The sequence below is a fragment of the Dipodomys merriami genome, unplaced genomic scaffold, assembly GCF_024711535.1.
Source record: "Dipodomys merriami isolate MVZ:Mamm:240054 unplaced genomic scaffold, mDipMer1.0.p SCAF_9, whole genome shotgun sequence".
Classification (NCBI taxonomy): domain Eukaryota; kingdom Metazoa; phylum Chordata; class Mammalia; order Rodentia; family Heteromyidae; genus Dipodomys; species Dipodomys merriami.
Genome location: NW_027206512.1, coordinates 43,977,132 through 44,265,489, shown reverse-complemented (window position 1 = coordinate 44,265,489; position 288,358 = coordinate 43,977,132). Strand labels below are relative to the sequence as shown.

General features: G+C 42.7%; 2 protein-coding genes and 2 long non-coding RNA genes across 6 annotated transcripts; 2 read left to right on the top strand and 2 right to left on the bottom strand.

Annotated features, from left to right (window-relative positions):
• Nucleotides 1-154,106: 154,106 nt before the first annotated feature.
• LOC138820891 (uncharacterized) lies at nucleotides 154,107-228,800 on the bottom strand. The gene is made up of 3 exons (XR_011370013.1): nucleotides 228,720-228,800; nucleotides 226,277-226,343; nucleotides 154,107-154,350 (listed from the first exon to the last, which is right to left on the bottom strand). It is a non-coding gene; the product is annotated as an uncharacterized lncRNA (long non-coding RNA).
• LOC138820890 (uncharacterized) lies at nucleotides 163,949-176,949 on the top strand. Its single transcript, XR_011370012.1, has 3 exons — nucleotides 163,949-164,019; nucleotides 167,648-167,831; nucleotides 176,839-176,949. It is a non-coding gene; the product is annotated as an uncharacterized lncRNA (long non-coding RNA).
• A 2,646-nt stretch (nucleotides 228,801-231,446) lies between the features above and the next one.
• On the top strand, nucleotides 231,447-263,294 carry Klf3 (KLF transcription factor 3). Of its 3 annotated transcripts, none has more exons than XM_070012858.1 (7): nucleotides 231,447-231,743; nucleotides 245,488-245,585; nucleotides 251,482-251,971; nucleotides 252,594-252,710; nucleotides 252,820-252,973; nucleotides 256,923-257,083; nucleotides 259,417-263,294. In XM_070012858.1, the coding sequence occupies exons 2-7, from the start codon at nucleotides 245,529-245,531 to the stop codon at nucleotides 259,596-259,598; spliced, it is 1,161 nt and encodes a 386-aa protein (XP_069868959.1). In that variant the 5' UTR covers nucleotides 231,447-231,743; nucleotides 245,488-245,528; the 3' UTR covers nucleotides 259,599-263,294. The 3 variants fall into 3 exon arrangements, with proteins under 3 accessions (XP_069868959.1, XP_069868961.1, XP_069868960.1); XM_070012859.1 differs by lacking the exon at nucleotides 231,447-231,743 and adding an exon at nucleotides 241,051-241,260; XM_070012860.1 differs by lacking the exon at nucleotides 252,594-252,710 and having other exon boundaries at nucleotides 231,452-231,743.
• A 19,027-nt stretch (nucleotides 263,295-282,321) lies between these two features.
• On the bottom strand, nucleotides 282,322-285,935 carry Tlr10 (toll like receptor 10). The gene is made up of 2 exons (XM_070012489.1): nucleotides 285,861-285,935; nucleotides 282,322-285,361 (listed from the first exon to the last, which is right to left on the bottom strand). Exon 2 carries the CDS (start codon nucleotides 285,297-285,299, stop codon nucleotides 282,870-282,872), a length of 2,430 nt encoding a protein of 809 aa, XP_069868590.1. The 5' UTR covers nucleotides 285,300-285,361; nucleotides 285,861-285,935; the 3' UTR covers nucleotides 282,322-282,869.
• Between the last annotated feature and the right edge of the window lie 2,423 nt (nucleotides 285,936-288,358).

Sequence of the window (288,358 nt, the reverse complement as noted above, 5' to 3'; positions counted from 1 at the left end):
CTTCTCAACCTGGCTTCTAAACTCGATTGTCATGAACTAGGTATGTGAACCCCTCTGTGTGTTAGATTGCTCTCTGGTTTTAGGGCCCAACACATAAGCCCCAGCTTCCAATTCCTGTATAGGAGATCAGTAATCATAACTTCATAACCAGTGGAATTCAGTTCCTTCGTTCCTTCGTTCCTTCCTTCCTTCCTTCCTTCCTGCCTTCCTTCCTCCCTTCAATCTTTTCTTTCTTTCTTTCTTTCTTTCTTTCTTTCTCTTCCTTTCCTTCCTTCCTTCTTTATTCTTTCTTTCTTTCTTTTTCTTTCTTTTCTTTCTTTCTCTTTCTTCCCTTCCTTCCTTCCTTCTTTCTTTCCTTCTTTCTTCCTTTATTACTTCTTTCTCTTTTTCTGTAGGAAATATTTGTTTTGGCTCATGGTTTCAGGCTGTGATTGTGTGGTCCCATTGTGTGGACTCTTCAAAGTCACATCCTCCTACTGGCTCCACCTCCATAAATCCCATTCAGCTATATACTCATCAATGGATTAACCCACCAATAAAGCTCCAACCAATCCATAGCACCACTAGCTGGGGAGGCTCAATTCTTAGGGCTACTAGCTATGTTATCCTGGGCCAGACATTGAGCCTCCCTGCTCCTTGAGTTCTTCGTCTATGTGTAGGGAATAATGTTGTGGGGTTAGTGGGTGTCTATACACTTAAGTGCTTATCACAAAGAAAGTACTCAGTAAATCCTTATTGTTGGTATTGTTATTTTTTTTTTTTTGGTCCGGTCCCCACGCCCGAACTCTGGGCCTGGGCGCTGTCCCTCAGCTCTTCAGCTCAAGGCTAGCGCTCTACCACTTGAGCCACAGTGCCACTTCCGGCTTTTTTCTTTTTTGCTTATGTGGGCTGAGGAATCGAACCCAGGGCCTCAGGCATGCAAGGCAAGCGCTCTACCACTGAGCCATCTTCCCAGCCCTGGTATTGTTATTCTTAAGTTGAAGCATGTGAGCATGTCTATAACTCTAGCCTGAAGCAAAGGCAAGAGACCATTTGTGTCAGCCTTCTTAAGATATATAAATTATACTATACTATGAAGATGTTGAAAGTAATTTGTGATTGCCATTTGCTTTATTCCTTTAAAGGAAGTCAAATATCTTAGGGAACCCCTAGGTTGGAAACAAGCTTAAGTTTCAGCTGGAGTGCTTTTTTTAACTCTAATTTACCATTGGAGACTTGTTGACTTCAATCCTTCCAGAGGAAAATCTTTCTTTCTTCCTGCTTAAAAAAAAAAAATCTGTTATATATCTTGTTGTCAAAAGTCCACCAAAGATGGGTTTTGAGCAGGAGAGGATAGAAAGCAAGAATTAGTAATTTAACTGTTGTTATTTAGAATAGAAAGAAGAGAGTGAAACTAGTGGCCACATGCACATTTGTGATTTCAATCAGCCATGTCACTCTAGTCCTTGATTGTCACAGGAAACCAAGACTTGCCCACGTGAAACAGCGCCCAGGTATACTGGAAGACAGTGTTGTAGGAGAAAAGTATGAGAGTCATGGTCATTTCTACTCCCTCCTTCCATGAACTTGACCACCCCTGTGTCAGACTCAGTTTCCTCATCTGTACAATGGAATCGTAACTAATTCGTTGTGAATATTAAATGGAATGGTGTGTGGAAGGTACCTGGCAAAAAAAGCACTCATTTATCTGAATTATTTCTAGTTGGTCTGAAGACACAAGATGAGAGGCCTACGGATAAAAACTGAAAGGGGAAGTTGGTAAGTAGCCTATACATCCGTGCTGTTACCCTGGGCTCCTAACTTGTTCAGAGACAGCACCAGTGTTTCAGAAGGATCACAGAATTCTGAAGGGAAAAACATAAGGAACTTCCCACAGAGGCCTTGGAGGTTAGCTCCACCCTTCCCCTCCCAGAACCACCTTGTCAGTGTCTCATCAGTGATGACAGTCACCAGGTGATCCTTGTACAATGCTCCTACACAGGCATTGTCTCATTTTGTTCTCAGTTGTAATGACTCTGTGGGATGGTAGATTACAGGTTGTTATCTCCATTTGCTGGTGTGGAAATTGAAACTCACGGAGGGAGATCAAATGAGTAGTCCAGATTCACACTGCTCATCAGGGGAGAGAAAGGATCCACACACACTCATGAATCCAGACCCCATAATCCTTGTGCCCCTGTGTGTTCCCAGGCCTGGAATCATGGCTCCATTTGAGATCTAAATTATTCACTTTAATTCTGGCCCTATCTTTTCAGTTCCTTACAGAGTTATCTACTTCAAGAAGTATCCTAAATGTCAACACTATTTTGTTTGTTTTTATTGTAGATGAATTTGTGTGGTAATAAGAGTATTAGAGATCTTTATGAATACATACACACGTATGCATCTTGAATGTCTCCCAGAGGCCTATGTGTTCACGGCTTGGCCCTCATGGACGTGCTACTGGGAGGAGATACAACGTCTAAGAGATGGAGCCTAGTGGAAGGTGTTCAGGTCATTGGGTACATACCCCTCGGAAGGACTGTAGAACTGTTCCTTCTTTAGCCTCCTGGTGCTGAGGGGAGTGGCTATCATATGACCCCACCATCCCATCATACACCCCCCACTAAAGACCTACAATGAGTCCATTTGATTGAGAGCTCCAAAGCCAAGAGTCAAAATAAACCCTTTATTTATAAGTTGATCATCTGGAGGTTTTTGTTCCAGTGGTGCAAAGCTGACTAACAAAATATACATATATTTCTTTTTTTTTTCATAAGTTTTGTCTGATAGCCCAGAAGTACATTCATGCTAACCATGGTAGCTCATACCTGTAATCCCAGCACTTAGAAGACTGAAACAGGAGGCTGGTGAGTTCAATACTAGCTTAGAAATAGGAGAAAAGGGAGCAGGAGGGATCAAAACTACAAATGCATTGAAGGGTTATAAGCAGTTTAGCTGTCTTTAAAAGGTACAATAGAGACCTTAAAAAATAAATATATTGGGGCTGGGAAGGTGGCTCAGTGGTAGAGTGCTTGCCTTGCATGCCTGAGGCCCTGGGTTCAATTCCTCAGCACCACATAAGCAAAAAGAAAAAAGCCGGAAGTGGCGCTGTGGCTCAAGTGGTAGAGCGCTAGCCTTGAGCTGAAGAACCGAGGGACAGCGCCCAGGCTAGTCACCAATGGCTCAAGCCTGTAATCCTAGCTAATCAGGAGGCTGAGACCTGAGGATTTAAGTTTAAAGTCAACTAGGGCGGGAACCTCTATGAGACTCTTCTCTCCAATTACCATCCCCCCCCACTCCAAAAACAAAAGCCAGAAGTAGAGCTGCGGCTCATGTGGCCTAGCATGGAGAGTGGCCTTCTGTCCTTGTCCTTGAGCCTCCTGTAAACATGAAAAGCGATGCTATCGGGAGCCTCATTTCCAGAAGCAAAGCTTTAATTTTTGTCTGTATTTATTGGAAACGCTCAAGCAGCTCTATTGATATGGCAGGATTTTCAACTTACATATTTTTTCCTACCAAAATGTACCACCGTTTGGAGAGATGATCAAATCCAAAGTGTTGGTCAGTGTGTACAGGTATGGACCTAGTTTTAGTATCATCATTTCAGCGAACAAAATGGAAACTTGCAGTGCTTCATCCTCAAAGCAGCTGGGAGGCGCCATTTTTCTTGGTGGTGGGTCTCTTGGAGATGGTTGGGCCAACAACAGCCGTGTGCCTGGATCACAGCCATGTGACAAGGACATAAAATATCTCTCCTACTCAATGTTCACAGCCTCAGTAGAAAGCTGGCTTGCTGCTTGGGAGGTAGGGCAGCTCAGGTGACCAGTTGGGTTGTCATAGCTACCTGCTTTGGTGCTTTGTGTTCTTTCTGCTTCCTTTTCATCTGGCATCATCAGCTAAGTCATGCTCTCTCTATTAGCCAAGCTACCTTCCTTGGTCATGGAAGGGTCATGGGCCCTGATAGCTTACATTCTCATCCCTGGTCCAATCAGCTGTGACAGGGGAACAAGACCACATGACACAAGCTTCAACGAGAAAGGAACCAAGATGGACGTCCAGAGGCCTCTCAGGAGGGGCTGCACTAATACCCAGGTGTTTTGCATGCTAGCCAGGCTGTACCTGGAAAATATATTTTGCTGAAACCTCTATCAGGAAACTTCTTAGAATTTCCAGCCTGAGGGAGCCACTTAGATGCATTCAAGTATAAGGTGTTTCTCAGAGAAAAATAAATGGCCCAAACTAAAGCACACTTCCGGTTGTCAATTTTTTTTACAAACCCTCCTGGAACTTACTGACAGTTGTTGACGATCGATATGGTCGGGTGACAGTGAATTGATTGTTCCAGCAGAGATCTTTAATGAGACTGTTCACACTATTGAGGAGCTGAGATCTCCAGCAGATTACAATGACAAGGGCAGAGCCTTGTGAATAGAGAAAGCAAAGCCACCTTCCTGCCCATTTCTTTTTGAAAGCACCAGCCCCTAGCAGCACGGCCTTCTTGTTAATTAGTTGTTAATTATTGGGACAGCTCGTGAAATGTTTTTTTAAAGAGCTGGCCTAGTGGCAAAGAAAAGAACTGGGAGCAAGAGGAGCAAAGAGACAGAATTGAAGTGTAATAAAAGGAACGACAAGCTTTTACACAGTTGACTGGCACCAAGGAAATGCTAGCAACTTACCCTTCTAGTCCAAGATGAGCGGTTCTGTAGAAGGGCCTAGTAAACAGACAGGAACAGATGAAAATTTACTAGATGTGTGCAGCTAGAAGGAGCCTTAGTCATTATCTTCCCTTATTTTATAGACTAGTAGACACACAGAGCACAGAACAGAGCTCAGGTGAATTACGTAAGGCCGCATACACTTGTGGTTGGTGCCTCAAATCAAGTTTTCCCAAGAGAACTCACCATCAGCCCCACTGAAGGTGTGTGAGAGTTGATCCTATTCACCAAAGCATTTCTTTGGATTTTCTTTGCTTTACCTTAAATTAGTCTGTAACCAATTAGTCAAAGCAGAGCTAGAGTTTCAGGTTCTAGGCCCAAATTTGAGGGATTCCCCATGTTAGGTTTAGCCACTCACCCCCCTGTACACCAAATAAAGAATGAAATAAAGAGACAAGAATAGAGAAAGGAGGTTTATTATTCAGCGCCTGCCTGCCCCCAGGAAGAGATAATGTGAAATTTTCAGCCCATTTTCAGGCATCTTTTGAAGCAACAGATATGAACTTTAAGTAGAAAAGGAATTGGAGCAGGGGGCAAAGGAGGTATACACAGTTAAATACTTGTGGTCGCAGGTGTGTTCCTGTGGATTATTACCTCAGTCCTTGTTTGGGGGAGGGTTCCAGAAAAGATATTATTAATGTCATCACTTGAGGAGGGAGACCTGGGCAGGATAAACAAGGCATTGCTGTCTGGCAGGTGGTCCACCGTGAGCAGGCTTTGTTAATCCATCCCTTGGGGGCAGTTTTCTTGTCCCTTCTTCCTCATTGTAAACATGTTATTAATAAGTCCTGTACTTCCTGAATTCTGAGATGGTTGAAGGAGAGAAAGACTCAGAGCAAAGAACATAGAAAAGAGGAATGGAGGCCAGGATGCCTAGCTTTTCTTCTTGTTTGAGTTCATTCATGGCCCCCAAGCAAGAAGTCAATGCTTCTCCACAAAAGCAGTTTAAGTGCAGCTTACAAAAGCTACACTTATTTGGAATTATTACTTATTACTGCCATATTTGGAATTATCCTTCTTACAAGTTGCAATCTATATAATTTTTTAACCCATATTCCATCACCACAAAGCCAGACCATAATACGCTTGCCTCCCTCCCTCTCTCCCTCCTTCCTTCCTTCCTTCCTTCCTTCCATCTGCCCATCCATCCATCTTTCCGTCATGCTTTTTCTTCTTTCCTGTGGTGTTGGGATAGGATTGGAACCAGAATCCCACACATGCTAGTACTCTATGCTTGAGGTATGTATTGAGTCCTATACTACTTTGGACTCATTATAATTAATATTTTTTAAAATAAATTCTGTTATTGTGGAAACAGTTACATAGTGTCATTTACTTTTTGCTGTAAAAACTTTGTCACAAGTATATATTTAAAATATGCTACTGGTCCTGTAACCTTGCTTTAGAAATAGAAAAAAAACTTGTATTACAAAGAAAAATTAATATTCCAAGTCTGCAAAATGGAAATCACTCAGGTCTTCTTAAACGTCTTAGAAACACTCAAGGGCTTTCTGTTACAGGATTTCTAGAGCTCTTAGCCCATAAGAAACATAAATTTACCTAATTTTTCTCCTCCTTCTGCTTGGCTACCCTGTGGTGTGAATTCGAGTCTTGTGTTTGCTAGGCAGGTACTCTATTGCTTGAGCTATGTCCCCAACCCTGCCTACATTTTCTTACTCATGGATGGATGAATTGTCCTTGTCTCTCTGAATGATGAGCTTTATCTCCCCGTTTGGATGCCTCCTTCATCCTGTAGAACTGCCCAACTGTGGGACCTCTTTTTAGGCTCTCTTGCATGGTCTATAAACATTTTTTGAATATATTTATTTGGGAAAAATCCCAGGCTATTTAGAACTAGTTTGGATGAATAGGACTGATAATGAAGCAGTGGAGTTACTATTCAAAATCAAGAACTATATAAAATTTATATGTATCTCACAGTTTATATTCTGGCGTGGCTCTTAAGTGCATCTTTAGCTTTGATGGAGAGATTCAAAAGCTTACTCAACGATGATAACAAATAGCACAGCTAGGCTGCCCCACTTTGAGCACACAGGCTGCTTGCGGGCTGCTGGTTCTCATTGCCTGGCCTGCCATTATTATGGGTTGAGTGTCTCATTTAAAGCCATAGCATCTCTACCAGGCCAGTTCTGAAAATAGTTGCACTACTGGAATTCATATGTAATTTTTCTTCTGAAGGATAAAATTCAACTTGAAGTGTTTTAAAGGAAAATAAATGAAACCTTATGAGCTGTCACTCTTTGTAAGTGACAAAAGTCATCTGACTCAAAGGATAAGTGAAAGACTATATGAAAGCAGGTTAATAGTTGTCCTACAACATTCATTCCACACATTAACTCATGATAGGCATGAAATCTCCACGCTATAGCATCTACTATTACAGGCATTCAGAAGGCTGGTAATTTAATACCCCCAACATGCCAGTGAAAAAATGCCGTTAGCTTTCTTGGCCATCTCCCTTGCTTCGTTTCCTGCTGATTCATTTCCTGGTGCTGCACTTTAGTTGATAATTTTCTTCTTTTGAAGAATGTTATTAATTGCTATGTGCTTGGTATTGAGCAGTCATGGGATGGGCTAAGGCTTACAGAGGAGAAATTATACTTTAGTTTATTTTTTATTTTTTGGGTCCGGTTGTGGGGCCTGAACTCTGGGCCTGGGCGCTGTCCCTCAGCTCTTCAGCTCAAGGCTAGCACTCTACCACTTGAGCCACAGCGCCACTTCAGGCTTTTTTCTTTTTGCTTATGTGGTGCTGAGGAATCGAACCCAGGGCCTCTGGCATGCAAGGCAAGTGCTCTACCACTGAGCCACCTTCCCAGCCCCTATACTTTAGTTTATAATAAGCAAGATTCAGTGAATAGGCTGAATATAAATAATTCTAAGTATATGTGTATACACCTATATGTTTGTATGTGTGTGTGCATATGTAGATGTATACATACATACACATACTCATACATGTAATTGTTTTTAACCATACAAACATATTCATATAGTTGGTGATGCAAAAAAAAACCAACAACACCATGCCACTGATAAAATTCATTTATTTAATTTCTGATTTAGGGCTGCTTAGGGATGTATCTCTGTTGTTTGAGCTCTTACCTAGCATTTGAAAGCCTCTGGGTTCAATCTCCAGCACCATTAAAAAATAAATTTCAGAGAATCTGACTGGGGAGGTAAGGGAAATAATCAAGTTTTAGTCTTTGTCATATCTGACTTGAAGGACACACAACACACTGATGACTCCTTTTGATTTCCCCTGGAGCATCACATTCAGTTGGTTTTCCATATCTTCAGTAGTTTCCTGAGTAGAACATCTATTAGTTGCCTTTGTTGTTCTCTTTTTGGACTGATTAGGATTAAATCTTTGAATTTCATCTGTAGCTACAAGTGCTCCCCCAAATTCTACTCTTGTCTATACAATTGCTCAGTCAAGTTTCTGCATGGATGTTTGACATCTCAAATGGAATGTCCAAAAAATATCTTTGCAGAATGTGCAAAGATATTTGGGTGACAACACGTTGGGTGGTGTTGAGATTTTGACCTCACCCAGTCCATCAGAAAATCCTACTGGTTCTTCCTTTGAAATGTAATCTGTCCGGTGTCACCACCTCCATCCCTTTCCTGGGACAAACCTCTATATTCTCTCTGCTTCATTATTTCCATGGCCTAACTATTGATTCAAGTCTTTTGTCCACCCCACTATTACTCTTAGATTCCTCTAGTAGAGGCTAGAGCGATCACTTTAAAACTTAAGTTCAATCATGTCACGTATTTGCTTAAAACCCTCCAACAGTTTCACAAATCACTTAGTACAAAAAGCCCAAGTGACATGGTTGGCTTTCCCTTGCTTATCCAGCCTTTCTTCCTGGATCTTCTCTACCGAGGCACTTGGCTCGAGCCCCACAGGCTTCTCTGCTGTTCTTCAAACCTCCCGAAGATATTGTCACCTAAGTGACACAGCTTCTTTATCCTGGATAACTCTTTCTCCAGATCGACTCCTTCTCTACCTTCAGCTCTTTATCAAAAGTCACCATCAGGGAGCTTTCCTTAACCTTGCTGCTCAAAGTACAGTCCATCTTCCTCCTGCCGTCCCACCCCCTTTGCCTGATTCTGTTTCCTTTTATAACGCTTACCAACAGAATTAGAGCGTGTATTGTCTTCATGAGAAACTAGGTTCACGAGAGTAGAGATTTCATAGGCTTTGGGAATTAATATTTACTCAGCACTAAGAACAATATTACGATAGCACTTCGTTGAAGAGAAGTAACGGCATATTACAATAAAAATAGCCGGGTGCTGAAAAAACATGCGGTGACACTGTTCTCTCTGGTGTCCTCCCCCCTCCCATGATTCTTCCCTTTTGTTAGTCATGCATGCCCTTGTAAGCCCTGCCCCCTCCTACATCCTACCCCCTCCCACATCAGATCGGCATTAATTTTCATGACCAATAGAATATGTGACTTTTGCGTTTAGGTTACCAAGGAGAGTACACCCTCTACTTTTCTCTCTCACATTGCTGACTCTGATGGGAGCTGTGGGCACTAAGGACAGTCACCTCTAGGAACTGGGTCATAGAACAAGTCACAAATACCTCCATCTAACCACCAACAAACATTATTCTGCTGAGTGAGCTATGCTGAAGTGGATGTGTGTGATGTGTGTGATGTGTGTGTGGGGGGGGGGGTGACCATCTCCAAATGGCACAACTCTGGGCCACATCTTGACTGCAACGTCATAAAGAAACACTAAGGTAGAAACACTAAGCTAATGTTTCCCGATTCCTGACCATCAATAGCAGGGAGACTAAAAAATTTTTTTAAATTTGTTTTTAAGGTACAATTTTGGGCAAATGTGTTCAATGTCAATAGTAATCAATATTTATTTTTACCTGGATTTTGTAACTGGAAATTCTGTAAGGAGAATAAAAATTGTTGGAGGTTTTGGAACCAAGTGAGTAGGACCCATGAGGATTTTGAAGGGGCTGTGAAGTGGAGAACTAAAGGACTTTGAAAAGACTGAACTTCAGAAGTCCTTTGAGGAGGCTGCCATGGAGGTTTGGCATTGGTGGAAAGTGAGAAAAACATTACTGTAGTGGCAAAGCACTATAGCCATGCTACTGTCTGTGATAACGTGGATAGGAGAAATTTAAGTGATTGAACTTGGGAAATCTAGCTAAGTTGATTCCCAAGCAGAGGAGTAAAAGAACTCCTCTGGTTGAATCTTGCGGTAAACCAGGAGAAGAGACATAAAAGAAGAGCTCTTAATTTGCAAAACTATAAATGTCTGAATTTGAGTATTTCTAGCCTCTCTGAATATATAATGACATTAAAACTCAGCAGTGACTTCTAGGCAAAGATAAAATCCAAAGCCCTCATAGGAAAGCAGGATTTGAAGATAAAGTCTAGAGTGTGACTGCAAAAGGCTTTGTTAAGACCTTGTAAAGATCCAAAGCAGTGCCTATAAACAGCAAGTCTTCTTACAGAGTTCAGGGAAATGTCCGTAAGCAGTTTCAGCAGAAGCCTAAAATATAGGTATGCTTAGCTTAAAAGATTTGTGGATATAGCTTTGACTAATGTATTGAGCATCAATATTCTTTCCCAAGAGAGCCATAAAGTTTTAAGAGACTAGTATTAGCACGGCTATCTCCAGCATGGTCGCAAAGAGACAAAGACAATACAAAATGATGAGAACTTTGGACCTTAAACTGCAAAAACAAGAAGTCTGAAAAAACTTTGGTGCTACAAACATGGGCTACCTTATAGGGGAAAAAAAAGGGTACCTCAGAGGACAACACTGTGATTGCAAAAGGTGGAGCCACACACCACAGCGAATTATCCTCAGGCCTAAACTCTTGATGCCCAGATGAGTTTCAAAACTTTTATGGACCAGTGACTCTTGTATGTCTAGCTTTCTATCCTATGCGTGTGCTACTATTGTATGTTGGATTTCGTAGGAAGTCAGGAAACCTGTATCTTCAGTTCACAGATTTTTTCAGATAAAAATTTAAAACTTGTGGTACAACCAAAAGGAAGGACTATCTTGAGATGAATAAAAATGGATCACAACTTGTCAAAACTTAGAGGATGCAGCAAAAGAAGTTCTAAGAAGGAAGTTTAGAATGACATGAGTGACTGAAGTCCAGTAATGAGCGATCCGAATAGATTGGTCTGCCCAAAACCTGACTTAGATAACGAAAGTCAGGACATTGAGTTGATGGTATGAGGATGCTACAAGTTTGGGGGACTTGGAAGAAGGATTTTTCTTTCATTTATTTTGATTTTTAAATTGTAATTATAAAGGTGATGTACAGAGGGGCTACAGTTACAGGTAATGAGTACATTTTTTTTTTTTTTGGACAATGTTCCTCCTTCCCTTGCTCTCTCAGAAGAAGGATGTTTTGCATATGAGAAATCATACATCATGAAGAGCTAGAAGGTAGGCTTGAAAATGGCCCCCAATGACCCTCTCTGCCTGGAATTTATGTCCTATGTGCACAAGTCTGTTCCACAACAAGTAGGGCCTCTCTGTAGAACTAATAGGAGAGTTTGAAGGGACAGCATGTGATTTCAATCGGTAGATTTTAAAAAGTGCTATTGCCTCTACCTAGCTCTCTTGGATCACTTACCTTCCGAGATCCCCCCTGCTGTACTATAGAGATCCTCAGTAGACTGAATATCTTACCCACAGAAACAAGATGAGGTAACATATTCATTGTTTCCTTAGGAAACTAAGTTTTTCCAGATAATTGGGTATGCAGTAATAGATAATGATAAAATAGATAACATAAAATGAACAAATTTGGCACTTATTTGAAGATTAAAATCTTAAGACATCCTTAATTATTTCTGGAATGATCATCTGAAATGTGACTAGATGACCGTGTGTGTGTTAAGAAAAACTTGACTCATTTCCATTATTCTTAATGTAATTTATTTGCAAAGTTTCCAGTAGAGATGAGGTGTAGAATTAATATGAGTTCACTAGCTCAAGAAGTGTCTATGTTAATTATCGCTATTTGACAACTTCCTCAAAATATTATGGCCTAGTTAATTAACATTTGATAATGATGCCATGACCAGCCAGTCCCTGAGCTGGGACCTTATGTATACCATATATAAAAATTAATCAAAACAGATCAAGGGCCATAGGTTAGGAAGTAAAACTATAAAACTCAGGAATAAACCCCCAGAGGAATGACTCTTGATGACCTTGACTTTTGTCTTAGCTATGACACCAAAATTCACACAACAAAAGAAAAATTAGATAAATGGAACTTGATTAAAATGAAAAGCTTTTGTGTAAAAAAGGGAAATAAAGAAGTAACCTTGAGAAAGATGAAAATGGGAACACACTCTACCAAATCTAATAGCGTCTAGCAAACAATTCTAAGAAGGAAGTTTATTTGATAAACACCAATATTAAGATCACAAGTAAACAACCTAACTTTATATCTCAAGGACTTAGAAAGAAATGGAACAAACTAATCTCAGAAATAATAGGAAATAAAACTAATAAACCATTAATGAGACTAGTTAAAAAGTTGGAATACTCAAATAAATAAAATCAAATTAGAAATGAAAGAGCAGGCATTGCATTGGTTCCACAGAAATACAAAGGATAGCAAAAGAGTACTATGAAAAATGTTCTATGTCAACAACTTTGATAGCCTAGAATGGCTAAAGCAACGTTACCAAGACTGAATAATGAAGAAATAGAGTATCTAAGCAGACCAATAACAAGTACAATTGCACTGTAATCAACTATCATCCAACAAAAAATTTCCTGGAGCTGGGCCTAGCTACTAAGGAAGCTGAGATCTGAGGATCATGATTCAAAGCCAGTCTGGGCAAGAAAGTCTGTGGAAATGATTTCCTTCAATTAACTACCAAAAAGCTGAAAATGGAGCGGTGGCTCAAATGGTAGAGCACTAGCTTTGAGTGAAAAAGCTAAGGCGCAGCACCTAGGCCCTGAGGCCCTGAGTTCAAGCCCCGGTACCAGCACACAAAAAAAAAGAAAAAGAAAAGAGCTCAGAACATAAAAGCATACAGTGAATGAAAGAATGGAGATGGGAACAGAGAGTGAAGCTCCTGCCACACTTTTCACCAGAAAACACATCCGCCATGAAGTGCCCTGTGGTCAGATCTCTGAGTTAGAAGAGAGTGATGGCAACTCTAATCAAGATCAAAACAAACCTGCCTCAGAACCTCGGGCTTTCCAGCCATAACCTTGGGTTTTCCATCTGTCAGGTGATGAAGACCAGCGCAGCCACAGCTGCACACCTGTCTCACTTCTCCCTGGTGGAGGAGGGCGGTGAGAATGAACGGCTGTTCTGAAAGTAACAACGATGCTCTAGCTAGGCCTGCCATGTGAGCCGTGAACTCCTGCAGGACACAGGAAGTGTCCATGCTGGCCTTGGGACAGCTCAGGTCTTCTCCAAGTCCTTCAGAATCCTCTTTACTCAGGAATGTCCACTTCGTGGGGAATCCCTGCCTCGACGTTTGCATAGCGAGTTAAAAGGAAATGTAGATTTGATCATTTGGTTTCTGTGAAACTTTAGAGTCAAAATGAAACTAGTATGTGAATATGAGAGCGTGTGAACCTTCTTAGTATGAAGGCTGGATTCCCCTGCGATGGCTGGGTCCATAGCAAACCCTGCCTTGTACTAGCAGCACTCAATGCTACACTGACCTGGCTGCAATAAACAAGGGTGCTTGCAGATGCTCACTTTGTATATGAACATGATATTTGGCTTTGTTATTTATTTTAGTCAGTGGTAGGGCTTGAACTCAGGGTCTGGATACTGTCCCTGAGCCTCTTTGTGCTTAAGGCTAGCGCGGTACCACTTTAAGCCACAGCACCACTTCTAGTTTCTGAGTGGTTAATTGGAGATAAGAGTCTCACAGGGCTTTTCGGCCAGGGCTGGCTTCAAATTGCTATCCTCAGATCTCAGCCTCTTGAGTAGCTAGGATTACAGGAGTGAGCCATAGGTGCCCAGCTGATATTTGGCTTTTTGAGCTTGGCTTGTCTGTATCAATATGATGTTCTCCAGTTCTATCTATTTTCTTACAAATGACATCATTTCATTGTTCTTTATAGCTGTATAATATTCTGTGATTTATATGTACAATACCATCGTTATCTATTCAACTGCTGTTGGATTTTAATTTGACAGCAAAAGACTGAATTTTGGGGTTGTTTTGGCCAGCCTTGGGGTTTGAACTCTGGGGCTGAGTACTGCCCCTGAGCAACTTTTGCTTAAGGCTAGCACTCTACCAGTTGAGCCACAGCTCCACCTCTGACTTTTTCTGTGATGAATTGGAGATCACTGACTTTCCTGCCCAAGCTGGCTTCAAACCAGGATCCTCAGATCTCAGCCTCTTGAGTAATTAGGATTACAGGCATGAGCCACCCATGCCTAGCTAAGATTGAAATATTTTAAGTAAGAGCAAAACAGATATGTTTGTATACTTTAAAACTACTGCCTATAACTTATATTCTTTTGTTTCTGATATTTCTTTCCCTTAACATAACAATATAGGTTTTCCATCAAACATTTTAGAAACATAAGTTCTTTTTTTAAAAACATTTATAAAGGTTTTATTTTATTGCTACTCATCGATATAACCAAAGAAAAAGGTAACTGTAGATATTTTCAGAGCATTTCATTGCTAAAACTTAAAAGAAATAAGGAGAAAAATGACACAAACAAACAGATAATCATCCAGAATATCAGATGCAAAATAAAAGACCACTATTTCTGCCAAAATAAAGATAAAATGCTGCTATGCTTGGTGGTACATGACTGTCATACAAAAGGACCATGGGTTTGAGGCCAGCCTGGTCTAGCTTGACTTCAGCTTGTTATTCTATATGTTATTTAGTTTAGAAATCTAAGTTCTAAAAATCATGTAAAACTCTATTATGTCAGCTCCCCCATAAAAACCAACTATTTTACTTTTTCTTCCTATTAACATGACATAGTAGTGACTATTGTTGTTGTGAATAGTTTTTATTTTCTTTCTGTGTCTAGATTATTTCTTAACTACGACTTTCCAAAAGTAGAAGTTGTGGCCAAATTTATTTCCTAGTGGTTTGTACTGATGCACAGCTACCTTGAGTTTTTACCATGGTTTTAAAAAAATGCTTATAAAATATTAATTTTTTGTGCTCTTTTACAAAACCCCAAATAACAACAGTAAGCACTGAAGCAGGCCAACCTCATTAAAGGAGACTAATCTGGTCATGATCGCTGGTGTGACCAGGTTAGCCTAGCCTTGTGAGTCAAATCAGTGAGACTGGCTGCCACAGCCTTGAATGTGGTGAACAAAAGAAGAAAGAAAACAGCACTTTGAGTAATCTAGTAATTGGCTTCTTCCCTCTTACGAGCTGACAGGAGACCACAGTCATGTGGCCCAACCACCAAAAGATGGTCACAGCTCAGCAGGAAGGACTGGGGCTTAGCAGGTGGAAAGCTGTCTTTGGGGAACAAGGCTGACTTCCTAGGGCACCGTGACACTCTGTACCTACTGTCAGGGCACGAAGCGGGCTGAGAGCCAACCTCCCACGCCAGGCAGTGAGCCCTCTTGGCACCACGCTTGCAGAATGGGCAGTGCCCCCAGAGGAGAAGCTACTTTGGACTACTTTGGACACACACACATGTGTCACATGGAACCCAGATAGTCCCTCCAAGTCCCTGAAGACTCTGTCTTTCACTCGATGAGGAGCAAGAGAGCACTGAATTGTTGCTTTTCCAGGGTCAACACTTGTGGAAAGTTTCCATTCCCCCATCTTTGAAATTCACTTAGGGGATTTCAGAGACGTATACTGACAAGGATGATGTTTGGTTTCCAAACACTGGGGCTCCCAGCATGCATTTCTTGGGCCCCTTTCTCTCCTATACTCTATAAAATGTCCTTTCTATATTCTTCACTCCCTCCCAAAGAGATACCTCAAGTTATGCCATAGTCAGAAAACGAGAAAAACCTAGATCTGAATTCTGCTTTCATGAATACGACCTGTGGTTTCTCATATTCCTCTCACCTGCAAGTTCGGATAATAGCATTTACCTTCTACCTTGAGGGCTGGTTGTGAAAGTCAGTCAGATACTTCACACAAAGTCTCGACGTGCTTTGAGTATTGTCTATGTGTGTTGGAGACACATTTCCTCCCACCCTGTTTTGAATATGGAGTGGCTTTCTTCCTGGGTTTGGAACTTGTGTGCTCAGTGTGGCAAAAACTCAGGGGAAACTCTTACTTCTGACCCATGCCAAGTAGACACCCTCTTCAATAGCTACTCTGGTCCTATTCTCCAAAGAACTCCCACGCATCCCCATGCAGTGCCACTAACATGGGCAAGTCAGAAGAAATAAAGTTTGAGAGGAAATACTCCTCAGGGCAAGTGTTCTGGGTGTTTAAAGGAGAGGGAAAGGGAAGGGATAAGGGAGAGAGAGGTGGAGTAAAAATGATGCTCTGTGCTTCTATTCCTTGGGCAAAGCAGCGAGTGCACAGTCCTGTGCAGATATGGAGAGAGACCCCCTCGCTCTCCATAAAATATTAAAAATCAAAATACTGTTCTCATATCCAAAAAGGGCTTGAACTCTCCCACTGCTCTTCTCTTTTGGTTTCTATATGAAGGAGGGGAGGATTAAATAGCAACTAAACCATCCTTTCCTTCCCAAAGAGAAACTGTAGATTCAAGTGCTAGGACAGAGCAGAGGGGTGTGGAATCAGAAGACTCAATTCTAGTTCTGTCCATCTCTAGCTTAGTGAACTTGGACAAGAACTTTCTTATTCTAGGGAAAAGGAGGGCTAAGCCTAAGGGCGTTGGCTGTGACCACCTATGAAGGACCTTGGCCAAGCAAAAAATGCCAGCCTGTTCCACCACCAGATCTAACCACCAACTGGCAAGAAATACAGAGGATGAGGGCCAAGTTCAGTGATACCACAGGGATGTAATCAAAATTTAGAATAAGTCAGAGCATGTACTTCAATTTCTTCAAGAGAGAGAGAGAGAGAGAGAGAGAGAGAGAGAGAGAGAGAGAGAGAGAGAGAGAGAGAATGTATTAACCAAATACAATTTATCCCAATTCAGGCAAAATAACAGTAAAGACAGATTTATTTATAGGAGCAATCAAATACTTGAATCATGTTTAAATGCCCAATGCTATTTTAAAACTACCTTTATTTTCTTTAGTTATAACAGTGGAAAGTGATTAAGTACACCCTTTGTTGTCTATGTATTTTATGCACAGGTAATTGTAGGACATGATATAGAAGTACTATGTATAGTATTTACTTAAAAATGACCTAGCAGTGGAAGACTGGATAGGGGGATCAATGATGAAACCAAGAGCTGGCTGGTGTTGATAATGATTAGAACTGGAAGGTGAATTTATGGGAATCCACTTAACATTTTCTCAAAAAAATCATTTTGTGTAACGTTGAAATGTACCCACATAAGAAGTTGGAGTGCCAGGCTCTGGTGACCCAGGCCTGTAATCCTAGCTAGTCAGGAGGCTGAGATCCAAGGATTGTGGTTCCAAGCCTGTCTGGGCAGGAAAGTCCAACAGACTCTTATCTTCAATTAACCACCAAAAAGTTAGAAGCAGAGGTATGACTCAAATGGTAGAGTGCCATCTTTGAGTATAAAAGCTCTAGGGCAGTGTCTAGGCACTGAGTTCGAGGGACTGGCACAAGAAGGAGAGAGAGAGAGAGAGAGAGAGAGAGAGAGAGACAGACAGACAGACAGACAGACAGACAGACAGACAGACAGAAAGACAGAAAGACAGAAAGACAGAAACAGAGAGACAGAGAAACAGAGAAACAGAGAGAAAAGAAAGGGAGGCAGGAGAGAGGGGAAGGAAGGAAGGAGAGAAAGGAAAAGAAAAGAAAGAGGAGGAGGAAAAGTTGTTAAAGAGTGAAAAAGGAAATAGGTTTTTGCTGGGTGTCGATGGCTCATGCCTATAGCTCAGGAGGCTCATGCTTCTTAGCTACTCAGATGGCTGAGATCTGAGAATTATAAGTTCAAATTTCAGTATCAGCACAAGAGGAAAGAAAGAAGGAGAAAGAGAGAGAAAGAAAAGAAAGAAAAGAAGGAAGAAAGGAGAGAGAGAAAAGAGAGAGAGAAAGAGGAAGGAAGGCAGGAAAAAAGGAGGGAAGGAAGGAGCTCTCTCTTCTTGAGTTAACCTCGGATGTGTTTCTTCATGAAGAAGCACCTGCCTTATAGGATGCCGTAGGCCCTAGGAAAGCCTGTGGCCCACTGCTTGGCACTCAGTCCATGCCTACTCAATGACACTCTCATTATTATCCTGACAAATGGTTTGGATTCTTTATTCTCCATGGTTCTTTCCAACTACAAGGGCCTCTGATTCCAGCGTGTCTTATCCCATCATTGGCCCTTTTACTTTCTTCTTCTAGTCCATGCTCATCTCTCTGGAAATTCTCATTTCCTCTAATGTTCATATCCATTGGCCCTGGGGCATCTGGACACTTTACCTGGATGGCCAGGTGTCTGTTCCATAAGGCATGTTGGACTCATTCCTAGATTGGCAGGTGCAGGTTTCTGATTTCTTCACCTGCTCACTCACTAGCTGCTTCTTTTTCCAGGAGCTTCCTGTCACCTGAAACAAGAGCTTGACACTTCAGTTGGAAGGTAGAAACTTGAGGTGGAGAAGAGTGAGCTGGATGCAATTACATCTTGACTCCTCGGTGTCCCCACCCTAGGTCTGGGGAGGAGACAAGAGTCCAGAGAAGGTGCCTCTCAGCTCTGTTTCTCCCTGGCTATGTGGTCTTGTGCAAGCACTGGCTTTTGCTATTCCTGTTTGCCTGTTTATAAAAGGAGAACAATATGGCAACATTTTATTGATTACAGAGCCTAGAATGCTGGCTCTGCTTTGTATTGACTGTGGGCCCTTGGACTTCACTGTCATACTGGATCCTCATTAGAACCTGCCTTGTGGAATTACTGTGTGGATTACATTGACCGGCCTCTAGTCCATGGAAACGGCTCTGGATGGCTTCTTGTTCCTGGCTCTATCACTACTATTATTTTGCACAGCACTCTTTGAGAGTGTGAGCGTATGCCTGGTACCTCATTCCAGTCTTATTTTATTTTCACGTCCACTCACTGGGAATGAGGGCCATTGTGGTATGCCCAGTCAACGTGTCATGCCCAGGGTCATGCAAGGACAAACATAGCTTTGCATCCTGCCCACTTGTGGCTCTTTCCTTCCCTAAAGGCAATTTTGGACTCCAGTACTTCTAAAGATGAATGTGGGGTGGGGTGGGGTGGAATGGGATGGAACAGGGGAGGAGGAGAGGAAGGAGAGCAATAGCTTGTAGGGTGTTGTACTTGGGTGATGTGGAGAGTCCTCCAGGAGTACCACAAGGGAGTTGGCCCTGGGATCATCTCCACGTCTCCCACACTGCTCATGAGCAAACCACCCCACCCTAGCCACTCCCCCTCCACCCCTGGAAGCCTCCAGGCTGGAGCCTGAGGGTGAGAAAGATGGCCCATCATTTCGTGCCTGCAGATTTTAGTTCACTCTCCACTTCAGAGTGGTAGCTTTGCTCCTCAATGCTTCTTGCTTTGACTCCTAACAATAGTGAATGGGACCCCAGAAACAGAAGATAAGAATGGATTCATGAAATGTAGGAAGCAAGAATGACAAGCAGCAACGTGACCCTGAGTCCTAGAGGCAACAGTCCTGAGGATACTTTGTCTTGGGTAAGCTCAGAAGAGGGGTTTGATGTGGGCACCCGCGAGTGGAGGGGTCCCCCAGCCTTTCCCCAGAATTACATAGGGTGATGTCGACTTACTGTGTTCCTCCATCTTCCTCTTGACTTGGGCCTCACTGACATTAATATCTTATTCTGCTCCTATCATCCCACAGACTATAAAACTGCAGGCAGGAAACTTGTAAGGACAGCTGGCCCTTGAGTTTTCTCCTCTGGCCATTGAGAAAGATCTAGAATGAAATTTATTCTGTGGGGATTTCCAGGTGCCGAATCCCTAGAGCATGTTTGAACTACGTTTGGCTGTTCTCACCTGCCTGGCCAGGCAAGGGCCAAGCCACACCCAGTTGTACCAACTCATGGCTTCAGAGTGATTGTCGCAGTATCTCAGCAAAGCTGCCAGGCCATATTTAACAGAAACAAAAAAGAAAATGATCAACTGTCACAACACAAAAAGTCCAACTATGGAGAGTGGCACATACCTTTGAGCTGAGTATGTATTTCAAAATGTAGGTAAAGGAAATTCTCTGTTACTTCTGAGTAAAAGGAACTTGGGTACAGGGTCTTAGCTCTAAAATGGAATACCTCTTAAAAAGGGATCCAGAGTCAGATTTATATATATATATATATATATATATACATTATACTCTGTGTAATTTGTTTCTTTAAAATTATCTTTAAAAAAAAAGACAAGGTGTTATTGTGTAGCTCAAACTAGCCTTGAATTCATGATCCTCCTGCCTCAGCCTCCTGAGTACTAGCATTAACAGGGGTGAGCCACCACACCCAGTAAAATTATTTTAAATGCTTATGTTACCCTAGGGCGGCAGCTTGTTTGTTTACCATGAAGGAGACCAGTACAACCAGTTGGGCCTCCAACTGGGATGGGCAGGGAATGCTGGTCTAGCATTCTGACCTGATCTCCCTACTCTGGGCAGCCTAGGAAGCAGCCAGGTGACCTTTCCTCACCTTGTTCCGTCCCTTATTTCTGCATTGGTAGAATGTGCTGTTTACTGTGCTTACAGACTCCTTAGGAGACTCAACCACGAAAATGCTAAATCACGGGGAAAAGGGGATCCTGGTCCTGGTAGAAGAGTTTTCAACTGCGCATGTGCAGTGGAGCCTTTGGGAGGCCTTTGCAAAGCAAAGCCTAAATGGGGACCTGATCCAACCATTCTTTCCTAGGGTCCCATTCATGGCCTGGGGTCACTCAGAGAAGGAATTTTTCTTACAGACCAACCGGCACTTGGACCAAGCATTTGGCCTGGGGGGATCCAGTGAGAGGGGTGGGGCCCAGCCCAGGAGCCGGGAGGCAGGAGCTAGCCTGGTCCCCTGGGCCAGACCAGGAACTGGCCCTGCAAACAAACAAAAAGCTTCCGGAGTGCTCGCTCATGGCTTTAATCTCAGGGATTCTGAAATCTCTTTCTCACCCCCCAAAATACACGAAATTAAGGAGGGGGCAAGAAAGGTTTCTAGAGTGACCGGCAAAAGGGGGAAAAAAAAAACCATAAAAAACCACAAAAGCGATACAAGGTGTCTTGATATGTTTCACTTTTCTTCTTTCTTTCCTGCTTCCTTCCTTTTCTTCTTTTTCTTTCACTTCTTCTTTCTCTTTCCCTTTTTTTCTTTCTCGTTTTTTTCTTTCTCTTCTTTTTTCTTTTCTCTTTCTTTTTTCCCTTACAGAATATCTAGCATTTTTGTCTCCTCTAAGCAGAAATTTGAAGGAAACTTTGGCATCATCTCCAGAGCTCTTGGTATGTGGCTGGAGAGCTGCTCTTGCTTTCTTTAGTCGCTAGCTCTCTATGTGGCAAGTGGGTAACTGGGGGAGGGAGCTGCGTCCAGGGGAGCGGCTGGGCCCGGGCAGAGGTGGGCGGGACAGCTCCCGGGGCGCAGGCGAGGCCACGGGTGGGGCGGCTCCGCCCAGCCAGAGAGCGCAGGCCCCTCCCACTGCCACTGGGGAAAGGGAGGAGAGACCTACATTTAAAAAGGCAGGAAGCTACCAACTACCAGCTCCTGAAAGCCGAGTGGAGAATTCCCATTAGTGAGGTCAAATCTAGGTCAAGAATTACCCAATTATCTCCCAAAACCCCCTACTTAGGGGGTCAAGCCAGGCTGGCAATACCCCAAACCACCAACTAAATCAAACTCCATGTCCACGAAAAATAAATGGAACTGCATTTCTTTTCTTTGGCTGGAGACAATTTTTTTTCTGCTATCTTTTTTGTTACTTCCTGTTTGTGACAGGTTTTTTATCTTGGGGGGGGGTCTTCGGGTGACTGAGTACCAGGTCCACTTGGACGTTCAGAAAAGGAAAGGAGGGTGGGAAGGAGTGGAGAGAGGGAGGAGAAGAGAAGAGGGAGGATGTGTGTTAGGGTAGGAGGGAAACGGTGGACAGTAATTTTTGTGTTGTAAAATACTTTTCATAACTAAAGATAGTAACACACACACACACACACACACACACACACACACACTTTTTACACATTCACTTACACATTTGCTTACCTTCCATAACAGCACTGTCAGAATTACAGCGTGAAGCCCAAATTACAGCTAAAGGAGCTGAGGCTCCAGAGGGGCTAAAGGAACCGTCAAAAACCTGGATCTCAATTCCTAATTCTGAAGCCAAACCTAAAGTTCATCTACTCAACCCCGAAGGGAGGAGGTCCACATTTATTTGACTAAACTATTCGGGGAATATTTATTTATCTTCGGCTTTATTACAGAGTTTGTTCCTGAAATTTAAAAAAAAAAAGACTTTGCCTGGATCCCCCCCCCCCCAGGGTAACAGCGGAATTCTCAAGGATCTTATCATTCTGTTGTTGGACAACTTTGTTCCAGTCTTTTGAAATGGATATGCCAAGGTCCTTTGTCCGGGACTCACAGCTGCATTTCTAACATCAGGCAGTAGGGGGAGCTTGTGTGCAAGGGGAAGAAAGCTCCAAGTCAAGCAGGAAATGTCTGAGACCCAAATGTCCAGCTTGAAAACTAATTTTTCCCCCTGCTTGAATGGCTGCAGGCTTCTTCGAAAAGATTCATGTTTACTGATTTGTAGAGTGAGAGCCTTGGGGAGTTTCAGAGAAAGATCACATATGTCTATTGGATCCCAGGAAGGAAAAGCCTCCACATGTCTGCTGAGGGGAGATGCAAGCCTCCTGGCCTCTCTCCTCAGCTGAGGGGAGAGGCATGTGGCAGCCAGGACAATGAACCACCCCGAGTCCAAGTATCACAGGACCTGCCTGAGAAGACAAGGTTTTATATAAGCCAGTGGAGATGTTTGTTTGCTTCCTCCTCCGCCCATCTTGTCTGACCATGCAATTGTAGTATGTGTGTGAGAGGGGGGAGGGGGGGACCCAAGCTATTCCCATGGACAGATCCCTACTTTTGACAAAGGCCTTAAAATCAGGTGGAGAGAGACCTGGGAGGTTAGGGAGGTGCTGGGGCCTTCCTGCTGAAGCTCACCTATACTCCAGGGAATTGCTGTCTTGCTATTTTCACTGTGAACCTGGGAAAGTAAAGTTGCTAAGTTCCAGCAGTGGAGATACCCAGGAGATGTGGACTGACAACAAATTTTTCCCCAGGAAAACAAAATCAAACATGGTTATCTGTCTACCCACACTTTGGATTCATAGAAGTTGATTTTTTTTTTTCCGTCCTATTTGATGATGGCTCTTTACAAAAACTTTGGTCTTGGTTCCACAGACCCATGAGGTCTGTACTCAAATGTACCCACTCCTGTAATTATATAAAAATCACACACATATGCATGCATATACACATTCATGCAATATGTGTTTTAAATGTTGACTTCCTAGGATATCTTTCTAGATCAGTTGAGAAGCCATTAACTAAAAGTTTCTGTTAAAGGATGAGTGTAAACTCTGCCTTCGTGCTGTTTGGGGGCTAACCATTTATTTGCAGTGAATAACTTAATAAGGAGTCATCATCTAGGTATGATCATTCATATGATCCCAGCACTCAGAAGGTAGAGGCAAGGGCAAGAGAACTTGAGTCAGACAGTACTATATAGCAAGATTCTGTTGGAAAAAAAATCAGAGTTGAAGAGTTGTCAAGATGGAAGTGGACAACATAGTGACACACCAAGAGAAGACAATAATAATTATATCCCCTTGATTTATATCCCTTCATGGTACTTTCTCTAGTATAAAATGATACAGGCATCATTTATATGTATCATCATAGAGATATCTGTGTACTCCATTATAAAATGGTCACCTGTATCATTGTGTAATATTGCTTAAAGGACTTTTATCTTTGGAATGGTTCTCATTTTCATGACCCAATGCCCCATCTTAAAAATGTGCATTCGAGGGGCTGGGAAGGTGGCTCAGTGGTAGAGCGCTTGCCTTGCATGCCTGAAGCCCTGGGTTCGATTCCTCAGCACCACATAAGCAAAAAAGAAAAAAGCCGGAAGTGGCGCTGTGGCTCAAGTGGTAGAGCGCTAGCCTTGAGCTGAAGAGCTGAGGGACAGTGCCCAGGCCCAGAGTTCAGGCCCCACAACTGGACCCCCCCCCAAAAAAAATGTGCATTCGATTTGTAAGCCTTCTAACTGAAGTAAGTCATTTATTCACTGACCCTTGACTTGGTACCCTAGGTGCCAAGCCAAGGGAGCAAAGGTGCCACCAGCCCTGATGGTGGCGTTAGGAAGGGGAGGCCTGACCCCGAGGCCATGGGTTTATGTGTGGGAGTGATGGGAAAAGTATTGGAGAGCAGGGAGCAAGGAGGGTTTCCCTTACTGCATGGGGCAGTTAGAGCTGGTATTGCAGCTCAGGTACTGAGGACAAATTCTAGCTCCAACATTTACTGCTGTGTGACTCTGTGTCACAGGTTGAACTCTCTGTCCAACCTTTGTGTGACACTGGGATGATGGGATGATGGTGGTGTCCGTGGCACAGGAGGATTCAGGGAGCAGAGAAGTTGCAACCATCAGGTAAGGAAGGGAAGGATGAGGGGCAGGACATTCTAGATGAAGCCTAGAATGAGAGTCTAGAATGTGATTCTGCTGCAGCATTTCTTCTCTTCTCTTTCCTTGGTTTTGTGTATGTGTGTGTGCATGCATACTCACTAGTACTGGTGCTTGAACTCAAGACCTGAACACTGTCCCTGACCTCTTTTGCTCAGGTCTGGTGCTCTATCACTGGAGCCACAATTCCACACCTGGCTTTTTGGTGGTTAATTGGAGATAATTGTCTCCTGTGTTTTTTTCTACTTTAGCTGGTTTGGGATTGTGATTCTCAGATCTCAACCTCCTGAGTGGTTACGATTCTAGGCACGGGCCACTGGCTCTCAGCCTGATGCAGAATTCCTACAGTGCAGAAACCACTGACACATGAGTTGTGGGTTTGGGTAAGGGGGTAACAGGCTTTGATTTGTGTTTTGTGGGGAGAATGCACTGATGGCTGAAAGGAGGATAAGCTGGAAGGAGAGAGACAGTGAAGAGCCAGATCTATTGGATCCAAGTCAGAGGTGATGGAGAGGTGTGATGGGAGGAGTGTGGGGAAAGGAACGGCAATGCAAGTTGTAGGGTCTGGGAAAGGAAACCCCCCTAGAAGACATTAAAGAGGTAGAGTTGGCCAGAGTTACGGGTGAGGAAGAGACAGGGTAGGGCCAGAGTCATGCCCGTGACAACTACAGCCTTGCTGGACCGTTCACTCAGCCCCTCCCCCTCCTCCTGCCTTCCCTACCAGTTGACTGACAGCCCCTGTGGGCCTCAGCATCTACGCAGGGGGTCTGCCTCCCTCTGGAATGCGCTGCTCCAGACTGGTGCCCTGCCCTTGCGGGCCCCACCCGCCCCCTCCCGTCACCCCCCACCGCCTGGCCTCCTTCCACCACCCTCCGTTACTGCCACGTGGCCTGTGAGTCACTCTTCCAGAACAGCCTGGTGGCCAATGGACTTCCCTCTTCCCTGGTCTGGGAGCACTTCCAGGAACTGACCCTTCCCTCCAGCCCTCCTCCCCCATCCTGAGGGCCTCTTCAGTGCTGCCCAACCAGCAGCAAGGAGGTACTCAAAATGCAAGCCAGGTGACACCTCATACAGCACAGTCGTTTGATGTTTTGCTAAAAATGTAAATTCCTGGGCCCCACCAGAGTCATAGTGAGTCATGAGGCAGGGACTCTATATTTTAAACAAGCATCCTCTAGTTATATTTTTTTTTCTCCTGCTGGTACTGAGACTTGAACTCAAGGTTTTGTGCTCTTGCTTAGCCCTTTTGCTCAAGGCTGGGACTCTGTCACTTGATTCACACCTCGTGGTTTGTTGGAGACAAGAGTCAGTTCAGGGTTGGCTTTGAACCATGATCTTCAGATTTCAGCTTCCCCCCTTCATGGGGTACCCCACAATAGCTAGGATTATAAGCATGGACCACCTGTGTCTGTCTAGCATCCTCTAATTATTCTTAAACTACTTTCTAGCTTTTTTTTTTTTTTTCAGAACTGGGGTTTAAGCTCAGGGCCTTGAGGTAGCTAGGAAGAGCTCTACCATTTGAGTCACGCCCCCCGCCCTCCTTACATTTGATTTACTTTTCAGATAGGCTGTTGAACTTTTGCCCAGGCCAGGCCTCTGATCCTGTCTCTGTGTGTGAGCACTGAGGTGTGAGCTACCATGCCTAGCTCCACTCTCCGTCTCTTTTCTCCTCCCTTTTTACAGGGATCTTTTTGTTTTAGAGATATGATCTCCAGGTAACTTTGCCTGGGCAAGCCTTGAACTCAATATCCTCCTGCCTCCACCTCCCACCAGGTAGCTGGGATTACAGGCATGTACCACCATGCCTGGCTTTAAATTACATACTTAAAAGGGATAGTGGTGACACTAGAATTTCCTTTTGTACTATTTCCTGACTCACTAAATAGCTGGGGTGAGTTCACAATCCTAGCAAGTCAGCTCCTCTGTTCTCAAGGAACAGATTACAGGCATGCACTCAATTTTGTCAGCCTTCCAGACTCACTATAGCTGTCCTGTTCAAGTTGGAGTATGCATATTAAGCAACTGTACATAAAGCCTCATTGACTTATCTGTTGAAAGTAAATTAAGTGCATGCTCAAAATAATAATGTTGGGTCACCATTACCATATTTTTCCCTCAAAAAGCAAATGAAATACATTCTCATCACCCAGGAAATGTTTTTCTGGTCTTCTCCAGCCTTTCTTCCTCAGCCAGTGACTGGCCAAGGTCTGCCACACAGTCCCAGCAGTGAACTTGACCCAGTACTGGACAGGATCACAGGTGGCTTGGCTCTCAGGGAAACGTAGAAAGGAACAGCTAGGCAGGTTCAAAAAGCTTCTGAAACAAGTCTGGTAGGGGGGTTCCGGATCATGGGATATTGCTTTACTTGTCCTGCAAGTATTCATCAAGGCCTGGACGTGGCTCTGACTGGACGTTGCAGTACATTAAAGGCAGAGAAAGTGAGATCTCCATCCTGGCAGCCGACAGTGGGTGGGCAAGTTGGGACATGCCTCGGGCCTGGGAGCCAGGACATGGGCAAATGCTGCAGGCATCAACTACTGGCAGGACTCTAAGCGAAGGCGAAGAGGGGCTCGTCCCTGCAAAAGACAGGGAAGACCCGGAGGAGGACAAGAGGGACTGGGCTTGGGGAGGAGACACCTGAGCAAAATGCTCAGGCCTGGAAGAAGAAACAGCGCAGTCTGGGGAACAGTTGATCAATGGATTGGAGGAAGTTGAGGCTCTGGTTGGGAATGGTAAGAAAGATGCCATTTGGATTTCCTTCTAAACACAACCTAACATATAACATGTCACACAGCTGGTAAGTGGACAAGTCGGGAGGCAAATTCTGCCTCTAAAGCCTGTGTGTGTGTGTGTGTGTGTGTGTGTGTGTGTGTGTTGGGAGTGAGGGGACTCCTTTGGTTCCCTTTTTGTTTCTCCAGATCACATTGCTCCTTGCAGCAGGAAGAAGGGGTGCTGGTGGCAGACTGCTGCCCGGGGCTGCAGGGGTCCCCTGTGCGGAGCCCATCAGGCTGGGGTCTCCGTTAGCTCTTCTGCTTGGCTTGCTTTTAAAAAAAAATTTTTTTTTGAGGGCTGGGAAGGTGGCTCAGTGGTAGAGCGCTTGCCTCGCATGCATGAGGCCCTGGGTTCCATTCCTCAGCACCACATAAGCAGAAAAAGCTGGAAGTGGCGCTGTGGCTCAAGTGGTAGAGCGCTAGCCTTGAGCTGAAGAGCTGAAGGACAGCGCCCAGGCCCAGAGTTCAGGCCCCATGACCACCACCACCAACAAATTCTTTGATACCGTTTCCTTAAAAAGGGAAAAAGAAAGACCATTGTCTCTTACCCGCACCGGTTCAGCCCTCTTAAACTCTCAGTTGCACATCTCTGCTCTGATTGGAGTTTGGCAGAAACAGAAAATATCCCCCAGGTAGAATTTTAACAATTCATTAGAATTTATTCCTCTCTCTTAGAGACAGACTGTTTAAGAGCTGTGTAATGGTTCAATAAGATTTTACCGGAGTCAGGAATTCTTTTCCTCTAACGGTGCACACTCCGCCCCTTCCGCTATTTTTTTTTTTCAATGCTGCTGTTTGAATTCATGTCTCATACTTGCTAGGTAAAGTTCTACCACTTGAACCATGCACTGAACTTTTTGCTTTCAGTTTATTTTTCAGATGAGAGCTTTTGCCTGAACCCACACAAGATCACCACTCTCCCACATCTACCCCCTGAGGAGTTGGGATAATAGCATGTCTTGTTTTTGAACTAGGGTCTGGCTAACTTTTCTTGGGATGACCTCAAACAGCAATCCTCCTATTTTGGCCTCTTGAACCTTTGGGATTATAGGCAGGGACTACACCATACGTGATCTCAGAATTCTTTCTTCTCGCTGTCCTACCACCTTTAGGTTGCTGCCTCCTGGAATAAGAGGGCTGCTGGAGATCCAGCTATCACTTCGACCCTTTAACCGGCAGGGAAAGGAAGAAGCTAAGAACCCACAGCTTTCTCAGTTTACGGTTTTCCCTACGAGTTGATCACAGCCATTTCCTCATGGGTTTGTCGAAGGTAACTAGAGGTGAGGTGTTCATAGAGGAGCCAGGTTGATCCGTGTTAGGTACTAAGATTCCACAGGCATCTGTTTCCTGCTGCTCTGCCTGCCCCCAGCAGTAACAAGATTGTGTGTGTGTGTGTGTGTGTGTGTGTGTGTGTGTGTGTGTGTGTGTGTGTTTACTCACCCCTAGGGGTGAGTACCTGTCTCTTTATTTTACCTAGTTCTTTTCCGTTGAGAAGGAGTTAACGTCTCTGGAGCTGGGAGCAGAGAGCACAGTTAAGTGTCCCAGATAACTGCTCAGGGCCATCCAAGGCCTGGCAGGGGTGGTTCACCTCAAGGGACAGGCAGTCTCTACTCAAAGGAAGCACAGGCCTCTGGGCCTCTGCTGGCCTCCACCCAGCTGTCTGTGAACTTGCCTGAGGCATACCCACCAGCTGGAATGTTCCACTAGCTCTGCTCCTCTGATGTTGGGCTTTGATCTGGACAAGGAGGTAGGTAGTAGGAAGGTCTGCGTCTCACCACTACCTCATGCAGGGTGGGGTAGGGCAGGGGAGGGCTGGGAAGGGCAGGGCTGGGCCCCTGGTTCTGGCCCAGCCTGGCTGCCAGAATGTGCTGAGACCTGAGAAATAAACTTGGGGTCCTGGTGAGCCACCAGCAGCCCTGAATCCAAGTCTGGGAAAACCAGTCTAACCAAAGTGAATGGTTCACCCCAGCCTGGACAATGTGCAGGACACGATGGTCTTTCCTACCTCAGTTTCCCAGCCTCCTCCTGTCCCCAAGTGCTTTCTGCTGGGAAAATGATTAACCAGCAGAGAAACTCAGTCTGCACAGTAGTGCCCAGCTGCGGGGGGCTGGCTTTCAGCCACGCTTCTGTTCCTGAGACTCTCTTGCACGACTTCCCTTCCTCCCTCTTTTCTTCCTTCCCTCCCTCCTTCCTCTTCCATTCCCATCCTCTTCTCTCTCCTTCTCTTCCCTCACTCTGTTCTCCCTCTCCTTCTCTGATCTTTCTTTGGGGTGCTGGGTATCAAACTCGGGGTCTAGAGCATGCTAGGCCCAGGGCCCGTCCATACGCACATGCGCAGCCTCGGGGTCTCGGCCCAGGGCCCATCCCACGCACATGCGCAGCCAACCCCGTTCCTCTTCTAGTCTCCCACCCTCCCACGTCCCCACCCTGTGAGTCTATCTGTAGAGACACTGGCCACGCCCAGGCAGGAACAGACTCAGGGTCCTCGCCATGCTCAGCTCAAAGTCAGGTGGCAGATCAGAGTCAAGCACAGCGCAGAGCTTTTGTTTTATTTTTTACTTTTGCCTAGTGTCAGCTTCAGACCACAATCCTTCCACCTCAGGCTCGTGGGTAGCTGAAATTACAGACATGCGCCACCATTCCTGGTATGAACGCACACTTTTTTAAAGATGGGAGAATTAATCATGACAAAAACAAGGAGATATATGTGGTCACTAAACTCTAATTCTCCCAAATAAAAATACCCAGGTCTGTCGCTTCTTTAAAGTCGAAAGATTCCCATGAATTGGAGGCATAGGTCGACAGTTTTATCGTAAAACAGGATGGCTTCATTGTGTGAGTAGTTGCATAAATAAACCAAAAAGAGTTGATCTACAAAAGACACATCTTCTGTCTAGGCCTGTCCATTGCTTGACTCCTCTAGGTCTAAATAATGATTTAATGGGCCGTGTGAACCCCAAGCCAGGTGCCTGTGTTTGGATGCAAATAGAGGAATGATTTATAGTTGCCTGAAGTCAGAGCGAGGTCTGCTGTTTGCATGGGTCAACTGCATCTCAAAGTGAAAACACAAAGGTTGCAGGAAGAAGAAAAAGACATTCGACCAATATCTGTGGGTCAGGTCCCACCCAAATCAGCTTCTAGAAGGCCAAAGAAGAGGCGAGACTTTTGCAGGTAGCTGGACACACACACACACACACACACACACACACGGAAAAGAATTGCTGGAGCTGTCAGGTGGATTTCTGAACTCTGGGGGAGGAGCCTCACATAACCACCGAAAGCTGGCATCTCTCCAAGTTCCCAAAAGACAGTCTGCTTCCTGTTTGCTTGGGGTTAGCTCTTCATGGATTTTTTTTTTTTTTTTTTGGTTGAGAGCTGATGGAAGAAGTCTTGGCAGGACCCTTCACTTCCAAAGACTTGCTGACAAATACACAGTGATCATGGCTCAGCAAGCTCCTCAACCCAACACCTTGCCCAGTGTGATGCCGCATTGCTGCCGGGGGACTCAGACATCACCACCGCAGTATCACCTGCACCATGCCTGAGTGCGCAGGGGAAAGCGCACATGCACACACACACAGCACACACATGTATTCTATGCACAGTGATCATGCTGCACATGCATGTACATTTGCACATGTGTACATCTTGCACATAGATGCACATCCTGCACATACCACATACATGTTCATCCACACATGTGTGCATAGCACAAATGTACACCCTGCACAGCATTCATCCTGCACATACATGTGCATGCCACACACACCACACATGTACATCCTGCATGTATCACAGATACACACAATACACATGCACACGGTATGTGCCATGTACATGTAACGTTGCATACATGTGCATGCTGTATACCACCCTTGTGCATGCTGCATACATGTATACATATGGACATGTTGCACGCAGCACACCGATGTACACACTACATATACATCACATGCATGTACATATTGCATAATGCACACACTATAAATGCACACATAACTCACATACCACACACCTTACACATGCATACACTGCATATATGCCACATATGCACCTCATACACACCACACACATGTACATGCTGCATACAGATGTATACCTTGCACATACTGCAGGTAACACGTGCATGTTCGTGCTGCATGCCTTAAACATATGTACATACTTCACACTGCACACACAACACACATACATATAGCTCACATACCTTCCACACCACATACTTCCCACACGTAGTCACATACCATATATGCATACACACACCACACAAACACAAAACAAATGCATACACATATGCACCTGTCACACATACACCTCACACACACCACACACACATGCCATTCCACATGTATCATGCACACTACACATTTCCATCTCATATACCACACAACTCCTGTACACATCACATGCACCTACATCACACAGCATACATACCACACACACATCATAGACACAACTCACACATGCACTACACACATACCACATGCTTCATATACCTCACACTTACACAAACACATCCCTCACACACACTTCAAATATATATCACACATATACCACATGTGTATACACACACACACAAATTCTAAACTTAATCTGGCCAGAATAATCATAATGGTAGTAATCATTAAAATGATAGTCCAAAGTTTTTGCACAAACTGAATCAGTAATTGAACTTAGTGCTTTAAATGCATGATTTTTAAAAATCTTAACAATATTAGATGCTTGAGAAAAACAGAAAAAAACCCCAAGGCAAATGGTTTGAAGTGCACAACCAGCAGGTCCTATGCCAGTATTTGAACATAAGTGTGTCCAGAGACCTAGCTTTCATCTGCCAGGGCAGATAGACGAACCCTGACACTAGAAAGATGGGTTTTAGTTAAACTGATCTTCCCACCTGATGCAAGCCCCCCTGCCCCACTCGATAAAACCACAGATAAACTGGTCTAGAACAAACGAGAGAGAATACATGGTATGGAGAGTAGGAACGAAAGGGAATGGCCATAGAGAGCCTGTGGCCACAAAAAGAACCAAAAAAGCGGGATACTTTAGGGGAAAACTGCAATAAATTTAACAATATAGAATTTTCTTTTTAATTCCCAAGAGATAGAAACTAGAGACCGGATTTAAAGGTAGAAAACCAACCTAGCAATCATGAAGTTCTGAGTTCAAACCACAGTTCCACAAAAATGTTCTTAAGAATACAACTTCCCAGCTTGGTGCTGGTGGCTCAGGCCTGTAATCCTAGCTACTCAGGAGGCTGAGATCTGAGGATCACAGTTTGAAGCCAACCCGGGCAGGAAAGTCTGAGACTCTTGTCTCCAATAAACTATTTAGAAAAAGCCAGAAGTGGTGCTGTATCTCAAGTGGTAGAGCATTAGCCTTGAGAAAAAGAATCTCAGGGACAGTGCCTAGGCCGTGAGTTCGAGCACCAGGACCCACACATACACAAAAACGAATATGATTTTCCCAAATTGACATAAGATTAAATAGAATGTTAGAATACCCTGATTGAAGAAATTTAACTTGAATCTAGAATCTATTTTTTTTGCTGTTTTTCAATGGGTTTTGAATCCAGGGACTTTTGCTTTTTAGGCAAGTGTTTTATCACCTGTGCCCTACTTGGAATCGAAGTACTAAAACTTTTTCCCCAACGTTAGCAACAATGCAAGGATATTTGTTCTCAACAGTGAATCTACATGTTAGTGGGATTTGAGAATAGCACAATAAGGCCCCGAAAGATAAAATATATACGGATCAGAAAGGAAGAAGTAAAACTGATTATATTTATTGATGACTTTCATGTTCACAATCCAATCCTAAAAATCTACCAAACTAGGACTAATGGGCAAATTGATCAAAGTTTACAGGGATTTGTACCAATACACAAAAACCATCATGTTCTTATATGTCAAGAGCATACAAGTGAAAATAAAATATTTAAAACTGCATTGTCAATCATGTCAAAGCACATATGTTCCCAGGAATAAACTTACCAAAAGAAAGAAAAAAGAAACTTGCAAGGCCTGCATTGAAAAAAAAAAAAAAAACCCAACAGAACTACCGTGTCTAATTAAATATCTAAGTAGATAAACTATGCTCATGGGAAAGAATATTCAATAGGTGAATTATCAGTTTTCACCAAACTGATCTCAATTTTAATTTGTAATTCTTGATGAAATCTTGCAAACATTGAACAGCTATTTCTAAAAATTACTTGTTTAATTTTAAAACCTAGAATAATAAAAGTAACATTGAAAAAGATTAACAAAGCCAGAGACATTTAATTACTTGCTTTCAAGATACTATTTGACACTATTGGAATCTAGAATTAAACCATATAGTCCTGGTACAAATAGATAAATAAATAAATAAATAAATAAATAAATAAATAAATAAATAAATAAATAAATAAAGGAAAAGAACAGAGGCAGCAAAAATTGACCAACACTAAAATGATCATTTGGTTTTTGAAAAAGATGCTGATCAATCCAATAAAGAAATAAAAGTTGGGGGCTGGGAAGGTGGCTCAGTGGTAGAGCACTTGCCTTGCATGCTCGAGGCCCTGGGTTCGATTCCTCAGCACCACATAAGAAAAAAGCCGGAAGTGGTGCTGTGGCTCAAGTGGTAGAGTACTAACCTTGAGCTGAAGAGCTGAGGGACAGCGCCCAGGCCCAGAGTTCAGGCCCCATGACCGGACCCCCCCCCCAAAAAAAAAAAAGAAAAAAAGAAATAAAAGTATATCCAATGAATTTTGCTAGAAAAATTGCATATGAAAAAAACCCACAAAACTTCTACTCATCAAAGATACATTTTTTATGGGTGTCAGTATTGAGTTTGAATTTTCATTCCAACTTTTGGCTCTTGACTGGTGCTCTGTCACTTGAGCCACACCTCCAGTTTTGGCTTTCTGCTATTTGCTTGGAGATAAGAGTCTCTGGAGCTGTCTTCTACTTCAGCCTCAACAGTAGCTAGCATTACAGTCATGAACAACCAGTGCTCAGCTAAAGGTGTCTTTACAAATTAATAGAACTGGGTGCCAGTGGCTTAGGCCTACAGTTGTAACTATTCAGGAGTCTGAGATATGAAGATAACAGTTTGAAACCAGCTAGAGCAGGAACGTGCAAGAGACTCATCTCCAATTAACTAGCAAAAAGCCAGAAGTGGAACTGTGGCTTAAGTGGTAGAGTGCCAACCTTGAGCAATAAAGCTAAAGGATAGTGTTCAGACCCTGAGTTCAGGCCTGGTGAACATAAGTACACGCACGCACGTGCGTGCACACACACACACAAGAATAGAAATGTCACTCTAAGAAAATATGCATAATGCATATGACAAAGGACTTGTAATACAAATACATAAAGAACTCTTTCTAATCGGTGACAAGACAATCCAATTTGCAATAATTATGTGGCTAGTTTTAATAAGAGCAGCTTGTTATTTAAAACATTATATAAAAGTTAAGCACCAGTGGCTCATGCCTGCAATCCTGGATACTCAGGAGGCTAAGATCTGAAGATTACAGTTCAAAGTTAGCTGGGGCAATAAAGTCCAATTAACCACTAAAAAGCCAGAAGTGGAAGTATGGCTTAAGTAGTAGAGTGCCGTGCCAACATTGAGTCAGAAAGCTGAGGGACAGTGCATAGGCCCTGAGTACAAGCCCTAGTACTGGCATAAAACCAAACCAAAAAACAATGTCATAAAAATCAAGCCACAGCTAAAGATATGACAGAAAATAGTGTTAATATTTGAGAACTTTAAAGACTAACAGTTTTAATACACTAGGTGTGTGTGTGTGTGTTGTGTGCATGCATACAAAAATACTGAATACTTTTTCTCTAAGTTTATTTTTTAATTGATCAGAAATAGTAAAAAGGCAACTTCTATGGTAAGCTTAGATTTTTTAACTACGTATTAAATTAACTCTCAGTAGCACAGCTATAATTTTTAAAGAGCATCTCTTCTTATACTAAATAGACCCAGGTTGATTAAAATCATATATAATTCTCATCCTCACAAATGAAACTATATTGTACTTACCAAGTAAATATGCTTTAGACTAAAAGCCGATTACATTTGCAAAGCACTTTACCAAGTGGGAGACATAAATGGTTGTTAATTAGAGTAACTCATTGCTTCACACTTCCTTTATTCTATTCCTCTTAGATCTTTAAATTTATTGCAATCCAATTAAACAATTTATAGGAGCATACAGTTCAGCTCTCTCTCTCTTTTTCCCTCATGCTAAAACATTCAATGTGATGTGAAAGGCAGAGAAAAGACAGGATGGACCAATAGGTCATTTTGTCTGTTAGCAGTCACAAGCACCGATGACACTATGTGAAACTAATTGTGTTTGAAAGGACCACTCTTTGCAGAATGCTAAGTAGTCTTTTCTGACATTTGCTCCCTTCTTCATAACATACAAGACTATTGAAGAGATATTATAGCATGGTAGCATCTTCTGACAGGTCAGATTCTTGTAAGAAAAATACTTGCCATATCGACAATGGCCACCAAAATCCTTTCCTTGGATTTTACCCATGTCATTGTACAAGCACTTCTAACTAGAACAAATGACCGGTTCTCTGTGGAAGAGGGGTGGAGATAAAAAGAACATGTGCTGAGGACATGGATGAAAAAATTTAAAAATGAGTGTCCTAAGGAAGAGAGTAGGAGGCAGAGAAGATGGCAAGAGTTGTGGTTGTGCTTGCTTGCTTGCCCCTCTGGAGACTTTGAACTGTTTCAATGCATCAGAGATCTCTAATGGGCTCTTGCCTCTGCTCTCATAGTCCAGATGAACCAACTCCCACATCTGTCTCCATTGGTACAATACTGGTGGAGAATAACAACTTCTAGGAACATTAAGCTATATTTGCATGTGATCAAATAATCAGCAAATATTTCCTGAGCATTTTTTTCTGAGCAAGTAGGAGATTGACAGACACAAAAATGGAAGAGGACCTCACAGGAAGCTCAGCTGAAAGTTTCATACAACATGCATGTGCTCTGTACCCTGACAGCTTGGGTCCATGAATCTCTTACTGCCCCAAACAATGAGCTATAGAATGGACAGATGACTTCGCACAGGAAATCCCACCAGCACAGAGATAACATTCAGCTGCTGTGATTCTCTGAATCAAAGTAAGGACTATAAATTGGTCCAAGGGGAGTCACTGAGTAGCAAAATGCTAGAACTGGGGGAAATACTAAAACATCATCAAATCTAGCAATATTTAAAAAGTCCATTGTACTCCCTTGTGATCCAAGGTGAAGGGAACAGGGAAACCTTGACTCTGTGGTTTTGTCTGTCCAATAGAACAGTTTACCGGTGTTCCATGTGTGGACTGTGTTTTCACCAAAGATTAAGGCAAAAAGCATGTTCTTCTGTGAAAGAAGAAAGAGAGGAGGGTGAAATGTAGAGAGAGAAGAAGAAAAACCATGGATGGAAGTCAGATCTCTTAATGGTCCTTAATGGTAAGCAGCCTAGCCAAGTCTTTATAGCTAGCAACCTTCCTAACCAGGGCACTTGATGATGCCTCGTGCTGATGCACTACAACCTGCCATGTATGCTATGGGCTACCTGCCAGTGGAAGACTGAATCCCTCTCCAGCTCAAGGGTGAATCTGACTCTGTGAAGATTATGATGCAGTAGATAGTGGATACTAGTCATGGCCTTTCTCTTTTGGATTGTCATTCTAGAGTGGGGGAAGACTGGGACCCGCTGGCACTTATAAATTCTGCCTTGATAATTGATAAGGTGGAATGTTTAGTCACAGACTCCCTTGCAGCTAGATCACTGTTTAGACTCCACCCATCAGATGCACATAGAAAGAAAGACTTCAGTTTAGATGTGAGTAGTATAATGGGCTCTTTGTAGAATTTTCTTTCCTCACTTCCCCTACCCCACTCTTTTGCTGGCTTAAAGAAGTAATTAAGGTGTCTAGATTCATTGGCTTCATAATCAGAAACTCCAACTTTGTAGTTTCAAAGAAAAGTTCCTAATAGAGAGAAGGCATGAGGTGGGGGGGGGGGTGGACAATAGTTTCCACTTATGGAGGAGAGCCAATGGAGACTTCCCCTCCTTCAGTTGTGGGACATGGTTTAGAGGCTTGGCCACTAACATTCCAGTCTAGTTCCTAGGCCCTCCCCAAATACTGTGAACTACACAATACTTGTTTAACTTTTGTTGTTGTTGTTGGTGGTGGTCATGGGGTTTGAAATCTGGGCCTGAGTGCTGTCCCTCAGCTCTTCAGCTCAAGGCAAGCACTCTACCACTTGAGCCACAGCACAACTCCCACTTTTCTGGTGGTTTATTGGAGATAAGAGTCTCATGGACTTTCCTGCCTGGTCTGCTTTGAACCATGATCCTCAGATCTCAGCTTCCTGAGTAGCTAGGATTATAGGCATGAGCCACTGGCACCTGGTTTTGTTTTTATGCTGTATGATAGATAGTTGAAAAACTGAAAATATAGTACCATGGAATGAGCTGAAGCCAAGCCCTAGCTTTGAAAAATTATCAACAATTTTATCCATCTTCTCTTATCTAGTCTATTCCATTTTTCTTTACCAGGCAATATGCCACTTTATCATATGATTTCTAAAGGCAAGAAATTAAATAATGTTCAAGTTTGTGCTATCATTTATTATCTAGCCCATATTTGAATTTCTTTTTATTGATTGTTGTGATCCACAGGATATTTGCATCTGGTTATATCTCTTAAGTCTTTCTTATTCTAACAATTCCTCCCTTCTCTCTCTCTATTTTTTTCTTTTTATTCATGCCATTGATTTGTTGAAGAAACCAGATCATTAGCTCAATCGAATCTGTTCTAACTTGGCTTCAAACAAGTTTCCCCTTATGCAGTCACATATGTGGTTCCTCTTCCAGTATTTCCTTTATGATGGTAGTTGGATCTGAAGACTTGGGGTGCTCCTACTGCATGACATCAAGACATGCATGTCCTTCAATCCTCCTTCTGGGAAGGATAAGATTCATTAGCGAGTTACAACCTGTATCCTGGGAAGAAACTCATTCCTGTTTTGTCAGTAGGAATTCTAAGGGTCAGGATAAAGCAAGCTGAGATGTAATGGACAGTTTGCTAGAAAATGTCTAAGAACTTCTTTGTTATTCTTACAGTGGACCCAAACACTTTGGACATTATCTCAGAAGAGACAATATTTGAAGTGTTATAGCTACTAGGTAAGCATGAGGACACATGTTACAAGCCAAAGCATAGAGGAGAGCAGAGACAAAGAAGAGTAGAATGAGAACACTCAATGTCATAAAGATTCTAACTTAACCAGCTCAGAAAGTTCTCATATAGGGTAATCAATTGCTGTATCTCCTCCCTGGGTCTCTCTTGTCTATGGCATTCATAGACAACGTTAGTAGAGTTTGCTGAACAAACTAGCATAAGAGCTTTAGGGAGTTCATGTGATATAATAAAGATAGATAAACTAACATAATTACTATGGGATATATGGAGTAGAAAATGTGTATAACATTCTAAATTTAAGATTTTAGTCTCTTGAGCTGCAAGGGAAGAAATTTCTAGTGTTTCGGGCCATCTATTTTGTGATACTTTGTTATAGTTGCCTTAGCAAATACATTTAATAACTAGGGAAACTAGGCCCTTGGATCAAAAAAAAAGACTCATCATTTATTTACAAATATAATGCTCCCTCCTCCAATTTTCAGAATTTATTTCTATAGCTGCCAAGAGATTGGAGCAGAAGGAAATCCCCCATCTTACTTTCAAATATAGTGTCATGTGTTTTAATGTAATGGGATATACTGGGCGCCAGTGGCTCACACCTGTAATCCTAGCTACTCAGGAGGCTGAGATCTGAGGATCACGGCTCAAAGCCATCCTGGGCAAGAAACTTCATGAAACTCTTATCTCCAATTAACCACCAGAAAACTGGAAGTGGCACTGTGGCTCAAGTGGTAGAGCACTCGCCTTGAGCTGAAGAGCTGAGGGAAAGCACCCAGGCCCAGAGTTCAAGCCCACAACTGACTAAATAAATAAATAATGTAATGGGATATAATGTGGGTTCAACTCCTAAATGCTTCTGAAATAGGAATAATAAAGATTTATTGAGTGCCCACTGTGCTTGAAACTGTATAATTCACTCACTTTTACAACAATATTGTTAGAAAAGGTGCTTTTCTTAATAAAACTAAGCTTCTGTACAATAATCAAAGGAAAACTTACAGAATGGTAGAAAATCTTAGTGAGTTCATGAGATAAAGGACTAATTCATATCCAGAAAATACAAAGAGCTCCAAACTGTAAACGCCAAAGGAATAAATAACCCAACTAATAATGGGAAAATGGGCAATTTTCAAGAGAAGAACAAATGGCTCATGAAGAAATGTTTTACATCCTTAGTTACAAAGGAAATTCAAATATAAACATTGTTAAGATTTTATCTATTTTGAGATTTTTGCAACATTTTGAGAGTTTTACGGATCAGAATGGCAGCCATCATGAAAATAAACAATATCAAATACTGGTGAGGATGTAGGAAAAAGAAGCAACACCTCAGACACTGTTGGTGGGGATATAAATTGTACTGCAGACACTGTGGAAATCAGTATGGAGGTTTCCTAAAAAACTAGAAATAACTGCAATATGATCATGCTGTACTATTCCTAAGCATATATTGGAAGGTATTTAAGTCCGTAAATAATCTAGATCATACATATCTATTATAGCAGCACTATTTACAATAGCCAAACTATAGAATCAACATAGGTTCATGTTAAATGATAAATATATAAAGAAAATGTAGTATATATACCCAATGCATTATTATTCAGCCACACAGAAGACTGAAATTATGTCATTAGCAGGAAAGTGGACTTGCAGGATCATCATGTTAAGCAAACTAAGACAAACAGAGAAAGACAAATATCACATGTTCCCTCTCTTTGTCTCTGTCTCTCTGTCTCTCTCTGTCTCTGTCTCTGTCTCTGTCTCTCTCTCTCTCCAGTCCTGGGCTTGAACTTAGGGCTTCACTGTCCCTGAGCTTCTTTTGCTCAAGGCCACTGCTGTACCACAGTTTTTTCTGAGTACTTTATTGGAGATAGGAGTCTCAAGGACTTCCCTGCCCAGGATGGCTTCAAACTGCAATAGTCTAGTCAGATCTCAGCTTCCTGAGTAGCTAGCTACGATTATAGGCATGAGCCAGCAGTGCCTGGCTCCTTTAGGCTTTGATAAATAGGTCTCTCCTCAAAACAGCTAACCATCTCCAAGAACATCTCCAACCTTTGGGTGTGCCAACAAACCTAGGCTCACTTTGCTGGATGTCAACATTTTGCTATGGTAGCTCTACTATTATCTTGGGTCTATAGTTCTTGCCCAGGAAAGATGGATATCTACATTCAGACCAGTGAAATCGCTACATCAGAACCAGTCAGTGTTCACAGTGCCCTGCTTAAGTGGGTCATGAAAGTGCAGTTGGTGACTAGAACTGTTTTAGAATGACAGCATAGCATTGTGTTTTACTTTGCAAAGCAGTTGAGTTTTGGCTAAATGGAGGCCAAAGAGGGGTGCTGAATTTGTTTATCTGTGTGTCTGATAATTCCCTTCCTGTTATCAGTCTACTTTCAGATAAATGCAAAGGCCATATTTAACACTCAGGAACTGCAAGGCCCTCTAGTGTGCTCACTTAACTCCTGGAGGATGTTATAAATATAGATGGAGTGTAGATACATTTCAAAGGAGTTCAGTCTTTTCCCAAGGATCTAATTATGATCAGATTCCATGTGTCCATATGGTCCACTCTAGGGCAGATTTTGGCTATGTTGATCCATTGGCTTTTGTTCCACTGGGAGGAATAAAATCTGGATCATCACTTCCATGGCTATCATTTACTTCTTTCTTTGTCTTGTATGTGAGATCTGGATAACAATCCAGATAACTTGGCTAAGCTTGGTTCCATTTAATTGAAGCAGATAGTGGAAACAATCATGATCACTTTATATATAACTATTGCCTCTAAAGAAACCATGCTAAAACATACAGCTACAGATCCTGTTGGTCATCTCTAGTGTATGGAGTGCTAATAGTCCCAGAGTCTGAAGGATGTAAGTGAGGGTTCCAACCCTTAATTACCCAAAGGAGTATTTAAACTGAACCACCATAAATACATCCTGTTAGGGCTGGGAAACTCTTATCGTGACTCCAGGAACCTTACCCCACCCTTCTCTACCTTTCAATACATGACGAGACGTGGCATGCGCAATATGCAATGCTTCTCCTCTTGGCAGATTCTGAATGAAGCCAAGGGAAACAGTTACAAAGTAGAAAATCGACTATGATGGGACACTCTTCGGTGCTATATCTGATATGATGAACAATTTATTTTGGCAACACCCTAGATGGGTTTCATCTGGTTTTCCTGAATTCAACAGGGATTCCTGCCAGAAGGCTCAGGAACACTAAGAAATCATTCAGGCTGAGGGAAGAATAATATGCCATCTTGCAAACTGTTTCATAGCACTGACTCTCATCTGGAAACCAGCCATGGCTGTTTTCCCTTTCCAGCTGCTCTTCCACTAGTGTCTTAGGGAGTTTGGGGTGGTGGGTGGATTGATAGTAATCAGGATAGAGAGTCTTGAAGAGGGAGAAGAAACATGTGGTAGCCAAATATTTGGCAATACAAGGCATTCCTAAAATATGAATATTCTATCCCAGACGTCAGCTATGAGAATTCCAATTGCTACCTATTGTGACCTCGCCAAGTTAACTGCTCTTAGAGAAAGGTACTTCCAAGATGGAAGCAAGATTGATCTGCTATGGAAGAACACTTCTGTTCCAGAGTCAATGTTTGTATCTATGTGGGGGGACTTCAGCTAGCTCCATGACATCCATCCCTGATTTCTCCTCGGGATGAATGAAAGGAGTACTTGGGCTAACATTCCAGCACTCTCTTTTCGTCTCTCTCTCTCAGGAGTGAGAGTCCATCTACAGAGAGCAGAAGTGATCATTGGTCTCACCTTAGAGAAACCACCGGAGAGCCAGAGGCCTGTCTGGGTCTGGATATGTGGTTTCCATATTAGGAAGTGCACTTGCTTGTATGTATAAGGTATGGTCTTTTTATAAATATGTGTTTTTATTGTAAAGATACTGTACAAAGGGGTTACAGTCACATGAGTAAGGCAATGAGTAAATTTCTTATTGAGCATTGCTACCCCCTCCTTTGTTTTTCCCCTACCATTCCTTCTCTCTCCACCTCCACAACTTCTCCCTCCCTACCTCCCCTCCACCCCCGAAGCTGTAAAGTTCGTTTTCAACATAGTGTCTTGTACATCTCATTGTTACAGTGGGTCAACCTATACTGTATAAGGTATGTTCTTAAGTGTTAGAAAGCATTAGGAAGCCCCTTGAGGTTGTTGGATATGTCTTGTTTGTTTTCAGACAAGGTGTCACTATGTCACCCAGTCTAGTCTTGAAATCCTTTTCTCAAGTGACTCTCCAGCCTCAGCCTCTCAAGTAGCCAGGACTACAGGTGACAGGTGGCTGTAGCCACATGTGACTGAAGCTCAAGTTGTTAATAATTAGCAGCCAAGTTCGTAATAATCGGCATAATCAGTAATAAGTTCTTAATAACTTAGCAACCAGGTTCTTAATAATTAACATTATCAGTAATACAGGTGATGTTCTGAATTTCCATTCACTTTAACCTATTATTTTATTCCTTAATTAGTTCAGAACATTGACAAGAACAAGTAGTGTTGATTTGTCTCCCACAATCCCTGACATTTAGCTAGTAGCAGTTTTCATCTGATAGAAAATACACTTTTGCAGTTTTCTACGAGTTTAGCTGGTGGACTAAAGAGAACATTTAGCTTCAGCTTTGGGCTTCTGGAAGCACATCACCTTCAGAGTCAGAAAGACTGGGGTTTGAAGCGGGGCGCCGGTGGCTCATGCCTGTAATCCTACCTACTTAGGAGGCTGAGATCTGAGGATCGTAGTTCAAAGCCAGCCCGGGCAGGAAAGTCCATGAGATTCTTATCTCCAATAAACCACCAGAAACCTGGAAGTGGCGCTGTGGCTCAAGCACTTGCCTTGAGTTGAAGAGTGCAGGGACAGCGCCCAAGCCCAGAGTTCAAGCCTCACGTCTGACCCCCTTTTCCCCCCCAAAATTGACCTTGCCATTTTGCCATTGTAAAAATTCACCACTCACACATGTCAAAGCTATTCCACATTTCCCTTCTGCTGTGGTAAAGACTCCAGGATCTGGGGTGCATAAATACTTGTATATCCAGACAACAGTTAGATGGACTTGAAACTGGCCTAACACTGTGTTTTGGTCTTTAATTGTGAAGTCAGCCAAGAAGGCTATAGTCACAATTAAGTTAAATGTGAAAAGTAGAGCGGAGGGGAGGGAAGCCAAGACTGAAAGAATGTCTCCCAACTCCCTTGATCTGCATCTAAGAGGTCTGTAAAGCAGTATTTGAGGCAAGACTGTACTTCAGACCTTCCTAGTCTCAATGAGATACCAATCAGTATCATTCATATCTCATACACATGATCACTTTTGAAGCAGCTATCTTCATCTTCATTACAACTAGTCCTCTTAACTAGTCCTCTTGCTTAAGAATTCAAGTTAGTCATTTATATGTATTTGTTAACTTGGCACGTTCACATAAGCAATTGCTTTAACTTGTCATTTTGAAGTTAGCACTCAAATTAACTAGTCATTTTGAAGTAAGTACTTGTGTTAACTAGATGTAAGCAGTCACCCCAACGGGCCATCCCCTCTTAACTACTCCTCGTAACTACTCCTCTAGCTTAAGGACTCATGTTAACTACACATTTTGAAATAAGAACTCATATTAATTAATCTCTTAACTAGTCTCTTAGCGAGTCCTCTCGCTTAAAGGCTCACATTAACGACATTTTGATGTAAAAACATATTAGCCATTTTGACACAAGCACTCACATTAACCTCTTATTTCCTACTCACTAGTTATCTTAACTAGTCATATGACTTAAGGACTTATGTTATTTTATAAACTAGTTCTCCTACCTATCCTCTGACTTAAAGAGTCATGTTAATTCTTTGTTTTGATATAGGAACTTAGTCATTTTTTACATAAGCATACATGTTAACTAGTAATTTTGATAGACGCACATGTTAACTAGTCATAGCCTTTTAACTAGTCCTCTTAATTTGTCATTTTCTCTTAACTAGTTTTCATAACTAGTCATCTGGCTTCAGGCCTTTTGACAGTCTTTAATATAAGGACTAATGTTAGTTAGCTAGTCACTTGGACTTAAGTGCTCATTATCTAGTCGCTTTGAATAAGAATGCACATTACCTAATTGCATAGATATAAGCAATTATGTTAACTATTCACTTTGATGTAAATGCTCATGATAAGTAGATTTAAAATAGTTGTTTTGACTTAGGTGTTCACATTACCTAGTCCTCTATCTTAAGAACACAGGTTAACTAGTCATTTTGACATAGGACTCACATTAACAATGTTTTAACATGAGCTCACTTACCTAGTTATTTTGACATAATCACTTATGTTAACTAACTGGCATTATATGAGGATATATATTGACTAGTCATTGAGATATAATCAATAACCTTAACTAGTCTTACTCTGCTAACTATCCCTATTTACTAACCCTCTTCTGAATTAAAGGCTCATAAAGCTAATAATTTTGATGCTGTTGCTCATGTTAACTAGTCATTTTGACAGAATCTCTCATGTTAATTATTTGCTTTATTCACATAAACACGTGTTAACTTGTAATTTCCCCTCAACTAGTCCTGTTAATGAGCCATCACTTCTAAACTAGTTCTCTTAACTAGCAATCTGACTTCTGGATTCATGCTATCTAGTCATTTTGATATAAACATTCACATTAACTAATTGTTTTGACAAAAGCATGTGCATTCACTAAGCATTTTGATGTAGTCACCTTAATGGGTCCTCTCCTCTTAACTCATCCTCCTAAGGAATCTCCTGACTTAAGGACTCATATTAACTATTCACTTTGATATAAGGACTCATGTTAACTAGTCACTTGGATATTGGTGCACATTAACTAGTCCTCTGGCTTAAGTGATCACATTAACTAGTGGTTTTGATGTAGCTGATGTCTAAACTAGTTATCTCACACTGTCTAGTTCTTATAACTATAACTCTCCTTCTAGTTTTCTTATCTAGTCTTTGGCTTAGGATCCTGTTAATTGGTCATGTTGATGTAAGTGCCCACGTTGACTAGTGATTTTGACAGAATCTGTCATGTTATCTAATTATCTCTTACAGTCCTTTTAGCTGGTCATTTGGCTTTAGGATTCATGTTATCTCACCATTTTGATGTCAACATTTGTGTTAACTAGTCATTTTGACATAACTGCTCATGTTAACTGGCCATGTCTTGTCTTAACTAGTTGTCATAACTAGTTCTCTGCCTTAATAACTCATTAACTATTTGTTTTGACATAAACACTCACATGAGTCATTTTCTTATAAGCACTCACATTAGCGAATCCCCTGGCTTAAGGATCCATGTTAACTAGTCATTTTGACATAAGCCTTTACATTAACAAGTTTAGATGTAACTAGTCATTTTGACAGCTGGACTGCATTTGAATCATTCAAGAACAGCATGATTAATTCAACTCCATGATTTTAAAGGTGATTTACATTCTTTTGGCTCTAGATGCACAATGATCAAGAAAAAAATCATGCAGAGATATTTTAGAGTAATGGTGATGTGGTATTATTATTCAAAAGATACTGTGAACGACTTCATAAACCTTCCAGGTGTGGAAATTACACCGTTGAGATATATCTAAGTTGTACATGGATAGTTGTAACTGCTGTCAGTCAAGTTGCATTTCATCTGTACGTAAAGGGAGATTAGAACATCTGAGCCCAACCAATGGAAGCCTAATGCTTTTGGGTGCAGGGAATATGCTACAGTATTCATTTGCCGAAGTGAAGAGCTGCTTGTCTGATGCTAATATGTGTAAGAATGAGGCTTGGGGTGAGACTGAATGGGTGGAAAAACTTGGCGCAGGGAGGCAGAGACAAGCAGCAGAACGTGGGCATGTACCCAGAGCTCACAGCTGGTGTGTTCTACAGTGTACTCAGCTATTCCAGATCCCCTTCCCTCACTTTGAAAATGCCTGGGGCTCTCACCTTTGCTTGTGCTCCTTTATCTTTTCAAAACCATGGAAGATGTCTCTATCCCCATCATCCATGCACCTTGAAAGGCCCAGCTATCCATTACCTCTAAACTCTCATATATATACCAGCACCATATCCAGACCTGTGTGAGAACACAAACTTCCACAAGGAGAGTAAAAGCTTGCAAATGCACACAGCTCCAGATATGTTAGAAAGCCCTTATATGAATATTATTTTTTATTTGATGCTCACAATTACTCTATGAAGTAGGAAAGGAAGAGACCGCCCTTATTTTATAGATCAGGGAACTGAGGCTCTCGGAAGTTAAGCTAACAAAGGCAGAGGCAGCAACATCTACATCTTTAGGCTCTTTCCTTCTCAATGGTGATTCATAAGCCTGTGTCCCAGTGACTCTCAAATATCTATTGGAATGGCTTCATACTGATGATAAAATGAATTTCCTTTATTGTAAAAGCAATTTTTAAAAAAACCATAAAATTATATTAAGTCTATTGAAGCTAATGCTGTATTCACATGTAATAAAATAATGATATAAATACTTTGCTTGAAAGGACAGCATCCTAATTAAGAGGATTGTTAAAAGGATGGAGCATATGAATACATCTATTACCAGATTTACTAGAACTTGTTGTACCCATGGTCATAAAATAGGACCAGCTGTTGCCTTGAATATGGACAGAGACTCATGAAGTCGAAGCTGGATATTGTACTGACTCTTGTTAGAAAATGAAGGTGACTCCACAGAGTTGTAATCCCTCCTTACTTTGTTACTTTGTGTGTCATTCAACTACTAATTCTATAGCATGTTCTAGGTCCCAGGCTGTACATTTGTGGGTGGCTGTCCTTGAGTATCATCTCATGTTTGAATCTGTGGAGCTAAAAACCCTGTAGTCTTTGGTCCTTTGCCTATCTATATGTGACATCTTTGTTTGGAAAGCGTCCTTTGGGCTATGCATTCAAGTGACTCGATTTCCAGAAATCTGCTTCTTTTCTAATATTGCTTGTGGGGAAGGGGGAGAGGGAGATTCATGGCCCTTAAACTGTTCTTCATTAGTTTACTTTGCTTTTGGTGTTTCCAACTTGGGTTGGCACTTGGTGAAATGCCAATAGCCAGGGACTCCTATGTATCTGCTGTACCAGAGAATCTTCTTGTCAACACAGTGGGCCAGGAAGTATCCTGGAGGGAATGCCATGCCTTATTTCTCTATGACATTAGGATGTTGCATCAAGAAGGCAAAGGATAAATCTACACTGAGACCAAACATTAGAGTCAAAAAGGATGAATATCACCATCTATATAGCAAGACAACACCCCAAGCTTTGTTAAGAAACAAGTTTCCATCAGTCCACTCACTACTTTCCCTGAGATTCATCTCTGCACAGAAGGATCCAAGTTCTCTTTTGTTTTCACCATGGTGCTCTCTCAAGAAAAAGCATTTCCCCTGCAGGTATATCGTCCATGGAAGTAGAAAGAAGAGCTATGGATTGGATTCATTCTCAGAGATTTGTATCTGGTTCAGCATAGGAGAAAAAAGAAATCATGACAAGTATGTTAGCCAGGAAAAGATGGGATTACTCCAGGAAACAGAGTGCTTTCTAAATGGCTCCTGGTCTTTTGGTTTCAAGATCAATCACTGCAGCTGCGAGTTAAAGGCTAGAAAACCTGCTGCTCTTGCCACCTCTGCTCCAGACCCTGGCGACCAGAAGTGGAATGTGGAGTCTGCTGCTGCAACCTGCTTTGGTTGGCACTTGCTTGTCCATCACACAGCTGTAGGAAAAGTCCTACCTCTCTTTTGCCTTCCAAATGTCACAGAAGTGCATTTCATTGGCAGAACTAAAATCTCCCCCCTAGAACCTTGGCTGCCTCCCAGACTCTGGCCGGGAACACAAATGGGGATAGGAATAGATGCCCATTGTCAACAGATAATACCTGGCATGGGGCTTGGGTGTTGTTTTGTGGCCTTCTCATGCCCTGCAGGATAAAATTCCTTCACCAACAGTGGTTCCAAACTGAAAGCCATGGCCCCACATCCTCCCTAAATCTGAGATGGCCCAAGAAAGATCCAGAAGTCACGTGCCCAGGCCCTACTGAGAAGAGCTTCCCAATAGCTGTCTGGCCGGGAGATTGGTTTGTTCAATATAGTGCAGGCAGAAAGAAGATTCAGAATCCAAGACTAGGAGTTGAGTTTCATCTCCACTTCTTTCTAGACAGTCACACAGTATTTTCTGAGCTCAGTGTCTTATTCACACTATGAAGAAGTGATCATTAGTCTCCTGGGGATTCGTGGACTTGAACATGTAAGGCCTGTTGTGAAGATTGGGAGTGCTAATGTCTGACTAGTCTCAACGGAAAATATTCTAGCTCTCATTCAAGGCACTTCTGAGGAGCCCCCACAATTCTAGAGGTTTCCACAGTTAAGGGTTCTCCACAAGCTCATCGCCACACATCTGTTCTGTCCACATTCTTCACCTTTGCCACATGTTGGTCTTGAGAACGCCCCTCCAAAAGCCTCCTACACACATATCTCTGTCTGGAGATCTATTTTATGGGAAACTGAAGCATCAGCCCTGGATTAGCTGACAAAGAATCTGTGAAAGGGTAATAAGTAGCTCATAGAATCTCCCAGGAATACCAGCAAGCCAGGTGTGGAGAATGTGTTCTAAGGAAGAATGCGCCAGTTCCCTCCATAAGAAGGAAATCTGGAGAGGAAGGTCAGACTTGTGAATGGAGGAATCCTACAAATATAAGAAGGAAATAAAAAGATGCTGGACCTACTGAAACAGAATGGTAGTGTATGAGTGTGTGTGTGTGTGTGTGTGTGTGTGTGTGTGTGTGAGAGAGAGAGAGAGAGAGAGAGAGAGAGAGAGAGAGAGAGAGAGAGAGAGAGAGAACAATTCTTTCTCCCCAGTACTAGGTTTGAACCCAAAGTCTTGCTCTTGCTAGTCAACCTTTGCCTTTTCTAGGCACAAACCTCAGACCTCAATCCTCCTATTTCTATGCTTCCCAGGGAGCTGGGATCACTGGTTATGTACCACCTCATCTCAAATGTTTATTCTTAAATTTACAACAGGATCCAAGACAACATTTTATTCTAGCTGTAGCAGCAAAAGATTTTTATTTTTACTTTTTATTGGTCATGGGGCTTGAACTCTGGGTCTGGGCACTATCCCTCAGCTCTTCAGCTCAAAGAGAGTATTCTGCCACTTGAGCTACAGATCCACTTCCGGTTTTCTGAGTGGTTAATTGAAGATAAGAGTCTCACAGACTTTTCTGCCCCAGCTGGCTTTGAACTGTGATCCTCAGATTTCAGCCTCCTGAATAGCTAGGATTACAGGCGTGAGTCACCAATACCCCATGTGGCAAAAGATTTTATAGCAGGGAATTGAGAAATGCAAATAGGAATGGAGCCAGTGCCCTAAAGTACAGCTTACTTTCCAGATTTTTCAATTATACCAATGACTAGTGAAGAGTTCTTCAGAGCTTTCATGTGTGTCTGTCTATTCCTGGGCTTGAACTCAGGGCCTGGATACTGACCCTGAGCTTATTTTGCTCGAGGCTAGCACTCAACCACTTGAGCCACAGCTCTACTTCTGCCTTCCTGGTGGTTAATTAGAGATAAGAGTCTCATGGACTTTGCTGTCTGGGCTAGTTTCAAACTGCAATCTTCAGATCTCAGTTTCCTACATAGCTAGCATTATAGCCATGAGCCACTGGCACTGGGCTAGCCTTCACTTTCTTTCCTCTAGTTTCTTCTGCTCCTTTCTTTGTTCCTGCTTGAAGACCTTCTTTCCCACATGAATCCTCACCTCTCTGACCTCAAGCTTCATCATACACCCCCTCCTCTTGTAGTTTCAAGGCTTTTACCTCTAAGGTTGCCCTTTTGCTCAGAAGGTGTTACCTCCACACTCTGGGTGGCTCCTTCTTCCATTCAGGCCTCAACTCAACTGCCACTTCCTGGAGAGACCGTGCTAATCACCCAATCTAAAATAGCCACTTGCCTCTGAGTCACTTTCTATTAGGGTATTCTATTATATTTTCTTCCTAGCATTTGCTACCATCTGAAACCATCTGGGGGTTGATTCATTGTTCTTCTCCACTAAAATATATACTTGTTGACAACTCCAGCCTTGTCTATATTATTCACAACTGTAACCCAAGTGTCTAGTACAGTAGTAGACATACCACAAATATTTCTTGAATGAATGAACCCTATTCATCAACCTGTCTTGTTTATATGAGTGTAGAACAGAGATTTTTTTTCACCCTCATTAATATAGCCCCAATAGGCCAGCAAAGAGTGTTCAGGGAGTTTATGAACTTGAAGAAAGGATTCTTTGCATGTTTATTTACACTCTCTCCTGACTGAACCCAACATTACCATTGCAATATTTAAGTACATTTAAATGTATTCAATTAATTGTCTTTAATTCATTAATAGGTATATAGATATGGGGACATAGCTTATGTAGCAGAGTGGTATTTAATTCATTAATAAGTATATAAAATATTTAGTTCATTAATAAGTACATATTTAATTTGCTAATAAGCATTTAGATATGGGGGCATAGCTTTAATAAATAATATAGTTATTGCCTTACAAGTATTGAACTCAATGTCTGAGCTTAATCTCCAGAACTTCTGAAAGACAGAGAGAAAGAGACAAAGAGACAGAAAGAAAGTATATAAGGTAGTGCTGCATTAAAAATAAATAAATATAGGAAGGCATGGCTCAAGTGATAGAGCACCAGCCCTGAGCTAAACAGCTAAGCAAGAGTGAAAATGTCCTGAATTCAAGCTCTAGTGTCAACACAAAAATTTATTTTAAAAAATCTAAAAATGTGTACATAGTGGTATATAACTGTCACCCAGCTCTACAGATAGTATAAAGGATTGCAGTCCCAGACAACTAAGGCATAACTATAAGAGACAGTATTCTAAAAATAACAACCCCCCCCAGAAAGGGTTAGGGACACTGCTCAGGTAGTAGAACACTTCCTGGCAAGCATGAAGCCCTGAGTTCAAACCCCAGTATTGCCAGTATATACACTCACACGTACATGCGTACACACATACATACCTAGACATTGAAATCCAAGAATATAAGTATCCAATTAATTGGTTTCCATTGTGATTCCATATTTTTCATTTTGTGCATTTAAAAACATTAGCCTAAGAAGGAGTCCTTGGTTTGCCCAGACTGAGAAGGGTCCCCATAAAAGATTCAAGCATAGAGCTGCACCACTGAATGGAGGTAGCCATTGGCACCACATAGACACTAAATTTATCTTTTACTGATGAAAATTAAATAAAAATTTTCTAGATCCTTAGAGGCACTAGTCACATATCAGGTGCATAAGAACCATGTGGATAACAGCTATCATGGTGGGCAGAGCAGCTGCAAAACACATTCACCATTGCAAACAGCTCTACTACAGAGCTCTGGTCTGGAGTTGAATCCTCTTTTCACTCTTTGTCCCCACTCCATCCAAAGAACCACAGTACTCATATTCTAACCAAATTATTAAGGATGAGATAGGGCAGAGTCACTTCTGTCATGTTTCTTGCTTTTTTTTTTTTGGTCGTTGTGGGGCTTGAACTCTGGCCTGGGCGCTGTCCCTCAGCTCTTCAGCTCACAGCTAGCACTCTACCACTTGAGCCATAGCACCACTTCTGGTTTTCTGATAGTTAATTGGAGATAAGAGTCTCACAGGCTTTCCTGCCCATGCTGGCTTTGAACCGTGATCCTCAGATCTCAGCCTCCTGAGTAGCTAGGATTACAGGCATGAGCCTCTGGCATTCAGCTATGTTTCTTGCTTTTTTTCCCCTTACAAACAAACCTTTACTGCACCTCCAGTCTCTGCTCTGCCCAGTGATGCAGAGCCATTCAACTATTCAGTAGAGATGTTAAGGGTGATGTCCCAATAAATTCATCATGAGTTCAAAACACAGTAACTGCATTTAATACACTTAACCTACCAAACATCATAGTTTAGCAACAAAGTCTACTGTAGACTGTAGTGATTTATGCTCATCATGATCACAAGGTGACAGTGAGCTGGGACTGGCTTCCTTTGCCCAATAGTACGACAGTATCACACAGTGTTTTATTAGCTGGGGACAAGAACTAAATTCAAATTTGGAAGGTGGTTTCTATTGAATATGTATTGCTTTTGCACCACCTCAAGTCTGAAAACCTTAAGTAAAACCATCACGAGTTGTGGGCCATCTATAACACCTTAGCCTTGTCCTCAGGTTCCTCTCCTGGTCAGGACGAGAGGATGTAACCATGAATAACTAAAGTGATGGTGGAGCCCAGGCTCCTTCCTAAGAGCCCTGCCTGGTACTTGTTTTCGGGCTTTAGAAGACAAATAGCCATGCTATAAATGTGTAGGGTCCTCTCTGGGGAAAGGAGTCCAGAGTGGCAGCAGAGACTGCGGTGAGGCCTCGTTGCAAGAAGGACCTTGCGCCTTGCCCAAGCCAGGAGAGAACAGGCCATACTGTGGCATCAACCCTTCAACACATGAACTTCCCCTGCATAGCCTGGACTAACAGCAGCTCAGCCATCCTAGAAATGTCAGTTAACCCCAGCCATGGACCAGCACAGCTCATGGACCTTCCTCTCCCGCAGCGGCCTAGAGTCTTTGAGCCTCCACAGGCCCAGATGCCATCTCAGAGAAGAACAGTAAGAGTGATGTCAACGGGAAACATTGCCTCACTCCAAAGAGACTTACCGGAATGGCCCGGCTATCAGATTGGACTAAACGTCAGTCCATCAGCACCTTTCATTAGTCAGCATGTGGGTGTGAGGAGACATTTAAGCACCATGGGTCAGTTACAGAAAGCTACACAACTACATTTTCTTTGCACATCTGAGTGAGCCCCAAACTGCACCCCACCTATCCTGATTGGACAAAACAAACCTCAAGACATCTTCTAGCACCAGATGAATAAGGTTCTTACAGGAGCTAGAAACTACTGGACTAGTATTCGGATGTCACTGTACTGTTTTCTTCTCTGTCCTTATGACAAGATAGCCCTGGCCTTTCAGTTGTTCCCACTGCTTCTGCTCAGCTTGGGCAAACACCATTCGCAGACCCTATATCTGTGGGGCTGGTGACCTCCAAAATAGAGAAGACAGTGATTTGTCTTGCTGGTGCTAGAGGTACAGTGGACCATGTCCAAATCCCCTCTGCCCTTGTTAGCAGCTGAATGTACATGTGGAGGAAAGAAGGGTGTGGAAGAAAGGCGTGTTTGGGAGAAGAGTCAGCAGAAAGATAGTGCCATTGTTTAAGGTGAGTTTGCTGGGTTGCAAAAGACTCAAGACATGAATATTTCAGATCAATTCCTTTTCCAAGTCAAATACCACCGCCTTTGTTTCCAAGTCTAACAAAGATTACGAAGTCATTGGCTCCTAGTTTTAGTGTGTGTGTGACAGTGTGTGTGTGTGTGTGTGTGTGTGTGTGTGTGTGTGTGTGTGTATTTCTCTATGCTCTGCTTTGTACCATTCCCATGTATCAAGAACCTCAAAATATGACCTTATTTGGAAAAAGGATTGCTAAATAAGATAGAATACTCTGTCTCTCTGAAATTCATGTGGAAATTTGACTGTATTGTGGTGTTGGGGGTGGGGCCTTCAAGGGATGATTAGGTTGTGAATAGGCATAAATGCTTGTCTGCAGTGAGTTTCTGTTCTTATAAGATTGTGTTAGTTACCACTACAGCAGATCATTATAAAGTGAGCTGCCCCTGTGTTTTATCTCTTCTGTCTATGCATATTTGCCCTTCACCTTTTGCCAGGTTTTGAGGCCCTTACCAAATACTGGCATGACTTCTAACCTCCAAAATTGTGAACCAAACAAACTTCTTTCCTTTATAAATTAGTCACACTCAGTCTGCAACAGAAAGCAGACTAAGGCAAAAGTCTTTGCATATTCAAATTAGCTCAGAAGAGATGAGAGAGACAGTAGTACTCCCTCAACGTAACTGATTTCCTTATTGTCCTTATGAGAATACAAAAGCACACACACACTCACACTCACACACACACACACACACACACACACACACACACACACACACACACACACACACTGTATATGACAACCAAGACAGTATATGGAATGATGCATCTACAAGAAACTACTAGACACTTAGGGAGAGGTGGAAAATATTCCCTATTTTAGGGAAAGTGTGGTTTTGGATTCTGGGCTTCACAAATGTGAGACAACACATTTATTTCTATTGCATTGGGACACTCCATTTGCAGAATTTTGTTACATCAGTCTGAAGGATCTAATGCATGCTTTGAAGGGGTCAGAATGAGATAATGGTTAAGTAAGTCCAGCTCAATGGAATGTCAGCCTTTATTAGTAACACCCTTTAATGCTTCAGGGGTCCATGTATGAGACTGGGGTGACTTAAAGAGACACATTCTACATCTGCCCTAGTCTCCAGTGCCCCTGCCGCGTTCCTAGCACAAGGATGTCTTATCTAAGCCCAGGTCCTCCCCTGTTCAGTTCCTCATTCACTTCTTGTGTCATAAAAGAGCAGAACACACAGTTATTGGCTGGGTCCTCATCTACCCCAACATCTCACTAGACGCCCCTGGGAGGTGTAATTCTTCTACCTATCGTCAGGTATCAGCTGACTTGATACCAGGCTCCTTTTTTTCTTTAGAGTGTAGAGGCAAGACCAGAAGCTCTTGGGGAAGAGAATGGGGAGAGGCTCTGACCGCCACCCAGGAAACACTTTGAGAGAGAATAATCTGCACTGTACGCACATGAAACTTACCTGTCTTTGCTTTGTAAGTCAATGCTTTGATTCATGAGGCAGGTGGTAGAGCCCAAGGCTTACAGAAATGCCAGCCATGTTCACTACAACTCCCACTCCTTATTAGACATCCCTCACTTAAGGGATGATCCTGATGTGTTTCACTTTAGCAGGAAGGAAAGCCATGGAAGAAGAGAAGGTGCCTGAGGACTAGGTACTTTTAGAGGAAGCCTGTCCCTTCCCTTATTCCCTCCAAGGTTTTGATGCCTCTGAAATGCTGTTTTATGAGCAGTGATAGGCAGAGTTAACTCTACAATATTCCTAAGAAAATGCTCTGTGACCACTGCTTTACAATGAAGGAAACGGTTAATAAGATTAAAGAGGAAAGTATGAACTATGAGATATAAATGCTTCTGGAGTTTTAAAAAAGGAAGCTAGAGAGGAAAATCCTGTATTGTTCCCTTTTAATAACATGATTCATTTTGTGTTTATAAAGATTATTTTTAACTGCCTGTCTCCCTTTGTATTTTTGCAAAAAAAAAAAATTGAAAGGCTGTGGAGACTCAGGGCTAGGTCTTGGGGAGACATAGTAATTAGAGACACAAGAATAGCTCACATAACTTCACTTGGAAAAATGTCTCTACTGTGGTCATCATGACATGGCTTTGGATATGCCACCCCTTTCCGCAAGACAGTTGGGAGAAAATAACTTAGTCATAGAGATGTAGAAGTGAATTCCCAAGGAAATGTAAAACACACACTCTGGGATGCCATACTTATCCAAGAGTCAAATATTGTTGATAGAGTGCTGTGTTATTCACCCTTACTTGAAATAAGAAAGATGGAAATTAAAGTTTCATTGTTTGTTTGACAGGGAGTTTCAGATTTTACATTTTCAAAAATTTTAGGCTTCCAGGGTTACTCATGTGGAAAGTACTTTAAGGGGAGTTTTTTCCCCCTCAATTGTTTCTTGAGCAGACTTTAGGGTGCCCATAATTCACATCCTGATAGAATTCTCTCATGACTGTTGTTAGGCCTGTGAGTTACTTTAGACAATGGAATACACCATCCTACTGGAATATAACTCATCTGGTTCCATTATATGAGGTAAGACTGTCTTGGTAGCAGATTCATTCTAAAGTCTCGATCTCTTTGCTGACCTTGGGGAATCAAACTTTTATGAGTCCTCAAGTTGCAAGGAAATGAAGAATGTCAGCCCACTAACTGAACTTCAGATGAGAACTCTTCAGATGATCCAGGTGATACCATTATTTCAGGCTTAGAAGACCCAAAGCACCCAGCTAAGCTGTGGTGGGACTCTTGACCAGTATTCTGTTTTAAATCACTGTGTTATGGGGAGAACTGAACACACTGTACTAACTTATTTACCTAAGAGTTTGAACACTATAGGTTTTTGGTTGCTTTCATGACCAATACATATTAGGACCATACACAAGGGAATTCTGGCTGGTGGGTAAGCAGCATCAGAGAAAGGCCACCAATATTGAACAGTCATTCCCGTTCTGCCCATATATTGTAAGCTGCTTACTTGTGATTTCCAGCAGCTAGTCAGTCTCTGACTCCTTCTTACAATGGAGATTATCCTGGAAACATCTAGAAAGTTTGAACTTTCTGGAGGATGTGGTTATAAAACATATCTAAGCTCTACCGTGTGCATGCTACTTCATCAAGAAACTACCTACCTATAAATTTGTCTCAAAGATTGAGGCAGACAAGTGACCAAAGAACACTGGAAGACATGCATATCACAGCCTTGATCATTGAGTAAAAGATGAAAGACTGGAAAATGAGTCAAGCAGATCAATAGGCATTAGATAACTTAGAAGCCATTTATACGATGGAAAGCCAGATAGCAATTTAAAATTACACTGTAAATGGCTAATTTCCAGTCCCAAGATCATGTAAGCAACACAGTTTTTAAGTAGTGTAAAAGCCAATGTGTAATATGTCCCCCTTTCTCTGTGTATGTGTACAAAATATAAATACACATTGGAAATAAAACTGAATGCACACCCAATGTATCTTTGTGACAAAATCATGGATTTTTTCCCATTTATTAATTTCTTTGGCTCTACCTCCTAATATTTCTATAATGTTCACATGTGACATTTTTTAATTTAAAAAATTCATAATGGTAAGGGGCGGGGGGGAGGGAGAAGAGTTGTTTGCTTTTGTTTTTTTGAAAGGATGCTATCTGTTTCCAATTCCTGATCTGGAGGTGGGCTGGGTCTGGCTCATGGGCCAGAGGCCTTGTGGGCCGTGCTGCCTGACGATGAGAGCATCATTTTGGCACACCAGGCCTGCATCTTCCCACCGCATGGCTCCAAGAGCTTGCCACACAGGTGGGTCTCCAGCTGTCCCTTCATCTCAGCCCAAGCTCACTCATCTGATTCACACTTCAACAACCACACTGGCTTCAGAAGATAGATTTTTTTTTTTTGCAACCACCCTACCCCTATCTATCCCCAAATGCTATACAACAAATCTAACCTGTGTCATCCAACCCTAACTCTACTGGATGTCGGTGACAGAGATAACTTTGGGGGGGAAAACAGCTGTTATACTCAAGATGTAGCAGAGTGACAGTCGTTTGTTCTACAAGTACTTGTTCAGGTTACAACTGCCGTGTGTACAAAAGAAATTACAAAAGAATACATTGTGCACTTTTATTGTTCACTTTGGAAATAAAATGATGTTTAATGCACTTTAGTTTTTCCTTTTATTTCCTTTTTCTAGGCTTATTGTAGAAGTACTCATAGAGAGAAAAGGTCAGAGAAGTATAGTTTATTACCTCAGTAGGAAGTAGCCAGAAGACCAGCCTTTGTCAGTTCTGCAGGGCAATGAGAAGACAGACACTTGAGTTCTTTTTTTCATATATATTTTTATTGTAAAAAATACTTTACAGAGGGGCTACAGTTACATGAGTAAGGTAATGAGTACATTTCCTATGGATCATTGTTACCTCCTCCTTTGTTTTTCCCCTACCATCCCTTCCCTCTCCATCTCCCCAACTCCTCCCTCCCCCTCCCCCCTCCCTCCACAAAATTGTAAAGTTCATTTTCAATATAGTGTCTTGTACATCTCATTGTTACAATGGGTCAATCTGTATCCTTATTTAAGCATTTTGTTATATCCCTTCCCCTCCCCGGAATCAAATACAGTGAAAACAGGGGTTATCCTGTGGGGGAAGAACATACAAAAGAAACAAAAGAAAGGTTAGACAAATGGGATTGCATGAAACTGCAGAGCTTCTGCAGGGCAAAGGACATAGCTAGCAAGATCAATAGAAAGCTCACGGATTGGGAGAAGATCTTCATTAGCCATACAATGGACAAGGGTCTCATGTCAAAAATATACTTAGAACTCAAAAAATTAAATCTCCCAACAACAAATACTCAAAGAAACAACTGCCCGATTAATAAGTGGGCTAAAGACTTGGAGACTTTTCTGAAGAAGAAATAAGAATGGCCAATAGACACATGAAAAACTGTTCAACTTCTCTAGCCATAAAAGAAATGTAAATCAAAACAACATTGAGATTCCATCTCACCCCAGTTAGAATGGCTACAATCAAGAACTCTAATAACAACAGATGCTGGAGGGGATGTGGCCAAAAGGGAACCCTACTGCATTGTTGGTGGTAGTGTAAACTTGTTCAACCACTTTGGAAAGTAATATGGAGGTTCCTCAAAAGACTCCACATAGAGCTCCCCTATGACCCAGCAATCCCACTTTTGGGCATTTACCCAAATGATCACAAACAAGGTCATACCAAAGCCACCAGCACAACTATGTTTATTGCAGCATTATTTACCATAGTTAAGATATGGAACCAACCCAGATGTCCCTCAGATGAATGGATCAAGAAAATGTGGTATGTGTGTGTGTGTGTGTGTGTGTGTGTGTGTGTGTGTGTGTGTGTGTAATGGAATTCAATGGAATTCTATGCCTCCATCCAAAAAAATGACATTACCCCTTTGTTAGGAAATGGAAAGACTTGAAAAAAATTATATTAAATGAAGTAAGCCAAGCCCAAAGAAACATAAGTCTCATGGTTTCCCTTATTTGTAATAACGAGTACATGTCTAGAACAAGCAGTAAAGGTCAAAAGCTATGTACATATGACCATATAAGATTATGTTAAGCAAAATGAACCCCAAGACAGGGACACAAGTGGTTTTTTCTTTCTTGCTATTGTTTTTAATGTGCTTATAAAGCCACTTGAGTTCTATACCCACGGAAAGTTGAGTTTCAGAAGAGGAACCTGAACTTGAGAACCTGAGTTTCTTATATGACAGTAAATACTCTTCCCTTTGCTCTGGAGAGGAAGGAGGGGAGAGAGAAAGAGGGAGGGAGGGACTACCTCTGTCTCCCCCAGACTATTCATTGGACAAATACTTTTAAAAAGATATTCCAGAGCTTGGAATGTGGCTTAGTGGTAGAATGCTTGCCTAGCATTCATGAAGCTCCTAGTTTGATTCCTCGGTACCACATAAACAGAAAAAGCCACAAATAGCGCTGTGGCTCAAGTGGTAGAGTGCTAGCCTTGAGCAAAAAGAGCTCAGGGACAGCACCCAGGCCCTGAGTTCAAGTTCCAGGAGTGGCAAATAAAATAAAATGAAATAAACAAAATGAACTAAATAACCACCATAATAAAGGTGGTCAATGTCTCTGCTCACGTGACCAACAGAAGCTAGAGATTCATCAAGTTTCTTTGCCAACACACATTAGAGGATGATATGTTTACTCTGGAATTGGTTGCTTAGAGTCCAGAATTGTGAGTAAAGGAAATGGATGAAATCCACCTTTTTGCTCTTGTTGTTGTTGCCCTAAGTTATAAAGTCATCAGGGTAAAAATCTTGGGGTTTCCCTTTGTCCACTGCACAGTTTCTACAAGTGGCCCCAATCTAGTTTTCTGCCTGAGTCAGTTCTTGTACTTCTACCTTCCTTCCTCACACCCAGCAAATCTCACCTGCTTTGAGTCTTATTCTCCTTTGGTGTATCAGAATCTCTCAACAACCTCAGTTTTATTTATCAAATGCATCCATCCATCCTGTGTTTTAAACATTTTACTAACACTAACGTATTTCATGTAGATAAACCTATAAGGTGGGGACAAGTTATCCCCATTCTCCAGATAAACAAAATGCTAGATTACAATTATTTTAATAAAATGTACTTTGGTGAAAATATAGTCATCTGTAACAATTATCCCTTAAAATGACTCTGAAACTGTTTCAGGTACATACACAAAACAGGACATGGTTCTAGCTACTCTAATGGTACCCTAATGGTAGGTATTACCAGATAATGGAGAATCCTCTTTTGGAGAAAAGAGTCCATTAATTGCTCTCCCAGAATTCTCATGTGTTGTTAGGGTGCAGGAAGTTTCCCCAACTTGGTTCAACTTGCCTCTATCTGCAGTTCCAATTCACTTTGAGTAAGAGGCTAGGTAATTTCTCATAGCAGATCCAAGTCTAGTTCAGTACTACAGTAAGGAACAAGATGCACCTCCTGTGCCCACTCTCGCATGCAGTTCTTCCTGATGGCTCAAAAGTGTGCTGATAATTGTCTGACCAACTGACCAGCTAAAGGAATGGATGGGGGATCAAGTAACATCAAGGATCATTTAGCAGGAAAGTGGACTAGAAGCCAGAGATTTAATTGCACCTTAAATCAAAGGATGAATGTATGTCTCAGTCCAAAAAGGGATAAAGCTAAATCAGGCCTGCAATCTAACTAGAAAAAGTAGGACCAAATGGATATTTAATTGAAAAATAACAACAACAGGGGATTAGAGACTGAAAGGAAAGAGGATGAGGTTGAAACTCCCTGGGTCAATCAGAGTGAACCAAACATAAACCAGAAGGCAGTGGACACAGTTATCAGGCAGCCAGAAACCCTAAATGTCCCAATTCCAGGAAATGACTGGAGAAGGAAGTGGATGGAAAGTAGGAGAGCAATATTAATAATGATAATGGCTGCCATATGTGGATAATATTCTGTTCCTGGCTGGATTCTCACTGCCTTGTGTTTATTGATTCATTATAGAACAACTCTGAGCATTAGAACCCATGATGATTAATTATACCATTTAACAAATGATAAAAATCACATAGCAGAGGTTAAGGAACTTGCTCAAAGTCACACAGCTTGGAGAAAGCAAAGCGGAGATCTGTATCTAGGTAGCTTGTTCAGCATCTGTACCATTCACTTTTACCATTTGCCATTTCTTCCACGGTATATCCAGCCTTAGGGCAAGGAGCCATGACAGATAAATCAACTAAGTTTGCTATGTGTTTTTGTTACACCAAAGACTACTCCCACTTCTTTTAGCCACATGGCTTCTCCTCAAGCTTCTCAAGCATCTCAAGAAGGCCTGAGCCACGTCTCACCATCTTGCAAAAGGATGAGCTGAGAGCGAAGACAGGGACCAATGGAGATCCTTGAAAATAGTAAACAATTCAACCATAGTAGATCCTGGGTGTCCGCAGGAATATGGTCCTAGGAAACCACCCAGAGGGAAATCCTCCTAATGGTCAGGATGCATAGACTTCAGTACTATTATACAGATGCTGGACTCATTTAACCCAACCCCCACTAAAGACTTGCCACTTTAAATTTTTCATTTTATCAATTCAATTAAGCACATTCACTTTTATTTGCCTTAGGGAGCCACCATGTGCTTTTTTTATGAAGGTGTAGTTACACAAAATTAAAGGCAGGGAAACCTGCAGAAGACTGCACAATTTAGACAGAATTGCTAATAACATGGGACTGGATGAACTTCCCACATCAATGCATTATACAATAGTGCATATCCAAATTTAATTTTGTTTTTACATTGACTTTGCTTTTCTAAATTTATTATTTATTTTACTTCAACGTGGTCAAAACTACTTGTGATAAAACTGCTAATGACATGGGCTCACTGTAGATTTTCCAAAAGCTCTGTGGGATGGGGGGGGGGAATGAGGCTAGGGAGAAGGTTTGAGATTAAAGATGACTCAAGAGATATTACCACCCATTTACAGGTTTTCTGCATAGAATGTTTAGAAGAAAGTTTTAGGAGAAACTCCTCTCTGCCTAGAGAGGAGACAGTGATTGCTCACAGACTGGCCAAAGGAGCCTGGGAACTTGTCCAACGCAGGAGCCTTAGGGGATGAGTTTAAAAGCTTGTCTTGACCACATGGAGTCAATGCAAATATTGCCTCAATAAAACAGAAATACACAACTGAACCAAGAGATGGGTGATTTGGCAGCCATTCCAATAAAGATATCAGCTATAGCTGCAGTGGTCATAAAAATCACCTGAACTTCTCTGTAGAGTCTAGAAGCTCAGACTTGAGATGCTGGAACATGGCTGGTCTTGTGGTTTTTCTGGAAACAGCTAGGCAGATGGGCTCTGCCCCCACTCCATTGCTCCCTAGCTTTATAACCTTGGACAAATCATTTCACTTCTCTGACTCACTGCTTCCTCTACTAAGACTCCACTCCTGGAACCATGTGAAACAATGAACTAGGACAATGTATCTGAAACAACCAAGCCCAGGGATGGCCTATGAGCATTTAGGGAATGTTGCTCTCCCTTTCACCACAGAAGGATGGGGAGAAGGGAACATTTGTTTGCTATGACTATAACAGCAAAATTAATAAATAAATAAATAGCCCAACCTACCTCTCAGGCAACTTTTGTTTACTATTCTACAGAGGTTGGGGTGCAGGGTTAGCAAGTATTTAATGAAGTGAGCTGGTGAAGAAGACCGTGTTGTGGGGCAGAAAATCAGCAGTGAGGGCTTTGCTTCAGTTTATTTTCGACTGGGTAATCCTCTCTCCCATCACAGTAGCACCTACTGAGCTGCAGAGGGTAATTCCACTAACATCACCACTTAACCCCAGCTCTCAGAACTGCTTCCTTGTAGGACTCCACAATTTGGGATTCCAATGAGAAAGAAAATTATTCAAGCACATTAATTGTTTTCCTGAATAAACTTCTCCACAGCCTTGACTCATCATCATTCCTCAAAAGAAGGATTGCTTCTGAGAACATTATTTGTAGCAATTCAGCATTAGCTTTACTGTGGATTGAAGGGTTGATCAGATACAAACACCCCTAGTCTCTGGTGAGCTGGTTTTGAAATGGCTGAGGGTGAAAAATGGTAGTGTGTCTCAGCTTGAAGGAGGATGTGAGTGTTACATTATTTTGGAAGCTGTGGAATGCCAGGAAAGCCTTCTGGCACAGAAATCTAAGTCATGTGTTTGCTCAATAAATATGAGGGTGATCTAGAGACTTACCATGCTAAATAAAGCAAGGAAAGTCAGGAGATGTCCATGCAAACTTCTACTCCTTAAAATAATGAGAATGTGGGCTGTAGGTGGTGGCACATACCTGTGATCCCACCATCCTGGAGCTTTGAGGCCAACTTGAGTTACACAGGGAGATTTTATTAACAAAAACTCAGAGCTGAGGATGTAACTAAGGGGTGGAATATTTGCTTAGCATGTGAAAGATTCTGGGTTTGATTGCCATCACCATAAGTAAATAGGTAATTAATTTAATTAATCAAATAAATATAGAGAGTGTGTTCTGTCTGCCTAGGTCTCTTCCTAGGTCATTTCCTCTTACAGGTCTGACTGCTGGTTGGAGATTTAACAGAAAGTGTGTGAAAGTTCTTAGCAATAATCTCCCAGGTGTGAGGAGCCTTAGAGTTCACCAGGACCTTCCCAACATATAATCTCACTTAATTCCCAAATCTTCCCCAGAGACTTGTCAGGTTGGAAGTGTTACCACCTTTAGGGGCCCATCCTGCTCAAGGTCACAGATAAGAAACATAAAGCCCACAGAAGTGGAATACCTCACTTGATGTCCTACAGCAAATATGGAAGGGGTAGGATTTAGATGGGACTCTTTGGAATCCCGAAATGTTGCACAGCTTCTCCTTGAGAGAATGGAAAACACTTCTCGTCTATTTCCGGTGTGGCTTTCCATCAGTACTAAAGCTCTGTCTCTCAGAAATAATGTGAAATCAGGGTGTCTGGAGAGCACTGCTTTCTCCACTGGACTGACCTCGAGATGACCTTTACGTCCCATCTGCTATCTGTTAATTCCTTGAGTCTTGAGTTCTGATGGAAGTGTGGACTCAATGAATGAAAGAATGAATGGATGAAGATAATAGATCCATCTCTCATGAAAGTAACACATAGTAGGCATGCAAACATTTTTGCTTGAATTAAACAACCATACTAGCTGTGGCAGCACATTTGGTCAGGAACGAGGTCAAAGGGTTGATTTGAATTAGGTGTGAAGGTTGGCTGGAATTCAATTACCCATGACCCTCTAGTCTCCCCTGCCAGCCATGATTGATGGAGTCTGGCTAATGAAGGTTGGGGATTAGTAACACTGCAATCAGCCTTCCTGGGGAATGAAAACTTGGGAATTATGTAAGGCAGCATCTCGGGCCAGATGAGATTTCATAGGTTGGATATATCCTTGTTCTTTAGCCAAACAATAGCAGGGCTTAGACTTGGAGAGACTAAGGGCAACCATGATAAAGCAAGGAGAGCCCTTGCTCCCACTTTTCCCACAATCACACTGACCAGCCCTGCCTGACGTGATGAATTATCATGGAGGGATGTGGGGAGTTCCGTTCAGAGCTTTAAATGCCTTGTTTGTAGGTATTTGCATTATCTGTTCGGGGGAGGACAATAGAAAATCAGACAAATGTATCCATTAAAGAGATTTTATCCCATTTTCACTCCATTCCTGTTTTCCCATACAGATTCTTCTCATTCTTACCTTGTGGTTCATCAAACCTCCTCCAGCAGTTGTCTGCAGGTTTTGAGAACTCAGGACCCCAGTTTCAAGTTGCTTTCATATTAAAAACATTTTTTTGAAGCTGATCTCCTGGAAGGTATGGTGAAAAATATTTTAATAATAGTTACTGGTGATGTGAGTTGGTTTTGGAATCACCTTCCACTATTTTCCAGTCCTTTTGCCATTGTCTAGCAATAGTACATCTTCGGTTAGTAGTGAAGAAAACCCAATGTTAGCTCTGCGCCTTTATTTCAGTTACCCTTGTTTCCACAGTTTCAGGCCCATAACTTGTTCTGATTTGTAAGACTGGTTTAAGACACTGTTATGGAATCATTATATCACCTCTGCTTTGACCCTCCTTGGCCAAGTTTCCTAATTATTGTAGTTGAAATACATGATAGTATTCTGAGAATCATTCATTGATGTATTTTAATAACACACCTGTCTCCATACGCTAGACTACTTCCCTTTAATAAAAAAAAATAATACATGAGCCAGGTGCCAGGGCTCTCACCTATAATCCTAGCTACTTTGGAGGCTGAAATCTGAGGACCATGGTTCAAAGCCAGCCCATGCAACAGAGTCCAAGAGACTCTTTTCTCCAATTAACTACCCAAAAGCCAGAAGTGGAGTTGTGGTTCAAATGACAGAGTACTAGCCTTAAGCAAAAAGGTTTAGTGGCAGCATGCAGGCCCTGAATTCAAGCCTTAGGACTGGCACCAATACATATGTATGTACATTCATAAAGAAATATACAAACCAGGTGCCATTGGCTTTCACCTATAATTCTAACTACTCAGGAGGCTGAGATCTGAGGACTGTGGTTCAAAGCCAGCCCAAGCAGCAAAGTTCATGAGACTTTTTTCCAATTAAACAGCAAAAAGTCAGTAGAGTTGGGGCTCAAGTGGTAAAGCACCAGCCTTGAGTGAGAAAAGTTAGGGACATTGCCCAGCTCTGAGTTCAAACTCCTTTAACAACACATACACACACACACACACACACACACACACACACACATGCACACATATGCAATTTGACATATGGATCTTCAAGATAAAAAAAAAACTCAAACTTGAAGGAGATCCAAACCTATAACAACATTTATTATTTTTAGAGCATTACCTAGTCATTTTGATTAATTCACTTGGAGTGTTTTTCCCCTGAAGTTCCCCAGGGAGAGGCAGAGGGGAAAAGATGGTTTAAAAAAAAAAAAAGAAAGACCACAAATTTCTTTGAGTAGAGAAGTTCACATGCTCGGGACAGTAACATGGCAAATCATTGTGAAACCTTCTAATGGCTGCCAGTCTCATGCCAATCAGCATGGCACCCAAAGCACATAAAGAAATCATTGAAAGACACTGGCCGGTATCCAAAGCATCGGGGTGTGCTGCACCTAATCTCTCCCTGGCTCCCCAGCCCACTGCTGGCACCACCCACCGAACAGGCACTCCAGAGCTTCCTGGCAGCTGCTCGGGCTCTTTGCACCCTCTAAACCCTGGCAAAATAAGAATGAGGATGAAGCCCAGGGTACAAAGGGGAAGAGATTAGCTTGGAGCAGGAAGGTTAACCCTCCTCACCCGAAAGAGTTAAAAGTCCTGGGAAGGGGCTGGAGCTGGAGCTGACATAGGATAGGCCCTTGACCAGGGAAAGGCTCCCACAGGGCTGGAGGTGACACTGGTTCACTTGTGTCCCTCCTCCCTCAGCCACTTTGGGCTTTGGGGTGGGGGCGTGTGTGAGCTGAGAACAAAAGTTGTGTGGTGGTGGGGGGGGCGGAATGGAGGGGATGCTTATTTTGTTTTCCATTCTTTTTTATCTTGGCTCTATCTCAGGCACCACAAACTGAGGAGCTTTGGAGGCTAAGGGTGGAGTAGGGTGGGGTTTAGTGATTTCTTTTTTTCTTAAAGGGAAAGAACAGAGAAGTCTCCTTGAGCCTGGACAGTTAGCTCAAACATGCAATAAAGAACATTGAACAAGACAGCGTTCTCTCTCTCCCCCTCTCCCCCCCCCCACTCTGTCCTTTGTCTCTCCCCATCCCCCACTCTCTCCTCTCTCTCAAAATGGCATTTGCAAAGGTGGCAAGGACAGATCAGAAAGCAGAAAGGAATTCTGCTGCTGCTCAGGGAGGAATTTGGACCTGCAAAGATATTCCTGATGTTAATTATTGATGGTTTCAGCTGGCCTAAACTAGCTGTGAACTCCTAGGCAGTTATGTCCGGGATTAACAACAAAACCCATCCTGTATTGCTAGAAAGGGCTCCAACTTCAGCTATATTAGGACCCAGAGAGAGTCAACTTTAGATACAGCATTCCAGACAGAGAGAGGGAGAGGGGAAAGGGAAGGGGGTGGGGGGAGGAGAAGGGAGATAGGAGAGGCTCTAGCCCCAGAATTTTAGTTTCAGGCCTTGAGCTTCCTTCCTTCCTTCCTTTTTTTTTTTTCTTTTTCTTTTTTTTTTTTGGGGGGGGGGCGGGGTCTGGTCATAGGGCCTGAACTCTGGGCCTGGGCACTGTCCTTCAGCTCTTCAGCTCAAGGCTAGCACTCTACCACTTGAGCCACAGCACCACTTCTGGCTTTTTTCTTTTTTCTTATGTGGTGCTGAGGAATCGAACCCAGGGCCTCAGGCATGCAAGGCAAGCGCTCTACCACTGAGCCACCTTCCCAGGCCCCCTTCCTTCCTTCCTTCCTTCCTTCCTTCCTTCCCTTTTCTTTTTTTCTTCTATGTGCCAGTACTAGGGCTTGAAATAAGAGTCTCACATTCTCACTTGGCTTTTTTCACTTAGAGGTAGAGCTCTACCATTTGACCCACAGGATTTTTCTGCCTGGATTGGCTTGGAGCCTCAATCCTCAGATTGCAGCCTCCTAAGTAGCTGGGATTACAGGTATGAGCTGTACTGGCACCCAGCTCTAGACTCTTTGAACAGAGCTGCATCCTATTGTAAGAAAACACAGTATGTAGTATAAAGATTTTACAGGAAGATCTATTTAAGTAAAGCTGTGTCCCTAAGCCACTGGCTCACGACTGTAATCATAGCTACTCAGGAGGCTGAGATCAGAGGATCATGGTTCAAATCCAGCTCAGACAGGAATGGTGTGAATTCTTATCTCTAATTAAATCACAGAAAAAGCCAGAAGTGGCAGGGTAGGGTACTAGCCTTAAAAACAAAGAAGCTCAGGGACAGCACCTAGGCCCAGAGTTCAAGATTCAAGACTGGCAAGAAAAAAGAAAAGAAAAAAAAGAAAAGCTGTGTCCTTATTTTTTTATTTTTATTTTTTTTGGAGGGGGGTCTGGTCGTGGGGCCTGAACTCTGGCCTGGGTGCTGTCCCTCAGCTCTTCAGCTCAAGGCTAGCTCTCTACCACTGAGCCACCTTCCCAGCTCCAAGCTTGTCTTTAAACTAGGGATTAATGTGTATATTAACCTTTAGGGACCAAGGAAAGAGACTTCTCCAAGGCAAACATCACTCTTCATAGGAACTGACAGATTTTGGGGGTCACCTTCACTGGGGTTGTATCTCAGCACCATCCCCCATAGACAGTGACTAGGGTCCAGTACTTCATCACCCCTGTGAGCCTCAGTTGTGTTATATGTAAAGTAGCTATTTTACACAAGCTATCATTTGCATGTTATTTAAATGAGCTGCTACTCATGTCCATGAGTGAGTCTTGGAGTCCTAGCAAGTGCTTGGTAGCTCTTAGCTTCCTATGCTCTTCTTCCTTCCCACCAAGAGACCACACAGTACAGCTCAGGAGCTAAAGAAAAATCAGCCCTTCTTGGTAAGTTTTTCTCAAGTAAAATATAACCTCAAACAAATAGGGCCCAGACAGCTTATAGCTGTTTTCCTCTCCATTGCTTATTTATTTTAAACAAATACTTACATAGCACTTGCTATGTGACAGGGGCCTTCTAAGCACTTGACAAATACTGACTTGTGCAATCTTTCATGAGAACCCTAAGATAGGTAGACGCTTATTATTCCTATTCTACAGTGGAGGATACCAAAATTGGCCCATGGAAGTGGCCAGCCAGGACTTGAGCCCAGGTAATGGAGTCCATTGCCTCTGCTTCACGAGGTGTCATGGGCTTGTGTTTCTCTGGCCTCCTGAGACCAAGGCAAGCCAGATGGAATCCCAGGGCCACTTCTACACTGTCCAGAAAATAATAGCTGTATTGAAGTTGTAAAAAATAGTCTCTGTTGATAAGCTGTCATAGCCAGAACCTCAGAGCAGTGAGACCAGATGAGGTCAGCTAAACAAGAGTCCCCTGGCCCCCTGCCCATCTCTCCATTCCCACCAGCCAGGAGGGTGCAGCCTCTGCTCAGGTTTCCTCATTCTTCCTCACCCCCTGGCCCTGTGAGTGTGCATTTGCCGACTGTTGCAGTCTGTGTAGGTGGAAGAGTGACTGGAGAGAGCAGTCTTGAAGGAGTCAAGAAAAAAAGCAAAACAACTTGTTTTAAACTTTCAATAACTATTTTTTCTCCTTTTCTATTAGTGCACATTACCCAAAATAATAGAGTTTATTGTGATATTTTCATCTATGCATATAAATATAACACTTATTTTTGGCAGACATTGCTAAGAGGCTGACTCAATCCCACTTCCTAGACTCCTCCCTTTCCCATGCCTAAGGTCACATGACACAAATCCAGCCAATTGGATTATGTCTGGCCTCAAGTTTTTTGATCCTGGAGCAGCTCTTTGAATATATATGTGACAAGTGGGAAGTAGGAAGTGGCGGGGACCACATTAAGACCATGAAAAAAAAAAAATCAAGAACATTTCAGACCTTCATTCTGGCATTGTCAAACTGCTGAACCACTGGGCTTTGGGGTTTTATTATTTGCAGCCAAGGACAATCTTATTTATACAATCTTCATTGTGGAAAAATGTCGAAGTTCAACAAAATAAACAGCAGGAAGCGGGTACTTGAAAGGGGTAGGACAGGGTCAAGAGGAAAGAGGTAGAGAGAGGTGAAGAGAAGAGGGGGAAGAATACAGTCAAGAATTCAATGTATATCCTACAAAATTAAGAAAAGTGAGGGAAGGGTAGGTAAGGAAGGGGTGGGTGAGAATGTTGAAAGGGGTGACATTGATCAAGATGATTGTATTCATAAATTGCTTTGTTAAATGGCAACTCCTCTGTACAACTACTTAAAGATAATTAAAAATGTAAAAATAAAAATGAAGGGTGTGGTGGTGCATCTAATCTAAGAACAGCAGGTAGAGACTAGCCCATGCAAAAAGTTCCCAAGACCCTCTCCTCAACAAATAAACTGGGTATGGGAGCCCATACCTGTGATTCCCTCCTAGAAAGGAGGCATAGATAAAGCTGAACATGGCCCAAAGTAGTACAAAGGGCACAAATTCAGTTATCTAATCCCATCAATGTATCTTCCTTCTCCATAGAGTGAAATTGTGACATCACATGGTTAGTTTAGAGCAAAGGCATCGTAATTGCGCAGCTGCTGCGGTTAACATGAAGTCCCTGACCATGTCCTAGTATGGGCCACAAAGAACCTTCAAGAAAAATGAGTAGGTGGAGAGATGGGAATCGAAAGTTTTATTCAGGCTCACCTACTGTGTGTCAGGTGCTCAATGAGTGTCAGCCATATTTTATCTTCATTAAATTTATGTTTCAGAACGAGCTTTTAGGAAACCATCTGCTCATGAGATAAAAGCATGCTTCTGGAATTAGGATGACCTGAATTTCGACACTTTACAGCTTCATGTTTTTAGACAACTTAAATATCTTCCTGAGTCAGTGATGAATAAAAGAGCTAATGTACATAAAACACCTGGTGCCTGATAGGCGCCTAAGAAATGTGGTTTTTGTTCCTTTGTTTCTATTAGTAGTTCTTAAGCTTTGGTTGCACACGAATCAGGCAAGGAGCCTTCAAAACATTCTATTAAATAAATCCTTTCTCCAGAGATTTGGATTTAATTGGTCTAGGGCACAACCCAGACATGGGCCGGGGAGTTTTAAATGCTCCCTGGTGAATCTCAAAACAGCCAGGGTTGAAAACGACTTGTCTTAATTGAATCACTCAGCATCACACAGGGAGCTAGTGAGTGATACACAGTAGTATTGCTACTTACACTGGGCAGAGTTAGCTGAACTGGGAGTTCTGAGAACCCGTGGCCTGCCTCTGCCATTAAGGAAAAACTCCCCACAAGTGTGAGTGTCACTGTCAACCAAAAGTCCTCAAGGCTCTAAGGCACACATTCATTTAGATGAGGGTAAAGCCAATTTTATCTGAGCAAGGACCATCATTTGGGGGAAGCCAGTTCTTTAGCACAAAGTGAATGAATTAAAGAGTCTATGTGTGTCATTCTTCAAGCTGATCACCTGTTCCAGAAGCCAAGATGATGGTTTTAATTCTGCTGTGGAGGAAAAGCTAAGATTTTGCTATCTGATGCTTCAGGAAGGCCCTTAAACCCACTGAGCTTCAACTTCCCAAACTATTAGGGATATGCTCACTTCTAAGAACACTCTGGAAGCTTGTTCTTCTCAGGAAAAGAATATGCTATCTGCATTCATACCCACGATTTTTATAGGACTGCCCCTTCTCCACAGCTCTACTTTCTATGGTTTCCATTACCAATGGGCAACTGTGATCACCTGAAAACATAAAATGAAAATTCCAGAAACAACTCATGTGTTCATCATGTGTGGTTCTGAGTTTTGTGGTGAAATTGCATGCAGTCTTATTTAATCCCATCAGCACAGGAGTCTTCCCTTTATTCAGGGTATCCATGCTGTATAGACCACCCATCTGATAGTCACTTAGTAGCTCTTTTGGTTTTCAAATAGATTGCTATGGTCAAGAAACATACATTCGTTTATTTACTTAATTATTTATGTGGTACTAGAATTTGAATTCAGGGCCTGCTGTTTGCTAGGCAGATGCTCAACTGTTTGAACTAGAATCCCATGCTCTTAAAGTAACTTTTTGGGGGGAAGGATTCAGAGAAAGACTATATTGTCATAATAATTCTGTTTTTATTATTTTATATCATGAATCTACTATGGCTTGCTTATTAGTTAGGTTTCATCACAGGTGAGGTGAAGTATATGTAAAGTTTGGTACTATCTGCAGATTCAAGTGTCCACTGGGGATAATGGAATGTAAACCCTGCAGATCCAAAGAGACTATGCTATGTACAGTTTTAAGAAGTTCATGGGCCATGCTAAATGTGTCTTAATTAGTTAAATCCTAAATTTCTTCTAAGTTTGTAAAACTATTTTGCTCCTTTCAAATACGATAAAGGTTGTACCCTCTAGGTGGGCCTCTACTGTGAGGTTGCTGGAGAGGGCGGGACTTCAGGGAAGCCAATAGCTGAGCAGAAAATAATGGAGTGGATCTTGGGAGATTTAAGAAACCTAAGAACAACAACAAAAAAAGTTTCATGAAAAATAATCAGGCCAGAGAATTGCCATCCTAACTCCATTGTCTCTTCTGGCATCTTAGTACCATCAAAATCCAATGTGGAAAATGCAGCTCCTCCAGAGCTGTGTGGACCAGTCACCAGACTGGAGGTGGGAGCTTGGCCTGGAAATCCACCTTCTCCGGCCCTCCTCCTGCAATCCCATCCCAAGCAAGTCTCTTCACCTCTCAGTGCCCTCGCCTGTAAAATGCAGATAACAGCGCTAACCTCACAGGGCTGGTATGAGGAATAGCTAATAAAATGTGATAGTGACACGCCCAACTTAAATGCAAACGGCTGTAAAACAACAAAAAGCATATTTAAACATTTCCACTACTAGGAGGTGGGGTGGGGGAGACAATAGGGCTTTGAGAAGAGAACTTTTTTTTTTTTCTTGTAGTGTGCACTTCAGTTAAGCAATGCATGGTTATTGTTTTGTGCATCTACCCTTTGTTAGGCTTTTGGAGCTAGAAAACTGGGTTGGTTCTCATGATACCTGCAGGTACCCATTTAAAAATATTCTAACTCATAGCTCCCTCATTTTCTTTTTATGAATTTACCAAATTAAGTCTGCCTATGTTAGTGCTAGAAAAAAATGCAAAGACTATGAAACATAACATCAGTATCAACTCAAGGCTAGTGCTCTAACATTTATTTGAGCCACATCTCCACTTCAGGCTTTTTGGTGGTTAATTGGAGATAAAACTCTTCTGTACAGGGTTAGCTTTGAAACTTGATCTTAGTCTGCTAAGTAGTTAGGATTGCAGGCATGAGCCACCAGTACCTCACTTATGAGTTGGTATCTTAAGAAGGCATATGGAAAAAGATAACTGGTCTAAGTTACATGGCAACTGTAGGATTCCATGTCCAAAGAATTCAACTAGCTAGCTCTCTTTTCTGCTTCCTTCTTACCCTCTAAGAATCTCATCCAAATCCAACTATGTTGTTGGCAGACTTTTATTTAAGGGAATTTTTCTCCTTTCTTTTTAAAAAATTAAGTAGTATTTCACTGTACATGTGCAAAACCAAATATAATCCATTCATCTTTAGACATTTAGGTTGTTTGCATATCCTGACTTTAAGACTTCAGGTATGTCTTTGAAATACTGATTTCATTTCCTTTAGATATATACCCTAAAGTGGTATATATAATAAAGAATTTCTAGATCATCTGGTAGTTCTTATCATTATTATTTACATTGTTATTATTATTATTAGCAGTACTTAGGATTGATCTCAGAGCTTCATGTATGCTAGGCAAGTACTTTACTTCTTTTGGCATACCCACAGGCCTCTGTGTGTGTGTGTGTGTGTGTGTATGTGTGTGTACTGGTACTAGCAATTGTCTTTTTATTTTCCTATTTTTTCATAAATAAAATATCTTAATTTTGATGAGATCCAATATAGTCATTTTCTTTTCTTTTCTGAGTAATGCCTATATTAAGATTCTCAAGAGCCAGGCGCTGGTGGCTTAGGCCTAGCTACTCAGGAAGCTGAGATCTGAGGATCATGGTTCAAAGCTAGCCCGGACATGAAAGTCTGTGAGATTCTTATCTCCAATAAACCACTAGAAAACCGGAAGTGGTGATGTGACTCAAGCGGTAGAGCACTTGCCTTGAGCTGAAAAGCTGAGAGACAGTGCCCAGGCCCAGAGTTCAAGCCCCATGACTGACAAAAAAAAAAAAGATTCTCAAGAAACAAAATCAGTAAGACACACACACACACACACACACACACACACGCACGCACGCACGCACGCACGCACGCACTTCCTATTGTTAATACAGAATAAATGATCACAGTTACCTTTAGTGTCCTAATAAATCTATACCTATGTCAATATGTTCTCTATGTTTTGTCTTTTCTTTCTTTTCTTCCTACTTCTTTCTTTCTTTTTTAAAATTTCCCTCCCTCCCTCCCTCTCCCCTCTTTTCTCTCCCTTCCTCCCTTCTTCCTTCCTTTTCTTTCTTTTTTGAGACAGGAGGATCTCACTGTGTAGTTCAAGAAGACATGGTACCACTCCTGTCTTCACCTCCCAAATGCTGGAAATGTGCCACCATACCAAGTTACTTTTGTTATGATAAATGGTTTTCTAAAATCATTTCTTGGAAAGACTATCTTCTCCTTACTTATTATATTAATATTAACTCTGTCCCTGGCAGAATCAATTGAATCTGTGTGTGAGTTCTGTTTCTAGATTTCATTGTTTTTCATGCATCTACTTGTCAGTTCTTACATCAATGTGACACCATCATGTAGGTTAAAAATTTATCTTTATATTCATTAACTTTTGCCGTATAACAAAATTACTCAAAAGTCTACCAGTGATTTACTTACTATTTCCCATTGTTTCTGAGTGCCGGGATTCTAGAGCTGCTAAATTAGGTAGTTATATCTTGGGGTCTCATAAGCTGTTGGTCAAATTTTGCAGCCCTCTGGAGGCTAGGCAAGGACTAACCGCTCCAAACTCTAATGTAGCTGATGTCAGAGGTGTCTGTTTCTTGCTTACTGTTTGTCAGGGGCATTGGTTCTTTATCATGTGGCCATCTTTATTACAGAAGATCTGGCTTTCCTCAGAACAAGTGTTCAAAGAGAAAGATCATGAGAGAGAGACAGAGTGAGAGACCAATAAGGGGATTGTAATGTCTTTTATAACATAGCCTCAGGAGCCACATATCACCAATCTCTGCCATATTTCATTAGCCACACAGACCTATCCTAGCAGAGTATGAAAGACCCTGCACAGTTTGTAAACATCAAGTGAGGAAAATGTGGCCATCTTACTATGGCTTTAAGAATCACATGGTGACTTAGCTGAATTTGTTTTCAATGTCGTTTTGGCTAGTCTAACTTCTTTGCATTTTCGTATAACTTTTAGAATCAGCTTGTCAATTTGTTTTTCTTTAATCTTGGTAGACTTCTTATTAGAATGGCAATGATAATGTAGGAAGTTTGACTGATAATTGAAAATGGTAATGTTCTTTAATTTTCAATGTAGAGATACTGCTTGTCTTTCATTAATTCATTCCTAAATATCGTTTGTTCTCTCACATTTAAAGAAAATTCCAAAGTTTGTTGCTGATACATAGAAAGTAACATAGTTGTTGTTTTTTAAATACAGGCTTTGTATTTTACAAGTTGGCTAAATTCTCTTACTAGATCTAGAAGTTATTCTGTGAGTTCGTCAGGATTTTCTATGTAAGCAAGAAAAAACCATTTTTCTTCCTTTGCATGGATAGTTATACTTTTTACTTCTCTTTCTTGAGTTCTTGCATCATCTAGAACAGGGGCTGGCAAGCACTTTATGTAAGGGTCTCAGAAATAAACTGTTTATCTTTTGCAGGCTATAATCTCTGTTACAGCTACTCTGCTTTGCTGTTGACCTGCAAAAGTAGCTCCAGACAGAATGTAGATAATAAATGGCCCTGATAAGATTTTATTCCCAATGATGGGTGACCAGGTTACATTTTACCCATTGAAAAAAATTTAAGTGAACTAAGCTCATAAACATTAGGAAAAGACTTAAGAATCGCTCCAATGGTTCCAAACTGAAGCAAAATGAAGAGACATGACACATCAATACATGTGTGGCCCTGGACCGGGTTCCTTTAATATACAGGACTCAGTTATTAAGATAACTGATGAAATTTGAGTGGGCCTGCAGATGAGCTGGCACTGACGTGTCAGTGCTAATTTTGTGATTTCTATTGCTGTCTTGTAATTATGTAGGAGCATGTCCTAAATCTATTAATGTCTTAAGAGAAAGACTGATTTTTGCCGGGCACCAGAAGTTAATGTCTCTAATCCTCACTACTCACAGGGCTGAGATCTGAGGATCACAGTTCAAAACCAGCCCTAGCAAGTAAAATGGTGAGATTCTCATCTCCAATTAAACCACCGAAAAAGCCAGAAATGGAGTTGTGGCTCAAGCGGTAAAGTGCTAACCAGAATCAAAAAATTTCAGTGCCCCCCAAACCCAGAGTTCAAGCCCCAGGACTAACACCAAAATAAATAAATAAATAAATAAGAAGGATAAGGGCTGATTTCTATCATTATGGTGGTATGGATCTAATAAGGAAGCCAAAAAAGAATTCTATACTTATCAAAAAGGAAACAGTCAGTTGGAGCCCTCTACCTGAATAAAATCAATACCAAAAGATTAGCCTAGGGTTGAAACATTGGGCCAAAGACAAGGCTCTGACCCCTGTCCTTTTACCCTAAGACTATGCAGAAGACAGTAAGCCCCAATCACTAGGTTGTAACTCTAGGAAAGATGATTTAGTTATCCAGAGACTTAGGTTCTCCTTTGTGAGCCTGTTCCTAGCTCCTTGGGACAAGCACTCTTGTTCCTACTTTCAAATAAGATATAGCCCTTATCTAGGACTCTAGCACAAATGCCCAGGGGTCACCGGGCAGGAAAGTGTAGATTATTCCCAGGACAGGGCCCCTTCCCAGCTGTCTCTCAGCTGGTCTGACCCTGTGAAGGGTGCTGGATCTTTTGAAGGCTAGCTGAGTTTTGTGGTTGATTTTTTTTTTTTAATCAGACTTCCTGAACTGAGGAATAATTATTTTCATATGCGAACATGGAAAAAATGTAGATAGTGACGACAATGGACAAATGCAGGTTGAAAGTAAAATTTTCTTACTGCCAAAAGAATTCTTCCAGTGTCCTCTCATGTTTTCCATGCGTTTCTACAGCAAAAAGAGCTTAAGGCAAGTTAACCAAGACAGAACAAATAGCACTTCAAATTTGCTAAAATTTGCCTGGATTCCAAATCTGTTATTATGTAAAAACTCCAAGAGGTCTATGCTTTCCTCTTAGGTCTTCAGCAATATGTATTATGCTCTGACAAGTGTGTGTGTGTGTGTGTGTGTGTGTGTGTGTGTGTGTGTGTGTGTGTGTGTGTGTGTGATTGTACGCAGTGTGTGTGTTTTACTGGGCTCAAAGATGAATATTTGAAGATCGTTGCTTATGTATAATACATATATACTGATTCTTATCTGATTTAGAATTGTCAAATAATTCAAAAACAAATGATTTGCTTGCATCCAATTTGTCCCAATTGACTTCCTAGATCTAAACCCAGCCACTCAGTTTCTCCTTATATCCTGTGATATGTGAGCAGAACTAGATGAATTCTAACATGGTATTAATTTCTTCTGGAAATTTATTCATTGCTTGCAACACGAATTAGTTATATTCTTTAGATGTGGTACTCGGTTCTGTCAAATAAGCTTTGTTTTCTGAAATTGTTCTCTGTAGTAACCAAGTTGAACTGAAACCCTCATTTATTTGAATAATTTTGTAAGATACTACTTGCAGTTTTTGTAATTATGTCACTCCATAGTTTGCAAGGAAGACACACACACACACACACACACACACACACACACACACACATATACACCCACACACACATACTCAGTTCAAAGCAACATGTAGTTACTGAATGCTTGAAATGAAGCTATTGTAAATTGAGGAGCTGGATATTTTATTGGATTTGTGTCTGTGTGTGTGTGTGCACGCGCCTATGTGTCTGTGTGTGCCTGTGTGTCTGTGTGTGCTGGTACTGGAGCTTGAACTCAAGGCATGGGTGTTGTCCCTTAGCTTTTTCACCTAAGGCTGCTGCTCTACCATTTAAGCCACAGTTCTACTTGTGGCTTTTTGGTGGTTAATTGGAGAGAAGAGTCTCATTAACTTCCCTGCCTGGGCTCGTTTTGAACCTCAATCCTCAGATCTCAGCCCCCTCAATTGCTAGGATGAACCACAGGGACCCAGTCTGAATTTTTTTTTTAATTTGAACTTAGCCAAGTGAACTCGTGGCTCTCCCACGTCCGTGGAAGCTCTGCCGCTGCTGTTACACGTGAGTGGAATCCCACAGGCACCAGGTCTTTGGACTTTTCTAGAGAAACTGGAAATCCCAATTTTTATGAGAACTTCACAATTCTTTAACTACCAGATCAGTCCAAGCAAATGCAAGTGCTTCTATTTGGCCTTCTAGTCTGTCACTCTAGGTCTATTCTCCTCCTCTAGTTCCCTACTGTGGTCTAATTCCTATTTTTCCTATTTGCCTTCAGTGGCCAATTGTATCTCAGATTTTCTCTGAACTCACAATGTGGAAACATCTATCTCCCAGACTCTGACCTTTGACCTCAGGATTGTCCTTTGACCTCACCTTAGAACTCCACCCTTATTAACAAGAAAGAGTAGAAGCACTTGCTCCCAGAGAATTGATCCAGTTTATGTCTCCTCAGAAGACCTCCCCACTCCCACCTTCCAGATTATCTGCATAAAGCTCCCTAAACATTGCTGAAGCAGAGTGCCAGTGGCTCATGCCTGTAATTCTAACTACTCAGGAGACTGGGATCTGAGAATTGCAGTTCAAAGCCAGCCCAAGCAGGAAAGAACATGAGACTCTTATCTCTAAGTAACCAGGAAGTGGAGCTGTGGCTCAGGCTCAAGTGGTACCATACTGGCTTTGAGCTGAAGAGCTGAGGGACAGCACCCAGGCCCAAAGGTCAAGCCCCACAACTGACAGAAAAAAAAAAAAACAACACACATTGCTGAGACTTGGTTGTCATTTTTTGTCTCTGTTTAAGGGTAGAGAGAATGTTGTGGTTGGTACTAGACCTTATATTGTTCTACATGTTTTAGAACATGATCTCAGGAATACATTTTACATTGCAGGTTAGTATATGTGTTCTGAATACCCATACCTTTAGAAGCACTCCTTACCCTAATTCTGTGTCGTATTTTAAACTTTTTTCCTATTTTTTTAGTTTTCTGATTCTTTCTCCATGGATGGGTCCTAGTATATAGTTTTAAACAATGCTCTTGAAACGCAGCCCAGGTATGATGTCTAAGCAATGTTAATGGACTAACGAAGACCCTTGGTCATTTTCTCTCATCATCCTCACCCTCCTCTGCCTCCCGAACTCACAGGCTCCACGGGAAGAAACACATCAGAGTCCAGCATGCGTGGAATTCTTCTCTAACGCTCAGGGGGTCTTTGTAGTCTGCACTTATAGAACCTCATTAGAGTCAGATTGTTCTTCATGGGAAATGATTTACATTTTTAAAAAATGATCAAAGGCTACTTTCCTTACACAGTATATTACTCCCTGTGATTTCAAAATTCTTTTCATGGGTAAAGGTCACTTTCTACTTATGTAGGGCAGCTAAGGGTTATGCTGAAAAGGGTATGGCTCTCAAAACATGAATTCGGCCTAGAGTGTGAATGCAGAAACTTAGAAAAAGCTATAAGAGGGAGACACAGGAAATAACATGGTGAAAAGATACACAAATATCACCAGAGACCCCATAGCACAAGCACAGCTCACCTTTTTTTTGCCCAAGAAAATGAAAGAGGCATATCTATAGGATTTCTAGCACTCTTTTATGCAATACTTGGGACAAAAACAAAAACAAAAAACTTGTTCTGATAGGAACAGAAACAACATAGAACCAACCTAAATCATATGCCTATTCTTTTCACCCTAATGTAGTGAGTTACAGCTCAAACACAGGATCTAGTTGTCTGGATGTTTCCCAACTCTTATTAAGTGTGTGACTTTATAAAAATCACACTCACTTTCTTTTCTGCACCACTGTGACTCAGCCAGGCACTGATGGCTCACACCTGTAATCCTAGCTACTCAGGAAACTGAGATCTGAGAGCCACAGTTCAAAGCCATCCCAAACAGGTAAGTCCAGGAGACTCTTATCTCCAATTAAGCAACAAAAAGCCGAAAGTGGTGGAGCTGTGGCTCAAGTGGTAGAGTACTAGCCTTGAGTACAAAAGCTCAGGGACAGTGTCCAAACCCTGAGCTCAAGCCCTAGGACAAGCACAAAAATAGATAAACAAACAAACAAACAGAGTTGTAGCACACCATGTTTATACTGTTGTTGTGGGAATTTGTTAATATTGGGAAAGCACTGAGTACCCAGACCACCTGTATAGCAAATGCAGTGTAAACACTTCTTCAATCAATTGTCCAGATGAAATCTGACCACTCTTTTATCCTCCAACATCAGGGCAGGAGGAATAGAAATCAACTTTAGAACCAGGGTTTGACAAAGTCACCTCTCATGCTATCCTGCTCTACCAGGCAGATTTGATACCCAGGGTGACAACGTAGAGATACCATCTACTATGAAAAATAACTAAAAGAGAAAGCATGGGGACTAACATCTCAGTCCCTAAAAGGGTATGTAAGAGAATTGTGTGAAAAACATTGAACAGAGCTGCTGGAGACACCTCAGGGCCAGAAGTGTTTGAGAGACCACCCAGTGTCAACCAGGAAGAGAGGGGAGGGTGAGCTAGAAAATCCAGCCCCCTGGGAGCATCCATGTACCAGAGACGATCTGGGGAAGAACTATTAGAAGCCACACAGGCAAGGAAAAAAAAAAGTTTTAAACAAATTTCTCTGGATAAAGCTTGCACAAATGAATGATTGTAAGAACAAAAGTCAATTGAAAGGGATAAAATTAAGAACAAAGTCTCAGTTAACTAGAAAGCTAAGAATTACAACTCATTGCTCTTCAAAGGGCTAAATTAAAAAAGAATAAATCAAAATAAAAGAGTCTATCTGGATTTATTGAAAAATGCCCTGAAATGGTTTGTTCTTGGTTTTGTAGGAATCTGACTGTGTAGGCGTTGTACGAGCATATAGGTGTACATATGCATGCAGATCATACACTATCATTATACTCAATACATATCAGTTTATATTTAAAAATAACTTTCTCTCTCTTTTTTTCTTTTCCTTTTTTAAGTTCTTTATTTAGTAGTGCTGAGGATCAAGCCCAAGGCCTGGCACATACACTGAGCTACACTCCCAGCCCTTAAATTCTTCATTAAGTAACAATCAAGTAAAAATCAAATTGGTACCAAGTGATTATTAGCATTAAACTAAATAATCCACACTCTAATGATCAGAAATGATCTATAGATTAGGGTCTTAGCCTCTGGTCCCTGAAGAAAACTAGTTCAAATAATTGCAAAATCTGAGGACTGAAGTTCAAAGTCAGTCCAGGAAGACAAATTAGAGAGACTCCTATTGCCAATAAACTAGCAAAAGGCTTCAAGTAGAGGTGTGGCTCAAGTGGTAGAGCAAGCATTAGCTCGGCCATTGGAAGAAAAAAGCCAAGAGCCACGGAGGCCCTGAAATCAAGCTCCCAGTTCTAGCACACGCAAAAGAAGTATAAAAAGTGATTTTTTTTTAAAGTATAAAAAGCCTGATTCTAGAACTAGGGCCTGAATTTGAGCTGTGAATATCCTGGGTTGCAGGGAGTCACTTTGAGGTCATTATCAGCTCTGGGTGAAGAGAGTAAAGAAAACTCAGTTCTGACCCTGTGTCTCAGGCCCCTTCCGGCCATTGTCAATCTGCAAGGGCAGCTTCCACTGGCCAGGGCAGCAGTAGGGGTCTTGGATCACTGGCCACAGGTGGCCTCCTGACTGTCCAGGTCAGCTCTGTAGCCAGCAGCGGTTATGGAGGGAGAAGAAGTTTCTTTTCAGGCCCAATACAAGCTTTCTCATTTTGTTTCTCTTCTTCCCCTACTTTCCCTCCTAGTTCCCTTCATCCCACACATTGCTCACTTTCTTTCGGATTCTTTCCTGGGAAGGTCTATCTCCTTGCATCTTGGCAGTCTCACTTTATCAGTCCAGTTTTGCTCTTGTCCTGTTCTCTTCCCCCACCCCCACCCCTAGTCCCTGACCTTCTTATTCAGGACAACATCTCCAGACTTTGCTAGCTCTCTCCGATGCAGCAGCACTCCAGAATCACAAAAGGTGCAGAGGGCCAATAGCCACAGTCAACAGAATTTCTTTAGTGCCAGAGGAATGGTATTCTAGACGTGATGGGTGATGTTCCAAGGGCATCTTGGTTCTCTTTCTAATGTACTCCTGAAGCTTGATGTAGGATTTCAGGCTGGAGTGTCTACAATGAGGGCCTTCTTGCTGGCAAAGTCCTGAGACAGTACAGGGTATTATATGGTAAGAAGGACATGTAAAACAGACCCATTCTTGAGAGAACCCACTAATGCACGCACAGTCCCACCGAAACATGATTGGTAGCCCCAATGGAAACGTGAATCCTCTTGAGCCTTGTGTTTCCTTCATTAAACACTGACAGTGCCAGGCTCCAAGCTGTCCCCAACCCTGTCTTGTCTCATGACTCGTTTTTCCTATGGAGTCCGGCTTATGGTTGTCACTCTGACATTCTTCGGTCATCACGTTTCCTTCTATGACTCTCCTTTGATTCTATTTCTATATAATCCAGGAAAATCTTCCCATGTAGGGGTTCTTAATCACCTCTGTGAAGCCCCTTTGTCCATATAAAGTTAGACAGTCATAGGCTCCGGGGATAAAGATGCAACCATGTTTTGTGTGCAGGTGCTGGAGAGGTCATTCTTCTGCCCATGAATGTTTCAATATCAGAATCCAAAAGAATAAACCTTTAGGTTTAAGTCTTTGCTGTCTATAAAAGAGAATTAAGGGCCTAGAAACTTGTAGAGACATGAAAGAGCCATTTCCTACCCAGAAATTTCTACAGGATTAATTTCATTGTCCATTTAGAACTAATAATCATCTTGAAATCCCAATGTTGTACACATTTGCTAAGGCTGCCATCACTAAGTGCCATATATTGAGTGGCTTAAGCAACAGAAATCTATTCTCCTACACTTCTGGAGACTTGAAGTCTGAGATCAAGATGTCACCAGGGAGGGTTTGTTTCTTCGGGAACTCTTTCCTTGGGTTGCACATGTCTATACATCTCACATGGTCTTCTTTTGTGTATGACTCTGTCTTAATCTCTTCTTCTAATAAGGACACCAGTCAGAGTGTTAGGGATCACCCAGACAAACTTACTTTAACTTAGTCACCTCTTTAAAGATCTTTATCTCCAACTACAGTCACATTCCTAGGTTGAAGACTGAACATAGGAATTTGGTGAGAAAAAAAAAGCTCAGTCCCTAGCAATGTTGAACTTATCTGAACTGTAAGAATTTAAAACAAAAAAAGAAAAAAAGAAAAAAGAGGTCAGAATAACTTTCCTAAATTCAAAGCTCATTCATCCTCAAGGCCCAGCCAGTGTCTTTCCTGGTTACTGTGCCCACTTTCTAATGGGACTGTATCTCCAAGCATGGGCACATGTCAGCTTGTGCAAGCCTTTTAACTACATCTCTAAAACGTTTCTCATGAGCTTTGTACAATGCCAGAAAGCTTCTAGAACTTACTTGGTGCAGATACTTGCTTGAGTAACTGGAGGAAAATAAATACCTGCCCCCACAACTTGCAAAGTAAAGGTGAAGCCATTAGGGATCACGTTGCTATCAGGGCCAGCAGGCAGTGTACCAAGTCTTTTTATCAGTAAAATTCTGTGCTTCTAAGAACACAGCTAGGTCCAAAGCATACTCTGTGAAGTGTGTGTGTGTGTGTGTGTGTGTGTGTGTGTGTGTGTGTGTGTGTGTGTGTGAATGTGTGTGAATATATATGTGTGTATGCCAGCTTATACTCTAGTATACACATCAGAGGTCATATTGTGTGTGTGTGTGTGTGTGTGTGTGTGTGTGTGTGTGTGTGTGTGTATGTGTGTGTGTGATAGGTAGATAGATAGGTACTTATCTATAAGGCTACAATCTTATTTTGGAGATTTTCAAGAAAGAAAACAATCACAGTGTGTTGATGTTGCTTGACAGGCAAGGGACCGAAAAAAATTAAATAATGAACAGGCCAAGGGCACCGAGGGCAGGAATCTGAAGTCTAAACCTTCAGAGCAAGCACTTTGATAAAGAAAACAAAGGCTGCAGAGGAAAAGCAATTAATGGAGAAAGAGGCCAGGACAAAAAAAAAAAAAAAAAACAGGGCCAGGGCAAGCTTCTGGGGGACAGGAGGAAAGGGGAGCTGACTGGAATGGGCGAGCAGTGAGCTAGCCGGGCTGTCATTAGTCCAGAATTATCAGGCACCTGAAACAACAAGGTCAAGAATGTGACCTGAAGGACAGATGAAGTATTTGTTTAGGAAACTGCATGCTGAGAGAAAGGCCCCAAGAGTTAAATTGGAGCACTTACCTCTTCTGACTGCACTCTGCAGTTAGAACAAGAATTGAAGCAAAAGGCTCTGGGACCAGGGAAATTCTTCTTACAAATGTACTAAAGGAAACTGATCGGTGTCTGAGGGTGGAGAGGAGGGGGGCCCTGTCCGATCTCTTAGCGTGTGGGGCACAGAGGGCACGCTAGGCATGCAGGGGACAGACAGGCTGGGCCTCAGCCCCTCCTGGGCATGGCCAGCAGCCCCGCCTGCTAAGGCATCCGGATTCCAGGCCTCCAGCACAAAGGCCCTCCTCCCACCCCCATTTCAGTCTTCCTGTTCCCTGGGATTGTGTGGCTCCACCCTTTGATCTAACTAGGGCATTATGTCTACAGACAACTGCTTTAAATATCAAGGTTTCAGGGCTGGCTCTCTGGCTCTCTCTCTCTCCTTTTGGTGTTCATCATCAAAGCGATCATGTCTGGCTCTCAGGGTTACTTGAAGCCGTCAGGACTCTCAACTTGGCTTTCTGACACTGTCCCAACTTCCAAAAGTATTGTTAGAAGATGAGCCCGGTGGGTGAGCCCTGAACATAAATCCCAGCTTCGCGTTCCTGGTGGTGATGGCTTAAATGCTCTTGTGCTGTTGTGGAAGAGGATCTGTTCTGAACTAACAAGGTATTCTTGAAGGAATGAACTACAAGCCAGGACCCCAGGATGTCTAAGAGTACTGCAGCCTACTTGCTGGAACATTCATTCTGTCAGCTTCTCTGGGTCTAAATTCATTCTAATTTTTAAAATCATAAATTTGAACCCACCACGGTGGTGGCAAGCCAACTAAGCCCAGTACTTAGGCAAAGGAGGCAGGAAGACCACAAATGTGAGGCTACCCTGGGCTTCATACAGAGTTCCTGGGCTACACAGCAACATCCAGTCTAAAAATAATAATAACAAATAGGGAATTCATAAACATGGAAATTTTAAAGTTAAAATCTGACAAGCTTTGTTATCAGATTTTAAAATCCTATAATCCCTTCACTGTTATATATGCCCTAGAAAGAATATTCTGCTGTATCTCACAATGATAGGTCCTGTATACTTCATCACCATCAAGAAATAGGTAAGCAAAAGCCAAATATCACATGTTCTCACTGATTTGTGGGGTGTAGACCTAAAATGATGATGATGGTGATGATAAATAATAGTAATGGACATGAATGTAAAGAGGGGAATGTCTAGGAGGGGATCAGCAAAAGGGTAAAGGTAGGAAAGGAGTCTAAGGAGTAATGATACACAAAATATTTTCTTAAAAAGTCAGGAGCAGGGAAGGAAGAAGTAGAAATATGGTAAAGAGGATGAATTTGTTCAAAGTACTGTATGTTATGTATTTGGTTAGTTAGTTATATTACAATGAAACCCCCTCATGTTACAAATATATATTGACTACTAATAATTAGCTAAATGGAAAGAGGAAAATGCAAGTGTTTCCGGTTCTAGACTGATTGTTTCTCTTGCCTTTTGCCCTATGGACCACTTCTCTTTCCTAATCAGAAGAAAGCCCTTTCCTTAGATCAGCAGTAAGAACAGTGCAGAAGGTACAAGATGAGAAAAATAGATCAACTTCAGATCTATTGACAATTGCATAATATTTGTTATAAGATTGTAAGACATTTGGCTATCTGAAAGTAGCTTTGCTAAAGAATGACTGAATTAGATACATTTGGAAAAGTGCTTAAGATTGTCTTACAGTTATTGTATCAGTATTATTGATGTTATATTAACATGTTTTCTATTACCTGCACTCAATGGGGGATGGTGTGTACTAAGCTGATGTAGCAGAATTTAAGTAATCCTGGAATTCATACTCAATGTCTTTTCACATATGGGAAAAGACATCAGAATCCCAGGTTTCTTTCATTCTTTTCTTGATTTCTGTTTTTAGATTGTTTTTGAAACATGCTGTGTGCAAAAATAATGCGGTAAGACCTTGCCAAACACGTTAGTCAGCTCTTCTGTCACTATAAAAGTACTAGAGATAACCAACTTTATAAAGAGAAAGGTTTATGTTGGCTCAAAGTTTTAGAGGTTTCAGGTCATGATCAGATTTGGATCAGGATTCGGGCCACGGGCAGGAAGGAGCACATGGTAGAATAAAACTGTTCCCCTTTTGTCCAAGAAGTGAGGAAGCAGACAAAGTGAGAAAATGGCCAATAACAAGGAGACTAAGGTCCCATATTCCTTTGAAAGCAAATCCAAAGGACTTAAAAACCTCCCACTAGATCCCACCTCTTAAAGTTATATGAGCTCCTGAGAGCATCAGTCTGGAGATCAAGGATCTAACAAATGGTCCTTTGGAGTACTTAGATATATGAATTCATTTTGGAGAGCCAAAAAGGCCTGCAAAGAGGGGAAGCCAGCAAAATATAAATAACCCAACAAGGAAAGTAAGTGACGAGAAGGAGATGATAAAGAAAGTCCTTTCTTGATGGGCACTGGTGTCTCACATCTGTTATCCTAGTTACTCAGGAGGCTGAGATCTGAGGATCACAGTCTGAAGCCAGCCTAGGCAGAAAGCTCATGAGACTCTTATTTCTAAGTAACCATCTCAAAGCCGGAAGTGGAGCTGTGACTCAAATGCTAAAGCACCGTCCTTAATCGAAAAGCCAAGTAAGATCTCAAGGTCCTGAGTTCAAGCCCTAGTACCAAAAGTCACACCTACAAAGAAAATCCTTCCACTGCATCATTTCTGTAAAAGATTTCCAGAAAACATTCTTTATCCATAAAGGTACTCTGTTCTTATGACTCTATCCTGCCCCACAGATAAAAATGAAGGAACAGATGCTTTGATCAAACAATAAGCTCAGAAGACAGACCCCAAATATTAGTACAGAGACTAGAACAAAAGGGTTTGTGAAGCAGCACACTTAATCATATTAATTATTGCACATAATAGACAGCAATGCCAAAAGCACCCCTTGTTGAGTTTCACATCATTACCCTAAAGTAATTAAACTGCTGTCAATATCACACATCACGTAAAGCAATTCTACCTAGAGTAGCTATTAGAGTTATACTCATGCCCCATTTGAAGTCTCGCCCTTATGAATATGATCGAGAGCTTGTGGAATGAGTGAACATTTGTCTAAGGATTCAGGAGAAGAAAGAGATAGATAGACATGCTGCTGAGGGCAGGCGTCAATCCCTGGGCTACAAGCTCCAGTCCTCTTTGCTGACTCTTAGAAATCCAATACACAATAAGTCCCTTATCCATTTCTGAGCTATTTTAGAAAAACTTGCATTAAGCTGTGATTTCCATTGATTTCCCATTCCTTTTCCTCTTCCAGTTACTCCACAATAGTAGTCCATACTCTATCTAAAATGTTTAAAAGACAAAAAGGGGAAAGGAATGATGGTATTGACTTCTCAGACTCTGGATTTCTGTTTTCCTCCATAATCTCAAGTGATTCTTGATGCACACGCTTTATTTATTTATTTATTTATTATTTGTAGTGATTTGGTTTTACATATCTTTGAAATGACTTTAAATGACACAAAAAACAGATGCCTAGGTTTCATCAGTTTTGTCAGATTCATTCTGGGGGTTAGAAAGTACATTTGTTCTTGAAAACAGATCATGATTATTTCAGAGCAGGCTGCCAGCCAAAGGAAGTAAGCTGTGCCAACATGGCAGCCTCTCTTCAGACATGAAGTAAACCAGCACATTGGGCTTCTGAAAGGCCTAGAGCACGTCACAGCATGTGGTGCTTACTTGAACATGCTGTTATCCTAGGAAACCACTCTCATGAGTTTTTTCACTAGGGTACCCTAGTGTACCCTTCTTCCCCAGGTATCCCAGATTGTACTGAGTATTGGTTCGCCAGCCAAAAGCAACTAGACGTAGGTGAGACATAGGGTAGCTTTGAACCCCTCTCCATAATATTGACAAAGCCTGCCTCTTAGGATCATGTGTCAGGAAAAAGAAAATCACAAGAACACAAAAACACATAGCATTAATGGGATCCAAGACAGGAGCAGAAGTAGCCCCCTCTGGGATCAATAGGAAATGATTTAAAGAACACAGGGATTACTGGAGTCCCAGAATGGCTATTATACCATACTCCTTACATAATTGTGTCTGGATGTCTGCTTCAGAATGCTTCCTTGTTCCCTAAAGGTTTTTTTCCCTTGAGTCTGTGCGGGTGTTTGACTTATAGATTAAGAATATGGAGCAGTTCCTGTGAAAGTGCCTGACACTTGTTCTATACAGTGTTCATCACCAGTGGACAAAGGCAAGTGCATAGAATCTGAAGGAGCCATTTGCCCTAACTTCTGATCTCATTGGCCAGTCTTGGTATACTCTGGAAGAAATAGTGCCAAACTAGCAGAGGTGATGAAACCAGACAGAAAATCTGTTACATAGCACCAAAGGTGGCTGGCATGAAAGGTAGGACTTCTAGGCTTCGCACATGGGGAGTAAGATGATGGCTTGGGCTGAATTGTGTCCCCTCCCAACATTTGTAGGTTGATGCTCTAACACCTCAGACTTTACAATGTGACTAGATTTAGAGAGAGAGAAAGCCGGGAAAGCGATGGTAAATTAAAATGAGGCCATGTGAATGTGCTCGTATCCAGAGTGACTTGTGTCCTAATAAATAGAAGTGATTTGAATCTATGAAGAAATATCAGCATGCATATGAATAGAAAGAGAGTGATGATGTGAGAATTCAGCAAGAAGGCTACTTACAGAGAGACCTCATCAGAAACCAAGCCTGCTGATACCTTGGCCTTGAACTTGCAGCCTACAGAACTATGAGAGAAATTTCTGTTTTATAAACCCCCAAGCTTCAGTATTTTGGTATCGCAGCCCGAGGAAACTCATCCAGGTGGTAGATAGAGAAACTCATTCTATAAGGAGTTGGAAATGTCTAAGATTTGCCTGTAATATACTTTTTAATGTGCTGCTACAAGGGCTTGAACTCTAGGCCTCATGCTTTTGATTGGCTTTCTCGTTCATTGCTGGCACCTCTCCCATTTGAGCCATATACCCCTGCCCAGCTTTTTGTCGGTTAATTGAAGATGGGAGTCTCATAGACTTTTCTTTATGTGCTGGCTCTGAACTATTCTACGTCTCAGCCTCCTGAACCACCAATGCCCAGGTTACCAGGATCTTTTTTATGAGAAGAGGATATTTTTATGAATAGGCACTTTTGAGTGCTTACTGTATACAGCCAGAGAAATGGACAGGACATCAAACAATGGGGCAAAATGAGATTTAGCACATGGAGAATCTTGCTGAGTTTGCCAGAGAATAGATGGTTGTTTCTGGCTACAAGGCAAACACAGAGCCATCTTCCAGGAGCTTCTAACAGGACAGAGTCTGTAGCAAAGCAGACTCCAGGCATCTGGGGCATGGTCAGTATTACTTAGGCTAAAACATGCCAGGGGCAGCACATGTGAGGAAGCGAAGTGGCTCAGTCCCTGAGCTTCTGGATACAATCAGAGCTCTGCCAACCAATGAGCGGAAGTCATTGCTGCTCCATGCTTTTACTTATGCAAGAGTAAAACCTCTTAAGACTTCACAGGATTGTTGAGAAAATTCGATGAAATAATGCACTTACGATATTTTTCATAGGATGTTTTAGTGTTCTCCAGAGAAATAGAACAAATACAGCATACATATAAAGTGAGAAAGAGATTTCCTATAAATAATTAGTGATTGTGGGAGATTGGGTGAATCCAAAGTCTAATAGAGGAGAGAGAGAGCTAGAGGCTCAGTTGTAGTCCTAGGGCTGGAGAACCAGAAAGACTGCATGTTGTAGATGAAGTTGATGTTGCAGATGGAGTCCTGTCCACAGGAGGTCAGACTTTGGTCCTATGTAGCTCTATAAAGATTGGGTGAAATCTACCCCCATTATGAAAAATAATCTGCTTCACTCAAAGTCCACAGTCTAAATTGTGTCCAAAAACAACCTCACAGAGGTATGCTGAACAATGTTGGACCAGATCTGTGGGCCCAGAGGCTCATCCCAGTTAACATATAAAATAAACCCTCACCCAGTGTTAGGTACTTAGTAAATGCTAACTATGACTATAGACAAAAATAGAGGGAAAACAATCCCTTCTTTTGCAAGCTCAAATGGGGTCAAACACAACTGGCACCATCAGGGTTAAGGAGGGGGAAACAAAAAATGGTCCAAAGGGAATGAGACAGAACTGAACGCACTGTTATTAGACCAAACCCTGACTGGAAACCTCTTTCTATCTCAGAAAGTGAAAAGGCAGAAGGGTTGGGTGAATAGTAGCCGTATTCTGCTCTGTCTGGGAAGGAGAGAATCAATGTCATCATTACCAGGTGCATGTGAAAAAGGACATAACTGCCTTTTCGATTGCAAATAGCTCCATATTTTCTGAGATGACTAAAATGTGGTCAAACTTTACCTCAATGGGGTGCTTTGAGCAAAAAACTTGTCATTTATTGCCCTCCATAACTCTCACTGCAACTGAAAGTGAGTTGGAGCAAATAACGTCATCTACCCTGGGAGATGTTAAAGGAGACACATCTAAAGATCAAAGACAGGGCCAAATAGGCAGGAGTTAAGTTTCCCACGTTCTCTAAAGAGTTTTCTTCCGTTTAAAATTTTGTTCATGTGGAGGGATTGCTGGGGATATTTTTTAGAAGAATTTTTGTTTATTAATTTTTGGTTCAATGTTTTTCAAAGAGGACAGTGCTGGAGAGTGAACCCATGGTCTTGCGCATGCTGGGCAAGCACCCAGCTCCCACAGAGCTACATCTCCAGCTCTTGTTTTCTTGAAATGGCGTCCTAGGTCATCCCAAACTGGCCTTGAACCATGATTGTAGCTTAGACTGGCCTTGAACTCACAATCCTTCTGCCTCCACATCCCAAATGAAGAGATGGCAGACACGTTCCACCACATCAGACTTTTCACGTGTGTGTGTGTGTGTGTGTGTGTGTGTGTGTGTGTGTGTGTGTGTGTGTGTGTGTGTGCCTGCCAGTAGTGGGACTTGAACTCAAGGCCTACCACTCTCACCTGGCTTTTTCAATGAAGGTTGGCACTCTACCACTTTAGCCACACTCTACTTAACAGCTTTTTGATAGATAACTGGAATTAATAATCTTATGGACATTCCTGTCTGGACTGACTTTGAACCTTGATCCTCATATCACAGCCTCCTGAATAGCTAGGATTTCAGGTATGAACCACTAGCATCTATCTAGTTTCACCTTTTTTTTTTTTGTCAGTTGTAGGGCTTCAACTCAGGGCCTAGGCACTGTCCCTGAGCTTTTTTACTCAAGGCTAGCACTCTACCACTTTGAGCCACATGGCTACTTCTGGTTTTCCGGTAGATAACAGTCTCACCGACTGTCCTGCCCCAGCTGGCTTCGAACTGCAACCCTTAGATCTTGGGCTCCTGTGTAACTAGGATTACAGGTGTGAGCCATTGGCACCTGTTTTTGTTTCACTTTTTAATGAACAATATTTGTACTTATTATTGGGTACAGCATTATCATTTGATCAATAAATACAATATTTAAAGATCAAATCAAGGTAATTTCTACTTCCAACTCCTCAAATATTAATGTTTCTATATACTGGAATCACTCAGACTCTTCTAGTTATTTTGGAATTTATAATTAATAGTTGAAGGGCATAGATATAGTATCATGATATGTTACAGTAATACTAATTCCCCCAGATTAGTTTGCATTTAGAATGTTATATGAATGGAATCTTCCAGTACATACTTGCTTTTTTTCTGTCTGCTTCTTTTGTTTTTTGTACTCTGGCTACACTAACCCAAAGTAACTATTTTAAAATCTATCTGTATTGTTGTATGTTATGATTCCTTTTAAAACAAGTTTGTATAGTTATGTCACCATTTATTCAGCCATTCACCTCAAGGGACATTATAATATTTTCAATATCTGGCTATAATACATACAATGACTATAAATGTGTATATCAGCCTTTCTTTGGACATATGTGTACCTTTCTCTTATATAGCTAGTAATAGAATGGCCAAAGCATGGGGTAGCTATATATTTAACTTTTTAGGAAACTGCTAAATTGTTTTGCAAATTGGTTAGTCACCAGCAGTGAATGAGAGTTCTAGTTGCTCCAGTGTACATGTCAACACTTGGTATGGTTGTCATTTACTTTTAGCCATTCTCAGGGGTGGGTAATAGGGTCTCATGATTTCAATCTGCATTTTTCCTATGGACTAATGGTTTGAACATGTTTTCATGAGCCTACTTACCACCCACATGCAATATCAATCTGAAACTTTTGCCCAATTTTAGGTCAATTTTTTTAGGGTTCTTTATGAATTCTGGGTACAAAGCTTACTTACCAGATATGAAGTTTTTGAATGTTTTCTTTAAAAGCAGATATTTGTCTTTTTTAAAAGCCGAAATGCTTCATTTTGATAAAACTTAATTCATCATATTTTTCTTTTATGGGTTTGTGTGTGTGTCTGTGTGTGCCACATTTCAAGAACCTTTGTTCAACTTGGGACACAGATATTTTCTCCTATATATTCTTCTAGACACTTCATAGGCTGTTGTAGAGTTAGGCTTAAGTCCGTTTTGAGTTGATCTTTGTCAGCTCGAGGTCTAGATCCATGGGATGCTTTTGCTGCTTGTTTTTGTTTACAGAGAGTGAGGCTTTCCAGCACCAGTTGTTGAAAAGACTGTAATTTCCAGACAGTGTATTCTTTGACATTTTCAGTAACTTCTTTTCCTCAGCCTGTGGTGGTTTCTTTCCATGTATGCCCTGATCAGGCCCTATACATAGCCAGAGGGACCAGGGGACCTCTCTTCTCTCTTTCTCTGACCCGTGAACTTCACCATCTTGATATCTCTGTGATTTAGGAAAACTACCACTCAGTTCTTCCCAGGTTCCCATCATTGTTCTGTGATTTAAAAGCTCTTTCCAGTCAGTTGTTCCTCATTTGTCTCTCCCATCTAGAATCCTTAGGCATTTGGACTGTAGTTTGCTGGTAGAGCAACTGCTTAACATAAATGAGACTCTGGGCCCAATCCCCAGTGAGGAGATCAGAGGTCCCAATCCTTCATTTCTGATGCCCAATATTCCATCCAGTTCTATTCCTTCATGTGTATATTTTTGTCTTTGTTGATCTAGTTTGCTCGAAGTAGAAGATTCTTCTTTGTTTTTAGGCTTTCACTGGAAACCAAACCCAAAGCTTCTCACATACTGGGTAATCATGTTACCACTGAGCTATATCCAAGCCCCTCTATAGCTGTAGTTAACCTAATATTTCCCTTTAGAAAGTCTAACTTTTCCTTTATTCATCCTAAGCATTTAGTGTTCTAATGAACACTAAAAATAAGCCTCACAGACAGGAAGTAGTTGGCTCACGCCTGTAATCCTAACTACTCAAGGGGTTGACATCTGAGGATTGTGGTTCAAAGCCAGCCCAGGCTGGAAAGTTTGTGATACTCTTATCTCCAGCAGAAAAAAAAGCCAGAAATGGAGATGTGTCTCAAGTGGTAGACAGCTAACCTTTAGGAAAGAAAGAAGGAGAAAGGGGGGGGGAGGAAGGAAGGAAGGAAGGAAGGAAGGAAGGAAGGAAGGAAGGAAGGAAGGAAGGAAGGAAAAAAAACAGCAACTATGACAACTCAGGGACAGTGCCTAGGCCTTTAAGTCCCAAGACTGGACTGGCAAAAAAATATAGACAGATAAATAAAAATAAAAATAAAATAAACCTCCCATTACTAATGGTTTTAAATTTAAAACCATTATTGCCCCAAATGGTCATCTACCCCAATAGTGGACATCCCATAGAAGAAGCAAAACTAGCTAAAAGTGTTTGCTTGGACTCCCCCACCCCCTCACATCCCTGCTCCATCATACCATGAAAACAGACAGCTTTGGAAGATATCAGTGACCTCTTTGTATTATGTGTTATTTTTTAGACCAGAAGTAAGAGGAAGTGCTGGTTTATGGCAATCATGTGCATATCTGTAGAAAACCTAACCTTTGGCCCAGTCCTGACCTTTGGAAGCAAGCTCACCTGAAGAAGCATTTGCCCACGACTGAGTCAGAGCCAGGAACCCACCTGCATGGGAGGTGCCCCTGCTAGGGAAAGCAAAGGTTCTCTGCGATGCTGACCCTCCACTCCCAGCTCCTCTGCTCTGCTGGTGACCAGTGCATAGGTGTGTGGTCTGGACCTATGCAAGCTTCAAGATGCTGATAGTGTGCAGGAATTTGCACACGAGGAAGGGAGCTGCTTCATTCCAATGAGGTCAGGCCAACCCTTCACACGAAGTAGGCTTTCAGTGAAACACAGAACCACAAATTCCGTATTTGTGTTGCAGAAAGGAAGTTGGAGATCAAAGAGGATGAGCTTCGATCCATGAGGACTATGACCCACAAGGCGGAACTAGTACTTTCATCCAATCTTCTTGTCAAGTTACTCTCCAGGATTTGCTGGCTTCCAAACGAATCTTAACTGCCTGAAAACCAGCTTTGAGGAAAAGACCAGGGAGCAGCTCTTTATTAATCATTGATTTCATTGTAGTGATACTACAGATCTCAAGTATAAATGGTCTGAAGTGTGTGGAATTAAAAAAAAAAGTATCAAAAATCCAGGCACTGCACTGGTAGCTCAAGCCCATAATCCTAGCTACTCAGGAGGCTGAGGTCTGAAGGTGGTGATTCAAAGTCAGTCCAGGCAAGGAAGCTCATGGGATTCTTATCTCCAATTAAGCACCAAAGAAGGCCAGAAGTGGAGCTGGGCTCTACTAGTGGAGCACTGGAACAAAGAAAGCTCAGGGACAGCACCAGGCCCTGAGTTAAGACCCAGGACTGGCATAGACACACACAAAGCTGTGTGACATTAGTTGTGTGTTAATGTTAGCAAAACAACAACAACAAAAACCAGTTGAGTCTACAGAAAACCAGGGAAGAGATTTCTACCTGCCAATGGGATTAGAGATCAGATATAAGTGTTCTAAATCTTTGTTTGTAAAAATAATCTTGAAATATGCTTCTCTTGCATAAGAAACTTTCTGACTTTTAAAAACTACCTTGAAAATAAAAATCCTTGAGTCCAAATAGCATGAAGACTGAATCCTAGGTAACCATTTGACCAATTTCCAACTTCCTGCATGACCTCTACAACCTGCTGCTTTCGCTGTGAAACTTTTCTGTTGTTTGAGGAAGTTGATCTCACTTTAGCAAGGGGGAAAATTTGTGTAGGGTCAAAGGCATGAGAACTTCACAAGTGGTTTTTTCTTTCTTGCTATTGTTTTTAATGTACTTATAATGCACTGTGTGATTCTTTTGTTTCTTTTGTATGTTCTTTCCCCACAGTATATAACCCCTGTTTTCACTGTATTGATTCCAGTGTCCTGCATCGTATAATCATATATATATATATATACATATATATATATAAAATTTGGGGAGGGGAAGGGATACAACAAAATGCTTAAATAAGGATAACAATGAGATGTGAAAGATACTATGTTGAAAATGAACTTTACAATTTCAGCATGGTGGGGGTCGAGGAGGGGAGGGAGGAGTTAGAAAAATGGGGAGGGAAGGGAAGGGATGGTAGGGGGAAAAACAAAAGAGGAGGTAACAATGCTCAATAGGAAATATACTCAATACCCTACTCATGTAACTGTAACCCCTCTCTACAGTATTTTTACAATAAAAAATATATGTGAAAAAAAAGTATGAGAACTGGAAGAGCCAGACATCTTCTAGTACCTGGTAGTGAGCTGTATTAGAGTTCTATTTCTTTTCACCAAAAGAGTTCAATAGCTGCAGTTTCAAAAAGTTCAGTCTAAGTATCTCAGTATTACCACATAATCCAGAAATCCCGCCACTGTGTGTTACAGGAACATATCTATACCCACGTTTACAGCAGCATTTTTCACAAGAACTAGCCTTGGAAGCAACCTGAGCATGTTTTAATAGATGAGAGAGAAACAAAACACAGTATATACCTGCACCAGAAGATGATGCAACCTTACAGAAGGCAATTCTGTCATATTCTATCATACAGATAAGGCTTGAGACATTATGCTAAAATGAGATAAACCCATCACAAAAAGACAAATAGTGTATCTTTGCGAACTTGCATGAGAACTTAGAATAGTTAAAATTATAAGACAGAAAGTACATTTATCAACATCCAGCAGCCAAACAGTGGGAACATGGGAGGTGTCCCTGGGCAGGTCTAGGAGGGAGGCCTGCACTGTTTTTGCTGACATTTCACACCAAGGAAACCTGGAAAAGAGATTCTCACCATGTACCATGAAAGAAAAGAAAATAGATCAGTGACCAGATAGCTATCTTCAACAGAACTCAATAGGCCACCAGGTTAAATCTGAGAGCAAGAGGCTCACTGGCCTTTAGAAAATCTCTCTGTTTGGTACCTTAGAATTTAAGCAAAGATTTGGAGAAGACAATTTTCCAGGGGGACTCAAGAGTATTTGCATCTGGAGGAAATTGTTTTGTGTATGTGCCAGCACTGGGGCTTAAACTCCGGGCCTGGCCCCTGTTCCTGAGCTTTTTCTACTTAAGGTTGGTACTGCACAACGTGAGCTCTATCTCCATTTCCAGTTTTTTGGTGGTTAATTGGAGATTAGAATCTCCTGGACGTTCCTGCCTGGACTGCCATTGAGCCTCAGTCCTCAGATGTCAGTTTCTTGAGTAGAGGATTACAGGTGTGAGCCACTAGCATTGTTAAGCTATTCTGTGATCCAATTTTAATGGTGGCCAGTGAAAAGAACACAAAACTCTACCTAATCCATCTGTGACTTGGGAAAAGTTTTAACTTGGCAGAAATTTAGACCCCCTTTCTATAAAACGAAGATTTTTTTTTAAATTTAGTTTTTATTGTGAAAATACTGTACAGAGGGGTTACAATTACATGGGCAAGATAATGAGTACATTTCTTATCAAGCGTTGTAGCCTCCTCCTTTGTTTCCCCTTCCCATCCCATCCTCCCTCCACCCCCCCCACCCAACCCTCCTTTCCCCCCTCCCACCAAAGTTGTAAAGTTCAAAACAAAGATTTTTTTTTAAGTATGTAATTTTACTGGTTTGGGGACAATTATTGTTACACTCATGGGTTGCACACAATCATGAAATTCAACTAAATGGTTATCTAGGTTGTGTCAAGAACTCCCCACAAGGCTTTCCAGAGCAGCTCCTTCAATGTCTATGCAGACTGAGAGCCAGCTATGTTCTTTGTCTTAACCAAAATCTGTTTTCCAGTTGAGTCCTACTTCTAGCCACTGAAACCACTCAGACCAAGGTGAGTCACTCTTCCATGTGCCAGTTCTTCAGGCACTGAAAATAGCCCTCCCCTCTCCAATCTTCTCCACCAGGATCTCCAACTTCAAACCCACTGCCATGTGTGTTGCTCTTCCTTGAGACCCTCTGCAAAGATTTGACAGACTTGGAGTACAATAGCATCAGCCTCGCATTTGTTTAAGAAATGTGTTGATAGGCCTGAAAATGTGGCTTAGTGATAAAGTACTTGCCAAACATGAGGAAGGCCTAGCTCATACCTGCAATCCTAGCTACTCAGGAGAATGAGGTCTGAGGACTGTGGCTCAGAAAAGTCCGTGAGGCTCCTATCTCCAATTAACCAGCAAAAAGCCAGGAGTGGAGGTATGGTTCATGTGGTAGAATGCTTGAGAAAAGAAGAAAAAAATAAAAGACTCAGGGCCAGTGCCAAAATTCTGAGTTCAAACCCCAGGACCAGTACCAAGAATAAATAAAAATAGCCCAGGGGGCCAGGCATCGGTGGCTCATGCCTATAATCCTAGCTACTCAGGAGGCTGAGATCTGAGGATTGAAGTTCAAAGCTAGCCTGAAAAGGAAAGTCTGGGAGACTCTTATCTGTAATTAACCACCAGAAATCCAGCGCCTCAAAGTGGTAGGACATTAACCTCGAGCGCAAAAGCTTAGGGACAGTGCCCAGGCCCTGAGTTCAAGACCCAGGACTGGCAAAAATGAAAGCCCTGGGGTCAAGGAGAAATAGGAGAATGGAAAAGCCCCAGTGAAAGAAGAATCACTGCTTACATGAGTTATTTTTTCTTTTGTGTTTTCCTCTCCTGTGATTTATCCCCTGTTGCCACTGTATTTGATTTTGGTACCCTGGGCACTGTATGTATGTTTATCTGAATCAGGGAAGGGAAGGGGAACATCAAAATGGTGAGCAAAGGACAAAGGAGGAACCAATGCAACAGTGATACTCGCAAGACAAAAATCTGTTCAAATGGGGGGGCGGGTGTTGAGGGAGGGAAAGTGGGAGAAAAATGAGGGAGGGGGTAACAAGTTTGAAAAGAAGTGTACTCACTACCTTACTTATGTAACTGGAACCCCTCTGTACCTCATCTTTACAATAAAAATAAATTTTAAAAAATGGTAAGATAATTTTTTTAAAAAAGAAGGGTCACTCCTGTTCTATGAGAAAGAGGGAGATTATCCAAGCCAAACAGGAACTTCCCAACTCGAATTTCTGTTCTATGGCCTTCAGAGCAACATGCAATTTCATTCGGAAGTTCCCAAAATGTCAACAAGTGAAAAAACAAAGTAAACAAATTGGAGAAAATAAAAATTTCAGATTTGGAGTGGGTTGGGAATAATTACTGAAATCTGCTAAATACCTCTCTTGGTTTCAGGGGAGGTACAGGTAAGATTTCATTTTCATATTTCATTAACCACAAATCACTGAAAAAAAATACCAAGAAGTAAAAGTTGATTTAGGCTAAATGTATAAGCACCCCCTCAGCTTTTAAGAAAATTCAAATATCTCCATTTGGAAGGAAAATTTTTTTTCTCGGTTTGGTTACAACAATCAACCCCAATAATATTGTTGATTATTATAACTCTATGCATATGACCTGGTCAGTCAGACAGGATTGCTCTTTCTTTAAAAAAAAAAAAAAAAAAAAAAAAAAGGATGCCGTAACCACTCATTTAATTGCTTTTACCGAAGAGAAGGAAATGTCAATGTGATCGTATCTACAGTCTCCATTATGAAATTATGGTAACTGAAAAGTAGCAAGAAGCAACATCTGAAAGTATCCAGTGGGCCAGGTTGGAAGACAGCTAGGATGAGTTCAACTCTATAGCCTTATATAAAGTCCTGTTCTTACCAGGGCGCTGGTGGCTCACACCTGTCATCCTAGCTACTCAGGAGGCTGAGATCTGGGGACTGAGGTTCAAAGTTAGCCTGGGCAGGAAAGTCTTGTGAGACTCATGTATAATTAAACACCAAAAAGTCAGAAGTTGCCCTGTGGATTCAAGTAGTAGAGCATCAACCTTGAGTGAAAAAGCTAAGGGACCGTGTCCAGGCCTTAGTACTGACACTAAAAATAAATTAAATAAATGTTCTTCTATAATACTTTCAGGAAAGAACAGTGATTTCAAATCTGAAATCATATTTAGTGAGAACATTCCCCCCTGAGCAAAAAAAATGAAAGAAAAAGGTTATGGAATTTGGAAATGAATGGCAAGACTTTAAGGCATCGGTTCTGTGAAACTGCTTTCTTTTCCTCTTTCTTTTCTTTTTTTTTTTTTAATTTTTCCCAGAGAGGTAATTCTCAGTAACCTCCTTCTAGAAGGAGCTTTGAAGTCGTCTGCACACCTGTGTAGATTATAAAGAACGGAGGCAGGTCTTCCACACCCAAACTCTAAATTCACAATGCAGCATGACAGTTAAGACATGCCTTGTAGCATCTTGTGTAAAAGTTAACCCCACGCTTGATAGCATCTCCTGAAGTAGTTAATCCTTGCCCAGCCTTTACATGTTCTCCCCAACTTGGAGAAGTCTAGTTCTTAGTTAAAACACTGTCTTCAGAATCATACACCAACTAGGAGAGTAGGCCTTTGTGGTAGAGACTCCCAGCACAAGATAGAGACCATTTGACTGTCCCTATTTAAGAATGATAGAAATATATACAAATAGGCTCCTCCACCCCTTTCTTTGGATTCTCAAATTGTGTGTGTGTGTGTGTGTGTGTGTGTGTGTGTGTGTGTGTGTGTGTGTGTGTGTGTGTGTGTGTGTTATACTCAGGCATTGCACTCTCAGATTTCTTGCTCACAGCTGGTACTCTACCACTGGAGCCACACCTCTAGTCCAGTATTTTATGGGTTCATTGAACATGAAGTGTTACAGAATTTTCTTCTCCAGGTTGGCTTGGAACCTTGATCCTTAAAGTGTCAGACTCCTGAGTAACTAGAATTATAGGTGTGAGCCACCAGTCTCCAGCTGTTTTCTTGAGTTTTGAGTTAAAAGATTCTTGGCAGTATCAAGATTAAAAGGAAGACATTATTTCTCTTCTTAGATTTTCTGAGTCACAGCATTAATCTAACTCAATTTCCCCCCTCCCACCCTCCAAACCCCTAGTCCTAGTCCTGAGGAGAGCATTTGAGAAAAGACTGTTTCTTGTTATTGGTGCTAGCTGAGACTGCACAGGTCAAGATACCTGGTTAGGGCCTGGGTTGGGTTGGGGTGAGGAAAGCATGCATCTGGAGGGCAAAGAGCTGGCCACGCTGGCTGGGCATAGACCAGGGAAAGCACCAGCAAGGAGAACTTGAGTAGGAGCCAAATGCATGCCCCAGGCAGGAAGTGCCTCACCAGCTTCCCACTGGGTGGGACCAGCCCTGACTTAACCTGTGCAGGCCTTGCAGGTGTGGGCAGGGAAGTAGCTGCACCTGGCTCAAAAGGGCGTGTCAGAGGAGACTACAACAGCACCTGGTTCTGATTTGTGCCACTCCCTGAGCCCATAATTATCGAACTCCCTTGTTCCTTCTTCAGAGTGTAAGAGTTCTCTTTTCAGCCTAGTGCTCAATATGGCCTTGATCTTGGGGTTCTGGCCCCGCCAGCTTTCCTGGACTGTGTCCAACCTCACCCTCCATGTCTAAGGCCAGTTCTACTCCTGCTCCCAAGAAAGCTGATAATGAACCTGAGTCCCTCTTGGCTCCTGAACAAGAATAGTTATTTCCTCTCATTTCAATGACTAATTAAACTGAATCTCTACATGGTAGAAATTCCTTGTTAGCAAGAATACTAGTTTCTTTAAAAACAAAACAGAAAAGAACTCTCTTTTTAGTCCATTCTTTTAGGCTCTGGTTCTGGTCTTTTGTTTTTGGTGGTGGTGGTGTTCGACGGGGGCTGGAACTCAGGCCTGGGTATGGTCCCTGAACTTTTGCACTCAAGGCTAGTACTCTACCACTTTGAGCCACAGTGCCATTTCTGGGTTTTCTGGTGTTTTACTGGAGATAAGAATCTCACAGACTTTCCTGCCTGGCCTGGCTTCGAACCTTGATCCTCAGTAGCTAGGACTGATCCTGAGTAGCTCAGATTATAGGCAGCTGGACTGGTTCTGGTTTTAGATACAAGAAGATGTCAGGATGTATAAGACACTTAGCTTGGCTTCTCATATGCCAAGGAAAAGTCCCCAGAGGATACTCAAGGACACCTTTGCATTTGTCTTCCTGCCCTTCCCTGGCCTTCACCCTGGTGAGTTAGATTGGACCTTCCAAGAGCCTGTGGACTCTCACATAGAGGCAGCCTAACAGACTTTCTCTTGAGTTCTTTTCCTGATTCCAGATGGATTCTAGACCCTCTCCATGGGGCCTGCCTGGCTGGACCTACCCATGAGAAGGACTCAAACCAGAGACTGCAAAGAGAAAAGTAAACTTACTATGTCATATATGATTGTTTACTTAAAAATTGTATTTCTCCATTCATGATATGTTCTACTCCAAGACTTGTCTATTTTCACACAATCCATTCTCTATGAGGCCTAGAATTTCTTAGCTTTGTAAGTGGAATTTCTCCTCCCAGATTGAGGAAGAAGAGAAGGAGAAGTAAGAAGAAGAGGAAGAGGGGGCAGAGGGAAAAGGAGCAGCAGGAGAAGAAAAGACACAGACATTTGTTTATGATCCCAATGTGCTATGGAGTTCCTGAAGACCTTTCAGGAACCCTGAGTGAAGACTGCTTCTGAGGTTAGCATGTGTCTTGACAAACTGACTGTCAGTCACTTTCACCACATCTTTTCTGTCTATTCTGATTAAAAAAATTTTTTTCCAGGAAGTTCTCTTGGCTGCCTCTAGCTCTCCCTTCCATTGTTAGCTTGAATGCCCAGCGTGCACTATCCTGTTACAAGACTCCGCCTTTACCTCAATCTTCCTAGGGCATGCCATAGCAGGGGAAAGCCAAGCTCCATTGACTTGAAGCTTAAAGGAACTTTTTAAAGGAAGAGATGACAAAACAGCATCTATTACAAATTAAATATGTATTATATTATGTTATATTATGTTATATATATATGTATATAGATACCAAAGACACCTATATATAATCTATGCAATCCTAGCTACTCAGGGGGCTGAAATCTGAGGATTGTGGTTTGAAGCAAGCCTGGGCAAGGAAGACCATGAGGCTCTTATCTCCAATTAACCACCTGAAAACCAGATGTAGCTCTGTGGCTTGAGCACTAGCCTTGAGCTGACGAGCTCAGGGACAGCGCCCAGGCCCTGAGTTCAAGCCCCACAGATGACAAAAAAAATAAAAGAAGTGTTCATACAAAGCAAGAAGCTTGACGTTTAAAACTCATTAGCTCCAAGACATGTCCTCATGAACTTGAAGAGGACACCCCATATGGCTCACCGGAAAGATACCTCTTCCCTCTTCAGAGATTCACCATCTATCTGGAGGATTGGGGACTTTTTTTCCTGTTCTACATGCAATGCCAGAGTTCCCATCACTTTGTGTTCTTAGAAAAACCACTATGATGAATACAACAGTAATAGCTTATTTCAATTAATTAAATTTTTAATTAATGCCCATCACTTAATTAAGAAGAATCTCTTGGAGTGAAACTCTAAATAAATATTCTTTCTTTTCCTAATCCTCTCTGCCTGATCTCAGAGAAAGAGCAGTAACAAAGGCGTGTGCTGTTGGTTTTTATTATCCCAAGAAGTTATAAGGATTATATCCGAATAGATGGTGATTTCTTCCTAGAAAGCTTTTTCATTCTCTGGGACTTTTAATGCCTTTTCACAAGATGTCATTTCCTTTTTGTGTAGAGCAGCAACGTCTCCTGAGAAGCTGCGCATGCTGGTCACCACAGCAGGCATCCTGGAGCCACAAAGAACATGCTCATGTGTCCTGCTACTCCAAGGATCCCCAATCTCAGAAGGCTGGCAATGTGCACCAAGGTGCACCAAGCCCATTAGTACAAGTGAAGTGATGAAGAGCAAGGCAGCTGTGCAACATGAGCAGCAATGCGGCTGGGAACAGATCTGATGATAGTTTCCCAAGTATCATTCCCAAATCTGGTTTGAACAGTCAGGTCGGCATGGGCCAGTACAGTGCTGGACACTTTGGCTACTTTGCCACCTTCTTAGAATTTGGAGTAGAGGACAATGAAGACATGAATATCTTGTCTATCTGCCTCAGCCTGGCTCCACGCCTCCTCATAATACCTGTTGATTGCTGTGTGTGTGTGTGTGTGTGTGTGTGTGTGTGTGTGTGTGTGCTGGTACTGGGACTTGAACTCAGCTGAGAGCTATCCCTGAGCTTTGGTGCTCAAGGTTAGTGCTCTACTTGAGTCACACCTCTACTTCCAGCTTTTTGATGGTTCATTGGAGGGAAGAGTCTCACAGACTTCCCTGCCTGGGCTGGCTTGGAATTGTGATCCTCAAATCTCAGCCTCCTGGATTCTAGGCTTTGTGTAGTCTTTCAGTGTTTTTCTCATTGCAGGTTCCCCCAAGGAAGAGACTGTGTCTCATCTTCTTTGCCACTAAATCCCCAGACCTAACACAGGCCAGCACAAAAGAAGACTCAGATAAATAGATGCTGAACAGATCAAATAGGATGAAAGAAGAGAGGAGACAGGGAGGTAGGAAAGGTGTTTAAAAAAAAAAAAAAGGTAACGGTAGGAAGGAAGGAGGAAGAAAGGAGCTTTAAATCTGGGAAAACCACAATCCTATCTCGAGTCTGACCTTGCTTTGTCCTTTCCATACTGGGTTTCAGGGTCATCAGAGTGTGTGTGCAGCCCTTAAAAATGATGTCTGGGGGCTGGGAAGGTAGCTCAGCGGTAGAGTGCATGCCTTGCAAGCATGAGGCCCTGGGTTAGATTCCTCAGCACCACATAAACAGAAAAAGCCGGAAGTGGCGCTGTGGCTCCAGTGGTAGAGCACTAGCCTTGAGCTGAAGAGCTGAGGGACAGCGCCCAGCCCCAGAGTTCAGGTCCCACGACCTGCAAAAAAAAAAAAAAAAAAAAAAAAATGATGTCTGGGAAGGAAAAGTCTTGCCATGTATAACTTATTTGAGGATGCTTATTCTTATTCCAAGATGGTGTGAGTGAGTAGTCCAGACCCATGGCCTCTAGAGACCCCATGCCACGGGGTCTCTGCTACCCCACGTCCCCAGAGCTAGGGATGGTCCTGTCCCAGCCTTCCTCTGCACTTGGCCTTCTGAGAGATCGAAGCTCTGGCTACTAAAGTAAATGCAAGAGGAAATTCTTTATCTTCTTGGTCCTCCCAAATCAAACTGGCCAGCTCCCTGAAGAGTGACTAATGAATCTAACAAAGGAAACCTGAGAGTGGTTTCCCAGAAAACTGAAAGTAGAGGAGGTTACTGAGTCTCTTCTGCTAAACATACTTGCCTGAAATGAGACCGATTACACAGTGTGAGATAAATTCTTACATGTTATTCCTTTGCCCTGTATAAGAGAGCTGGATGCTAAGATAAAAAACATTCAGTTTATTGGAGGGATTTTGTTTTTGTTTTTGTTTTGTTTTGTAGATTTGGTGGGTGCCCTGGCCCTCCTGTTGGTCCCCAAACTCTTTATTCAAAAGAGAAACAGCTTGTTCTTTCGAACTGTTGTCCATCCTCTCTCTTCCCTAGGTGGCTCTGTCTGGATGGTTCTGAGCCTCGGTGTTCTTATACCCTGGGCCTTGATCTGATTGGTTGCTTTTATTATAATTAGACGTTTGGGGAAATAATACTTTATTGGTCAGGGCCCACAATATTCTGATTGGTTATTAATTCCTAATCAGGTCCCTTCCCCCCAACTTTCTTCCCAGGTCATGGGAAGGCTATGGAAACTAGCAGGGGTAGGAAGAGGCAGAGGCAAAAATGTTTTGAAAAAATATCTTCTTTTTGGTAGCTAGTTTCAGCTTGCTGGGCCAACTGTCCAGGGTTCCTTGGTCCTAATTAATTTACTTTTTCCCCTCTTAAGCCGGGATCTTGGTTTGAATGGCCATGTGGTTGTAGGGGCCACATTGCCTTTTATGTGACAGAATCTAATTATAACATGCTGTCTACCAGAGGACTTGTTGTGCCTTCATTTTTAGGTCTTCTCTCCAGCAGCAGCTCCTTCCACTTCCTCTCTTTTCTGAGGGCAGCAATCAGTGGACAGCTGGCTCTCAGGGCAGATGCTATTGACTTTCCTTCAACCAAATGAAAAGGGGGAAGCCTTCTTGTCTTGCATTCATAGCTCCACCCACTGCTCCAACTTTCGGCTCACCATTTGCCTTTGAAGCTCCCAATGGAGGACTTACTAATGAAAACACTTGACTACCTGAGTTACAGTTGTATGCTGGGTACCAGTGGCTCTCACCTGTAATCCTACCTACTGAAAAGGTTGAGATCTGAGGATCATAGTTAGAGGCCAACCAAGGCAGGAAATTCCTTGAAACCCTTATCTCCAATTAATCAGCAAAAAGCCATAAATGGAAATATGGTTTAAGTGGGAAAACACCTTGAACAATAAAGCTGAGAGACAGTGCCTAATGCCTTAGTTATGCCTAGTATTGGCACACACACACACACACACACACACAACACACACACACACACTCAGAGTTACACTTATTTTTACAAAGAAAAACAATTTCATAACAAAATGAAAAACTAAAGTATAATTTCTCAGTTTTTTAAATTATAAATGTATATATTTTATACATACCCATATATCAATGCCAAACATATATCCATATATGTAACATGTCTTAGATTGTTGTGACTATATATTCATTTAAGCATAACAGTTCTATAAGGCACGTGCTCTGTTATAATTCCTATTTTTCACATGAGAAAAATGGAGACACAGAGTGCAATAAAGACAACTTGCTAAAACTCACAGAACAAGGGACAAGAAGAGAACATGAGCGAGTGCTCACCAAATCAGATGCTCTGCCAGTGGGACCAGCAATCCACATTACTAGCTGTGGCGGTGTTCACACTCCAGTTTGGGAATTTGTTAGCACGTGGCCAGTGCTTAGAGGACCGTGTCTGGCACACCCTCAATGCACCCTCAATCCAAAACCGTACTTTTAGCTGCAGGCCCTTTAGATCTTCCGCTGTGTGTTTGGCACCACCTAGGTCTTGCCTCAGTTTCCTGAGACCCTAAGGTGGTCTCCACCCTGACCCTGCAGGTTGTCGCTCGCAAGCACGTCTTTGCAGGCCTTCGGTAATCAATCTCCACAGACCAGTTTGCCCTGCACAGGGAGGTTTGTAGTCCCAAGTGTCTGTTGGGCCTGCAGTCTGCCCAGCAAACTGGGGCCACGCCATTCTCACACCTGTCTTGGCGGAAAGGATTTACTTTGAAGCAAATCTGGTGCTCACCTAGGCTTTGTTTGAAACAAAAACAAAAAGTCTCCTAGTAAAACTCTCTCCTTGACCTAGAGAAGAACAAGGTCTACCACTGTTATCAACTGTCTCTTCTGCGTGTTCCCAAAGTTGCATTGTTTTTGTTCTTGTTTATTGCATGCATTAAGTGAAATAAGTGGATGTGTTTTTATCTTTTTGCTCTTTGGAGAGACATCCAAACCTTAGGGGTTGGTGGCATGGCTCAGTTGGTAGAGCGCTAGCTAATGAGCAAAAGTGTCAGGAATCAAGTTTGAGTTCTGGTCTCAGACCTAAAAAAAGAAAAGAAAAGAAATAACCAAACCCTAACTCAACAGAGGGTCAGTCATGGTGACTCTGGGCCAGTTCCCTAACTGTTCTATGCCTCACTTTGCTCATTGAAAAGACATCAAAAGCAGGGGGAGGGGGAGGGGGAATAGTGTGAGATTCAAGTGGGGAAATAAGTAGAGATCTCAGGGTAATGCCCTTTGAGTAGTGATGTTTGGAGAAAGTCACCTCTAAACACATATGGTAACATTTCTTTGTAAATGGTCTGCATACTGAGAATATACCAATAGTAGAAAATTGCTATCATATTACACACACACACACACACACACACACACACACACACACACACACACACAAATGCTGGCAACTCTGACCTCTCAATTCTAAAGGCGGATCTCTGTGAAGTAACCTCATCTGATAGCTGCTGGTTAAAATGTTCTGTTGGGTGTTTTGTTGTTGTTGTTTCTTGTAAATCTACAATAATAGAAGCCTAGACTTTTGACCCAACAGTTGAAGCAAGCAGAATTCATAGAAGAAAAGACAAGGGGTAACAGGAGGCCCAAGAAAAGCCATTTAAAAGGTAAAATAAAAATCTTTGCTAAATAAAAATTGGCTGGGACGGCTGGACAGAGCATGGGGTGCAGGCGGCTAGGGCAATGAAACCATTCTGCATGGTCCTGTCAGGGGAAGACACGGCATTCTACACTAAGCAAAACCCAAACGTGCTCGGCTTCAAGCCCTAATGTAAACTGTGGACTTTGGATAGTAGCGATGTGTGCCAGTCGAGGCTGACCCCAGGGTGTGGGATAGCAGTAGTGGAGGAGGGGTGATTGTACAGAGATGAGGTGTACAGGAACTCTGTGCTTTGCATTTCAGTCTTGCTGTGACCAAAACACTGCCCTAGAAAATAAAGTTCATTTATACTGCTGTTCAACCCGAGGGTATATTCTTTTCCCTCTAGCTGTACCATGGTGCCTGCAATCTAAGCCCCCTGAATATATCTGATAGAGAACTAGAAGTGAGGAATTTTTCAGCTCCAAACACAAAGCCATGCTAAATAGTTAAGGACATGGAAATGCTAACCACCCTGAGCTGGTCATTCCATATCAAACAGAATCATCACACTGTACCTCATAAATATATACAACAATTGGATGCCAAGTAAAAATAAAGTTTAAAAGAAACAAAAATAAGTGTATCTTATTGACTTGGAAAAATTAAAACCCTCCCACAGTCACCCACAGTAGGACTTCAGGTCTCAGGCACCATTAGGGTAAATTGTTGGGCAAGACAGAAGCCATGTGGAGGATGTTTACACTGCTCCCTCCCCGGAAGTTCCCTGAGGAGTCAGGCTGATGAGACTTCAGATGTGCTGGGTGGCCATCCATTAGGCTTGTTAATCATATTATTTATGGTAAGGCTCTCTGCATATTCATGTGGATGACAAGCTTACTACTGATACAATCTCTAGTGATCTGGTGAGAACATTTTAAAAGGCACTATAAAGCTTTATAGACATAAATATATGCAGTGTCTTATAGCACCTAACTGCTAAATGGTACAGATTTTAAGAGGTACCCAAACTAAAACATTAATTGATGCTAAAGTAAAAACAACCATGCTGGCAATTGGAAATCTTGGTGAAGTAGCTTTCCAGTTCCCCTGGGACCCTGGGCGGGCACCCCTAAGCACTATCTACAGAAGATAAGTGACTCAGAACCTGCCTAGCCAAACCCTGATTCACAATCCCCCTTCTCCAACTCCACCCTTCTGCCCCCAAAAGAAAAAAAATCAGAATTTCACAAAGCACAGCTCACCAAAGCTCAACCCTTGAGGGGAAGGGGTGGCAAAATGTCAGCCTGTTTCTAGCTAAACTCCCATATCCTAGAGCCAACCAGTCTCACTAGAACTAATGGGTCTTCTGGATAAACCTAGATAGTTCTCTGAGATAGAGAAATATCGAACCAGTAAACACCAAGTCAGTCCAAGACATCTGAGCTAAAGGGGAGAAAATAACACAGACAGACACTTGCATGTGGCCACATTGATGATCATACCTTCCATCATCTGCTGCCTTTATCCCCATCCCAGCTCAGATCAACCATGGGCTACTTTTTCCCTGTGCTATATTTTAAACAATCATGGCGTGAATATGGCACACATACTAACCCATGTCTCTCACTGATTCTGTAAAACTCACATGAGGAAATGAATATAAAAATGATCAGCACATGTAATACCGAGCACGAGAAGATACGAAGCAGAAACTATAGGTTTACGCTGGAAAAAAAAATAGACAAACCTGAACAAGAAAAGTAGACAGATATACTTTTATGGTTGGCGGCTTCTATATTCCTCTACTAGTAACTGACAGATGCAACAGGCAGAAGAAACCTAAGTAGCACTATTGATCAACTTGATCTAATAGACACTTACAAAATAGTCTGCCTAACAACATTAGGACACACATTCTCTTTAAGCTTATATCATACCTATGCTAAGATAGACCACATTCTGGGCTGGTCACATGGAGTTTAAACATTTTTTTAAATTCAAAATACATTCACTAAGAGAAGAAATGACACGAACCTTTTCTTGCAAAGTTATGGAAAATGTTCTAGGCACTTGACACATACTAGCTGGAATCTTTATAAACCACCCTCTCAAGATAAATGTTGCTGTGCTTATTTCCCCAAATTCAATATTAAGGAATCCACAATACATATGAGGCCGCACTCTATGGCAATGTTTCAGTAAGCTATTTGACCATGTTGATGATGATAGTAAAAACATTGTTACAATAAATGATATTTTAACCACTTATCCTGTGCTAGCATCATTATGAGGATTTACATGAATTACTCATTGAATCCGTGTAGTAATTTTATCAACTAGATGTTATTATCATCCCCCATTTTACCAATGAGGAAACTGAGGCCAGAGAGGTTAATGAGCTCCTAAGTTGCAGATCTGACTTCCATTCCAAGCAGTCTGGCTCTGGAGTCTGAGCACGTAATCTGACAAGAACAAAACCAGAAACATATTTCTGCTTTTCTTTTTTCACTACAGTACTGCTTTACAGAGTGAAAACTCTACTCATATATTAGGAAAGAACAGTTCTTTTTCCTTGGCATCCTTCCTTCTGAGAACCAAGATTCCTCAAGGAAAAGTTCCTTTTATTTATCCTCTGTTTTTTTTTTAAATCATTCTTCCTTTCAAGCTAGGGTTGTGTGTGTATTCCTATAAATGGCTACTTGAGAAAAATCTAAGTAAATCAACTCCTTCAGCTCCCATTCATAATTACTTAACACTTTGGTAAGCCTCCTCCTTCAAAGAATGCTGCTGTTACCCAGTTGGAATCATGTAAAATATTATGTACTTTCCAAGCCAGACATGGTCTTGTAGTCTTTTCTGTTTGACATCCATATCTACAGCCATTTACTCACAGACATTTTCCTAAGCTGGGCACCAGTGGCTCATGCCTATAATCTTAGCTACTCTGGAGGTTGCGTTATAAGGATGATGGCTCAAACTTGGCCCAGGCAGAAAAAAGTCTATGAAACTTTTATCTCCAATTAACCACCAAAAAACTGGAAGTGGAGTTCTGGCTCAAGTGATAGAGTGCCAGGCTTTAGTGAAAAGCTAAACTCAGTGACCAGGCCCTGAGTTTAAGCCCCAGGACTGACATACACATATACACAAAAAAGTAGCTGACATTTTGGAAGACCAAGCAAAAATTCCCTATTTGTGTTTGTTTCTCTCTTCAACCAATAGTGATGTCAGTCTTTTCTCATTTTTAGCAGTGACCTATTTAATGGGAGTAAAAACAACAACAATAACAATGAACTTTTGTAGAAGAGTCAGAGCAGGCCAACTTCATCTAGAAAGAAATGACACATAGAAATTCTGCTTTAAGACCAACCTCCTAAACAGGCAGGTCCTCCTCCTTCACCTTCCACTCCCAGGACTTGTATCCTGGGAGATCATTGCTAAAATGTCTCATTTTCTCCTATTTTCTATTGCCCCAGGTCCTTATTTATGTTAGAACAAAGTTTATATTTGCCTCGAGTCAAGTTAAAAAAATGACCAAGTCTTGTTTTTCATGTCGGGCATTTACTTGGCATGGAATCACCTTAACACTTGACTTTCCACCAACACGTTGTGGAATCACTAATTAATTACCCCACCAAGAACAATGTGGAAAACATGTACTAAGATTCAGCAGATAATCGAATGACGAGACTAAATTTAATTCTGTCTAGATTTCTTTTCATTTATCATTTATGAGTCTCATTCTGACTTCCAAGAAGGTCATAAAACAAGTCAATTAAACAAATATAAAAAAATTAAAAAGTAAGAGATTACACACCCTGTGTGTGGCATGATGTAAATAGTACACTGTTGATCAGATTTGGGGCCAACTTGGGCTATGGTTTTTAGGGAAGTCAAACACAGTCCAACTGTGGCACACAGTCTATCATGGAAAGCTGTAGTCCCCACACCTCATTGTCTATGATAGTGAGCAGATAGGCTTCTTCCTACAAATGTCTAGCTGATGCCCCAAAGAACCACTCTTGTAAAGCAGCAGCTAATTGGCAGGTGTTCTTGTTTATGGCTCTCAGACTGCTTCACTTTGCTTAAAATCGAGTTGCCTGGCCACAGTCATTTAGTGGGGTGCGGCCATGCCAATAAAAAGTCTTGCACTGGAGAGTCTACCACCAGGCCCAGCCCCAGCCCAACCCAGCCCAGCCCCAGCCCCAGGCCAGGCTTGGCCTGGGCCCCACTTAATCAAACTACTGATTGTGTTCAGGGAGGGACGCTGTGCCAAAGCCTCCTCTTAGGACCTGACGCTTCCTGGGACTTGTCTCTTGAGGCTCAGAGATACAATTAATCACAGCAGCTGTGGCTTACGGTGGCCCCAAGTATGGTTGATCTCAATGGTAATGACAACAATGGGGGAAATATCAATGTATCTCAGATGCTCAAGGATGTCTCCCCAAAGGTTTAGCTGACTGTGGTTTTTACCCAATCATGCTGGGATCACATGAAAACCATACCAGTTAATTTTTAAACAGAAACAATGACCGTTGATGGGCATATAATGAATTTTTGGTCAAAAATTATATGTTGTTTCTAAGTTCTTATTTACTTCTTTCAAAATTGCTTTGAAATAAGTTTATACTTTCTGTAACTCATAATGTTTAATGTAAGTTGCCTGCTTTAATCTTGAAGTAGCACATTGTTTCTATGTATTTCTACAAGCTACATGCATATGTGAGGTTTAATTGAAAAATATCACATAATGCATCATTTGGAAATGTTTGAATAGGTTAAATGTTTAAATGTTTGATAGGTTAAATATTTCATTTAACCAACCCATGCCAGAGATTGGCTAGATGCCCACCAACTCATTTTCCTCCTACTCCTAGACACAACTGGACTACATTTCCCAGACTTCATAGCAGGTGGTTGTGACCACATGACTAGGAATAACTGCTCACCACCTCCAGGCCTGATCTGGAGGCCGTCCATGTAATTCCCTATGCTCTTTCTCTCCTCCTTCATCTCTTAGTCAAATGCTGAGGACACAGTGGAGGACTCGAGGCTGCTAGCTATAAAGCACAGTTCCTGCCTGAGGGACTGACTGCAATGTGAACATGAGTTACATCTCTGCAGGATTAGGCTCCTGGGATATGAAGCTTGTGAATTAGCTTCTTTTTAGGTCTACTTATATTCATTGAGGAGTCATCCCTTAGGATGCTGAGTACAAGAAACACAGAAATAAATGGAGAGGCTTCATGTGATAGGGCAGGGCTCCATTACTAGCCACAGTGTGATATTACTGCAGTCAAGGGTTGTAATACTATCAAGTTGTTCTTCAAAAATTTGGTTGCTGTACATGTTAGCATCTTGGCCCAGTGGCAAAGCACTTGCCTAGAAAACACAATGTCCTGAGTTCAAATTCCAGTATAAAAAAAAAATCTTGTCTGGCAAAGAACAAATGTCTCCATGATGTTAGAGCAAAACTATTAAGATAAACAAACGTACAGCTATTTTATAAAATAGCAGTAGTAGTTACTAAGTGTAGTTGTAGCATTTTTGTTTGAATAATAAGAAAATGTTTTATTTAATTCAATGACAGGAATCGTAGAACTGTGGTGGACCATCTTCTCTCAGACCTCCTCACGGTCCCCATGAGAACTTTCTGCATGTTCACCTCTTCGATTACAATCTATGTGTTGGTGATTCTCCAGCTCAGATCTATATCTCAAGTTGGGACTTTTCTCAAGATTTAAACCATCTACCCAACTACTTGCTGAGAAGTTTCACTTGAGTGCCTAACATAACAGGCATTCAAATGAATGAGTCATTGAACTACAAAGGTCTAGTAAATGTTGCCTTTAGTGGATACTGTAGGCTATCTCCTCAGATCAACCCTTTTTCTCCACCCCCTTTCCTTTCCAAAAAGAACCCAGATTTGATTCATGTGTCTTAGCTTCCCCACCCTAAGGGAAGCTAACCCCACTTTCAACTCCAGGGGTGGTCTGTTTGGGCCAAGCTAATCTGATTGGTTCAGATTCACTATCCATGAGACAGAGAATTATCTTGTAGGAGAGTACTGGAAATGTTTTCTTACTCCTTTGAGAGAACTACAGGAAAAGAAGGCAAAGGAGGGTAGAAACTAACTAGGATAAGCAGGTATAAAGTAGAAGCCAAACAGCAAGTCACATACTATTGTTGAGAAAGAGTCTGGGTTTTAATATCCCATTCGGTAAGCACATACACTTTCTCATATGTCTTTCAATGCTTGAGTTTCTCATCTGCAATGAGCTATGAGGGAAAAATTAGTTAATGTATGTAAATACTGGTATAGAGTAAACCCATACACATTTTGATTATCATTAAATTGTTCCTCATACCATCTTGCTGTCAGCCAGAGGATGGTGTGAATTCCAAGAATGAAAACAAATTTGAAATAAGTTTATTATCCACTGAAGAAAAAAAAAGGAAGAAAGAAGGAAAGAAAGAAAGAAAGAAAGAAAGAAAGAAAGAAAGAAAGAAAGAAAGAAAGAAAGAAAGAAAGAGGGAAGGAAGGAAGGAAGGAAGGAAGGAAGGAAGGAAGGAAGGAAGGAAGGAAGGAAGGAAGCTGAGTCTTCAAGGATGTATGTGTGTCTGTGTGTCTGTGTGACTGTGTGCACCAGTATAGGAGCTTGAACTCAGAACCTGGGCACTGTTTTTCATCTTTTTTGTTCAAGGCTGGTGCTCTACCAATTGAACCACACCTCTATTTTGGCTTTTCCATGGTTAACTGGAGATAAGAATCTGGAGGATTTGTCTGCTTGGGCTTGTTTCAAACTGGATCCTCAGATCTCAAACTCCTGAGTACCTAGTATTACAAGTATGAGCTCTCAGTGCCCAGCAAGATTTTTCTTTTTTAAATAATGTTTCTATTAAAGAGTTATGAAACTAAAACATTGATTTCATTTATTATTACTGCAATTAAACCACTAATGAAATAAAAGTTAATTGGAATAAAGTTTAAGGAAATGAGCTAACTTTACAAAAAGATGGGGAAAAATATAGTTGTCACTTCTCCCTTTGACACTGGAACAAATGTCCATAACAAATGTCCTCCTAGCAAGTATATATGGGTGTCTTTAGACAACATAGCAAAAGAAAAAAAGAACCTGGATTCAGAAATGGCGTCTCACAAATTTGAGCCAAAGAACAGCAGTGTCACAAAATTGTCATCATCAGTTTGTAGAACTAACTAAAAACAAAAAATTCTCAAATTGACATAATTTGTTTTTGTTTGTGTGTTTATTCCAATACTAGGGCTTGAACTCAGGACCTTGTACCATTACTTGGCTTTTTCTACTCAAGGCTGGCTCTCTATCACTTGAGCCACAGCTTCCTTTCCAAATCAAGATGCATTGTACTCATGACTGGAATTAAAACCACTTTGTACAACAACTTAAAGATGATTTAAAAAATTTTAAACTCTCAAATGCCACAGGCTTTTAGAGAACAATTGGACTCTATCAGTATTAGTTGCTTTCTTTTCTCAATGGCCAATTTTTTCTTTCTTTCAAGTGTAATTATTTTTCTTTTTTGTTTGTTTTGGTTTTTGAGGTAGGGTCTGGCCTAACTCATGATCCTCCTGCTCCCCACATCCCAAATGCTGGGATTCCAGCAAATACCAATTATTTCCAAATTCTCTTTTGTGGGGTCTTTGTGTTTCACAGTAAATTTTGGGGGCCCTTGGGAAGACAAGGGATGGAACAAAGACAGGACTAGCTCTGGCCATGATTTTATTTCAACACAAACATCTCTTTTCATTTGTTTGGGGGTAAGATTTCACTTGAAAAACTATTCTGCTAAAATACATACATATATACATACATACATATATACACACACATACAAACATATACACACACACACATACATACAATTGGGGTCCTATGGACTATTTCTATCTCTAGTGAATCTAACTCCAAGTCCCTTACAGACAGATTCAGAAAAGGGAATTTCTTTCATGTTTCAGAGATTCCTTGACCTTGTTTCATATATTAGACAAACCTTTGATGCGGTGACAAATGCCTGAGAAATCATGTAAAATCAGAGATAGTTTTGGCTTACAGCTTCAGAGGTTTTAGATCATGGTCAGCTGACTCAGTTGTTTTCTGGCTATAATGAGTCGGGCATCATGGCATGGCAGAGACAGTAGAATTCAGCAGAACTATTTACCTCATGGCAGCCAGGAAGTACAGAGTCAAGCAGGAGACAGGGACAAGATACCCTTCAAAGGCAATGCCAGTGATTCATTTTCTCCAACCAGCCCCACCCCCAACAATGTTTGCCTCTGCCCCAGACACCACCAGCCAGGGAGCATCTCTTCAATCTCATACCCTAAGACAATCATTTAGGGAACTCACATTTTAGCATATGAATTTAAGTAGGGCACTCCAACATTTTAGGGTTTTATTTTTTTTCTAATTAAAACAGAGAAGAAAATTGAGATTTCATTTTGAACTGGCAGATTACTCCCATTAAATAAAAAAACTTTACAAAATAAATAATTTACTCTCAAGTCCCCTATGCTTGTCTCATGAGTAACTGTGAAAAATAATCAGAGCTCTTCTCCTCACTAGCTCCCATAAATCCCACAGCCTGGCCACTCCCATGATGTCATGCAATAAGGAATCTACTTAATTTTAATAAGCAATGTTCAAGACACATGAGGGTGGTAAATCCCAGAAAGCTACTGAATATGGTGGTGCCATGTTTGGATGTGATTTGTCATGCAAGGTGTGCTAGTTCCTGGGTATTCTTTTGCTTCCTATATGAATAGTACTTTCCCTCTCTCCTACCATTGTGAGGCCTCTGCTAAACATCCTGACCAGAACTGGGCTGATGCCAATGCCATGACCTTGAAACTCCAAAACCATGAACCAAATAAACCACTTTAATTGATAAAATAGCCAGCTTCTGGTATTTTGTTACAGTAACATAAAACAGACTAATAGATGTAGAAATAAAGTATACCTGAAGGAGAACTCAGTAGTCAAAAAGTTCCTGTCTTGGCTGGCTAGAAAAATCTACAAAAGTATATTTAAAGCAAGGCATCAATGGTTTATGATCCTAGCTACTCAGAAGCTGAGATATGAGGATCACAGTTCAAAGTCAGCCCTTGCAGGAAAGTCCATGAGAGTCTTCAATGAGCCACCCAAAAACCAGAAGTGGAGCTGTGACTCAAAGTAGTAGAGCACTAGCCTTGAGCAAAATAGCTCAGGGATAGCACCTAGGCCCTGAATTTAAAACCACTACCAACAATAAAACAAAGTTCCTGCCTATAAAGTATCTTTTGAGAAAAGCAGAACCAAAGAGATCTATAGATAATGGGAATTCCACAGAGGAAACATTTTCATCTAGAAGAGGACTGTAGTAAAATGTAGCCCACCTAGACTCCATGCTCTTTAAGCCAACAGCATTCTATCCATTTTTTTATGTTTATCCTGGGCAAGCATTATGTAACATCAAGTTCCTTTTCTTTAGTGTGTTTGCCCTTTTTCATGAGGAAAATAACCCAAGTTAATACAAGAGAATTTGGGAAAAAATAATAGTAAAGAATAAATCACATACAACTCCACTACCCAGGTGACTATTTCAGTGGTAGGTTTTGAACCCAGGGCCTCAGGATTGCTAGGCAAGCACGTAACAGTTGAGCCATGCTTCCAGCACAGACTAGTGGACAAATTGCCTTCCAGTCTTCCCTCTCCATATATAAAATTTTGAGGACTTTTTAGTTTTGCTTTCTACAAAATAGTCTCTCTGAATGCTTCTTCACTTTTTTTCAGTTAAGATCAGATCATGGCTGTATGCCTGTGTGGTTATGCAGGCTACCTAAACCATGTGTTTCCTGGCTACAGGAATCTTAATCCCTGGGATAACTCCTCCCCCCAAACCCAGCCTTCCCAGGCTGGCTCCTCCCACAGTCAGCTGCTCTGTGCTTAGAAAAGGCAAACTCATTCTATTCTAAGGCTCCCCAGCTCTGCATCTATTACACCCCCCTGCCCTCCTAATGCATTTCATTACCTTCCAATGATCAGTTTGGAATTATTCACATCACTGCCCTTAATTATCCACCTCATTGCCTTCCTCATTAGCATGGAGGGAGGAACCAAGGCTGCATTGCATTCTCTCCAGGGTCCCAGTCACTTCTGATTAGTGAGCTGCTTAGAAAATGATCTCAGCTCAAGCAGGCCTCTACCAGTGAGTGTCCTTTACCAGCAAAGCATTCATTTATATTCTGTCTCTGGGTCAGCAGGGAGACAGCAGGTTAGTGAGGTGAAGGATGGGGCAGTAGGAGACAGCCAGTCCTAATTGCAGCATCAGTCCTAGACTCTCCACTTCCTCTTGCCCTCTCCTCCCTGCCCCCAGAGCGCTGGCTCTGCCTCTCTCTCTCCTCATCACACAGCCTCTCTCTCTCCCCTCTCTCCCTTGTCTCCCTCTCCTCAGGAGACAATAGGCACCTGCTATCCTATAATACTCATCATTCCTCCATCTCCTGTCCTCCCTCCACTCAAGATGGCCCCTAACAAGAGGCCCGGGTTTGACCCCAAGGCGCCCAAAGCTGATTCAAAGCAGGGATTTGAATTCATTTAAGCTAAGCGAAACCAATGACCACAAAGCAACCACACTCAATTTACTCACCCGTAAGTCAAGCAGAAACATTTGTTTTTTTCTTCTTTTGTATATTAAAAACAAAAACAAAAACAGGAGTCAAGTTAACTAGTATCTTGGATGTATACAGGAATTTTTTTTAAGCTTGGACAGACCCTCCTTCAACGTAAGACAATGTCCCACCATTATTCAGCGTGACCTCCTGCCCAAAGGACTTTATTTAGAAATGACACACCTTGGCAAACACTCCGGAACTTAAAAGGAATTCCTGACAGGCATGTTTTATCCTCTTAAACAGGAGCCTGGAAACGCTCTTGCTGAGACTGGCAATATCAGAATCTATCCATTCACTTCCTAGTCATTGCTCAAAATGATGTAGAATCCCCGGGAGCTGGGACAGCCCGAAGCTGTTTGCTTCCCAGTCCCCAGAGAAACAGAGGTTCCTATGTCAAAGCAGCCAGCCAGGAAGTGCCAGGCACTCTCCTGCAAATGTGGACACTCCCCAGAACCAAGTCCAGAGGATAAAGGCTGAGCAGAGGGCAGGAGGCCAGGAGGCCAGAGAGCTGCAGCACACAGACAGCGCTAGGCTGCCTGGGCCCAGAGGGGAACTTTCTCTCCTTAGATGGAAGGAAATGGCTGGGGTTAGAGGACAGAATATTTGATCCTCAGGACAAATAGTCTCAACAATCCTGATTCACCACCAGCTAAAAGGAACCACTGAAAGAAAAACCCAGCTGCCATTGATTTCACTGGAAAAGGCATTTTTTTCCAGCCAATATAGTATAATGTATACTAGTATAATTAGGTATACTATGAATATATTTATATACTTGCTTATTCACTTTTTAAAGCAAATCTTTAGTAAGTGTCAACCCTGTGTTAGGCTTCTTGTTAACCTAGAAAGACAATAGGGAACAGAGTTAATATGCCAGTGGGCCTGGCAGAGCATCGACATTCTGTCTCATTCTGTGTGTGTGTGTGTGTGTGTGTGTGTGTGTGTGTGTGTATGTTTCTGTGTTGTCTCTCTCTCACACACATACACACACACACATGCCTACATACATACTATGTTCTATTGTTTCCCCCCCTCCCTTAGTATTGGGGGTTTGAACTTGGGGTTTTCAAGCTCTCGCTTGGCTTTTTTTGCTCAAGATTGGCACTCTGTCACTTGAGCCACACCTCTAGTTCCAGCTTTTTTTGCTGGCTAACTGGAGATAAGAGTCTCACAGAAAATCATTTAAATAGGGATACAGGTGGACCCATTGCAACAATGAGATGTACAAGTCGTTATGTCGAAAAACAAACTTTACAATTTTGGCCAGGGAGGGGGGGAAGGGGGGTATGGATGTAGGGGGGCAGGATATGGGAAGGGATAGGAAGGGGAAACAAAGGAGGAAGCAACAATGCTTGTTAAGAAATGTACTCATTATCTTGCCATGTAATTGTAACTCCTCTGTACGGTATTTTCATAATAAAAAAAATTTTTTTAAGAGTCTCACAGATTTGTCTGCTGAGGCTGGCTTTGAAACCCCAATTCTCAGATCTCAGCCTCCTGAGTAGCTAGGATTCCATCATGAGCCACCGGCCTCTATCACTTTTTTCAATTATTAACTAGGCAGTAGGTGCACCGCTGAGCACTTACATGATATCTGATTGTTAAGAAGTCAATGAAGAACAGTAAGCCTCATCAGCCCACCCATTGGAGGTATAAAAACCAACAAAATTATTGACATAGAATATACATGACAAGGGAACAAGACTATTAGGGCTGGGGATGAGGACAGCAGATGGGAAGGGGCTACAAGAGTCTTCAAACATATCATTAAAGCCATATGCCAGTGGCTCACACCTGTAACCCTACATACTCAGGAGGCTGTGATCTGAGGATCGCAGTTCAAAGCCAGGCAGGAAAGCTTATGAGACTCTAGTTGAACTGTGGCTAAAGTGGCAGAACAGTAGCCTTGAGCACAAAAAGCATAGGGATGACTCCCAGGCCCTGGGTTCAAGCCCTAAGACAGATAGCTACACACACGCACACACACACACACAGACACAGACACAGACACACAGACACACACACACACACACTCAAGGCATGCTAGCATGGTGGTTCATATCTGTAATCCTAGCTATTCTGGAAGGCATAGAGAGAATTGCAGTCTGAAGCTAGCCAAGCAAAATTACAAGACTTTATTTGAAAAATAAACCCCAAAGGCTGTGTGATACTACTCAAGTATTCAAGTAGAGAACTTGTTTAGCTAGTATAATCTTGAGTTCAAACTCCAGTTGCACAAAGAATAGTTATCAGTGTTATTATAGAAGTTGTTATCTATTGAGTACCTCTTTTGCATTTTGTTTCTGTAACTATGCTAAGCAGTTAAGTGTAAACTCATTTTGCAGATGAGAAACTCAGATTATTTAACTTGTCCCAAGCTACATAGTTAATAGATGCTAGGGTTAACTAGGATCTTAACTTGTGCCTTATTTATCTAAGGCACAGATCCTCTATTTTACTTGTCAGTACAGAAATTCTCATTCACAAGCACACACTTGCGTGCACACACACACATACACACACATACCACTTTCTTCTTGACCACTTCTAGGTCAATATCATTGAATTTTAAAAAAATCCTCACATAGTAAGTTTATTCCAGCTAGAAGAAAAATATGAGTAGCTTACTTTTTTTAAAAAAAAAAATCTGAAAAAGCTGTGAAATCCATTTCACAAAGCATGCAATGTTTTTCCATTTGGGCATCTGGAGATAAATGCTTTCACCTCAACAAAAGCTATGCAGTGTCAAAGTGAAATGTTCTCCATCCTTGCTAGGAAGTGAGAAGCATGCGCTCTACCTGACACCATGCGCTCTACCTGGCACCAAGAGACCTTGCCCAGCCTGTGACAGGACAGAATACAAAGTACCTTAGGGTACTTACCATCCTGCCCCAGCCCCTGGAGGACCTGCACCTAAGCTCATTCTTCAAACGTGGAATGATGGCCTCTTCATTCGCTCCTTCCATAAGGAACAGGGTCAACCAGCAGCTCCATCACAGAGGGAGAATGCTTGGGACCATCGCATTCCAGCTCTGGTCTCAGGCCACAATGTGTCTTGTATGCTCCACTGCCTGCCCACTGTGTCAGTTCATTTGTAGAGATGTTCAAATACCAACCCCTTCCAGGACCTCGGGATTCTGAAGCTGAAGACTCTACCCATCACAAATTAGTCTTATTCTTCCCTTTTAAGATATGCTCTTAGAGGCTGGGAAGGTGGCTAAGTGGTAGAGTGCTTGCCTTGCATGCCTGAGGGCCTGGGTTCGATTCCCTAGCACCACATAAGCAAAAAGAAAAAAGCCAGAAGTGGAGCTGTGGCTCAAGTGGTAGAGTGCTAGCCTTGAGCTGAAGAGCTGAGGGACAGCGCCCAGGCCCAGAGTTCAGGCCCTATGACCAGATCCTCCCCCCCCCAAAAAAAGATATGCTTTTATACTGTGTGACCTTGGGCTACCAAACAAAATTCTAAATTTTGTAGGTATACTTTCATTCACTTGTAACATAGGCTATTAAGAAACATTCCTTTCCTCCCCCGTGGTATAACCCCTGCTTTCACTGTGTTTGCAGTTGGTATAATTTGTGGAGGGGAAGGGGAAAAAACAAATCATTAAAACAGGGATACAGGTGGACCCATTGCAACAATGAGATGGACAAGTCGTTATGTTGAAAAACGAACTTTACAAATTTGGTGTGGGGGGAGGGGGGAGGAGGACTCGGTGGGGCACGGTGGGGCGGGGGGGGGGGGGGAGGATGTGAAGGGGAAACAAAGGAGGAGGCTACAATGCTTGATAAGAAAGGCACTCATTATCTTGCCCATCTAATTGTAACCCCTCTCTACAGTATTTTCACAAAAAAAAAAAGAAAGAAAGAAAGAAACACTTCCTTAACAGGGTACTCGTGTTCCTATCTATAATCCTAGCCACGGAAGAGGTTGAGATCCTGAGGATCAGAGTCCAAAACCAACCAGGCAGAGAAGTCTTCAAGACTCTTAACTCCAAAATAGCCAGCAAAAAGCTGGGCTGGAGATGTAGAACACCAGCTGAACAAGCACACTGAGCAAGCAGGAGGCTTTGAGTTAAAACCCAGGTAACTTCCAAGAAACACTTCCTCACACACATAAAGAAGCTTATCAATCCTAAAACGTCACCTGCCGAGAGTCCTGCTCCAATGAGCAAAACATTAAGTCTTCATTCATGGTGAAGCTGTATTAAAAGAAAATGCTACCTATTCTTCTCTGCTGACTGCCTCTTAGCCAGCCTTAGGAGTGGATTATGTTGATCTGATCATAAATACAGATAGATAATAACATGTTCTGGGCTATGGAGATCTAGAATACTGTATGTAATGAAGACTTTGTGATTGATTTATTGATTGAATATTTGAAGCACACTGTCTGCCAGCCTTGTTCTATCCTGTACATTGGGTTTGTGATATTCAGTCTCATAATCATGTCCCTCCCCTGGCACTTTCTGCTCCTAGATCCCTAGTTATTATAGTCTTGTCATGATAAAGTTTTGAGGTAGGCAATAAGCAGTTAAAAACAACAGAATAAAAAAATCTCTAAGCCAGAGGCTGGTGGCTCACACTTTTAATCCTAGCTACTCAGGAGGCTGAGATGTGAGGATCGAAGTTCAAAGCCAGCTTGGGCAGGAAAGTCCTTGAGACTCTTTTTTTTTTTTTTTTTTTTTGCTGGACCTGGGGCCTGAACTGTGGGCCTGGGTGCTGTCCCTCAGCTCTTCAGCTCAAGGCTAGCACTCTACCACTTGAGCCACAGCGCCACTTCCAGCTTTTTCTGCTTATGTGGTGCTGAGGAATCGAACCCAGGGCCTCATGCATGCAAGGCAAGCACTCTGCCACTGAGCCACCTTCCCAGCCTCCTTGAGACTCTTATTTCCAATTAACTACCAGAAAACCAGAAGCGACACTGTGGTTTAAGTGGTAGAGAGCTCGCCTTGAGGTTTGCCCTACAGATAGGACAGAGCCCAGGCCCAGAGTTCAAGCCCTACAACTGACCAAAAAACAACAACAACAAAAAACACAACTCTTTTTTTTCAAAAGCAACAATAACAAAGGAATCCAGGAAAAAACAATCCAGCCAGCCTTCCACAGAGTAGTGTGCTGATACTTGAAAACACCAAGAAGAGTCCAACTCTATTTTCCCCCCACTCAGAATCAAACCACAGCTTCCAACAGTCACTCTGAGGGACCACAGAATTGCTAACACTGACATGATGGCCTCTGGCCCCTCATACCCTTCCCCTGGAAGCAACATCCTCTGAGTGAGGCAGTGTGCGGGGTGAACTCTGAGTCATGGTGGGGCAGGGAGTCCTCCGGTGCAGGCCTGGCTACAGAGGACTGCTTCCTTCACACGGTCCTCATGGAGCCTCAGAAAAAAGTCACAGAAATGTTACCAGGGATCATGAATAGGCAGCTACTGAGGGGCTGGACATGGCCAGATTCACTGAGAGAGACACCGTACCCTGTCCTTGGTACGCACTTCAACCAAGTGCAGACTCTGACTCCAGAGAGCTAAGATCTCGGAACAGCAGGAAACCAGCTTGGTTCTCTTCCACAGGAATGAAAGAACTACAATAGAAGTGACCTGGGCATATACAGTTATTACAAAATGTTGACACTTAAAGTCAGAAAAACTGAAATATAATGAATTCCTCTTATGGAATGATAGAATAGAGTCAGAATTGGCCAACTATGGCCGGCGGGGGGTGCGGGTGGGGCAAATCTAGCCTTCCACTTATTTTTAGATTACCCACTAATGATGAATGACTGCTAGGTTTTTAAATAGTAGAGAGGAAAATGTCCAAATAGATTGGAAGACATCTGTGACTATTTACTTATATATTATTTATGACTGTTTTCACACTTTGAAGGCAGAGCAGAATTATTGCCATAAACATGGCATGGCCCATAAAGCACAGAGTATCTAATCTCTGGGCCTTTCCAGAAAAAGCCAGCTGGCCCCTGAAATAAAAAATAAAAATAAATAAAAAATAATTGGGTGCCAGTGGTTCACACCTGTAACCTTGCCATTCAGGAGGCTGAGATCTGAGGATCATGGTTCAAAGCCAGTCTGGAAAAGGAAGTCCGTGAGACTTTTAATTCCAGTTAACCAACAGGAAACCAGAAGTGGAGCTTTGGCTAGAGTGGCTAAGCACTTGCTTTGAGCAGAAATGCTCAAGGACAATACCCAGGCCCTGAATTCCATTCCTAAGACCAGCACAAAATAAGTAAGTAAATGAAAAGTAAAACTAAAACAACCAAAAAAATATCCAGAGAAAATAAATATGCTAGTCTATATATCTGTATAAACTTTCAATCTTTTTTTTTTTTTTGGGTCCGGTCGTGGGGCCTGAACTCTGGGCCTGGGCGCTGTCCCTCAGCTCCTCAGCTCAAGGCTAGCACTCTACCACTTGAGCCACAGCGCCACTTCTGGCTTTTTTCTTTTTGCTTATGTGGTGCTGAAGAATCGAACTCAGGGCCTCAGGCATGCAAGGCAAGTGCTCTACCACAGAGCCACCTTCCCAGCCCCTAAACTTTCAATCTTTTAAGTATGTATTTTTTCTGTTTTTACAAAATAGAGCACATGCTGTTTTGCTTTCACTTACATTTCAATTATGAATGTTTCCTACAAATTTTTGATCTTACCAAGAGAAGTCACATTTTCTCTTCCTTTCTTGAGTCCTCCTATGATCTATTTTACCACATCTAAGAGGGTCTCCTTTTTTTTTCCCCAGAAAAAGAAAATAGTTGTTGCTAGCTTCTGTGATTATAAACTTTGCTGTTCATTAGAGTTACAAGATTCTTTATGTTTTGTTTTCTACCTCTTTGAAGAACTAAGACTTTTTCTGTAATAAGCAAACCATTCAAAACAAATAGTACTAGAGTTCTCTGGGTTTTTTTTTTAACCCAACAGAATGAGAAGCAATTGGGATTTTATTGGGTTATGTTGCTAAGTATAGTATTTCTGCGTGTCTATAACATCTTCCCTGTATCTGGACAAGAACTAATATGAAACATAGCCAATGTTGAGGGGGGGACAGTCTTTTCTGTAAGAACAGCTGGTGAAAAGCATTACTAATTACTGAAAGGGCCATGTTATTTTTATTATCAAAGTGCATATATTGGCAATAAAAGCTGCTTTGAAACCACACCCCAGCAACAGGTTGTGGTAATACATAACGATTATCTTTCATCCGAGTTATTTCCTTAGGTTTAAGTGGCAAAGATTCAACATGAAAGATTAAAGGAGAGCAACAAGGGCAGGAAATCTATACCGCCTTGTGTTCGCTTTCCTTGCTATCACTAAAGAAAATTCCTGAAGCTGTTGTTGGAACGTAAGCTGCACAAAAAGGAATGGTTTCAATTCTACACATGGCCTTTATTCCAGGCAGAAACCAGAGAGGCCTTTGTTTTCTGTTACAACTTTTGTCTCCAGATGGTAAGAGGAATACAGTACCAATCTTAAAAGCCCAAGTTTTTACTGTAAGTGATGCATGTCAAGTCGATAGGAGTTGGTTGTGGATAACCAGTGAGGAACTGAATTCCTGTAGTTCCTTTAACTGGGCAACTAGTCTGGTCACCATAGAGATGAAAACCAGGGGTTGGCCATGATCTATAGTTTACTAAAACCCATAAACCTTTAGGCTGTTTTTGCAATCACAGTGATTTACATCTGAAGAAACAGGGAAAGCAAAGAACACAAAAAGAAAGGGGAGAAGAAAGGGAAGAAGGAATGAAGTAGACAGGGAAGAGAAAAGAAAAGAAAATTAAAAAGAAGGAAATAGAGAAAAAATAAAGAAAAGCTATCTATTGTTTTTATACTGCTTTTGTTAACATCTTCTGTATTCATAATGGAGTCTTTGCAGCTGAGGAATTCTTCAATGATTTACAGCCAAAAAGATGGCCATGGAACCCCCTGTGGGTTTAAAATATATGCATGCTTCAACTACCATAGGTTTTGCTGCCAGATGGAGTGACGGAGTTAGGAGATAATTCTTTCCATGAGGAGGAATCAGGACAGGGAAGCTAATGCCTTGAGCTGCATTAGGAGTTACCACAGAACTGTGCTAAATGGTCACATTGTCCTTTTACCAATCAAGTTTACCATATCACTCTGGAACAGTGGAGAAGCTGGAGATGACGAAAGCACTGGGCACACAGTAGATGCTCAATAAGTGTGTCCTTGAATGGAGGGTGTTCAGTGAATCTGAAGTTACCTGAAATCAAAGGAATTCCTTTGGGGCCACCCATATGGAAGACCTGGTATTTTATATGCCACAGCCCAATTACCCTCTAGAGAGGTAGCTTCTTCTTTCAAGTGCAGGTGGTTTACAGCCACATCAGACTACACAGTGCTCTCTAAGGAGGCTGTGAATTGGTGCTTCTGGAAGGAAGACACTTATTTATCCCATTAGAGTTCGTGCTTGCATTATTAACCATCCTCATGAAACAAAGCCAGCAAAAGACAAACTGAGTGATGGTAAAAAAAAAAAAAAAGAAGAAAATTATTTTCTAATAATAACTAAATGGCTAAGTTCAGTGTAACTATGGCTGGCTCCTATGGTGAGCTGGACAAGGGCAGGCTATGGGGAATAGAAGCAGATCCACTGAGTGAGGAGCTGGCTGATTTCAGCCGACTTCCACTTGAAACTGGATGGCTAGATTTGGGAGATGGAATGTCAGCCTGGGCACAGTGAGTATTACAGGTGAAATCAGGCACTCTTCCCATCTTCCAAGCTATGGTCCCCCTTCAGCTGGCGGCTGGAGGAAGAAATTGTAGCTGCTGCTACCTCTCTTCTCCTAGGATTAATGTGGAATTAAGACTTTCTGGTTTTCATTGTTGGTAGGTAATTTTTGATCCTTCAATACAAATCCTAAGCAGATTTCCAAACATGAGCCTGTGTGAATGAGAATGACAGACTCAAGACCCGGGTGTGCTGGGCATGTGGTAACATAAGTGTCCCCAGCCTTCAGGATCCAATCATAGCTATGGCTACTGAGCATTTGCCAAGTGCTTTAAACATGCTCCTTTTTCATTGTCATACCCACTCTATGACACAGCCTTTTATTACTCCCCTTTATCAGATGTAGAAATGGAGACACAGAATTTAATTCATCAGATTGAGGTCACATAGCAGGTCATAGTGTTAGAACCTGTGATTGTGGAATGGGCATAAGATCTCTTAAAGATCTCTTAAAATAAGCACAATTGTTTCCTATCTTCCTTGCTGTCAGGCCTAGACATAGAACTAAGATCTGGCCAATGAGCTATGAGGTGAAATTCTCGTCTCCACCGCACCCCCCCCCCAACTTCACACAAGATAGTCAAGAACTCCACCATTGGGCAACCTCCTTAGCCTTTTATATTTTATTTTGAGATAGAACCTTACTTAAGATACTCTCATTGGCATGGAACTTGTGATTCTCCTATCTCAGCCTTCTGAGGACTGAGATTATAGCAGTGAACCAGCCGGACTTGCTTTCAAAGGGAAAGGAGCTCCTTCAACTCCCCTTCCTTCTACAATGCTGCCACTTAGCAGGGTGATAAAGATAAGGAGCAGGACCATATTGGACCTTATTGTTGAAGGCATCATCTTATGGGTGGTATAACAACCAAGTTGAAGGAGCTGGATTGCCATGTGGTATGAGACACTTATCCCAGACATTTATCCTAACTCAGACTGTAACATAGGAAAAAAAATAGTCTTCTAGTCTGTTGGTCCTTTATACATCACCTATATTATTCCTTAACTTAATTCATAAATGAGCTCAAATTTGAGCTGGTTCTCCTTGATTGCAAACCATAATTACAAGTACAGGCACCCATTTCAGAACAGTGCAAAAGGCCCAGTACTGTACGTAGGCGGAAAAAAAATACCTTACTGACACCAGCATCATGCTCTTAGACTTCCTAACCTTTAGAACTATGAGCTACATAAACCTCAATTTCCATATTAGCCAAGCTGTGGCATTCAATTATAGTAATAGAAAAGCCTGATCTAGTTGATGTGGGTCATTTCCATTGGCCACAACCCCACCTGGCATACTTCCTTTTAACAGTGACCCTGATGCTTGGAGCGTGGACTTTGCCATCTGAGAACCTAGCTTTGAACTGAAACTACCAGATACTAGCAGTCAATGTAGTGAAGCTCCCAATGTTTCAGTCTTCTCCTCAATAATACAGGGACATATCACAGGGCCATTCGAGGAGATGATCAATGAACATAAGTAACATACTTAGAAGATGAACATTCCCTAAAGGCTAGTCATCATTATCGTCCATGGGCTGCCAAAGCAGCCCTCCAGTCAGACCCCGCCAAAAGAGATCACAGACCCCACCAAATAGGAATAAAGTACTTCCACTCCTCCACCTGATGACTTTCAAGGTTGCAAAGACATTTAGCTATCTCTACTCTCTACCTGCACTGGTCTCTATCAGAAGAAGAAAATGCTTCAAAAGGCTTCCTGATTTTCATGAATGATTAAAATTGAAAGAATGTTGGAGGAATGCAAGGAAAATTTGGCCTTCTAGAAACTCCCCTGCCCTAGATATATCTATCTTTAGCTATCATTCTTGACCCAGCTAGTTGAGCAATGATTTCAAAAACAAGTTGAATCCATGTAGATAAATGAGCTAGCTGTAGACTACAGCCTATTTGTCCAATAACTGTTCTCTTTCATTAAGATAGCAGTTGCTGATTGTGACAAAGTTTCCATACATTTGTCTTATACTTCCCAGTTCTAGTTTGTATAAGCTCACTTTTTATTCATGGCTTCCAAGAAACAGCACCTCTCTTGAAAGACAAACTATTACTATAAACAGACCTATCAACAATACAAAATTCTACTCATTATGAAGTTACCCTATTACACTTCCACTTAACTGCACCCAGCAGAGCACTGTACCATTAATATGGCACTGTGTACTAAAATAAAAGCTTTTGAATCAAGCATGGTGGTACACGCCTGTGATTGCAGCACTTGGGAGGCTGAAGCAAGATCTTTAAGTTCCAGACTGGGTTATAGAGCTCTTACCTCAAAAAACAAAACAAACAAAAAACTCACAATCAAACCTTTTCCTGAGTTGAAAACAAGCTTTCTGGATTCAACTAAAACTAGTCAAAATTTGCTTGTTTTATTGCAAATTACAATTGGATATTTCGAATGAAAAGAAAACAAGCTTAGGTGAGCATCATTTGCTAACATATGTCTGGTTTCATGCTATTTAAATCATAGATAAGCATAAAATTTAACTAATATTTATCATCCACCAGCTAATGAAGTCTTGTCCTTTCAAACAGCAAGTCTTTCAACTTCTAAAAATGGTTATCACTGTTTTTCTTTTCTATTAACAGACTTTCTAACTCTGCAGCAGTCATTGGTATAACTTCTTCTCCAGTGGGAACCTAGCCAGGTATGAGGTTCGGGAGCCCAACACAATTCAAAATAGGCACTCCCGCTGGGCTCTAGAGGCTCACACCTATCATCTTAGCTACTCAGGAGGCTGATCTGAAGATCACCATTCAGAGCCAGCCAATGGAAGTCTGAGACTGTTTTCAGTGAACCATCAAAAAGTTGGAAATGGTAATGTGTGGCTCAAGCGGTAGAGCACCAGGCTGCAGTGTAAAGGCTAAGGGACAGCCTTGAGTTCAAGCTACAGTACTGGTATACAAACACACACACACACACACACACACACACACACACACACACACACACACACACACACACACACACACACCCTAAGTCTCTCTAGTGACCAAAGATTTCACATTTAGTCAGTTTCCCTTTGCTCTCAAACCCATATCTCCTTTCTGCACTTTTTTCTTATTTTACTCAAATCAGAAAGTATTCAGGTTACACCAGAACTTCCCCGCTCTGATAAGGAAGACAAGGCAGTCAAGAGAAACTAAAAATAGGAAAGGGGAAAACTTCGAAGTACTCTGGTAGGACCACCTCTCCCATCCCCTAGGGAGATGACCACAGTTGCATTAGCTCCTTGGCAATGGTGCATTTAGGAAGTCTTCATCCACAACTGTATTCTCTTTAATATCCAAATTCCACAGCCTCTGAACTATATATATAGAGATATATATGTATATATATACATATATATGAATATATACACATATATATGTATATGTATATGTATATATCCCTCTTCTCTCTCTATTCTTGTTACTCATAAAACAAAATGATTCAAAGGTGGTTTCTATAATTTCTTTCTTCACAGAAGTAGGTATCAGGAAGCATGATGGCTTGCTCTTCCAAGCAGACCTGAGATCAAAGGGTAGTTCCGTTTCTCTTACTAAGATTAGGAACAGAGGTGTCAAGGGTAATAATGCTGACTTCCCTCTCAAGCACTTGGGCTCTTCTGCTGACCACCTTTCCCCCATGCAAATGTAACCAGTGTTCATTAGGAAGTATTAGTTCCCTTTTAACCTCCAGCACCAATGCCATTTGTTATAGGCAATTGCTATAATTAGGCCCTAAGCTGACAAAACACCAATCAAGTCAGACTTTGCTGCATGGGTGTGGTCCTCGGGGTACCTACCCTCTGAAATTCCCACCAGTGAGAGGTACTTTCCTTGCATTCTGTTTTGGGTTATTTTTGAACTGATTAAAGCTTTCACTAATTATGATATATGTCTCTTAATATTTTACCTGTATATCACATTTACTGAATAAATAAGATATTAATCTTTGATCTTAGATAAAAGAATTCAGACATTTGCACAAACATACCTTCCAATATAAAGATATGTTTTTGTTTTTTAAGTATACACACACACACACACACAATTAGTCATTGGTGTCTAACCAATGACTAACACCTGTAATCCTAGCTACTCAGGAGCCTGAGATCTGAAGACTGAAGTTTGAAACTAGCCAGGGCAGAAAGTCCATGAGTCTTATCTCCAATTAACTACCAAAAAACTGGACATGGAGCTGTGACTCAAGTGCCAGAACAACAGCTTTGAGCGGAAAAGCTAAGGGATGGTGCCTAGGTCCTGAGTTCAAGCCCCAGTACCTATATACATACCACACACACACACACACACACACACACACACACACAAAATATGGTTGTCAGAAAGCATCATTGGCCATTTTCCATCTAGAGATCCTCTTCAATTCCTTAAATTATTGAAGAAATAGGGACGCTTGAGGCTTCTATTTCAAGTTAGGCCTCATTACTGCACCAGACTGAGAGATACTGCTCTCCCAGTACTCAGGCTTCACTCTCTAACATTAGAGTTATTGGCTAAAATCAAACATCTGATCACATCACATCACAACATTCTGTATCTCTACATGGCTTCCACTTAATTGCAAAGTTTTCTTTCCTCACAGGTGTCCTACATTGAGTTCATGCAAAACCACTGAACCTAACTCACTGCTCCTACTTGTGTATTTCTTAGGCCTAACATTTTCTTCCCTGTAGTCTACTATCCAGCCAGTCTCCTACCAGTCAAAATCGACAGGATTCTTCAAGATCAATCAAAATGCTAATTCCTTTCTCAGCCTGCCAAAGGTCCTTTTTCTCCTTTCTCTCTCTCTCTCTATTATTCACTAATAAATGTATTTTTTTCTAGACCTCCAGTTTTTTAAAAAATCAATTAAATGAATGGTCCTCAATGGGATGACACACACACACACACACACACACACACACACACACACACACACACACACACACACACACACACACACACACACACACACACACACACACACACACACACACACACACACCATGGAGACATTTGGCAAAATCTAAAGAGAAATTAGGTTACCTTGGATAGTTTACAAATACCACAAGGTTGTTGCTCCATTTCCAGAAGCTGGAGAATCCTCCTGATTCTGCTGGGCACGTTCCTAACAGCTTCTCTCCATATCCTCATGCTCAGAATGTAATGAAAAATAGAAGAGCTGGAAGTTGGCTCAGTGGTAGAGCGCTTGCCTCACATGCATGAGGCCCTGGGTTCGATTCCTCAGCACCACGTAAGCAGAAAAAAGCCAGAAGTGGCGCTGTGGCTCAAGTGGTAGGGCGCTAGCCTTGAGCTGAAAAGCTGAGGGGCAGCGCCCAGGCCCAGAGTTCAGCCCCCATGACCGACAAAAAAAAAAAAAAAAAGGAAACAAAAAGGCTAACAAGCTAACAGGACACCACTCTCATGCATGAAGGCAATCACCACCGATAGACTCTACCTCTTAATACCATCACATGGAGGGGTACAAGTCAACATAGGAATTTTTGTGGGACCCCTATAGTCAGACCAATGCAGGACCTATGGGCTAGGTAAAAATTTACTAGAGACAAGAATAAGGAGAAATCAGCTGGATTTTTAGCAACTCTTAAACAGCTGCTCCTAAGCTGACAAGAGCTAGTAACACCCACCTCCATCCCCAGGGGCTCCCATTCATCAGCAGATTCTCACCTACCTGCCAGCTCCTCCCAGGGGCTGTGCATAGAGGGGTGGGGAGTTTAGAGAGATTACCCCTGAGGAGAAACAGGGCTGAGATGTCTCCCAAGCTCTCTGAGTTCATCAAATCCTGAGATGGGGGAAGGCAGGGAAGGCCCTTCAAAGCACTCCTGACTTGTTCTCAGAGTGCACCGCAGCCTCCAAGGGCTGGGACAAGACAAAAGGTCACACAGGAAGAAATCTTTGAAGACACAGAACACCACAAAAGAGATTGATCAGCAAAGAGAAAGAACTTTCAGGCTGCTCAAAAAGCTGGCAGCTGGGCTACAGGACAAAAGAGTCACTCACAGTTCGGAAAGTTGGCGCATTTTGGCTATGAAGCATAAAGGGATTACTAGACTGTCACAGGCGCTGGGGATGGGGGGACAGAGAAATCCCCAGCTTGTCTTCATGAAATATCTGATAGGAAGACAGTAGGTGACTGCAGCCTGAAGATACTTAAAACTGAGCCCAACCCAGAGCAACTACACATTAGACTAACACTACATGCTTGCTTGCTCGCTCTCCTCTCTCCTCTCTCTCTCTCTCTCTCTCTCTCTCTCTCTCTCACACACACACACACACACACACACACACACACATCTGCCTGACTGCTGGATAGCCCTTGTGGGGAGGCATTAAATGAAAATATGTGATTGCAAGACATTTGCATTGTTGCAGAAATAATACTTGAATGTAGACTTTGACACTTCGAAATGTCAGACATTGGAGTTATTGGAGTTATTCTAAGTCCTACAACAACCACTAAAAACAACAACAACAACAACAAAAAAAACCCAAAACACGAAGAGTTGGAAGCATGACTCAACTAATAGAGCACCGGCTAAGCAAGCAAGCAAAGCAAGCTAGAGGCCCTGAGTTCTAATTTCAGTATTAGGCTACAAATTGGGACCCTGCCTCAGAAAACAACAACACTAAAAAATGTAAACAATTGAATTAAAAGGCAGAAATTATCTGGAGAGCAAGTCAAGATCCAACCACATACTTTTTACAAGGTTAACATTTTAAATATGAAGAGGTAGATGTTTTACATATAAAAATGAGAGAGTAGAGCTGCGAAGGTGGCTCAGTGGTAGAGCGCTTGCCTTGCATGCCTAAGTTCCTGAGTTCGATTCCCCAGCACCACATAAGCAAAAAGAAAAAAGCTGGAAGTGGTGCTGTGGCTCAAGTGGTAGAGCGCTAGCCTTGAGCTGAAGAGCTGAGGGACAGCGCCCAGGCCCAGAGTTCAGGCCCCACGACCGGAATCAAAAAAAAAAAAAAAGAGAGAGTATACACTAGTCATCAGAAATCTGTATTAATATCACACAAAATAGACGTTAGAGATAAAGATATTTTGTAATGATTCTTTAAAAAATTTTAAAAGTTCTATGTACCAAGAAGACCTAGCATCCTAAATATAGATGCAACTAATCATGGGGCTTTGAAACTCATGAGAAAAAATGGAGAGAAGGGAAAAATAGATCAATCCATACTCTCAGTTGGAGATTTTTAACATTGCTTTTCAGCAACGGATAAAACTGGTAGACAAAAAAAAAAAAAGCAGAAAGGCTAGAGAAGAGTTGATCAATTTGACCTCATTGTCCTTGTGGAAAACCACATCAAACACCTGCAGAATTCTTGTGTTTAGAAAAGATTGGGGGAGGAAAGGGAGATGATCAAGGAGCTAATGGCTGAAGAAGGAATTAATTGGCTGGAGGTGTTGAAAACTAAAGGAACAACAGAGTTTTGTGAAGTTGTCTGGTACCTGGTATGCAATGTAAAGCCTCTTCCCTTCTCCTCATTATAATTGACATGATATGTTTGATAGGATGAGTTTAAGTTTGGAGTTGTGAAAGGGCATAGACACCTGTTTTGTGGTTGGCTGGTGCTGAAGCTAGAGACTTCCTTTCAGCAATCAGTCATACTTTGGGGATCATTCTGAGTCACACCAAGGGTATATAAGGCAGAGAAGCCAACTTCAGCTCAGAAGTAAACCAATAGACACCACCACCAAGGTCCTTGTCAGGCTCAGGTGACAGACAGATGGAGTTATATAAAGTGTTGGAGTGAAGAAGCACACGACTTTAGAACCTAGGCCTGTTTTGTAATTGGTAGATGCTGGGTGAGGCTTTCTAAAATCAAGGTTATGGAGTGGGGTTGTAGAGAGGCATGGTATTTGTTAAAGAAATGAGATCAAAGCCGGGTGTTAGTGGCTCCTACCTGTAATACTAGCTACACAGGAGGCTGAGATCTGAGGATTGCTGTTCAATGCCAGACCAGACAGGAAGGTCTTTGAGACTCTTATCCCCAACTAAATCACAGAAAAAGCCAGAAGTGATGCTGTGACTCACATGAATTAACTCAGAGACAGTACCCAGGCCTAGAGTTCAAGCCTCAGGAGAAAGAAGGAAAGAAAGAAGGAAGGAAGGAAGGAAGGAAGGAAGGAAGGAAGGAAGGAAGGAAGGAAGGAAGGAGATCAAAATGGACATCAAGGATTTCAGAGGTCATATACTAGGTGCTCTAATCTGTTTTCACTGTGGAGTTTTTTGTTCCAAACATCGTTTCTGTAGCCACTCAGAGGTTGGCCACTGCCTCCACCTCACTGAGGAAGAACTGAAAAGCTGGTGACTCACCAACTGCTGGGACTGTGTGAGAGAATGATCAGGTGTTCACTGTGATGTCAGCTGGACCGAGCATCTTCCCACTTGGAGTCTTTCCACACCTCCATTCTAGCTTCTCACAACCTGAGTCAGGACATAACAGGGTGCTGAGGGACACGGAGTGCAATCCTCAGGACACACCATGTCATACATCGAAAGAGAACACAAACCCAGGAAAGAGAGGCTGAGGTAAGGAATTGTTGCCTAACTATGACACTCAGCTCTGAGAGTGGACGGAGGCACGTGACAAGAGGGCAGGCTGGGGGCTGTGCCCATGCCACAGGCACACGACATCTTCCTGGTGTTACTTATCCCCCAACTGGATTACCAATCGCCTGGCAAGAATGAAGGGGTTGCTACCTATCCGGGCTGTGGTAGGGAACCAATCAGATAGGACATACAAGGGCCTTCCTGAACTCTTAACAAGGAAGCTGAACTCAAGAAGAGTCCACTTAGGAAAAGAAGGGGCGCGGCCTTCTCAAGTCTGAGAAGGATCTGTTTCTACATAACTGTTGTCTTTTCCATTTCACCCACTTTGTGCGAAGAAGATAGATCAGCCAAAGATAGCAGATATTTGCCCAACAGAGGATGCAAACAAACAAAAAATACTTACAGTTTCCCTAAGGAAACTCTTCCTCTTCCCCCAGGAAGGAGTCACTTTGGTTGAGTGAAGGCTTCACTAGGCCAGAAGAGAGCTTGAGTCTCCAGTAACTACAGATTTCCTGCATCTCATGATTGGCAACAGCAACACCAAACAGCTAAGTTATCCAGTGAACATGGTGAGGTAGGGGCAGGTGTTATTGGAGGAAAGGATCCAGAGGAAGTACCTGGGTAAGAAGGCCTATAAGGGACAAAAGTCTTAAAGTATCATTTACTGTTTGAGGCTTGAAAGAGCACCTGCTTCTTAAAAGTCCCCAGTAAATCCTAGATGGTTTTGTTTGCATAGTGGACAAAATGGAATGCTGAAAAAAAAGACTGCAGAAAAGAAGCCACCCACAGCCGGGTACCAGTGGCTCACGCCTGTAATCCTAACTACTCAGGAGGCTGAGATCTGAGGATCTCGGTTCAAAGCCAGCCCAAGCAGGAAAGACCGTGAGACTCCTATCTCTAATATACCACTAGAAAACCCACAGTGGTGCTGTAGCTCAAGTGGTAGAGCACTTGCCTTGAGCTGAAGAGCTGAGGGACAGTGCCCAGGCCCAGAGTTCAAGCCCCATGACTGACAAAAAAAAAAAAAAGAAGAAGAAGAAGAAGCCATTTACAATACACCAGATCACTAGGATCCACCTTGGGGAAGGAGAGTTACTTTTATTGTTTAACCACTGACTTTTTTTTAAAGGATTAAAAACAAAAAAGATCGATTGATTTTTGAAGTATTTAGCTTTCTTTTTCACTTCTGATCAAGACTCAGATAAAGCAATACATCAAATGCTGCCCCAAATTGAGACAATGTTATATCTCCTTGTCTCTATGGTGGTTGTCTGGGGTAGTTTTATATTACTGTTGTATCAGTAGTAGGGCTTGAACTCAGAGCCTTCAGCTCTTGCTTAACTTTTTCAATCAAGGCTTGGCGTTTTACTACCTGGGCCAAAACTCCACTACCAGCTTTTTGCTGGTTATTGGAGATAAGAGTCTCATGGACTTTTCTGCTCAGGCTGACTTTGAACCTCAATCCTCAGCCTCCTGAATAGCTAGGATTCCAGGGGTAAGCCGCCAGAGCCTGGCAAATGCTGGTGTTTTATTTACTTATTTGTTTGCTTATAAATTTGTGGAGGCTCAAAGTCATTTCTTTGAAGTCTCTCTCCTTAGTTTGGGGATGAAGACGGCTCACTCTTGAGTGTCTCTCGTGGTCTTCCTCTGGTCTCTGCATCCAGATTTTCTCTTTTTACAAGGACAGCAGCCATGCTGGATCAGGGCCCACCCCTTGAGTACATCATTACCCAATAGTGTTGCAGAGATCCTGTCTCTGAATGCAGCCCTTCTAAGGCACTAGGGCTTAAGACTTCCACATGAATTCAGGGAATGCATGCAGCCCACAATACCCTCCATGCACAGCAACTTCTCAATGCCAGTGTTTCTAGAAGAATGTTTTTCCCTAGGTCGTGGCACTGTGTCTGTTTCCTTTCCTGCCTCCTTTCCAGAGATTTCCCCCTATACAATTCCTTATTTCTAGAAACAATAAAAAACAAATCTCCTTCTCATTTTTAACTACTCAGGAGCCAGCTCTCCAGAAACATTTCTCCTGTGAAATGCATGCTCCCAACACATGCCACAGGGTGTATTGCTTTGATTTCAGTTAATCCTCGGGGAGGTTGGGGGAGGGGGCGGGGACGGACACCTAAAACCTGTCTATCAAAGAAGTGCTGTCTTCCATGTCTTTCTCAAGACCTTCTAATCTGTATGACCTTCTAGCCTCTGCCTTACCTTCAATCCAGCCCATTAAACAACACTTTGGGAATTTATCTGAGAATGCTCTGGAAGGCTTAGCACACACAGCTACACAATACTAAGTTCCAGCACATGGCCTAAGGAGGGATGAAGATGAGAAGTGATTTGCAGCTGGAAGGCCAGAAGAGAGAAGACAGCCAGAGCAGTGTCTATGAAGCAAAGATCTGAATGAGTGGAGCTTCCTAGAAATGTGGTCTGAGTTGTGAGATCTTTGTCAATAGTCCTTAACTCATGTGCTTCCTGATTCTTTGCCCTAGCTGAATCCTGCCTTCTGCCTGGAATAGTCTCCCTCCCCCAGGCTCAATCTACTGAAATTCTACCCACTTATGAACATTGAGTTACTAACGTTCTCACTGATGATCGGAGAGTGAAACAGTATCCACCCACCTATGTACTCTGGATATAGTTCATCCTCTAAAAATCCTCATCTCTCTCTCTCTCTCTCACTCACACACACACACACACACACATACACATACACACACACACATACACACACACAAATAGCAGATGATAATGATAAATATGCATTCTAAACATCAAGCATATGTTAATTGTTTATATAATTAACTAACACATGCTCATTTCTCATATACTCTTCACTACTCTTGAAAGTGGATACTGTTCTTATTCCCATTATATAGAAAAAGAATTACAACTCATCTATATTTGTCCTCTAGCATGACAATAGGCAGGAGTCAAATATAGATTTGCCTGACTACAGCATCTATGGTCTTAGCCATACACATGTCTAGATCATGAGATCAATGACAGCACTGACTGTGATCTTACAGAACTCAATGTCTCTGAATCTCAGTTTTCTCACCTGTAACATGGAACAAGATTCATTTTGTGGTATTGTTACCAGGAGTAAATGAAATCACTTGTCTAAAATATCTTGTTCAGGTAAACTCTCTCTAAATAGTGGTTGCTTGCTATTTTATGGTGCAAATAAATATAGAATGTAAGTCATTTAGTTTCCTTTTTCTCTTTTTTGTTTGTTTTTGCCAGTATTGGGTTTGAACTGATTGGGTTAGGGCCTCATCCTTACTAAGCAAGTGCTCTACCACTTAAGTCATGCTCTCAGCCCTTTGAATATAATCTATATAGAGTCCAAAGTGAGTCTTAGTCACCTGGTACGTTCCTCAGTTCCTATAAGAATTATTGGCTCTTAATACTTACCAACTGAATGTTTCATTATTCTCTTCCTTAATAAGCTGGGGGGGGGGGGCGTGTGTGTGTGGTCCTGGGGCTTGAACTATGCTATGCTGTCTCTGAGCTTTTTTGCTCAAGGCTAGTGCTCTACCACTTAAGCCAAGCTAACCTCCTGCTTTTTTGGTAGTTTATTGAAGCAAAGAGTCTCACTGAGTTTCCTGCCTGGGCTGGGCTAAAACCACAATTCTCAAGTCTTAGTCTCCTGAGTAGCTAGAATTATAGGCATGAGCCATCAGCATCCAGCTCATTTGGCTTTTATTTTTTAAATTAAGGCTGGTGTTCTACCCCTTGAGCCATTCTTTTATTCTGGCTTTTTGCTGGTTATCTGGAAATAAGAACCTCAAGGATTTATCTATCCAGGCTGGCTTGAAATCAAGATCCTCAGATCCTCAGCCTCCTGAGTAGCTAGGATTATAATGCCTGGCTCCTCAATAGGATTTAAGTTTCTCTGGGATAGATCATAAGCTGTGCTGTGCTAGAACCACAAAATCTTTTGTCTCCCTAAAATCTCCACCTCCAAACTATTTATGGAGAATTTTTCCCTCTTCCAGTTACTTTCTAAATCCCAAGGGAATTCATTGCCCTGGTCTCCACTTTTTTGTCTGGCTCAAAGCTAACGCTAAATAAGTTGACCAACCATATTGGTTTTAGCTCTAAAAATCCTCATTCTAAAGATTCCCTTAGTCTTGGGCAACCTAAGAAGCTAGGTACATTACAGTCACACAGAGATTGCTGAGCCGGGCACTGGTGGCTCATGTCTATAATCCTAGCAACACAGATGGCTGAGATCTGAGAATCATGGTTCAAAACCATCCCTGTGGCTGGGAAGGTGGCTCAGTGGTAGAGCACTTACCTTGCATGCCTGAGGCCCTGGGTTCCATTTCTCAGCACCACATAAGCAAAAAGAAAAAAGCCAGAAGTGGCGCTGTGGCTCAAGTGGTAGAGTGCTAGCCTTGAGCTGAAGAGCTGAGGGACAGCGCCCAGGCCCAGAGTTCAGGCCCCACAACGGGACCCACCCCCCCCCACCCCCCCAAAAAAAAACCCATCCCTGGCAGAAAAGTCCTCATAAGACTCTTATCTCCAATTAACCACTGGAAAACTGGAAGTGGTGCTGTGGCTCAAGTAGTAGAGTGCTAGCCTTGCACACAAACAGGCTCAGGGACAGCATCTAAGCCTGTAGTTCAAGCCCTACAACCGACAAAAAAAAAAAAAAAAAAAAAAAAAAAAGAAGCAAAGGAAAAGAAAAAGAAAAAAGATTGCTGATGATATAATAATAATAACTCTGTATTATTGAGTATTTGATACATATCAAGGTATGATACAAGTGCTGTATAGGTATACTTTCAAATAAATCCTGTCTCCCAACTCTAGAAGCTAACAATTCTGTAGAAGCAGAAGTACCGTCGAGGCCTTCAAGAAATCCTTCAGAAGAGATATTAAGCTTCAGAAAAATCCAAGTATTTTTTCATTGGCTCCTTCCTTTCACCTGTGGCTTTTGGAGGAGGCCCTGGTATTTGCGCTTGCTCTCTCCAAAAGTAACCGAGAGAGAAATGAAGCTTCCTGATGATTGCATTAAACTCCTTGACTCAACTACAAGTGACCTTGATTTACATAGTACCAACTGCCTGAAACCACACTGATCAATATTAATAACAGGAAATATGTTTGTTTTATATTTATAAACATTTATAATGTATAGTACTAAATATACTTTTTATAAATATATTATTTTTATAAATGTATAACATTTATATTTAATTGTTTCAAAACACTCTTATTGCCAAATATAAATAAGTACAGAAATTAAAATTATAAACTAATTGTATTTAGTAGGTGGCAACTTAAACATTAACAACACTGAGAATTAAAGTGTTTTATTTCTAGCAGGGTGATGGTGGTTCATATTGGTGATCCTAGCTACTCAGGAGACTGAATTGTGAAATCTGGCTTTGAGGCTAGCCCAGGCAGGAAAGTCCATGAGACTCTTGTCTCCAAATAATCACCAAAAAGCCAGAAGCGAAGCTGTGGCTTAAGTGGTAGAGCAAAAGAAGCTCAAGGACTATGCGAAGGTACTGAATTCAAGCCCCAGGACCTGCACACACACACACACACACACACACACACACACATACACACACACACACACACATATACACACACACACACACAGTATTTACTTTTTATTTATTTTTTGTTGGTTGTGGGGCTTGAACTTTGGGCCTGGGCGCTGTCCCTCAGCTCTTCAGCTCAAGGCAAGCACTCTACCACTTGAGCTACATCGCCACTTCTGGTTTTCTAGTGGTTTATTGGAGATAATAGTCTCATGGACTTTCCTGCCCGGGCTAGCTTTGAACCATGATCCTCAGATCTCAGCCTTCTGAGTAGCTAGGATTACAGGCATGAGCCACCGGCACCCAGCTAGTATTTTATTTCTTTAAAAAAAAATTTAAGGCCAACTATCCTTTAAGTTTTATTGAGAACACAGGAGAAAACTGTTACCATATTCCCAAAATACCAGAAAAAGAGATTACAATAGAAAACAATTTCCCAACTACTCTTCTTAGGGATTAACATAAATTAAGAAAATATTTCCCTTATCTTCCAGGTTAGACAAAGGCTCATCTCTGCAGAGCCTGGATGAATGATAAATTCAAAACCTCTCTACCCTTGGATGGACACAGTTTCGAGGAGGCAGGCTTGAGGTGACAGCTTCTAGCCTCCAGTTCCCAGCCCTGTGAGCACTTTGGAGTCACCTGGCCGTCCTTTAAAACCACAAATGCCTGGAGGTGCCCCACCCCCAACATTTGGATTCCAGAGTAAAGCCTGGACATCAAAAGTCTTAAAGTATGAAGTGGAGAATGATAGCAAGATGCATTGTACTCATAAATGGACATGTTGAACTAAAACCCCTTTGCACAACTACATAAAAATAATTCTAAAAATTTAATGAAAACAACTTGAGGAGAAAAAAAAGGATCTTAAAATTTTCCCAGGTGAATCTAATACAGACCAAGAACCACAAGGCAAACTCATCTGGACAGAGCATGATAGGTAATATGATTATTAGATGGCGAGAACTTTTTACTTTTTATACTTGTGAGGAATAATGGCTATCAATATGAAATCAATACAAAGCCGTTTACTAATTAAAGACTACAAAAGGAAAAAAATAGTTTCAATTTATAAAAAAACTGCAAAATGATGGGATATGTGTGAATGTGTAAAATGTGTAATATGTGTTTGTAAATACAAATTGATATGCATGTTGAGGTTGATAGTCAATGAAGATTTCAGCTTTATCTGTGAGGAGAGTATATTGAAACGTTACTTCACAATTAAGTTGAGTCATCAAGCAGGCAAAGGTAAGGTAGGAGAGGGGAAAATACATACAAATTAACTTAATTTTGTTCCAGAATTTGGCATGGGGACAAAAGAAGAAGCCATTCTCTCCCGAGGGAGAGGACACTGTTTGTACCTCAAGAGACTACATGTCTTGTTCTCACTCAGGTCTTATCTGTTTTGTGGGAGAGATATAAGCTGATTGTTTTTTCTCAAGCATTATGCAGATTTTATTTCATTTATTTATGCTGGTTCTGGGACTTGAAATCAAGGCCTGGGTTAAGCCACAGCTGTACTTCCTTTCCGCTTTGTGTGCCAAGTACATTCACGGAGTGTTCCATTGGGACTAAGGGCTGTTGCTTGATACTTGAGCCAGGACTTGAATTCTGTCACTATAGTATGGGTCCTTTCTAGGACCTTCCTTTCATCCATATCCGAGGTCACCATCGAGTCCACAGGAAAATGCAGATAACCCCCATGCACACCCCAAGACCACGCGAAATCCTGAACGGTCACTTCATCCGACCTCTGAGCCTGTCCCTCAAGATTACTGCATCATTACTAGTTCTAGACTCTTCTTAGTCCCCAGCCACCTCCCGATCTTCACAGGCAGGTGCCGAGCACCCAGGCCTCATCATTTTCCCTACATCAGCATTAGAAGGCAAGGTGAAACCTTTGGTTTGGTTACAGCTGGCTTCCTGGCGCTACTTTCTGGGGGCATACACAGCAGATTTGATTGTTTGATAAGTATGTTGGAAATGTCACTTCAGGGTTTGTGTGTGTGTGTGTGTGTGTGTGTGTGTGTGTGTGTGTGTGTGTGTGTGTGTGTGTGTATTACCTTTTGTTTTGGAGAAGAGGGTAGAATTTTTTCTGCATGTTTTACATGAAGAAAAATCAAGTTCCCAGCTGGATTCCAAAAGGAAGCATAAAATAAAAAGGGTGCCACAGAAAAATCCCTACCAATGCTATGCAAAAGAAACTGAGCTATGCAACTTGTGGGATGGGAGGGGGGGGAGAGGAATAGGGGTAAAGGAAGGAAGGGGTGACATTGTCCAAGACGCATTGTACTTCTGACTTGATTTATGCAATTGTAATGCCTTTGTACAACCCCTTAATAATAAATAAAAATATAAAAATGTAAATTAAAAAAAAACCCTTACAGTCCTGTCAACAGGTCTACAGAAGAACCCAGGCTTGCTTTCTTTTCCAGGAAAATGACAAGTATGAGCTTTGGAAAGAAGCAAAATACTTCCAAGGGACAGTCAAGCCAGCCGTCCTTTCTAGCTGCCCCTCTTCCCCAGCCCCTTGTTCCTCTTTTCTCCCCTCTTTCTTCCTCCTTTTGTTTCTCATCTCCAGTCACCATCTGCCCTATATCGGAAAGGGGGGACCTAACCCAGACCAGCACCCTTCTCAACCTCTTATGAACCAGGAAAAAAAGAAAGAAAGAAAAACCTATTTAAAGAACTCCAATCCATGCCTGCCCGTGTCCAGAGCCCTTTCCAGAAGGACTCTTGGTGTGGACAGAGGCTAGGAGTTGGCGAGATGGGCGGGTAGTCCCCATGGGGAGCTGGAGACAGGCTTGGGGTCAGGAGTGCAGCGTTGGTTACCCTGCTGTTGAGTCAGCGCTCCTCAGACCACAGGGAGGTCAGGCCTCACTACACAAAGTGAAAGTGCTGAATTAGACTGAAACTACACAAAAAAAGCAAGCCAACCCAGCGTCTCATCTAGAAGGATCTGCTCTGCGAGTCTTGTTTTGTGTTTTAAGCTGGAATTACAGTAAATTCATTTCAGAGTGGTTGAGGCATGTGGTATTCTGAGTGATTTTACTCTTCCACTTAATTGCAAGTTACCGCACTCTCCCTCAGGCCCCTCCTCCTGGCCCTGGCCTTGCCTCCCCTGCTAGCTCTCCTACAGGCTCAGCTACTTTGAGGCTGGAACAACATGCCAGTGATTCCAAGGCAGGAAGGAGGTCAGTAGCCCAGGATGCACCAGGGTGGGCGTGGCTTCATCCAGTCATGAGGTCCAGAGCTGGATGGTATGCACCCTGGACAGCCCAGGAGCCCCTTGGAGGGCTCCTGCATACCCTGTGTGTGACGAGACCATCTCAGCTTCAGCCTTGGCGATGGGTTCTCGTTAATCCAGAAACTTTGGCTTGCCCGCAGGACTGTTGAGAAGATGGAGCTCACAAGGTAAAATCATTTCCATAGTCCAGGCACTCCATGAATGTGGGTGCTCTTCTTGGGCCTTCATCCATTCCCCAGGTCACAGCCTGCTCAGTGTTCTGGACCTATGCCCCAATCTCTCTTTCTCCTCTGGTCTTTGCTTGTCCCATACCTACCTCTTCTTCTGGAGAGGGTCATTCTCTTCCCCATTGACTCCCTTGCTGACTTTCATGCTCTGTCTAGTATCCTGGCTGACTCCCAGTTGCTGGATATACTTGTTTATGCCAAATGGTGCCAGTGCTGGTATAGACTTGGCTGGCATCTGTGCTGTCCTTGGACTACCGATGCACTGGTGACTGCCTGCCCTCCCCAGCCTGGCCTCTGCAGCCCCAGCAATCACCCCGTCACTTCTCAAACCCAGATGTCTTGTCTCACCTCCTTCCCAACCAACTCCCCCACTCCAGGTGTGACCTCCTGCTCTGAAGCCAGATCTGCTCCAAGGTGCCCTCCGTGGTGTCTAATTTGCAAAGAAGTAAAACTCAGAAACACGCCTATGTCTTGAATAGGCTGAGTCTAACCATCTTTTGGGTTGTGTGAAAGGTATCTCAAGCCCTTAGAGATCCTTAGAATTGTTCTCCTATGTACCAAGCCTTCTAGATGGACAGAGGGCAGAGTTAGGAGATTAATCTGAATATCATGTTAGTTAACTTCTGTGGTCCTCTGTTTCTTTGTCTCAAAAGAGGACAATTATATGGACCTTGTGAGGTTTCTATGAGGTCTAAAGGTCATAGATGTAATAGACTTGGTGAATTTTTAAATATCCAATACCACTCTGATACTTACTGGGCTGTCCAGCTCCCAAGGAAAGTAAGGAGGGACCCGGTGCCATTCTCTGGTGCTACCCTATTTGTGGTCTGGCTCCCCTGACAGGCTATCAGCTTCTTGAGGGCAGGTGCTATGTCTGGTTGGTTACTAAGTGGATCTGGGCCAGCTCTAGCTCAGGGCCTGGCGAAGCAGGCTTCCCTGCATATATGGTGAGCACCTGCCCCGCTCCCTGTGACTCCGGCCACATGCGGCAATCAGGTCTCCACAGTGGTGTTGAGGGAGGTGTCAGCACAGCCTGGCAGATGATGCATTTCTCCTCCTCCTCCCTACAGCCAATACCATTAAGGCAGGTAACTGCAGAGCAATACATCAAGTCCTGGCGTCCCTGTGGGTTCCTCAAAGTTACACTGGGAGCCACTTCACAGGGCACAGCCTGGCAGAACTGCCACTGGCCCACCCTGACCTTTTTTTCTCCCAACTCAAATCTCTACTGTCTGGCCTTGATGCTCTCTCCTTACTGTGTTCCTGAGAGTCCAAATTAGAAGGAATATTACCTTCCAAAAGGCTACTTGGGGAGACTGGGCATGGTGGCATCCTATAATCCTAGCACTCAAGAGGCAGAGGTAGAAAGATCTTGAATTTGAGGACAGCCTAGGCTGCATAGTAAGTTCTACGTCATCCTAAGGCTCTATAGCAAGACCGTGCCTCAAAAGCAAAACGAAGCAAACAGCAACAAATTAAAAAAAGAGAGAGAGAGATCACTTGGTGAGAAAAATGAGGCTGTCATTTATTTATCATTCAGCCAATCATCCTGCAAACATTAATTGACTGCCTACCATGTTCCAGGAACCATGCTAAATACGGAAGGGGCAGAGTCCAAGCCCTCAAAGAACTCTGAGATTCCAGAGACACAAGATAAGAGAGGGTGATAATGCAGTACAGGGAAGCGGTTGGAAATCACAGCTGTGAGAACCGAAGTGGGGTACAGTGCAACAGAGCTCTGGGGAGGAGGAATTTGGCCCCTTCAAAGGATGGGCGGGGGGGGGGGGGGAGGGTGGAGAGAACACAGCAAGCCACTGGGACGAAGGCAGCGGCAGGGGCAGGAGATCCAGGGAACAGCACAGGGAATCTGTAGACTTGGGCTCCACACTCCAGCGCATGACCTATGGCAGGCAAGTGGGAGGTGAGGTAAAATCTTTCTTCACTTTCTGCTTTACATCTGCACACAGTGAAGGCTGGAGAGGAGAGAGCATATAGCAGGGGATCAAAGGCTGAAGGGAAAAAAAAACAAACCTGACTTGTTGAATGTTCTAGAAGCATGGTGGAATTCACCTTCCCACCTGCTTCCTTGTGGTGAGCTTCCTTCTCCAGTGTGGGAGATGGTGAAGATAGCCACTATTCATGTTAATTTTCCTAAGGGATGTGGTTGAATAAAATACAATTTTAAATGAAAATATACTTTCAAGTATTGTTTTTTTTTCTTCTCACAGGCATAAAATATAAGTTGAAATAAGTTGAAATCTTTTCCTAAATTATCTTATCGTGTTTAAAACTAAGAACACATAAACCTTGACTGACTTGGTTCCACATATTGCAAGGTTTAATACATTAATTCATTTATTCACTCACCAAGGATCAGTTGTATAATATGTGAGATTGTGTACAAATGAAAACAGAGGGATCCTGGTTCAAAACTTAAGAATTTCAGCTGGTTTGCTGGTGGCTCATGCCTGTAATCCTAGCTACTCAGGAGGCTGAGGGCTGAGGATCATGGTTGGAAGCCAGCCCAGGCAGGAAATTCCAAGGAATTCGTATCGCCAATTAACCACCAGAAAACTGGAAGTGTCTCTGTGGCTCCAAGTAGTAATGTGCTAGCCTTGTGCAAAGGAGTTCAAGAACAGGGCCTAGGCCCTGAGTTCAAGCCCCATGACTGACAACATTGGCAACATTAAGCCAAGTCCCTGTGAGGGACACCCTGGAAATGAGCCAGGCACGGCCTGGTCTGCGCCCTCCCTCTCCAGCGTAGAGCGGAGGTGTGTGGTCCACAGTATCTGTCAACTACGATGAGAACTAAGCTAAGTCTTGGGTCATCTGAGAGCTACCTTATCTCAGAGGTCAACAAGGACCTGCCTAAAGAAATGAAAAATGAAAAATAAGGATGCTGCTCAGAATAGGAGGGAAAGTACTTCAGGCCAAAGGAAAAGCCAGTACGAAAGATTGGAGGAAAGCTTAGAGGAACAGGCACGCCACAGCCGTGCTGTTAGTAGCTAAGGGAGGGATCAGGGAAGATGGAGATCAGGTTTTAATCTAATCTAGAGGCAGTGAAAAGGAATTTGTGATTTTTTTTTTAACCTTTTTTGGTCTTCACCCAGCTGCCCAGTGAGCCAGGAGAGAAATCTACTGGGGTGTCAGTGGAAGAAAGCCAAGCTACTCTTCCTGGTTCCTCTTGAAAAGGAAGAGAAAGAACAAGAAGTTAGCCTGCAGTGGGGTATCAGCAGGAAGCCCTGCTTGACGAGTCCTTCAGCCTTTGGTCAGGGCCATGGAGCTGGCCCACGTGGGAGCTGTTGCTGCTTCCTACGCAGGGGGGGGGGGATAGGGGGACAGCCCATGTACTCTGCACACAGGTCACCGCTGTGTTCCCTGAGGCCTTCTGGTCTACACCCACTGCCCCTGTGGGCAGCTAGACCTTTATGCTTTGCCTTTCCTCCCAGACCATCAGCTGCTCGAGAACAAGAAATACGTTGTGTGTGTGTGTGTGTGTGTGTGTGTGTGTGTGTGTGTGTGTGTGTGTGTGTGTGTGTGTGTGTGTGTGTGTGTGTGTGTGTGTGTGTGTGTGTGTGTGTGTGTGTGTGTGCGTGCCTGTCCTGGGGCTTGAACTCAGAGCCTTGCACTATCCCTGAGCTTTCTTTGCTCAAAGCTAGCGCTCTACTACTTAAGCCGTAGCTCCATAGCTTCACTGGAGATAAGAATCACAAAGATTTGTCTGTCTAGACTGGCTTTGAACCTTGATTCTCAGATCTCAGCCTCCTGGGTAGCTAGGATTACAGGCAGGAGGCACGTGCACCTGCCCTATGGTCTTACTAATTTTTGAGTTCTAGTTTATCTCACTTCAGATGCATTGCTTCCAGGTTGGACTGTCTACACTCTAGAACGGTGAGAAATTAATTTCTTTTTAAATTGTCTAGCCTATAGTACCGTGTTAGGGCAGTGGGAAACATGTCATATGTCGGTAAATTTAACAAAACAGAGTTGCACCAGGGTACTACTCCCTGGGAGGAATCTTACTTTATATCAAAGATACATAATCTCTGATGAGCACTGATGGTTCACAACTATAATCCTAGCTAGTCAGGAGGCTCAGATCTGAGGATTGAAGTTCCAGCCCAGGCAGAAAAGTCCATGAGGCTCTTATCTCCAATTAACCACCAGAAAACTGTAAGTGGCACTGTGGCTCAAAATGGTACAGTGCTAACCTGGAGTAAAAGAGCTCAGGGACAGCACTCAAACCTGGAGTTCAAGCCCCACAACTGGCAAAAAACAAAAAACAAAAACAGGGCTGGGAAGGTGGCTCAGTGGTAGAGTGCTTGCCTTGTATGCATGAGGCCCTGGGTTCAATTCCTCAGCACCACACAAGCAGGAAAAGGCGGAAGTGGCGCTGTGGCTCAAGCGGTAGAGTGCTAGCCTTGAGCTGAAGAGCTGAGGGACAGCGCCCAGACCCAGAGTTCAGGCCCCATGACTGACAAAAATAAAAAAATAAAAACATAATTCCTGTTAGAAAAAAAAAACTAATGAGTTCCATCCCACTGTCTCTGAAATACATTTTCATTTTCAGTGCTAGAGTTGAACTCAGGACCTAATTCTTCAACCACATATACATGCTCCATCGTTTCATTTTATTTTTTGCTTAGTTTACTTTTAACTTAGTTTTTTTCCGGGACTAGCCTCAGACTGTGATTCTCCTACCTACCACATAGCTGTGTTCCAATGCACCAAGCTCATTGGTTGAGATGAAGGTCTTGTTAAGTTTGGCCTGGACAGACTTTGAATCATGATCCTCCAATCTCTGCCTCCTAAGTAGCCAGGTTCTAGGCATGAGCCACCATCTCTAGTCCTAAAGTACACTTTTGAAGCTCCAAATTTTTCTAATTTGGGAGTTATCCACAAATGATCAAAGCATATGTCCATTGGACTATAATAACCTTAACAGACAGAACAGTGTGTTTTACAACTTTGATCTCCCACAGGGCACAGCCCACAGTAGTCATTATGCAGTGGATGTGGAGATCTCTCTGTCTCTGGCTCTGTCACAAACACACACACAGAGGATGTTTTTGTACTATTAAAGGATTTTACAGGCACAGATTCAATAGTTGAAATGCATAATAGTAGTATATATAGCTGGGGACTGGTGGCTAACACCCGTAATCCTAGCTATTCAAGAGGCTGAGATCTGTGGATCTGCGGATCTAAGGAACTAAGATTGAAGCCAATTCAGGCAGAAAAGTCCATGAGACTTTTATTTCCAATCAAACACTATAAAGCTCAAAGTTGAGTTGTGGCTCAAGCAGTAGAGATATCCTTGAGCAAAAAAGCTAAAGGACATCATCCAGCCCCTGAGTTCAAGCCCCAGTACTGACATCAAGGAGAAAGGGTTCGAAGAAGGCATGTGAGAGTACCATTGTTCTATATATCAAAAAGGCATAAAGGTGGATATAATAATATTGACCACATAATAAAACCATTACCTCGTGTAATCCTTAATAGAACAGCACATAAGGAAGGAAATGATATGAAATGCTATCTATTTTAAACTTTAAAAAGAAATGTAAAACGATTTCAATAAAAATGCTATCACTGTAAAATCAATTCAGGGAGGAAATGTTTCAGGATAAGTGATTTTCAAGAAGTATAATTGTATAATCTGGCCTCTGAGGAAGAGTTGAACAAATGGAAGAATTGCCCTACTGCGATGGGGGGTGGGGGTGGAGCTAGTGGATCCCGGAGAGCCTCTGGAGAGCCTTTGGAAAAGGGGGTGGAGCGTCCCAGGAGCCAGACAGCTGGGATTTTCTCAGCTGTGTTTGCAGTTTCCGCTTAGGCATTGTTCAAAGTCAATTTAACAGAAACAGATGTGATTTTCCTTTCAGCCCTTGAGTGTCTAGAATTCAAATTCCCCATCTGACAGCCTTAGGAATCCCTTCTTCCTCTCCTTGGGGGTCTCCAGACTCTCCCAGTTGCCCTCACTACCTGGTAACTCACCCCTACCCCTCCACTATTCACTTGAAAGCAAACACTTTCATCTTAGAGTTCATCTGGCCACAGAGACCAGGAGACTCAATGTGACTTCTATGAGATCACAGAGCTGTTTTAACAACCCTAACATCTCTATGTCTAGCCCAAGAGCAGTAGGTACAATCGGCTTCCTGAAGAGAGTTTTCTAAAACATTGTGTATTAGTCACTGAACTCTAGACAACTTGAAATCCCATCTGGTGCTTCGATATTGCTACTAGATATAATTCTAAAGCTTCTTGGTCTTGACTAATGCTTATGCATGCATGCACAGAATTTTAACGTCAGTTTCACCCGCATTTGTGTTGCTTTTTGTTTTATTTGAACTGTCTTGTGTGAGCCCTTTCCCAGCTTTGCACTGCAGAGCTGTAAGGGAGAACTTCTTATAACAGGGCTCATCTCCCATACTGTGATGATCACCACAAGTCTGGTCTCTGTCATCCAGACTGTAAGTGATATTAAAAGGGAAAAAAAGCTCACAGGTAGACACCAGTGACTCATTCCTGTCTAGCTATTCAGGAGGCTAAATCTGAGGATAGCAGTTTTAGCCCAGGCAGGCAAGAAGTCTGTGAAACTCTTATCTCCAATTAACCAGAAGTGGTACTGTTGCTCAAAATTGTAGAGTGCTAGCCTAGAACAAAAATGTTCAGGAACAGCATCCAGGTCCCAAGTTCAAGCCCTAGGACTGGCGTAACAACAACAAAAACGCTGAGCCAATGCTGATGGCTCATGTCTATAATCCTACCTACTGAGATCTGAAGAATTGCTGTTCAAAACCAACCCAGGCCCCCCCCCAAAAAATCCAAAACATTCTATCTCCAAAACAACCAGAAAAATCTGTGCTGGAGTTATGGTTCAAAGGGTAGAGTATCACTGAGCAACCTGAGCAAGCATGAGTCCCTGATTTCAAATCTTAGGACCTAGAAAAGAAAAAAAGAAAACTGAAAAAATGTAATGTTCTTATTTATTTAAAAATTGATTCATACTGTGCAGCAATGGCTCACACCTGTAATCCTAACAACTCAGAAGGCTGAGATCAGAGGAAGCCAGCTTGGGCAGGAAAATCTATGAGACTCTTATCCTCAATGAACTACCACAAGAAAGCTGGAAGTGTGGTCGTGGCTCAAGTGGTAGTACTCAGGGACAGTGCCGAGGCCCTGAGTTCAAGCCTTAGAACCTGTACACGCCCCCTCCCCCCCCCACCCCGGGAAAAAAATCAATTCATTTATCAGGATAGTTTCCTTTCCTTAGACCTTCATTTTTGGGGACTTTTTATGTACTACCTTTAAAATGAAAAAGCAAAGCAAGTTGAATGCTACGCGGTCCCTGACCCCCAGCAGCAGGCTTTGACCTTCATGGGTCCTGAAGAGTGTGCTCCCTTGCACCTTTGCAGAGATTCTGTGGGCCCAGTGAGATCTCAAGTTCTGCTCTAGCACCTTTCTGTACCTGGAGACGCATGACACCTTCTTCTCATTGATTTTCACCCCTTCAAGAATCACTGAGGGTTCACACTGTGTTTGTCCACTTTGGGGTGCTATCATAAGATACCATGGGCGGAGGATTGATAAGGAATGGCAGGATGTTAGGCTCATAGTTCCAGAAGCTGAGAAGTCCAAGAGCACGCACATGCTGGGTTCGTCCCATGCTGGAAAGCATTGTAGGGTGAGGGAGAGAGCAAGGTGGGATGGCAAGGGGGAGGAACTGAAGAGGGTAGATGGAAATGGGCTCATCCTTCTGCCAGGAGCCACCTCTGAGAACTGACCCACTCTGTGATCAGGGCCGTAAGTGTGAGGGAGATGCACCATCACCCCCATGTCCCCCTTTTTAATGACAGTACTGGGGCTTGAACTCTGGGCCTGGGCTCTATCTCTTATCATTTTTGGCTCAAGCTTGAGCTACAGTTAATTGGAGATAAGAGTCTTACAGACATTCCTGCCCAGGCTGGCTTCTAACACCAATCCTCAGAGGTCAGCCTCCTGAGTGGCTAGGATTACAGGAGTGAGCCACCAGGGCCTGGCTCCATCCTCCTAAGGGAGATATTTCTTAACACAGATGCACCAAGGATCTCTGGGGGGCAAATTCACACCCCAGCATGGGACATGGTTCATCTCAATGTAGCCAACAATCTGTGATTTAAGTGAGATGCATGTGACTTTAAAAGGTTCTAGAGAGTTCTGCTGCATATCTGCTGGATTTTACTCCCTGAATAGAAGTCATTAACCTCATAGCCCTGTACCCTCCAAAATACTAAACCAGATCAGCCCCTCCCAACCTTTTAATTTGGCACCTAAATTTAGTCGTCATTAGTTAACTGTTACAAAGAATGTAAAATTTCTGGCATATCATATATTGACAAATTTAAACTTACTACAATAGTCTCTGACATATAGCTAGGGGGTACAAATGCCTAATAGCCATCAATACAAAAAGAACACAAAAAGTCCTTTCTTGAACAACGACAAATTTGACCTTATTGTGCTTCACTGTGAACTTGTTCCATTCCCTTCCCTGCTGAAATTTTATCTGAATATAATATAAATGTGTGCTTGTGAGTCTTTTATTGATTACCCCATATTGTGACTTTAATTTTCTTATAAATAGGATTTCAGATATTAAAAACAGTTTCCTCTAGTTTGAGGTAGTGATAATATTGCAAGATCTATTTTCAAAGAGATCTAAAAATTTGAAAAACACCATATGTAAAAAAAATAAAATTCTACTAGAAACTACTTAAGGAAAAGGAGCAAGGACTTTTCAAACATTGTGCTAGTATTTATGGTACTCAGTAATTCATTATATAACTGCTCACAATGAATAATTTCATTAAAGAATTCAAACAGAAAATAAATAATAATGAAACTGTATTTGTCGATATGACAGGTGACTTGATCTTTTTAAATTTTTTTTAGACATGTACACTCTAAAATTTGTTCACATATTGTAATCATATGGAAATGGAAGGTGTGTTCTTTGTTTGTTTGTTGCTGTTTTTAGGCAATGTTTCTCAATTCTTCTGTGTTAAAAACCAAAGCTCTGGTACAACTTCTTGGAGGGAATCTTACTTTATATCAAAGATGCATAATTCCTGAAGGGCACTTGGTGGCTCACACCTGTAATCCTAGCTACTCAGGAGACTGAGATCTGAGAATCAAGGTTCGAAGCCAGCCCGGGCAGAAAAGTCCCCATGACTCTTATCTCCAATTAACCACACAAAAACCAGAAGCGGTGCTGTGGTTCAAATGGTAGAGCACTAGCCGTGAGCACCAAGAGGTTCAGGTCCAGCACACAGGCCCTGAGTTCAAGCCACGCAATCTGAAAAAAAAAAAAAAAAGAAACAAAAATTAAAATAAAAATTTAAAAAACCAAAGCTCACATTTGATTACTATTAACACTTCTGCAGTAACGCCCTGAGATTTGGTTGGAAGAGAGCTGGAAATCCCCAAATCTTGCTGTTAGGTGCCCTTAGTAAAAGGTTTCCTACCTGGAACCTTGCTGCTGTACTCCAGGAAAGACTGGGTGTGAGAAAAGTCTGTCTTTCCTCTTGTAGGAAGAAGGTTGAAGGTGAGAGATTTCTGAGCCCCAGGCGATCTCTTAGGAAAGAGCACATACCTAGGGACCTGGGAAATTCCCTTGAAAACATTCATGCTCACAGACACTTAAAAGGTCTTCCCCTTCTGAGGTCCATACAACCAGGCCAGGGTTTGAAGGTTTCTCAAGTGACTCTGTTAAGTGTGGTAATCCTTATTTGAGGTTAAAAGGAGACCTCATTTTATAGGATGATATGGCATCCTGGTACTGGTGGCTCATGCCTATAGTCCTAGATACTTAGGGGGCTGAGATCTGAGGATCATGGTTCATTGGCAGCCTGGGCAGGAAAGTCTATGTCACTTTTGTCTCCAATCAACTACAAAAAAAAATTAAGAAGCAAAAACAAACTGGAAGTGGAGCTGTGGCTCAAGTGGTAGAGTGCTAGCCTTGAGTAAAAAAGCTCAGAGACAGTGCCCAGGCCCTGAGTTCAAGCCCCAGGACTGGCAAAAAAAAAAAAAAAGACAAATCAATAATGAAGGTTACGAGAAGAGGAGAGGAAACGAGAGGACAGGACAGGACAGAGAAGCATCTGCTTTAAGATAGACCCAGAAGAAGGCAGGAATCGAGAGAAGTAAGACCAGCATGTAGGAATGCTTTCATCACAGGATGTCTTCCAATGGGCTACTCTCTCAGCCTGAATGCAAAGGCACACCAACCCGCACACAGATGCAGCCAAGGTTCCCATGCATTGGGATCCATAACTTCCATCAAAGTATACTTGGAACACTTAGTTTACTCTCTCATATCATCTAGTGTTTCCAGATTGCTAAGTATACCAATCTGATATGCAAACAAATAAAACCTGCTTAAGGAGAAAAATAACATCTCAAGCCTCTATTACATGTTTGAGACATAATCAAGAATGGCTGGGCACAAGAAAAGATCATAACACCATGATCAAGAGCCAGCAGAAATAACAGACAACAGAAACAGACCTGTGGAGACTCTCATTTCAAATAAACAAGGCAGATTAGAACAACTACATTTACTATGTTCAAAGCAATAACAGACAAGGTGCAAAACTGTTATAATGATAGCTGAGAATAATAGTACATACCTGGAATCCCAGCATTGGGAGGTTGTGGTCTTGGGATCACAAGTTTGAGGCCAGCTTAGGGTATATATTTAGTAGTTTATTTTAACCAATAAATGATAAAAATGACATTGTGTATATGAGAGTACAACTAAGTATAGTACAGAATTGAAAAGGTCATGGCCAAAATTAAGAATTCGATGGCTAGGGGCTGGTATGTAGCTCAGTGGCAAAGCACTTGCCTAGCAAGTGCAATGTCCTGGGTTCAATCCCCAGTACCAAAAAAGAAAAGACAAATTAAAAAAAAGAATTCCATGGCTAGGCTTAAAAGCAATAATAAATTTATAATAAAATATTTTTTAAAAAAATTAGTGAGCTAAAATACAAGAATAAAATGTCCAGAATACATACAGAAGCCAAAGGTTGAAATAATAAAGACAAACAAGGCATGTAAGATTCAGTGGGAAGTTCTAATAAATACTTAGTTATGGTCATAGACACACTACCAAGTCCTGAGCAGAAAAAAGTTATATTGTAATGGAAATTTAAAAATTCCCAGAGCTGAGGACAAATGTCTGTATCTTCAAAAGGCCTATCAATCACAACTTTAAAATGTCTAGATGTTCCTAAACGGTATGTACCCAATGCTCTGTTCCTTTTCCTCCTTTCATTTTTTAAATTGTACTGTTTATTCATTGTTTATAGACTGTTCTTGCTCAGCTGCAACCTTTGAATGCCACCTCCGCATGGGCAGAGGTTAGGTCTAGCTTATTCGGCATGTGTTTCTCCTGGTCTCTGGGCTGGCACTAGTGTGAGACCAGCGACACATCTAGAGGCTGGATGGAAAGAGGTCTCACTGGCTGCTATACACTTGTACCACAACAACAGAGTAGAAGGTGGAACACAAGCGCTAGACTGATCAGCTGATACATGAGAAAGAGTTTTTTAAATCAGCTGTAAGCAACCATGTCCTGTTGTTGCACATGCAATTTATTTCAGTTGTTTATGAGGTGTTCTATCTCTCCTACCTATGAAACATTGGTAGCTCAATCATGCCTTCTTCGTTGTTGGACTGGGAGTGTTCATCGGGATGAATCAGCAATAACCATGAAGCTGCGATGTTGAAATCATTTACTTGTGTGTGTGTGTGTGTGTGTGTGTGTGTGTGTGTGTACGCACATGCATGTGCTGGGGCTTGAACTCAAGGCCTGGGCACTGTCCCTGAGCTTCTTTTGCTCAAGGCTAGTACTCTCCTGCTTGAGCCATAGCTCCACTTCAGGTTTTTCTGCAATTAATTAGAGAGAATTGCTTCACAGACTTCCCTTCCCCTGGGTTGGCTTCAAACCATGATCCTCAGATCTCAGCCTCCTGAGTAGATAGGATTACAGGAGTGAGCCACCAGCGCCTGGCTTAAAATGTTTTCCTTTGGAAAGTTCCAGGTGACCAAGGCAAGCTTCCAGAGGTTTACCTCAAAACTCTCAGTCAAGTGGCAGAGGAGTGAGGAACTCCGTGCGATTGTTCAGAGCTCACTTGAAAAAGCGTGTGGGTTTTGCTGTCCATGAGAGTGTGTGTGAGACATTCCTCTCGCCACGCACAAGTTCAAGTACATCAAGAAAGGACCCACTGGTCAGCTCTGCTCTGGCCTCTGCTTGTAGTTACCTGGAGAGGGTTGGGGAGCCAGAGAGAGAGGTGTAAGTGTGAACTTTATACAGGGTTAAGAACAGCCAGGCAAACAGCAGATGCTTTCTAGATTGCTTAAAAGGACCACATATCACTCCAATATCAAACTATTAAGAGTAACTAATCTCCCAAGCTGGATTAGAGCTGAGTACTATGTCAATCAAAACCACAGCCCAGAACATTCTCACATGCAGCTTCAGAATGGATGCTGCAGACTCCGTGCCTGATAAGTTGAAAGCTTGTGTTGTTTGGGTCTTTCTTTTCCTCCCATGCTCTTATCCCACCCTGGAGGAGCTGGTTACTGGGAGGAAAATAGAGATGAATCTGAATGCCTCTAAACGGGCCCCTGGGGAACCAGAAGATCCTCTTCTCTGCTCTGGGATCTTCTGCTTCTTCTGTTGTTTTTTTTTTTTTCCTCCAACCCATGTTCCTTCTAATTATTTGCCCCTTCATCTTTGTTGTAAATACATTTTTATTGCTTTGTATCAGTTGTCAGGCTTGAACCCAATGCCTGAGCATTGTCCCTGAGCTTTTATCACTTAAGGCAAGCTCCATTTCCAGCTGTGTGTGTGTGTGTGTGTGTGTGTGTGTGTGTGTGTGTGTGTGTGTGTGTGTGTGTGTGCAAGCACACTCGTGCACATGAACTTAATTGGAGATAGATAAGAGTCTCACAGACTTTCCTGTCCAGACTGGCTTTTACCTGTGATCCTCAGATCTCAGGATTATAGGTGTGAGCCACTGACACCCAGCTGCAAACACATTTTTTGTCAAAAAGACAGAAATCACTCTGAATATTTAGACCAGAGGAAATTTAATGTCCTGAGATGAAAGTAACTCAGAAAGCCAACCAGGGACAATGAAACAACCCTGAGGCTAGCAACAGCAAGAAGTTGCTACCACTCCCAGATGGAAGGGACAAAGCTGGGAGTGAGGGTACTAGAGTCCAGGAACCTAGATTAGCCAGAGGAAGTTGTGATCACAGCAGGCAACTGGTGAAAACTGGAGCCATGGGAGAAAGAAGGCCATTTCCACAGACACCAGGCTGGAAGACGGAGAGAGGAGGAAAGCTGGCTTGACCGCTCCCTTCCTCCAGTGCTCTATAACTCTCTTGGGAGTTGGCCTCCCATTGGCCAATCCCAGCTGGATGCTGGGGCAGCAGAGGGTGGGGTGGGGTGGGGTGCCTGCAGACCTCAGCCTACAGGGTCAGGTCCATGGTACAAGCCCCGGAGAAAAGGGAGAGGGTCTCCGGCTGACCCCTCGCTTCCCAGAACCTGCATGTTTCCATGGCAAATGTCATATGCAGTCACTGGAATTCTAGAAAATGCAGATAGGCAAAGAGAAAAGGGTGAGAATCATGACACTATTCCTTCTTAAAAGGTGAGGTTAAGTCACCCAGTGCCAGTGACATGGACGGCCACCTCTTTCTTCTGAGTCCTTGAGCAATCCACATCCTGGTCCTTGCTCTATTAATAGGCCAAGCACTATAGCAATGTGACAGTATTTTTATATGTACCCTAAGAAGTGAAATTTGTCCTGTCAAGGCAAAGGTGAGAAAATCCATTTTTAAAAAGGTAAGAAAGTGTTTTTTTTTTTCATCCAGTAAGCTGATTTGCTACTTTCTCCCCAATGAAGGTGAATCACATGATTCATCAAGTATCTTTTATCCCCTGTCCAAGCTACTAAGAAACTCAGAGGTTTATGTCATATTCAAGTCCAGCCACTTAGGGTTGGGAAGTGGCTCACGTGGTAGAGCACTTGCCTATCAGATGCACAGTTCTAAGTTTGCTCCCCAGTACCCCCTAAAAAGAGACTATTGTCTCAAATGTTGTCATATACTTCTTCATATTGTAAATTGTATTTTTATCATATCAGCTCTATATGAGAGAGAGAGCGAGAAAGAGAGAGAGACAGAGAGAGAGAGAGAAATACCTAGAGTTGTTTCCCAGAGGCTTCCTGGGCATCTTTTGTGCTGTCCAGCCTGGTCCACTGTAATCCAGCTGGCCAGCACCCTCCTCCACAGCAGATGGCCACCCTGCACTCTACATCTTACACCATTTTGATGGAAACCCCATCCACCACCCAGCCAGCAAACCGCTAGGCTCTTCCTCCAGTTGGGAAGGCTGAGAATAAGGCCTGTGTGCCAATGGACTCCATGGAGTGGTTTATCAGTGAATGGGGCGCTGGCAACAGAAAGGGGTGGCACAAAGGGCCCTAGGTGGGATTACTATTCAATTCTTATTCCATGGGCATTTGAGTTAGGCTGGGCATAGCTTTTCCAAGCATTGCCCCACACTTCTCCGGATGGCTTAGCTTCTTTGACTCACCACTCATTTCCTCTAGAGATGCTTCTCTCGCACTTTGTTTATTTCAGGCTGATGGTCTGGGCATCAGGCCTAACTTCATATAATTTTCACTGTTGCTACTGCATCCCCAATTCTATTGAGACAGTTATTAACATTGTTGTCTAAGACACCTCACCATGGCAATTACCCATCACCCCAGCCCAGCCACAGACCCCACACACTCTCTATTTCCAGTGTCAGGGACCGCATGGATTCCTGATTCCATCATACTGCCAAATCATCTATCTAGATGATTTTAAATCCTAAAGTATATCTGTGGACTGAAAGAACATGGGAAATCCGCACCCCCCGACACACACATATCTGCTTTCTGCATTCTAGAAACCCATAAGCTACTTTGACAATTGCCCTTCCTAATTCTCTTTGAAATCATATTAGTCTGTATCTTCTTAACATATACTTGTCAAAGGTATTTCACTGGGAAGGTGGGAGACCAGAACTGACTCCTGTGGTTAGAATTGAGAGTAAGCAACAATAGGATGGATTCTGTGTGTATATATGTGCATATATGTGTGTGGTCCTTTCTTGGTTTTAGGGCAGAGCTGGGTCAGACACTTAGCATGACTTACAAATTCAGGTGTTGAAGGTAAAGGATATAATAATAACCCACTTCAGGGTGTGGACATTCGCCAATAGACACGCACTCTGGCATCTGGCCAAAGCCTGAGGTAGAGCTCTGGCCTGGGCTTGTCCATGGGTTCATGCCTTCAGCAGGTAGGGTCTTTCTACAAAATTATATCATACCCACAGTGAGACTGACTGGGAAAACAAAGCAAATGTTTTAAATGTTTAAATGCATTCCCAAGTATTCATCTTCCAAATATTTAGACTCTGAGCTGCTTGGGCTCTCAGCCCAAGCTTCCTGTGCATACTGGATAGTTCCAGCAATCTCCCCAGCATCGGCAATTCCAGAACAACTTAAAATAGCATCCTCTTGGCCAAAAACAAATTCCCAAGGTATAGCTCCAGGAAAACAACTAAGTATTTCTATCCAAAATACTTCTTCCTAATATCTACACGAGTAGATTCATTTTTTTTCTTCAACCTAATAGACTCCTACAAAGGCCTTCAGGAGACCATGATGTGTCTGTGTCCATTCTGGGGGTTCGACATAAGCAAGAGTAGGAACAGAGGTTGGAGAGTAGAGAGGAGATGGGTAGGGAGAAGGAAGGAAGCAGATAGAGATAGAGAAAGCAAAAAAAATCAGCCAGAAGAGGGATTCCTAGGCATGGAAAGCTTTGGTGCCTGGACCAAGTTTTAAAAGGTAAGTTAAAGTAAATTGAGGGTTTTTAAAGGGTTTTTTTTTCAGTCTTTTGATTTTCTTAAGGGGCAAGAGGGTGGATGGAGGCTGATTTCCTTTTATATTTCAATTTCTCTAAATGCAGTCTCCTCTTTCCAAAAATATCATACAGAAACTTCCCCTTCTTCTTTTCTAAGCTTCCAGAGTTAAAGATAAATAAATAAAATCCCAGCCCAGCCAAGGAGTTTATTGACTTCTGGAGAGACACCATCTCATGTTCATCTAAGAAATTCCACAAAAGGAAAGAAATACCTTTAATATGGACGTTTATTCTAGAAGGTTCCTATGTGTATTTGGTTCTGGGACCAGTTAGAATAGTAGAGTTGATTCTTACCCTTATTTAACTTTGGTCAGTTCAGTTACAACAGCAAGAGAGAATACAAGACCATCCACGAATGAATCTTTGCCTGTCTCTAAGCCAAGAGACTGTATGCTTAAAACACATGCTTTGCATATTCATGACTCTAAAATCCAAGCTCCCTGTTCTGCTACCCACAACAAGGACACAGCCCTCTGCTCCAACCAAACAGAACAACTGACGAAGATACGGCATACCAGCCTCACACCAGAGGCTCAGGACAGTTGATTATCTGTGATTTCCATTCTGGGCAGACTTTAAAATCTGAAGCTTCATATCAGATAGATCGCTTAAAGTATTTCCCCCTTGGCAGTAGCAAACTATAATGTAAGTGGGGTAACTTTTCTGATATCTATGAATTTATGCCAGAGCTAGAAACTTTACTTTCTCAAATTCCATACTCAGCAGCAAAACATATGGCAATATCCTTTGTCTTCCCCTTCTCCACCCTCCACCCCCTGTGCCAAAATGATACACACACCACGAATGGTAGTGCACTCCTGTAATCCCAGCTACTTTGGAGGTGGAAGCAAGATGGCTGGGAGTTCAAGGATAATCCAGGCAAAAGTATCAGGGAGACCCTATCCCCAAAACAAAAGGGTTGAAGATACGGCTCAAATGATAGAATGCTTGCCTAGCATAAGCAAGGTCTTGGGTTCAATCCCTAATAGCAAAAAAATAGAAAGAAAGAAAGAAAGAAAAATACCCAAGGTGTGAAGAATAGAGCCGTTCACTCATTCATCAAAGATTTTCAGTGTGCTAACTACACATCAAGCACAAGATATAGCAGTGCACTCTGGTCAGACAGGAAAAGGATTCAGTCAAGCCAGCTTTCCCACAATTCCTCCTCACAGTGTACATCATCTTTTCTCCTCAGCTGGAGGAGACGTTCCTGAAGCTTCTGGAGGACACAGACAAAATGAGGGCTTTCTCTCTAAATCTATTTTCCTATCATTTTCCTGTTGCTCAGGCCCTATAAGGGTGATTCAACTTTGGTGTTATTGTGATTAAAGCAATGATAGCTACGGTGTGGACAAACCATATGGAGCCAGATATCTTGTATGATTACTCACACTTTCAGATTGTGCAAATGCTTCATTTTCAATGACTGTATCATTTGTAATATGGTTTTGGGTTGTATCATCAGGCATGTAGGCCTGCTCACACTTAGTTACTGGACTTGGCACGATACTGGTTTAAACACTAATTATCCTTGTCCAATCTAACCTTGAACTGGATCACAATTCATCCCTCAGAGGTAGGGATGAATTCTATAAAATGTTTAAGTGTCTCTATTAAATCAGGCAAAGTTAAATATTCAGTCAATAAATAGACATTGGAAGAAGGCCCGTTTCCTCAATACTTGTGTTTTTAATTCACTCTCCAAGTGTCTAGAAGACAAAATGGAAGTACACAATTTTTAGAAATAAAGGGAAAGATGGCAGAAAAAATGGCACAACACCTGAACTTGAGTCCCAATTTTGTAGATTACTAAATATTTGATTCCATAAAAGGTACTTGCCACTTTATATTTTATATTCTCCAGGAGGTAATTCTGGATTGCATGCTATACATCCCATCAATATGACAATCTGTATTACAACAAACCAATTGTAAAAAGCTATAGTAAAGGTGTCAGCAGCTCCCACCTTTAATCCTAACTACTCAGGAGGCTAAGATTTGAGGTTGGTTTGAAGCCAGCCTGAACAGACACATCTGAGAGACTCTTATCTCCAATCAGCAAAAAGTCAAATCAGCAAAAAAAGGTGTGGCTCAAGTGGTACTCTCAGCCTTGAGTAAAGTAGTAAAACAAGAACATAAGACCAATTCAAGCCCCAGGACTGAGAACCCCACCCCTCCCAAAAAAAAGTTCCAGGACTCATTAATGGAAGGTAAACCTGGCATTCAAATTGGAACTGATATCATACACTGATCCTTGCTACAAGAATATACTACAAAGTTTGTTTGTTTTTTTAATGCATAGAGTGGGGGGAAATTTTCTTCCCCTTGCCCCACTTTGACCGAAATGCAGGATAAATCTCTGAAATAGTTTTAGTGCTTTCTATGATTATGATGACTTTGTTAGTTAACAACATCAAAATGAAAAACAAACAAAAAAAAGAACATTAAAATGTTTTGCTCCATATTTTTCTTACAAGGTTAGAATGCTTTGGAGCCATTGGGTTTTAAAAGTATCATGCATTTATGCAACAATTCCACATTTCTCTCCTAAATTTTCATGCCAATGAATTTAAATATTTTTTTAAATATCATAGAACTACACATTGCTGGACTCCAGGGAATCTAGTGTGTCTCTTGCTTCCTGCCTGCTTCTGAAGCAGGCAGAAACTTGAAAACTAAAGCCACCCGCAACCTTCCAGCAAACAAAGGCAGCCATTATGTTTTCTGAACTTAGGAGCTTTCACTCTGCCAGTCAGATACAGAGAGCACTCATCTCCTTCCAACTCCCAAATCTCTTGACTTCCTCTTTCTCCTTCTCGCTGTCCAGGGCCTTTTGAAAGGAATGGCCAATAAGCCCCTTGTTCCAAATCTCTGCAGGAACAAATGGATGTTACTCTCAGCATCCCCTAAGCCATAAGTCCTTTGAGGATACAGGAAGACGTCCACCAATCTCAAGAAGAGGATATCTGCATGCAAAGTAGGTGCCCCCACCACCTTCTTTATAAAAATGACAGTATCTCAGAGATGGTAAACAGTTTACTCATGCATGCTACATGCTCACCAAAGGCTTAAAGAGATGTACTCTCCACTTAATGTTACCTTTTAAAATGGCCATATTGTACAATAAACCCACTACAAGGGTACTGAGACACATATTCTGTCTCTGACCTACTAGCCACTCTATAATAAGCTAGTTGGAGGACTTGAACCCAGGCTCAACAAATTTCAAAGCTCTTACCCCTTTCCTAATAATAGACTGCCTCAGAATAAATTCCAGAAATCAAGTAATAGTCACCTGTGATCACATTGTTTACATTCTAAAATATGTACAACTTGACACTGTCGGGAAAACACAAAAAGATTAAAAGAGAATGGGGAGGTCTTCTCAATCATTTCAGATTTTAATCAATAAAAGTAATACCTCCACTCTATTCACTGAAGGGAAATATTCTTCTCCTGGGATTTTCAGTCCCACCCCCCCCCACCCCCTACCCCCTAAGGTTTTTTCCTGGTCCTAATGGCTAGGAAGGAGGAAATGGATAAATCAGAGAGCTATTAACAGCTGACTAGATCAACATAGAAGAGAAACCCGAAGGTAAATTGGTTGAAGTTTATAAAGCCATAGTAGTCATCTTCTTTTTAACATGTCAGCACATGTCCCAAATAGTGTCCTCCAACCTATAATTTGCCTGTGTGGTCCAACAAAGAAGGATTTACCAAAGGTACAGGGCCTTGCTATTGTTACCCCTCTTGCCAACACTCCCTTACTCCTCCTCCTCCTACCAAGCCAGCAGAATTCACTCCAAAGATGGGAGTTTAGAGTCAATACCTCTGGGCTGGCCCTGGCAATTCCAACAACCTAGCAATCTCACCTCATTCCCTCTGCAGAGTAAACCTTCTTAATCCATTTATAAGAACAGGGTCCTCTCTGCCAGTTACTTACTAGTTCAAAGAATGAGCTCTGCAATACAAGCATTCAAGGATAGCTTGACTGTGAATGGGAGAATAGGGTGGGGACCTTGGTTTCCTCCTTTACCATCTGGAAGAGGAGAAGACCAGTTTAAAAACATTAATGTTGTCTAACAAGTCCACCAGAAATTGGGAGTGGCTAATCCTTGTAGGTAGACTATCATTAGTTATTCAGGAGAACAATATGGGATGTCAGTACCAGGTCAGCTGGCCCAAAACACACAAGTCAATTAGCAACCTGACAAAGATGACATGAGACGTAAGTGATACCCAAAAGAAGGTGACACACCCAGTGTGGCTGGATACAGCACAAGCCTCCTGATAGCTGAACATGTTTTGAAATGACTTGTAAACTCCTTGGGTAAGCATCTCTGATGGTATTAGATGGAAAATTTTCTGAAATCACTAACCTAAAACACTATAGATGAAAAAGTAAAAGGTCCACAATAAAGAATGACCTCAGAGTCTCTTTGAGTTCTGCATTTCTATATTTGGCTCTAGTCTGCATTAAAACCAAGGAATTTACATTTGGATTAATAAGTAGAGTTCATAAAAGTTCACCTTTGGACTGGAACTCTTTCAGTTTCAGAATGGGTGGGAAGAATATGGGTCATTTCTGATGTTTGATGACAGTGTTGAATGCTAACAAAACTACTACTTGCTATGGACGGATTTCTTTACACCCTAGAAGACAAGAGCCTAGAGTACTTTTGATAGTAAACAAGAGCAAAAGCAGCCACAAAGTGTGACTTTGAAATTTCCTTTGGCAAACCTGCGCTGTGGATTGATTATGTGGTAGAGAGCAGTTAAGCAGGAGGAATACACTGGAGAGTAAGATGGAAGGCCTGGGCTAGGAGGAGATCCAAGGCAGAAAGTAGTAAAATCTTCCAGACAAAGGCTGAGTCCCAATTCCTTCTACTCGTGGAAACTCAGGAAGGCTTCAATGAAGAGATGATATTTAGCTGAACCTTCATAAATGAATGAAAAACCCAACAACTGGAAGGGATGGTGTTTAGAGTAGAGCAAGACTGAGAACTCTTAAATTGAAGGGCCCAGGTATTTGGCAAGAGTGCTAGCATTCTGTCCTTGGGAGTGAGGCTAGAGGCTGGAAAGATGGGATGGGGGTGTCCAATGGTCGGGAATAGTTGCTACCATGCACTTAAACTTATTGTAGGCCATAGCATTGTAAAGCTTTTACCTAATACTCTTTTTTGGGCGGGGTGGTACAGATCCTAGGGCTTGAACTCAGCTGGGCACTGTCCCTGAGCTTTTGTGATCAAGGCTAGCGTTCTACCACTTGAACCAAAGCTCTATTTCTGACAGTTTGGCTTTTGTTTTGCTTTGTTTTGGGTAATTAATTGGAGATAGGAGTCTCATGGATCTTCTTGCCTGTACTGGCTTTGAACTGTGATCCTCAGATCTCAGCCTCTTGAATTACTAGGACTACACGCATGAACCACCAGTGCCTGGCTCTATTTAATACTTTACATCCTTATATTTACAGAAGTTTTTTCTGGCTATTAGGTAGAACTAAATAACACAACACAAAGAAGTACTTCTATTAGTACAAATTACCTTTTGGTAAACTTTGCTTCATTGTTATTATAGAGATGATAATACACAGGGGTTACATTTGCATACATCAGGCAATAAATACATTTCCTTTCATACAGTGTTATCTGTTGTCTTATTCTCTTTCCATTCCCTCCCTCCCATCCCTACCCACAGGTTATACAGTTCATGTTCATCAGTGTCCTGTAACACTGCTGTGCTTTTTTACCCTTTTCCCTCAGATTCTTTGCCCTCTGCCCACCCTCTCACAGATATACACATGAATACACACAGTATATAAGGTACAGAATATAGAAACATCAGAAAAAGAAAAAATAAATTTTTTAAAAGTCCTTTGTTTCCTTATCTTTGAAGTTCTTTTTTTTTTTAATTTTTTTTTTTGGGTCCAGTTATGGGGCCTGAACTCTGGGCCTGGGCGCTGTCCCTCAGCTCTTCAGCTCAAGGCTAGCGCTCTACCACTTGAGCCACAGCACCACTTCCGGCTTTTTTCTTTTTGCTTATATGGTGCTGAGGAATCAAACCCAGGGCCTCAGGCTTGCAAGGCAAGCGCTCTACCACTGAGCCACCTTCCCAGCCCCATCTTTGAAGTTCTTTCAGTAAGTATACTATTTTATATACATATGAAGAGGTGCTTGGGTATTGCACCTTTGTGATTTTCTCCTAAGACTATCCTCTTGTGGTTTCACTGTAGGTGAGTATGTAATCCTGTGTAATTAATACAAATGATCTTTATAATTTCAGCTTTATTACCTTGGCTTTTTCTTAACCAATAAGCACAATTTTTGAGCGTTTTGCGCACTGGTCAGTTTGGATGGGAAGAAAATGAAACAAGTGACATAAAACCCAACTCCAGCTAATCCAGGCACAAAATAATAGTGGCAGAGGAAAACGTATTACTCACATAAATCCACAAGGGGTTCCAGAGTCAGTTAGTGGAGAAATTAAAAGAACATCAGCAAAGCTTCTTAGTTCTAAGCCCCTCCAGGGTGGCTGCTTTTATTCATAAGCCCCAGGGGGCTCTGGGATCATCTCATCTTTCCTTACTACAGTCTTCTTCCCTACAGAACTCAGCCCAGTCCCAGAATCAAGTTTTCTAACTTCAACCAGATGAAGGTCCATCCCTGACCTTGTCACCGTGCCTATGACAAAGCTGACTAATCAGCCAGGGCCTGAGACTCCCCAAGGCTTCACACACTGAGAGGAGATGGGATCATTTCCCATAGAAAGATCAACAGGCAAGTCTGACAGGTAAGGTCAACAGTGACTACTCCACTCTTACGGATACAAAGATTTTAAAGGGGTGACAGTTGCACATTTATATGAATTTCTGATGCCCAATTTGTCCTTATGTTTTCATTTGATTATTTTATGTGTGCAACACTGAGAAAATTCTGGCTCCTATAAATGAGCACTTACAAATAGTAACTGTAAGATGCAAACCCATGTGAATTTAAAACTGGACACTAGGAATCTTCTTTAATCAAATTTGTGCCAAGTTTAGAAATAGGCTGCAAGTGTAATAGGAAATTTTATTTCAAAGTTTAATTAACAGGCTACCGGTGTAGCTTGGTGGTAGATCACCTGCCTGGCTCATACAAGGCCCTGGGTTCAATTCCCAGGAACACCTCCTCCTCCATGAAACATTTAATTGCTGGGCACTGGTGACTCATACCTGTAATCTTAGCTACTCAGAAGGCTGAAATCTGAGGATCATGGAAGCCAGAAAAGTCCATGAGACTCTTATCTCCAATTAACCTCCAGAAAATTGTAAGTGGAGCTGTGGCTCAAAGTGATAGAGCACTGGCTTTGAGAGAAAAAGCTCTGAGACAGCTTCTAGGCCCTGAGTTCAAGCCCCATGAACAACAACAACAAAAAGACCCAAAACAAACAAACCATTTAATTATGTAAACCATATAAACAGTTTCCTTTATTTACTGGGAAGATATTTTTTTAAACATAGCTGTAATAGCTAACCAGAAATTCTACAAAGTCATTTAATGTGACACTCAGATATCACAATAATCACAGCTCCAAGTTTGACCACAGTAAAACAAATGTTTTAAATCAAAAGATGAATTTCAGCTTGCCTACTGGTATGTTATCAACACATGTAGTCACGTGTTAACATGCACAGTGATAGAGAAACTCCTCATTGCCAAAGTGAACTCATTCAGAGATGCACGCTGATGCAGCTCTGTTATATCACAATGCTATTTCCTAAGCACATGTTGGAAAACATAACTAGTGATTTCTTTTCTCCTGTGAAACAGTAGTAACAATACCTTGCCTTTAAAAAAGGCAATAAAGTAACACCAGGAAAAAAGTCAATTCTGGAATTAACTTCCATGACATTCCAGAAAACTTGGCAGAGAGTGAAATTTAAAAATCATTAGGTCAGACCTGGCAGCTCACATTGGTAATCCCAGCTACTCAGCAGGAAATGATAAGGAGGATCTCAAGTCAAGGCCAGTCCAGGCAAAAGGTTGGCAAGATCATATCTCATCCAACAAGCTGGGCACGGCAGTGAGGACATTTCTGTTACCCCAGCTATGTGGGAGACATAAATAGGAAGATCATGGTCCAAGCTGGCCTGGACAAGAATGAGAGACTCTATCCAAAACATAACTAAGGTAAAAAGGACTGGGGGGATTAGTGGAGTACCTGCCTAGCAAGCATGAAACTCTGAGTTCAAACCCCAGTACTAACACACACACACACACACACACACACACACACACACACACACACACACACACACACACACACACACAAACAGTTATATTAAACTGATAACATATAGGGCACTACTAACCACAACTTGAAAATACACTTGTATCCCTTCAGCTTCGACTGCTTTTCTCTGCAACTTTCTATGTCTTACTTAAGCCAGGCACTGTGGCTCATGCCTGTAATCCTAGCTACTACCTAAGTACTAGGATCATGGTTCAAAGCCAGCCCAGACAGTTATTTCCAATTAACTAGCAAAAAGCCAGAAGTGGAGCTGTAGTTCATGTGGCTCAGCGGTAGAGCGCTTGCCTTGCACGCATGCGGCCCTGGGTTCAATTCCTCAGCAACACATCAGCAAAAAAGAAAAAAGCTGGAAGTGGTGCTGTGGCTCAAGTTGTAGATTGCTAGCCTTGAGTTGAAGAGCTGAGGGACAGCGCCCAGGCCCAGAGTTCAGGCCCCACAACCGGACCCCCCCCCCCAAAACAAAACAAACAACTAAGGGACAGCCAGGACCTGAATTTAAAGTAAATAAATAAGTGAATGAAATCAGTAAGAAATTATGCCACACTCTGTATCCCCACAGCTACTCTGCACTGCACGATCTTTTGGACTGACCGCCTCACAGAGCCTGCAGCTTTTTCCAGGTGTCACGTGCTTTCTCTCACTGAGCTTAGTAATACACACTAGCTGGTTTCAACAGTACTTGACAAGAGGTGGGATTCTAAATGTTTGATGACTAAATATGGTTTTTTTAATAGTGTTTTATTAGCAATCAAATTAAAAATAAAGTCCTTGTTTCAAAAGTTATCAAGAGCAAAGCGTTTTATATCTTTTAATAATCACAAATGAAAACAAACATTTTATCTCCATTAGAAAAATGGGCTCCAGTTGCTATTTCGGCCAGTAGGATGTTCATGATCCTTACTCATTCATCAACTAATAAGCACCTTCTATGTGTTGTTATATGTTCATAGCATGTGTGTTTGTGTCTGTGCATGCGCACGTGCATGCATGTGTGTGTGCTAAAAATGGGGCTTGACCTCAGGGCCTGGGCACTGTCCCTGAGATTTTTCCCTCAAGGCTGATGCTCTGCTATTTGAGCCACAGCTCCACCTCTGGATTTTTGGTGGTTAACTAGAGATAAGAGTCTCATGGACTTTTCTGCATGTGCTGCCTTGAACTTCAATCCACAGATCTCCACTTCCTGAGTAGCCAGAATTGCAGCTGTGAGACATCAGTGCTTGGCTCTGGAATTTTCTTTTCTTTTCTTTTCTTTTTTTTACTATTAAGTGCTGTCCTGGAAATGACATTAAACACAATCTAGTCGGGGAGGATCATTTTTTTAAAAGCAAGTCACTAATGTCACGGGAGATGGGAGGAGGCAGAGAGATGAATATTGCATGGCATTGTTAGCTGCTTTCAGGTAGCCATGAAAAGAGATGTGCTCTGGTGACTTGGGTCAATGTGGTTCATTGTGAGGGCACAGGAGGAAGTAGCAAGAACAGGAAGCCACTTGAGCAGCTGCCTGGCGGGGCCTGGCAGCGCTAGGAATGCCATTCAGGACACAGTAGACTTCCAACCACCTATTCTTCTTGACAGCCCTCTGGCACCAGGCATCTGCTGCTCCTTCTCCAGTGCTCTGCCAGGATGGTTACTCAGTTAGATTCTGAGTAGCACCTCCCCCGCCCCATACCCGCCTCTGCCTGGGCCTTCTCTACTTTATGAATCCTGCTCTTTGTTGTGACTCCACAGACCAAGTCTCCTAAGGTTTCTGTCCACTTTTGCCTAGCATTTTGGCTTAGACACCCCTGAGTCTCAAATCCAAAGTGTGTGAAAATGCTTTGTTGGATTGGCTGGTATCACATAGGGTACACTGTGCTCTTGCCTCAGCCCCGCATTGGCCTCTGGATACTCCATGCATTGACTCAGTTTAGTTTGCTGTAGCCAGGGAAGTGGGGTCCTGATACAAACCAGGTCAGCCTGTGCCAAAGGCCCTAGGGCAGCAGCTCAGGAGGAGCGTGGCTGAGACTGCAATGTTCTATCCTAGTGTTGACCACCTTGACTTTGGCTAGATTCATCTTTCCAGATTTAGTATAAATAATCTCAGAGTTATGACAATTTTTTGAAAATGCTTTTTTTTTTTTTTTTTTTGGTCAGTCGTGGAGCTTGAACTCTAGGCTTGGGTGCTGTCCCTGCATGTTTCAGCTCAAGGCAAGCACTCTACCACTTGAGCCCAGGGCTACTTCCAGTTTTCTGGTGGTTTATTGGAGATAAGAGTCTCACGGACTTCCCTGCCCAGGCTGGCTTTGAACCGAGATCCTCAGATCTCAGCCTCCTAAGTAGCTAGGATTACAGGCATGAGCCACGGGCACCCAGCTGAAAATGCTTTTTAAAAGGTATTTAAAATGGGTGCAGGGCACCCATGGCTCAAACCTGTAAATCTTAGGAGGCTGAGATAGCTGAGGATCATGGTTTGAAGCCAGCCCAGGCAGGAAAGTCCATGAGATTCTTAACTCCTATTAACCACCAAAAAGCCAGAAGTGAAGATGTGGTTCAAGTGGTAGAGAGCCAGCCTTGGGCAAAAAAGCTAAAGAACCCAAGCAATGAATTTAACCCCCAGGAGTGGCACACACACACCACACACACACACACACACACACACACACACACACACACACACACACACACACACACACACCACCACCACCACCACCACTACCACCACCACCACCACCACCAATACTACCACCACCACCACCAATAATAATAATAATAAGTAAAATAAGTAGCCCAAACTAAAACCACTTTTGTATCAGGTAAGAGGAACAGCTGAGTAAATTATCATCTATTTCTAACAAGGAACATTATACAACTTTCCCCTCAAGAAATAATGATTTAGACAAAGTGATGTGGTAAAATGCTCAGTGATACAATATCAAATAAAAATTGGTATGCACAATTTTATATACTGTCAGCAAATCAATTATACACACTCACATGTAAAACTATACATACAAAAGGTATGTATTGTTAGTAAATTTGTTATATATATATATATATATATATATATGTATTCACACACAGACTTAAAAGAAAATACACTGAACCCTTCTATATAACCACATAAGGATAACTTTTTAAGTTTAAAAAGAGAGAAAGAGAGAAAGATGGAAAGAGTTAGAAAAAATAGTCGCCAATGACCCTAGATGGTCAGATGATGTTTGAGTCTTATATTTTTTCCTGTAAATTCTTTTTCTTTTTTGATTTATCTTCTTAACCTTTCAAGTAAAAAAGCCTCAGTTATAAGATATGTAAAGCTATATGAAAGACTCCCCTTCTTGGTAGGCAAAGTCCATAAATGGTTCGAACAACCACAACAAAATACACATAACTTTGAATTCCACATCAAGTAAAAATAGCCTCCTTTCTTATTCGTTACCCATAATAAGAAAGAAGACAAGGATGACAATGAATTCACAGCATGACCGAAGAATGGACACTCTGTCTACACATGCATGCTGCACTCTGTTCTTACAGGGCATCTGGGTTGTCAAAATACAGATTCATTCTGTAGATTTTAAAGGGGGTGGTGCTGGGAAGGTGGCTCAGTGGTCGAGTGCTTGCCTTGCATGAATGAGGCCCTGGGTTCGATTCCTCTGCACCACATAAGCAGAAAAAGCCAGAAGTGGGGCTGTGGCTCAAGTGGTAGAGTGCTAGCCTTGAGCTGAAGAGCTGAGGGACAGCGCCCAGGCCCAGAGGTCAGGCCCCACAACTGACAGAAGAAAAAGAAAGAAAGAAAGAAAAAGGAAAGGAAAAGAAAAAGATGTGGTCTTTGGACAGCTCTAGTCCAATAAGGGGGAGAGGGGAAGTAATAGCAACAAAACCATACAAAGGAAAGTGAAAACCCAGAAGACAATAACTCTGTCTCTGAGAGTGGAGTGAATTCAGAACACCATCAACATTGAGCCGAGCCTTAGGTATGCAAGTTTTCAAGGGAGTTGAAGGAAAGAAAGAAAAAGTTTACTTTTTTTTTTTTTTTTTTACAAATAAGGCAGATGAGAGGACAAACCTTTCACTGGCCAATCTGATATCAAAAGAGAAGCCTTTATTACTGAGGAAAGTGGGTTCCAATGCTGAACCCAGAATAAGGCAGGTTTGTCCACCCCATCACAAAAATTCTTAGGAAGTAGTGGGCAATCTAAAGGAGAGAAAACCTCTAGAAAACCCCCACCAAAAACAGCATGTTCTGTGCTGGCAGGCTCACACTTCAAAACTAGAGGAGAAGGAGACGTAGGGTACCTGTGCTCAGTGCAGTGTTGGTTGAATCTGGCCCCACACATACATCTACCCAAATCTGTGGACATGAGCTTGCTGAGAAAAGGGTTCTTCAATGATGCTAACAAGCTAAGGATCTTGAGATAAGGTCATCCTAAGTTAGAGTGGACCCTAAATCAAATGGCAAGTGTTTTTAGAAGATAAGGGCAAAAGACGGGCAAGGAAGAGAAGACAGACTGGAGTTCGATCTACAAGCCGAGGAACACAAAGGACCTTGGGTAACATCCCCAAACCAGAAGTGCATCAAAGATTCTTCCTCAGAAGCTCCAAAAGGAGCCAATCCTGAAATCACATCTTGATTTCAGATTTCTGGCCTCCCCTATCACAAAAAAAAAAAAATCCATATCTGTTGTTTAAATCCATATAATCATTTGTTATAACAACCACAAGATACTCATACATTTAGTTTCTTCCAAACTCAGCAGTCTATGTGGAAAGAAGAGAGACAGGTGAAATTATTTCCCCTAATGGAGTTTCATCCATATAGACAGAGATACCATGGGTAGGGAAGACACATTTCCTACAAGAAGAAGAAGAAAGAAGAAGAAAGAAGAAGAAGAAGAAGAAGAAGAAGAAGAAGAAGAAGAAGAAGAAGAAGAAGAAGAAGAAGAAGAAGAAGAAGAAGAAGAAGAAGAAGAAGAAGAACAACAACAACAACAACAACAACAACAACAACAACAACAACAACAACAACAACAACAAGAAAAAGAACAAGAACAAAAACAATGTAGATGAATGGATCAAGAAAATGTGGTATATATACACAATGGGATTCTATGCCTCCATCAGAAAGAATGACATTGCCTCATTTGTTAGGAAATGGAAAGACTTGGAAAAAATTATATTAAGTGAAGTAAGCCAGGCCCAAAGAAACATAGGTCCCATGGTTTCCCTTGTTTGCTATGACTAGTATATGTCTAGGACAAGCAGAGAAGGTCAAAGGCTATGTACATATGACCACATGAGATAATGTTAAGCAAAATGAAGCCCAGGACAGGGACACAAGTGGTGTTTTCTTTCTTGCGAGTGTTTTAATGTACTTACAATGCACTGTGTGATTCTTTTGTTTCTTTTGTTGTTCTTCCCCCATGGTATAACCTGTTTCCACTGGATTTGATGCTGGTGCTCTGCATCTTGTATATACATTTTTGTAATTTGGGGAGGGGAAGGGATATTGGGGAACACTTAAATGAGTTGCAAGCTGACCCACTGTGAGGACGAGATGTACAGGACACTATGTTGAAAACCAACTTTACAATGTGGGGGAGGGGTGGTGGGAGGAGTTGGGGAGGTGAGTAGGGAAGTGATAATAAGGGGAAAACAAAGGAGAAGGTAACAATACTTGCTACGAAATGTACTCATTACCTTATTCATGTAACTGTAACCCCTCTGAACAATAAATATATATATATATATATATTAAAAAAAGAACAAGAACAAGAACAATAATCTAGTAACATTTCTTGAATGTTTGCTATCCCAGCCATTGTTTTGAATGGTTTCCTAAGAATACACTACAGACTTGGTAGAGGAAGGGGATGCTAGCCGTGGGGAAAGTTCCCTGGGGTTTTTCCCAACCCTATACAACTTCCATTCTTTCCAGGGCTGTGATGATTTACTACTTCAGGAAGTGTTTTGTCTGAATTATAAAAAGTTTTAAAATATGACACTGCTCATGAAAAACATGGATATATTGGGGTTCATCACAGAAAAAGACCAATAGGATGTCTGTACATATAAATACACCATACACACACACACACACACACACACACACACACACACACACACACACACCATTACTCCAAACACTTCATTTGAATAGTATTATAGCGTTAACCCTTTGATGATTAGCTTATTGAAGTCATAATACTCTCTTTAAGGTTCTTTCATATTTTAACATGTGATAGGATATCTCTGGGTTTTTTGTAGGCTGCATAATATTCTATTAAATGTATATGCTGTATTATATTGATCTTTCTATCAGTCAGTGCACACTAGGGTTGCTTCCTTCCAGCTCTTAGCTATTGTGAATAGCATTGCCACAAACACTGATATGCAAATAACTGTTCAAATCCCTGATTTTGATTTTTCAGTGTATATACCCATAGCAGAATTGCTGGCTCATATACTTATTCCTTTAATTTTGAGGGGAACCACTGTTTTGTTTTTTGTTTTTTTGGGGGGTCCAGTCATGGGGCCTGAACTCTGGGCCTGGGCGCTGTCCCTCAGCTCTTCAGCTCAAGGCTAGCGGTCTACCACTTGAGCCACAGCACCACTTCCAGCTTTTTTTCTTTTTGCTTATATGGTGCTAAGGAATCGAACCCAGGGCCTCATGCATGCAAGGCAAGCACTCTACCACTGAGCCACCTTCCCAGCCCAACCACCATACTGTTTTTTACAGTGGCTCTACTGTTCAATGTTTTATAGTCAGCATTTTAAAACTTTTAACAGAAGATGAGGTCAGCACTTACCTAAGAGAGCCTGTTATGTATACTAATACCTAGATCATTCAAAAGTAAGAAAACAAGCACTCAACAAGCAGCCAAAATAAATTACAGATACTATGAATTTGGTTATCTAGCCTAGAAGAAGCCATTTTACCCAGATATGCTCCCCTTCCTTCCTTTTTCTTTCTTTCTTTCTTTCTTTCTTTCTTTCTTTCTTTCTTTCTTTCTTCCTTCCTTTCCTCCCTCCCTCCCTCCCTCCCTCTCTCTCTCTCTCTCTCTCTCTCTCTCTCTCTCTCTTTCTTTCTTTCTTTCTTTCTTTTGTTGATCATGGGGTCTGAACTCTGAATCTGGGCACTGTCCCTCAGCTCTTCAGCTCAAGACTAATGCCCTACCACTTGAGCCACAGTGCCACTTCCGGCCTTTTCTGCTTATGTGGTGCTGAGGAATTGAACCCAGGGCCTTGTACACGTGAGGCAAGCACTCTACCACTGAGCCACCTTCCCAGCCCCCTCTCCTCTTTCCTATAGTGTCACAATGTTAGGGAAATTAGTTCCAGCTCAGGAATGGATCTGATTGGTCTAAAGAAAGTTCCACTGCTCCTGTCAAGTACTAAGCCATACTTACACAAGTTTTAGCAATGAAATGAGAGGGGTATCTTGTTGAGAATTCTACAAATGTTTTCCTTATCCTTTAAGAACAGATTCTCTTCCTTACACACTGTCATTTCTGCATATAACTCCTAGAGTTGCCTCAACCAAGCTGCCATACCTGAGAATAAGGCCAACATCAATGATGAAACAATGGAGAGATCCTCTATGCTGATGCCACTGAATTGTTGAACTGACTCACCATCTACAGCCCACCATATGTGCTTGGATCTATTTGATGACAGAACAAGCTAAATAAAACAGTTGGCTTTCCATTCATTTTTTTTTTAAAGAAAGAAAGAAAGGAAACTAGCAGGGTGCTGCTGTCTCATGCCTATATTCCTAGCAACTCAGAGGCTGGGATCTGAGGATCATAGTTATAAGTTAGCCTGAGCAGGAAAGTCTGTGAGTCTCTTATCTCCAATTAACCAGAAAAAAAGCCAGAAGTGCATATGTAGATCAAGTGATAGGGCGCTAGACTAGACCAAAGAAGCTCAAGGACAAAACCCCAGTCCTGAGTTCAAACCACAAATCTGGCACAAAAAGAAATGAAGAGAGAGAGAGACAGGAAGGAAGGAAGGAAGGAAGGAAGGAAGGAAGGAAGGAAGGAAGGAAGGAAGGAAGGAAGGAAGGGAGGGAGGGAGGGAGGGAGGGAGGGAGGGAGGGAGGGAGGGAGGGAGGGAGGGGAAGAGAGGGAGGGAGGGAGAAAAAGAAAGGAAGAAAGGAAGAAAGGAAAGAAAGAAAAAGAAAGAAAGAAAGGAGGGAAAAAGGGAGAGAAGGAGGGAAAAAGGGAGAGAAGGAGGGAGATAGGAAGAGAGGAAAGAAGGAAGACAGAAGAAGGAAAAGGAAAGAAACTAATTCTGCTCAAAAATCTGTTTATGATATGTGAAAACAAGTGGGGCCTGGCAGATCACATCTGTAATCCTAGCTACTCAGGAGACTGAGATCTGAGGATCTTGATTCAAAGCCAGCCCAGGAGGGAAAGTCTATGAGACTCTTATCTCCAATCAAGCACCAAAAAAATCCAAAAGTGGAGCAGTAGCTTGTGGTAGAACACTAGCCTTGAGCAAAAAAGCTCAGGAACAATGCCTAGGCCCTGAGTTTAAGACCTAGGACCCACATACACTCCCCCCCCCCCCCCGCAAAAAAAAAACCATGAAAACAGAAAAGTACAAAGGAGAACAAACTATAAATGACTCACAATCCTATTGGATTAGAATCCTTGGTTATATGCAACAGCTTCTGGTTGTAAGCCATCAATTCTGACCCACTTTAGCAGAAAAGGCATGTAACAGGTGTATCAAGTAGCTGACCCAAGCTGAAGCGGGAGAACCAGAGGAGCCAGAGCCAAGCTCACCCCAAAATTCCAGGTGCTTCCATCAGAACCAGCAGCCCCACCGCCACCATGACCATGCTACTGTTCCTGCTGTCAATACAGGGTCACTGTCATCAACCCACTGCCATGTCCTCCAGCACCACCATGAAGTTCCATTGCTGATCTTCCAACATCCAGACCTGGACTTCAGCTTGAAGAGATGAGCTGGCAGCTAAGGGCAGAATACTTACAGGTTAAGTGATGTTCCCAAAGCTGAACAAATGCAGATTAGCACGTGAATGACTGAGAGTAAACGCCTCCTTCCACTTCACACCTGCACATACTCAATGCTTCACTTGTCTCCTGCACCATCACCCAAGATCTGAAATTCCAGGTGTGCAAGCCTAGGGCCTATGACCACACCTAACTGGCCAAGCAGCAAGCTATGAGGGGGCTTCCCACTCTCTTTCCACAGACAATAGGGACAAGGCTCTCTACTAAAATGATGCACAATAGAAATTACCCCCCTATGCAGCAGCTAATCCAGAAATCACCATAGTTAGTAAGGTTGGGGGGAAGGGGCAGTACCTTCCCACCCCAGCTTTCTCCCATGTATAATATTCTGGATAGGACACAAACATTATTTTATGTTTCTTACTATTGCTATTTGGTTCATAGAAAACACCCAAAATTCTTACCTGAGATTTATTCTAAATGTCTTCCCAACCAGCATTAAGCCCTGCTGGTCTAACCCATGCCATTAGGCAGCTCTAGAGAAAAGAATATACTTTAAACCACATGCTACACTTATATTTTTATTAGCAACTTTTGAACACTGACCCATTGACTATTCTGGTGTTTTCTAGAGTCACTGTGGTTGATTGTGAAAATCCTGTTGTGGACAGGCAAAAGGAATGGCAGCCCCCAAATCCAAATAGAAAATCTTCCCAAAGTATCAGCAACCCAATCCTAAAGAAACCCCCAGTGTGGAATCTGCTAACTGGAATCACTGGCTGATTTCATCATAACAGTGATCTATACAGAAAGAGGAAAAGCTTTTGAAGTGTAAGCAGTTTCACCAGGACAGAAAATAGATATTCAAACAAATCCTAAGTGGAAGGAAACTGTAGAACAATACCATTTTTAAACTTGCCTGCCAGTGTAACTTCTTTTTTTCTTTTTTAAAATCTAAGTAGTTATGTGCTTAGTTTGATCTTTCTCAAAGTATGGCCAGAAGTTGCTTTTTTTTTAAATTACCTTCCATATAGGCAAAGTAAGACGCTCAGGGCCTAGATACTGTGCTTTTGCTATTCCATTCAAAGCTAGCGTTCTATCACATGAGTGACAGCTACACTCCTGGCTTTTTGGTAGTAATTGGAGAGAATAGTCTTACGGATTTGCCTTCCTGAGTTGGCTTCAAACTGCGATCCTCAGATCCCAGACTCCTGAGTAGCTAGGATTACAGTATTGAGCCACAGGGACCCATCTGAGAAGCCCTTTTAACTTAAGACTTTCTAGGAAAATGATCCTTCCTGTGTCACATCTGTCAGTCCAGGTCAAAATGTGAAGAAAAGAACTAATAGATATGTGAGGGTTCTTTCCATTCAGGACAAAAGACCCTGTAAGCAAGAGCTCAAAGCTTCCTGGCTGGTGGCTGGTTTTTTTTCCCCCTTCCCTTTTCTCTTTGGCTAAGCCATAAAACTTAGTCTCACTATTCCTGAGATTTAAAGAAATATACTTTCTATTACATGGCTCAAGTAGCAGTCAGATTAAGAATGGGTTGGGGTTTTTTTTTTTAATGGTTTTGACTTACAGCTCTTAAAAGTCCACATCACCAAATGAATTTGTGTTATCTTTGCACAGATGTTTATCAGCTATTATTATTGGTTTTTGTGACTATCCTATTACTAAAGAAATCTGTAGATAATAGGAAATTCAGAAAGCTAAATCCAAACATACTCTCAGCCTAAGGCTGCTTGCCTTACACTCATTGCTAACCTGATCTTTTTTCTTTTCTTTTCTCCTTCTCTTCCTACCTCCAAAGCTAGTAGTGATGAAGTCCATGGTCAGAACTTTTAATCCATCTCTGCTACATTTATCCCATAGAGGAATATGGGACTCATGGGCGTCATGAGACTCAAGAGCATTATTGCAAACATTTCTTAATTGCATTTCTTACAGGACACACAAAACAGAGACATTCTACTTTTCTTTATTGGATTTTGTCATCTGTAAGGAAAGCCTGAACCTGTCAGAGACATCTTGTCTAAAACATGGACAAAAACCGGTATGTTGGAAATAACAGAATGGAAAGTTAATGAAAAGAAAAGACCCTCATGGCATTGCTAATCAGTTGAAATCACCTTGGAATAACATTTCCTCCAAATGCCTTATTTTGTGAGATAATGCATCTTTATTGTTTAGACAAGTTATCATTTGAGTTTCTGGCACCTGAGGCAGAGGCATGCTAATTGATTATGGATATTGCATCAGTGGCCACTTCTCTCTACCACTCCCCGTATGGTTGGCCTAAGCCATCTAACTTCACCTCTTTTTGTCCCTCTAATAAAGCCCTTGGATCTGGGCTAGGCTTGTGACATGTATTGTGTAATCGAACCGGGCAGAAGAACATTAAAATGTTCAAAACAAGCTCCTCAAGAGGCTTTGCATAATTCCTTCCTCACTTGTACAATTCAGATACCCCATACAAAAAAGCTGGGCTAGAAAATGGGGAAGAAACATGACCAGGTTTTCCCAGCCATCTCTGCTGGGCTCTCAAACCAGTCAGCCCAGCCCTAATCAACTCCTGGCTGATCAGAACCCTGTTGTAAAGATCCAGATCAGCCTGAAAACACCAGAACTACCCAGGGATTCCAGGCTACAGTCTCCTTCCTTTCTTTCTCTTTCCTTCCTTTGTTTTTGAGAGGGGGAAGGCTGGGGTAGAGGATGAGATAGGGTTTCACTCTGTCAGGCAGGCTGACCTCAAACTCATGATCTTCCTGCCTTGTCTCCCAAGTGCTGGAATTTACAAACATGTGCCACCATGCCCAGCTCTAAATTCCAAACTGCAAAACTGAGAGTTAAAGAAGTTGTCATTCTAAGCTACTGTGTTGTGGATTGTCATATGGCAATAACACATGGGTTATTTGTAAAAGCAGCTATGCTTTACTACATGTATCATTATGTGATCTTTGAATATGTATTTATCTTGACATGGGAAAGAGATATGCCTATTTAGTGTCAAAATTATGTTACTAGATATAAAATGATCATGAGAGTCTTGCACCTTGAAGACATGGAATACCAAAGCTATGGCTGGCACCATCATTCCAAGTGCTTGACCTACTGTCAAACCTTCAAGGTCACTACCATCAGGTAGAGAAGATGATGCACTTACCTAAAGAAACTTAAATTTTCAAATAGTAGCCTGTATACAGGAGAGAGAGACAGAGACAGGGAGGGAGAGAGAGAGAGAAAGAGAGAGAGAGAGAAATTGAGAGAGAGAGAAATTTCCAATGGTGGGAATAGGGAAGAGTGACATTGCAAATGGTCCTTAAACGATGGATATGAATTGAACCATGGAAGGAGAAAGCCCAGGTGAAGAATAGATTGTGAATATTGATACAGAGATAGGAAATACAAGTCCAATGTATCAAGAAAATCACATACCTCGAGCTCTTGTTTGTTTTGTTTGGTTGGATTTTTGTTTTTTTTTTGTCGGTTGTGGGGCTTGAACTCTGGGCCTGGGCGCTGTCCCTCAGCTCTTCAGCTCAAGGCGAGCACTCTACCACTTGAGCTACAGCGCCATTTCCGGTTTTCTGGTGGTTTATTGGAGATAGGAGTCTCATAGTCTCTCCTGCCCGGGCTGGCTTTGAACCGAGATCCTCAGATCTCAGCGTCTTGAGTAGCTAGGATTACAGGCGTGAGCCACCAGCGCCCGGCTGGTTTTTTTGTTTTTACTCAAGGCTGGTGCCCCACAACTTGGGCCACACCTCTACTTTTGGCTTTTTGTTGGTTAATTGAAGATAAAAAATCTCATGGTCTTTTCTGCCCAGGCTGGCTTTGAACCATGATCATCAGATCTCAGCCTTCTGATTAGGTAGGATTACAGGCATGGGCCAACAGCACCTGGCCTGGTAATACTTTTTAAGCATTTATACACTGAACATTCTAGATTTTTCCTTTTTACCTCTCAAATCTGCCCCTTTGTGGCATGCCCATTCAAAACAACTGCCCCAACCTAAATGTAGGGCATATCTCTGACTTCTTTCCTTCCCTGAAACTCACACCAAACCCTAATCAAGTCTAGTCAGCTCTGACCATTAAGATGTGTCCAGACTCCCACTCCTTCTCACTCACCAGTCACTACCAGCTGAACAGGGTCCATCTTCTCCCACAGCCACTTTCTTATTTGCTCACTACCTCTACTTTTCACCTTCTCTTTTCTTTTTTTATTTCTATGCCAGTCTTGGGTCTTGAACTCTGGGCCTAGGCATTGTCCCTGAAGCTTTTGTGCTCAATCTTTTTTCTTTTTTCAATTCTTTCCTTTTGTTTTTTTTTTGTTCTGATATTGGGGCTTGAACTTAGGGGCTTGGGTGTTGTCCCTTAGCTTTTTTTCATTCAAAGCTGGTACTCTACCACTTGACCACAGCTGGTTAAATGGAGGTAAGAGTCGCACAAGCTTTCCTGCCTGGGCTGACTTCAAACCATAATCCTCAGCTCTCATCCTCCTGAGCAACTAGGATTACAGGCATGAGCCATGGTGATGGCTCCATTTGAAATCTTACCACGCGATCTAATATACTCACAGAATTCCAAGATTAGACTACAGACAGCTTAGGAGAGAGGACATTATCATGCCTCTACTCATCAGAATGTCAGTCTCATGAAAGGCCAGAAGTGGGGGTTCCCCACCTTTCTCCTATGCCTCGCACGTGGCAATATGTATTGCTTCCTATTTGTGGAAAGAATTAAATAATTAATAGGTAACAACTCCATAATTAATAAATTAAATAATCAATAAAACAAAGTTATCTAAGAACTTCCCGTGCCTGATTTCAATCTGATGATTACAACCATGAATCAAGAACAATGACTCTCCTCATTTTCCATTTGAGGAAATAGAAGCAAAGAGAAGCAACTTGCATAAGCTCCCATAATGAGGGAGTGCTAGAGCAGCCTGAAGCAGAAAAATCTCTAAGGCCTGTGCTCTTCACCACTGTACACACTAAGGGAGTCATGAAAAAGGAGAGGTGGGGCCATTGGAGAATTATCCCTGAAAAAACCTGAGCCTAGGAAACTGCCTCCTCAAACCATGGCCCTCTGGCGCGAGCGGTGAAGACAAGCTCACGCTGAAGGCGAGCATATTTCCATCGCTTAGCCAGGTCTGCTCTTAGGCCAGCTAACCACAGCCACCCCCGCGTTCCTGAGGATACTTCCAACCACATTCAAACTCTCATTTTTCCTGCCTAGGCCTTGGGCATTGTGTCTCTGCTTTCCTACTGGACTGAACCTTGAAGGAACCCAGGGGCCATCGTCACCTCCCTTCAACGCAAGAGCAGAGCCAGCCCTGCGGCCCCTCTCTGCAACTCCCCTTGCTCTAAAGCTCAGCACCTAGAATGCTCCCCCAAGGAGTGTAAGTGGTGGATTTGCATGGTCATTTTCCTCCAACCCCCCCCCAATTTTCAGCTCCCCAGCCCGGAGAATGGGTGGGTGAGGCACTGTAGTAAGGGGACCCCATTGAATATTTGATGAATACCAGGGCCCCTCCCTCAGGAGGCTGGGAAGGAGCCTGGAGAGTGGGTGGCCCACACACAGTACTTTTCTTTTGCTAACAACTAATCTAGAAAATGGATAATTCCCACAAACATAATCAAGTTAGCAATCCATGTGTAATTTAGCAAGATGCTTACCAGCCAAATAACAACTTTAATTGCTTGCGGGAATTGTAAAGGAAAATGTACTTAGTTCCTTTTAATAAGGTTATTTCTTGGAGACAGTTTCCTTTTTTTCTTTCTTTTTAATCTTCTTCGAAAAATATAGAAGCCAATAAGACTAAGGTCAAAGTATGATCTCTGGGTCTCTGTCTAAACAGCTGTCTAGAATACATTATCACCTTATAACAGTCTAGTTACACACACACACACACACACACACACACACACACACACACACACACACACACACACTTCCTCCTTGTATTTCCCAATTGTCCAGGAATCCTCCCAGCCCTTCTCCTGCAGGTCCTAGACCTGTCTAGACATCATTCAACTTATATAAGGGCAGTGCTGGACTCATTGAGTACTATTCAGTGTCAGGAGGGTGACTTTCCCCTAATGTGTGACATCATGTGAATGCACCTCTCCAAGGCTTTTTCTAGGTCTGCAACTAGAATAAGAACAGTATCTATCTCATACTCAAAGACAAGATGAACTTCCTGCTCTTGGAAAGCTCATTTCCTATGGAAGAGGAAATGGATCTCAAACAAGAAAGGAAGAGAATTTCATGGAAGTTCTATTACAAAGTAAAGCACAGCTGGGTACCAATGGCTCACTTCTGTAGTCCTAGCTAACCCTGGGGATCAAACAAAGAAAGTGTGGCTCAAATGGTAGAACACCAGCCTTGCAAGAACACAGCAAAGCAAGAGGGGGAAGTTCTGAGTTCAAGCCCCAGCACTGGTACAAAAAGAAAAGGAAGTAATATACAGTAATATAATAGAAATATAAGAAAGTATGTGGTATGCAATTTCAAAGAGGGTCACCAAAGAGACAACTGTATACCCAACACACTTATAAGACACTAAGCCAGAATGCCACTCAAGCCACTCTGGAGCTCCTGAGTTGTTTCCTTCTTGCTGTTGTCGCTTGGGTTTTTTGTTTCTTGCATTTTGTTTTGTTTTGATTGCTGAGGATCAAACCCAGGGCTTTGTACATGCTAAGCAAATGCTTTACCAGAGTGCTAAAACCCAAGCTTTGGCTGTTTATTTCTATTATTAAGTTACTAAGATTGTTACACAGCAAAAGACAACCAATCCTGGAGTTTGGGATTGGGTATTTGGAGGCTTCAGTGAGCTTCACTGAGCTCATGTGAGGATTAAACAGATTAGGTGTACCAAGTGCTTAGCAAGAAGTCCAGCTTCTAGCACCCACTCAGCAAACCTTCCTATGGTTTGCTTTGATTATTTGTAGTGAAGTTAGTTTTCATCTAATTATACATGAGGACCTTAAAAAATGTAGACATGTCAGACATAGTGGCAGATGGCTGTAATCCCAAATCTTAAAAGAATGAGGCAGGAAGATCTCAAGCTCAAGGGCAGCTAGTGCTACAGGTTAAGACCCTGTGGAAAAGAGAGAAAAGGAGAGAGACAAGACAGACAAATAGACAGAGACAGGGACAGGGAGAAACACAAAAAGACAGGAGAAAGAAATAAGAGGAGGAAGGGGAGAAGGAGGAAGAGGAAGGAGGAGGCAGAGGAGGAGGAAGGAGAAAAAGGAAATGGAGGAGGGAGAGAGGAAGAAGGAAGAAAGGGGAGGAGGAGGAGGAATAGAAGGAGGTGGAGAAGGAGGAGAGGAAGAAGGAAGGAGGAGGAGGAGGAGGAGGAGGAGGAGGAGGAGGAGGAGGAGGAGGAGGAGGAGGAGGAGGAGAAAGTTGTTCAGACATCTGCCTTTACCAAACAAAACAAAAGTCAGCTAAGTGAGGCAGGTTTGAATTCCCCTGGTAAGTGAGTCCTTCTTTCTTGCCTCCTTGTACAACAGGGTACTGAAACGCGAATGTGTTCTATGGACACAGATTCAGACGCTGCTGAGTCTGCTCAGGTGCCCCTGGAAGTGTAGACAGGCAGGAGACTAGATCCAGGAGACTGGATGTGGTACACCTGGGAGCTGCTATTCCTGGGACCCTAGAGAGGACCATAAACCCAGGCCAGATTAGCAGTTCTGAGTTTCTGTGGTGAAAGGAAATCCTTTTCCTTGCTAATTGCTGTTAGGAACCCAACAGTTAGGTATTTTTCCTGCTAATCACCTCAAAGGCCTTAGGGAAAAGGAAAGAGAAAGGCAGATTGTCTTTAGGCCCTGCAGCCTATCTGTTCCAAAGGATCTAGAAGAGGCTGGTGTTCTCTGGGGTCAGGGATGCAGCCCACTTTCCTCTGCTCTTGGCCACCACACCCATCCTCTCTACCCCTAGGAGCAGCTGTGGGATGGAAAATGTTCCTCCTTCCTCTTTGCATCCTTCAGAGAGAAGCTTGGAGCCCTTACTTTTATAAGTTCACAGCTCTATAAAAAAATAGTCAAGAAAGAAAATAAGTAGGAAAAGTTACAAAACTGCATCATTGGGGCAGCTGCAGCCTCTGGGTTGCTCCTCATGGTGTACAGAGCAAATCCCAGGCTCCTAAAGTTCTTCAAGGTTCTGCTTGAGTTCAAATCCCTCCTCAGCTTTGGTTAGCTGTGTACCCTTGAGCAAGTTAATCTTTATGCCTTTCTTCTCTCACAGGGAAAAACATAAGACAATTGGAGAGAAAACCTTCAATAAACATCATGACTGCTACTGTTATTAGCAACAACTCTGTGAACTAGTCTATGACTTCCTGTTCCACACTTGCTTTTTGTTGTTGTTGTTTGGTTGGTTTTGTTCCAGTTCTGGGGCTTGAACTCAGGACCTTGTACTCTTACTTGGCTTCTTTGCTCATGTGGAACCACAGTTCTACTTCTGGCTTTTGTTTTGTTTTGTTTGGGGTAGTTAATTGGCTATAAACCCCAATGACAGACTTTTCTACCCAAGCTCGTGTGGACCTGCAATCCTCAGAACTCAGCCTCCTGAGTCCCTAGGATGACAGGTGTGAGCCACGGGCGCCCGACTTCCATGTTTGCTTACACAGCACGCTGTCACTCACATCCATGGTTTCTTGCTCTAGTGCCCTTCCCCAAGCCCAGCTCCCATGTACATCTAGCAAGCATCTTCCATGCAAACAAACCTTCTTTGGAAGCTTTCCATGACTGTGGTGTCATCACCTCAGCCGGCTACGGGTCCTCTCCTCTGCACCCCTATACCATCATCTGCAGGCCCCATGGTTATCTGAGATGCATGCACTACACCGTGAACCGCTGCGTGACAACCTGCCTCAAATGCACAGCCTTACCATGACCATTCTATTCCCAGTTCTCTGAGTCAAGAATGTGGACGCGGCTTGGCGCTACTCAGCTAACAGCTAGCCTCCATGCAGCCTGCGTGTGTCCTTTTACGGGTGCAAGGACATCTGCCTAGCATGTGCAAGGTCTTGAGTTCAAACCTCATTCAACAAAAGAAGGAGGAAGTGGAGGGGGAAAAAGGGAGGAGGAAGAGGAAGAGAAGGAGGAGGAGGAGGAGGAGAATTTTAAGAGTTATTCTCTCAAGGCCCAGTCTCAGAAGTCCCACAGCATTGTTCTACCACATTGGATTGGTCAACACTAGTAACAGGGCCAGCCTAGACTAAAGGGACTGTGACCATCTTGAAGCCACCAGCCCAGCTTCCTGTCCCAACTGGTTAAAGGCCAGGGCAGAATTCTGTTAGCCTTGGTTCCCCCGATGCCTCGCTGTAATGGTGTGTGGTGTAGCACAGGAGCGCAACGAGTTGTGGGACAGGACTCCTTGGCCCACAGGAAGCTGTAGAAGAGGATGAGCCATCCCAACAAAACCCCCACGGCAGCTTCTCTGGGAGCTGTCCAAAACCCCGCCCACCACCTCTGCTTCCCATCAAACCCATCTTCAGCTCATTCCTGGCACCTGGTACGTAAGCAATGCCAAAATCACTGACAGAGTACCCTTGTCTCCAACTGGCTTTCACACTGGTAACGGGCAGACGTGGACATGGTTAATGGAGTTGGAATGTTCTATGTGCCCATCTGAAGAACAGATGAAAATATGAAGGGTATCTGTATAAACATTTCCCACTCTAGCACTGTGGAGACCAGGCTCACCACAACCAAGATGACTCTCAACTCTCCTTATTTGGGGGAAAAAGAAAAAACCCTCCTTGAAATCACAGGCAAACAGCAGTGGAGCCAATGGCTAGATCCCAAGGCTCACTCTTGAATTCCCTAGAGAAAGTCCTGTGGATTTTGCCCAGGGCAGCAGCCTGAGATTACTACATAATGCTCACCTCCCAAGGCTCAGGCTATGGGAGGTGAGGCTGCGGGTGAGTCGGCTCAGACCACCAGCGATGTGTGTGCAGTCAGCATCCTGCCTTGCCTACAGCCGCCATGGGCACAGAGGATCAACTCTTAATGAGGAAAACAAGTGCAACCTTTGAATATCTGAGGATGCAAGTTCACTTCCATGTTCATGGACGAGGTCCTTTCCAGCACGTAGAAGGCAGAGAGGCAGGAGGGTCTCAAGTTCTAGGTTAACCTGTGCCTCAGGGCAAGACCCTTGCCCCCCCCACCCCTGAAAGGGAGAGAGAATGACTCCTTCAAGCAAAAAATGCTGCTTTGAATGACCTGGGCTTTCATTGTTTGTGTGGAGAGATCTGCAGTGATTCTAATTTTTTTTCCCGTTGTAGTATAGCTCCTTCTTCATTTTTGCTGCATGCAGGATTGTTTCCTTATTATTCAGATCTATCATTTTTACTATAATGTGTCTAGAAGTGTTTCTCCTGGGGTCTTGCTTGTTGGGTGTTCTATACGCTTCTGTAATGTAGTTAAGATGGTCCTTTTTGAGGTGGGGAAATTTTTCATTGATTATCTTGTTAAATAGGTGTTGCATTCCCTTGCTCTGGAATTCCTCACCTTCGTCCACTCCGATTATGCGAAGGTTAAATTTCTTGGCATTATCTGCTTGCTCTTGAATTTCCCTTTGGTTTAATTTGAGTGATTTTTCCATATCTGTCACTTTGTGGTCCAGTTGGTGTATTCTGTCTTCTGTATCTGACACTACTTTCATTCACTCTGTTGACTGTGGCTTCTATTGTGGTTTGCATGGAGGACATGGATCCTTTATGGATTCAATGTTGGTTCTCAGAGTACTGATCTCAGTATGTATTACCTCTAATTTGGCGTTTATCTCACTTCTGAGGTTTGTGCAGCTTCTATTTTTGCATCCAACTTTTGTTTGATATCCTGTATCTCTTTTGATAGTTCATCCTTGTGCTCTTTCAATTTCTGATCAATTTCTCGCTTTATTTCTTGAGTCATTGCCTCCAGCAACCCTTGGATGTAGCTTTTGTCTTCCATTCCTGCTTTGCTCCCACTGGGGCTCTCCCCTGCGTGGCTGCTGGCTTTTGAGGTGAGCTTGCTGTCCTGGGTGGTGGTAAACCTTGTGATTTTTCTCTGTGATTTTCGCATGGGGGTTCAGGAGACTGCTCTGCAATTTTGTTTTGGTGTGTCTGTCTTTGCTTGGTTGCTGATTCTGTATTGGTAGAGAGAGTCTGTGCCTGATCTGGGTTCTGTTGGGAGCCTATTTCCAGCTGCTATTCTGACCTACTTAGGATTCTCAGCTCTCTGCTGTAGATTGCTGGCAATTCCCGCCTTTGGAAGGGTTGAGCAGCCTAGACTGCTTGTGTTTGCTCCTACGGGTGCTCTTGGGAAGATCAGATGCTCTGGATGCACTCTCCCAAATACTGGAGTCTGCTATGGGCTCCTGATGTGTTCTTGTTTGTTTGTTTGGGGCTGGTTGTGGGCTTGAACTCTAAGTTTGGGTGCTGTCCCTCAGCTCTTCAGCTCAAGGCTGGCACCCTACCATTTGAGCCACAGCACCACTTCTGACCCTTTTTGCTTTTGTGATGCTGAGGAATCAGATCCAGGGCCTCATACATCCAAGACTATCACTCTACTGCTGAGCCGCCTTATCAGCATGAGCTCCTGCTTTCTATCAGGTGCTGGCAGCCTGTGTTGCCCAATTTCCAGCCTAGGGTATATGGGTGGAGTTTTGGTGGGGTTTGGGCTTCTCTTGTCCTGGGTCTCCAGGTCTTTTGTTTCACAGGCGTGCTTCCCAGGGAGTGCTGTTTCCTGATTTTCTCCTCTCTGTTGAGGCGTATGCTCAGCTTTTTACTTCAGTTGGGAGGAGTTGGTTGTGTTGTTCAGGCGCCAGATCCCTGGGCCTGGTTCCGGCCCCAGCCTGGAGCACGCTCGTTAGGCCTGTGCTGATGTGTATACCACCTAGGTTATGCAGCCTGGGGGACACAGTTCAAATTTCTTCTACTGTTGGTAGTCTTGACCCAGGGGCGCTGTTCCTGGCTTGGGCATTTAAGCTCCCTTCCAGGGGCACTCTTGCTCTGGTCTGGCCAGTGGAGTGTGCTCCACGGGCTGGTGGAGCTCTCAAACAGTTCCCAGTTTTAGTGGGTCCTGTGGTCCGGGTGCTGGGGTAGGGAGTCTAGGTCAGGGTCTGGGGATTCCCTCCAGCTCTGGTCTCCCTTGAGGGAAGCACTGTACCCTGTGGGGTACTCAGCCTGGAGCTGGTTGTTTCTGTGTGGTGTAGGTCATCAGTTGTTGTTGCAGTCCGAGTTCAGTTGGGGTGGTTGCGGGCTGGGCTGGGCAGTGGTGGCTCTGTGTGATTCTTTTCTGTCTCTGCCTCTATCGAAGCTGTCGGGTCCACAGTGTCCACGCTCAGGCGGCTTCTGCGCGGGTGATCTGCGGGCAGCCCCCTGTGCCCCTGGGCCCTGGGCGGCCCCCGCCGGGGCGTTGCCTGACCTGGGCTTTCATAATGACACTCAAAGCCATAAGTGAGGGGAGAAGAGCGGCAGGTAGAAGACACATGAGCACATACGTTTGTTGTCTATGAAGAACAGAGAAAGGGCCAAAGTGGACACAGATATTCTGTCTCACAGTGAGGTTACTGCTTAATAAACGCATCATCATTTGAAAATACCACGTGTCAGCCAAGGGCCGGTGGCTCAAGCCTGTCATCCTAGCTACTCAGGAGGCTGAGGATCTGAAGATAGTGACAGGAGCGTCCATGAGACTCTTATCTCCAATAAACTACTCAAAAAAGTCGGAAGTGGCGCTGTGGCTCAAGTGGCAGAGAGTAAAGAGGCTCAGGGACAGCGCCCAGACCCAGAGTTCAAGCCCCAGGATTGGCTAAATCAATCACTCAATCAATCATATGTCAAAGATACACTTAATCCACCTAACTTATGATGCACTATAGCTTAATAACCCATTGTACTACAGATGCTGCCTGTTTCTCTCTGTGATCGTGTGACTGGCTAAGAGCTGCAGTTCCATGACCTTCTCACTAGCTCCAGACCATATCTGTGTAAGTCAGCTTTGTGTCACTGTGACACAATACCTGCAGTAATAAACTTTAAAGCAGAAAAGGTTGACTTAGGCTTATGGTTTCAGTCCATAGTTGCTTGACCCTAGTGCTCTGGGCCTGTAGTGAGTCAGAGGATGTTGACAGGAAACATGAACATGCGTTCATGTCACTTAATAATCTATATTGTAAAAAGTATTAGATATATGTATGGAACAATAAAGATTGTTGATTTGGGAAAGGGAAGGAGGATGAATCTAAGAGACCAGGGGACCGAACTCAAGCCCTGTTATAATCAGCATTAATCCACTCGTCAGCATGGAACGTCCCTGATCTAGTACCTTCCCATCCGGCTCTAATTCAGAATACTTGCATTGAAGGCTAAGTTACCACCACATGCTTTTGGGGGGAGATGTTCAGACCAAAATGATATGAAATTCAGTTACCCATTTACTTGTTATTTAAAAAATAAAATCTACCTGGATTTCACTCAATAAGCAGTTGTGTGAGGAGCTATGAAAATGTCATCTTTTCCCCTTCAACAAAGTTGGTACTGTGAGTGAAATCTCCAAAGTTCATCTTTGTTAAAAAAATAAAAGAATACACTTTTTAAAAAAGTTTACCCATTTAGGGAAAATGTTTAAATCAAACAGATTAAATACGATTTCCTGTTCTAATAATGGAAAACTGGGTTATTCCTGTGCTAGAGATCAAACCCTCGGCCTTGTGCTTCCTAGGAAAGTATTCTGTCACTCAGCTACACCCCAATCTTCACAATTTATTTTATTTCTGAACTTAGTAAATGGGGGAAGAGGTACAGAAAAACAAGAAGACTAGACCACATGAGTGGAAAACCAAGAAAATACAGCCATAAATCACAGAAGCTCAGATTTTTTTAGATGTAAAACAATATATTTTTGAAATATTTACTAGAGCAAGTATGTGTAGGAAGGAATCATGAAGTTTTAAAGCAGTTTTGTAGTATTTTTCCCTTTCTCCTAGGAAACTTTGAATTCAAAAAAAAAAGATTGATTTAGACACGCTTACCTGGAAGGTACCCGGGGTGTTTATCAGAGCACAGCCCTGAGCTCAAAGCCCAGTGCCTTCTCCTTCACAAGGTAATAAAAATCAAATTAAAATTTAAAAAGATATACGTTTAAGGCTAAAATGAATTGATTATTAAAAATACTATCCTTAAAAAAGTACTCCAAAGACAAAGGCATGTGTCGGATAGCTGTGGATTTGCATAGCATGCCCTCTCCCTGTATTTTCACCCCAAAAGGGGGTCTGGCTAGCTCTCTTTGGTCTCTTTTATTTTTTTAAGGTGCTAATTGTACTCGTGAGGGCTCTACCCTCATATCCTAATAACCTCCCAAGGGTTCCACCAGCACTTAGAATTTCAACACATAGGTGTTAAAGAGACTCACCTGTATCAGAATAGTCACTACTCTGTGTATAAATTCCATGCCCTGCTCAGCTGTGTGATGATGGGCAAATGACTTAACTTCTCTGGGCCTCAGTTACAAAATGCAAACAATGTGAGGTTGACATTAGATCCTGAAGGGTTCTAACGTGCGCATACTTCTCCTTTCTCCCAAGAACTGTACAGAAAAGATGAGATAGCATTCTCCCCAAAGTCTGGACTCTAGGCAAGAGAAATTCAAGAGATCACTGAGAACACAACAGGCATAAGAGTAGAAAAGAGATTTGGATGACCAGAAGAGATGAAAGGAACAAGGTCAGAAGGGGAGCGTGACTTGGCAGCCCTTGAGTTCCCGTTCTTTGTGATGGGAGACCCGTTCCCATGTCTCTAAGAGTGAGGAATGATGGTGCCAGACAAGGTATTGAGTCACTCCTCTTCTGTGCGCATGTGCGCATGTGTGCGTGAACCCACACCCCAGGAAGAATGCTTTTATAAAAAAATATATTTATTGTTATTGTAAAGTGATGGACATAGCAGTTACAGTCAGGTTACATAGTCAGGCAGAGTCCATTTCTTTTTGGACAATGTCACCCCTCCCCTCTCTCTCCCAGATTTTCCTTCCCACCCCCACCCACAAGTTGTATGGTTCCTTTTCAGCATGGTATCTAGTGAGCACCACCGCTGCATTTGTTCACTTATTCCATCCACAGTCCCATGGCACTCTGTAACTTCATCCTTCTAGCTTAGGAATGACCACCAATAGTTCACGGCACTTCTGCTCACTTCCCACTATCCTCTGAATTTCTGGAAAACGAAGAGTTTTGTTCATCGTGGAGCAAAGGCACGTGGCAAAGTGTGTACTACAAAGACCCTCAACACATTTCGAATTCCTGAGCAGGTGTAGCTGCGTTTGTAGAAGCCAGAACCCTGGAATTACCCAGCCACCCATGAACACCTCCAGTCCACACTGCTCCCACCGCACCTACACTGTTGTCTCCAAATTCCTCCCAGAGGCACATTCTTTAGCGTCTCTGACTTCATCCCCAATATTCCCTCTGTTGCCCCTTGTTAAGCTGTATGCAACTCCCATGTTCTCCACACAAGGAAGAGCTGGGTGAAAGTCGATTCTTGACAGGAACTGGGGCAAAATGTTACTGTCCTCCTCCAAAGGTGGCCCCTCTTCTAAGCCAGCGTCGGGGAGGCTGGCTCCGTCCTGCTCTCTGCTCAGACATAACACGCTGACTCATCTTTGCATCTTTCCAACCTCACATTCCATCCTTCAGGAAAGCTTGCCAGCTCTTCCTTTCAAATATTTAGAATCTGGTAAACCTTAGACCACGCTACCAGCATGCCTTGCTTAGATTACTGTATCCTGTTTCCCTGCTTCCATCTTTGCCCTATTGGATTTATTTAAAAGAAAGAAAGCAACCAGAAAGGATGTTCCCATCTCATTTGTGAAACGTTCTAGGAGCTCCCCATCTGACTTTGGCAATAATCTTCAGCCTCCCCAGGTCTGCTGGGGTTGGGGCTCCTCTTCTGACTCACCTCTCACCATTTACTTTGCCTCCTCTGTCTCCTCTAGCTGGGAAGGTTCCTGGAGTCGGAAGCCAGATGCAGCCTCCTCGCGTCTTCATTGTTCTTTGCAGCCTTTTCCAGTCCTGACATACCGCAGAAGCTATTGATTTCATCATAGGCCTTCCTCTCACCCAGAGTGTACATTCTAAGAAAGCAAGAGTTTATTTGTTTTGTACATTTTTCTATCTCTAGCACTTAACTACAAGCGGCTGAAAAGAGGTAAATGGTGGTGTCGAGTACAGAAATAAATGTCAAATCCTTTACTTATCACGAGGGAGAAGAAATGTAGATGATAAATGAGCAACATGCCGGGCATGATGGTTTATGCCTGTAATCCCAGCATATGGGAGACTGAGGCTGGATCTCAAGCTTGAGGCCAGTCTGAGCTCCAAAATTAAGAAGGAGAAGGAGGAAGGAAGGAGAAGGAAGGAAAAGGAAGGAAGGAAGAAGGAAGGAAGGAAAAGGAAGGAAGGAAGGAAGGAAGGAAGGAAGGAAGGAAGGAAGGAAGGAAGGAAGGAAGGAAGGAAGGAAGAGCCCCAGTCTGAAAGAGTTGCCAGGCTGGTACCTTCCTTGCAGCACAGAACACATCCTTGCAGAGGTCACAATAAGTAGTTAGAACCAGTCAATCAACACATCCTTACATAGGTCACAATAAGTAGTTAGAGCCAGACAATCAACCATGCCAAATAGCTGATTGTATTGCTTTTGCCAACTCAGAATTTAGTCGATTGCCTTGCTTCTAAAATTTGACATCGTTTTGACACAGATCCATTTGCTAGAGCAAATTCAGACCAGAACATTCCAACACCGGCAGATTTTTTTTTTCTGTTCTCTTGTGAATGTGAGGGTTTTATGCAGCCAGGTCCGGTCTGACAAAGAGCCCAGGGTTTCCTAGATGTTTGAGTGACACACCACCCCTCTCCCACCCACCCTCTCAAAACTCCCCTCCAACCCGGCTCCACAGAACCTGCAATTGCACCATTTACAATTCATTGACCTTTGAAAAAGCAAGTCACGCCCCAAGGAGCGCTGCAGACAAAAGCGTTCCCAAGCGGGGACTCTTTGTTGACACTGGTCTCTGGTTACACCCCAGGCTTGAAAAGGGAGGAAATTCTTCAAAGCCTGCTTTCCCCACTTTTGTGTGTCCCTAGCCCAATCCCTTCCCCCACCCCTCCTCCCTAAGCGACACAGTGGAAGTTCAAAACCTCAAGTGCTGCCTGGGGACAGGCATTTTCAGATCATATATTATATACTATTACATATTATATGTATATATTACATATGCATATATATTATGTATGTGTCTGTGTGTATATATGTGTATATATACATATGGCTGCAGTATTTATAGTCCTATCTTGTGTTACTTGTCTTGGCAAGGGTTTAAATAAAGCTTTACACGATTCCTCTGAAGCATACCCTGTTGTGAATCCCCTTTCCCATCACAAACTTCCTTGGCCCCCTTTCTTCTTCCGTCTACTCCTGGCTCACCCTCTTTCAGCCTCCTTCCCAGGTCTGCCCTGGTGTATCACAGGGGTCTTTGCTCTCACCGTCATCAGCTTTTCCTGCCTTTGGTGCTCTAGGCCAGAGTCAGAGGGGACAAAGGAAAAGGCCCAGAGGTTATACCGTTGGCCTACCAGACGCCATTCGCTCCTACTTGGCACCTATCCTCTAGACCACTCATCCTCCACTTAGCCCTGGATCTGGGAGGGGGGTGGGATGATGAAGTGGTCCTGCTCCCTTCAGAGAGAGATTCCAAAAGTAGAAGCTAGGGACTAATAGCCAAAGAACCTGTTAGATTGCGAGCAGGGGGCCAGAAACTCTGACTGGCAGACCCAGACTAAGCTCCTCAAGGACCAACCACTTCACTTAGTTCCCTCCAGGTTTCCTCTTTGTGTTGCTACCTTGTGGCTCCACATTTTGAGTCTTGCTTACTGCCTCCTGGGTTCCTGCGGCTCAGTCATGTCCGCAGGTGTGTTACATTAAGCCCAGCCCTGTCCTGCTTCAGCCTCAGCCCTCATGCCAGGCTCTGACCATGCCGCCACTCCCTTCTAGCCAGGTGTGGTGGTGACACTCCTTAAAGCACAGCTGTGCACAGCATCTTCTCACATCATCTGGGAAGGCGGCTTGTTTGCGTGTGGTTTATTTTGCAGGTGCAAAGATTGAGATGACAGAGGAAGGTGGGTAAGTGACGAGGCCCGGGGCCTAGCCACTTCAGACTTCATTTCCTTCTCCGCTTCCAAGGGCCACCTGTTTTCACTTGTCTCCAGAGCACCATTCCCCGCCCCCCCTAACCTCTTCCTCTACATGGTCATCCCTGGGTTTTAGCCACATGTCCTTTTCAAGTTCTCTAAATGTATGCATTGGTTATGTTTTTCCCCCTAGATATCTCCATGCCCACATGGCACCCCAAGAACCTTAACATCACCCTAAAAAAAGATTCTGAAATCATATCAGTCTGTAACTAAGTCTTGCCTCTGGCCTCTTCCCTAAAGTGAGACTTTCAACCAAGTATTTCACCTCTGAGAACCTCGGATACCTTCATCTATGAATAGGGAGTATAACTCTATGTTTCCTGGGGCCACTGAGAGGATCAAATAAGAGCACAATGTCACATAAAAGCACTATACTGCCCAGTACCCATAGCTCATGCCTGTAATCCTAGCTACTCAGAAGGCTGAGATCTGAGGATCATGGTTCAAAGCCAGCCCAGGCAGAAATGTCTGTGAGACTCTTATCTCCAATAAATCACCAGAAAACCAGAAATGGTGGTATGGCTCCAAGTAGTAGAATGCTAGCCTGGAGCACAAAAGCTTAGGGACAGCTCCCAGGCCCGGAGTTCAAGCCTCATGACCAACCAAAAAAAAACAAAAAACAAAAAACACTGTAGTTAGTGCTGTGTTTAATAGTATCTACCTTCAGTGGATCTGGATTTGCCCCAGGGTCCATGTGCTAGTGGTTTAGTCCTCAGCTGAGTGCCATCGATAGATAGTAGAGACTCTTGAGGAGGGCAACCTAGAGAGAGGTCTTCCAATTACTGGCGGGGGGAGGAGGTCCACCTTTGGAGCAGGACCCAATCTCTTCCTCTTTCTCTCATTTGCTTCCTGGTCATGAGGTCATCAGCTTTCTTTGGGCACACAGGCCCTGCCTCACCATGGGCCCCAACACAACCAGGCCAGCCAACCATGAACTGAAACCTGGCACACTGAGATCCAAAATAAACCTTTCTCTCATAAGCTGGGTGCATTTGTTGTAGCAGGAGGAAGCTGACTCCATGAACACAATCATCATCCTGAACATCATCTACAGCTCTTGCCTCCTCATTGTGCTTTTACCCCCCCTCCCCCCCAGGTGCCTCCCTACAACCTCCCAGCGTACCTTTCATAATATAGATGTGCCCAAGAAAAGAAAAATGTAGTAAAATCTGCTGGAGGCATGTACCCCTGTCATGCCAGCTATGCATAATGTGTAAATAGGAGGATTACATTCCAGAGTAGCCTCACCATAAATGTGAGACCCTGTTTGGAAAATAATAAAAATGCAAAGGGTTAGGGGTACGGCTCAGCATGTACCCCTATGGGTACATACATAAGGGTAGGGTATACAACATCTGCCCAGCAAATGAGAAGCCCTGACTTCCAACTTCAATACTGCTCCTCCCAGAAAACCTTAACATCCTACTACACACTCTCATAACTGCCGCACACCACACCTTCCAGAAGCAACCCACGGTCCAACTAAGTTTATCCAATAGAGCCAAACAGAGCTCCGCCTCTCTGCAGACAGACTGAGAACCTGGATATAGGGCTCACATTTTGGTATTACCACTTACAGGCTGAGTAACTGCAGGCAAGGAGCAGCACTTGCTGCACTTTAATATCCTCTTGATTTGAAAGAAAAAAAAAATCGCCAGGTGCTGGTGGCTCACACCTGTAATCCTAGCTACTCAGGAGGCTGAGATCTGAGGATCGCGGTTCAAAGCTAGCCCGGGGAAGGAAAGACTGTGAGACTCCTATCTCCAATAAACCACCAGAAAACCGGAAGTGGTACTGTAGCTCAAGTGGTAGAGCACTCGCCTTGAGCTGAAGAGCTGAGGGACAGCGCCCAGGCCCAGAGTTCAAGCCCCACGACCGACCAAAAAAAAAAGAAAAAAAATCTGCCCTAAAGAGTGTTTGTGAGAGTAAATCCTCGTGGGACAGTTAGCCAGTGAGTGCACATCACATTCTCAACAAGTACTAGACACTCTTACTCATAGTAGTTTTTCCCTTTGCCTGGACTAGTTCCATAGGCTCTCATCTGAGCACTTCTTTCTTCCTTTCTCTAGATACCTGCAAGATAATTCTCCAATGGCACCTCTTCAATGAAGCCTTTCTGGACTGCTTGTTCTGAATTCCCATTGGGGTAAGCGAATCTCTTTTCTACAGCCCTTTCCACTGACTATTGGCATTTATTTGCCTAGAGGTATGGTTGACTATCTTATGACCATCTGGAAGAAACCAAATCTCATGTCCACTGAAAAAAAAACAAGAACACAATATCAGGATGCTGGCCCACATCTATAATCCCAGCTACTTGGGAGGCAGAGGCAGGAGGCTCAGAGTTTGAGACCCATCCAGGCAAAGTTAGCCAGAACCTACATCAAAATCACATTCAAAACACATGAGCTGGCATGTCTCTAGTAGTGAAATGCTTGTCTTGCATGCCAAAGAGAAGTACCAATAGGCAATGCCTGTGCTGAAAATGCTCCAAACGTGACAGCCAAACAGGAAGTGCAAGGATTCTATGGACCTATCAGGCCCCAGTACTGTCTTTAAAAGATTTAAGAACTCCCTTTTACATTATGTCATCAGCCCCACCCCTCAATTCAGAGTCTGTTTTTAAAGGGAGGATGCTATTTTGGCCACACCTTTTCCTGATTCTCTTCTTTTGCAATGGTTTTGCAAAGAAATTAAATTGGTAACCTGTGTGAGTTTATCAGATCTGTTCTTCTTTACTCAAAAACCTTGGCTCTCAGTAAGGCCCAGTGGCTTGGCAAAGCACATGCCATGGAGGAAGAGCCACCAAAGCTAAGCCTAAGATGACCATCTATGCAAGGGCCCGAATTTAAAAGCTGTGACATACACAATGTGATGTTGACTCTAAAGACTGGAACATTTTATTGCCCATTTATATAGGTTCTTGCCCTCCATCATCCCCACTAAATTAATGCTTTTCCATAATTATTTAAAAAATAAAGCTGGGTACCGGTGGCTCATACCTGGAATCGTATTTAGGAGGCTGAGATCTGAGGATCACAGTTCCAGCCCAGGCAGGAAAGTCCATGAGATAATAAACTACTCAAAAATAATACTCAATAAACTACTCAAAAAAGGTCAGAAATGGCACTGTGGCTCAAGTGGTAGAGCACTAACCTTGAGTAGAAGAAGTTCACGGACAGTGCTCAGGCTCTGAGTTCAAGCCCCAGGACAGAAAGGAAGGAAGAAAGGAAGAAATAAGGAAGGAAGGAAGAAATAAGGAAGGAAGGAAGGAAGGAAGGAAGGAAGGAAGGAAGGAAGGAGGGAAGGAAGGAAAGAGGGAAGGAAGGAAGGAGGGGAGGAGAGCAGAGCCTGACACTGATGGCTCACCTGTAATCCTAGGTACTCAGAAGGCAGAGATCTGAGAATCGAGGCTTAAAGGTTCCATCAGGGAAACTCTTTTTTTTTTTTTTTAATTGTATTTTATTTTATTTGAGAACATACTGTACAGGGGGGCTACAATTACATGGGCAGGATAATGCATACATTTCTTACCAAGCATTGCAGCCTCCTCCTTTGTTTACCCTTCACTTCCCTTCCCCGCCTCCCCCCTCCCCCCACCCAATTTTACCCCCTCCCCCCACCCAATTATACCCCCCTCCCCCCCCCCACACCGACATTGTAAAGCTGGTTTTGACATGACATTTTGTACTTCTCATTGTTGCAACAGGTCCATCAGGGAAACTCTTATCTTCAATTAACTACCAAAAAGTTGGAAGTAGAGATGTGACTCAAAAAGCACCAGCCTTGATCAGAAAAGCCAACCAAGAGCCTGAGGCCCTGAGTTCAAACCCCAGTAACAAGATATAGTTTATGAGGGAAATAGCATTTCTTATGCATTTCACAAAAGAAAGAAAATACATTTATATTCTCTATTGTTTGTCATGGCATAAAAAAAAAAGGGAGAGGTGGGGAGAGAAATCTAAATTCTGCCCTTTTAGACCTGGAACTTAAAGGACAGGCACCAGCTTCCCATGGTACCATGGGCGCCTAGGAGAAGTGGCCCTGTGCCCAGGTGGGGGACAGCTGTTTTAAAAGAACCAAAGCAAAATTGGCAGAATCTCTCCAAGGCTTTGGACATCTCAACTGCAGGAAAAACTGTGGTGTGAAAAGTTCCAGGTACTTCCAGGAACCTGAGCAGCTGGAAGTACAGAGATCTCTGCCCAGAACCTATGAACAGGGGGTCCAGTGCAGGCAGGCGCCAAGAATGCAACAAAACACAATTGATGGGAGCCAAGCTTAAAACCAGTGTGGTCGAGGGCCAAGAACGCAACAAAACGCCACTTGGGAGCCAAGCTTAAAACCACAGCCCAAACTTGAACATAGGAGAGACAGCAAATTCCACAGGATGTAGGCAGAGAAAAGATTTGCCATGTCTTTCCCTTAGGAGTTGATGTAAATCACATCGTATTTACTGCTCATGGAGAACGTTTTTATGACAGAATCAGCGATTCAGAAACGAGATTCTTCTGCCTAGAATTGAGTTTTCCAAACATTCTATCACACTCAGTCTTACCTTCATCAAAATAAACAGATTTATTCTATACTTGAATATTTAAAGTCCAAGTATAATATGAAGCATCCAGATAGATCCTAACACTAAAACATTATCACAACTTTATATAGCAATTTAGCCTATTTTGATCCTCAGATTGACTTGCACTGCTAGAAAAAATTTTGGAGGATGTAAAATATCTTTAAAAGCCTTTACAATGCCTGGACATAACTGAGATACCTTATACAAATCACTGATTCTCATAACAGTCCCTAATAGGGTACTATATGATTATTTATCATAGATGGGGACACCTGAAGATGAGGACAAAGGTAACTTTTCTATGGTCACACTGCTAATGAATGGCAGAGCTGAGATCCGAATCTTTATGAATAGGGTTGTTCCTTGTTGCATTTAGAGGGAGCCCAGGTACATTGTCACAGAAAACAAGACTTAAATCTTGATGCTAACAAAGGTGATTTGTGGTCATCAGAGAATTGCTTTTCTTTCTTTCTTTCTTCCTTCCTTCCTTCCCTTTCCTCCCTCCCTCTCTTCTCTTTTTCCTCTTTTTTATTTCCCCCCTCCCTCCCTCCCTCCCTCTCTCTTTCTTCCTTCCTTCCTTCCTTCCTTCCTTCCTTCCTTCTTTCCATCCTTCATTTCCTTCCTTCCTTCTTCATTGCCCTTGGCTTGAACTCAGAGCCTTACACTCTTACTTGGCTTTTTTGCTCAAGGCTGGCACTCTGCCAATTGAGCCACATGTCCACTTCTAGCTTTTTGCTTGTTAACTGAAAATAAGAATCTCTCAAATTTGTCTTCCAAGGAGGCTTGAACCTTCCATCCTCAGACCACAGCCTTCTGAGCAGCTAGGATTATAGGCATGAGCCACCAGCTCTGGCCTGTATTGTTTTTCTTATATGTCAAAAGTTAAACTTGTAATTCGTCACTGAATTTGTAAAAAAATGTAAAATGTAAAAATGTAAAAAAAGATACTCAGGTCAAAAGAGATTACTGGCACATTTTCACATCTTTTTTTTTTTTGAATGACAAAGTCTGAGAATGGAAAATAAAAAGGCATAACCCATATTTCAAACTTTCTACAATTACCAGTGACTCTTACCCTGATCACACAAGTATGAGAAACCTCTAAAGCAAAACTTCAGTTTTGAAACATATCCAATGAAATCAAAGGAAACTAGCCCCTACTGGATACTTTCTAGAAAATATCAATACTTTTGATAAAAAACAGTATGACTCTATTTAACCTGGAAAAAAATATGGCAATAACCTAATCAGATCACTTAGAGAAATAAATGCCTCTCTCTGCCCTATTCTGAGATCATAATGCTATTTAACCTGCTTTTAAACAAATAAGAATTTTTCAACATTTTCTATCCTTTGAGCAAACATTTTTTGCTCGGCTTGATAACAATGTTTAAGAAATGCCTACTACAGAAGCATAAAAAAGAAGAAAGAGAAAGAGGGAGAGAAGAAAGAGGGAAAGAGAAAGAAAGATGGAAAGAAAGAGGGAAAGAGAACCAACGAAAGAAAGAAAGAAAGAGAAAGAAAGAAAGAAAGAAAGAAAGAAAGAAAGAAAGAAAGAAAGAAAGAAAGAAAGAAAGAAAGAAGGAAGGAAGGAAGGAAGGAAGGAAAGAAAGAAAAAGAAAGAAAGGAAGGGAGGAAGGAAGGAAGGAAAGAAAGAGAGAGAGAGAGAAAGAGAGAGAGAGAGAAAGAAGCAGCCCTCGGCAACATTCCAGAGAAACCCTGCTTGATGTACATATACCAGCCAATCAATGTTCAATGGCTTTTGGGTAAACCTGCTGGCTCAGTCTGAGCTTGAACAGGATCTAAAAAGAACAAAGGAAAAAGTGGTAAGACATTTTCCTTCTTGTGAATCTGAGCTCACTGCAGCAAGTTTCCCAAGCTGGGAAAGTAGATGTGCACAGGGTTAACTTACCAACTCTGCCCTGGGCTCTTACTACGTTGAGTCCCTGAAATGCATGTATAATTACCCTGTTTGTCTTTTCATCCTGTAAAATGTGCATTAGCATTGGGTTTGCTTCGGACTGTATTTGTTTAAATGAATGCATTCTTTCAAATGACAGCTTGGTGCTTTCATAATGAGAATGCTCTAGATTACACAAAACTTAGTATTTTTTTCTAAAAAAAAGGCGGGGGGGGGGACTGAATGGTACAAGACCTCTTCAAAAGGTTTCTCCAGCATAGTCATAATTTGCTAAAACTATTAACTTCTCCAGCTATTTATACAAGAATTTTACCCAGTTCAGAAGTAACCAGTGTAAAATAGGATCCATTTCCTTGCAATGAAGTGAAATGGATGCACATTTTAAATATTTTATGCCTCTTTGAGACTTCTTCCTGGGATGAACATTTTTCTACTTAGAAAAATAAAATGGTTGGACATTTTACCAGGTTATTAAACTGTAGCTATATATTTGGCCCCAATTCTCTCCCTGGGCCTGAGGGAAGCAGGGCTGGGCGGGGCTGGCACTGGGTGTGGACTGAAAGTTTGCGTGACCTTAAATGCCCAGCCTGGAGGAAGGCCAGGAGGGCTTCCAAGGTAAAATCGTGTCCTTTCTGCGGAGGACACTGTATGGTCCCAAAACTGGACCTTCTGTGCAGAGGAGAAGCCCTGGATATTACTGCCAGGCCTGGGAGAAAACCTAGGCCCTGGGAGGGGCTACAGGCCTGGAAATTGCCTCATCTGCCCCTCCCATCCTCTGTCTGCCAGTTTTGGTTTTGAACAAAGTCATTTTCTGGTTCCTGGGACCAAGAGTCAGCCATTGGCTCAGGGCTTAAAATATGGACTTCGGATGGATCACAGACATACAAGAGCAGGGTGAAAGGGAAGGATTCATCATACAACTTTAATAGTTAAATGTAAATATTGAAAATATACTGTGTTGGCTGTGACATCCTCTTGGCGTTTCCTCCTCCTCCTCCTCCTCCTCCTCCTCCTCCTCCTTCTCCTCCTCCTCCTCCTCTTCTTGCCCTCCTCCTCCTCCTCCTCCTCTTTCAATGCTGAAGGCCTCAAAAAAAATAGAAGAGACCCAGCTCTCTGCAAGGCTCAAGTCCAAGTAAGTCACATAGTCTACTAGATAAAGGTAAGATATTTACAAAACCTTAACTGCTTTCAATGCCCATCTGCTGGGTCAACCCCCAGCACAAAACTGGTAAATCTAAAGCTCTCTTTGGCCCCACCATGCTGGCCTGCTGGGCCTCCATAAAGAGGAACAATATTCCTGAGTTCCATGTGTTTCCCTCCAGACCAGTAACAAGCACATTAAAAATACACATCATGCTGGGGGCCTGTGGCTCATGCCTATAATCTTAGGTACTCAGGAGGCTGAAATCTGAGGTCATGGATTCGAAGGCAGCGTGGGCAGAAAAGTCCCTGTGAGACTTGAATCTCCAACTAATGATTCAAAAATTGGAAGTAGAGCTGTGGCTCAAAGTGGAAAAAGGGCTAGCCTTGAGCAAGAGAGCGCAGGGACAGTGCCCAGGCCCTGAGTTCAAGCCACATGACCAACAAAGAAAAGAAAAATACACATCATTTTCTGTGAGATTAAAAAAAAGACCTATTTAGTGATATTGTGCATACTCTAAAACTTGCTTTATTTAAGCAGCAAGGTTTTGTAGCTGACCGTGGATTTAGTTCATACTTTTGATTGCTGAGTAGTATTTTATCATTTGAAGCTCCCCTCTTTGTTGAATAATTTCCCATTCACAACAATTGTCTGTGGACAATCTGGTACATTCTTTCAATACACTTAATCTTCTCCTTTCTAAAACTCTGACCACACACTGCTGCTTCTTATTTCATGTACATGAAAAACAGCAGGTAACTCTCAGAATTCCACAGTCAGCACTTAGCACACATATGTAATAATTTCATAAATGAATGGACTTTGAGCTTTGACTCCAGTGTGAGAGCAGTTTTAGGCTCAACAAATTCCAGCTATTTATCTCCTTTCCTTAAAAGAAAAGCTTTATATAGTCGAAAGCAAACTAAAATCTACTTTCTTGATCTAGATTTATGGAGGTCAATATTTCTTTAAGATGTTCAAAGCCAAGGCACAAGGTGATAGAATGAAGTTTGTCCTAGGATAGAGACAGAGGTGCAGACATACAGACTGAAAGACAGAGGATAGAGACAAAGAGAAAGAAAGAAACAGAGAGACAGACAGACAGACAGAGACAGAAAGACAGAAAGAGAGAGGAGAGAGAGAGAGAGGGAGGGAGGGAGAGGAAGAGAGAGAGAGAGAGAGAGAGAGAGAGAGAGAGAGAGAGAGAGAGAGAGAGAGAGAGAGAGAAGGGTGTGGGAGGAGGAGGAGGAGAAGGAGGAAAAGCAGTGGGAGGAGGAGGAAGAGAGCAATGGAGCCAAAACACGCCTTGGGGTGTGGCCCTGTGGCCCAAGCTGGCTTGCAGGCCAAGCCAGGCACAAAGGATTTATTCTCTTCGCAAATGAAAGCTGGAAAAGAAGCACTTTTTCTGCTTTTCTTTGAAAATTCTCATCTTGAAAACTTTTACTTTACACTTTCAAGTTGCTCCTGTTTAAACAAAAAAAAAAAATCTGTTTTTGTGCCTTTGGAAACTATTCTCTGACACTACATCTCCTGAAAAAGCAAACAAACAAAATCTTTGTAAAGGATAAAGTAAAAATGCAAGAAAGTGCAAAGGTCTCTGCCCCTCTCCAGGGATCCTCCAGACCGTCCACGCAGACCCTGGGTTATGTCCTAAAGAGCTGGCTAGAAACCAACAGAGCCTCACCAAAGACATTCAGCCATTATGTCCTCCGTGAGAGGAAAGTCCTGGTGGTTTGTTGGTGGAATTTCTAAAGCTGCTGGATAGACAGGTATTTAGGGATCTCCAGGTCCATCTGGAGCCATTTTTCATCTTGTGAAGTCATTTTAATTTTTTCCTAGTCTGAAACTCCCTGAGCCTGATTTTTTTGACTGATTCTTTTGCTCTGGACAGCCTCACCCCCACACAAATATGCTCACAGTATGCAGTTCTACCAAGGCTTTCTCTCTCTTCTTTTCCTTTCTTTTTTCCCCTTTCTTTTGCTTTTCTTCCTTGCTTCTTTCTCTATCCTTCCTTTTCTTTCTTTTCCTTCTTCCCTTCCTTCTTTTTTATCTCCTTCCTTCCTTCTTTCCTGCTTTCTTCCTCTCTTTTTATCTTTCTCTCTGACTGGGTGCTGTCCCTTAGCTTTTTCACTCAAGGCTGGTACTCTACTACTCAAGCCACACCTCCACTTCCTGCTGGCTTGGAACTGTGATCCTCAGATCTCAGTCTCCTGAGTAGCTAGGATTACTGGTGCCCAGCTTTTGTCAAGGATTTCAAGGACTACAAATCCCCTTGGACCTAGACAGCTCAGGCTGAAACTTAAACTAAGGTGGGCCTGCCAGGAATCCAGATCTCTGTGTGTGGGCACTGGAGATCCTGTATAGTTCATCCTGACTCTGTATAGTTCATCCTGACTGACTTGGTCATTTCAGATACACTTGTATATATCATGTACACAAGAGGAAAAGGATGCCACCAATTCACCATTGTCACTGGATACAAAATACAGTCTGCAAGGTAAGTGAGGCTCATGTCACAGGACCATATTGATAATAACATTTTCTTCTCAAAAATACCCACTCCATGCCAGCTCCAGTGGCTCACACCTGTAATCGTAGCTACTCAGGAGGCTGAGATCTGAGGATCAAAGTTTGAATCCAGTCCAGGCAGGAAAGTCTGTGAGATTCTTATCTCCAATAAACTACCAAAAAAAAAAAAAAAAAAAAAAAAGTAGGGCCATGGTTCAAATAGTAGAATACAAAAAGAAAAAAAAAAAAAAAAGCTCAGGGATAGTGTTCAAGCCCTGAGTTCAAGCCTCAGAACCAATACAAAAACAACAAACAAAAGAATACCTATATCAGCAAGAAGTACTAGAAATAAGAGAATAAATGATCTTGCCCAGTGGGGCACTCAACTTGTTTTGTTTTTTTTGTTTTGAGTTTTTTTTAATCACATCTTGCTTTCAGCGACTTAGTCTTCCAACTTCAAAACCTTCTACATGTCTCTTCCTCACATGTAACCTATTAACCTAAGCCTTACAGTCAAGATTACTGTCATCACAGTGACTTGCCTTGCTTAGAGTGACTGCTGTGCCATAGCAGTGCATACATAATGCATGTACCGCATACATGCATTCAATCTTTACACAATCTTGCCTCCACGAGAACAGTGTTCCTTTGGTGGGGAGGAGGGGAGTAGGCAAGTGGATTATTGGGGATGCAGTATCACCTCAGACTTTGCACTTGCTAGGTAAGTGCTCTACCACTTGAGGTATGTCCCCCAGTCCATTTTTGCTTTTAGTTTGTTTTTGAGATAGGGTTTCACACTAATTTTGCTTGAGCCAGATCCCAGTCATGAGTAGAGGATTACAGGTGTGAGCTTTCATGCACAGCCTTGCCTTTCCTTTCCTTTTTAGAGATCAGAAATCTAAGGCCTAGAGAAAAGTAATTTGCTAGATGTTACAGAGGAAGACATTGAGAGAAGAAGGCTCAACTAGCTTCATTTGGCTGTAAACTCTTCACCTTGTTTATGATGCCTGGTGACAAAATTCTGTTGTTGTTTTTTTTTACCCCAGATTATTTATTTATTTATTTATTATTTATTTATTTAGGTCAGTCGTGGGGCCTGGGCCTGGGCGCTGTCCCTCAGTTCTTCAGCTCAAGGCACCACAGTTCTTCAGCCACAGCACCACTTCTGGCTTTTTCTGCTTATGTGGTATTGAGGAATTGAACCCAGGGCCTCCTGCATGCAAGACAAGCACTCCACCACTGAGCCATTTTCCCAGCCCCTCAAATAATTCTTTAAATGCTAGAATTCTAAGTTTATACTTGTTGTTAACCTTCTTTGGTTCATAGAAGATGTGAGCAGAAGACAATCTCAGAAGCAATCTTGCATGATTGTCACCTTTTGCAAATAAGGAAATGAGACCTGGCTAGTGTCAGGTTCTGATCCAGCAGTGGCCTTCTTGGTTCTGAAGGGGAGGAACTTCACCCTTTCAAAAGGTCCTTGCATGCTCTTCCACCACAGCTCCGAGGACAACAGAGTCTCCCATATTTGGTGACCATTCCACAAGGAACAGAAACTTAAGTCCAGGACACCTGAATGAGCAGAGCAAAGGACTGTCACACTGTGCTGGCATCTATCATAAAGCATAGCATCACAAGATGGGCCTCTCCTTGCCTTTCTTCCCTGCCCACGGGAAGCAAAGATGTGTCCAGATCCACCAACTGAATGCACCAATGAAAACCATGCAAAATCAGAGCACAAGAGGTCTAAGGAACAACACCAGGACCCTGAAGCCATCTCTAAGGACGGCCATTCCATGTAATAGATGAAGCCCTTTCAGGTTCAGCTCGAAGTAGCTGAAATGAAAGTAGAAATCGGTGCTCATGACGGCCTTAGGTTTGTTATCAAGCTACGAAAGCAAGTACATTCTAAACACGTTTCAAATGTGTTTAAAACAGTCCCTAATCAGATGCACTGTCTGTGCCTGAGAAGCAAAAACAGAAAAGGAAGAAATAATCTTAAGAGCAATGTATCTCCACGCCCCAGTGGCTCATGTCTATAATCTTAGCTACTCATGAGGTTGAGATCTGAGGACTGCGGTTCAAAGCCAGCCCAGGCAGGAAAGTCCATGAGACTCTTGTCTCCAATTAAACACCATAAAACTGGAAGTGGCACTGTGGCTCAAGTAGTAAAGCTGAAGAGCTGAAGAGCTGAGCTGAAGAGCTCAGGGACAGCACCCAAGCCCAGAGTCCAAGTCCCATGACTGACAAAAGAAAAAAGAAAAAGAAAAGAAAAGAGCAGAGGAGAGGAGAGGAGAGGAGAGAGAAGAGAGCAACGTATCAAGGAAACAGATCAGTTGAGGATATGGGCTGTGGGTCCTGACTGCTGGTCCTATGGCCTTTCCCTGTATGACTATAGCCACAGCTGACAAACCTATTCACATAAGCCCTGGGTTTGATCAACCACAAAGCTGGGCTTGGTGGAACCTGGAATCCCATCCCAGCTAGCTGAGAGGCTGAGACCCCCTTGAGTCCTAGAGTCTGAGGCCACCCTATGCAACACAGAAAGATCCTATGTCTTATTAGATATACAGAGAGAAATAATAATAGAATAAAAATTAAGCTGTATGGCATGCATTTGCACTTACTAAAGACGGCAGTTTGGGCTAGGCCTAATGATCTTAACTTTAATTTTTGTCACTTTATCACCTTGTGATGAAGGGGACACTAGCACTCCAAAGTGTTATATTTAACATATTACATAGTACACAGACAGGAAACACCAAAAGAGTCAATGAGCTGGACTTGTTCAAATTAACTTGGAGTCACTTCACAGACTCACGCTTCCCTGAGCTGTTTTGTAAAGTAGCTATTTTATAAATTAGTACAGTCAAATACAAGGTGATCCATAGACATTCAATGAAAGCAAATGTATACCCTCATAATCTACAAATATACGTATATCTGCACACTCAGGTATGTACATATAGAAGCGTATATATGCAGGTGTGGGCATATAGGACATATAATATACTAAGACCAATCAATATCACCAGGTACAGAGACTACCCTCCAGCTGAATGTTAGTTCACGAAGTGTTCACAGAATAGATCCTGAGCCCTCCCAGGGCACCTGACTTGTTTGCTCAATGTGTAAACACGTAATTATTCAACTTGCCTTCTAAAGTAACACCACACCCTGGCTATGATGCAAAACCCAGTATTACAAGATAAGCTCTGTCTCAAGTTTCTGCTCGCTGTAGTGCCTGGAGTATTTGCTCACATGCCCAGGGCCTGAAGCAGAAGTAAACAGTCAGGCTGGTGCTGTAGGGACACCTCTGTTACAACACCTACTTTCTTAGATTGTGAAAGCCAGGGATGTGGCGCAGCAGGACTCCTGTAAGAACTGCCCATCCACTCCACAGCTACAAGACTTTAAGCTTCATGCTTCCTCACTGTCCCACCAAGCCCAAGTCTCCTTTCCTCCCTTTCCAGATGCAAGCTCAAGTCCTCAGCCATGCCCTGAGCTTTCTCCTGGTATCTTGGCTTCCTTCACACAAATCAACCTTTCCTTTCCAGGTCTCCAATGAGGCCTTTGCACAGTTCGTTTAGCATACCTGAACTTTCGAATTCAACACAAAAGCTCTCTGTGATTCCTTCACTGCTCACATAGAACATGGTATGCTAGCAAAGAGACTCTACTACAAGTTTGCACCTTGAATAGGTTTGATTTTATTTATTTATTTATTGACCAGTACTGGGGCTTGACTCCAGGGCCTCATGCTCTTACCTGGCTTTTTCATTCAAGGCTGGTGTTTTACCACTTGAGTCACAGCTCTACTTTTGGCTTTTTGATGACTAATTGGAGAGAAGAATCTCATAGACTTTTCTTCCTAGGCTACATTCAATTCATGATCCTCAGATCTCAGCCTCTTGAATAGCTAGGATTACAGACATGAGTCACCAGAGCCTAGCTAGGTTTATTTTCAGTATCTGCCGCACCCCCAAACACACACACACACACACACACACACACACACACACACACACACACACACACACACACACACACACGACACAGCTGAGTGGCTAGGAGCAAAAATTTGGAGAGCTAGACAGCCAGAATTTGAATCTTCCTCCACCACATATCAACCATGTCTACCTTTCTTTGCTTGTAGAGAAATGGATGGATGGTTGGATGGATGCATGGATGACCAAAACACTTGGATTAGTACACTAATGGTGACATAAGTACAAGCACAATAAATGTAACAACAAGTGACAGTCCCATCTGTTTCAGGTTTGGGATTGATGTGTTACCAATGTCCTATCCCCAAATATACACAGTAGGCTATGGATGATGATATGTTAGAGTATCTTCAGCTATGTTGCATTGTGCAGTTGTCTCCATGAGGGAACAAAATCAAGAGAAGACAAAACTCTAATCTCTAGATTTTTAAACAGCTGGTTTACATTTTGAAATATTTCTGTTTGAGCCACAGGATGCATGTGCCTAGTTGTAGATAGATGTCTTCAATCACCATTGAGTGACCCCAGATATGTTTGAGTCTCCAGGGTATGTATTTATTTTCTATACTTGTTTTTTAGTTGAATGCCCTGGACAGCAGAAAGCTCACAGAAGGTGCTCAGTTAGAGCCCACTGACCAATGGATTGGTTTAGTCATGAAAAAACACACCAGTAGAACTATCTTGGAAAAAAAAATAATGAGGAACTTAGAATCTGCAACCTTTCCTGCCCTCTCGATGGTCTACCTTCAGTTTAAGTCAACAGTCAGAGCTTGGAGAGACAAGATTTGTGATACAGTCTCAGGACTAAAGATACTTGTGGAAGACATAGAAATACAAACAAGAACACATTTTGCAGGGCACATGGACAGACGTCATGTCCTTTTACAGCATGAGAAGTGATTGAAGAAACATAATGGTACTTTTGAAAGGGTAAAGGAACAAGGTAAGGAAGATGAAATCACTGCTTGAGAAAAATCAAAGTTAAGAATAGATCATAAGTGGCACCAACCTGTCTCCTGCGCCTCTCAGCGTCAAGTGAGCTGGAAATGACAGCTCTTGTTGTCTATAAAAGGAGGTGTACTAATTTTACACTTAGCATATTTTATCACCATTTGTTTTCTAATTTCTGCAGCACATAACAAAAATCAGTATTCTTCCATAAACTACTGACTTTAAAAGTACAGCATTTCACCAAAAAAGTAACTGCTTGGTTATATTCACATAGTCTATTAAGCTAAGAGACAACACAATAATGAGTTAATAGGTTGGCATGTTTAGTGAAGACAAAAATGAAGAATTAGCATCCAGTTGGGAAAGATTATACAGGAGGGCATTAGAATTTTAACTTTTTGGGGTGTACCAGGGTTTAAACTCAGGGTTCTCAAGCTTGTTCAGTTGGCACTCTACCACTTGAGCAGTGTCTCCAGCTTGGCGATTTTTACTGGTTCTTTTGCAGATGAGGATCTCAAAGATTTTTCTGTCTGGGAAGACTTTGAACCCTAATCCTCCCACACATTGGCTTCCTGAGTATCTAGGATTACAGTTGTGAGCCACTGGCACCTGGCTAGACCTCTAATTGTGAAGAGAGAGAGCAACACCTCCCTCTGAGTAAACAGAATACATATCAAGTTCTTTTTTTCTTTTCTTTTCTTTTCCTTGGTGCCATATTGCCATATTGAGGCTTAGAACTCGGGTCCTGGGCACTGTCCCTGAGCTTTTTTGCTCAATGCTGGTGCTCTACCACTTGAGCTACAGCCCTACTTCTAGCTTTTTGGGTTAAATGAAATTAAGAGTCTCTCAGGGGGCTGGGAAGGTGGCTCAGTGGTAGAGTGCTTGCCTTGCATTCATGAGGCCCAATCGAACCATGAGGTTCGATTCCTCAGCACCACATAAGCAGAAAAAGTGGTAGAGCGCTAGCCTTGAGCTGAAGAGCTGAGGGACAGCACTCAGGCCCAGAGTTCAGCCCACGACCGGACCCAAAAAAAAAAAAAAAAAAAAAGTCTCTCAGATGTATCTGCCCAGGCTAGCTTCAAACCATAAAAAATATATTTTAGTACAATATGTTTGTGTTGGATTAAAATTAGAAAATACTGACAAGTTCTTAGGAGGAGAAACAGTCATTTTTGATAACCAAGGAAACTTTGTTGTTTGTTTGTTTTTTTGGTCCATCTTACCAAGTTCTTTTTTTTTTCCCCTTGGTGTCATATTGCCATATTAAGGCTTGAACTCAGGACCTGGGCACTGTTGCTGAGTTTTGTCACTCAAGGCTAGTACTCTACCACTTTGAGCCACAGCACCACTTCCAGTGTTTTTGGTGGTTAATTAGAGATAAGAGTCTCACCAACTTTCCTGCCTGGGTTGGCTTTGATCTGTGATCCTCAGATCTCAGCCTCATGAGTAGCTAGGATTACAGGTGTGAGCCACGCTAGCCCGCTCAAAGGAACCTTTTGATGAATGATTCTATCAAACTATTTTTAACACATCCTTTATGATTGGGCTTGTATGAAATTTCTCGTATTTGAAGAAAATGTTTACACTACACACATCTTTCATTGCATTCCTTTTGTTTTGTTTTTGGGTTGTCTTTTTTTGGTGTCCCTGGGGTTTGTACTCAGCCTCATGCTTGCCAGGGAAGTCCTCAACCACCTTGAGCCAATCACCCTCCCCACAGCCTTCACTATTTTATTTTTAAAAATGCTTATGGCGGAGCATTGTGGCTCATGCCTATAATCCTAACTACTCAGGAGGCTGAGATCTGAGGATTGCAGTTCAAAGCCAGCCTGGAAAAGGAAAGTCCATTAGACTCTTATCTCCAATTAACCACCAGAAAATGGGAAGTGGTGCCATGGCTCAAGCGGTAGAGTGCTAGCCTTGAGCTGAAGAGCTGAGGGACAGCACCCAGGCCCAGCATTCAAGCCCACAACCAACAACAACAACAACAAAAATCTCACAAGTAGAATTTATGTGTTGGACAATATAGCTGTACAAAATCAGAATTAAAGAGATAGCCCAACTCAGTCACATTAAATTCATTTTCAGGTGTTTATAACACCTCCAAATTTAGTAAACTATGAAAACAAAACAAAACAGCTTTCATTTCCATATCATTAGGTCTCTGATGCTTCCTATAACCCCACCAAATACTGACAGATAGCAACAGCATATGGCTACAGACATTCTGTGAGAGCAAACTAGTTTCCATTTGCAATGCAACAAATATATCAACTGTCTGATCTCTGAATTGGAATGCTGAAACAGAAAACCAATCATAGCAAATGAATTTGATACTGTGTAACATTCACCACTAGGCAACATACAGAATAGCTGAATGTTCCTTTATTTATTTTAGTACTAGTACTAGTATTTCAACTTGAGCTCTCCCTTAGCTTTTTCACTCAAGGCTGGTACTCTACCACTTCAGCCACAGGTGCACTTCCTGCATTTTGCTTCTTAACAAGAGATAAGAATCTCTTGGATTTGTCATCCCTGGGCTGACTTCAAAACAGGATCCTCAGATTTCAGCCTCCTGAATAGCTAGGATTGCAGACATAAACCACCAGCACACGGCCCAGTTATGAACAAAGCTACAGTCTTTCTGGTCTCAGTAAAAAGACACAAGAGCCAGACTTTCCAGACTTTATAGACTTACTAGAGCAATCAAACTAAACAAATCAAGAAGGCACCAACCACTCACACAGGGTTGCCAAGGAAATGAAAACACAAAACATCTCCTACTAGGGTATCATTCATAAATAACATTAAATGAAAGGACCAAGTCATAGTCCTGAGTCAGAAAGTAGCATTCACATTCAAAGTTAAATCCTGATGTTAAACAAGCTGCTCTATTGCTTATATTGTTCTGATTTGGCCTAGACTGTGAAAACTATACTTAATACCTTGGGGCTTGGCTGAAAACACCTTCTAGATAACTCCTAAATTCTGTCCAGTTCTAAAATGCTGGCATTTTATGGTTTGAAATATTAGTTGAGCTTCTATGTCAAAAAGTAACTTGTGCTGAGCTCTGTTGGTCACCCCTTTAATCCTAGCTATGCAGGGAGGCTAAAATCGGAGAATTGTACTTCAAAAACAGCCTGTGCGGGCAACTCTGAGTCTCTTATCTCGTTAGCCAACAAAAAGCCAGAAGACAAGCTGTGGCTTGAGTGGTAGGCATTAGTCTCGAGTGAAAAAGCTAAGAGACAGCACCCAGGCCCTGTGTTCAAGTCCAGAAACTCACATCGTGATGATTTCTGGGAAGGACAGTCTATAACTTGGAAGCTTGCTGAAGTTAGGGAAGTGGCCTCACCAAGGAAGACTTGCACTGCCACTTTACAAATGGATTTGACCACCAACACAGGAGATCCTTGAAGCAATTGAGTTAGAGGAGACAGAGGCATTTCCCAGACTGTTGCTTCTCCTAGCTCAAATTCTAAAATAGTGCTTCTAGTTGAAAAGGACTTCCAGGTCAGGAATTCCTGTGTTATCTTTGTTTTTGAAGAATGAAGATAAATGCAGAACCAGCTTGTTGAAACAAGTTCAAACAGCATGTAAGTACAAAAAAAGAAAGAAAGAAAGAGAGAGAGAAAGAAAGAAAGAAAGAAAGAAAGAAAGAAAGAAAGAAAGAAAGAAAGAAAGAAAGAAAGAAAGAAAGAGAAAGAAAAATAGAAAGAAAGAAAGAAAGAAAGAAAGAAAGAAAGAAAGAAAGAAAGAAAGAAAGAAAGAAAGAAAGAAAAGGCTAAGAGCATGGCTCAAATGGTAGAGGTGTCTAACTTGTCCTAGGCCCTGGGTTCAATTCCCAGTACTGTTACAAAAGAATTATAGTATAATGAATATAGGAAATCCTACTCTCCAGAATTTATCACTATTACAAGTTTCATGTAATCTATGTACATTTTTCTAAGCATATACAAATCTATTCCTCATTAGAGGAAAAGAAAAGGCATTATGGGAAAAATAAAGTTGAGCAAGCTGGGAAGGAAGGGGGAAGGAAACACTGGCATTCATTGTATGTTAAAGAACTAGATTGGGGGAACTGAAATAAAGGGGTGTCATGTGTCCTCATGACGTTAAATATGGTTGAGAAAATGCAGCAGAAAGTGACACAGGAGAATACACTGTGCAATTTGTGAGTCCCTAGGCCATCAGGCCACAGCCAAGCCTTGAAATGTCAAGTCTATACATGGGAAAAAGAAGTAGCAGTTTGTTCTAATCATAAGGAAGAGAAATTTGTTTTGGGGTTCCTCCCCTCTCTCCAATTCTTAGAATCTATAGCCTTTGGAGCCCCATAAAAATGTAGAGGGGGACAACAGAGTCCTCTCACTCTAGTATTACATCTGAAACTTCTTAGTCTTCTGACTCTGATCAAAGTCCTGGACTGTGACTTTGAAATAAGGTGCCCATACTTTCCATAGCTGGAGGTTCTTCCATTTCTCTCAGTCTTAGTTTACTCATCTACTAAATAACCAGAAGAATGCTACCGACCTCATAGGGTTCTTAGCAAGACCAAGCAAAAGAATTCACTGGAAGCTCTGAAACTGCTTCCTGGCACGAGGAGCTGCAGTATTCACAAAAAGTCAGACTCTGGCAGCCCAGAGGAAGCCTTTGACCTTTATTCTTACTTCCCTTTGACACACCCTTCCTCATACTCCTTCCATGGTCTTTCTGAGCTTTTGGATCTTAAATCTTTCCTGAAGGCCCATGTAGCAAAGGAAGGCTTGCTCCCAAACATGTTATTATTAGGAGGTGGTAGAAATTTCAAGAGGTAGGCCTAAGGGAGGTCTCTCTGATACTAGGAGTCTTGAAGGGAACAGAGGGGCCCAGCCCCTTCCTCCTCCTCTTTTATGTCCTGGCCATGAAGGAAAATGCCTGGTTTCAGCAGACCCCTGCCCTGATGTATAACCTTGCCAAAAGCAACAAGGCCAATGAGCCAGAAACTTAAACCATAGATGGAAACCTCCAAAAGCATGAACCCAAGTCACTGGTTCCTCTCTTATAAACTGATAATCTCAGGGTGTTCATTATGATAACAGGAAGGTGAAATAATCTCCACTTGCTCACTTGTTGTTGTTGTTGTTGTTTTGTCTTTTCTTTCTTGGTAGTGGGGAATCAAACCCAGGACTTTCATAGTAGTTGTTGTTGGTTTCAAACTCAATTTCATTTTGGTAAGAGAACATATCGTGATATCAACACGTTAAACTTATTGGGATGTTTTATGATTAACATTTGGTCTCCTTTGGATCCTGTCCCATGTGATCTGAAAAGAATGTAGATTTTGGAATCATTAGAAAAAGCCCAGTGAGGTTCTGTTGATTGCCCATGTTATTCAAATATTCTATATCCTTGTTGATTTTCTGTCTTCTTTATTAAGTGAAAATTGTTGAAACCTCAAACTGTAACTGTGGATTTTTAAACCTTCATTCTGTTAGGTTTTGCTATATGTATTTTCAAGCTTTATTACATTTTATATTCTAGGACTTCCTGATGAATTTAAACCTTTACCATTATGAAAGATCTCCCCTTAGACTTAGCAATGTGCCCTTTTATATTGTTTGCTCTGCCTGATATGAACATAGACAGTTCATCTTTCTTATGATTAGTGTTCACATAGTGAATCTTCTTCCAGCCTTTCAGTTCTAATTTATCTACTTCCTATATCTTGTATATAGGATGTACCAAGGATCTTACTTGTTTCTAGCCAGTTTGATGATCTCTGACTTTGGAGTATTTAGACCATTTACAGTTAGTGTAATTATGAATACAACTGCATTTAAGCCTACTACTTACTGTTTGTCTTTTTCCTTCTTGCATTTTTCTTCTTTTCCTGCTTCTTGCAAATTAATTAGTACTTTAAATTTTTTCAATTAGTGTTTTTTAAATCTGCATTATATCTATTCTATTTTATACTGTGTACACACACACACATGTACACACATGTACTAATGGTCCTTATGATGGTTCAAATTACAACTTTTTTCTTAACGTTAGAGTAGTGGTAAAGCAATATACATTCAATAGAAGCTACTCTTGCAATTTAGAATTTTGGTTTTTTCCCCTTGGCTAGCACTATGTGGCATTCCTGTATGAGGGAAGGAAAGGGCTCAAGCTACAGTTTGTGATGGCCACAATGGGAGAGAAACTGCTCTAAAATGAGCTGTGTTGTTAAGTATTTGCAACTTGGTGATAATATGGGATGTAAGCCAATCACATTAAGGAGTTATTGTGTTTATAAACCTCTTTATTTTAAAATGTTCTTTTTTCTTTGTGTTGGTACGGGGCTTAAACTGAGAGCCTTGAGCTTCCCCTTAGCTTTTTTGTTAAAGGCTGGTGCTGCAACTTCACTTCCATCTTTTTGCTAGTTAATAGATGATTCTCACAGAATTTACTAGCTGGGCTTTGAACCTCAGTCCTCAGATCTCAGCTTTTTGAGTAGCTAGGATTACAAGTGTAAGCCACCAATGCTCAGCTTGTTTTATTTATTTATTTATGTTGTCATTTTTATAACTGTTCTACACTTTATACACTTTAACTCATAACATATATTCAAACAACATTATGCCATTTTATGTATAGTGATAAAATAATTACAACTACTGACAACTGTACAACTGTAGACTTGCATTTCTTCCCTCTCCCAGTATGTTTAACATATTGTCATACATTTTGCTTCCACAAATTTGATAAATCTAAAAAATGAGTTGTTGCTGATTTTGCTTTATGTAGTCAATTAACTCTTCAAAATGGAGAAACAAAACATTTTCTATTTCCCACACATTTACCTATTCTGCTACCCCAGTGTTTCAGGCTGCCATCTGCTCTCATTTTGCTCTGGCTTAAATAATTCTCTTTAAATTTCTGTTTTCTTATTCTGACAATAACACATACCCTTGATTTTTGTTCCTTTGATAAAGTTTTTGTTTCAGCTTTGTTGGCTTTTACAGGATATGGAATTCTAAGCAGACTTTCTTCTTTCAGCACTTTAAAGATAGCCTTCCATTGTTTCTTCTGGCTTGCAGTTTTTCTAAGATGAAGCCTATGATGAAGACTGTTTTTCTCTAACTGCCTGTAAGATTTTTCTCTACAACCACATCTCTAAAGATTTTATTTTCTTGCACCTTATTAGAAAATATTTCATAAAAATATGATGAATCCATTTGCTAAAAATCAAATATGTAGTCAAGCCAATGTATAGTTAAGCCAAAGGGAAAATAAAAGGAGAAAACTGGGGAAGATAACATTGAAAATGTGTAAAAGAATAAGAGACTTAAGAATCAAATAAAGAAGTAGATGGATAAAACAATCAAAACCCAAAAAGGGAAAGAAAGTGAGTTGCAGAAAAAAGGGAATTGGAACACAACAGTACCAGATTCATAGTATATACTCAATGAAGGTTTATTAAATTGATAATTAATGGAGAGGTGGGTGAGTGCATGCATGAATGGATGAGTGGACAGATGATGGATGGGTGAATGGATAGATGGATGATAGACTGTAGGAAGCACATAACAGAAAGGACTAGATGTGATGGCTCAGGATGAGAATTTGATCTTATTAGTGCAAATAATTACCTCTTTCCCCCTTTCCACAACTTAACTCATATTTGAAACCTCATATCAAAGACCACTTCCTTAAAGAGCCATTCTCTAGTCATCAACTTAATTAGTCTATTTTACCTCTATGGCCATCTGCATTTTCCTTCATAGTACCTATCAGGATTTTAAAAAATGATTTGTTGTGGGAGCTTGTTGACTCATACCTGTAATCCTAGCTACTCCAGCAGCTGAGATAGGAATTTTGTAGTCTACTAAAATGCATCATTTAGATATCTCTGTTTGGTTTCCGTTCTAGATTTAAAGCCATTCGAGGACAAAGACTTTAAAATAATATTTAATTCGAGACCAGCAAATTATAAACAGAGTTTTAGTTGAATGTTTGGAAAAAAGCACTGTGGGCATTTGTTCCAACCCTACCACTGTACAAGAGCTAGAGACTGGCAAATCTAAGTCTCTTTAACAACTCAGGTGCACCTGTCCTACAAACAGTGGGAAGTCCATCCCTGCAGCACTAATGCAATGACAGGGAAGTGATAGCACCAGGACATACAGCCTTACCACTCATGTCATTATAGCAGACCCACAGTATGCCCTGGGTTTGGATAATGCCGAGTTGGTCAATGCCAGGGATTTCCTTCCCAAGGCTTCCATACCATTCTTTCCTCAAGCTGCTTCCTGATAAAGTGGATGCTTACTTCAGATAACCAAACCACAGGAGGATTCAGACCACATTCCATGGACTTTGGCAAACACCTCAAGTGTATTAAATGCAATCAAAGGTAGGAGAAATACCATAAGGAACTAATTATTGATGGGTTTTCTTGTTTTGATTTTTACACTGCTAATGATTTTTTTCTGATTCACTTGATATGAAACAAGAGTTGGTATAAGGAAAATTCTTTGTTCTGCATTCAATGCAAAGCCTTTCAAAAAAGTGAATGCGATGTTCCATGGTTGCTCTCCAACCACTTGAGGTCATCTTCTGGTCACCTTGAAAAGTCACGTTACGTCTCTGGTCATTGAATTACATCCAAGCACTAATGATAAGCAGAGAAAATTGGGACCAGGAGAGGCATGTGAAGCTCACATAGTGGAGGGTCACTGTCTGGCTACGTCAGCAAGCACACTCATTCAATTCAGTCTAACTTTCTCTTCATCACTATGTCATGTCAGGTATTTTGTGGGGAACTTTTCATCATTACAATTTAAGTATTGTCTTTAAACTATAAGGCTCTAAATAAGGCTATTTTAAGTACAAGAATATGTCAAAGATATTCAAGCAAAGGATAGCTAACCATGTATAGAATATAAAAATACAAACTAAGCCAGAAGTGGAGCTGAGGCTCAAGTTGCAGAGTGCTAGCCTTGAGCAAAAACAGCTCAGGATAGCACCCAGGCCCTGAGTTCAAACCCAAGGACCAGCACAAAGGAAGAAAAAGTCATTTGTATGAGCAAGGAAATTAACTGTTTGAATAAAACAGAACTGACCAAGTATAACGAATTGGAAGAAACACTACCGAAAAAAAAAAATCTCTTGCCCTAGTTAGCTTATAAACAATCTGTAGAATTGCAGCTAGAATTCATAATTTGAAGTATTAAAAAATTAAGAAGGTTTTGGAAGAATTCTAGATTTGAAAAAAATGGAATTGCACTGCTTTAAACATCATTGAGACAGGAAAAGTTTTCTTTAAAATGAGCTAAGTAAACTTCGCCTTCATTCCCTAGTTTCTAAAACTGAAGAAAAAAAATATTTCAATCTGGAATTGGAATAACATAATCCATTGTTATTAGGGACACAGCAATTTCTGTATCTGAATTATACAGTGTATCTTTGTCAGGTCATCTGCACCAAATGGTCAGATTAAATCAACTAAGGAGGGTTTTATTTTGTTTTGGTTTTTCATTTTTTTTTTGTAAGAATACTTTTTCTCCAAGTACAAAAGGAAAGAAATTCATTAAGAAATGTGAGTAACTTTATCATAGTAAAACTGTCCACATCACACTCACTAAAGAGATCTTCAAATACAGCCCAGCAGGAAAGGGCTGGGAGAGATGGTGAGAGAAAGACAGTGAACTGAGGGACTGCCAAGCTCCAGGACATGGTAGACAATCTTCCACAAGATTTGTCCTGACCTCTCCTCACTCTTGGGACCATCTTTAAGATGTTTAAGGCCTTCTTAGCACCAAGTGGAAGAAATTCACCAAGTGAATTGTGTCTGGAAACTTTGCTCCATAAGAAAATAAACAGAATGGATGTGGGAAAAGAATGATGGGAAAGGAGACATTAATCAAGACACATGTACTCATAAGTTGTCATACTGAATTAAAATCCCTTTGTACAACTACTTATCGATAATAAAAAAGAACATACTTGGTTTTTTTTTAAAGGGCACGTTAAGTAAAATCCAAAAAAGGAAGAAAGGAGGGAGGGAGAAAAGACAAAAAGAACATGAAAACAGAGCCAAATTTGTGCTGACCTGGAGGGAAAAAAATCTTTGTTTTTTAGAAATCTACACAAACATTGAAAAGTCTACAATGTCAACATGAATTTCAGAGCCGATCATCAAGAATTTCTGCTTCTCCCCCTCCCCCACCCTTAAACCCAGGCCTTTCCAAAGCTAGGCAAGTACTCTACTACTTGAACCACACCCAAACCCTAATTTCTGCTTCTTCCAAATCTTCATTTCTCTTATCTTCAGCACAGAAAAGGGAAGTGAATCGATAAATTACTGAGAAGCAAAACTTGTATTCAATGAGTTTTCAAAATGTTTCCCTCTTTGTGAAGAAATGATATTTTCTTTCCATTTTCGTACAGCATTTCTTCTTCTGGGATGACGCCAAGACTACTGCATAAAATTATGTGTTCAGCTGTGTTGGAGCACCAATTACTTTTCTTGATATTTCCAAACCCACACAATTTGTGCTGTATTCCACAATGTTTCATAGTTAATAGAGCCACCCATTTGCTTCGGTGAGAAAAACAGAAATGTACATCTAGATAGTTCATAATCTATAGCTGGGATAGAGTTGGGATTTTGAATTTCCCCAAAGGCCATAGGTTTAAGGCTCAGTTTTCAGAGTGGCATTACTGGGAGGAGTTTGAACCTTTAAGAGGTGGGACCTAGTGTGAGGTCTTCAGGTCACTGGAGATATAGCCTTGAGAGGGACTACAAGACACACAACCCCATCTTCACTGGTTTTTGCTACCTAAGCATGAGTTGAACGGTCCCACCATGAGGTGTAGCCTCAGCAAGGCCAAAAGTGAATGTGCCAAGTGATCATGGACTGGACTCCCCCAAAACTGACTCAAAATAAACCTTTTCTCTGTATAAAGTTGGTTGTCTCAAGTACTCCATTATAATGACACAAAGCTAACAGGTCATATAAAATTACTAAAATCTTTCTTAAAATCTAATAAACTGAACATCATATTGATGTGAGCATGAATACCCTGTAAAGTATAAGCTTCTTTTTTTCTTTTGTGCCAGTCCTAGGGCTTGAACTCTGGGTCTCAGTCTGTCCCAGAGCTTTCTTTGCTCAAAACTAGTACTCTATCACTTGAGCCATACCCTCATTTCACCCCTTTTTTGTACTTATTTGGAGAAACGAGTCTCACAAACTTCCTTGACTAGGCTGGCCTGAATCTCAGTCCTCAAATCTCAGCCTCTTGAGTAGATAGGGTTACAGGTGTGAGTCACCAGAATTCAGCTGTCCCTGAGCTTTTCAACTCAAGGCTAGTGCTCTACTGCTTTGAGCCACAGCTTCAATTTTGGCTTTTGGATTAGTTAATTGGTGATGAGAGTCTCAGGGACTTTCCTGTTCAAGCTGGCTTTGAACCATGATCCTCAGATCTCAGCCTCCTGAGTAGCTGATTTACAGGCATGAGCCACTGACACCTAGCAGCTTTTTATTCTTATAATAACCAGGTAACTTTATACAGGCAAAGGCTACTAAAAATCTCCTGGACAATGTTCAGATTTCCCCTTATGTTCATTAGTGTCTCATCATTGTAACAAACACCTAAGAAAAAGCAACTTAAAAGGAGGAAAGCCTTTGTTTGAATCACTGTTTCTGAGGTTTCAGCCCATGCTTGGTCCCATTGCTTTGGCAAGTGGAATAACATGGAAGAAAGGATGTGATGGAGCAGGCTGCTTACCTCGTGGCAGCCAGGAAGCAGAGAGCAAAGATAGGACTGGGACACGAAATAAACCCCAGGATAAGCCCCCAGTGACCTGTTTCCTCCATCACCTTCCAATGATGCCATCCAAGTTTGCTATCAGTAGATGAATCCATGGATTAGGTCAGAGTCTTCATAATCCAATCACCCATCAATGATTGGATCTACAGCTGGCACCAATCTCTCAATGGGGAAGGGAGGAAACGGTAACAGCTCTTACTTCCTTCTTAACATATTTCCTTTTTATCCTTCTCTATTATCTTCAAGGAAAAAGAAAGACAAAACACTGGAACATTTACCTAAACCTATTTTAAATGTATTTAAGAAGAAGAAAGCATAATTCGATAAATTAAAACCTGAACAGTTGCAGGCCTTGTTTGGCATGAGCACACATAATAAAAACAAGTTAGAATGAGTTGAGGGAGAGAAGAAAAGCTTGGCTGAGAGGACTGGTATCTGGGTGTAGGGGGCACAAAGTCAGGGAGTAAACAGGATGCTGGGAGGTGAGAAATAAGGGTGGGGAGTAGTAGACCATCTCAAGAGGAACTGACAAGACCTGTTGCTTATAGTTACCCAGAAAAACTTAAGAACAACAACAAACACATATATCCAGAAGGGAAGCGAGCAGCCTTCCAGCTAGGCTGACTTGCCAGACACAATCTTAATGTTTGGGGAGGGCTGCAGGTAAGCTCCCTCATACTCTTGCCCTCAACAGCTGGCTTTCCTGCCAGGCTGCGACTCAACAGACTCCAGCCAAGGACCTCGGAGAGGAGGAGGAGTGAGCCTTGTGTTCCAGGAAGTGCGTGTCTCCATCTTGAGAAAAAGGAACTTGGGCTCTATTTAGTCTAGTTTTCTGGTTTCCTCTGGTTTTCAGTGTTTTCTCTTTGTAGAGGTTTTCAAGTAAAAAGATATTGTTTTTGAGGAAGAATTCTAGTGTTGAGAAGCTGCACAGATCCAATACCCAAGTGGCTATTAAAAAGCCAAAGAGAGGTTGGAGATGTGGCTCAGTTGGTAGAATGTCAACCAATGAGCAAAAGTGTCAGATACTGAGTGCTGGCCTCAGACCAAGGGAAAGAGAGTGGGGGGAGGAAGGGAAAGAAAGAGGGAGAGAGAAAGAGAAAGAGGGGGTGAGAGGGAGAGAGGGAGAGAGAATAAAGGAGGAAGGGAAGAGGAGAGGAAGGGAAGGCAAGGGCCAAATAATCAATAAAAAGAGATGTCTGTCTCCTCCCAGGGACTGCACCTCTCCCAGTCTCCTCCTGTTCATCCCTCATACAAATGATCACGTAGAAGGCAATATCTGAGTCCAGGGTGATGCCAAATTGTGCATGAGATATTGCATTTCATCATGCAATTCTTGCTTGCTTGCTTGCTTATAGTTTTCTTTTTCTTTTGGCAATAATGACACTTGCTGTGAAACAACTGTGTGAAACACACTCAGTTACGCTAAGCTACATTTTTTTTTTTTTTTGGTCAGTCATGAGGCTTGAACTCAGGGCCTTGGTACTCACTCAGAACGAGCTACCACTTTAAACCACAGCACCACTTCCAGTTTTTGAGTGGTTAACTGGAGATAAGATTCTCATGGACTGTTCTGCCCAGGCTGCTTCCACCTGCAATCCTCAGATCTCAGAATCCAGAGCAGCTAGGATTACAGGCATGAGCCACTGGTGCCCAGCTTCTAGCTGCTTTCTAAAACATACATTCCAGTTGTTTCTAAAGGAAACCATATTCATTAAAGAAAACACACAGAAATATATTGAAAGCAAAGAAAAAGTATCACCCTCACATGTGCCACTTTAATAAAGCATTATTATCACCGTCATAACCTTCTCAACAGCCAATCTTTTTAGTTCTAAAATTGATCATGACCTCACTATTCATAAGGCCAACCCTGTGCTGCTTGGAGATTTTGCTGATCTGTGGATGAAAACCAAGTACTATACATGTGGACTGACTAGGATAGTAGTTGAAGGAACAAGGGTTAAGTCCTGACTTTACAGCCAAGTACCAGAAGGCCTGTCAACTCACTGCTACTTGAAACAAACATATACATATACAGGGTACAACCTATGATGGGTTGTCTTAATCTTTTTTTTTTTTTTTAACTTTTTAATGCTATAAAGGTGACACTCAAGAGGCTGGGAAGGTGGCTCAGTGGTAGAGCGCTTGCCCTGCATGCATGAGGCCCTGGGTTCAATTCCTCAGCACCACATAAGCAGAAAAAGCCAAAGTGGTGCTGTGGCTCCAGTGGTAGAGTGCTAACCTTGAGCTGAAGAGCTGAGGGACAGTGCCCAGGCCCAGAGTTCAGGCTGCACGACTGGACCAAAAAAAAAAAAAAAGTGATGTTCAATTGGTAGAAACTTGAGAGTTTCAATCTGATCTTCTCTGAGCTGGTGACATACGCTAGCCATGCTGGGCAACTCCTGGTCAGCCTTGTCTCTGATTCTAAGGGTGACCCTTCTGTCCCCCATGGCGACTATGTTGCTAAGCTACAATGCTTGGTGCTTAGCTATGCTCACTTGCACCTTCAGCTTATGGTGTTTTCTACATCTGATGGACTTAACAAGATGGAACCCCATAAGAAGTCATGGAGCTTCTGTATGAACCACAGTTGCTACTTCTTGCTTTGTACTGGTAAGACTTTAATGTTCATTTGATGCCATTTTTTAAAAACATGGTAGCATAGCATGAAGTCCATCTGTTGAAAAACCAGGGTTAACCAAGGTTAACTTCCAATTTCCTGCATGGCCTCCATGGGCCTGTCTACCTCACACCACACCTACAGAGCCCATGTTCCATTCGGCTCTTTCAGGCCCCCTAATGGAACCTGTAGCCCCTTCTTCCTTTGGCAATAAAGTTGTAACACAGATCTCACCTCCTCTGTGAAGACTTCTGGGGATTATCTGGCCTGGTAGGATGTCACTTTTCAAGACTGGAAGCTCCTGGAAGACACAGATCAAAGCTGTGGATGAGGTTGAGGGGGGGGTCCCCGGAAGCTAATCTCCATTGTGAGGTGTGAAGAGGCTGGAAGCTTAATCCCACGAGGGAGTTTGGAGGCAGGACCTTCGGGAAGGGGGTAACCATTCGGGGAGGTCATCAGGGTAGGGCTTTCATCGTTAATCGGGATGGCTTCACAAGAGGCACAGACCAGAAGATCCACACATCCTAAGATCACACGCCACCTCTGCACATCCCCAAATGTGGTCCCTCCTCCTTGTATTTTCTTTTCTTTGTATTTTACCCAGCCCATCGCATGGTGCTAACTCCTATATGATTGTCCCTTAAATTTTTTTTACTCACTATATGTTGTATTATATATATAATGATGAATAAAGCAAAATGATCTTGAAAGTCAGAGGGGACGTGAATCTTCTACAACACCTTGGTCTTGTGAGAACTCAGGCTTCAAGAAAACTGATGTACCCCCTCTGAGGGCACATACCCCAAAGACCTAAAGACCCCTGGGTCCCTATGTTCAGAGATCCCACTAGCTTGTAACATCAGCTCAGTGCAGACTAAGCTGCCAACATGGGAACCAGTGGAAGCTCAACTACAATAACTAGAGTCTGTAGAACATGGGAACAGTAACAAAGAACAGTAACAAACAGCCAACTCCCACCTCAGCCATGAGCTGCATCTAAATCTTTACATGTCTAAGCAATCGATTTGGAAATTACACATCATTTTCCTTTGAAACAATATTAAGCACGATGTTTTCTGATCTCTGATGTTCCCCAAAGCAGGCTTAAGCTCTCAATGATGTATGTACAATACCACGTGTGCAATAAAAAGTGAAAGATAAAACTATATGCATTTTACAAGAAAAAGAACCAACAGCTGAATATAAAGGATTATTTTTAGTTTGAATGATCAGGAATTTAACTACAGTAAAACTCCCAGTGTCCTGGACAGCCTAAATCTTACCTCTTCCTTCCTTCTGGCCACAGTTCCGAGTTGTTTCAGGATTCAAATGGAACCATATTGGATCCCCCAGGCTACATCTCTCTTCTTTGTCTTCAAGATCCTCTCCACTACCCCCCACCCCCAATCTTTCACCTCTATAAGCAACCTCTGGGCCTGAGGACTGCTTCACCCCTAGATGTCAAACTCAAAGGTTCCCCTCTCTGAAAACTTACCCCCAAGCCTTCTATAGCATTCATCATGTCATTCCCAATCCACCCGTCCTGTCAGCTACTTGCAGTGTCCACCTGATCAGTTCCTCTCTGCAAAACCTCCTTCTGCCTTACCTAAGACTCTAAGATTTCAACTATCTTTGTGCCATTGTCCTTGGGCTGCACGATCCAGTCAAACACCACCCAGGACAACGATCCACCCTGTACTGGACATGCTGGAGCTCCGGGATAGGGCAGGGTAGGGAATTTACACCAAGTCTAAGTCTTCATCAGAACTCTTGGTCATCCAATTCAACCTTGGTATTTCCTGGCAATTCTAAACTGAACAGATAGACAGATGGATGATATAAGAACTTGAAGAGATGCCAGAATCTCCCTTTCTTTTGTGATGCTTTAGACAAGGAGAACCCTTGGTGCACTTCCAGCTTTACTTTAAAACGCACACAGCTGTAGCTGCTCATAATCACGTGGTATTTTCATGCCTTTGAACCTTCAGCCATCATCAAACTAGAAGAGCCTTTTTCTGGAGAAAGAAAAGCTCTGACTGATACTCTGGGAGAGAAAAGTCCAAGGACATCGACTTCTGCATTAGAATAATTGTCCGTGATGGCACAGAAGAGGGAGTGAGGGACTGTAGTGCTGAGTGCCCCTGATCTTATCAATGTCAACATGGTACTTGGTCTCGTGGCCACTCAGTGTCACCCATGAATCCATGAACACGCACGGAACATCTTCCGGCTCAGCTTAGAAAAGCAGAGTGAATGAGAAGGGCCCTGCTGTTAAGGAGTTCACATCCCAAAAAGGATAAAATGGTAATACATACATTTTTTAAAAATTGAGCAAGGCAATTTTAGTTAATGACAGGTTTCAAAAATAAAAAAGAAAGCAAAACAGGACAACGAATAGGCAATGAATGGAGGAGATATCTTCAGTAGTCATAATAGAGAGGTCATATTTGAACTGAGAACTAAAATGGAGAGATCAGAACCATCAACATGGAAATCCAGAGCCTTGGCTTTCTCCTCATGATTACAAGAAGGCTTGCTGAAGCCAAGCATCACTGTCCTCACATCACATCTTTCAAAGGAGTCTTGTGAGTTTCCTGTAATGAGGAAGAAAAATATCTCCCACAAACCACAAGCACACTTCCCCTCACATCCCCAGGGCCAGAAGCAGGTCACATACCTACTTTCCAAGCAGAAGGGTGGGACCAACAGTAGCTCTTCAGAGAATGTGAAGGGGCATCCTTACTTGACCATCAGCCAGACAGACACTGGAACCTAAACCAGACCAGCCTGCTGTCAGCCAGGGGAAAGCTGACACACCAAAGGCTAAGGTGGAGAGATTTCATGTTACGGGACTGACTGAACTTCATCCTAAAGGAAGTTAAGTCATTGAAGGGACCTTCATGTGGAAGGCTGCAGTTTAGAAAAAGCCCTTGCTCTCATGGCTTTCCCACTCTTGGACGAAGCTAAGCAAGATGATGCAAAACCACTGTGGCCACAGGATGGGTTAGGCTAGTGGCTAAGGTGTGGCCAGTGGGACATTTATCCCAGCCTCTTTGACAGTGTCCTGAGAAGGAGCAGGAGCCATCAAGGTTGACTTCAGGGGGTCTGGTTTGCCACTGGCTCTCACTGAGCCAGTGTACTGCACACACGCATTTGTATTCATTTCCCTCCAGCTACCTACCACCAGGCATTGAACATGGTCTGCTCATAAGTTAACCTGCTAGAAGGGCTCTCTTCTCTCTCCCCATCAAACCCTTCTTTTCTTAAAATCCTACATCACACTTCACTCCAAAAGACTTACTTTTGTCTTCTTCTTTGGGTCTGTATCCCACATGCAAACATGATACAACCACATCCCCCCCAAAAAAGTCCCATGGTTATAAGCTTCAAGATTACACCATCCCATGTCCTTGGTGAGAAACCTATAATTTTTGAGCACCTACTATACTCCAGCATTACCACGCAAACGATTCCTTCCATCCGTCATCACTAAACTGGTTTCTCAGCAGATACACACCTGAAGTTATCCATGCAGATCTTCAGTGATTACTGTTCAATAAACTGGAAATTAGCCATGGACACAAATCCAACTTTTCCCTCCTTTGCATCATTTCTTTTATTCCTTTATTTAAAAAAAAAAACTGCCCAAGACCTTCACCACTTCACATTTCAAAGATCAGTCATATGGGGCAGGCAGCAGGCAAAGGACATGAACCCGCCTCAACTCTGGGTGTCCGCCATGTGGTTTTGTGCGCACGCGCACGTGTATGCGTGTGTATGTGTGTGTGTTATTTACACTGCGTGCAATTTCACCGCTTGAGGTTACTGGGTAACTAATTGTATAATACCGTGAAGCTACATGAAGGGGCTAGGAATTATCTGGATCACTCCGCTGTGCCCGGGTAAAGCATCAAAGTGAGGATGGTGAACTTAAAGAGGCTTTAAAACATCTTGAAGCAATAACAAGCTACAGACCGAAGCCGGGCAGTTTTGTTTTTTTTTTAAACATTACACAGAACTTAAACAATTGAACCAATTTGTCCTTTGTTCTTTTTTTTATTGCATTCCTTATTACATTAATGCTGTTTTTAAAAAAGGATCTCAAAAGGCATTGCACTCAGGCACCAAGCTCCATACACCCGGTCCTCCCAGGGGCCTGGTGTGGACAGGACATGCGTTTCCACCGCATTGGTCGCCGGTGGTGGTGGTGAGTGCAAGGCCACCGAGCTTGCCCGCGCTCCGTCCCCCCAGCAGCCACGTGCAAAAGGGAAGGTCGCCCGGCCAGGCCTCGGCCAGCCTGCGCCCTGGCTGGGGGGGGGGGGGGAGAGTGGATCTGACCCAAGTTTAACAAGTTTTCCGGCCCGTGGGAGTAGCGTGCTGGGGCGCGGGTGTGTATGTGTGTGTGTGGAGGGGGGGTGTCTCCTGGCTTTCTAAGAAAAGTCCCCGAAGGCGATGGGCCACCAGACCGTCCTCCGGCAGGGGGACAGGTTCAGGGGGACCCCAGGGCACAAAGAAAGCGCGCCGCGGGGAGCGGGCTGGCCTGGCCCCCACGCGCGCTGCGCGCTCCGCGCCCCACCCGGCCCCGGCACGTCGGCTCCGCCACCACCGGCCGCCGATCGGGTGTGTGTGTGTGTGTGTGTGTGTGTGTGTGTGTGTGTGTGTGTGTGTGTGTGTGTGTGTGTGTGTGTGTGTGTGTGTGTGTGTGTGTGTGTGTGTGTGTGTGTGTGTGTTCCCCTCCGGGAGCGGTGCGCTGGACCGAGGAGGGGCCTCGCCGCGGCTGCTGGGCCGGGCCCTGCCCACCGCGCCCAAGGGCCGCCCTTCCCGCCCCGGCGAGTGATTGATGGCCCGAGCTGCCCCCGGTCCCCCCACCCCCACCCCCGCCTCCCAGCCCCAGCCGCGGCTGTGTGTTTTGGACGCTCCGCAGCAGGGGCCGCGAACGAGCGACGCCCGTGGCGGGCAGCGCCGCCCTTCCTTCCCCTGGGCTCGGGCGGCGGCGCGCGGGCGGGGACCCGGCGGGGCGGGGCGCGGGCTCCGGGCGGGGCGCGGGGCCGCCTGGGCGGAGGGCCCGGGTGAGGGGGGGGGGCGCACGGAGCACGCCCGGCCCCGCGGCTGGCCGCGCCGCGCCGCGCCTCGCGGGACAGGTTGGGCCGGCGGGGCGGCGCCCGGCTCGGGGGAATAATGAGCGACTGTCGGGCTGTCCCCGGGTGACGGGGCGGGGCGGGGCGGAGGCGGCGCGGGAGGCGGGGGCGGCGGGGGAAGGGCGCAGGGCGGGGTGCGTGTTTGCGCGAGTGACTCGGCCGACCCCTCGGGCGGCTGCCTCCACCCAAGTGGGTGGGGACCCGCCCAGCCCGGGCGGCCGCGGCGGCTCCCTCTCCCCTCCCTGACCCTCCCACCCCGGGTCCCAGCCTCTACTTACCCCGCCAGCCCCGGGAGGCTCGCGCAGAGCGAGCGGCGCCGGCGTCATGTGACTGCCCGGAGTTGGTGCCAGGAGCCAGAGGCGAGCCAGGCGCGGAGCCGCGCGGAGCCGGGGCCCGAGCCGGAGCGCACCGCGCCGCGCCGCACGCGCGCCCGTCCCCCGTCCCCCGCGGCCGCCACCGCCACCCGCGCTGGAGCGCTGACATCGCCGCCTCCGGGGGGCTCACGGCGGCCGAGACCCGGCCTTCCTTTCCCGTGGGCAGCGCTCGGCGCCGCGCGTTGCAAAGTAAGACTCCCCCCGCCCGCACCTTTCCTCCTCGCCCTGGCTTTGGCGCCCCCCTCCCCCTGACCCTTGGCCAGGCTTCGTTTTCCCACCCGTGAAGAAGAGGCGCCGGGGGAATGGGGTCGGAGCGCCGCGGGGGCGCCTGCGGGGCTTGGGAAAAGTGCAGCGGCTCCTTGCAGCCGGGGGTCGGGGGGGGGCGGAGGAAGGCGAGGGGGAGGGAAGACCCTCCTCAACACACCCGGGTTCGCGGCCCGAAGTACGAGATGGTGGGGAAGACACGGTGAGGATCCCGGGGTGCGGGGCGGGCGGGGGCTCACCTGTGTGGTCCCCCTCCCTCCCTCCGCCCGCCCGCGGGCTCGTGATTCCCTCCCGAGCCCCCGGAAAGCTCCGCGCCCTCCGCGTGCGGCCGCGTTGTATGGGGAAAGGTAGCGCCGAGGCCGCGCGCTCCCGCTCCTCCCTCTCCCCCCCAGCCCCCCTTCACCCCCACCCCGCTCCCGCGTCCTCCCCTCTCCGCCCTCCGCCTGCGCCCCTCGCCGCCCCCCAGCGCGCGCCCAGCCCTGCAAACTTGGAACAAGCTCCCGGGCCCTCGGGGAAGAAACTTGGGGCCCCCGGGACTCGGAGGAGCATCTCGCTCGCCCTGGATCCTGGAGGTCGGGAGCTGTCCGGGCGCCTGGCTCCTCCGGGCGCCGGGCAGGAGTGTGTGTAGGGAGAACCAGGAGGGTTTGCCGAGCCCTCCCGGGGGCTAGCGGAGAACCTGCCGCAGTGCCTGGAGCCAGGATTACAGCGTGGCTGGTGGCAGGGAGCGCCGGGGGCGAATGACTGCCTGCGGCGGTTAGGGACTGGAGCTTGGGAGGGTTTGGAGGGCTGGTGGGTCGCAGGATCGGAAACCTGGGGCTCTACCTACAAGTTCAGAGGAACGGGGTACATCTTGCTGATGGGAAGGATAAGACCACCTAGATCTGTCCTGGCTGAGTCCTTGGCAGATAGCAGGGAGAAAGTCCTGGCTGCTTTGAATTTTCCTGGATGGGCAATGTGAATGAGACTTACTCAAAACAAGTCAGGTTCAAAGGAAATTAGAAATTGCTCATCTTGTATTAAGCTAAAATAAACATTTTGCACCAAATCACTGAACTTTTTCTTTTCTTAAAAAATTTCCACTAACATTACCCAAGATACTTTAAATATGCAGATTATACTCTCACAAGAGTCTGGTGTATGAGGGCAAAAGTATGAAGTGGGAATCGGAGTTCATTTAGATTTAGTACTTTGTTATTCAGCAAAATCAAGTGGGGGCATAGGTTAGTTGTTCATTCGAGTTTTCTGTATGAATTTGAGGAGCATTTGTGTAAGAGAATTCCATCTGGATGATAATGTGTCCCACCCTGGGGGAAGTAAAAAAATCTTAACATTTTGCAAGCTTGTAGTATTGCTTAAAAAAAAAGTCCTCGAGTGATTTTCTTGGATTGAAACGTGAGGTATGTTAGTTGACCTTAGGCTGCTAATAGAAACTTGAAATAGAATGTTTGATTAATTTATTCTCTCTGGAGGAACTAATTTTCCAGTTTCTAGTTAGTGAGGTTTGCTGCTGTTAGAAGAAAACAGCCTAATGTGCTGTTGGTTGAGTTCCGTAGAAAAGGACTTAGTGTAAAGAATATTTTGGCTTGCACCAATCCAAGTGTGAGAATAACAAAGAAAAAGTAGCTGCTTAGACCACAAAGCCTTGTCAGGTATAAACACCTTAGCTTTAGAGAAAGCTATTTTCCTGACTACAAAGTTTCTAAATTAAAACTCAATCTTGTTGCTATGGGCACTGCTGATGCTTTTTTTTTAACCTTTAGTTCTGTTTCCACACCAATCTTTATACCTCTGATCATGAAAAGTCTGCATTAAACCATTCTAACAAAATAAAGAGAAATAACTTGACTGGTACTGCAAATGAACCTTTACTACCTTAAAAATAACTAAAGAAAAAAATAGATATCTATTAAAACCTGACACTCTACAGACTAAGATTTCGGGGCTCAGTGTGCCAGGGACAGAATCCCCTTCTGAAGAGGTAGGTGAGTTTCTGTGGGTGTGTGTACCTACAGAGGCTTCTGCCAGTGCGTCTGCCTTGCATTTGAAAAAAGCCCAAAGATTTCTGCTCACTCGATGCCTGCCTTGGATTTTTAGCTCTGTAAACCGTGACTATGGCAAGCTTCAAATTGGTCCAGTTTAAGTTATGTGGGGTAACTCGGTTGTAAGCTGAAGTCTTAACGGCAGTGCTTTATCCTGATTTTCTTCATGATGCATTGAAACTGAATGGTAATCATTACCCTAACCTAGCATTTGGTCAGGGTTGGGTACTCGCTGTTGGGATAGAACAGAAAGGAACAAAAGAAACCAGAAAGGCTGGTGTTAATTTGAAGGGTCTCTGCAGCCTGAATATGATAAAAATCACACGTGCACTTACCATGTTTACTGTATGTGGCAGCTCTTATTTGTAAATAGGGCAGGTCCTCTGCATAAAGCTGGTGTTATTATTCACACCCATAGAACAAACACCTCCACCCCCCTGTTGTTGTCTTAAAAAACTCCAGCTGCTCATGAATATAGGGTCAGGGAGGGCCGGCTAAATGTTTCTCTGTGCTTTCTCTCCAGCACAGCCAGCAGAGCTGTTTCCTGTTCTTTGTTTCAAGGCTGGGGTTTGCGTCATACATTCCAAGTGGCATATGTGTGCTCTTTCCTGTTTCAGGCTGTTTTCTGGTAGATCAGTAGCCTGGACCAGGCCACAGTCCCTGCCCCTCTACTCTGGATCCCCACCCAGGGAGTTATCTTGTCTCTACACTGAGCAATTGCCTAAGATGCTTGTGTTATGTCATAATGAGAAGTCAGTTAACCTTTTTACATACAGCCTTTGCTCCTGAGTTTAGATGGGCAAATCAATACCCTTTACCTTTTTTCTTTTTTCAACATTTTGATTGTGGATTTTAAGGAATTTATGTTGTGTCTAGTGGCAAAGAAAACTGAAGGAGTTTGCTTTTTGTTTGTGTTTGAAGTCCTCATGTGAAGGTGGGTAAGGTGTTTCAGATAGGCATTTTGCCCTGAAGCTGTCAATTTTGGATCAGGATTAACATCCTACAGAAAGATGTGACCATTCTGTCCACTTCCATACTGGCTGCCCAAGGCATGCTGGGATGCAGGGGGGCTGGGGAGGGGGATGTCTACACAGCTTGATGATCTGGGTTGAAGAAATTAATGTTGGGAAGAAATCTTTAGGCAAATTATTTAGGCAAACATACGTGTGTGTGTGTGTGTGTGTGTGTGTGTGTGTGTGTGTATAAGAATTTTAAGAATAAAAAGCTTAAGGAAAAGGAGAACAGGTAATAAGATTCATTTAATGATAGGGTGTTTTTAAGTTTATATTTTGAAAATAGAAGAAAAACACTTTCAATGGCAAACTTGTCATGTCCCAATTTTTAAAATGTCCCTTTGATGGGTTAACTTTAAAACATACAGTAGCCTTATTTTTCTCTTGATTCTTCAGAAACTGAATTTTAAGAAAATGGTTGGCAAAAAAAATTTTAAGGGGGGAGGGAATTATCTTTTTAAAACTTACTTTAGATTTTTTTTGGGGGGGGTCCGGTCGTGGGGCCTGAACTCTGGGCCTGGGCGCTGTCCCTCAGCTCTTCAGTTCAAGGCTAGCACTCTACTAGTTGAGCCACAGCACCACTTCCGGCTTTTTCCTGTTTGCTTATGTGGTGCTGAGGAATCGAACCCAGGGCCTCATGCATGCAAGGCAAGCGCTCTACCACTGAGCCACCTTCCCAGCCCACCTTTAGGATTTTCTGTAAAATTTAAAGAATGGTCTACAATGTCCCCTGATGGAATTCAAACATTTGCTGAGACATTGGATTCTGAACTCTCAAATATGGATAGACAGGGATTTAGTTGGGAAGATTTCATCCACATTTTTGCTTTATATATAAAATGAAGGCATAAAATTTGTTAAAGTGAGTAGAATCAAATAGTTGGCTACTGATAAACTTTTCTTGAAAAATGATGGAAGTAATCAGGCACCAGTGGCTCTCGTCAATAATGCAACTCAGGTTTGAGATCCGAGGATCATGGTTCAAAATCAGCCCAAGCAGAAAAGTCCATGATGCTCTTATCTCCACCAACAAAGAGCTGGAAGTAGAGCTGTGGCTCAAGTGATAAGAGTGCAGTCTTGGGTGAAAAAGCAAGCAACAGTGCCCAGGTCCTGAGTTCAAGCTCTACTGCTGGCGTGTGTGTATGCGTGCGTGAGCCCGCGCGCATATACACACACACAAGTCTCCAGAATGTTTCAGCAAGAAATGTTTCTTTCCTCCTTGGGAAAAGCAACATGAAATGTTAAGCTAACTAGTAGAGCAAGGAGCCTTTACCCTGAAACTCATAAGTAACCCAAATAGAAGCAGGTTTTTGGATTTAGTTCCAAAGTTGGTGATCCAACTAGATTTGGTAGACAGAATCATGTGGCTTTCCCATTTCAGTGGAGATGGGAGAGAGAGAGCTGGTTAATATAACTGATTAATATATCAAAGAAACTTCTCGAGCTTTTAAATAGTTGAGGGAAATTATACTGATGGTTACTGCAATTCTTTAAAAATGAGAATAAAAGTTTTATCTCTGGACCATGTAAGTCATTATTCCTAAGTTAATTGCATTGTCTCCATCTTCTCTTTGGATTTTTTACCTTCCTAATATTTCTCAATATACTCTTTTGCTGTAAATGGCAGCTTTTGTAGACAACATTTCTTGCTGTTTTTATATCCAGTTGCATTGAAGAAAAAATAAACATAAGCAACTTTGGCCTTTCAATACTAGGAATTATCCTGGAAGTTTAAGCTTTCAATACTAGGAATTATCCTGGAAGTTTAAGCTTTCATACAGGCCTCATTTGTCATTGGTTCTAGCTTTATTAAAACAAACAACCTAAAGTCTTAAAACAACTGATACCTGATTTGCTAATACACACTCTTCTGGTTTAGATGCCTGTTGAAGTAACTTGGGAAAGAATTGTGATGAGGATGGTTTTCTATGTTTTCAAGCTTGTCCTGTCTCTTCCTTGGGTGCAGACACCAAACCCCCCACCCCCCAATCTTTAGTAGTCAGCCAGGCCCAGAGACAGGAAACCAGACAGAGTCTGCCTGATAAGGGAGAGCTTTGTCTAAAGGAGGTAGCCCTGGGCCCCCACCCCAAACTCCCCTTAAAGTTTAGCAGTAATAAAAGAGACACCACTGTAGATAGTTTCTGAAGCGGAACTAGAAATGCTTTCTCCAGGGTATGTCTACCCTTGACCTGGCCAGCCTCTCATTGGTTCTGGAATGTCACCATCTTGGATGGCACAAGGAAGAAATGATTTTTATGTTTTGTAGTTATCCCTTGGTCTGAGTGTTAGTATATAGTAAAGTTCTTTCTTTAGCTAAACTGACTCCTGGATGTTTGTGGAAACTCACTCCATTGTGTGGATGGGCTGAATCATGATCACTACCCCAGCTAATTATTAAGAATGAAGCAAGTTCCATGGCACTTGAGCCCAAGCATTCTGGTATCCTTGATCTCCAGGAATAGGGTGCCCCTTTCCAAAGGAGCTTTTTTAACAGCCTAACTTAGCCTGGGACATTCTCAGGGAGATTGCCAATTTGTGAAAGGTTTGGGGACCCTGCCAGGCAAGGATGACCCACAGCTGGTCTCAACCCAGATCAGTGCGATTTGGCCAAATCTAGAGAGAAGAGATGGAGTGAGGAGGGGTTAAGGTCAGAGTTTTCCAACCTGGGAATCAAGTAGAGGCTTTTCTCCGTTGGCCTGTGTGCCATTCTTTCAAAGAACTCCTGTTCTCGGAGTGTAATCACTGCAGTTTACTCCTTTATCTGCCTCCTTAACCTCCCAAAGTTTAGCTTTATACCCCAAAACTCCTTGGATTAGTAAGATGAAGTTCCTCTTCTGCTTAGTTCTCTGAACAAAAGAACTCTTGCAAAGTTTCTCACTGAATTGAAGGTAGTTTCTCAGTCTAGCTTTGCTGGCCTCTGGACCAATTTTTCTTGTGAGACTCTTGCCATCCAATCATCCCAGGGCTCTTCTGACCCTGTATTTTATCCTAGCAATAGGAGAGGTGTCATTTGACATCCGTTTATTTATTCATCTCCCAACTATTTATTGAGAACCTACTCATTAGAACTAATCTCAAATTATGTGCAATCGTTATTCGGAGTTATGCCACAGGATGGAGTAGGTCTGTAGTGATCTAACCTGAACAGGCATTTTGAAATCTTTAATTGTCCAATGGACCCACCCCAGGGCCCTGCTTAGCATAAGGGAGTGTGCATACCACACCCTCTGTGCCTGGGGTGACCCCAGGATGGAGCATTGGCACAGAAAAGCAGGTCCCACCTCACGGGCTCAGAAGGAGGACAGAAACATCACTGGTCTGCAGCAGGACCACTTCTGTTCTTGGCTACAGCTCCAAGCAACAATGCACATTCAGGCGAGTCATTTCACCTCTGTTCCTCCATTTCCTCATTTCTAAAATGGGGACAAGGACCTGACCCTGCCACCTTTATAGAGTTATTAGGAGGATTTCCGTATTTACTTCGATCAAGCTGCCAATTTTTTCTGAGCAGTTTTATGGACCATTTGCAGGTGCATTGGCAAGGAAGAATAGCCTCATCTGGGGCCTGCAGAATGTGGGTTTTGATCTGAAATCCAAGCATGCTTGAAAAGGGAGTAGACAGGAGGGAGCCAGTTGAGAGGAGAGGGGTTAAAAACCGCTGCTGTTGGCTACTGTAACTGCATGCCTGTGGTCCATATTCCCCCGGGACCAGTCTGGGACTGGACTCTCCCTCCCACTAGTGATATGTGGGTATAATGTTTAGTTCTCGTCGGACAATGACATGGGTTCAAATCCTGGCTCTTCTGCGTAGCAGCTGTTTGATCATGGCAGTTTGTTTCAGTCCAATGAGAAGGCAGTGCCCAGTGTCACAGGCCTTCAGTGACAATCCTCGAGCAGAACAGAACTTGTGCTCACCAGTCAAGAAGGTGGAGCTGACCAGCAGGAAGTGTGACCTCACTTAGTCCCTAGCTAGCACTGCTGTACAGAAGTGGCCTTTTAAAAAGCCTGCCGTCTCCACCCCGTCTTTTTCCCCTGGCCGTTGTCTCTTCCTTCTTCCCCTTTTTTCCTCTTGTCTTGTATATCATCGTCACTACTTGAGGTGCTGGGGATTGAATCCAGGACCTGCCTGTGTGTGCTAGGCATCCATCCTCTGTGTCCCCCTCCCACCAAGTGGTGGGTAGTAACCGTGGATATTAATTCTGTGAGGACGGTGACCTGGAGGACCTAGGCAGGCAAGGTGAAAGTCCGAGGCAGTCACTCCTTTCAGAAAGTTTTGCTCCCTAGGCTTCCTGGAAGGAGGGGGGACCCTGCATTGCACCCCCCACTGCTTGCCTAGGGCACTTCACAGTGCCATCAGAGGGAGAGATGGCAGTAGAATTCTCTGTGTGTGCTTTTTGGAGGCTAGGTCTCTGAGGTCCTTAGGTCTGATTTTCAAAAATGTTTCCCTCTTCTCCTTTTTTTTGGGGGGGGGAAGGGGGTGCCTGTCTGGCCTCGAAGATCCCACTACTGGTGGTGATAAAGAGATATACTCCCTTTGGGGAACTAAAGCAGGCTCAGCATCTAGGTGAGCAGAGGTGGCCTAGGATCTCCCAGGGAGCAATCAGCTGGCGCCCTGGCTGGGGTGGGCAGGGCCTTGAGCTGGTCTTTGAAGAGTTAGGAGGATTTAGATAAGCCGGAAGGGGGGGCATTCCACACTGGTTGCCCAGCATCTGGGCCAAAAATGAACAAAGGCGCGGGCTGGAAAGCGGGAGGCAGGGCGGCCAGCACAAGGGGCGCTTGGCTGGTTAGAAAGGGGTTAGCTGGGCATGGCTGGTTAGAAAGGGGGCACAGACACCTGAATCCATCCCAAACCTTCAGGTCCCCTTGATGCTGTGTGAGCTTGAGGGAGGAAAGAGCCAAAGGGGATCAGGCTGCTTTGGAGGGTCCAAGGGCATGGAGTGGGCAGCCAGAAAACGCAAGGAAAGCTCCCCAGGACACAGGCTGGAGGCCCGGGTGGCAATGGTAGAAGTGGAAAGAAAAGGGATGAGGAAGGCCTCACCGCTGACCTTAGGTTGCCATGGTGAAAAAGCAGAAAATAAGGCAAACTGGAGGTGGGGAGGGGCTAAAGAGGGGCTGCCTTTAAGAGGCAGGAACACTGAAGAGGAGGAGGAGGAGGAAGAGGAGGAAGAGAAGGACTGAGGCTGTGGCCCTGGGCTTTCGCCTGGTTACAGATGCTTTTCTGTTTCTGCCTTGTTTACTTTTGAAGGGAGAGGGCAGTGTTACCAGCCTAGGCTTTGCATTTAAAGGTCCAGAGATCTCCAGAATCAGCCTTGGGGGGAGTGGGGAGGGACTCCTCGGGAGCAGAGGGGAGGAGGGAATGGCTCACTGCCACCCTGATGGCTTTCTTCTGGATATTTGGAAGGTTCTAGCCATCCTTGCTTAGGCTGGAATTTCCAGGAATGGCTGCTGCTTCAGCCGGGTCACTCCCGCCCAGCCTCCCACGGCCTGCAGGGTGGGGCCCCCTGGGCGGAGGCCCTGCGGGGTGGAGTGGGGTGGGTCTCCAGTGATAGGGAGGGCACCCCAGGAAAGGAGAGGGGATGAGAGGCCACGTGGCCTTCCCTGCAGCCTTTCTGGATTTGATTATATAACGCCTCCCTGTTCCCTGGGAGGGACGGCTTAGGCAAGGCCTGGTGATCCGTGTACACAGCCGGATTAAACATTGTGGGTATTTTTTTTTCCCCAATTTCTCTTGGGTTGCCTGCCCTTAAAATGAAAACAACAAAATTGTCACTGGACATAAAGAGAGGAAAACAAGTGTGTGATCTTGGTTGGGGAAATGACTGAGTTTGCTAAACATTTCTTTGAAGGAGGAGGTTGTGGATGGTCACTCACTCCCTACATGCCCTTGAACTTGAGTTAAGTCCAGCACACTGCGGCTTTGAGTTTCCCCACTCTTGTTCTGCTGGGCACCCCCAGTCTGGAAATGTGGGGCAGGGGAGGGGGGAGGGGGTGGCTTGGTGGTTACCTTTGCACCTGTCCTTACTATTTACATGCAGAATCAATTGCTTCACTTGGTCTTTCCGCAGTACAGGGTGTGGGCAGAATCTTATCTGAAGCCATGTCCTGTTTGGACAAGTTGGACTCGCCCTGGCAACTCTCCATGGGGTGGAGCAGATGGGTGGAGGCAGGAAAGTAAAATTGGGTGGCTTGTTCACCCGGGACAGGAGAGGGCAGAGCACTTGCTCACTGGCTCATTAGATTTTCAGATGAAACAAAATAAGTATCTTCTACCATTTTACAAAACTCATGAGTGCAAAGTCATCTGAATTTATGAGGGGCAAAGATTAGGAAATATTCTGTGGAAGTTTTGTTTTTTTTTTCCTTTCAAAGCCAACGAAAAGAAGACTTAAGGTAGGTGAACGGGTGGTGTGGCACATCCATGTAGGGGCACGCACCAAGCTCTCTTGAATAAAACCATCTAGCTCTAAGACAGATGCCGGCTCACATGAGTGGCCTGTCCCCTCATGCGCCTTGCCAGGGAAAATGGTATTAAATAATGCTTGGCCTATGGGGAGCTTTTGAAGAGCTTGTGGAAAGAAGTGGGTAATGAAGAAGGAAGGTTTTTCAGAAGGAAGTTTAGCTACAGGGAGGTTGCTTGCCTGCCTGGACCCTACTTCTGGCCAAGAAACACACACACACACACACACACACACACACACACACACACACACACACACACACACACACACACACACACACACACACACACACACACACACACACACACACACACACACACACACACACACACGTTGTTTGGGGAGAAAAGGGTAAGGGAAGGGAAACACTTGGGAGAGGGGAAAAGCGCTGGCTTAATGGTGCTGTTCTCTGTACACCTGGCCCGGGTCTGCTAGGAAACAAAGGTTTGCTTTGAGGGATGCAGATAATTGGGAGCCATAGGGGTCAGGCTGAGTTGGGCGAAGATAATGCCAGGACCTTTTTAGAATCAAGAGTTAGGACATGAAGGGAGACCTGTCAGGCTAGGCTAGCCCTGCTTTAACCAAAAGGAGGGGGACTCTGCCCCCACTCTGTCTTTCTCTTTTTCCCCTCCCACCCCTTCTTTGACTCCGCAGCAGCTCATTGGTCCCCTTTCCCTCTGAAACAGCTGTGCTGTTGGGCCTCACAGACAGCTGGATAGAACTCAGAAGCAGAACTTTCCTGGAAGTCATGTATATGACTCTCCATGCTTTTAATGTATAATCACACTGTTTTGCATTTTCACAGAAATCTGACCCTTACTTTGACACCTAAAGTCAGAAGTGGAGGTGGGGGAGGGATGTAAGAGACATCCATTTCTTTATTGGAGAAAAAGCAAGTTTCATGGGCTATCCCAGGGAAAGAACATAGTTAGTACAGGTATAAGAAGCAATTCTGGCAGTGGTGATATTCTTATATTTTTATTAAGCACCTCAGTAACTCAGAAGTTGTTTTTGCCTTTTCCCCCCTTCTATCTCGTTTTAAATGCTTTTTTGTTATACTGAGATAGGTTAGCTCTAGAATGTTTCTAAGCTATATAGAGCTAAAGTGTAAATATATTTATGATTGGAAAATAGTACGAAAAAAATAGAACCCCCTTGAGGCCTCTTCATCTCTGTGATATCGCACAAAAGTGGCCAACAGAATTCCTCAGCCTGGCTGAAACAGATACTGGTTTTTTAAAACTCTTGAGATAAACTGGGATCTAAGGTCTGTGTCTTCATCGCTAATAATCTGTTTTAGTGCGCCACCTACTGGTTCTACTGATTGCTTGCCAGAGTTGTGTAATTGATTTCTACAGCATTTGTGGTTTAAAATTCTTTTTAAATTACGATAAATATTCCCAGGGTTTGCGCTGCTCTCTGGTAACAAAAGCCATCAAGTTTATGGACCTTCATTCTTCCGGAACTTAGGGCTATTTTTCAGTTCTGTGAAAGGCATTTTGCTATTACAGATACTGTTCTCATTCTCTGATTCCAGAACCCATGAACAGTAACAAGTCTTTGATATGTTAGGACATAGATGATTTTTGAAGCTAAATAAAACATGATTAATGTTTGTGTTTGGTTCTCTTCCTGAATATTGAGATCCTTTCTACCTTTCATTCCCCCAACCTCTTTTCTTTCTTTCTTTCTTTCCTTCCTTCCTTCTTTCTTTCTTTCTTTTTCCTTTTTTCTTTTTTTTCTTTTCTTGTGTGCCAGTCCTAGGACTTGAATTCAGGACCTGGACCTTGTCCCTAAGCTTTTCTGCTCAAAATTTGTCTACCATTTTAGCCACAGCTCTACTTCCAGTTCTTGGATGGTTAGTTGGAGATAAGTCTCGCAGACTTTCCTTCCTGGAGCTGGTTTTGAACCATGATCCTCAGATCTCAGCCTCCTGAGTAGTTAGGATTACAGGCATGAGCCATTGAAGCCCAGCTGGTTTTGCTTTTAATATCTGATTTAATCATAAAACCTTCAGAAGCAGGTAAGGTAGAGGCATCTGTGTGGCCCATGGCCAGTTGGTTACAGTCTAGAAAGTCTTAAGACCAAGGTTCAAGCCTTGTTCACTAGAGAATGAGTGTGCTTTTATTTAGAAAGATTCACATCAAGATAACTTGAGTGGTTATCACAAATCTGTCGGAGCAAATTCAGTTTGTAGGAGTAGGAAGTGTTGGTGGGAGGCTGCGGTCTCGCTGGTCTGTGTAGGTCTCTGGCTGGAAGGTTATCTGACCAAATCTCCCAACTCTTGTTTACAGTAAGCAGGAACTCTTACCTTTCTTGTTGATTGTCCCACACCAATCTGGGACTCAGTCCCTCTAGCCAAGGCTGTCAGTGCAGCTGCTAGGCTGGGAGTGCTTAGTAATCCCGAGATACAAAAGGGTTTTCATCCTTCCTTCTGAAATCATCCATTTTTCACTGTGTTGGATACAACACCATGGATTTGAGCAGCCTGGTATTGTGCTTGCAGATTATAATGCGACCTGCTATATAGTAGAAGTGTGATTTTTGAAGTCAGGGGCTTCACGTTGAGTTGTGGATGAAATTCTCAGGAACCACATGGTACTCAGAATACTTCCTGAAGGTACTTTAGCATAAGACATAGAGAACATACCCCGGAAGATTTGTATCTGGAAGCTGTGGGGGGAGGGGTTTTAGTACTGGAATACCAGAAACAATTAGGAGTAGGGACTTCAGCTTCATTAGGTAGAGCTCAGTCTAGAAGTTACAGCACTCTACAGAGCCTGGTTGATAAAGACTTTGCCTCAGGCCAAAACTCTTTTAACCAAATTGCAAAGTATCTGAAGCCAGTTGCTGAAGATCTGAACCTTGTTGAATACATGCCCTGAGGAGCGGCAGTTGACTTGCTGTTCATTGGAAATGAACTGGTGTGAGAGTCCACCAAGGGGGAGGACTCCGCCCATCTACTAGAGTAATTTTCTAAGAGCTGTGAAAACAAGCTAATAATCATATAAAAAGTGCTAGTGGAGGGGCGCTTCAAGAATAAGCATTTCTTAAAGTCATAAATGTAAATTAAGGTGAAAAGAATTCAACCTCAGTTAAATTTAAAATGACCATTTTGAGACCAAAATCTGTTGGAAAAGCCGGGGTGTGGCTCAGTGGTAGAGTAAGGTTAATGTGTCTCCCGCACCACCACTACCGTGTGTGTATGTACATATGTATGTACATATACACATGCATACATACATATATATGTGTGTATATGCCTCTCACCCAAGAAGTCTTCAGAAAGTTTACCTTAAAAATTAAGGAAGGAGCGGTGTGTTGGTGGTTCATTCCTATAATCCTAGCTTCTCAGGAGGCTGAGATCTAAGGATGGCAGTTTAAAGCCAGCCCAGGCAGGAAAGTCTGTGAGACTTTTATCTCTAGTTAGCCGGGTAAATAGGTGAAAATGAAACTGTGGCTCAAAAGCACCGGCTTTAAGTAAAATAGCCCCAGCCCCAGTGCCCCCACGCCACACATGCGCGCACATACACACACAACCTCCGTTATGAAGGAAATGCAGGAGGCTACAAGCACACAGATCTTTGCTGTTTGCAATGGTGAAAATTTGGGACCAAGCTGTGTGTACAATAAACAGGGAGATGTTAAACCGATCTCTTCACACCTTGGCATGGCGACTTTGGTGTGGAATTCTAATTGAAAGACATTAAGGGAAATGAGTATACTGAAAAAAAGGGGGTGTTAATGATATGGTGGCTTCTGTGTTTTCTTTTTGCTTGTCATCCATGTCTCCCTAGTTTCTCCATGATGAATGTAAGGGGAAACGCAGGGCGTTTAACCACCAGGTATAATGCTGCTTCTATCGAGTTGTACCACAATTTTGAGCAAGCTCTCTGGCCACAAGGGGCTGGACTGTACACACTGTACCAGAAATATCAGGGTTTATGTATTGGGGTTTAGAAAATCAGTTGGTTCTCAAGACCCTGACCAAGGTGCCTGGTTTTAATTCTATAATCTGGCATCTTTTGTAGGTAAGGGAAACAGTTCTGGACATTCTGGGGGCAGGGGAGGAGATGGGAAAGGACAGGATATTCGTGTTTGCTAATTCATACCTCATGTGGCCTCAGGACTTAGATGGACACCTTGTTTTGTTTTCTAGGCCACAACCACCAGAGCACCCTAGAAGGCTTACCGAAAAGAATGCTCATGTTTGATCCAGTCCCTGTCAAGCAGGAGGCCTTGGACCCCGTCTCGGTGGTAAGTCCTCCAGAATTGAAACCCTTTAGTGACAACATTGTGTGTTGTGTTGGGCTCTGAAGTTCCTTGTTATTTGACTTTTTTGAAGTCCAGGTAATAAACGAATGCTTGTGTATCTACCCTCCCAGCAACTGCATTGTCCCTTGACCAATGGAACCCAGGCTTTCCCACACCCCCAAGACACAATCAGCAGGGAACTCTGGTTGGCCATGACTGAAGTAGATGTGCAGAATACTTCCATCCATTTGTTCTTTTTCTTCTTTTTTGCTTTTTGTCTGGGCCTGAGTAAAGGGATTTGCTTCAAAACTGTTAACATCTACCAGGGGTTGTGAGTAAAGTAGGAGAAGCCAAGGAATGACAGAACTTGGCTGTGCTGACAGTCTCCTTTTGCCTGGAGTTGGAAGGTGCCATGCTCATTTTCCTTTTCAACAACCTCGGTGCTAAGCTGAGCCCCCCTGAGCTGGGCTTCTAGGTGCAGTTGGGCCACCAAGGACCTCGTAATGACCCAGGTGTTTGTGTGGGCCCAACACCAGTGCCCGGAGGAAGCACTAGTGTCAAAGAAGTGTCTGGCCTCCAAGCAGGCTGGGTGAGGATGTGAGGGCATCTGGCTTATAATACCAAATAACAACAAGCCCTGTTTTCTCTTGCATCTTTCTTCCATGGAACTGGAAAACACTCACCAGGGGAATGACTGGGCCTGGGCTTTGGATCTGAAGGTTAGGGATGACACATTTGCAAACTTAGGTCATCCATACACTTTGGCTGCAGAGGTTCTTGCCAAAAAAAGACTTGGGGGGGTCACTCAGAGGCCATTGGACTGAGTCGCTGTAGATGTGGCTGAGCCCGTGAAGTTCCGACCAGTGTGTCTGTAAGGAAAGGTTAAATCAGAGTTGTCTTTCAGCAAGTAACACGTACATTATTATGGCAGGATCACTGGATAAAGCGTATATCTGCATTTGAGAGTAGCATAGCGAGGCATATTAATCAAAAAACTAGATTTCCTTCTCATGTCAACCCCAAGATGTCATTCTTCCACCCCTTTCTTCCCAGCTATTGCCTGATCATCTTGGAGGAAAATGAAGGTTTTTTTTTTTGTTTTTATGTTTGTTTGTTTGTTTGTTTTAAATCCCCAATTACATCTTTGAAATGTGAATAGGTTTTCAGTACCAGAGAATACAATGAATTTTATGAAGGGTGCAGAGCCATGGATGACGCATTTCACTCTGCGCTCTGCTTCCAGTGCATTTAATCAAGCATGAAGAGAGAGCTCAAGAGCCTAATTTCAAGCTAAAATGCAGATCCCCATTACTAAATTGGTATGAAATAATTAAGTGCACAGAAATGCACTTAGCTGCAAAGAATGGGAAGTAAGAGGAACTGGAAGTAACCTAAACTTGTAATGTTGTTCGTTGGAGTGATACATGAAATTAAAATGACGGAGAAGAGTTGTTGAGGTCCATGATTTCTTTGCTCCCTCTCTCCCTTCGATGACGCTTACCAAATTTGATTGGATAATTTCACCAAAAGTTAATGCCAGCCCCTTTGAGGGAACGCCATTTTTCTCTTAGCTCAGTGAAACCTTAGTTAACTGAAACATTTGAGGAATAGGGAATTGTAATTGTTATTTTTTTTTTTACTTTTTAAAAAAATTACAGAGTTTTGGTTTTCAGTCTTAAGTCTTCAAATTTTGTCTTCCTTATTCATAGGCAAAGTATGTTGAATCTAATATATTGCTCTTTTCAATGTCACTCTGACTGTTCTGAGGGCACAAAAAGCTGGGGTGTGAACTCAGAGCCTTAAGCTTGTGTTTTATTTATCACTTGGGCCACATCCGCATCTCTTTTTGCTGTAGTTACTTTTTTTGCCCATGGTCTGGGACAGTGATCCCCCTATGTCTGCTTCCTGCATAGCTGGGATTACAGGCTTGTACCACCACACCCAGCCATATGAGATTTTTTTTTTAATCCCACACATAAATATACTGATGACAGCTTTTCCCCACCCACTTTTTAAAAGGAGAGAGCCCAGCAGATAGTCTTCTTAGTTTGTATTTTGTCATAGCTTGGAGAAAGTGAGGAAATGCCATTTATCCATTACTAAAATATAAGCCTTCATACTTCACTCTGTCAAACCCTGAGGGATGAGAGAAAACTCTCCCGCCAGGTCTGTGCCCCGGAGCCTGGCTGTGCATCCTTCCCACCCTCCCTGAGACTTCCTGCCATAAGGTTATAAAATATGAAATGGCATGTATGTAAAGTGGTTTTACCTGTTCTTAAAAAAGCCTGAAAATATAAAAGGATTGGATTTAGGATGTCAGAAAACAAATTGTAAAACAACCCAAAAATCCTCCAGGATTTTAGAAAATGTCCTTTCTGTTCCTATGTATAGAAGATTGGTTTTGGGGAGAAAAACCTGTTTTTATTTTTTTGTGGATCTTGTTATCTAAAGGACCTGTGAAAGAGAAATACTTAAAATAGTCATTTCCTCTGGAAACCCCTAACAGCTTCTCAGGGTTTCTCAGGGCCAGGTGTTTTTGTTTGCTGGGAGGGGCCAGGCACTGACTTCCTGTTCCTGGGGCCCCATGGGTCTGAGGATTCTAGAGTCCCAGTTCTTTGTAGCTCCTTTTTTTTTTTTCCTTTTAATGAGTAGTCAAGTAGAGACTTCCCATGTTAGTCACCCCACCCACTTAAGCGGCGTCTTGTTTTGGTACCGTCTCCAAAATCCTTCCTAAGGTAATGAGAAACTATGGAAATTCTTTCTTTAGTATGATAGTTTATACGTCTTAGAAATTACCCAAATCTCTAGTCTTTTTCCTCATTACTTTTCAAGATGTAGAAGATATATTTCTAGCCTGCTCCAGAGTGCAGCCATGTTGAGAACTTGTGAGGCATTCATTGAGGGTTTACTGAGCACCTCTGCTATCTCCTCCCTCACCACCCCCATTCCAATGAGAAGCACCTACTGGGGGGGGGGGGCAGGGAAAGATGTACATCTCATATATACTCACAACAGAAAGAATGAAGTTTCCTAAATAAAATTCCCATGGTAGGGCAGGTAAACCCTTACTAGTGTCCTGTCTTGGACACTGTGCTTTTATTTTGTCAGTTCTGGTGCTTGAACTTGGAATCTGAATGCTGTCCCAGAACGGAATCTGAATGCTGTCCCAGAACTTTATGCTCGAGACTAGCACTCTACCACTTTGAGCCACAGCTCCATCTCTGACTTTTTGGTAGTTACCCAGAGAAAAGAGTCTCATGGACTTTCCTGCCCGGAGCTACTTTGAACCTAGAACCTCAGATCTCAGCCACCTCGGTAGCTAGGATTACAGACGTGAGCCACCAGGGCCCAGCCTGTGCTTTGTTCCAGAGCATGAGGGGACATTGTCTGTTCCATCCATGACTAGAGAAGACTCTTCATCAACTCTTGCCTCTGATTTGGACTTGAAGCTTATTTGCATTTTCTATTGGAAATAGAAATTGCTCACCCAACCAACACACACACACACACACACACACACACACACACATAAATGCTCACACAGACACGGATCCTGGTACCCTTTCACACTGTGGAGTACCAAATTGTTGCCAGCCTTTGCAGTGGCTTGTGTGCTCTGCCCAAATAAATAATGCCCCTTCAAGGAGGTTCTGGAATTCACCAGTATGCTAGTTGGAAGGACATTTCTATACCCTGTAATGTGGCGGTGAGTTTGGAAACAGCTAATTACACACTCCCAATTGGGTATCTGTCCAAATGTATCTCCCTGTGCTTCACTGGATACCTTAATAAATATATACCCTTCTAGGGGCTGGGAACGTGGCTCAGTGGTAGAGTGCTTGCCTTGCATTCACGAGGCCCTGGGTTCAATTCCCCAGCACAACATAAGCAAAAAGAAAAAAGAGCCGGAAGTGGTGCTGTGGCTCAAGTGGTAGAGCTCTAGCCTTGAGCTGAAGAGCTGAGGGACAGCGCCCAGGCCCAGAATTCAGGCCCCACGACCGGACACCCAAAAAATAAATAAATAAATACCCTTCCAATATAGAGGAGTTTTCATTTAAGATCCAGCTATCATCTAAGTAAACTATGCATCACGTGTGTAAGGCTTAGCTTATGTGTGCCTTTTTTTTTCCCCTGATGGCGTAAGAAAAGAGTATATTATTAAATTTGCAAATCAAGGTTCTGAATTCCTACTTGCTTTAAACTCTGGCCACAGATACAAAATTCCGGCCATGAATGACAGCAATGAAAATACGTCCTCATTTTGCCCTCTGTTTAACTGCCAGTTACCATTGGCCTTAAAATCTAGGTCATGAGAGGCCTAGAAGAATAGGGATGACAATGAGGGAGAGGTTACCTCTTGGAGAATCAGAACTCCTATTTGCTAGTTCCAGAACTTCTGCTCTTCCCTCCCTCATGTTCCTAAGGCCATGATGCGCAGGTGACTGAGCATACACAGACACTGCCCACAGTGTTATTTCTTACATAAGGGACAGAAGGGACTCAGGACAGCCCTGTGGGTCAAGTATTATGTTAAGCTCATTACATTCGTTATCTCATTTCATCTAGCTGTCATTTTAACCTCCTAGCCTTCCAGGTGGGTACTCGGGACCATGCTGACAAGTTTACACCCCAGCCTCAAGTACTTGCACTTAGAATATATATCTTCTTTTCTCGCCCTTTGTAGAATTGCTTTTTTAAAAAAACATAATAAAACTATTCTTTAAAGGAGCTTTGTATCACTACTGATTTTTTTCTTCTCAAAAACAAAAGACTTTTTTCCTTTAACATACTTAAATAAACATACTTAGTTTAAAGTAATGTGTGTTCGTAGTAAGCTAGTGGGTATCCCAACAAGATGTAGTTGAGCTGTGTGAGTCACTGACTGTTCTTGCTTGGAGGTTATATAGATTACAGGGATCTGGATTTAAAAAAAAAAAAAAGATGGAGGAAATCAAAGCATATGAATTTTTTGGCTAAGGAGTCCGTGTGGAAGCTAGATAAAAGTTGAAGAAAAGTATCCCTACGTGGTTGCCTACTCTGAGGCTCTATAGCCCTGCGGTAGAGACTAAGCATGTGGAATGTAAGAGCAGACGATCTGGATGCATAGCCAGATGGAGATTCAGCCCTTCAGACCCAGAGAGAAAAGGGTGTGATCCAGGAGCAGTCGCAGGCAAGTCCCCTGATGCCTCAGAATTACTGTGACACATGAGAGTGGCCACCCTGGGAAGCCAGGGAGGTTCAGAAATGAATAGTGCATATTGGCCCCTGGAAGCACTCCTGCAGTATCCATTGGCATTGCCTCCAAAGCATAAAAGTTGGGGCCTTCTGGGACATAGGCAAACCAGTTTGACTGGCACTGGTTTGTCTGAAAGCAGACTCAGCGGCAGGAATGGATGGCCAACATAAATTCATCTAAAACATACCATGTAGTCCATTTACCCTCTTTATCCACAAGCCTTTATCTGTCTGCCTGGGTTAAAGATGCTAATGTTAGAGAACTCTTCCTACCAGTCAAAATCTTGTTAGTTAGAAAGGCAGCCAGGCTGGTGTGGCTTGGCCAGTGCCTGGTGATACCTGAACAATGACTCTTACTGGTAAAGCCACAGCCCTGTAACATAACTTGCTTAAAACTTTTCCAGGTACCAACCTTTATGTTGGACATGGAAATTATAGAGTGGGGGTTTTAGATTTTCCCTGTGACCCAAGAATCCCCTTAATTCTAATGGTTGCTGGATCATCTCTCTCATAGCCTTTTGGGGGATAAAATATCTTTCTAAATCCAAACTGATTTTGAAAGCCTGTGTAATTAAAAGTTTCTATTTTTTGTCTCGGTTCATGTTTTGAGGAAATACATTTCTCATTTGCTCATTCATCCCTTTCTCTTTTTCCTTTCCAATAGTCCTACCCATCTAATTACATGGAGTCTATAAAGCCCAACAAATACGGGGTCATTTACTCCACGCCACTACCGGACAAGTTCTTCCAGACCCCAGAAGGCCTGACGACACATGGAATACAGGTGGAGCCGGTGGACCTCACCGTGAACAAGCGGGGTTCACCTCCCTCCGCGGGAAGTTCTCCTTCCTCGCTGAAGTTCCCATCCTCACACCGGAGAGCATCACCGGGGTTGAGCATGCCATCTTCCAGCCCACCCATTAAGAAATACTCACCTCCTTCTCCAGGTGTGCAGCCCTTCCCGGTGCCGCTCTCCATGCCGCCCGTGATGGCCGCGGCCCTCTCACGGCATGGGATCCGGAGCCCGGGCATCCTGCCTGTCATCCAGCCGGTCGTGGTCCAGCCTGTCCCCTTCATGTATACCAGCCACATCCAGCAGCCACTCATGGTCTCCTTGTCGGAGGAGATGGAAAATTCAAACAGTAGCATGCAAGGTAAATCCACACTCATGGCACTGACTTTCTTGGGTTGGGTTGGGTTTTGAAGTATGAATAATGGAAGAGATTCCAAATGGCTACTACCTCGAGGCAGTTACTTTCGTTTTGTCATTTTCAACTTTAGAAAGCATCTTGACTTTGATTGATTGATCGATCGATCGATCTCTCGGTTGATAGGATTGTGGTTGTCAGGGTGGGACCCAGGGCTTTGTGCTTATAAGCTCAGTCTGCTGAGCAGGCTCAGTCTTCTGGTTCTGTGTTTTGATTTGGCAAATACCAACATGGTTCTGAGTACAAGAGGAATCTCACAAATATTTTCTTGGAGTGGTCTATCACTGGAGCCTCAGAGCCACTTCCAGCTTTTTCTGAGCAGTTTACGGGACATAAGAGTCAGGTGGATTTTCCTGCCTGGGCTGGCTTTGAACTGCAATCCTCAGATCTCAGCCTCCTGAGCAGCTAGGATTACAGATGTGAGCCATGAGTGCTTGACACTAATACTTTTTAATCATAACTAAGGGTTCTTAAAGGTCAACTTGCTTGCCAACTGGTCACAGGCAGAAGATCTTGGGGTTAAAAGAGAAACCAAATTTGTAAGGAAGAATCATTTCTTGTGTCTTAGAAGTCCAGGACATACTATGTTGGCCTCTAATTAGCCAAGTAGTGAGCTTGAGAAAAGTAACAAGCAGAAGAAAGGAGACTCCCTCACAGACTGGTTCTTGCTATAACCTTGCCAAAAGTGAGTACACATTCACTGTAATAGGTAGGAGCTGTATGATGAGCTTAATTTTAGAGCTAAAATCAGCACATTGCACATAGTGACTTTTCTGGTTTTTTTTAATTTTTAGTACCTGTCATCGAGTCCTATGAGAAGCCTATATTACAGAAAAAAATTAAAATAGAACCTGGGATCGAGCCACAGAGGACAGATTACTATCCTCCTGAAGAAATGTCACCCCCTTTAATGAACTCAGTGTCCCCCCCGCAAGCACTGTTGCAAGAGTAAGTATACTTAGTTGTCCCGGGCATTTGTGCAGTAGAGTGTACCCGAGGACCTGGAACAGAGAAGATCTCCAAGTGTGTTACGTGCTGGGATGACTGGGACTGCCCCGTAGTAGATGGCAGCCACTGGGGGAAGGGAAAGGGGCAGGCCCACTACCTCTGGCCAAGATGGGAGAATCTCCACAAACAATGAGCTTTCTGTTGCACAGACAGATCTCTCAGCAGAGTTACGTCAACTTCAGTGAATTAGCCACCACTGATGTTCCATGTTGCACAGAGATCGTGGACTTTTTTTCGTCCTTCAGCTGGGCACATGTCGTTTTGCCACATACGAAGTGACACTGGTGTCTCGATGTGCCATGGAAGCTTGGATTGTATCACATGCACCTACAGCTGTCACTTTACTGTCGCTGCGCCTGTGGTGCCGACTGTCTTTAATCAAAGTCTTCAGGCCAGTCACGTGGATGGTAACAGAAGGTTGCCCACGCAGAGCTCCAAAGTGCAGCCCTAAAAGAACTCTTTATCCTTAATTATACCTGCCCTCAGTGTGGGCACCCTCCTGTCGAAGTGCTTTCTGGGAGACAGGTTGTATTGCATCAGTCAGCACCCAAGCAGGTGCTGTGATGGGCTGGGGTCACGCGTGTGGCTGGCCACTGTGGTTCTCCTAGTGGTGACACTGGAGGCTAGGCTTGCAGTAGGTGGGAAGATAGCCCTTGGATCCTGGCTCTGCATTCCACAATACGCTGCTGCCTTCCATCGTGGAATTGTAATGATTGTTGTAATCTCAGGACATGTGATGTTCTAACCATTGGGTGCTGTGGCCACACCCCCACAGGGCCTCTCACCCAGCTCTTACCCCCATACCACCTTTTCTCAAGTTGAATAAAGGTTCTAGCCACCTTTCCACTTCATCGTCTCCACCTCTCTCCCAATACCGCTGAAGAATGTGGGAGTCAGAGTAAATAAAGAACTGGATTGGGTTGTTGTCACAGTCACACTGTAGCTGAAGGGACCTGAGTTTGATCTGCCTCTCCATGAGTGCTCACTCCTCCATCTTTTCTGTGGCTAACTGATTGCATCTGCTCATGCTCTCAGGCAAAAGGCAAAGCAGCATGGCGACTCCCAGTCAGACACTTCTTACAGCTCACAGTTCCTCTTTGTTGATGAAGGGTGTCCACTGGCAACAGGATGTGCACTTGTGATTGTTTCTTTCCAGATGATGAACAAGATGCTCTGACACTAAAGAAAGCCTAGTTAGGAAGGGATCCCATTGACTGGAAAAGTATTTGCTTAGAATCTAGGTCGCTGTGAATGACAGTGTAAAGCATTACACAACAATATTGGAGGCAATATCCTATCCTCTGAATATCCTTACGAGAAAAATGTTTTCTCTGTGTTTTAAGTAATACTCCTTTGGTGATCTCATGCTTGGTGGCTTTTAATGCTTAATGAATAATGTGTTTATTTTAAGGCTGACCTAAAAAATGCACTTTACTTCTCAGAAAAATGCAACAGATTAGCCACAATGGGGACATGTGCTGTTTTAAGTCATTTTCTCAAGGATGTCATTAAGTACCAACTTGGAGTGGGCCTAGCAGCTTTATAGGAAACCAGCTATCCAGGAAAGGAGCTTGACACAGCCAGGGCCATGGCAGCAAGGCCAGGCCAGTAGTCCTCACCTAGGAAACCTCCTACCCAGAGGCCAACTTTGAAGTACTTTGGCTTGATCCTTTAGTTGAGTTTAGGAATATTATGCAAAGGTATATCAGGTGTCTTCTGTTGTGTATTTATGTGTGTGCAGCTGTATCTAGAACAAAAGGATCAGGTTTCTCTGTTTAGTATAGTAGCAGCAAACTTAGGAGGAGCAAGTTTAACTTAAGACACTGTCTGGAGATTTAATCTCTTGGTTATAATGATTCCAAATTATGTCTTTAAAAATGAAAAGTGAGATGACAAAACATGTGACAATCCCAAGACCCTTACCTCTAATGAGCCCCAGCCTGAGCCAACATCTGGATCTGTAGAAACAGGGCTGCTGCCCGGCCTCACGGTGTTGCTACCTTTCCAGGTAGATAGATGCTCACCTGAGTAGAGTCTCCCCAAAATGGCTCTGAATCACTGCTCAAAAACTCCACATGAAAGTTTAACTACTGCAGGGTGCCAGGTTCCAAATGGAAAGAGCATTTCTGAGCCTTGAAAAATTACATAGTAATTTACCTCTCAACAAATAGTGCTCTCGGATGCTTTTCAGGTACTTGCCCTCAGTAACTGACAGAATGTTACCAGTTCCTGTAACCACTTAAGGTAACATTATCATTCTCCTTTTATAGAGTGGAAACTGAGGTACAGAGAGTTTAGTGTACCAGCCCCAGGATCACAGAGAAGATGTATACCAAGCCAGGATTTAAAGTTGGAACCCACAGATCTTTATATGTAGAAAATACACAGTTGGAAAAGGCAGTCATAATGACTTCACTGAAGTGATTAGATTCTCAGTCTACAACATTCAATAATTGGGAAAGATTTCTAGTCACACATATCCTTGTAACTCACCTAACACACTGCTTCATGTTTACTTTTCTGAACATGCTGATAGATAAAACTGACAGTCAGTGCTAATAGAGTGTGGCAAGTAAGTAAATTCATATAGCATAGGCTTACCTTGTATTTAGTTCCTTGTTTCTTAGCATTGTCTGGAAAAAGTCACTAAGGATGTGTATTCATATTCTTAGCAAGACCCCTTCCTCCCCACTCCCCCACCCCCGCCAAGAAAAGTTTTCATTCCAGGCACTCCCTTTTGGTTATCAGAGCTAAGTTTTGTTTATTGTTTTTACAAGCTTTACCCTCATCATTTTTTTTGTCTTCTTGTCAATCTTTTCTCCCCTACACATTTTTAGAAAACATACATAAAAATGGGGCCATCTTAGAAGCTATAGATTGGAAATGAAAGAGAAAGATGTCTTTCCAGAGTAAGTTTGAGGTCAACTGCCATATCAAGCAGTTCATCGGGAAAGTGAATGACCAGTGGATTAGACCTTTTTAGTGATGCACATTAATCAGGAGAAGCTTGAGAAAACTCTGCATACGTCCCAGCGTATCCCTTCCTCTTTTTCTATCACCTCCCTTTCTGAGACGGTGTTCGTGTTAACCGTGCATAGCAGGATTGGTTTCCTCCCTAGAAAACCTGTGTCATCTGTGACCTCCTACTAAACTGCTCTGCAGCTCTTCTTCATGCAGGAACAGTTTAATGGCAGTAAAAGTTTGTGTTCGTGAAGACAAAAAAATGCCAACTTTTCTTTGGAAGAGCCAGCATTTGAAAATTAAATGTGAATTGGCAGTCTTTTTAAGAGACAAATGAAAGACTAGTTATGTGAAGGATAAAAAGATAGATTTACTCAACAATCTGGTCACCCGAGATATAGGAATTTGACCTTTTTCATTTTTTCTTAAAGAGTAATGAAAATCAGTACAGCCTGTGGGAATTGGAGTACTCTTTAACACTGCCTAGTACCACAAAATTGTCCAGACGGACCTACTTTTACTGTGGGAAAGCATCTGCCCCAACACATGGCACCTCCCTCTAGCATAGCCCCGACCCCTTCTTGCTGTCATTACTTATCTCCATGTCTGTCTCCCCCTAGACTGTGAGCTCCTCGAGGGCAGGAACCCTGTTTTTATTCATCTTTGTGTCCCGGTGCCAAGCACAGTGCCTGGCTCATGGTAGGTGCTCACTACGTGTTTGTTGAATGGATATAGCAGTGCTTCTTGGGTTGATCAGCTAGTTTCTTTTTATTTTTTGGGGTTTTTGTATGTGTATGTGTATGTGTGTGTGTGTGTGTGTGTGTGTGTGTGTGTGTTTGTTTTGCCTTATGTTGTGAATGCTTTCAGTAGACTGAAGAAAAGGAAGCCCCTTTGCTCAACATGTTCAATTTACCTTTGGCTTTCATAGGAATCACCCTTCAGTCATCGTGCAGCCTGGGAAGAGACCTTTACCTGTGGAATCCCCAGATACACAAAGGAAGCGAAGGATACATAGATGTGATTATGATGGGTGCAACAAAGTGTACACTAAGAGCTCCCACTTGAAAGCACACAGAAGAACACATACAGGTAGGAAAAGTGCCAAACCTCACTTCATCTGTCCTAAGGAGTGCCACTATGGAATGCTGCAGTCACCAGTTCCAGCTTGAAAGAGTTATTAGATATTAAACATCTGTAATCTCAAAATCCAAAGTGCTCTGACATATTATGAGTCATTTTTCTTTTTTGTAGCATCAATTAGTTGGATGTGGGATTTATTTCACTTTGACACACCCAGATACATGTATGCACCTTGATTGGACTCACCCCTCTGAAACTTCTTGATTACTAACATGACAGTAGGAAGGCTTTGGATTTGAGATTTCCAGATTAGGGACTAGTGAACATCTGTGTAGGTAGCCCCAAATGTGAAAAACTCTGAGACCTAAAACAACACTCCTGGTTCCAAGCATTTGCATAGGAGTACTCAACTGTGAAACAAAAAGCTTTCCAGGCATCTTGGTGGTCTACGGATGTCTCTGAGTCATCAGGTTTTGATAAGGGTTTGCTTTGTCATAAGAAAAGGTTTAGGTCCCTCAGTTTAGGCCCCTTGCAGTTCTGTCCTCTAGGAAGGGAGGAGGAAGGGACAGCACCTCTATTATAAACTTGATGATGGCAAAGAACAGTTCTTACATAGAGCAAATAAGTGCAATTCAAATAAAAGAAAAGTGAATACACTTGGGTAATGTCTATCTTATATAAGATTGAAAGAATTCCTGTTTCATTGTATGCCGTATTTATTCCAGAAAGTCTTCCTTAATTGGTATTGAATATAGGGTGGAGCAGTCAGGTCATCTAGACATTGTCACATAGGTAGAGAAAAACGCATAATTGATTGTTCCCAGTGCTCCTTCATGCTTCCATAGGAAATCTTACAGTAATGTTGCAAATGGCCTGATTGATTGCAGTCAGTATTGATGATTAATGTATACAGACAGGCTCATCTTATCCTCAAAACTTTCAATGTGAAATTGTTGTTTAACAGCCATTCACCTGTGTGTGATTTTCCCGAATTCAGAATGTAGATCCTTTTTCTGAGCCTGGTATCATAACTGTTGTCGTAGATAATCTGCACAACCAAGGAAATCATACAAATCCAAGTAAATTGCTTAATTAATTAATTGGCTTATAATGAAAAAGGAATATTAAGCAGGAACTTGTGACACCCATTACCTACGATAGGCAGAGTTACCCGTATTTGAGCTGCTTTGGGGACCAGGAATTTCTTTGGTTTCAGAGGAATAATTTCTGTGAACATGACATGTCTTGAAGGTAGCACTCATGTCTAAACACAAAATTTGTTCTATGTATACAATATGCATAACCTGAAGGTAATTTTATACCATAGTTTTTACATTTTTGTCATTTTATACAGGAAAGGAGTCTCATGAAGAATGGCCCATTTGTGGCATTGTGTTAGGTTCAGTTTCAGGCCTTGCAGCCCTGTAGATTTCAGATCTTCAGATTGGGTGGTTCAACCTATATTACTAATTTGAAGCATTTAGATGAACATGAACAGCTATTTTATTTATAAGGGCGTTCATTTTTCTGTAAACACCTTAAAATATCCTCCTCGGATAAGAAGGTTAGAAACCTGGCTTCTGGCCAGGAGGAATTAACTATATCTCAATATTTGTACATCTAAAGCATTATGTTTGGATATCATTGTCATTGACTAACCAAGAAAATAGGAATTCCAAATTCCCTAGCAAATGTTTTAGTTCATAGAGACTTCACATTTTCAGCAAACCGTTGGCATGTATAATTACAGATACCCCACAAGCTTTTGCTATGTAGATTTACTAAGTGCATAGGACTGCATATAACTGAGCTCTAGAGACAGACACAAATACCAGACGCCATGTGTTTACTTTTGGTATTCAGAAGAGGTTTCAAGGCAATATGCTTTAATAAGAACTAAATCCTATCTTCAACTACCTTGCTTTGTTTTTTTTTTGGCAAAGAATCAGTTTGATTCATGCTTGTCTTAAAATGGGTTGTTGTTGTTGTTGTTATGTGCATGTTGTATGTGCCAGTTACGGGGCTTGAACTCAAGGCCTCCTGCTCTTGCTTACCCTTTCTGCTTGTCTAGTGCTCTACCACTTGAGCCAAGCCTCTCTTTCCAGCTTTTGGCTGGTTAACCAGAAATTCCTGGACTTTTCTGCCTGAGGTGGCTTCAAACTACTAATCTTAGCCTCCTGAGTAGATTTCAGGCATGAGCTCTGATAAGAGCCCAGCCTCTGGTGGTTTGGGAAGGCACTATGTTATTGATGTATGAATCTTATCTTGAAAGTAGTATACTTCAAGAGGATTAGCTCAAAAACTTCACTGTCTCTAAAAAAATTTTTTTTTCTTCTTTGCAGGAGAAAAGCCCTACAAGTGTACCTGGGAAGGATGCACGTGGAAGTTTGCTCGGTCTGATGAACTAACGAGACATTTCCGAAAACACACTGGAATCAAACCTTTCCAGTGTCCAGACTGTGACCGCAGCTTCTCCCGTTCCGACCACCTTGCTCTCCATAGGAAACGCCACATGCTAGTCTGAGCACCTCCGTCTCCCACGTCAGTGGCTCAGCAGCTCCCGTTCTCCTGGCTCACCTCGATCGGCTCTCTCCTCCCTCCCATTATCTAACTCAGTTTTTACATGAACATTTTAATTTTGATTCAGCTGGTCTGGATCTCTGAATTTATATCATGCAAAACTTCCATATGGTCAGTAGTAGATATTCTCTAATCCTCCCTCTCCTTACCACGGGTCAGACCTAAAGAATGTGAACTTTTTTTTTTTCCCGGGGTTGCTAAGCAAACCCCTTTTAACAGATATGTTTAATGTAACGCGAACAAGGGAACATATAGACTAACCAATTGTCAATATCTCCGTGTACTCCTCAAAAGAATGTCAAAGTAAATATTGACTATAGTATCCAGCCCATACCTCTGTGCCCCACCATCCCATTTTCTGCTCTGTAAGGGAAAGCAGAGTGGTCTCAGTCACCTGTTAACAAAGTATACCATCAAGACACCAGCTCTGCCATTTACTGCACTTTCCATCCTGCCCATCAACGACCTGGACTACCACTTCAGATTGATCAAGTCCATAGCCCATCTTTGTGCCTCAAGCTTATGCAAAAGACGTTGTCACCACTGGGAGGTGAGCCAGAGCTGCTAATGTCGCAGGTTTCGGACAGTTCAAAGGGTGCATGCTGTGCTTCCAAGCATGGAGCAGAAGCAGAAGGGCGCTGTGGGGAACCACTGGTGATTCCTCCTGGCCAGGGATTGTCAGAGGGGCATCACACATTGAACAGTGCATTCATCACATAGTGTGTTCGAGTCTCCATCCATACTCAGCTGTGCAGAACACGCTACAAGTGGAGTCGTCCAACCAAGTGTTTCCTTCCCTAGGCTGTCTATCTTCGGTATGGATCATCAAGCATTGGAATCCACCAAAATAGCTGCCTGGTAGCAGCAAAAAGATCTTTGAGGTCAGAGTCTGGATGGTCTTTCTTTCGCCCAACCTGCTTACAGCTTTTTTTTTTTTTCCCTTTCAAACAGGGAAACATTGAGTGGTACTTGTATTCCCAGATCAAACCAGTCACATAGCTTTTCTATGAAATGCTTCTGTGTGAGCTCTAAGGTGCCAAACTGGCGATATTTTTTTTGTGTTCCTAACACATATCATAAATGAGTATTTGCTAAAGCTTCAGGAGATTTGTTCAATTAGACCTGATTATACTCTTTGTAAATATATCTAGTGTAAAGCACATATATCTTTATTTTGAGGACAGATTTTTTTTTTGAAAAAGTAGAGACAAACCACAGTTCAGGGATTTATACATGTAGCTTAAAAATTCCCTAAAGTTTACTGCTAAAGCTATTGATTTTCTGTCGCTATCAAGAGAACCCTATGAGAAGACCAAACTGAAAATAATGACTCGTGTTTCTTTTGAAGATTAATAGCACCATTATTGGGGGATGTTTTTCAAAAGCAGGCTTTTGAGCAACATAGTCTAAATGCTAATTAAAATAATTCACACATAGAAATGCTTTGGTCGTAAGTTTGAAGAAAAGAGAGAAGCGGCAACCATTGCATATAACCAAATGCCCCTTGAGTCCCTTCACAAAGGATAGAGGAGAAGAGATTCATCCCAGCCTAACTCAGGATCCAACACAACCTTCACTGGGAGAGGGATACATGACTTGTTTGAAAATGTCAATGAGGCCTGCAAGTTGAGGAGCTTTCTTTTTCCATTTGGCGGCATTGGGGGTTGAACTCGGGGCCTTGTGCTTGCTAGACAAGCGCCCTACCACTTGAGCTACACCCCTAGGCCAGGAGCTTTCTTTAGTGGCACTATGTTAAAAGGCTGTTGGGACTGTACTCCTGAGAAGTCAGTCCCACTCAGCCCTATGTGAGCCAACTGGAAGGAACTGTAGGTGAAAGTTGAGAAAAGAAATGTTATCTTAGCACTTGGGTTTCTTTTCTTTCCTTTTGTAGCACTGTTAAGTTTTGTTTCGAATGTTAAAACATGCTGACTGGGCTGCTTTCCACTTTGCAAGTATGAGTGATGTGAACAGAAAAATAGAAATGGCTCTTGGGAAAGGCAGGTTTCCTGTGTGTTGGCAAGGTTTAATCTCTTTCATACCAATGTGTTCATGACGTCCAATGCTTCTTCTATGGCACAGGGGAGAATCAAGTTGGAATGCAAGGGATTGTTCTTGTTTTAGTAGAGACAACCAATGGATAGGTTCTAGCCCATATAGAAAAGGGGGCGGGGGGGTGAGAAAGGCTAGAATTTATTTCTGAGTCAGCTTTGCCTCTGAATGTAGTTAGTAGCTTCTGTAGTTCTGAAATTTGGAATTTGCTATTGCCCATTTAAATGTTGTTGAAAAGACAGCATGACAATATTGTTCTGCTTGCTTAGATTGTCTTAACCATTTGTAAACAGATGATTTGAACTCAAAGGCAACGAGAGTCTGTTCTCTGTTGCCATGCTGGTCTGGTTTTCTTCAGTTACCAATTGGCACCGAAATTCCCATCCATCCATCCATATACTATGACAACTGAGAAAGACTCGGTCATTTTTAGCTGTTATGTGAAGGCCTCAGAACCAAGATAAAATGCCCTTAAAATATGGTTTAGTGAATGATGTGCCATATAACTTATCAATGGTGACTTACCTGCACTATCTTAAATTGACAAAAAAATGTGTAGACGTGAAGTTAGTTTATTCAATTTTTTTTTACGTGTCACCTTGGAAGGAAGTCATAAAAATGTAAATCTGAATCTATCCTATATGTTAGGGTCTTAAAATGTGAATTGACATCATAAATCAGTGGGCATTAGCATTCTAAACAGCTTGGGGAGAATGCTTGCGACATAGCTGTATTCAATTAAGGAGATGCTAACTACACAGAAGTTTCAAGAGCCTTGGAACAGAATCACAGGGACACTCTGTGGTTATGTGTGTTTTATTAAACCAGTCACCTGCACTCTCAGTATTGCACTAACACTGAGTTTGAAAGATTATATTGCTGATACTGTATATCATCAATAAATCATTCCTGATTAGATTATTTTAAAAGGCAGTTCTCAAAAGATCTAAGATTTTTGGAGTAATTTGGTTTGAAAATAACACCATTGTTTGGGTTTTTTGTTTTGTTTTGTTTTTGAAGGACTTGACATGAAGTCACTCAGAGTTGTCTTGTTCTCTTGTGGGTCAAGGTTAATTCTAAATGATTACAAATTCACTTAATGCATTTACAAAGCCATCTTCCCTGCATTCAATGAGGGCTACAACATGTTTTACAAATACTAGCACTTTTTTTTTTCTGTTGTATACTTAGTGTTGAGGGTCAAAATAATCTTTCTGCTTTGCATCTCTTAAAACCATACCTGCAAATATAGCAGGATTTATTACATTTACAGTACTTTAATACTTGTATAAACTATGCAGAAATTTTTAATAAAGTGTAATATATTTTATAAGCTAATAAGACTGAATGGGTAAAGGTTTTTAGCATGCATTAGTATACTTGCAAATACTGAAACATTTTGGTAATCTTTCTTACTAAAGATGTGAATGTTTAATGTACCTTCGCTGTTTCTACTCTGTAGTCCAATGGGAATTCAGTAATGACATTTTGTCATGTCAAACTGTGAACATAAATTTGTACTGTACAGTCCTCATATACTATATACAGTATGCAATATATGTATTATATACTTGTTAATAAAACCATCAGAATATTACATGCATTCATGCGATTCATTATATAGGCAGTGGTCACCAGAAAAAAAACGAGCCGTGTAAAAGACACTGCTTAGAAATGTTCAAGTTAGCCACACTGATGGGCAGTCATTGATAGAAAGCAAAGCAGATCTAACTGAAGGTGCCATAAAGGAATTAATTAGTTCCCCTAAAACTATGATTCTGGTTTTCTGATACCTGCCAGGAGGAATGTACCCAAGCTGAACCCATAAAGCAGTCCCGTGCAGTCCCTTGTGTGAGTGTGTCCTGTGGGAATACCTTGACTCCTCAATAGAGGCTGGGCCACGAATAGATTGATAGTGCTCTTGTGTGACAATGTATAGGAAAAGGATTGGCCTAGTTGCCTCAAGAGAGCTTGTTACAGGGTCTGGGGGTATACCTCCTCCACACATGCCTTTCATCCCTCTGATTTCTACCATGTTAGGAACCAGTATAAGGCTGTATTTTTAATTAGCATACCTTATTAATAGAGTTTTACTAGAGCAGTTCTATGCATACCACTTCCTGGTATTGCTACAGTAACAAATTACACATTGTGTGCTTGTGTGTATGTGTGTGAGAGAGAGAATCCTAGGGCTTGAAATGGCCTGGGCACTGTCCCTGAGCTTCTTTTGCTCAAGGGTACTACTCTACTACTTGAGCCACTGCTCCATTTCTGGCATTTTGGGTAGTTAATTGGAGATAGATGTCTCATGGACTTTTCTGTCTTGGCTGGTTTTGAACCATGATCTTCAGATCTCAGCCTTCTGAGCTGCTAGGATTAAAGGTGTGCACTCTGTGCCCAGGTTTGAGCTCACAGCCTCATGTTTGCTAGGCAGGCACTCTTACCACTGAATCATGCCTCCAGCCCTGCTTTTTGCTGGTTATTTTTGAAGTGAGGTCTTGCTTCCTGCCAGAGCACATGTCTAAATCCATCTGCCTATTTTTATCTTCCTGCTGTTGGCATCACAGTTATGCTCCATCATGTCCAGCTTAGAATCACAGATTTTTCTACCTGAGCTGATTTGGAATTGTGATCCTCTCATCTCAGCCTCATGTGTAGCTTGAGATAACAAGGGATGTACCACCGAGTCCGGCTCTGGGTTAAAAAGGGGTCTCCCAAATGTTTGTGCCTGGCCCTGTCTGTCCTTAAACTGCAATTCTCCCCTTCTTAGCTTCCAAAGTAATTAGGATTACAGGAATGACCACTGGTGCCTGACTACTTTAACTTTGCAACCAGGATAAAACAAAGCTTAAAGCTTTGGGAGTTAGGAGTAGGACAGTAACTACATTCAACACTTAAATAATTCTGGATAAGCAATTTCCAAGCCATTAGTGGCTAGGTCTGTAGACATTGCCATCTTTATAACATCGCAGAACAATAGATTGTTTATGATGAGGATTTAAGAGTTCTTCCTCTGTTTGAGGTTTTTGTTTTGTTTTTATTTTTGTCTTTGTTTTTCTCTTTGCGAGTACCAGGGTTTGAACTCAGGTATTGGACCATTGGTTTCATTTTTTTTGGGGGGGGGATCCGGTCGTGGGGCCTGAACTCTGGGCCTGGGTGCTGTCCCTCAGCTCTTCAGCTCAAGGCTAGCACTCTACCACTTGAGCCACAGCACCACTTCCGGATTTTTTTTTTCTGCTTATGTGGTGCTGAGGAATCGAACCCAGGGCCTCATGCATGCAAGGCAAGCACTCTACCACTAAGCCACCTTCCCAGCCCCCATTGGTTTCATTTTTATAACACTCCAGGACCTTTTCTTACATTTACTAAGACTTGCTTTAAGTCCTAAAATATTGTCTTATTTGGAGGAAAAGTTCCTTGGATTGCTGAGAACAATGTATATTGTACAGATGACGTACTCAGTTAAGTTCATTTGGTCTGTGGTGTCACTAATTCTCACATTTCTTGGTGGCTTTGTTGCTGTCTGGATAACCTATTTGTTGGTAAGAGTGGGGTAAGAGTCTGATACTATTACTGTGCTGGTGTTTATCAGAGGTGTTCAGCGAATCTAGATGCACTACTCTGTGTTAACAACTAATTACCTCAGTCATCTTACCTCTGCCTCTTGAGTAAGCAGGATGTGCTACAAAAGCCTGCCCAAAAAATTCTGTTTCCTTGCACATTCCTTTTAGGCTCTTGAGCTACCCTCCAGAGAAGGTGTCTCTTACTGATTCAGAGATGCAGCAGGGGCTAGTAAGAGTCCTGAGGTCGGATTGCTGCTGGGCACTGAATATTTGTCTTATAATTTTGTTGTTGTTGTTTTTAACCCAAGAGTTACTTATTAACATCCTATTCACTTCCCACACAGTTTGAATTTTGGTTCTGTGATATACTAAAGTAGGTAAAGGTAAATGAACTCGTAGAACTGAATAGACAAGTTAGAAGTCCCTCTTTGAGGTTTTGGTGTGAGATTTCTTTTCCCCACAAGGCTGAAAGTGTATAAACTGTATGCAAACAAATCCATAAGTTATAGATTTGATTATAGAGAACTTCATTTCTTTCAGCAAGCCAAGTTAGTGATAGCTAACAGAACAAGAAGATATTTCTAACATCTGTACAGTGCTATACAAAGGATTCATATATTTAATAGCAATAAGGCTCAAAATCTATCTGTAGTCTCAGTTACTAGGGAGCTGGAAGGCAGGAGGATTGCCAGTTTGAGGTCAGCCTGAGCAAAGTTAGTGAGACCCTATCTTGAAAACAAAATATAAATAAAAGGGATGGAAAGGATCATTTAAATACTAGAGTGCTTGCCTTGCAAACTTAAGGCCGTTAGCTTAACTCCCAATTCTGAAAGAAAAAGGGAAGGAAGGAAGGAAGGAAGGAAGGAAGGAAGGAAGGAAGGAAGGAAGGAAGGAAGGAAGGAAGGAAGACAGGCAGGCAGGCAGGCAGGCAGGCAGGCAGGCAGGCAGACAAGCAAAGAAAGAGAGGCAAGAAAGAGAGCAAACAAGCAAGCTCAAAAATAGACTTGCCTGAGATAAATAGGGAATATGTCTTTCCAATAAATTAAATATATGTACCATACAAAATGAAGTTGCATGTTTTACAAAAAAGCCTGCATATTTAAAGTCATAAACACCTTAAAGTGGGTATCAATGGGGGTAGGAAAAGGGAAGATGGGATTAATAAAGGTCAAAGTTGAAAGACACATACTTCAATTTAGATCATCATCTATCCCAGAATAACCCAGAAAATTAGGCTAGAAAACATCTGTGAATGCCCAGCTCGTCTGTCACATGCTAGCTGTATAATTATGTTTGCTGCTTTCCCTCACCACTACCTTGAAAAATCCATGTCACATTGCACAACCCACCCTAGGTTTGCTGATTTCTCTTTCAATAAGCAAAAAGTTTTCAGGCTTACCAGAATTTTCTTTTTATTAACAATAAAATGGCTGAGCAAAATGCAGAACTGAGTATTGGAAATGAGAAAGGAATTATCCGGCTAATTTCTTTTATAGGCTTCTCCTTCCTAGTAAAGAACAGAGTGAACAATTGGTCATATTGGAGTTTTTAATTAGATCAGATTTAATATTCTTACAAGCCTTTTGTCTGCCAGCCATTGCCCCCCCCCCAAAAAAAATGCTGCTGCTGACTTAACAAGAATTTAATACATAAGAAGAAAAGTTGGCTAGGATTAAATAAGAGATTGTGACCTCCCCCTTCCCCGCTCCAACAAAAAAAAAAAAAAAATGAAGAGAAATACCACCATTTTGAAATGGCTGGAAGGAAAGACAGATGGCTTGTAACTTCTAGGGAAGAGCTCAGAAATGCCACATGATTTAGTCAGGGATAGGTCTGCCTTTGGGGGACCTGACAATCACCTATTGGGTGTCTCATCGTTGAGGGGGGGAGTTTAAGAAAAAAGAATATATTCCAATATTATTAGATGATCAAACATGTAACCTTGTACTTTGGGCTTTTGTGGGACCACTGTCAGTTTGTGTCCTGTAACTCTAGAAATTCCGATAGAATCCATTTCCTGTGATTCTGTCCCAAAGGAAAAACAGATGATTCATGTGTAACTGTATGTGTTACATTGTTTTGTAAATTCACTCAGGAAAGAACTATTTGTGTCAGATGTGGATGATAACTGAGTCCCCTGCTTACTAATTTGCATGTTTGATGGCAACTTTCTAGGAGCTAGCCTCTGACTCCACATTTCCAGCCTTCTTTCTCTTCCTTTCTCTTCCCTTATGCCTTTGGTCAGGTGCCACAGGACATTCTTTATCTGAAAGGAGTTTATTTTAGAGATTACCTCAAGAAATATTGGAAAGAGAGTAGAAAGGTGAGAAAGGGAAGGAAAAATAAGCCAATTAAGGTTACATTGTTGCCAGGAGTTGATGGTTCATGCCTATTACCCTAGCTGCTCAAAACCCTGCCATCTGCGGCTCCCCCATTCCATGACCAGCTCCGGCAGTAAAGTCCAGGAGACTCGTATCACCAATTAACCACCAAAGGCTGAAAGAAGAGCTGTGGCTCAAGTGTTAAGAGTGCCAGCTTTGAGTGAAAAAAGCCAAGGGAGGGCATGAGGCCCTGAGTTCAAGCTCACACACAAACACAAGCGTGCACCACACACACACACACACACACACACACACACACACACACACAAAGGAACACTATCAATTAGTCACTTCTGTGGTCAATGAATTGGAAAAATAAAACAAATTTATGTGGTAATCAGATCCCCACAGTGGTAGATTTCATAATTCCCTGAGATGGTTCCTAGAACTTCCAACAGCTTTTATCCTGCAATTACATCCTCACACCACAGACTTTTATTGTGACACAACCTCAGGCCCCACAGCTCCCAGGCTCTGCCAGTCAGGTACAGTGGGGATGGGGGGGGGGGTGGTGATAAGAGGGTTCCTGGAAAGGTTCCCACACTGGGATGAACAGACAGAACTTACCAGGAAACCCAGGCCTAGAATCTACTAAGCCCAAGTGGAAGGACGTTTCCCAGTTCATATTCCTCTAGGTGATCCCCCAAAGTGCCCACAGCTGCTCCAGACCTATCAACATGAAGGGAAGCCAGGTCATGGAGATGGCTGTTCTCATTATGCACAGCTGAAATACCCTATGTGCTTCTAAAAGCTCCAGCATGAGCCGGGAAGCACAATACAGGGGGGTGGGGGAGAGGTGTCTTCCCAGGGACCTGGCGGGGTGGGGCCCTGAGACTGAGCTGCACTGTCTCCATAGGAAATCCACCTCTCAACCCACTGGGGCTGCACACCTGGCTCATCCACAACCCACAGGAGAGAAATCCCCTGCTGGACATTCTGCTTCCACAGAGGAAAGGGGTGCCAAGTGGGTGGAGTAGGGTGGGTGTGAAGATGGCAGGGGAGGAGAAGAAGGGGGGAACATCCTAGGCCCTCTGAGAATCTTCTAGGCTTCCAAGGCCAGCTTCTCCAAATTGCTGTTGCAATTTGGAGATTAAGTCTGGAGCAAAACCAATCCACTGGGATGTGCAACTTGTCACAGGGGACTGCAGGTCTCTGCTCTTCTTCCTGTGCTGCAGAATGCAGGCAAGGATGCTTCCACTCATCTCCAGGAAGGACAGCTCAGGTGAGGGCTCAAGTCTACTCCATCCACTTGCAGTTCACGAGAAGCTCCATGAATCTGAAGGATAATTATCCATCTACTAGGCAGACCTTTATTTCTTCACTTGATATTCATAACTATCCCCCCCATACTATTTGCACAATCAAGCACCAGCTACATTATGTTTGAATTTTTTATTTTTAGTTCTGTCCACTCTGCTAAGAAGGATAGATAATATTCTTAAAACAAGAGCCTTGTGCATGTTCCTAATTTGTCCTTGGCTACTTGTGGCTACACTTGTGATAAGCTATCCAATCTCTCTGAGTTTCAGTTGTTCTATTAAACAGGAGCAATTCACCTAGCTGCTAGGATTGTTGGGAATCAGTGAAAAGATGCTTCTAGGCTAGGTGCCAGTGGCTCTTGCCTGTATTCCTAGCTACTCAGGAGATCTGAGGATTCAGGTTCAAAGCTAGCCCAGGCAGGAAAGTCTGTAAGGCTTTCATCTCCAATTAACCACCAAAAAAGACACAAGCGGAGCTGTGGCTCACGTGATAGAGTGCTGGCCTTGAGCAAAAAGCTCAGCGACCATGCCCAGGTCATGAATTCAAGCCCTAGGACCAGCGTGCACATGCACGTGTACCTGCGCACACACACATTAAGTGTTTGTAAAGAGCGTAATGCAACATAGTACTTGGCCCAAGTCACAGTTATTATTTTCACACTATTACTATGTGTGCTTTCAGAATGAACAAAGACATGCAAACGAAAAGAAAAAGACCCAAAAGATGCTATGGCCAGGACATTGTCAAACACTTGTACTAGGGAGACTGATAAAGGACTTTTAGAAAGTAATTTAATAGTGCTTATCAAAATTTAACGTGCACATATCTAATTTCTATGGACCTATTGCAAACTGAGCTAAAGTAATTTGACTGGGCAACACAACTGTCAGGTTCTCCTGATAAAATCCACCTGACTCCAGTGAAGAAAGGGAGAAGATCTGACCTTAGTGTAAGGACCACACACTTCAACGGGAGGTGGCTTCAAAGGCTAGCCCACAGCCCTTAGGGTATGGACGCAAGGCAAGTTGGCATAGACTCTACCAAAGAGCAAGGTGGGTATGAGGAGTTGGCTCTCTGATTCATGCCACCTCTCCAAAATGCCTTTGTGGGATACATAAAATCTCTTTCCTTCTGCACTTTTAGGTTCTTAGTTGGGGCTCTAGTAACAAAGGCATATTAATAAGAGAAAAGAAGATCTTATATACACATGAGAGAAACTCCTTAGTGTAACCTAAACGGGTAGGTAGATCTTGGGTTTGTACTGTACCTTTAAAAACCAACAGCAAACAGGGATACAGCTTCAGGTGGCTGAGCGCTTGCCTAGCAAGTACAACTTACCGGGTTTGCTTCCCAGGAAAGTTTATTAGGTGGAGTTCTCTGATGCCATCGGCACTAAGTTATTGGTGATTAACTTCTGTACAACTCTCTGTTTCTGGGAAATGGAAGAGTAGGGATTTTGCTCTGTATCTGAGTTTTCTCAATTGCCTTCAGCTAAAATAACCCATATGCCAAAATGACACATTCTGCTGTTACCTGTTGGCTTCCTGCAATGCTAAAATTACCTTTTTTCTTTCTTTCTTTCTTTTTTTTTTTTGTCCGCTGATACTGAGACTTGAACTCAGGACCTGGGCATTATCCCCTTGGCTTTTTCACTCAAGGCTGGCACTCTACCAACTGAGCCACAGCTCCCCTTTCATCTTTTGGGTGGTTAATCGAAGATGAGTCTCACAGACGTTCCTGCCGAGGCTGGCTTTGAACCTTGATCCTCAGATCTCAGCCTCCTGTTTATAGGCACAAACCACTGGTGCCCAGCTGAAAACTACCTTGTCTAGACTCTTGTGCAGTTATGATTTGGAGTGAGAATTAAGATTCCACCAAAACCATGTCAGATGAAGTCCAACATATCCCCCTCTTTGTGGATGGAGGCTGCAAGGCAGGTTTAGTGTGAGCTCTGGGAGGGGCCTGAACTGGAAGCCAGGATCTAACCAGCTTCCTACCCTACAGGGCTTCCCTGGGAAGAATGTGCGAGGTTGGAGGATCCTAGTAGTGCACAGCACGTGCAGAAGCAGAAGAGACTTTTCAGACTGCTTGCTTTCTCCCAGGAGGGAAGCAAACCCTCTGGGAAAGGCTGAGCAGAGCAGATCCTGTATTGTTCTCAAATTCACCAACCAGGTGAAGCCACCTCCTTTCTCTCAGAAAGGGGGAGGGAGGGAGAGGCCCCAGATGCCACCACTTCTCCTGAAGGAGGAGAATCTAGCGTGAAAGCAACCAGGAAGTCTTGAGTCAAGGGGCAAAAAGAAGTTCAGGGTTTATCCCACATACTCCTCCTACTCCCTTAAACGCGTTCAGATGAAAATACCCTATGTGGATGCAACTTGAGTAATTAATAAAAGACACCAATGCACATGAAAGTAAAAGTCATGTGACTTCTACTTCTGCGTAGGATGGAGTAGCCTACAGCAGACCAGAGCTTCTGCCAAGAAAAACTGGAAAAACTAGATACATTGAAAAGAAAGAAGGAAAGGGGGAGGGGGGAACACCCTTCAAAAGCATCAGCAGATGAAGCAATAGGGATTAGGGGTGGGGGAGCAGATTCTGGATGAGACTCCTAGCAAGGTGAGCTGCTAATTGGCCCTTACTTTGCCTCTGGTAACTTCACAGTCTGCAGAGAAAAAGTCCCTTCTAAGCCTGGCCCCATGGGAAGCATTTCTCCTCTGGGCTCTGGCTCCAGTATCTCATGGCTTGTGCTTGTGGTTTGTGATTTCATGTCAGTTTCCTTGGTTTTCATCTGTTTCTCCCTCTACACTAAAACCTCATGTGGCAAAGGGAGTCTGTCTTGTTCACTGATGCACTCCAGGCCTGAGCTTGAGACACAGTGGGCACATAGGAATATTTGTCAGGTTGAATTGGATGGAGTTGACGCATTGAGAAGTTTCTGGCTCCTTCCCATCTCCTAGGTTCCAGAGGCACCTTTCCTCTTGCAGACTTAGTTCTTGGAGGATGTGTTCATGGGGTGAAATCGCAGCCCTTTCCCACCTGACTCCTCAGCTCTGCTGTGCTTCTAATACCTCCCGGGTTTGAAAGTGGGTGCGGTTGGAAACCTTATCTCTCCAAGTCCAACTCCTGGGCTGCACCCAAGCCCCACCCTGAGGGCCCTTGACCTGGTCTGTGTAAACACAGAGGGTTCTGAGGCCCTAGGGGGCATCTAGTTTTCTCTAGAAGCCACCTTGCACAACCTCTCCAACTTCCTGTCGATTTGATACACCTGCTCTCAAACACCGACCCTAAGGTTCTAACACCAACTAGTTAGGCGCAGAATGACCATCTGGCCTAGGGTCACAGCTCTTCCCCACAGCACCAGCAAGCTTCTGCAGGCTCCAAAATAATCTCATTAGTGGTTTAGGCTTTCTGACCACCTGATTCTTACTAAGTCCAGGGCCCAGCCCACTGCCTGGTTACAATGCACTCTGCATCTGAGTAGAGTTAAATGGAACTTTCAACCAACTCAGTAAGTCACAACACTCACCTCATAGACTACTCAATAAATCTCTGCGCTCTCTCTCTCTCTCTCTCTCTCTCTCTCTCTCTCTCTCTCTCTCTCTCTCACACACACACACACACACACACCACACACACACAATTGGTCAATATATTTTTTCACTGCCCTCTCTCTTCTTTCTCCTCCCTCCCTTTTCCCCTCCCCCTTTCTCTCTTATCCTCTCTCCATTCACTCCCTCCCTCCCTCTTTCTCTCTTTCATGAGCCAGTACTTGGGTTTGAACATAAGACCATGGCTAGCACTCTACATTTGAGCTATGCTTGCCTTCAGTTCTGTTTTTATGTTGGTTAATAGTAGATTAAGAATATCTCAGAATTGTCTGCCTCAGCTGGCTTTGAACCTTGATCCTCAGTTCTCAGCTTCCTGAGTACTTGGGATTATAGGTGTGAGCCACTAGTAATCAGATTTATTTAATTTTTTTGTTCTTTTCCTCCCCCTCTTTCTTTTCCTTTAATCCCATTTTATTTTAATCCTTCCTATTATTTATTTGTACATTAACAGATTTCATCATATTTCCACACATATGTATACATATAGGTATATATGTGTGTATACACATATTCACACATATGTGTATACCTACACACATATGTTACAATGCATTCAGTAAACATTTCTTCAAGGTAAGTTGATCAACAAAAGAGAGCAAGGCCCAGTGATAGGGACCCCAGAATTTGAGATTCAGAATCAGGAAATCCTGGGACCAGTCTCAGCCTCGCTTTGTTTCTGTCCGAGCCGCAAGCTTCCCAGTGCAGAGGACCTGTTTCACAAGATCATTACCGGAAAATGACATGAAATCACACCCGGGCAATCTACGGCAGAAACTGCTCCCCTCCTTCCACAGTACCTTGCGCCAGAAACAGTTCCAGAGTTTTCTCCTTTGATCTTTGTTTAAGCTAAATGGGAAAGAAGGCCCTCTCGCATGCCCCTCTTCTACAGATAAAGAGGTGGAGGAACAGAGGGGTTGGGCAACTCTTCAGTGGGAAAGCTAGGGGAGTGTGGGCTCTGGGACTCACAGGCAGCCTGTGATCTCAACCATGGCCTCCTCAATGGAGACCACGGTGGGTAGTAAGTCCTCAGCACAGGTGTGCCCTTGTGCTTGGTGGTTGCGGAAGATGAAGGCCATAGTTACTCCACAACAATAGCACTGAGACCCGGGCCACCAAGGCCCAGGGATCGTTTCTTGGCCTTTCTCCCAGGCCTGGCTCAGGCAGCCACACCCAGAGTTCTCACCACACCCGGCAGTTCTCAACACCCAGAAGTTCTAGCCACACCCTGCCTGCTCCCGGAAGGTAAACAGGGCCTCCAAAGAAGGGCTGCATTGTTAGGCTTGCCCTCTTGGCCTCCCTTCTGGAGGCCTCCCTTTGACTTAGAAATGCCACAAATCAATAAACGGTAAAGTCAAAATGGAGGCCCTCCTGAACTTCAGGTCACCTCAACTCCACAAGCTGGTTAGTCCTGAGGACATGAGGCCAGGAACTTGATTCCGGGAGAGAAGACTTCCTTATAGCATCGGTTGCTACCTCGAAGGAAGGTGTTGGGACCTGGCAGGGGTAGCAGGAGTGTCCACTTCCTTGTGGAAGACAGGAAGTCTTGCCAGTGCCCAGAGCAGAGGGAATGCAGGAGCACTGGTGAAGACCACCATAGTGAGAGACTGTAAATCCCTTCCCTGTCCAGTGTAGATACCTTTCATCACAAATCCCTTAAGGTATCCAGTACCTCTGCACACCCGGCGCAGGGCCTCAGCTTTTATGGGCATTCATTTGTTAAAAACACTCAGCCCACTGTGAGGCAGAGATCATTATTGTCATTTGTCAGATAAGGAGGTCACTAGACCCAGCACAAAGGGGCGATGCTGCCAAGTCACCCTAGGCCCCCCAACCTTACAAACCAGCAGGGAGGTTCCATAAAATCAAGGGCACCCCATAAGGGGGCCAGTTTTAGTAGCACGCAGCCTTGTGTGATGGATACAGCTTACCTAGTCAGTCTACCCAGGTCAGACTGAGGCCTAGACCAATCTGGTTATCAGTGCCCCCTTTGCAGGCCCTCCAGGAAATTTACAAGAATATTCCTTTGATTGTTTCCATGTACTGGTTTGTTCCTCTAAATAAAGTTTTAAATACTTCAAAAATGGAGAGACAAAAGTTTTATAATCAAGTCTTTGCGTATAAAGAGTGAGGAGTTCCAATTTTTAAGAAGAACTCAGAAAATGTAGGCTGTGAGTGCCCCCTGCTGGACAGAGAGGCCTAGGCTGAGGCCAGGTCCGGTCCAGGGCCAGGGTATCTTCTGATTCCCTCCTCCTGTCAGCTCATTCTTTCCCTCATTCCAGGACTGAATCAACTTGAGACTATCCCTAGCTTAATGATAAAGAGGGGGACTGCCTGGGGTCAAAGCCCAGCTCTGCCACTGCTACTATTTTGGCCAAGTTACAACCTCTATTATAAAAGTAGGACAGGGGCTGGGAAGGTGGCTCAGTGATAGAGCGTTTGCCTTGCATGCGTGAGGCCCTGGGTTCGATTCCTCAGCACCACATAAGCAAAAAGAAAAAAGCCAGAAGTGGCGCTGTGGCTCAAGTGGTAGAGCACTAGCCTTGAGCTGAAGAGCTGAGGGACAGCGCCCAGGCCCAGAGTTCAGGCCCCACAACTGGACCCAAAAAATAAAAAATAAAATAAAATAAAAGTAGGACATTACTGTAGCATCTATGATGCATACATGAAAGAATACCTCAAAACCTTGAGGCATAAGTGATACGCTACATAAAAGAGTGCCCATCCAGAGGACAGCAATCACTAACTACAAGTGTCAGTTGTTGCTACTGTGGATACAACTATCAATATTGTCATTATCCATAATATCTTTTCTAATATCTTTCCCAGATGTTCTATGAGACAGCCAGAGTCAGAAGGGAAGTCCTTTGAGATGAAGTCACCCCACGGCAATTTTCAAACCTTTCCATGTTCTCCCCAAGGTTCATGTATGAACAGCTTGGTAGTAACGGGAGGTAATGGGAACCAAAGGGGTGGGGCCTAAGTCTCTAAGCCTTTACAGGTGTGCTTTTGAAGTGGATTGTGGGAAACCCGCCTCCTCCGTTCCTTTTTATTTTAATTTATTTTAATTAATTATCTTTAAGAAGTTGAAGAAAGGGGTTCCAACTCAACAAGATATAAGGCACGTATCTTGATGAATGTCACCCTCTCCGTCATGCTCCCCATGTCTACCTTTCTTTGCTTCTCCACTGTGAAGAGCTTTCCTCTGCTCTGTGTTCCTTCCATGATGTGCTGCCTTACCACAGGCCCAAAGCAACTGCACCAACTGCCAATACAAAATCTTGCAAAGGAAGGACAACTATTCCAGAAGATTGTACCTCAAAGAAGCTGAGTGACCTGCTGGAGAGTAGCAGGGCCAGGCTTCCATATCTCCCATGACTACTTGGGAAAGCTGAAATGATGAGGTCCAGGAGAGAATGTCCTTGGTTGCTTACTACAGAGGTTCTTGTTGCTATAGCAAACATTGAAAGTTGTAAATGTTGTAACAATAGGAGTCTGTTTCTTTCTCGTATAGAGTCTACAAAGGTGCTCCTGATGGCCAGATGGCTGTCCTCTAAGCAGGAATAGGGAATCTTCCATCTGTGGTTCCATCAGCTTTAGCACGTAACTTCAAGCCACCACACCCATCTGCTTCCAGCTAGCAGCCGGGGAAGGAGCATGGAGGATGATGGGAGATTTTGTGGTTTAAACCAGGAAGTAGCACGTGGCACATATCATCACCCCTTGGCTAGAGCTCAGTTATTGGCCAATACTCTCCAGAAGATATAACTTCAAGGGAGGCTGAAAAACAGAAGGCTGCTCTGTGACCAGGAACAAGAGTCAATGAGTTTGGTGAAAGTGAGCAGTCTCTGCTATGGCTCCCATACAACCAACAACCATCAGGAGCCTGAGGTTCCAGAACAGAGCAAAATGGAGCAAAAACAAGATTAAATCCCAACTGCTACATCACTTCTGCGAGTAAGCCTGGGGGAAGCCGAAGTGAAGTCCCAGTGTGTCCAATGTCCCCTTGTGGTGAACACTACTTATTTTCCCTCCTTTCTCTTTATAGAGATCCTGAGTGCACATGAGCATTTTGAACACACAGAGGAGGTGATCATCAGCAGAAAGAATAACTTCCATTTATTGGCTATCTACCCTCTCAGATCCTGTTGTCAGATACTGTTCTAAGACACATTAACAGTCTGATCTCATTTCTTCTAGGAAGGAAGAGTAGTGTGTTTTGATTTTAAATCAGTTAGCACCTGAGTTTGAGTCTTGGTTCTCAGTTTACTAGCTATTTGGTCTTGGTCCTGTTAGGTTCCATGCACCCTGTTTTCTCTCTGGAATCCTAACTTCTGATTCCTGGAATTTCTTCTAAAATAACACAATGTATACCATTTGGGTAGTTTTATAGGAAACCTTCCAATAAAAATAAGTAGCAAGTGTTACCACTTCTATCTATCGATAGATAGTACCATATGTTCTTTAGAATCACTCTGCTGGGTGTATATGTGTATGTGCCAGTATTGGTACTTGAACTCAAGAACCTTGTGCTCTCACTAGACTTTTTGGCTCAAAGCTGGTGCTCTTCCACTTAAGCTATACCTCAGCTTTCTGCTTTTTCTTCTTCTTCTTCTGGTTAATTGGAAATAAGTGTCTCAGACTTTCCTGTCTGGGTTGGTTTTGAACTGTACTCCTCTGATCTCAGCCTCCTGAGTAGCTAGGATTATAAGGCAGGAGCCACCAGTGCCTGGTCCCACCTACATTTTACAAAGAGACTTAGGGCAGAGAAATTCCAGTGACTCACCTAAGATGTCCAAGCCTGGGGTCTGCTGTAGGATTCTTAGTCTTTGTTTTCACACTATGCAAAACACTTGAATACATTCTTTATAACAGGGGATCTGATTGGTAGAGGGGAGGGAGTATTATTTAGTCAACTCCTCCAATGAATTCGGATTTGGGGTGATGCTATAGAGAAACACCCTGAAGAAGGTTCTGTTCTCCTAGCCCCAAGGCACTGAGGTCATCCGTTACCTCAGGGCTGACACAGTCCAGACAGAGGCTGAATAACTGACACAGCCGTCTAACTCATTTTTAATGATCTAGCCCAGTAACCCTCCCAAAGCCTCCCTCCCCTTCATGAAGAGTAGTTCTGTTTTTCCACTTATTAAGCTTATTCACTGGGCTGGAGAAAGAATTCTCTAGTTCTCAAAAACGTTCCCGTCCATTCTTCTCATTCCTTTTTTTCTACAGAAAGTAGTGTGTGTGTGGGGGGGGGGGGACCTAGAGCCCAGCGTACTGTGGTTTCAATAGGAGCCTGTTTGGAGCCTGCCTCCATCCTGTGGGGATGGGCCCAGAGGCCTCTGACTGAAGAAGAGGGGCCGGGCTGGCTTTGGGTTTGGCTCAAGTCTGGGGGTGGAGGGTGGGAAGGGACAGGCTTGTGATTGGACACTCGGTTGGGCTTGGTCCTGGGCCCCATTCCTTATTCAAGCCTTCAGGGAGCCTTGCTGAGGTTGCTCTGCTTTGGCCAGCGTTGAAATGCATGAAATTCCTTGCTCCTAGGGAAGCACGCAGTGGTCCCAAGGGCTTGTTGAATTCCATTCCCTTGGAGAATGTTTCTCTTCACAAAGTGCTCTCTCTCTCTCTCGCGCTCTCTCTCTCTCTCTCTCTCTCTCTCTCTCTCTCTCTCTCTCTCTCTCTCTCTCTCTCTCTCTCTCTCTCTCTCTCTGGGCTACCACATTAACCATATGTTTGCTGACTGATTTTTAGGACATTTGTGATAATGTATTTATTACAATTTTAGAAATAGATAATCCAAGTATTAGAGTTGATAGAAAAAAAGAACTAGGGAAGAGTAACATCACAATTGTCATCCTGGGTATTGGACAATGACCATGAACAATGACTTAACCTCCCTGTTCCATTTGTAAATTATGTAAGCATCATTATGAGACAGAATGCATTCTCATACATATAAAAATTCTTAGAAAAGTGTCAAGCAAGTTACAAGGAGTAAATGTCATCTATATGATGATAAGCTGATTCAATTTTGAGATTAGTATGCCAAATGGACTGTATTCTACTCACTATAGATAATGAACAAATAATAAAATTATGTAATTTTAGAGTTAACATTGTTATCTTTTATAGTAGTCTAGAAATACTGTATCCAAGAATAAATCTAGCAAATGACCTTTCCATGACATTTAAGAAGAAAATGATAACACTTTATTGAATATAATTGAAGAAGACTTAAAATAAATTCAATTATTCTAGGCTCACCAAAGGAAAACCTTTAGCTTTAATCTTCGTTTTGCTCATAGTTAACTTTTTGCCTCTCTAGTCCTGGGACTGAAAGTCAGGACAAAAATCTCCCTCCCCCTCCCTCAGCAGTTCTACATCTGTCGCTATGGCCTTGAGCAGTCCAGTGTGCGGACCTCTAGACATCACACTGCCATGGCCAGGGACCCCTGTGGGTCCCTGAAAGACTGGCTTCTGATTGGGCCTGGGGTCTGGTAGGGCCCACAGGCCATCCATTGATCTTGAGAGTCCTGTATCTCTCTCCTAGAGACACTTTATTAACCCCTGGCATGATGTACCCCAGGACCCCTACTGTCTAGCAGAAGCTCTGTTTATCTTTTTCTCTAATAAATCTTTGCCATTTTACTTCTTCCTCTATGTCTGTGGATTCATTCTTTCAGATCATAGAGACAAAGGACCTGATTCAGATGATGCAGTTTTTAAATATCAAAATATCCCCCAAAAGAAATTCCTTGAAATCCCTTGATACAGTGCCACCTTCAACATGGAAAATATCAGCAGCTCTTCTGAGCGCGGTTGAAACTATGATGGCTAGGGGCCACTGTGGGAGATCTCTGGGCACCAGCACAGTGCTCATCAGTTCCCTCCAGGGATGCATGAACTTGAACCACTTTTCTGATACCTAACCCTCTGCCAAGTGCATCTGCAACAACTGAAGTACCCACAAGGTGTCACTGTGTCCAAAACTTTCACGCGTCCCAAGTTTCTGTGTGTGTGTGTGTGTGTGTGTGTGTGTCTGTGTCTGTGTGTCTGTGTGTGTGTGTGTGTGTGTGTGTGTCTGTGTGTTTGGAGCTTGACCTCAGAACTTGGACACTGTCCCTGAGTTCTTTTGCTCAAGGCTAGCGCTCTACCATTTGAGCTCCATTCTCTACTTCTGGCTTTTTGGTGGTTAATTACACATGAGTCTCTTGGACTTTCCTGCCTGGGCTGGCTTTGAACTTCAGTCCTCAGATCTCCTGAGTAGCTAGTATTATAGGCATGAGCTGGGTGCCTGGTTAAATACTTTATTTTTTTAAGCTTTAAAAAATTATTTTAAAATATAATGACATTGTAATTATTCAGGTGCTTGAAAGAGCTGAACACTTGATTTTCAAAGCCTTCTTTCTGCACCTTTCTTAAGCTTTCCTGCGTCTTGCACACTAGAAAGGTTCTCGTTAAAACACAAGTCTGGGGGTGGAGGCTTACGTTTTTCAAGTGTTGCAGTCTGGTTGCAGGCGGAGCAGAGTCTTCAGCATTTCTCCTTTGTTTTATTTCTAACTTGGGACGTGCACCAAAATGAAGTAACCTGAAAGGGGCTACAGCCTACAATTTTAACAGACAGTGAAGAGGAAGAAGAAAGACACATGAGAAATGAGTTTTCTCTGGTTATCTCAATCCTGGAAACCTTCAGTGCTGCTTCCGAGCCCTGTCTCCACCGAGCAGGTGCCCTGGCTCAGGCTGAGTATGCTGACCCTGGGTGGATCTTTTCGTGGTTCAGATTTTCTCTGCAAGTGCTTGTTTAGAAATTTCTTACGGAACTTACAAAACACCAAGTATCCAGATGCTTCTCAGCTTCCCCATAAAAGCCAAACCAGGGTTTCTAGCAGAGGATTTAGCCTCCGAACAGAGAAGTAGACAAACAGGAAGAGCCTCTTTGCTGATGGAGTTGCTCTTGCATGCACACTCGATCTATTTTAATACCCTGAACTTCTGCTTTCCACAGTATGAAGGACTTGTGGGGAACAGCCCATGAAGTGAAACCGCTTCTAAATCAATGGGGCTGTTGGACTCCTGTCAGGCCCTTGCTGGAAGGGAACATGAGTCCTACAAAATGAGAAGTGCATTTGATCTGGGCCCGGGCTCAGCCACAACTGCTTTTAGTCTTGGTGCTTGTTCTCAGACACACACACACACACACCCCCCACCTCCATTTGATTTGGCTTTTTCTTTGCAGTGCGCTTCTGTATCATTTTGGCCCTTTACCCTTGAGTAAAGGGTCAAATATTAAGAAGGATATTAAGAACTTATATTTCTGACTATTAAGAAAGATAAGTAATAATTTACAATAAAGTTATACTATGGTTCACACCTCTCATCCTAGCTACTCACAGGAGGCTGAACTCTAAGGATCCCAGTTGGAAGTTAACCCAAGCAGAAAAGTCTGTGGGTCTCTTCAGTTAACCAGCAAAAGGCTGGAAATAGAGGTGTGGTTCAAGTGGTAGAGAACCTTGAGAGGAAAAAACTAAGGTAGGTCACACACACACACACACACACACACACACACACACACACACACACACACAGCATTTGGCTTTTATCTGTGTATCTGTTCAGTTTAAAGTGTATCTGATTTCCTATTCAATTTTTAATTAAAAAGAATGGAAGGTCTTCCAGTAGCCTTACTATTAGAGGTGTGAGAATTTGCATGACCCAATCTGTTGGTCAGCTTTTTCACCAGATCTCACCACATCATTCATTAGCCCCCCGAGAGAAGAACTGTCCCATTGGCAATGACTCCCTTGGAGCCTGAAGTCATTGTGCAGCCAAAACATAAAAATGAAAACCAATGTCTGTCTGTGTGCCTCTCTGTATCCATTCAAATATTCTCCTCTCAGGGCTGTCCCAAGACTTCAAGGGGTCCTGAGGGAATATTTGGTTTTCAGTGCGGAGCTCTTGTCTATAGAAATGATTTGATTCAAAGGTTTTCAGACATGAAAAAGAAGGAAATTGCTGGGCACTGGTGGCTCACACCTATAATCCTAGCTACTGAGGAGTCTGAGATCTGAGGATTATGGTTCAAAGCTAGCCTGGGCAGAAAAGTCCGTGAGACTTTTATCTCCAATGAACCACTAGAAAACCGGAAGTGGTGCTGTGGCTCAAGTGGTAGAGCGGTTGCCTTGAGCTCAAGAGTTCAGGGACAGCGTCCAAGCCCAGAGTTCAAGCTCCACGACCACAAAAAAAAAAAAAAAAGAAAAGAAAAGAGGAAATCATGTCATTTGCAGGGAAATAGCTGGATCTGAAGATCATCCTGTTAAGTAAAATAAGAAAGAACAAGAAAGTCAAATATTGCATGTTCTCTCTTGATGGCCTTTCACTACTTTTTTTTTTTTTTTTTTTTTTAAATACTGGGTATTGAACTCAGGATCTCACACTCAATAGCTGACAATCTACCAGGACCCTTTCCACTGGCATTTTTGGGTCAGTCATGGGGCTTGAACTCGGTGTGGGCACTGTCCCTCAACTTTTTCACACAGGGCTTGCACACTACCACTTTGCACACTACCACAGCTCCACCACAGCTTTTCTGGTAGTTAATTGGAAGTGAGAGTCTAATAGGGACTTTCCTGCCCAGACTGACTTCAAACCATGATCCTCAGATCTCTGAGTAGCTAGGATTACAGGCATGAGCTACCAGTACCAAATGATGTTTGTTTTTGAAATATAATTTTGCAAAATTGGAAAGTGCTTGTTCTCTGTCTATGATCTGTGAGATGAGAAAGAAGAATCAAGCACAATGAGTAGAAGAAATATACTTGCAAAATGGTCTTTATTTTTCATTTTCTTGCAAAAGAAATACAGATTCAGTCCAGATAACTCAAACATTATGGAAACATATAGAAGAGAAACCAAATCTCCCTGGAAGATAACCAGACCCAAACCACTTTTACTATACTGACAGAGATTATTTTAGACTTTTATTTATAATATATATGAATATAATTTTTCCATACTAGTAAACATAGAACTACCTTACCCTTTTCATGACTACATAATATTCGACTACATGGATATACTATCATTTATTGAGTCTATCCTTATTTTGTGGATAGTAGGGTATTTTTCAAATTTCCACAATTATATACAATATTGAGATAAATACCTTTTCATGTGAATTATTGTAAACTTGTGCAGGTGTTTTAAGGATACATTCTTAGTAATCTTTAGGAACTAACATGATGGGAATGACTAATATTTTCATTCTGATAGATATTGACAAATTCCCATCCTAATTTGAGTATCCATTTACATCCCAACACTGAAAGGGGTCCCCAACTTCCCTGGGGGCTGGAGTGGGGGTTTAGAGGCAGTCTGTTCTTATCAGAGAGATGGTGGATCCTCGTGGAGACTCTTGACTTAGCTCTGTGAATGTCTGAAGTGCATGCATTTGTCTAGCACCTGATAAATTAATATTAATAGCAGCTCTAAGGTTTGCCCAAAAAAGCCCACATTTACGCCTATCCTTGGGCCATTCCAAGTATGCTTTTTTTTCCATGAGAGCCTTCAGCCTATGAAACCTGGCAGGAATACAGTACATGGGAATGGGTTCCAGTAGGATCAGAATGACATGATCCAAATTTTCATGAAGGAGGCTGTGGTGGGCAAAGTAGAGCTCATAAGGATGCCACTCACGCCGGACAAAGTTGGGCGATAAAACGAAGATGGACTTCTGGCTTCTCTCAATGCAGCTCATGATATTTTCATCCATGCTCTTGCCAGGGTCTGCCTGTCTCTCAAGCAGACAGATCAAGACAGAGCCATCTTCTTTCTCTAGACTGGGGATCAATTCGTTCTTCACCCAGGGAGAATCATGTTCACTGTATGAAATAAATACATGGAACTGGGCGTGTCTCTCGGGCTGCTCTTGCCTTGTTTTCCTGGCCTTGTGCTGTGTCCATTGGCCCAGCATCCTGACATACCAGAGCAGATCAAAGCGCAGGCAGCAGAAGGCCATAGCCATCCCCAAAACTAGCATGATGGCCATGATGGTGACAACCAACAAAACGATGTTGCAAGATAGTTCAGGGAGATAGACATCTTTTAAGTGAGTCCCCTTTAGACTCAAGGGGTATTCACAGGTATATGAATCTGACCATCCAACTACCACACCTTCTGAATGTTTTTCAAAATGGATGAACTCCCTTAAGTCACAAGTACAGCGGAATGGATTTTTCCCCGCGTTTAGAGTCTTAATTTTATGACAGCTCTGAAAAAAATCCAGAGATGGACTGACGATTAAATTCATTTCAATGTTTAGTACTGAGAGTCCTGTGAAATGATTGCACCCAGGGAGATCGGTGAGAAAATTCAATGCAATATTTAGCTCTCGTAATGCCTGCAGATGAATCAGCTCTTTAGGGATGGCTTGAATTTTGTTATTATTCAGGTCAAGTATTTGAATACTTCTGGGCAAGCACCTGAAGACAGAGTCAGTGAGTTGATTCGATGACAGATTCATGGTGGTCAAGGTTGCTGGCCACATGCAATCTTCATCCTTTTCATGTTGTAATAGATTTTGGCTCAAATCCAGCTGCATCAGTGGTGTGTTGTTAGCAAAGCAGCTCATTAAGGAAAGTGTCTCCAGCTTGTTGCCCTTCAAAACGAGTGTTTTTAAGTAAGGCAATTGGGTAGGGGTCTTAAAGAGATCATCGTTTAGGACATTATTGGCAAAATTTAAATACTGGAAGTGTCGAGGATAATTAGGGAAAAGCATGTGTGGCATTTGTGCATCTGATATGGTCAGGTTTTCCACATCCATCTTGGTAAAAAGCAAATAGATTTTATCCTGTGGAATAGAAAACATTCTGAAATGTACATGCTCCAATTTTATAGCTTTCATGGCGGTATTTGAGTAATCGAATGGATGGTGGTCAAGGTAAACATGACCACCCAAAATCACATTTTGGATCTGGAAATATTCCACAGATGTATGCCAGACAAATTGGAAGATAAGCAGAAGGTCGTCCCAGAGCAAGTCAACTTTATTCAATAAAAGAGTGGATGTCTTGGCACTCTCTAGAGTGAGTGTTGGTAGAGTTCTGTTCCTTACGAATTGCCTCTTGCCATCTATGTTAGTCATTTCTAATATTTGTGACGTCTTAATTCCATCACATAAAAGAGCCCAGAAATTTGTGTTCATTGGTAAAACGATGTGAAGTTTTGTTGTGTTTAAGATGGGTAGGCTACCTTCTTCATACTGAGAAAGAGTTCTCAGGCCTAGGAAGACAGTATGGAGATACAAATGAGCAATTTTCTGGAGATCTGCTCTTTGTATTGTTGCTGCACTCAAACCCAGAGTTTCCAAATGTGCCATGTGCTTAAAATCATTAAAAGGCATGGTGTCAAAATCATTAAAAGAAAGATCTAAATGTTTGAGACCTGCCAGTGAATACCAAGTTATAATCTTCAGTCTATTGTAAGACAAATCTAAATATCTTAACTCCTTGTTCAGTGCAAAGATCTTGAAATCCAGCTGTTGGATTCGGTTCTGGCAGAGAATCAGAACTTGCAGTTTGGACATAGAATGAAAATCTGAACTCTGGAGTTGAAAGAGGAGGTTATAGGATAAATCCAGAGTGATTGTGGCTGGGGCCAAGTTGGAGGGAACTTTCCTTAGGGACAAGTTGGAGCAGTTAGTGGTCAATTCCCTTTCTTCAGGCAGCTTTGGAGCCCAGCTCTCTACTGACATGACGAGCTTACAAAATACGTAAATGTTTATAGCAAGCCCCATTGTGTTTTCAAGGATTTTATCATTCCCTTTCTCACATGAATGATGAATGTCCAATCAAGCCCCTAGAAAGACAGTAAATAATATCAGTGGGGTTTTATTGACTTAAGTCCTGTAGGATTTTTAATAATACTAATAATAACGATGATGATGATGATGATGATGATGATGATGATGATAAAGCTAACATCTAAGTATATTCACCAAGAGGTCAGAATAGATTCCCAACCCATATATAATGACTTGATCTTAGAGCCAAGGCTGGTGACCTCCCAACCAGCTACCATGTCCCAATTGTTGAGGCCATCAGGTTTCTCAGACACAGGGCTACACATAGAGAGGCACTTCTCTCCTGCTCAGCCTGGGAGCTGCTTTGGCAGGGTAGACTCCATACCCTGTCCTCACCTCTTCTGATCATCTCAAGGCTTTAAGAAGATGGAAACTAATGTCTTATTGACAAATATTGTGGTCCTTGAATTACTACCATGGAGTTGCTCTTCACCTTTTGCCTTTAAGGATCCAGAGAGTTCCTGCAGCTACTACCTGGCTTTCAACAACACTTACCCATGCACTTGCACAACCCAAGACAGATGCAGATGCTTCTTGTCATGTCCATGGGTCTTTGTATGTCATCAGGTTGGTGATCAAAGCAATCTGGATCACTGTCAAATAATGATGATAATGATAAAAACTCAATTTCCTTTTCCTGGTTTCCATGCATTGAGATACAAGTGTATTCACTCACTTGCACACCTATATCAGTGTTTACACACCCCCTCCATAAGGGCAGTATTTCTACACAGGAGGCAACTCACAGGTGGAAAATTGTGAGGACTTAAGAAGAAGAGTCAGGCTTCAAGTGGTTTGACACACAACAGAGGTATTTGGAGAACGGACATTGTCACTATATTCATGTTTAAGGTTTGTATTAAGTACCTGTTCTGTCAGAAAGTGTTCTAGACATGAGAAATATCAGGGTGTAGAACAGAAGACCGTGAGTCCCTATATCGCTCACACTCTAGGGAAAGCGTAAGTAAAGAGAGACTGCTTAGTGTTCTCTAAAGTTTTTGATTCTGTTTTGTTGGTTATGGGACTGAACTCTGGGCCTGCATGCCATCCCTGAGCTCTTTTTACTTAAGGCTAGCATTTACCACTTTGAGCCACAGGGCCACTTCGGTTTTCTGGTGGTTACTTGGAGATAGGATTTGTTTTTGAGGCAAGGTCTTGCCATTTAGTGTAGGCCAGCCTTGAACTCATGATCCTCCTACCTCAACCTCCCGATTGCTGGGACTACAGATATATGTACCACTACTCCTAGCTTAAAACACCAACTTCTAAAAATGTGGACTCAATAGTTTGTAATTTCTTCAGCATTACAGTATTACAATATCTTCAGTCTCATTGTGCTTTCAAGGATTTTTCTTTGCTCGGAATTTAGTGCTTCTCTAGAATGAAGTATATACATAAACATAGCATATACATAAACATAGTATGTCGCATACTATGTTTATATTAAATTTAGTATAATAATCAGAAAATGCAAGTGAATATACTATTTATTTTCTGGCAATTTTTCAAACTGTTATATATGTAAAAATTAGTTTTCCAAGCCAGGCACAGGTGGCTCATACCTGTAATCCTAGCTACTCAAGAGGCTGAGATCTGAGGATCACAGTTTAAAGCCAGCCCAAGCAAAAAAGTCCATGAGACTCTTATCAAACCACTCAGAAAAAGCCGGAAGTGGCACTGTGGCTCAAGTGGTAGAGCTCTAGCCTTGAGAACAATGAGACTCAGGGACAGCACCCAGGCTGTGAATTCAAGCCCCAGAACTGACAGGAAAAAAAAAAGTAAGTTTTCTAAATATCACCAATAGAAAGCCAATTTCCTAGAGGATTAATGATTGGGTCCATAGCACATAGTGTGTAAATGTAAAATTTTTTTCTTTCCATTGCTTTAAAACTTTGTATTATCATTGACTCAGGAGGTGAAGTTTGAAAGGATCACAGATCAGAACCAGTCCAGGCAAAAAGCAAACAAGACCCCACCTCAACAAAAAAAGCTGGGGGTGGAGGGTGTAGTTCAGCTACACATAATTAATAGATAGAAAAACGATTGTGTAAGTCTATCTGAAAAATAGCTAAAGTAAAAGAGAGTTAGAGTTGTGACTCAAGTGGTAGAGCACCTGCCTAGCAAGCAGAAACTCTACTTTCAAATTCCTGATCTTGACTTCTGTGCCACTATATGTAAAAAATAATTTTCTATGCACTTGCTCTTGCTTATGAATGTCCACTTAAGCAATGAATTTTTTCCCATTTGTCTATAGACTCTACCCCTTTCTTCATAAGAGCTGTCCACCTTACTCATCCATTCTCTGCACAGGCTCAATAAATAGTTACTAAATATATGTATGTGTGAATAAAGGACTTCACCTCTTTATCCCCCGAGCCCAAGATGGTACATAATACACTCTAAAAAACATGTGGGGAACAAGTGAATTCATATTGTGAATTCCCAATATGGCTCAGCGCATCACAGTTCAAGAGTGGGTCTGATGATGGAATCCATAGATCTGTGTTCAAGTTCAGTGTTAACCACACGCTAACTGTGTGCTATATCTTCTCAACTAACCTCTCAAAGTGTCTATTTCCTCTTTTCTACAGTGGAGCTTGTGGATAAAATTATCTAGTACCATGACATTTAACCAATGGTACCACTTCTTAGGCCTAAGACGGGGGTAAGGGAAGGAAGATAGAAATTTTAGGGGAAACATGAGTTCAAGGCCAGCCTAACGGAAAGTAGCAAGATTCTATCTTGAAAACAAAATGCAAACAAAAGGTTGGGGCATAGCTCAAATATCAAGGCACTGGTCAAGCTGTGACAAGCCCTGGGCTCCATCTTCAAAGAACTCATACTCAAGATAGTGTTTTAATTTCTACTTCTGTCACATTTTAAATTTCATCTTTTTAAATTAACTTTAAGCAGTTGCACAAAGGGCTTTAATTCAACGTGTCACTTTATGAGTACAAGGCATATTGATCAATGTCCCTCCTTCTGCCTTTCCC

Coding starts and splice junctions, on each gene's coding strand:
- Klf3 (XM_070012858.1), top strand. CDS start 245,529: ATGCTCATGTTTGATCCAGTCCCTGTCAAGCAGGAGGCCTTGGACCCC. Junction 251,972..252,593: donor TTCAAACAGTAGCATGCAAG/GTAAATCCACAC, acceptor CTTGTGTCTTAG/AAGTCCAGGACATACTATGT. Junction 257,084..259,416: donor ACACAGAAGAACACATACAG/GTAGGAAAAGTG, acceptor TCTTCTTTGCAG/GAGAAAAGCCCTACAAGTGT.
- Tlr10 (XM_070012489.1), bottom strand. CDS start 285,299: ATGGGGCTTGCTATAAACATTTACGTATTTTGTAAGCTCGTCATGTCA.